The following is a 249,867-nucleotide window of genomic DNA, read 5'->3' on the forward strand; positions in this document are numbered from 1 at the left end:
CTTCCAGAGAACAGCTGTTCTGCTTTTCAAGCCTGTTATTCCCCAGAGTCCAACACATAGCTAATAAATGGCAAGACCAGGATTCAGAGTCACATCTTCTAATTTCCAACCCAGGGCCTTATTCCACTTGTTATTCAATCGTGTCCAACTCTTGCTGACCCCATTGCTTGGCAAAGATACTGCAGTGTCTTATCATTTCTTTGTCCAAATCATTTTACACATGAGAAAACTGAAATAAACAGAAGGAAGTAACTGCCCAGGGTCACATAACTAGTAAGTGTCTGAGGTTGGATTTGAATTCAGAAAGATGACTCTTCTTGACTTTAGGCCCAGCAAGTCTCTGTACCACCCAGCTGCCTTTTCCTCAGATAGCCTTTCAAATCTTGAAGACAGCTGTCATCCTCCCCCATCCCTTAAATTTTCTCTTCTCTAGGCTCATCCTCATATGACAAGAATTTAGCACACTTCATCATCTTAATTGTCTTCCTATAGGGATTCCATAACTTATCAAGATTCCTGCTACAATATGATGTCCAGACCTGAACGCAGTACTCTGGATATGCTGTTATTAGGGAGAGGGCATACAAAGGAACTGGTATTTCTTTCCTTTTGGCTAAAATTATCAAACAACATAAGATCATACTGGTTTTTTCACTACCATAGTACATCACTGAAGCAAATTAAATTTGCAATCTATTAAAATCCCATTTTTTTGTTGATGCTATTTAATTGATTAGAGAGCTCCCAAAGAGGAATTTCCGCTACCAATACTGATTGATTAGTTTTCTGGGTACCAGACTGAGAGAGATCAGGTAACTGACACTGGAAGATTAAATGACTTGTTACAGTCATACTGCCAATAGGTATTAGAGCCGGGTTCTTCTATCTCCACGTCCAGTTCTCTATCCACTACAATGCCTTTCTCTCTATTTTTTAGACAAACCACTATGTAGCCATGCTTACCCATCTTATAATTGTGAAGATGATTGTTGAACTACAATATTTTGTACTTATACTCCTAAAATATACTCTTAGTGGGGTATGAAACCTACAAAAATCTTTCTTTTAATCCTCTCTATCTCATCTATTGTATTAACTGTCCTTCCCAGCTTTGTGCCATCCACAGATTTGATAAACATATTGCTTATGCCTTTATCCAAATGTAGAAAAGAGTCTGATCTCATATCCCCAAAGTGAGACCAACTGTTTCTCTCCCCAGCATTCTAGGAGTATTCCTGAGAGGTTAGGGTACCTTTTCCCTAAAGCTATCAGCTTGATCCCACTTCCTGGTGTCTTCCTATAACTGTTAAATAACTGCCAGAAATTAACTTCTCAGGTCTATTTAACCACTTAACATCAATAAGCTTTTATAAGGAGAGGTCGTTTTCAAAAATCTCATGAGAACAGAAGACTAGGCATTCCTCATTCCTTAAAAACTAATAGAGTTATGGTGGATACTTTTCTCTCATCTTCTGGGAAGACTAAACTCAGATTTAATCCAATTTCTTCTTGTTATTATTCCAACTACTTTTATGCCTTATTATTCCCACTACTTTTATACCCAAATGTGTCCTTGCTCCCCTGTCTCATTTATTGGTGAGGTGAGTTCTGAGACTTCTCCTCAAGGTATCAATATTAGAATCATCAAAAAGCCTGACCTAGGCTCCCCTTCCATTCCTTCACTTCTAATTTCTTTTACCTAAAAGGAAAAAAAAGGCCAGGGTAAAGAACTGAGTTTTTCAATTCCAGTAGACTTGGGATGGAAAATGCCATTCGTATCCAGAAAGAGAGAGAAATTTAAAGTGGATCAAAGCATAATATTTTTAATTTATTACTTTATTTTGTTATTTATTTATTTGTTTGTTGGTTTATTTGCTTTTGCTTTTTTGTGTTTTTTCCCTTTTGTTCTGATTTTTTTGGTACAACATTACAAATATGTAAATATGTTTGAAAGGACTAAACATTTTTAGCCTATATCAGATTACTTGCTGTCTTGGAGAGGGGAAAGATAAGGAAAGGAAACTTACAATATCTACACAAAAATGAATGTTGAAAACTATCTTTACATGTATTTGGAAAAAATAAGATACTATTGAGAAAAAAGAAATATGTTTAAAAGGATTACACCTATTTAACCTATAACAGATTGCTTGCTATCTTAGGGAGGGGAGAGGTAAAAGAGGGAAGCAGAAAAATTTGGAATACAAAGACTTTTAGAAATGAATGTTGAAAACTATCTTTGCATGTATTGGGGAAAATCATACAAGTATCATTCTGAGAAAATACATGGTCATTTTTTAAAATGCTAAGTAAACTACAAAGCGCCAAGCACATTTCCATAGGGAACTCCCAATGAGACTTGCTTTCAAGTTTAGAATCTATATAATTATAACCTACATTTATCCATATTTTTACAATAGCAATGAGATTTTGTCAAATGCACTAAAAATCTATGTATTTCTGTGTATGTAATCTATGTAAATCTATGTATACAATCTATATTTATAGCATTATCCTTGTCTACCAGCCCTTCAATCTGTGCTATCATAGAGATGGCCTTTGTTTTCATAGAGGCTCCCAGTAAATTGATTTCAATATGTTTTGGTGCTTTAAGATTTGCAATGTGTTGATTTTTTCAAACCATTTTATTAGATATGATTGAGATCTCTTGTCTAACACAAGCATTTTAAAACCTCTTGGGTTCTGACTAAACCAGAAAGAATTATAGTTTATGCCAGCTGAACTCTCCTGTATTTGCAAAATTCTATCTAGGGGGGAAATAGTCTTTCATTGCATATCTAACTTAACATCAAATAACTTTTTTCTGAATGAAAACCAAGCTCATTTCAGGCTAAAGTCTTGTCAGATCAGAAATGTCTGATTAAATGACTAAATTTGAGATTAGTAAAAGAAATAAGGCAGCAAAGGTGGTCAAGATAAAGCTTTGTGCAGTAGAAACAATGGTGCATTTGGCATTAACAGGCTTGATCTGAGGGTCTTTCCCTGCCAACAGGACTCACTGGGTGCCCTGGGACAAATTCTTTCCCCACCATCCCTTTAGGTATTTCAACCACAAAATCAGGAGGTAGGAAGGGATAACTCCTAAAATCTCTTTCAGCTATAGTGGTAACCACTATATATACTGGTATATATATACTGGTATATATATACTGGTATTTACAGAGCTTCAAGGTTTGCAAAGCACTCTATAAATGTTATATTATTTTGTCTTAACAACCCAAAGAGATAACTATTATAATTTTCCCCTTTATACTCAGATTTTCCTGGCTCTGTATCCAATACTCTATCCACTGTACACTTAGGATTCTGGTTCATACTTGAGAATCAAACTTAATGAAATCTACTTCTTAGCCTTATAAGGCACAGAACTGTGCTAATGCCAACTCAGTCTCTCATTGATTATTAAATTTTCAGTGTGAAAAATGAACTAGCAAGTGCTATGAATCAGGATTTAATTTATGAATTTCATTTTTCTGAAAGAGCAGGTTAGTAAACATTTTCCAGCACATCCCTGCTTATCGGTGTGGCAGGTTAATAGAGTAGTGAGCTTAGAATTAGTAAGATTCATCTTCCTGAATTCAAATCCAGCCTCAGACACAATTGTAAGACCAATCACATAATCCTATTTACCTCATCTGTTAAATAAGTTGGAGAAGGAAATGGCAAACCACTTCAGTATGTTTGTCAAGGACACGACTGAACATCGACCCTGCTTTATAGTCCTAATTTTTAGCACAAATCACAACATCTACTGCTTTTTGGGGTGAGAAGGGAAATATGCATTCTTATAATTTCCCCCAAAATTTACTTTTATGAAGAGAGTAAGGGTCATAAATAAGAGATGCTATGAAAGCAGACACAACAGGACTTGGCAAATGATCCTATATGGTGGTGAACTAGAGTGAAGATGTGAGACTAACATCTAGCTTGGGAGAATGGTAGTTCCCTCAATAGTATTAGGAAAGTTAGGAAGAGGGGATGTTTTGTGGGAAAAGATAACAAGTTTAATTTGGACATGTTAAGTGTAAAATGTTTGTGGGATTTACATTTTAAGATATTGAATAAACAGAGATGTGATTGGAGGTCAGAAGAGGTTAGAGTCAAACAAATAGATCTAAGTGTGCTAGAAATGACCATGGAGATCTGTCTTATTGCCTGCCTTCTTTTGCAAAATCTCAGCCCTGGATGACCCACAATCTACCTCCTCTTCTATTTCAACAAGCTGCTGAACAAAGTTGGTCCCACAGCCATGCTGACTAGTACATTGCATATTTGTTTTATTCAACCTCAACTAAACTCTCACTTCAGCAAAGAGATTCTTTTTTATTCTATTCTACTGGTCCTGGGAATATACTAATGGGCCTGGTCTAAAGTTTTCAAGTTTAAAATCCATATAATTCTAACCTACATTTATCCATATTTTTACAATAGCAATAATCTGGCCTCAGATACTTAGCTGTGTGACCCTGGGAAAAACACTTAATTTAGACTCAGTTTCTTAGTAACTACCTTCCAAGGTCATTGGAAGAATCAAATAAGAATATTTGTGTATAGTATGATGCCTGGCACATAGTAGGCACTTAATAAATACTTATTTCCTCCTTTCCTTCATATTTATTCTCATTCAGTTATCAATTCATATATAATTCAGTAATCTCTCATATATAACTTTTCTAAAATTTTCTTCTGATCTTTAACTTTTCTTTTTGTGTTATTTTAAAAGTTTAGATATGAAGGGACATATTAGGTTCTTAATAAAGGCTTTTGGATTGAAAGGACTCTCGAGAAAGAGAAATAATGGTGTTTATTGGGAAACATATTTGGAGTCAGGAAACAGGTTTAAGTGTGACTCAAAGATTATTTAGTCATGTGTCTATGGGAAGGGCAGTTAAACATTTAGAACTTCCATATTTCTTGATCCATAATGAGGATAATTATCTTGCTCTAAGGAGTTATTGTGAGGAAAGTAATTTTTTTAAAAAATTAGGTTGTTCTCTAAGTGTGAGCTATCTTGTATAAATCTGAAGATGAGAAAAGGGGCTTGTATCATATGTTCTCTAAGGTCCCTCCCCTCTTTAAATCTGTGATTCTATGATTCTGATCTTAAGAAAGGAAAAGCAGATTATAACATAAACAAAAAAAAAAAATCAGTATCAGTGTGGAGTAACACTGATTAAAAAATGGAACCACATGTCTCTTCTAAAAGAAATCCAGAAGAGAGACAAACAAGACAGGAGATTTGGATTTTTAAGAATGAATTTAATTTACTAATCTGAGGAGCTTGTTTTTAATAACTATAGAGGACTTCTTTGAGATTTCCTTTTTTCAAGAATAAAAATCTGTTCTGCTTTAAAATTAGAATTATTCAGAGGGTCCAAGAAATAGTTACTCAGTGTTTCAGCCAAGGCAGACTTAAAACACTATCTAAATATCACTTAGAGTCTTCAGGACAGCTCTGTAGGGCAGGTAAAACAAAAGAGGCTTGTGAGAGATTATATTTCCCTACTCCCACTGCTCCCTTCTTTACTCTTACTCCTGCCTGTTGAAATTTCTTAATAATAGGGAGGGGGAGGTAGTGAGAACCAATCTACTCTACTCCTCTATGATATGGAGGACTGTGGCAACAAGTCCTACAGGATGAAATTCCAAACCCTAGGGAGTATTTGAAGAATTGTAAATAGTCCAACCAGGGAGTTTGACTAATTTTTTTCTTTGTTTTAATTTATTTTTTCTCTTTTAAAAAATTGTAATGGTATTTTTCCAAATACATACAAAGATAGTTTTCAATATTTACCCCTGCAAAACCTTATGTTCTAAATTTTGCTCCCTTTCCTCCCCCCCTCCTCCATCCCTAAAACAGCAAGCAACCTGGTGTAGGTTAAACTTGTGTAATTCTTCTAAACACATTTTCATATTCATCATCCTGTGCAAGAAAAAATCATATTGAAAAGGACAAAAGTAGGAGAAAGAAAAAAAAAAGCAAACAGCAAAAGGTGAAAATACTATCCTCTGATCCACATTCATTCTCCATAATTTTCTTTCTGGAGACAGATGACACTTTCCATCACAAGTCTATCAGAACTGCCTTAAATTGTTGAAAATAGCCAAGTAAATCTCAACTGATCATCATAAAATCTTCTTGTTGCTGTGTACAGTGTTCTCTTGGTTCTGCTCATTTCATTTAGCATCAGTTCATGTAAGTCTTCCAGGCTTTTCAGAAATCAGCCTATTTATCATTTCTTCTTGAACAATAACATTCCATTACATTCATATACCATAACTTATTTAGCCATTCCCCAACTCATGGGCATCCATTCAATTTGTAGGTCCTTGCCACTACAAAAAGAGCTGCTATAAACATTTTTTCAGTATAGGTCCTCTTCCCTCTTTTATGATCTCTTGGAATACAGACCCAGTAAAGACACTGCTGGATCAAAGGATATGCATAGTTTGATAGCTCTTTGGTCATAGTTCCAAATACTCTCCAGAATGGATTTAAATTTTAATCCTTCACCGAAGTATAAGAGTGAAGTCACATCTTCACATGGTACTTAACTTGGCTAGCTTCATGGAAAGACTCAGTCTCCTTTTTATTCTTCATTCTTTCTAATAGAATGCCTTCTAAATTCTGCAAAGAAAGATAATCAGTTCCAATCTGATAAACCCACACATTAGGACTAATAATAAAAAAATAACTAATATTTATAAAACAATTAAAAATTTACAAATTACTGTATATATGTTATGTCATTTGAGCCTGATAACAACTTTGAGAAATTGGTGCTATGCAGATGTTATGGATGAGGAAGTTGAGTCTGACAGAGTTGAAGGGACTTAGCTATTAAATATCTGAGTCAAAATTTGAATTCAGTTCTTGACACCTAGTTGCATATGAAATAAAAATTTGGTTGAATCTCACTGTGGGAGATGTGTGTATATATACCCTTATAACTTATTCAGTATGAATGATAGAATTTCATTGATGGAGATAAAATTATCTAGATTTCTTGGACTGATTGGATTGGTTAGTTCATCTTTCAGATCAGGGATACCTCTTTGTGTGATCATTTATAAAAGAAGGAGAAAGAGGAGGAGGAAATGAAGAAGAAAAAGAAAAAGAAGAGGAGGAGGAAGAAGAGAAGGAGGAGGGGCAAGAGGAAAAGGAGGAGGAGGAATTGAGGAGGAAGAAAAGGAGAAGGAGAAGAAAGAGGAGAAGGAGGAGAAGAAAGAGAGGAGGAGGAGAAGAATAAGGAGGAGGAGGAAGATTTTTTTGTTTATTTATTTGGGCAGTTGGGGAGGTACTTGGGATTCAGTGACTTGTCCAGGGTCATACAGCAAAATGTCTGAGGCTGAATTTGATCTCAGATCCTCCTCACTCCAGGGTCCATCCTCTATCCACTGTGTCATTTAGCTGTCCCTACATTTTAAAGTTTAATCTGCACTGTTAACATTTCTTCCATTACTGACTAAAGTCTAGAAACCATCAAAACAATAAATCAAGTCCTAATTTATAGTATTTGCCTGTTTCTGAGGTATAAGTGCTCAGATGGAAAATGGAATAATTGTCTCATGAAATATTATGAGTCGAGTTTCAGCATACCCTCCTTACATAAGTCTCTAAAATGAAAAGAGGACTCATTCTAGTAGAAGAGGAATGGTATTAGTCATTTCTAATCAATTATACTGTCCTGTGGGATGAAATAAAGGCAATAGTCACCATGTGTCATGCCCATCTAGGAGCTGAGGTCCCTTTTGTCTGAGTCTGTGCACAACTATGCATGAGTTACATCCAGAAATTTCCCAAAGTGAGCCCTAAGTGGGGGCAACATGAACTGAAGAGAGAATATGATCAGAAACATATAACTGGAAGAGACTTGGACACCTCTTCCAATACCCTCATTTTACAAATTAGGAATTCAAGATCCAGAGTGTGACTTGGTTATGGTCACAAAGACAATAAATGGTAGAGCTGAGAGTTGAACCCAGGTCCTCTGACCCCAAATTTAATGATCTTTCTACTGGAACATGCATTTTACAGCTCTTACAAGTGATTGACTTCAAATTCTGGGCCAAAAGTTAGAGTTGTTACATACAAATCATAAACCTCTTGGCTCTTGGAAAGAGCTGATTTAGTCAAGTCTCAAACCCATCTTTGTCACTTACTAGCTGTTATCCTTAACTTCTCTGAACCTTTTCCTTTATCTGTAAAATGGATATGATAATACTTATGCTACAGCTAGGTCTCAATCTATTTGAAAAATGAATCCTATGAAGTGGTTACATATATCTCCATGTGTATCATTCAAAGTATAATCAATAATATATTACATTTTATAATGTATAATTATGTAAAATATGATCATTGGTTCCAGCCCAATGGAAATATGCAGTACAAATTCAAATGGCATAACCACTTAGGGTATTGTTATTCACACTGATCAGGGCCAAATTATGATGGATTTACAGGCTTATTGCAAAAACCAAATGAAATCATATATGTGAATGTGCTTTCTAAGCAGAAAGGACTACATCTTAGAAAATGAGAAAAAGTAAGCAGAGGAAAATGATGACACATAAATCAAAGTCAAGTTTGGCAGTCATCTCACTAATATAGGGCAATGCCTTTTAGAAATCAAAATATTAATCAAAACATTTTCCCCAGAGCAGCTAAGTGGCAAAGTGGAAAGAAATCAGCTTTGGAGTCAGGAAAACTCATCTTCTTGAGTTCAAATTCAGTCTTAGATTCTTACCAGCTATGTGATCCTGGACAAGTCATTTAACCTGTTTTTCTCTATTTCCTCATCTATAAAATAAGCAGAGAGGGAAATGGCAAATTATCCTAGTGTCTTTGTTTTAAAAAACAAACCTCAAATGGGGTCACAAAGAGTTGGACATGACTGAACAGCAACAAAAGACAGAAGGACATCAGATTTGTCTGTTCCTACATCTTCTTTGTCATTTTAAGATTTATCTACTTTATCCAAAAAAACCAAAACAAAACACAGAATTGGGGGAAGGAAGAAAGAATGAAAAAAAAAAAAAGAAATCCTTGATATTTGTGCCTCTTTTCAATCTTCTTTTTATGATTCTTGTCAACCCGTGTGATAGATGAGAAACAAAATATTGCATGGGACTCACTTTTCACTGATAGCATCTTGGTGACTGGTATGTAGCAGGAACCCGATAAAACAAGAATTATAATACTGACAAACAAATGCATAGCAGAGTACAAACACATGTCCTGTTTAGCCCTGGTCTGCATATTCACCTTCAAGAAGTCTTTCACCTTGAAGCATGGGAATACTAGGAACAGATGTTTTCATTTATTTAAGATAATTCACTTCATTAATTTATAACATATGGCTTATCAAATATGCCAAAGAGCAGGTGACAATGTGGAATTGATGTGATTACCGATTTGACACTTCAATGAAATTAATCTGACCTCTCTGGGTACAGAGATCCTTATAGACAGGGATAAGGTAAGATTCTACATAGGAACATGTGCAGCATCTGGCATCCTACTTTGTCACTTCCATGATTGAAAACAACCTTTTCCCTTTCAGACTACTCTCTCTGTCTCCACCATTCCCCTGCCTTCTTCTCCCCAAAGCTGATAGAGGGATAATGAGTAGCAATCATTATAGTACCTGAGTAGCCAGTTTTAATGTTTCAGGTCACTATCACCCTTTCCAAATCCTTATTATGGTAATCTACTGGTTTCCAAGTTTGGTTGCCCCCTTTTGAAAGATTAGTATCTGGATCACAGTCTCTCTCTTTACTCCAACCTCTTTTTTACTTGTGAACTTAATTATTTATGTTAATGTCTCTTTAAACAATCTGGCTATGAATCCATCAACCTGCTCAGCCACTAAAACCTAACAAAACCTGTCACTTTGATAGTGAGTTCTACTATTTGAGATCTTACTGTCCCTCTCAAGAACTATCACCACCATCTTGAATTCTAAATCACACTCTCATATTCTTCCATCTCTACTTTTCCCTCTGCTTCACTCCTTCCAAGTCTATTCTCTATGCTTACTATAACCACCAGTCCCTTAATCTATCCCTATTTTCCTAAATTGTTATAGACATATTTTTCTCCTTAAATGATCTTGACCCTTGGTTCCATATTCAACAATGCACAATCCATCCTTGAATTACTTGAACATTTGTCATTCTGTTATTTATGTCCTTCCAGTTCTCTACTCTGGGCACTCCACTACTCCAAACATAAACACACCATTTGCCTTCTCCGTCAGGCTGATTGAGCCTACACAACTGGATCTGAACACTATCCCCTCCCATTTTTTTTCTTTCACTAAAAATCTTTAAAAAATTGTATACATAGATGATGCTTCCACTTTACCACATCTTTTCTTTTTCACTTAATTTAGCTTCTATATTATATACACAGTTCTAATAAAACTTCTCTCTAGAACTCTAGCAGTAAGTTTATAATAATAAAATCTGCTGGTCTTTTTTCAATCCTTCTTGAACTCAAGACGTATTTATTTATTTATTTATTCACTACTTCTTTCTGAATATTCTCCTCTCTCTGCCTTTTGAGGCATTGTACTCTACTGATTCACCTCTTTCTCCACAGATCACTTCTCTGCTTCAATTACTGTACCCATCTTCTTTTTGATCCTTTAACTTTAAGCTAACCTAAGATCCTGCTGCTGTCATAGCCATGAATTTGAATGTATACGTGTGTGTGTATGTAAGAGAGAGAAAATGATGAGAATAAGAGGATATAGATAGTATTTTTCTATATTTTGTGAACCATAATGAAACTCCCATTCTTATCTCCTACTTCATACTGTTTATAATTCATTAAATCTATTTTCCATTCATATTTCTCTTGAAAATGTTGTTATTTTCATGTTCTCAAAAAGAAGCTGATATTTATAAGAAATAGTTCTCTATTTGTAGGTATGTCTTTGGGAATTTTAAAAATGGCAGAGTTCAAGTCTGAAAAACATACAGAGAAGGATATTTGCATTTCAAATTTCTTGGATGTGCCCAGCTAGAGATTTGACACAAACCAAAGATATATTACTGAAAAGCATTCTCAAAACTTCTCTGAAAAGAAGAGGAAAAGAAAAAAAATCCAGGTGAATCTAAAATCTCTTAGATTTCCACAGGTAGGATTGAACTAAATGAATAAAAGTGAGTGGCATTAAGGAGATTATGCTTGATAAATAAGAAGTAAGAAACACTTCCCTTAGAGGCAAGTATCTTAGATTCCCTAGTTCTTTTCTTTTTTCCCCTACCCACACCTTGGAGAATTTCATCTTTCTCCTCACTCCCACTCCAAAGAACAGAAGGTGACCATGAGAACAGTCATATCTATTGGATATTTGACGGGAGGAGCTGTGAAAGACAGACTCAAAGGAAAATAGCATTTGATCTGAGCATGGAAGAAAGCCAAAGATTCTAAGAAGCATGGGAGTAGAGAAAATTCTTTCCAGTCATAAGGTATAAAGCCTGTGCAATTCAACACCCACCATATCTTTTGCTTTTTCCTCTTCTCTATTCCCACCACCTTCTACTGGAAACTCTTTGAGGACAGTGATGATCTTTTGTCTCTTTTTTTATATCCTCAGTGCTTAACACAGTATCTAACCCTTAGTTGAAGGCATTTAATAAATGTTAATGGGCAGCTTAGTGGCAGAGTGGATAGAGTATTAGACTTGGAATTAGGAAGAGTCTTCACAAAGTCAAATCTGGCCTCAGATATTTTCTAGTTGTGTGATTCTGGGCAAGCCACTTGACTCTGTTTTAGTTTCCTCATTTGTAAAATGAGCTGGAGAAGGAAATGGCAAATCACTCCAGTATCTTTACCAAGAAAATCCCAAATGAGATATCAATTAGACACAACTGAAATTGATGAACAACAAAATAAATGTTTATTGATTTACTTCCCTGGAATATTTTTTCATTTCCATCTAGATGACCCATTATCTTAACCTACTAAAATATCTTCTTGCTTTAATTTCCCCTGGCATTAAAAAGCCTTCATAATCTGGTTCCTGATTACCTCTGCAGGATTGTTACAGTTCTCCTCTTCACACAGTCTGCCATTCAGTCAAATAATACTACTTGTTATTCTTCCTATACAGCTTTCCATCTCCCACTTCTATGACTGCATATACTGTTTCCTGTATGTGAAAGGCATTGTCCTATCACTTTCCCCTCTTGGGATCCCTTAACTTCTTTCAAAACTCAATTCAAGTAAAGACCACCTCCTCCTCAGCTTCTAGAATCCTGAAATTACTTTGTACTGATTGCTTGTATTTGCTCTGCCATGATAGAATATATACTCTAGAACAAGGACTGTTCTTTTATTATCTTTGGATCTTCAGTATCAAGCATAGTCCCTAATACCTAGTGGGCACTTAATAAATGCTTGTTGATTTTCTGATTGAAGAAGGATTTCTTCTGCAACATCCTTAACAAATACTTACTTAGTCTTTGCAAGAAAAACTCTAGTAAAGGGTAATCCATCACCTTTTAAATTATCCCATTCTACTTTTTGACAGCTCTGATTGTTAGGAAATTTTCCCTCACATTGATCCTCACTATATTTCTGTCCTGGAGCCAAATGGGAATAAGTCTAATAAATCCAATCCCTTTTTCATACTGTACTGAGTGCCCCAAGTTATTACATGTTGGAGGTAGGACAAGGGTGGGTGGATACTTGTGAAAGGCTTTGTAATCTGAGCTCTTACTAGGTAGGAAAAAATAAATATGTTCATCCTACCCAGAAAAACAACTCAAAAAGAATGCTTTGTGGTAACAGTTTCATACTATTATTCTCCCATATGGGCATTATACTATCTTGCAATTATTTTTTTATCAAAAACCATAAAATCCAATAACTATAATTATTTCAGGAAGCACAACAAAATGAGTTTTCGCTCACACACATGTCTTATATACCTGGTTATTTACATGGTATCTTGTCCATTAGAATATGTGCTATGGTAGAGTTTTATTTTAGTTTGATTTTTTTTTTGTTCCTTTTTTTTTTTTTTTTTTTTTTTGTATCCTTAGCACTTAGCACAGTCTAAGATGTAATAAGTACTTAATAAATGTTGACTTTTTGACTCTTCTGATATAGACTGGCTGTGTTTAGACAAGTCATGTATCCTTTCAATGCCCTTGACAACTCTCTAAAATTACTAGTTTCAGAGTAGGTACTGATGATCTTCATTGTTAAGATGGTTTATGCCTATGAAATCTTAGTTTTTGTTCTTTCATGGATATTAGAGATATAATCAAAAGGATGAAAAAATAGACCTTATTCCTCAAGGAGTTTACTGGAATATATGACATATAAAAAGATCTTGGGCTCATTTTCCTAATTTATGAAATGAATGGTTGAACTAAATAATCAAGGTTCCTTCCTGTTCTAAACCTATGACCCTAGGGCATAATTTCATCTACTCTCTCCATTTTATAGTTGAAGAAACTGAGTAATAGAAATAAGTAAATACATCATAATTTGAATGAGAAGAGAGAGTCTTGGCCACTCCTTGGAGGTGGCCCTAAGTTAAGCTTAGAAGAAAGCAAATTATCCCAAAGAAGGGGTTCATTTGAAGCATAGAAAGTAATCTAGGCAAAGGCATGGAGGTGGAAGCTTGAATATCAAATTAGGAGACAAGAGACCAGTTTGACTGGAACAGAGAATACATGAAAGAGACTAATATGAAATAAGTATAAGAAGGATTTTAATTATAAAACAGAGACATTTTGCATTTTATTTTAGAAACAGTAAGAAGCCAGTGAAGATTTTTGAACAGAGGTATGACATGGTTAGTGCAATAGAAGATTCTTTTGACAGCTGTATAGAGGAGGGGTTGGAGAAAGAGAAAAACTACAATCAAATAGACAAATCAGGAGGGTATCATAATTGTCTAGGTGAAAGAGCATAAATAAGGATGAGTGAAGACAAGGGATCATTTAGTCAAGAAGCATTTGTCAAATGTTTACTGTTTTCAAGTGTGCTAAATGCTAGAAATACAAATGTAACATCCCCTTTGGGTCTCCTTCACCCAACTTCCACTGTCCATGGGAAGGTTGGGTTCCAGAAGAATGGATACTATTTCCATAGATCTAGGGGGTAACTGTGTAAATGATTGTCCTTCTAACACTAAATCATGAGCCCCTAATGGTGGACTTCCCATTAATAATCAACCAGTAGATGAGCTCTTACCAAAAACATTTATTTTTTAAAAATAGCTAGAACATAATAGTTAAAAAACATTTCTTTCCAATATCTGATGTATTTGTTCCCAATAGAATAGATTTAAAATATATGGTAAGCATGTATACTAAGTTCTAAGGTTGTTTTTCACTTTTAGGTGTGTGAGAGCCAGCCTAAAGTTAAAAACTGTTAAGTTTCCATTCCTCCAAAACCTTGAGCAGATAAGTTTCCACAGAATGCCCCGAGATAATGTAAGATAATAAATATCTCTGACCAATGAGCTTTCAGAAGAAGAGACTCACTTGGCTCCAAACTTTTGATAAACATATCTAAGCTAAAAGCTAGTTTAGCTGACTAGGTTCAAGGACCAGGAAAAGGCTTTTTCTTATTGGGTTTGCTTAATAAGCTTCATACACATAAGCTGACATACCTTGCATAGAATGAGAATGTCATTAATAGAATATGGGATGTATGACAAGGGAAGAGGAACATGTTTAGGAGTAGCATAAAAGAATTTAAACCTAAGGGGAACTAACCAATACATTTTTGGTAGGGAGAGAACTGCAACAAACTAACAGCATAAAGCTTGTCTGCTACTGTACCTAGTAGCTCTCTCTTTCCACCAAAGGGGTAGAACCTGCTTGTGACCAAGAACATCCAATTCTTCTGTACTTCCTCTCTCAATAAAATTTCTTTGTTACCTGACTTTTGGAGTCAGCTTGTTTCTATCAGATAGGAGATAGGAAAAGTATAGCCTCTTCTTTTCTGCTCTCTGCTGGTTTTCTTGACTATATTTTGTCTACCTTCCCTCTATATCAATCACCAATTAAAATCTCATCAATTTACCAGTTTTAACTAATTAAGGTCAATTAGCTTTTACAAAAGGATATTTACAGAGAAAGCATAGCAAAAATGGAAATTCAAATTGGAGGTACATTCTCAATTCTTGTGGACAATAGTCTCAAAATAGTTTCTACAAAATATCTTATTTTTAACACTTACTTAAATTTTTTTTGTTTCCAAATTCTCTCCCTCTCTCCTGCCCTTTTCCCACTCATTGAGAAGGGAAGTGATTTGATATCAATTATATATGTGAATTCTGTTCCATTATTTTGGATCAGTCTTCATGAATTCTAAGTTAAATTAGAAATACCTTATGGAGGGTGGTGGGTAATACCTTAAACCTGCTAAAAATTACATATATCCTAGATACCCAGAATCTAGCTTGATCAGTCTCAACATTCTTGATGGTCTATTCCACTTTATGGTAAAAAACAGCTCACCAATGGACAGACTACTTGAGGTTACTGAAAACCCCCAATTAACCATTTTAGTGGTAGAGTTTTCCAATTAGAGAACAAGGTTCTTCTGAATGGAAAGAGTTATAAGTATCTTTTCAGAAGCAGAGAGTAACAAAGGTACATTTTGCACCTTTCACAATTTTTGTCGTGACTGGCCTATTTAAAACCTGTCAAGCCCCCCCCCCCAAAAAAAAAAAAAAGCTAGAAATACTGTTCCATTTGGATCCAGTCTATATTTTAGGAAATAATATCACTTTCGTTTTCTTTCTCTAACCCAATAGGAAGATTGATGCCACATGCAAAATCATACACCAAGGCCTAGTAACATATTTGACTTAAATAAAGGCTCAGTGTAGTGTTACACTATTCAAGCTTAATTTAAGTTTTTCTATCTTAAAACTGCACTAATCCTTTTGGGACATCCCATACACACCCCTAGTCACAGCTCCTAAGAATTCTTCTGGATCTGGATTGTACTTTTCCACTTGATCCGGATGGTGGTATGACGTTAAATGGCATTTCATTATGATCTACTGGCTTGATGTTTGTTAGTCATGGTACATTCTAGGGTAAGTCTGAAGAAAGTCGAGATAACAATGTCAGTCCAAAGACAAGGAAACCATGACAGAAGCATAAATAATCCTGGGTCTCTTCAGGAGTTATTTATCTACTCAAGCTGCTGCATTTCATTTCTTGACGTCTGTTTCAGAGACTTTTACATAGGATATAATTTTATCCATTAATTTCCAGAGAAGTTGTTTTTGAAAAGGATAAAATAGATTGATTATCTGACTATGAGTTAGAAGACCTCTTTCGTCCTGACTTTGCTACTGACTCACAATGTTAATCCAAGCAAGTCACTTAACCTTTCATTACTTTTCTTTCATCATAACCCTTTGGGAATCCTCTTTGCCAAATCATAGCTTGCTCATCCACAAAATCTCCATCTTTCAGCAAAATAATTCTCACTATAGCTTCTTATCTTTTAGGGTCCTTTTTTGCCCTCATTATCTTCTCTTGCTCAGATATTTATCAAATTATCTTGTCCTCTTTCTGATGTTTCTGCTTTATGATTTCAATTTCTCCTTTCATTGTTTTTTCCATTTTCTATATATAGTTTCTCTGCTCTTCACAATTTCAGGGTGCTTTACCCCTCTCATTTCAGCAAGCCCATTAGTCAGTATAGCATCTTATATCTTTAAATGTGACCCATTCTGTCTAGATTTTAGATATATAGTACTGTAATTATATCTCAACTAATTTCTACATTTTCCTATCTGTAATTTGAAGGGGGCAATTTATGTTCCAACTTTGACCTTGTTCTCTAAGCCTAAGTAGATAATAATACAGGAAAGCTTGCCATATCTCTTTACCTCCAGAAACCATTAAGGCTGAAACTTCAGTGACAGGAATAGACAGCAAATATTTTAGTGAAACTGATTATAAAGCTTGAAATTACAAATGTAAAAGAGGTTAAGAATTCATATAAATGAATTCATGTTGTTCCCATCTGACTTAGTCTTGTCCACAAGAAAAATTCTATTTTGTTCTCTGCCTTTTTTTTAATCCTTCTGTAAACTACATTTAAACCTTAAGTTTCATTTCACAAATTGATTTAAAGGGGGGAAGCTAATTTTAATTAAATAACTTTGATAGCTGAAAACTGGTTGTCTGACCGACATTATGCCAGATTTACAATTGAGAGAGAGCTTAGTAATCATTCAGTCTAAGACTCTAATTTTACATCTTAGGAAACTGAAGAAATTATGTGGCTTGACATGAAAGCAATAAAGTGAAATGTGAATCCAGATCCTCTGACTTCAGACTGACTAATTCCAATTTAGCATTGTTTCTACTGTACCATTGTGTAGCCAGTTATATTACTTGGCAATGTGGTACTATGGAAAGACTATTTGCTGTGGAGTAAAAGGATTTGGATTCAAATCTTGCCCAGATGCCCACTACCTTTTATGATCTTAGGCAAATCACTTGCCCTCAGTTTCATCATTAATAAAATAAAGGAGTCTGAACTAAATGGGTTCAGTTCTAGGTCCATAATGGTCAAAACCCATTCTTTATGGCGTTCAAAACTTTTTTTTTTTTTTTTTTTTTTTTTTTTTTTGTGCTGAGGCATTTGGGGTTAAGTGACTTGCCCAGGGTCACACAGCTAGGAAGTGTTAAGTGTCTGAGGTCACATTTGAACCTAGGCTCTCCTAACTTCAGGGCTGGTGCTCCATCCACTGTACCACCTAGTTGCCCCTCAATACCATTTTAAATGTACAATTTAGCATTGATTTTGTGAAAAATCCAGGAAAACATTGTACATGCACAGAAACAACGACATTGTACAGTGATCAATTCTGAATGACTTAGCACCTCTCAGCAATATGATATTGAAAACAATTCCAAAGTTCTCAAGAAGAAAAAATGCCACCTCTAGAGAAAGAACTGGATGCAGATTAAAAATACTATTTTCACCTTCTTTATTTTTTCATGTTTTTTTCTTTTTATCTATTCTTTCTTTTACAACATAATTAATATGGAAATATGTTTTATATGATTGTACACATATAACATATGAAATTTATATAACTATTATATTTTCAAAGTAATAGTAATATTCCTTTACATAATACATAATAGATTTGCAATTTTATGTGTGCTCATCTTTTTTATTATACTATGTTATGGAAATGCTTGTTTTGGTCCATAAATTGAAAATAAAATAAATAATAATGTAAAAATACATAAAATTGATTACATCTTAGTGGAGTGGGTAGGATAGAGGGAAAAAATTTGGAATTCAAAATTTTTAAATAAATGTTAAAATTAGTCTTTACATGAAAATGGAAAAAAGACAAAATTATATAAAAAATAAATGCTCTTATGTAAATTTTCAAATTCCTAAACAAAAACAAGGAAATTGCTAAAAAAAAAAAAAAAAAAAAAGGAGGTCTTCTCAATTTAATAAATTCAACAAACATTTTATCAAATTCCTACAACATACAATATGGATTTTCTGGTTCATTATCTCTATTGAGACCATTAGATGGGATGGAGGTAAATTCTCCAAAAGATAAATATGCAACCTAAGAATTAGGAAAAGGTTGTGAGAGAATGACTACTGAAGGTCTTTAGGGAAAAAGCTGGATCACTACTTGAAGTGGATTCAGGCTCAAGATTTATCTCTAAGTAGGAGCAGGACCATGTATCCTATAAAGCACCTTCCATTTTTTGGTTCTAATCTAGTTTAGTGCCTTGCCTCTTGGCTGAAGCACACATAAACTATTCCAGAAGGATAGCTCTCTGCCTTATTAACCATCCGTCCCATGACTCCCTATTTGTTTTGCCAGTCACCCATAAGCCAAGTCTACATAAGCCTCAAATCACCAATCAGTTCAGTCAAACAGAAAGTCACTGGGAGAGGAGAGGGAGGGAATGAAATTGAATGGGCCAATTCTACTGCAAAATGGTCAGTTTTTAATCCTTCAGCACAGTGTTACTTTTTAAAAGTAAGAAGTTCAATCTAAATCAATCTTGCTATTCTTATATCAACATAAGACCATTCTGGCAGAGAAGAGAGACATTTTCATATGCTTGAACCTGTCCACTGTCAATCTTACTTCCTCTTCATTGCACCAAATGAATATTTCTTTCTATCCTTTTGCCCTAGTCTTATTTATACATAAATAGTAAATCCCCAAACTCCTGGTGGATTTGTTGGCTTGGTAAGAACAATGAAGATTTCCCTGAGTAGTGTTCTATAAGGTTAGTATTTATCCTATAATAATATTAGCCAATAAACATTTATTAAGTGCCTACTATGTATCAGGTTCCATATGTTGTTGTGGTTCAGTCCTTCTGACTCATTGTGGCTCCATTTGAGATTTTCTTGGAGTGGTTTGCCATTGCCTTCTTCAGTTCATTTTATAGATGAAGAAACTGATGTGAACAAGATTAAGTGATTTGCCCAGGTTCACAGAGCTAATAAGTATTTGAAAGTAAATTTGAACTCTGGAATGGGTCTACCATTCTATCTACCTTGCCAACTTGACAGGACTTCATCCTCTAATGGGAAAGACAAACAAGGTATATATAGGATAAATGGGAGGAAAAACATAAGAGAGGTTAGCAAAGGCTTCTTATGGGAAAATAGGATTTTAATTGAGACTTAAAGGAATCCAGAAAAGCCAGTAACCACAGATGAGGAGGAAGAATGGCCAGAGAAAATGCTCAGAGCTAAGAGACAAAGTGTCTTGTTTTAGGGACAGCCAGGAGGCCAGCATCACTGAAGCAAAGAGTATATGTTGAAGAATGAGATGTAAGAAATTAGGAAAAGAGAGAGGAGGGTGAATTATGAAGGATTTTGAACTTCCAGCAGAGATTTTGTATTTGATCCTGGAAGCCATGGGAGTCACTAGGAATTATTAAGGGATAGAGTGACTTGGTTAGACTTGCATTTTAGGAAAATCACTATCGCTTTGGTACCTGAATGCAGGATGGATTAGAATTAGGAGAAACTAGAAGTAGGCAGACCACCAGCAGGCTATTATAATAGCACCAGCAGGAGGTGATGAGGAGCTGTATTAGAGTGGTGGCAATGTCAGAGAGGAAAGCAAACATTCTAGAAAGGTAAAATTGACAGATCTTCACAAGAGATTGGATTTGGGGGTGAAGTTGAGGATGACACCAAGTTAAGAGATTGTGGTCTGAGAGAATGGTGTTGCTCTGTATAGAAATGGGGGTGGCACAAAAAGGAAAGATAATGAACTTGGCTTTGCTTCAAGCTGCATTTAAGATGTCTATTGGACATCCAGTTCAAGATGTCTGAAAGACTGCCCAAGATGCAGACTGGATGGAGGTCAGCAAAGGGGGCAGAAGGAATCAGAATCATTCTCATAGAAATGGTAACCATGGGAACTAATGAGATCACCAAGGGAAGTGGTATATATAAAGAAGGGAAGAGAGCAGGAAAGAACCTTGTTGCACCAAATTAAAGGGCATGAGCTGGATGAAGAGCAAAAGAGATTCAGAGGAGAGGTCAGAGAAGTAGAAGGAGAAACAAAAGAGAATGATGGTCAGAAACCTAGAGGGAAGAGAATATCAAAGAGGAGAGAGTAATGAACACAGATTGAGGAAAATGAAGACTGAGAAGAATTTGGTAATTAAAAGATCATTAAGCAGTGTCAGGATAACAATGAGGTCAGAAACAGGATTGTAAATACTTATGAAGAGAATGAGAGAAGAAGTGGAGGCATCTGTGGTAGACTGCTTTTTCAAGGAGTTTAGCCAAGAGACATAGGACTATAGTTAGTGGGGGATAGAAGGATCAAGCGAGGTTTTTTCATATATGGTTTGTTGTATTAAAAGGGGCTATTACTGCACAGAGACAACATAGTATAATAGGTAGAGAGTTACTGTCCAAGTCAGGAAGACTTTAATAGATTCTTGTTCACTTGACTTGACCACCACATCATTCCTGACTCTAATTTCCTAATACCCTCAAGCAAATTTGTAAGATTATAAATTGCAAAGGTACTGACTTTCATTGATGGAGGAAGTTTCTCTCCTGGGATTCCTTATATATATGAAATCACAGATCCTGTTTTAAATCCCTGCTCTTAACACATACAAAATCAAGACCATATCAGCAATGTATATCCTCATTCATCTTAGCAGATTGCCAAGGATGGGACATTATAAGTGTACAAAAACATCCTTTTTCTTATAAGGCTTTAGAACTCAAAGGGGCCACAGAGCACAGAACCATCTAGATGCTTCCATTTAGAGTTAAGGAACCTGAAAAGGCCAAGGGAGCTTAAATGATTTACCCAAGCTCACACAAATAATAGCCATAAAAAGTGGACTTAGATTCTATGGCTTTTTTTTCAGTCATATCTGACTCTTAATGACCTTATTGGAGTTTTATTGGCAGAGATACTACAGTGGTTTGCCATTTCCCTCTCTAGCTCACTTTACAGATGAGGAAACTGAGGTAAACAGGGTTAAGTGAATTGTTTAGAGTCACATAGCTAGTAAGTATCTGAAGCTGGATTTGAATTCATGAGGATGAATCTTTCTGATTCTAAGCCTACTGTTCTATCCACTAAGCAACCTTGCTGCCCATTCTCTGAATATTTACTTAAGGAGGGAAAAGACTGTAGTTTGGGGAGCAAGATAATAGGTGAGAAGTCTTCATGGTGACAACTTTGAGCAATGGCATATTGTCCAGATATAAATCTCTAAAGTGGGGAAGACTTAGTGTAACCAGTAAAGGCAGGAAGAAAATAGGCCTCTGGTGTGATTCTCCAAACAACTCACCTCTGCTCTGGTACAGACAGTGAAAGGGAAATTTCTGCTTTCATCTAAGTTACACTGTCTATGGTGAGGATGAGCCTGGGGCAAAATGGATGACCTTGGTAGAAGTTGGTGGTGTTTTGATGTAGAAGAGTGAGTTGAAATAAAATCTTACTTTCTTTATTTTCTTCAATTGCCTTACTCTTACTTCCTTTCCCAACTAAGTCTCCTATCTCCCACTGTACAATTTTCTTTTCTTTGGCAGTCAGGTGAAGAAGATGGGGAAGGTCTAATTAATTGTAAGTTGATGGAGTAAGCCCCAAGGTAAGAGATGCTTGTTATGGAGTGGAATTGTCTTGGCAATGAAGATAGCTAAATCTATACCATTACTATTAAAGGTATTAAATTGCAGATTAAATACTCATCAATTGATTTGTTTAAATATTTTGGAAATAAAGCTGGTATATTAGGTTGCATAGATGAACTTGGAACAAGGAAGAATAAGTTCAACTCTCCCTATGACACTTACTAGCTGTGACACCATAGACAAGTCCTCTAAACTCTCTGAGCTGTAGTTGTATCATCTATAAATTGGGGATGATACTTGCCTCAGAAAGTTGTTGTGAGGTCAAGTGAAAAAATTATGTAAAGAACTTTGAAAACTTTAAAATATTATATAAATTCCATTATTATTAAATTAATATATGCCAGGGAAGGTGGGGAGGACAAGCAGTGGAAACCATGCTTTCTGAGATAAAAATGAAAGGAGTAGAAATTTTTTAAAAAGATATGATAGAATGAGACAACAAATTTAGATAATAATTTACTCTGTAACCTTTAAGTTTTGAGTCTGGTCCTATATAGTTACTTGTTAGCATAGATAGAAAAGTGTTTCAATGAGTTAAACCAACCTAGAATATTGAAATTTGCATTGTATTTGCATTGTAACTAAATTGAGTTAATGTTACTTTTGTAATATCCAACAACCCCAGGTAGGCTTCATGTTATTAATATACTCAAGACATACTACATAATTAAAATCATTCAGCAGTTCATTCTAGAGATAGGTTGCAGGTTCAGGAGTTTTTATAAGAAAAATAGGCCAGGATAAAGGGAAAATTAATGAACAGAATGCCAGAGATAATATATTATTGAAAAAAATCTGAGCAATTACACTTAGCCTTCTAGATCATTTGTCTTTGGGTCTTAAAATTTTCTTCCAGGGGAAGAAAGAATAATTGGGGGAAATGTTTTTATTCTATTATTCCAGAATTCCTTTTAAGGATTCTCTGTGCCTGCTTTTGTCTTGCAAAATATACTTTTAAAAATTTCCCCCAAAATTAACCTTCAGAGAAAAAAAAAAGTCAAACAAGTGGAAGAAGTGGACTTTCCCCTCATTCCTTGACATTTTTGGATGTCGGTTGAATAAGTTCTGATAAACAGAACTCCTGAAAAACAGAGCTGGGCTGGGTTGAAAATTTGTGGCACAGAGCTGGACCCTCGTCATACCCACGCACTTTGTCACTGAGATAGGGTAACCCATGGTAACTGAGCTCAGCTCAGTTAAGGGACAGAGTGCCTCCCCTCCTCATTCCTCTATAAAAGAGACCTGTCAAAGAAACCCTACCAGATCCAAGCAACCAGCTCAGACAGAAGTGAAGGGAAAACTAAGTCCGGACCACTTGAGAAGAGTAGAAGTCTCCAAGGTCCAGAATGTCGCCTACTTTCAAACTTCAGTGTCACTTCATCCTGATCTTTCTGGGAGCTCTTAGGGGAGAGACTAGATACCTGGAGGTGAGTAAATGTAACAGACAAATCTTAACTCTTTCCTCCAACTTTTAGCCTCAGATAACTTGCCTCTCTATTGATTGCATTTCCTTCTTTTTTGTCTCCGTAAAAGTCAGTGTGTTTTTTCTTCCTCTGAGTCTATAGTCAGTACATGGGAACATCCCCAGTGGCTATTCCTGTCCACTGGGTTTCCTTAGACTGATTTCTTCCTTTCTAGCCCCATGAGAATGCTCCGAACTTAGGCATTTCAGGATGTTCTAACTGGGTCTTGGAGGGTCGGAAGGCTTTGGAGATTGGTTAGGACATCAGAAAATGCCAGCTTCTGTTCTCCCCCCTCCCTCGTTTCCCTCCCTCCATCCTGCCTCTAACGTTCTGCGAAGAGGACCTTCCAGATACTCGTTTGTCTTCTCTCACCCCCCGAACTTTTCCCGGTGACCCAGATGTGTAGTCTTCAGATTTCTCCATTCTTTTCCAGTTGCGGGAGGTTCTAGAAGCCGACCCTTTCTTGTTCTTCAACACCGACCTGAAGCGGGAGCTGTCCGAGGAACAGCTCTATCACCGCTCGCTGAGTGAGTATCTTCAGTTTCACAGCCCGGACGGAAACTATCCCGGGCATATGGAAAGTTGAGGCTTTCTGTGTTAGGGGCAGATAGAACGATCTCGGGAGCTCAGACAAGCCTAAGGAGGGAAAGCTCTCTGGAGCTTGGTCAGAGAAGAGCAGGACTAGCGGGTTGAAATAAAAGAAACTAGGGATGCGCTCCAGTTGAGAGCTGGGAGCTCTGCGCAGGAAGGAGAGTGGGAACTCGAGGGAGGTCGTGAGGAAGAGAGCTGGCTGTGTGGTTCGGAGCTGGAGAAAGGAGTCTCCGGACTCCTTGCCACTCCGACTAGCGTCAAACGTCCACCTCCATTCCATCTTCTCCAGGATGCATAGACATGCTGAGCATCGAGGGTCAGTTCACCTTCACCGCGGAGCAGCCCCAGCTGCACTGCGCCGCCTTCTTTATTGGGGAGCCGGAGGAAATCATCTCTATTCAGTACGACCTGGTCAACATTGACTGTCAAGGCGGAGACTTTCTGAAGGTGAGGATGAGGACCCTATACCCAGCTTCTTCTGTTGCCTACCCTGAGCTACTACAAATGGGAGAAAGGGGAGGGGAAATGGTCATTATAGAGAATGGGGTTGGATTGGGGGTGGGGTGGAATAAGGCATTTGGGAACTGCCAGGGACCCCCATTTCCTGTCTTGGTTCCTCTCCCCTTTATCACCACGCAGAGAGCTTTCCATCCTTCTATCTTGTCCTTTTCTACAATACGTAACCCCTAGTCTCTGACCTTTGGGACTATCCAAAAAGACAGTGTGTGCAAGGTCTCGGGCAACAAAGCCTGGCGCTCTCTAGCAAGTCAATGGCTGTACGTGTCCGGTACTCCTATGAGTTAAGTGGGGCCTGATAACAGTGCTCAAAAAGATCCAAGGGCGTTCCCAGTGAAGAATGGAGCTCATAGGGATCACATCTTCATAGTTTTAAAGCTACAAGGGATTTAGTACAACCCTGTCCTTTTATAGGCTAGGAAACTGAGATCCTAAGAGTTTATGATGAGTAAAGAGATTCTTGCTGCATATGCAGTAAGAATCAGAATCTGAATCCCGGTTCTCTAACGCTAAATCCATGAACAACACACTTTTTTTCCTTTGGTCTGGTAGTGCTAGGACCAAGTCTCTCCTCCCTGAAACTGATGGGGGAAGGTAAGATTAGCATCTTGGAAAGAATCTGAGGAAAGGGATACCTGACAAGAGAAAATCCCCTTTATTGGTGGAAATATTCTTAACAGGTTAGCTGAAAGTACATGTCTAATTAAAATAATTATGATTAAAACGTTGAAAGTGGAAATGTTTGGGTATCTGTCAAAAATAATAGAATTGTAACATTCAGTTGAGGGTATTTGCTCAGAGTTGAGCTGAAAGCCTGTGGTGACTTGGACCTTTTCCCTACCAACCACCTAGAAAACTAATAAGGGAAAGAAATGCTTCTTAAAATATTAAAGGATTATTGTATTTGTTGATATTTTTAAAATTCCTATTGATATTTCCTGTCTCTGACATCCTCTGATATTCTCCTCTAGTGCCTCCTCATGGCCTAGTGGTAAACCTGACCTCTCAAAAGTTGAGTCCTGTCTGAAAGACCATCCTGATGAAGAGACTTCTAATATAGGAATGAAAAAGTGTAACTTTCAGGCTGACTAAATGCAGAGGGTTTGGGTTTGTTTGATTGTTTTAAGATAGCTCAAGCAACTCATTGCTAAGGCATTGGAGGAGGTTATCATCTATCTATCTCCTCTACAATTAAATTTTAGACCTTGGAAGTATAAGGGATTTCTAAATGCATGAAGGAAAAAAAAAAAAAAAAACAAACCCTGATACATATGACCATTTAGGGACAGTGTTTCTTTAAGTATTCAAATTTTGTCAGAGGATAACTTGTGAAAAGGAATAAATGTAAGGATTTAATTATGAATTTCAGCAGCAAAAGTGAAACATTGTAGTTTCACTTTTTGTTATGGTTACAATTATAAAGTGTGTGTGTGTGTGTGTGTGTGTGTGTGTGTGTAAATTAAGGGTATTGATTATAAAGAAAGAAAACAAGCCTCACATGGACAAAGTACATTTAGAAATTGCAAGCAAGCAATCAAAAGTTTATCTGAAAGTTACATTTAAGATTTAAGATCTGTTCTGGAAAAAGAAAGATTATTTCTTTTTCTCTTCCTTCCTACCTTCCTCTCTTGTTCATTCCTTCCTTCTTTAATTTCCCCTATTTAAAAAAAAATCAATGTTTTGAGGTACCAATGGAGAGTAGGGAATCAACCAATAAATTTTCCATTTTTATGTTACTGAAGGTGTTTGATGGTTGGATTCTTAAAGGAGAGAAATTTCCCAGTTCCCAGGATCATCCTCTTCCTATGTCTGACCGGTACATAGATTTCTGTGAAAATGGCAATATCAGAAGTTTTAGCTCATCACAGAATGTGGCTATGATTTTCTTCCGGATTCATGAGATAGGCAATGGATTTACAATAACCATAAAGAAAAACCCTAACCTCTTCCGTAAGTATTTTCTTTCTTTCTAGTAAATAATCAGTCCTTTTGGTGAAAAATTATGCTTTAAAGAGTTGTCTGACTGTGATTGCTCAGGAAATATGAACAGAGGAATAATTTGGTATTTTTTCTTGGAAATCCTTTTTATAAACAAATAAATCTGAAAATTTACTAATAGGGTTGTTTGTTTTGATAACAAGGAAAACCAAGTCATACTTTGTAATTTATGTGCTTAATCTAGGGAAAGTACACATAATTTTACATTCCTTTTGGTAAAATTAAATTTCTTAAAAGGAAATTTAAATCTTTCTTGCTAATACAATAGATCTAATGACAAAGGTGTTAAATCCTAAAGCACTTTACTAGGATAGGCTTGACAGAAATTTCTTGCCCAGTTAGTTCTCTGGGAGGATTCCCCCCCCCAAAAAAAAATTGATGGATAGCATCTTGTATAAAAGTATTTCACTTGTTTATTTATGGTTTTCTTAAGATTAACAATGCGAGATATTATGCTGTTTGTAGCTTATAAATATTTGAGGTCTTCTGTTACCCAAAATGGTTGGAATTGCAATACTTTCCTTAACTACATTTTCTGATTAAGTGAGGAGCATTCAAATCAGTCAAACAGCAGGTCAGTTCAATGAGAATCAACTCATTTCTTCCATGATGCTTCCCTGGAATATGGAGACTTTCCTCATGTTTTGTAAATGATTTGTTATTAGTTGTTTTAAAAAAAAAAAGAGGCAATATTGAGTAAAAATATCTCTAATGATTAAAGGCAATATAAATTTAAGGGGGAATGAACTATGTCTAGAAAATTAACATAAGTAGAAAGCAGGGTGCTTCAGTAATTACTGAAAAGATGATGGGTGTTATAAAAAAGTTTCATTAGAAGTATAGAAAGCTGTGGGTGGTTCTAGAAAACAGTGAGGTGATTAGGAAGTATTCTGTAAAGTTTTTAGCAGTGAGAACTGGGTTGTGTCTGGATCTTTCAGCTAACTGAGCAAAGCCTGCAGCGAGGCTGAAAGGATTAAAAAAAAGTACAGGAATTCCTGAGAAATAAGAAGCAAATGGATTAATGGAAGCAATGGAGGAGCCTTCTGTGCTAATCCCAAGCCTAGCCATTAATGTATATCCTTGGACAAATTACTACAAATCTCCATAGACCTCAATTTTCTTAAGTGAAAAGCAGATGTTTGGCACGGATGATTTTTAAGGTTCTTTCCAGATGTAGCCAAATGAAACAGAAAATTTACTTTACCTTCAATCCCATTCTCTCCTGTAAGATAGATATTATTATACAAGTCTTTAGTTAGTAGAATTTCCACTTATGTCTAGCCCAGCCTGTGATTCCTGACTAGCACATATAAATATTTAGTGGGACTTGGAAATGGAAACATTTTCATTTTAGTTTGAAGATTCTGCATAGGCAGCTTTTTGTTGTTATCATTGTTATTAGGTTGCTACTATTATTCAACTCTTCAGCTTTCCTTCTTGAAATAATATGTTCAAAACAGTGCTGGTGTTTTGAAAATACTACTTCTATATAAGATTAGATTTTCAAAAGAGCCAAATTCTCTGCTTCCCATGATCATCTTCTTCCTATGTCTGTGGGAACTGCAACATTCATATAACAATTTGTAGGCATGGGTACCTGTGATTTACTGGCATAAGAAACTCTCCATTTTGGCATAAGAAATTCAACCAATGTAGCTTTCCACTTTCTCTGCAACTTAATAGTTTCAGAGAGTTATCTAGATCATTGAAAGGTCAGGTATCTTGGCTCACATAACATCAGCTTTTTGAAGTGGAACCTGAAGCCAGATCTTTCTGACTTGGAGACCTGCTTTCAATCCATTAAGCCATGCTATTTCTCCTAATTCTTTATAAAATTAGCATTTATATAATTTATTTCTATACTTTATATTTTAATGCATAATCTATATAAATTTATATTTTCTGCTTTTTTACAAAAGTAGAACACTAAAACTATGCTTTGGAGACCTTGTTTAGAATTTGGAACACAAAATTTTTTTATGAATTTCAAAATAAATTATTTTTAAAATAAGAAAATGACTCATCTATCACTCAACCAACCAATAAATGTTTAATTGCCTGCTTTGTGCCATATATTCAGCTAAGCACTGAAAATGAAAAAAAAAAAAAAAAAAAAGTCAAAAGACAGTGTTTTCACTTAAGGAACTTACAATGGGGCATGAAATTTTCCATTCTTGAGGAAGAGTTTTCAATTCTAAAGGACCTTCCTAGTATACTTACATTTTTAAATGACATTCAGATCTCAGTCATTTTTGTTCAGTCATTTCAGTCATGTCTGACTCTTCCCTGACTTCATCTGGGATTTTCTTGACGAAGATATTGGAATGGTTTGCCATTTCCCTCTCTAGTTCATTTTATAAATGAGGAAACTGAGGCAAACAGGCTTAAGTGACTTTGCCAAGGTCACATAGCAAGGAAGTGTCTGAGGTCAGATTTGAATTCAGGTCTTCTTCATTTCAGGCCCAATGCTCTATCCCCTTTGTCACCTGGCTGCCCACAGGGCCACAAATAGGAGCTTTTATACACTGAGAATAGATAGTGTGTGGGACCTTCCCACCTAAAATAATGTCCATAACTCTTCCTTACGCTTATAATTAGACTTTTTTGTCTCTTATCTGTTCTAAACAGCCTGCAATGTCATCTCTCAGACCCCCTCTGGAAGGTTTACCATGGTGATTCCTCATCAGCACAGAAACTGTAGTTTCTCTATCATTTATCCAGTGGTTATAAAAATATCAGATCTCATACTGGGCCACTTAAATAGCCTTCAGTTAAAGGTGAGTTGTACTGCTTACTAAATCATTTCCTAAGGGGGTACCTGCAACATGCCAGCAGGCTGATTGAGCCTATCTGTATAATTTGTACATTTTATCATTGCGTTTATACCCATGTCTGCATGTGTTCTCCTACACTATTATTAAAATCACATTCATTTATCCTTGCTTCTTTTAACCACGCCTCTTTCCCACCTCTCAGCTTAAGCTTTAGTCACCTACCCAGGTGTCCTTCTGATTATCTGAATAATTTTCATTGTAGAAAAAAATTTCAAATGAGTGATGCTGGACTGTATTATTACCATCCAACTCACTTGTGCTTGCTTCTTTCATGAATGCTTCCCAGCTGAATCATGGCAATGCTATGAGTCATCTGTCCAGGTGTTTCTCTGATTATCTGAAAATTTTTTGATATGCGAGAATGCCTCAGAACAGTAAAATTGTGTTGTAGAAGAATGCAGCTGGCATAGTACAAAATCTTGTTTTGACATTGGAAAACATAGTAATGTGTTACTGAAATCATATAAGTAAGTTGCTAAAGCCAACTAGCCTTCCCTTTCCATGGCCTTCTTCCCCTTAAAATCAGCCTTGAACTTGACCTTGCTATTTCTCTCTTGGCCACATAAATGCTTCTGGTCCCCCTAAACTAATAAAATGTGAAGCATTTGATTGCATTAAAAATACCCAGCAATCCTGTCCATCCGGAGTGATAAACAAATCCCTTGAAAAGAAAACACCACCAAAATAAGAGACAGAGAAGGAAGAAAAATCTATTGAATATATTTTAGGTTATTTAATTGAATATATTGAGGTTATCAATTGAATTGAATATATTTAGATTATCAGTTTTAGTTACTGGATGCAAGAATCTGTGCTAACTTTTTACTTAATTCAGTTGAAGATACATTTATTAAAATTATCTACTATGTTTAAGGTCACTTACTAGGTACTGAGGATACAAATTTAAACAGTCCCTGCTTTCAAGGAGTTTTCATTCTATTGGGGGGGGGGAGGTCAGGTGTAAAGGTAAAGATGTAATAGTACAAATAGATTAGGGGGATTAGGAAAAAATTGCCACAGCAAATGATGCCTGAACTTGAACCTTGAAAGAAACTAAAAGGCAGAGATAAAGAGGGAATATCTAGATGTTGGGTACCCTTTCTCTCTTCCCCAACTTAATGCTTCCATTTAGTCCTCAATTTCAGAATACAATAAACTGAAGATGATATAAATACATATGTGGTATACATGATATTTGTACTGATGCTATACATGGCATATATGATTAGTTAATCACCAAACATGGCTTATTTACTTATTATTTAAATAATTAAACATTGGTTTCTGTAGCATATTTCCTTAAACATTATATTGACTTGAAAGACAGAAAAATTTTCTCAAAAAATGCTTGTTGAAATGCAACATGGAATAGTGATAGACCAGTAGGTCTAGAAGATCCAGAGGGCATACTTTGACTCCAGGATCTGTTGAGTAATACCTGTGGGATTTTGTGTAAATAACATCTTTTTTAATCTATATAATTAGTAAGAGGACTGAACTGAATGATCACTAAAATCACTTCTGGTTTTTTATCCTGTGATACCCTTTTCCAGCCCCCATTCCAGTTCCTATGGATTATGGAATAAGAATGAAGGAATAAATATTATATGTTTGTCTTTTCATGGAACATCCTCCACTTATATGTTTATAATGCCATCTGTTTTAAATTGTAGTTCCTAGAGGATAGGATTATATCTGGTTTACTTCTCATCACTTGTTATTTCTAGGGGCAGCACTTTTAAAGACAACTTAATGATGATTAAAATAATGATTGATATGTAACAAAAGCTAGCCCTTTAGAATTAAGAATTTCTTTGCAAGAAAATCTCAGTAGGTAGGGCTTAAAGTACTGCAGAAAGGATTAAGACAGAGATTCTTATATTGGGGTCTATGAACCTGGTTTTTGTTTTTTGTTTCAATATTTTGATAATAATTATTATTATTGATAACTGTTTTTCTCTGAAACCTCATGTTTTATTTTATGCATTTAAAAACATGATTCTAAAGAGAGGTCGTATTGTCAAATTATCAACTATTCATGACAGAAAAAAAGCTTAAGGTTTTTTGGATTAAGAAATAGAAAGGGAAAAGGTGCTTTATATAAAACCTTAATTAAGAAATGTGGGAACATTTGAGTGATTGCATTTGAATTGGAGAATTTGTTTTAACTGGCTTGAAAAAAAAAAAAAAAAGAAAAGAAAAAAAAGGCAGGGCAGCTTTAGTCATTAAGGCTCAATCAGGAATCAGCTCTATGGACAGTAAATTTTAGAGTGCTGGTCTCTTTGAGAGACAGAAAAATACAGTGGATAAACAGCCAGGAAGATTCTGACTCAAGTACAGCTTCTGATATGTAATGATTGTGTGAGCCTGAGTATTTGCATACTGCAGACCAGGGTTTCTTAAATTTTTTTCACTTGACCCCTTTTTGCCTGAGAAATTTTGATGTGGCCCCAGATAAGTATATAAAATAAGTATACAAATAAAATATTTACTAATAATAAATAATAATTTTGTTTCTTCAATCATGTGACCCCCCTATGGGGCCAAAATTTAAATTAAAGAAGCTTTGCTCTAGGCAACTCTATAAGATCAAAAAATTTCAAAGAAAGTGTTGACCTACAAAGGTAGCTGGGCTTTTCTTTTCTAGGAATTCCCTACAGCACTGAAATCACAGGTCCAGGACCTATCCCTAGTCCTTTAAATTCTCATGAATAATCCAAGATATTAACAGTAAGCCTATTATAGTAAAAAACATACCATATAGACTTTCATTAAGAGGTTTTTAATAAAAAACAGAAGAAAGAGAAAACAATTTCTTGATTATATTAGACATATATCAGAATTTTTGTAACCCTGGTTCTATTCATGAAGGAATTTTTAGAATTCAGTATGTGTGTGCAAAGGATTTGATGATTCAATTTCTCAGACAGCTCCTATGTGCTTTACAGTTTTCAATTCTATAGTTCAGATCCTTGAATGAAAAACAGTTTAAAGAAATGATTACTCAACATATTCAGAAAGTAATTCTGATAAACTTTCCTTTTTAAACATCAATTTTAATTTCCGGAAAGCCAGATGCTGCATTTAAAATTAGATGTGCTGTAAAAGCTTCTAGGGCCATGATTGAGTGAATCCATGCAATCTTTCATTGGTTAAGCACTCTGATTCTATCATTCATTAAAGACAACCCCTTCTGCTGCTCTATTTTTTTTTAATAGAAATCATCAGTAGGTTGTGGGGGAATAGGAGATTTTGTGGAACTACTGGGAGGAACTGGATTGGACCCTTCCAAGATGATGCCTTTTGCTGATCTATGTTATCCTTTTCATGGCCCTGGTAAGATATTTGTTTAATGTCTTCCTTGCTACTGCATTTTTTCAAATTATTTTTAAGTTAAAACCTGTTTTTGAAAGATAAGAGGATAGATACGGTTTACAATATTTCACTGAATACACATGTTGCTCTAATATATACAAAGAAAAACACTGAATTTGGAGTCAGAAGTTCTGGGTTGAAATCCCAGTACTCCCAACTTAAAATCCAAATGACCTTGGGTAAAATATTAAATAATAAATGAAACATGTATTAAGCACCTACTATTCACCAAATATTGTACTTGGTACTGGGGATCTTACTACAAAATAATTTCTATTTCCAAAGAACTTACAGTCTAAAAAAAGCGCATATAGGTGAGTAGTGGCCAGGGAAAGTAGTTTTGGCCTGGAGGGTCACAAGGAATGGTAAGTGAAACCATAAGGCATCATTACAACCTTATGGAATCATTGCTTTGATTACGGATTCATCAGAAAAGGTAAAAATGGAGAAAGATGGATTTGTAGGGCAGATGGCTACATATCCAGATAAACCCTGGCTTCCTGGTGGTGGATGACTAAATGGAGTATGAAGCATGATCTGAGATGTTCTAGATACATTGAGTTAAATGAGTTTCCCCACACACACACACAAACACCAATCAAAATAGCTTATCTAAGGGAGCTGAATTCTTAAATTGAGGAAATTAACTCCTTCTAGGATAGTGGGACTATTCTCTGGAGATTAGGCGGGAGAATGATTCTTTTTTTTCTTCATTTACAAAGTAACAGGTTGGAAATGCAAGATTTCTAAAGTTCTTTCCAGCTTTAAACCCTGTGAAAGCTATGTTGGAAGTATTGCATATTACAATCTGAAAACTAAAATGAAGAAATACAAAACCCGTTTTTTTCAGTACTTTATGGGAGACTTATCTGGTGAGAACAAGGGAACAAACAAATATATTCCAAAATTTTAGGGTGAGCAAAGTTTGCCTACTGTTTTCCTCTCAAGGGACTAACAATTCTTACTCTCTTCTCCTTTTCCCCTTATGAAAATGTTACTCAAGGGAAAAGTTTTGAAGTCTATTCACCTTGAGAAGGAGATGACAGAAAAATGTTTAAAGTATTTACATTTTAACAGGTTTAAAAACTTTGAAGTTGTAATCAACAATTAGAAAATATATTTGAGAGCCAAAACTCCTTCCAGGCTTCCTTAAACTCATACTATGTGAGAAATTATCTGTACTCCCTACCAGTAGGAGTAATTGACTGATCCTTGACTAAAAGGCGAAGGTAAACAAATGACTTAAGAATGAAAATGATGGATTTCTGGTTGGAAACACTTTGGGAAACTGGCTCCCAAGCCATAGACTGGGCTGTCTTTTTTCAGGGACTAAAGAGTTCATCTCCTAACAAAGCAGATAAATTTGTAAGAAAAATTTACTTACTTCAAGTGTATAAAATGTACAAAATATATTTTGTCTAGATCTGAAGATTCAGAAGTTAAATTAGAGAAAAAAGGAAGATAAGGAAACCAAATTTTACACAGTATAAAGTGCCTACAAGGCATTGCTGAAATTTAATGATTAAAAAAAAAAAAATCAAAGAAGCAGAATTAAGAGAGGCTGGTGAGGATTCAGATCTAAATAGAAATTGTATTCTTCCCCTCCCCCTTCCAGAAATTGGGAGGAGCAAGGAAATGGGATGTTTCTAAACTTAAAATTTCATTATTGTGAGGAGTTCTTTGTACTTAAACTCCCTCTACCAACACATAAAGGCATCTGTCCTATAACTCAGAGCAAGACTTCTTAAACTTTTTCCACTTGTAACTTTTTTGCCAAGAAAATTTTTACTCAACTCTGAGCACATAGGTATATAAAATAAGCATACGAATCAAATCCCAAACATATACTGATAATAAATAACAGTTTTGTGATTCCCACATTCAGTTATGTGACTTCGTATAGGATCATGACCTCTAATTTAACTTAGAGTCAGAGAAATACCTGGAGTCCTTAAGAAGCTAAGGGCTTTCTCACTAGCAGAAAGCCACTTCTTGCTAATTAGGACACTCAACCTTTCATATGGACCTGCCTAAAAAATGTGGGAAGACTAAGCTAACAAAGATGTTTTAAGCCAGAATTTGGTTAAGGCACACCTTCCATTACGAAAAGATAAAACAATTGTTTTCCAAAAACTTCATACCAGACAACAGGGAAGTTTGTTTTATACATTCATGCTTAACCTGTTCCTCCTATCTTTTAAACTATAGGTTCCCAAGGATTTCTCTCCATGTTGTATTTGATATTTCAAATGCATGGGATGTGATGTGGCAGGTCAGGCCCTTATCTGTTAATTTTTTTAAAAAGTGCATTTTAGGAGACAAGGTTCAGTGTCACAGACAATACTTACCAGAATTTTTTAGATAATTGAAGGTAGGGCCATTATTAAGGCTTGAATTAAATGGATAATTGCCTCTATTTTCCACTTCATTTTTCATGTGCAGACATACCTTTCATTTTTCTAAAAGGAAAATAATAGTTGGATAATGAGGATTTATGAAGAGTTCTACTCTTTCAGTTTGACTTTTCTGAGTCATACTAAAAATCTAGCTTGAAATCACTGAAATGTATATGAACAGGAAAGAGGAGCATTTTACAGCATAAAGTTTCTAATGAAAGCAAAAAAACAAAAAACAAAAAAAACAAAAAAAAAACCTCTTCAAAACAAATGTAAGGAATAAATTTAGTCCTACTAGTAGAGACTGGATCACAGTGAATACTTTGATTAGAGTAAAAACAGAAACTGACTTTCTCTTTTTGAGCTTCACACAGCCCAATGTCAATTTATTTCAATCAAAATTTAATTGATATTCCTGCACCTAAGATGACTCTACTTTTCTGGATACAGGTCTGAGGTATCCAAAGAAAACATAAAAGGCTAACAAACATGAAAGTCTGAGAGTGGTATTTTTGTGCCCAGATCCACTCTGCCTTCTCTATTAACAAGAAGGTACATAAGATCCCATCTTCAAAAAGACAGAGAGAATTATTCTCCTCCTGCTTTTCCTCATCTCCTTCCTTCCTTTCTTTTCCACATGTCCAGTCACTGGAACTGTGTGCTTGGCCACCATATCTATGTTTTATTCTATCAAAAACAAAATATTAGAGTGTCAGATCATCTCCCAATCTAGGTCTATTTGGCAAATAATTATGTTATCCTATTGAAATTAATTAATCACTATATTTTGTTTCTTACAACAGTAGTTAGCATTTATATACTGCTTTAAAGTTTGCTAATTGCTTTACAAAAATTTTTTTCACAACAATTCTGGGTAGAAGTTTCTATCATTATCACCACCTGACCCACACCAAGTACTCCAGTGTACTTTTGTTTCCCACTCCAGTTTCCTGCCTCCTTCTTTGTGTTGTACCTTCCTTTTAAATTATCAGTTCCTAGTGGGCAGGGATTGTCTCTCTTTTTAATTACATCCTCACCACCTGCCCATATTTTCTATTCAGTAGAAAAGGAAATAAATTGTAGAATATAGAATGTATATCAGCTAGGTGGCACAGTGGAGAGAGAGCATTGAATTTGGAGTTGGGAAGACTTGAGTTCATATATGACCTCAGATACTGACCCTGGCATATAGTAGGTGCTTAATAAATGTTTTTTTGTATTATATTTGACAGGGAGGAAAACACTAAGTCCAGTGAAATGAAATGGTTCTTTTCTTTCTGAAGAGAAAGAAAAAGAATTATGGAATAATTCAGCTGAAAACCCAGGCTTCCTGACTTCCAGCATAATGCCCTTGGGTAGAGAATGATTGCTTGTCCTGCTAATTTATTTAGAGGAATATTTTTGTGAGTGTGGGTCACTGCATAAAATCCTGAACTTATTGTCGGATCACTTGGATTTTGAATTCCACTAAGACAATTATTGTTTCAGTTTCCCTATTTATAAAATGAAGCTAGTAGCTAGTGCATTGCCTTCCTCTTTGTTGTGAGCATAGTGATTTGAAATGCTCTAGAAATGTGGATCACTCCTTCAAGCCACATGTTTTTACTGCTCCCCTAACCTTACCATGAGCCCAGATACATGCATTAACTGGAGTGGGTGGGAGACCACATAAGCAAGACTAGAGCAGGACCTTTCTCTCCTTTGTATGAGGTACTGCTATGACCTTAATGCAAAATGAAGCTTGACCTAACAATGTGCTACGTTAAAACTAGACTAGAAACTAAAGGAACATATTAACACACAATAGCATCCATCTCAAGATGACTAGAGAATTTAGAAAGCATTTTTCCCCATTAGCTTCAAAGTGAGTGGTTTAGCAGAATGCTATGTGAATTCTGACTTACTGTGAAATTTGATTTCTCCATCCCTAACAGCCCAGATGACAATCGGCTGTGACAATACTGTAGTGCGTATGGTCTCGAGTGGGAAACACGTCAATCGTGTGACATTTGAGTATCATCAGCTCGAGCCTTATGACCTGGAAAGTACCAATGGAAACACCATTAAGGAATACTGCCTCCCAAGCCTCTGAATTTCCAGGCTAAGATTTCCATGTTGCTGACGAAGTGAGGTTTTACTGGATATACCATGTATTTCTAAGAATCATTGAATCTTTCTACTGTCTAGTACTTAGCTCTTTCATACCAGTCAGTATTACCAGCCTTGTGCTGGAAATAAAATCACTGCAATCATTTTGTATTTTCCTTTGGGGTTTATAATGTGGAAGTGGGCACAAGGCAGAAAATGATCTTTTTCTTTGCCAAGATAAGCAGAGGTCCAGATGGAAATGTTCACTACTCCTTAAGAAACTAACAAGACTGAGCAGATCGTGTGGGTACCATAACTGAAGGATATTATCATGTGACATTATGATCTTTTCATACTGGATGAAGATTCCAAAGTTAGACCCAGTGGTGTTATGTGCTTCCTCCAGTTTAAGAAGTCCAGTGTTTCTATGTATGGAAAAGCAGTTGATTCTGTTTTATTTATTATACCACATTCTCATTTATTTATTTATTTGTAATGCCTTGTTTTTAATAAAACTTTGTAGCATGGAAATATTTTCCTTTCACAAGTTCAAACGTGAATAAAATACATTCAAAGTGTTGGCACAATCTTGTTTTTGGTGTATTTTTTCCTACCTTGTTACTTTCAGAAAGTTTTTGCCATATTATTAAGACTGAAAAGATGTTATTAGGAATTATATTAGACTTCTCAACCAGCATAGTAAAGAAGTGTGCTCCTGAAATAAATGTTTTTGTAGGCATGAGATAAGTTTAGAGATCACTGAACTTCAGAGAAGAAAGATATTCTTCACAAGAAGAGAGGGAAACTCATAAAGATCCAATTGGGGAAGATAGTATTAGATTGCCTATATGGTTATAGGTCTTTTTATCAGTCCATAAAAGGAGGACACCCTCCTTCTTCCATTTTCCTCCAATCAGAAAGGAGGATACCCTCTTTCTTCAATTTTCCTCCAATCAGCATTAAATTTGGATGTTAAAAGACCAAGAGATTAAACTCTAAATAGTGACAAATTTAGTCATTTGTTCATGTCACTTCTCCAGAACTCTCCATTAGATTCAACAAAAATTGATCTGTGGAACTATTATTTATAAAGTCGTCCACCTTATAAAAGCATGCCATTGGTCACCAGTACACCACATAAGAGAGTATGTGGAAGGAAAATTATTCAAATGCATTTTTAAAATCCCTTATTTCCTGACCCTGACCAGACACATTCAGAGAGCCTTTAACTGAAACTCAGCAGCAAAAGCAGCAAGGGTTTTAGAATTGCTCAAATAAAAGCTAATAACTCCATGAGACACAAAGAGAAAGAGAGAAAAATGCAAACACTAGGAATTCAGCAGGAACTGCAAGTTGAATTTAAGCAATCTAGCCACTGTTGGAGTGTTCCGGAGATCAGCAGAGGAGGAAAAGGAGAAATGTGGGCTGTCTGTCAGGTGCAGATATGCAGATATTGTTTTTTTTAATTAATTTTATAATTATAACAATTTTTTGACAGTACATATGCATGGGTAATTTTGTTTTACAACATTATCCCTTGTACTCCCTTCTGTTCTGAATTTTCCCTTCCTTCTCTCCACCTCCTCCCCTAGATGGCAGGCATTCCTATACATATTAAATATCTTATAGTATATCCTAGGTACAATAAATATGTGCAGAACCGAATTTTGTTGTTGTTACAAAGGAAGAATTGGATTCAGAAGGTAAAAATAATCTGGGGAGAAAAACAAAAAAATGCAAATAGTTTACACACATTTCCCAGTGTTCCTTTTCTGGGTGTAGCTGATTCTGTCCATCATTGATCAATTGGAATTGGATTAGCTCTTCTCTATGTTGAAGATACCCACTTCCATCAGAATACATCGTCATACAGTATCATTGTTGAAGTGTATAATGATCTCCTAGTTCTGCTCGTTTCACTCAGCATCAGTTGATGTAAGTCTCTCCAAGCCTCTCTGTATTTCTCCTGTTGGTCATTTCTTACAGAACAATAATATTCCATAACATTTATATACCATAATTTACCCAACCATTCTCCAATTGATGGGCATCCGGCAGATATTGTTTTCAATGAAGTTTGATGTCCTTCTGACTGCAGAGTAACTTAGCTAAGCTTCCCATTGATGTTAGATGTTTTTAGAGAGATTAGGAAACCATATTAAACTAGGAGGGGAGTATGAAACTGTACTCCTAGGAAAATAAGGGCTGTTGTTGCTTTTTATTGCTTTAATGTTCATTTTAAAAGGTTTTTTAAATTTTATCTTATTTTTTGGTGTTTGTTTTATAAAAGTTTCTAAATGCATTGTTGACCTAAGCTTGTTAGCAATCAAAGGAACAGAATCTCCTAAACAGGGGCAAACTTCAGAAGTTCCTGATTGTCGTGTGAGAATAAAATAGTCCTTAGAAGTTATTCATCTGTGAGAATCCCTATGGCACGAATTTGACTGTCACAGGAGAGAAGACATTTTGGCAAATCCATTTACAGAAGTGTAGGTGGGGATGGGGTAGAGTGAGCAGGAAACTCCCCTTGTAATTAGATGGCAACGAAGAATTCCTTGGGTTCATTTCCTTCTCAGTAGGAGGTTGCAGATATATTTTATTAGAGGAACAGTGTTTCAAATGGTAGTTAGGCCTCCAGGCTAGTTTACAAAAATTCATTTTTATGCTCATAATGAAGTTAAAATACTTGATGTCTTTCTGTACATACAGTAGGAAAGGGGAGATTCAAAGGTAAAGAGGATGCTTGTATAAATATAGAGTCAAACTTGAAAGTCTGGTCAGCTCCTGCTCCTATTCTGTCTCAACTCTCATTTCATTTCTCCATATCTAAATTTCTTGCTGAGCATTTATAACCTGAGGCTAATGCTATGTGCCCCTATATCTACCATTTAGCACAAATGGACAAAATTGATAGACTTTTACTTTTTCCTGAAACATTGTAAAAGTGTCCTTTGGTAGTACACTGTAATAGAAATTTGGGCATTTAGATCATTTTCAGTTAGTTTTTCATACAGATGGTTAACTTAATTGGTGTACAGCATATAGCTAAAGAGGTCAAGGCTATAGACTTCACCTTAATAAGGACCATTTAGCTGTGCACTATTTCCTGACAATGGATTTCACTCCTAACTTTTTCCATCTGCTTTATAAATTAATGACATTGTTTGCTGGCTCATCAGATGAAACAGATTGTATGAGAAAAAAAGAGCCCTAGATGGTATACTTCATTCATTCTTTTAACAATCTTTAACAATTCAATCTTTTAACAATTTTAACAATCTTTACAACAATCTTTTGGCTCTAGGCATCTAAGATAGAAAGACAAAAATAAAATTGTCCCTGCTTGAGAAATTTACATGATATCAACTTTACATAAGTGATTACAATTTTTGAAAGATCCACAGACCCTTAATTGGGAACTTCTGGAGGTTAATTCAATAAGTATTTATTAAACATTATGTGTAAAAAAAAAAGTGAGAGAGGCACTGGACATTCACAATTTCATTGCTATAGATCCTGAACCAATAATGTAGCACTTAGCAATGCAAGTTTCCTGCAGACTTCTGTCTATCCTCAGCCCTTTTATTTTTCTACACTTTCTTTATTGATCTCATCCAGGTTCAGGAGTTCAATGATCTCTATGCAGATGACTAAAATTTAATTGTCTCTCTCCTGAATTCTGATTGCCAACTGCCTGCTCTACATCTCTCCCTGGGTGTCCTATCAGCATCTAACCTCAATGGGCTAGCAATTGTTAGCAAAACTGATTGTTTCCTGCTAAACCACTTCTCTCTTCATAACTTCCCTTTTTCTGTAAAAGACATCATCATCCTGCCAGTAACCTAGCTCCAAAGCTTGGAGTCATCTTCAACAATTCCTTCTCTTTCTCTTCCACATCTAATCAATCACTAAGTCTCATTGTCTACCTCTACAACATATGTACCATTCAAACCTTTTCTCCACTCACACAACTGGAAGACTAGCTCAGACACTTCTCACTTTTCACCTAAAATTGTTGCAATAAGCTCCTAAGAGTTCTCTTTGATTTTAGCATGTGTCTTCTCCAGTACAATCTCCATATGATTGCCAAATTAATACTCCCAAAGCATGGGTTTGGGTATACTATCCCTCTGCTCCAATATTTTCAACAGATCCTAATTGACCCTACAAACAAAAATAACAAAATCCTGGATCTTAAAGGCTTCCACAATTTGATTACAACATATGTTTCTAGAATATATGTAATTCCCTTTCATAAAATGGTATCGTTCTCAAATAAATTTACTGAATATATATATATATATATATATATATGTATATATGTATTGGAGACATGGTTACACAGCTAGTAAGTGTCTGAGGCTGGATTTGTATTCAGGTCCTCCTGATTACAGGAGGCTTTCTCTTGGCTATTCTTTAAACATATTATTCCATCTCTGTTTTCTGTGTCTTGCACAAGCTATCTACTATCTTTAGAATGTTCTAACTCTTTAAATTCTTAACTTCCTTTAAGGCTATTCTTTCAAGTGCCACTTCTTCTGTGAACCCTTTTATGATTCCTTCATCTGTGAATATTTTTCTACCAGGCAGGTGGTGACCCAGTGGATAGAGTTTAGGACATGAAGTCAGGAAGATCTGAGTTTGAATTCTAACTCATACTCTTGCTGTCACTTAAACTATATGTTTCAGTTTCCTCATTGTGAAATAAAGATGATAATTGGAGGTGGAGTAGAAATTAAAATAAATACATAGCTAAATATGACAAAACTTGAGAATCTCTTAATAAAAGTTGTTTTTGAAACTGCATATAGTTGAAATCTCCAAGAAAGACTAAATTGTGCCTCCTTCCATGCCCATTTATTAATTCCCAATAGGAATTCATGACCCATTACCCAAAATTCTTGTCAATTGTCCCCTGTATAGGTGGTTTATATACTTCCATTACACTTGCTTCTACTTCTCTCTATAGTAATCTTCACCTAAATATCTTCTATCATGCTCTGCCCTTCCAATTTCTGAATTCTAATAGCTTTTGAGCATAGTTCCAAATGGTCTCCAGAATAATAGACTAGTTCACAACTTCATCAACAATGTATTAGTGTCCCAGTTTTCCTACATCCCTTCCAACATTTATAATTATCTTTTTTTTCTGTCATTTTAGTCAATCTGAGAGATACTTCAGAATTGTCTTGATTTGCATTTCTCTAATCAATAGTGATTTAGAGCATTTTTAAGATTTAGATTTAGAGCATTGATTAGAAATAACTTTAATTTCCTCATCTGAAAATTGTCCATTCAAATAATTTGATTGCATATTAATCAGGGAATAACTTGTATTATTATAAATTTAAGTCAATTCTCTATATGTTTTAGAAATGAGGCCTTTATGAGAAACACTGGATGTAAAAAAAATGTTTCTTAGTTTTCTATTTCCCTTTTAATCTTGGTTGCATTACTTTTGTTTGTACAAAAATGTTTTATGTTTTAATTTAATATAATCAAAGTTATTCATTTTTCATTTCATAATGTTCTCTAGTTCTTCTTTGGCTATAAATTCCTTCCTTCTCCACAAATCTTAGAGGTAAATTATCTCTTGTTCTAATTTGCTTATAATATTACCTTTATGTCTAAATCATTTCAACCTTATCTTGGAATAGGGTGTTAGGTATTGGTCAGTGCCTAGTTTCTGCTATACTATTTCCAGTTTTCACCAGTAATTTGTCAAATAGTGAGTTCTTATCCCAGAAGGGATCTTTGGGTTTATCAAACACTAGATTACTCTCCTTTTCCTGGTGTAAATTCTACTTAGTCATAGTGTATTATCCTAGTGATAAATCACTTCCAGTTCTTTGACACTATAGAAAAAGATGTCATAAATAATGTTTATATGTGTGTGTGTACACAGATGCATGTGTGCATACATATATATATATAGACATAGACATAGAAATACATATATTTCCTTTTCCTCTTATTTTGATTTCTTTGGATTATAATAATATTGTTCAATTGGTATCAAGTTTAATGATTTAAGGAATATAGTTACAAATTGCTATCTCAAATAGGCATATCAATTCATAGCCCCTACTAGCAATCCATTGATGTGTCTATATTCTCACATCCCCCCCTAAATTGGTTGTTTTCCTTTTTTTTAACCATATCACTCTGAATTGAGTGAGACAGAACTTTAGAGTTACTTTAATTTGCATTCTCTAATAATTAGATATTTGGATTATTTTCTTATCAGGTAATACATCTTTCTTTAAAAATAGTTTGCTTGACTATCATTGGGCCAAAACTCTTATTGTTATAAATTTGAATCAATTCAACAAAGATATTTTTATCAGCCTTCATCAGAAATATTCCATTCCTAGCCTTTCTTCTTGTCAGATACCACCTTTTTAACCATCAAAGAATCATGGAACCATGGATTTAGAAATGGAAAGTTAGCTGGACCAGAGATATAAAGCATATGACCTACAGTACTCCAAAGAACAATCTGAACTGACAATTAAAATATAATGCCTTTCTCATTTTAATGTATACATATATTAGTAAAGAAGAAATGTATAAATGTGTGATTTTCTAAGTCAATATATGACCACATGGATTCCTGTATATGGTTTAGTGCCCCCCATTTCTATTTTAGTTTAACACCACTGATCCAGATCAATTTCCTTATTTTGCTGATTATTTCCTAAATTAGAAAGTGTCACCTTTAACCACCAAAAGTAATAAAAACATCAGTGCTCCCAAAGCCCTTTAGTTTCTGGGACTGAAATCCTGAGGGAATTCCTGGTGTGAAGGGAGAAGGCAAAAGGGAAGGAAGAAAGAAAGGGATAAGAGAGACAAAGACAAGACAGAGAAAGGAAGGGAAAGGGGAAGAAAGAGAAAGATGGAGGAGTTAAAAAAAAGGAAGAATGAAAGGGATGGAGAGAAGGAAGGGGAGAGAGACAGAGACAGAGACAGAAAACACAGTTTCTGAAAACTCACTATGTTCTAGGTACTGTGCTAAGCTCTAGAATTAGGAATACAATCCAAAAATTAAAAAAAAAAGCTTTGCCTTCAGAAAATTCATATTCTAATGAAAGAATATAACACATAAAAGGAAGTTGAAAAGGGAAAGTGGGGGAATTCTTGTTGAGAGGTAGTCAGTTGCAGGGGACATGATCCAGGAATAAAATTTGGAGTAAGCATGACTGATGTACAGAAATGTGCTGGTAAATTTTTAACAGCTGGCTCTCTGGGAAAAACCAAAACAAACGATAACAACAAAACCAAATATATCTATTTGACACTTTTCAGTTGAATCTGTAGTGATTTAAGCACATTCTCTAATGGAGGTTCTGGACATATTCAGCAGTCAAAGGAGGAGACTAGAATTGAAGGTTTTGCCAGTGAGTATGAAGAAAGCCATTGGGAAGAAAGTCCAGAAGGCTGATTACACACATCAATAAATCTGATTCAGTTTTCTGGTTTCTATTCAATTTTTAAATTCCTTCCATTCATCAAACCAATTTTCCTTTTCTAACTATGTGAATTTTTCTTGAGTTAAAAGTGAGGAGTGAAAAGAAAAATTCATTTCATTTCCTAAAGTATGGAAAGTGAATCATTTGAATCGACTACAGTTGTTGTTATTTTCATTTCCTTTTATGTGTTGCTCAATTTCAAACTTTGTTTTTGTGCCACTTCAAGAAGGAGGCAGCATCTCCAGCTGGTCTATAGAAAAGAATATTACTGAAGGAGAAAAAAAATCCACAACTTTGAAGGCTCTGTTTTCCATGCAGGCGGCTTGTTTCTCCATTCTGTAATGCACAATGAGAGTGTTTTGCAAAGTAGCTCATATTAGAAAGTAATCACATTAAATTGCATCTGGTAGACCCCAATCTATGAGACTCAGTACTTTCAGAATAAAAAATTCTCTTTATATCTTCAAATAAACAGATTATAAATGCTTTAAATCCAACAGGATCATTTGTAATGATTATCATCCATTTTCTCCTTACATTTGAAAATGTCTCCTTACTATTGAAATAAACAAACAGAAAAATGTCCATGAGTACAAAGGACAAAAGGGAGAGGAAAAAATCTGGCTTGCATTCAATGGTGTGCTGATAAATGTTTAATAACCAGCTCTCCAAAAAAGTGTTTCCATTTATGCTGCATTATTGTTTTCTCCATCACTTTCTTAAGTCTAGACTATGAACCAAATAAGAAATCAAGCACTGATTTGTAGCATTTGCAGATTTCTGAGTTGTAAATACTCATACTGAAATCTTAATTATTGACAAGAACTAATTAGAGTTGGCATACCAGAGGGACATCCTGAGAAGGAAGGGGGAAAGGAATTGAAAATACACTGAGACTAAGGGGAAAGGTCATCCATTACATTCCTGAGCCATCTCCAGTCATCTTGACTTTTGTCTTGCCATTACATTTCCATGACTCTTGAGGAAAGATTGAGACTGACAACTTTGCACAACTCTGCCTCAACTAAATCTAAAATCACTGGTCCTATTTGAGAAAGGAGGATATACAACAGCAACAGGCTATGCCAGGTGACTTTTGGTGAATCCCTTTCCTGCAGCCATGATGATTTTTTATATTGATAAACAGACAGGATTGAAAATTGGACAGTTAGATAGAAGCAATATGGCCCCTGATTTTGTTGCTGCTGTTAATAATAATAGTAAATAGGGATGTTAGACACAAAAAAGAGTTATTGCTCTTGTTTTAAAGACTCACATTTTCTTCCTTTGCTATCTTATGTTCATAATTGACCACAGAGAGATGACAAAGCCCAGCCTGACTGCTTCTGGTTAGTCATGAATGACTCAGTATTAAAAGACTCAGGTATTTTGGATATCCCAAAGAAATTCGCTGTTGGCTACTAAATAAGAAAACCCACTCAGTAGATATTTAAAGGGAAATGAACTGACTTCAGTTGGGTTTATTTCACCCCATTTGCAGATCATATGAAGATGATTCAAGTGTGCTTCTGAATGGCTGAAGGAGGTCTCCTTACCCTTATCCCAGACCTCAACTAGGAGACTCTGAATCTGGGCCCCTACCTGTCTTTTCTACTTTACATTTCCTTTGTTGATTATAGAGGACTCAATACAGATCCTTAAACAGTCCTGAAATAGCCTAGGAGACTATTTCATCATCAGCTCAAGAGTTTGGAGATTCTTGTGTTCCTTGGTCAGAGATGCCTAAGGAAGAGTTCTTCCAAAAAAAAAAAAAAAAAGACTACTGGCCAAGCAATGGGCTTAATCTTGGGCCTGCTTTACCAGAAGGCATTTGCCCTGAGGTGCTAAAAATGAAAAACACCTATTCAAACATCTTGAAAACTGTTTCATGTTGTTATTTGTCTCAAACCCTCAAGAGTATAACACTAATTATTGCTGGGTAGGGAAGAAAGGAGGGAATAAGCATTTATAAAGTATCTACTATGTGCCAGGCACTCTTCTAAGAATTTCACAAAGATTATTTGATCTGATCTTCATGACAACTCTGCAAAATGGGGTTATTATGCTATTCTCCCATTATACAGTTGAGGAAACTGAGGCAAACAGAGTCTGACTATTTCTGTTCAGTGGCCACTAGGGAATTGCTTTGTGATACCCAAAATAATTTGCTCAGGGGCACACAGCAATTAAGTGTCTGAGACCAAACTTGAATTTAGGTTTTGCCATTTCTGGGACTAATATTCTATGCAAGATTCTACCTCACTGACTTAGCTGCTATTTGTTTAAGTATTTCGGTCAATGAGTTTTTAACTTTACATTTCCTCCTTTCAGAAAACCCTGTTTTTGATGTGAACTAAGAGCCAAATCATGTTTTTTAAGGTGAGCTAGTATGAAGTTGTAACAAGCCAAAGAGCTTAAGGGAAAGAGATAACTTATTTTACGTAATCAGAATCCCCTAAGACTGAACCCAATTTAAAGCAGAGAAAGGGAAAGAATATAATGATCTAGCTCTTGAGCCCAGTAGTGGTTCTGCTTGGTAGACATGACATAGATGGCCACCCACACGGTGAGACAACAAAAAATCCACCTGCTTCTGAATGTCTGCTCTACAAACCTTTGGGTTTGAAATTCTCACCAGTAAATGAGCTGATGTGTAAAATGGAGAGTGGGATTAGACTAAAATGAATTAGTGAATCATAAAGTGTTCTGTGCTAAGTACTGGTGATTCAAAAAGAAAAGTCCCAGATGATGATGATGATGATGATGATGATGATGATGATGATGAATAGATAAAAAACATATGAAAAATTTCAGTCACACATCAGGTGGAAAGATCCCATGGTCCTTTGGTTGCAGAAGTAAGGCAGATGATAATATATCTTGTTTGTATCATTTCCACTGATAAAATCATATCAGTTTCTGATGCTGAACCAGTTGCCAGTGCCAAGAACTTTTATGACAAGAATTTTCTTTTGTTGTGTCTTCAGTAGCTGTGATTATGTACCTGAAGGAGCAGTTGCCAGGCTGCATCTCCCCATGTGCTGCTTCCTATGATGGCCTTTGAGATTTCTTCTAATTCTAAATATACAGTCTTATGATTGTATATTTAAGGGTTGTCTAAAGATAGGCATTTTAACTAGGTTAAAGTATTATGTTTTCTAGAATGGATATAGACAAGATAGATGATGATGGTTCAGCAGAGATCAGTTTATCTGATTACATAAGCTATTACTACTCACTGTTACTTAGCAGAAAGCAGGGCCTGGAGGAAAGGGGGTGAGGGATAAGTCCCTTTGATTCATGTATGTGTTAAAGATGATTGGAAAGGGTTCAGAGCATGGGGTGCTGAGAAAGACACAGATGAGACATCCTAATGAGAAGATCTGAGAATCAAAGAGGTGTGTGTAAGCAATCAGGTATGTTTTGAGGCAGAGTAGGAGAAGGGTAGATAAAGAAAAAGAAAAACATCCCAAAAGAAAGTCTTAGAATTTGTTGTGGGGGTGGCCAGCACAAAGTTGGGAACTTCTCCATTTAGCTCTGGATGACAGCCTGTGTGTAAAGAATGGATAAAAATTCAGGTGCACTATGCTTTAGTTATTTGGATCCAGTGAAATTATAAAAACATAAACATACCAAATCCCACCAAGTTTTCAGTCTCCGGGTTGGCTATTTGTGATTTTGTGGGATGTGATCTGCAATTTATGATGTATTTATTTTACATCTTTCTTGCTACATGATTTGTCTAGAGTTGCTTTGAATATTAAGCTGTTTCCAGAGCTTCCCTCTCTACCCCCACCCTGTTCCCTATATACTCCATTTGCCTTATCATCATGTAGGAAAATCCTGGTCCTGTTTCTTTCCAAAACATTCTGGACGACTGCCAGTTTTTGCTCTTTGCTGTGGAGCTTTAGGACATAGATGTAGTTCTAGAAAAGTTCATCAGTCAGATTTTGCAAAGAAAATTTACTTCTAAATTCAAGAAAGGGAAATCATTATTTAAGATATTCCTATGCTAAGTTCTTTGGGCAAATGCTTTTATTAAAAAATAAAAAAAAACATATATTTTCTCTTTTGTTTGAAAACTTAGACTTTTTATCAGGAGATTTGAATTCTAATCCAAGTGCTTTTACCATAATACCTAAATCACCATGGGCTAATCATTTAACTTCTCTGGGCCTCTTTCCTTATCCATAAAATAAGGATTTAGGAACCAAGAGATCTCTAAAGTTTCTTCCATCTTTATTCAAGTTCAAGGTGAGTGTGCAAGAATTGATTTTGTTAATGAAAATTTATATAAGATTATATCAGCTCTTTTAACTTGCAAAGCCAATGAATGCAACTGAAACATATGATGATTTTATTAACACTGTTATTTGAATAAGATATGAGGTCATTGAAAAAAAATGATCAAAGAACTGATAGAGAAAATTATATGTTATCATTACTCTATATTCAAGAGATATGAATTTAGTGTTAAAAATATTTGATTAATTACTTGCTTACTTGATTAAAAAATTATGATTTACCACCTTGAAACTATAAGAAAGAAGGTAAAATTGAGATAGAAAGATAAATTGTGATAGGACCACTGAAAAGAATGGACAAATTTGGTGAATGATGGTAGCAGAGGGGCCAGTTTTCATGCTGGAAAAGAAAGGCAGTTGGTTCAGAATACTGAATCAAATAAAGGGCTGGCACAGAGCTTTAAAATGCCTAAAGAAAATTTAAAAGTCATTGTAAGGGGGTCATTCCACAACAGAACTACTTGAAAGAACTGAGGCTGTTTAACCTGAAGAAGAGATTTAATGGTGATGGTAGGGAGGGAGTTATTCTACAAGGCCCCAGAAAGCATAACTAGGAACAGTCAATATAAGTTGAAGATACTGACTTCAAGTTGATGAAATGAAAAACTTCGTAAAAGCTAAAGCTATTTACTTGCTTGTTCTTAGAGTAGATAAGCCCAGGAAATGTTAGGCTTCTAGCCTGGTCAGAAGATGTGTGAAAGGCAAGATTTCACAAAGCCTGAGAACAGTCAGAAAGAGGTAACTGAAGATTCCTAGAGCTTTATAATTCAACAATTCTATGCTATATATCATATTGCTTCATATTGCCTTTCTTCTTAATTCTTTTTTCCACTTAATTCTTATTTAATGTATGGATAAGTTAATAGGAAAGTCCAGCCCTAGAATATGTGCGGGAGTTTCTTATTGGAGTGAGAGAGGGAGGGGTACAATTAGCAAGCCTGCTTCTGGACATAGGAGATGACATAAAATGCAGTGATCCTGTATATATTAAGCTTATATAAATTTTTTTTATCAGTTTCCTGTTCACTTACTTCAGGGGTGAAGAAAAGCCTCTTAATTAGTCACCAAGCAGGAACTGATAGGGAACACAAAAAAACTGCAATGGTGAAATTTACCCCCTTTTTATATAGCACTACTGTAGCAACAGGCTTAGGTCCCTGTTTCACTCAGTTAGGAAGAAGCTTGGAATAGATGATACCTCATATGAATATAATGGAATATTTTTCTATAAGAAATAATGAGCAGGATTATTTTAGAAAAGTCTGGAGAGATTTACATGAATTGATGATGAGCAAAGTGAGCAGAACCAAAAGAACGTTGTACGTAGTTACAAGATTATGTGATGATCAATTTCTCAATAATGTGGAGACTTAAAGCAATTCCAGTGAACTTGGGATGGAAAAGTCATCCATATCCAGAGAGAGAACTATAGAGATTGAATATGGATTAAAACAAGGTATTTTTACCCTTTTTTGTTTTCTTCACGTGTTTTCCCCCTTTTTGGTCTGATTTTTCTTGTACAACGTGACAAATAATGAAAAAATATTTAAAAGAATTGTACATGAAGTCAGGAATATCAAATCTGGCCTCAGACGCTTAACACTGTCTAGCTGTATCACCCTGGGGAAGTCACTTAACTCCAATTGCCTCAGCAAAAAAATATATTTTAACTAAAAAAATAAAAAGGAAATGTATATATTTAACCTATATTTGATTGCTTGATGTCTTGGGGAGGGGGAAGGCAAGAGAAAGAGGGAGAAAAATTTGGAATACTAAGTCTTACAAAAATGAATGTTGGAAAGTACCTTTACATGTATTTGGAAAAATAGAGTACTATTGATTTTTTTTAAAAAGAAGAAAATATATATATGACACCTCAGTTTCTTTGCCTCTGTGTTTATTCATTCTTGGTCTTAAGTAAATAAATATTAATGGCGCAGATTGTCACCTCGAGAGTTTTTTAAAACTGAAAGATCCAGTGGAGATTCAGTGTCAAATGTAAGACGAAATCAGACCTGAGGAGCAGAAGTGAATTTGGTGGGGTGAATGTTTGGTAGCAATCATTTTAAGTTTCAACTTATTCTCCCAAGGCATCAAAATGGGAGAATAATGATATCCCAGACTGGGGAGGGGCATTTTTAAATGTTTTGCTTCTTGTCATATCTTTTTAGTAAATATCTCTTTGCAAATATTGAATAATGTTCATTGCTTATTGATGATACCAAGAAAATGACACTGGGACAATAATAATTTGTGATAATATTAACAGAGAATATAAAAAAATGGAGGCTCAGATTATTGTTTCAAAATCCCACTGCCCTTCAGGAGTATCTTGAAGACCCTAAGGGAGAAATGTGGTGAGTGTATTTGCCAAAGTGGGAATTAAGATAAAAACTCCTAGAGTTTCACTATGACATAATAAAACCTTTTAAATTCAATCTCTGGGTGATGGTTGCAAAGAGAGAACTATTGGATATAAGTGATATTATTTGTTCTTCACCTTTTGAAGAGGACCAAGCATCCTCATCTCACATGAAGAAATGACTCCTCTTTTTTCCAAGGCAAACTCTTACAAGCACAAGTAATTGCATTCCATCTTGTCTTCTTCAACAGATTGTCCCCTCCATAAGGCCCACTCTTTCACTCATCCTTGACCTTTCCTAGTCTAGTGGCTACTTCCCTATTGCCTACAAACATACCCATGTCTTCTCCATCCTCCAAAAATTCTCACTTGATTCATTGATCTCTTCTAGCTATTGTTCTATATCCCCTTTCTCCTTTGTTGTTAAACTTGAGAAACTTCTAAATATCCTGTACCATACAATAAGTACTCCTACTTTCTTTCCTCTCACTCTATAACTTTTTACAATCTGACTTCCGACCTTACCTTTCAATGGAAGCTATCTCTTTAAAGTTACCAGTGATCTAACGATCAAGTCTACTGACCTTTTTCAATCTTCATTCTTCTTGATGACTTTGAAATCCCCCCAGGACTCTAGCCTGGATCTTCTTTTCTTCTCCCTTTATACTATGTTCACTTGGTAAGCTCTTCAGCTCCCATGAACTTGATCATCTATCATCTTTATGACATTGATTCTCAAATCTACTTATTTAGTCCTAATTTCCAAACTTATATCTCCAACTGCCTTGTAGACATCTCATACTGGATGTCCCATAGACATCTTAAACTCATTATATCCCAAACTGACCTTACTATCTTTCTTCCAGTCTCCCCCATTCTGAACTTCCCTATTACTGGTAAAGCACCCAGGTACCAGGCTCACTATTTACATGTCATCCTCAACTCCTCACTCTCTCTCATACTCCTCCCTGTGTTCTATCTGTTGTCAACTCCTGTGATTTTATTTTTGCAATGCTTCTTGAATGCCTCTTTCTCTTTTCTGACACAGCCACCACTCTGTTGCAGGCCTTCAACACATCATACAGAGACTATTTCAACAGCCTTTGTTTGAACTCTCTGTCGCAAGAATACTCACTCCAAACCATCCTCCACTCAGCTGTTAAATTAACCTTCCTAAAGCTCAGATCTGACCATATCTTTCCCCTATTCAATAAAATGTAGGAATTCCCTAGCACCTTTAGGATCAAACATAAAATCCTCCATTTGACATTTAAAACCCTTTACAATCTGTCTTTTTATCCTACTTTTCTAATCTTCTTATACCTTACTCTACCCAAACTCCATACACACACATACACGCACAAAATATTTTTCAGTCTAGTGATGATGACTTCCTGGCTGTTCCTTCCACAAGACACTTCATCTCCTGACTCACATCTTCACTGTATTGACTCTCCTGCATGGAATGGTTTCTTTCCTCTTCTCTGCCTCTTGGCTTTCCTGAATTCCTTCAAGTCTCAGCTAAAATCTCATCTTCTATAAGAAAACCTTTCCTGATGCCCCTTAATTCTAATACTTTCCTTTTCTTGATTATTTCCAATTTATTAATATATTCAAACATACATATGTTATTATTTAATCATTTCAACCATGTTTGACTCTTTATGACTCCATTTGGGGTTTTCTTGGCAAAGATATTGGGATGATTTTTCATTTCCTAAACACATATATACACAGAGAGAGAGAGACACAATTGATAGAGTATTCAGATACTTACTAATTGGGTGACCCTGACCAAGTTAAATAGATAGGAGGATAGATAGGTATAGATACACACACACATACACACACATATGTATACATACTTGTATATATTTATATATATACACACATATAAAATATACATACAAATATATATGTATATATATATGTGTGTATATATATGTAGTTTATACATTGTTGTTTCCATATTTTCTCCCTATTAGACTTTGGTTTTTGTTTTTTTGTTTTTTGCTTTTTTTTGTATCAACCCTCCCTCCACTTACTAGGTACCTGATATATAATAAAAGCTTATTGGCTATCAGAATTGCTATAAGAAAGTTTTAAATTGCTTTGGGAATGGGAGTTCTTGGCCTAGACTTCTACAGCAAGAGCAGCTAGCATTTATAAAGTGTTTTACTATATCTATTTTATCCTTAAAATAACAATTTCTTCCCTGATGTCTACCTCATTCCATTCCTACCTTCTCTGCTTTGAGAACATGGTACTTACTATCTAGTCAACAATTTTATTCCTCCGGATGCTGCCTGAGGACTCCCATGGTCCCTTGGGCCCTGGGCCCATGGCACCTTTGGAACAACAACTTACAGGAGATTATGATAATCCTTGTTTCTCCTTTGTGAATATTTCAATAAGCTTATCCTTTTTAAAGTAAAGCTCTCTTAATTAAATAGTGACATTGCTGTCCTTTGAAAAATTAATCCCTAGAATATCAACTTTGATTTCTTTTTTTTTTTAATGCTATGAATATGTCTTTTCTTTTCAAGCCACAGATAAGAGTCATAACTCTCAGTATCTAGGGGAGAAAGAGGTTTGATCCTTGAGAAATTTAGAATTATTCAACAGGATTCCTGTTTTCAAGACTCCCTGGAAAACATAATCTAGGGGTTGTGTTGCCCTCACAAAAACAGGGAAAGACTCCTAACCTCCTCTGCAAGCATTCAGGCTAATAAAGCCGTGAACACAGTATATGTTTCAGTTTAATAACCCTGGGAGATAGGTACTATTATTATCTCTATTTTACTGATGAGGAAACTGAGGCAGAGATGAAGTGACTTGCATAAAATCATACAGTTCATAAGGGCCTGACATTGAATTTGAACTGCCTTCATGAGTATAAATCCAGCAACCTATTCACTACCTAACTAACTACAAGAGAGAAGGAAACTTCCCAATATCCTAAAGGGATTTTTTTTCAGGGCAAATAACAATAAATATTCCAGGAGCATTGAGATGATAAAGGTAAATTAATCCTTTGTCTTTTTATTAAAATAAATGACTTTAAGAGATAAGTATTTAAATACAAATGTCCTACATGTCCGTGGAAAATCAGTTGTCCTAATTTTTTTAAATCACAAGTGGCTAATGATACTGCTATTAATCATGGCTGAAAAAATTTTCCCCTTGTATGTGACCAGAATATTGTGTGTGTGTGTGTGTGTGTGTGTGTGTGTGTGTGTGTGTGTCTGGCCAATAGGCCAGTGAGGAGATAGAAAAGAGCTTTTATTTATTTATTTTTTTTTTTTTGGTCTCCCTTCCCCCAAGATCTATTAAGATTATATTGTGAGGCAAAGTTCTGCAAAGGCACAACTTAAGATTAAAAACCAGCTCTCACTGAATGAAGAAAAAAAAAAAAAAGTCAGGGAGGGAAGCCTCTGTATGACATATTAAAATAGCTTCTCCTACTGCTGTTTTGAGCCTTATAACCTTTTGCCTCAGTCCAAGCAGCAAATCTGGCCAAGGACTGAAAAATAAGCTGATTTAAGAAAATTACTCATCTGGAAAATGTGTGGTCTAATCCAGGGGAGAGTGGAGTGCCAAAGAAGAGTATTCCTTTGAAAAAGTAAGATGAAAATAAAAATACTTATAGTGGTGCCATTCTAAATGAAAGTAGAGTTACTGCCTATTTCTAGAGGAAAAGAGTGAAGAGAGAGTTTACAGTCAAAGAGAAGCACGAGCTGATGCCTACCTACGCACATCTCCAGCAAAGTTCTATTCTTATCCAGTGCTAATTAAATGCTATCATTTAACCTTCACTGTTAACAAAGCTTTTCATCTGCTAGCGTCAAGTCCTCAAATAAAAGGCTTAGAGCTTCCTTCATTTCTTCTCAATGAAATCAATGTGAAAGTCCCTTTCCACAATAGAAATTTAATTTAATTGGAAAGTACTCCCCAGTGGCTGAATGAACAATATGCTTCTTCAGGTTATTGAGGCCTGAAGAAGCTTTTGAATGACTATCAGACTTCATACTGTTGGACTTTGCAGAAGTCTGACAAAGGGAAACAGATTTGTAAGACACATGGGGAAGGTTGGGAAATGTACTTTGGAATACAAATTCCCAAATCCCAGGATCCCAGTCTACCATTCATTTTCTTTCTTACTATGTCAGGGGCAGAGAAGCAGAGTTGGAGATATACCCACACCCTTTCTACTTTTATGCTTGCTGCTGTAATCTGAGATGATACAAACCAAGGGAAAACTACAGTAGCTACTGGAGACAGGCCTTGGCAGAAAGAAAACTCTGGGGGGCAGAAATGGAAACAAACCATAGTAGGGTCCAGAAAGACTAGTGAATAGAGATGAAGGCCGGAGTTGAAAAAAAAAAAAAATCAATAATCTGTGAGATAAGGCTAGAAGATCAATTCCAACTCTTAGCATTCCACCATTCTTCCACAATCATCCCCTTTTTATCTTATTTGTTGTGTGCAAAGTCAATCCCTGGGGTCTCCAAACAAGTACAATTCCTTCCCTTAATTGTTCCTATAATCTACAATCTGGGAATGAGGTGAGTTTGGGGGATTTTTTTTAGCTTTTTAGTATTTTTTAAAATTTTGTGTGTATAGAAATGTGTAGTTGAAATTATTTCTTTATAGTTTATTAGATCTATACTTAATAAATTGTTTGACTATAACATGAATTACCTTTATAATATAAAGAATCAGTCAAATTGAAGGAAATTTTCTAGACTCAAGCTATAGGTAGAGCCATAAACATTTTTGTAATTTTAATATTTCTGAGCTATATTTCATTTTCATAGCCTTAGATAGTGAATTAGGGCCAGAGTATAGGCCACAAACCTGAAGGTAAGTAGGTGAAGAAGTCTTGTTTATAGTCTAAAGATCTCTGGTGAGCAATGGGGTTACTAAAGCCTTGGGAGATTACTTACTGAATATGGTCTTTAAAAAAAATTGATTGATAGCTTGAGTGTAGTACCACCTATTGGCCAAATTATATACTACCCTTACCTTGGTGGTTAGTTCATTTAGGCAATCAGTTAATAGAGTTTTCTGTAGATTTGGAAAAAGTAGGACAATAGGAATTTTTGTTGCCCCAACATATGAGAGATTTAACAAGTGCACACATTACTACTGCCACATTAGTGGTGAACAATTTACTGAAATTTGGAATTCATGTAAGGTAGTTTTTCTTTCCATTTTCCTTTTTCTCCTCTTTTTTAAATTTAAAACTTTTATTTAGATAATATTTTCATGTCTCCTTGATTTCTCATTATGTCCTTGGCCTTTTTTCTATCGCAAGAGGAAAAAAAAAAGAAGAAGAAGAGGAAGAAAACAATTCAGCAAAGTTAACCAGCATATGCAGTGTTCCACACCCGTAATCCTTCAACTCTGGGGGAAAAAAAAAGAAAATGTGTGTTCTCATATATTCTTTGGACACCAAATCTGGTCATTACAATTATGTATTATTTAGTTTAGGAATTACCATTCTTTAGATTTATATTGCTGTGACTATTATATCTGTTATTTTCCTATTTATTCTTACTTTATTCTGCATTACTTCAAATAAACTTATCCAGACTTCTCCATATTCTTCATATTCATTTCTCACAGCAAATTATAAATATTTGAATATAAAGGGTTTTCTACTACTGGTGTTCTTGGAGTGAGCATATATCTCAAAGTTCCTCTCATTTTTTTAGACAAAGCTTAAGACTAATTTTTGTTAATATATTTTAGATAGTGTTCCTTTAGTGTTCTGTTCTGCTCAAGTCTTCCCTTGATGCTTCATTAGGACATAGAGGTGATCCTAGTTCACAAAAATTTTATCTAAACACAAGTCCTGTTAGTTTTTGCCATGCTAAAAAGTATAATTCCATTGGGGGACTGTCTACTGCTCAGATGAACATAAAACAGTTCTAGTTTCACTATTCATTTTGCTATTTCCAAATCTAACACAATGATTCATATACAATAGGTATTTAATAAGTTCTTGTTGAATTTAATTATCTTCATACAGCCTAATTAAGTGCTGGAAGCATAGGCTTTTTCATAAATACCATCTATGAGGGTAGTGAAGGGCTATAAGTCAAATCCAAACTTCCCCTTTCATATTAAATCATAGATGCTTGAAGGTCACTGGAAAGTATTGGAACAGAGACCATTTATTTTAAAATTTAAATACAGAATTGCCTATTTTTAAAAGTACCAAGTTTTGATCAATGAGCATTACATAGTTGCAGTGAATCTTCACAACTCTACTTTTTCAGATAAGACATTTCCCCCTGCCCCCATATAAAAAATTTAGATATAGGACTGACTCATGAATAGAAGATAAAACATGGGATCATGGAAAAAGCACTGGACTTTAGATTAAAAGAACTGAACTCTGGCCCTAATTCTGCCACTTAATATTTGACCCTATGCAAATCATTCAACCCCTTTGATCTTTAGGTTCCCCTTCTGTAAAAAGAGAGTGAAAATAGCAGCAGTTGAGCTTCTAACTCAGAGGAACAAAAACCTGACTTCATATTCCAGCTTTGCCACTTACTGTGTAACTTTGAGCAACTCAGATTAATTTCTCTGGGTCTCAGTTTCCTCTTCAGTAAAATGAGAAAGATCAGATTAGATGACTTCTAATACCCATTCTAGTTCTGTATCTAATGATACATCCATCCTTTCTGAAAAGGTTATTTCAAGTATCATATTATATGCTATAAAAGTGCTTTATTAATTATTTGGTTATACAAGCAATAGATATCCTAAGTAGAATTTTTCTTTAATTTCAGCATTAGCTTTTCCAGCTTCAAAACACCTTAGACCATTTAGGCATTGAGTTTTCTAGTGTCAGATAAGTATATTGCATTTACCTTCTTCACATGATACAAAGAGGTATTTGTCCTCATCTATATTTTGTATATTTTTAAGATTTTTTCAAAAAGTTTTCTTCCTAGATCGAAATTTTTTTTTATGTAGGTGCAATGGAGAAGAGACAATTTGGTAAGTCTGTCACTTAACACAATTCCATCAGGGGCTTTCTTGAATAATCTGGAAAAATACTTCCTATAGACTTCTTTTTTGTCACACAAAGACTTTTTCTCATTTTTGCCTTCCAAATATTTTAGCACTATCTTCACCTTTTAGTTTTGCACTGTCTCTACTTAGTTAATTCATTGATACTCCAATGGGGATATTTAAATTTCCTCAAGTTTCTCAACATTGGCATCTAGTTGGCACAGTAGGTAGGAAGACTTGAGTTATGGTCCTGCCTCAGACATTTATTTAATCTGTGATTGAACAAATCTCTTAAATGTTCTGTGACTTAGTTTACTGATCTGTAAAATGAGGGAATTGGAGTCTAATGTCCCTTCTGACTCTAGACTTATAATCCTTTCATCCTCTGTTTGGCTTCAAAGGCCCTTCATAATCTGTTCTCCTTCTATTCTTCTAATCTTCTGATTACTTACTTACCTTTCCATCTACTCTGAAATATATGGCCTTTTTGCTATTTCTCCTTACAGCCTCATCTTTTTTATTCCCCTTTCTCTGCAATTCCCTCTTCTCTCTTATTCAGAGTAAAATCAATGGCCAGGAAATTATTGGGATAATTCAATACACTTGTTTTGGTTTTTAAATGGAATTATCCAGATAACTATTTTCTTCTTCCTTTGGAGTATTAAGGCCTGATTTATGAGATCTTATTAGAAGGAAAGAGAAGAAAGTCTTAAAATTCTAAGAATGTGTTTAAATAGCTACAAAGCAAATCATAAAATCAAGCTTTGGTCAGAAAATAAGTGAATGTGCATGAATAGGGCACTTATGTCTTCCCATTTGATCCTGTTTGTCACTCTTCTTTTTTTGGTTTGTTTTTATCTTTAATTGGAAAGTTTTGCTTCTGCCATCTTAATAATTTTGTTGGGTGTCAGTAAGTCAAGCCTGGTAAAGTTAAAAATTTTACTATAATGTACTACATTTTCTCCTGTCTATGCAAGTGCATTCAACTAGATATAATTTTACTTTGAAACAAAAATTTTCATACTACTAATTTTTTTGTTTTATGAGTAAAAAAAAAAAATACATTGTATAAGTTAAAATAGCTTGGTCTTTTGAGGTATGCTGACATTCTTTCCTTTTTTTAATCTCATCCTAATAAGTCAAATGGGCATCTAGGTATCCCAGTGGATATGTTTCAACTCTGGCATCAAGAGGACCTGAGTTCAAATCCAGCTTCAGACACTTACTAGCTGTGTGACTCTAGGCAAGTCACTTAATCCAGTTTACCTAAGTTTCCTCATCTTTAAAATAACTAGAGAAGTATCTTTGCCCAGAAAACCCATATGGATTACACAATTGGTCATGTCTGAAATGACTAAACAATATCAGGTCAAAAAATCTTATTCTGTAGCTAACTTCCTATAGGGAACCTTACTTACATAGAGGATGCTATTTCAACCATATTCCCAATTAAAACATTTGTCAGTGTCTCCATCCTGGATTCCCAAAGAGCAAAGGACTCTTTCCTACCCTCACCCCCTACGCGTACACTGCAGTTTTGTTTTGTTTTGTTTTTTCTTTCTGGTTTTAGTCATGTTTGAAGATTAAAAACCAGAAAAGGGCTCAGGAACTTATGTGACTTCCCGTCTACCTTTCCACCAGGCATTCCAATCAGAAGCAACTCCAGAGAGGGAATGAATTGTAACTTATAAACCAGATACACATGAATCAAAACAATTCCCATGGGAAAGCCAGGGGGAAGCTTGTTGCCATGACACTAGGTTAATGGCACTGGAGCTTAGAGGAACAATTCTCTGGTGAGGAGGTTATCAAATGACACAATCTTAATTACTCTGTGAAAAGAGTGCTCTGTTCTGGCAAACAATTATTTCCCAATCAATACCACTGTCTGGCAAGGTATTTTATCTGGTCCTTCATAACCAAGAGTCTGAATAAGGTTCTTTTCCTTATAAATAAAACCATCTTTTCATAACTCAACTATCAGAAAGTGGCTCTTAATCTTATATTAATTCCACATAGATTTGGTATATCAGATACTTATCACATATTTTAATGAAAAGATTTTCCTTTTAATTCTATCTTTTCTTCTTATTTCAAATATATTTCTGTGCAAAAGCTTTTTATTATTATAGAACCTAAATAAACTGTCTTTTTTTTCCCCTACTCACATGAGGTAGTAGTGGTATATTGAGCCATATGAAATGGTAACTATCAAAGATATAAATATGGGAAATCAAAAAGAGATTCAGTTATGTCCAAATAAATAGCAGTAAACCTTCTTCTTCTTTTTTTTTAATTGAAGCTGCTTGAACATTCATCTCATTTCCATCACCAGCTCCAAAAATAAGCATATCTCCTACTATTTTCAGCATATCTCCACCTCCTTCCCATTGGAAATTTGGGTTATATTCTAGGAATTACCTTGGACTATACTATGGGAACCAGTTCTCCATCCCATTCCCCATCCACAATTTCCAAAACATTTCCAAACCCCTGAGTATTTTTCTTTTTCCTCCCTACCCTTACCAGCTCCTCTTCAAGTGTGAATTTCCCTCATTACAATGGAAACTCATTGATGAAAGAAACAGTTTTGTTTGCTTGCATTTGTATCTACAGTAGCTCACACTGTACAGACTTAATAAAATGTTCTATCATTTTTCTATTATTCTTGCTTGGTATCTCTCTTTTCCCCTTTCTTTCTTTTATCTTTTTTTTTTTTTTTTTTTTTTTTTTTTTTTTTTTTGGCTGAGGCAATTGGGGTTAAGTGATTTGCCCAGGGTCACACAGCCAGAAGTATTAAGTGTGTGAGGCCAATTTGAATTCAGGTCCTCCTGATTTCTTTCTCCCCTTTTCATCTTCCCTCCCTCTTCTATCTTTTTCCCTTTCTCTTTCTCTCCCTCGATCACTCTCTTTCTTCCCCCTCCCTCTCTTTCTTCTCTCTGCCTCTCTCTCTCTCTTTGTCTCTCTCTCCCCCTCTCCATCTCTCTGTCTCTCTGCCTGTTTGTCTCTGCCTCTCTGTCTGTCTCTGTCTCTGTCTCTCTCCTTCCTCTCTCTTTTATCTATTCATATCTTATATTTTGAACTTAGTGGACAATATTACAACTATTGATATATGCAGTTATTGATGAGGAAATAAAAGGCGGTCTATGCCCATTACAACAAATCCTTTAAAATATTTTTGTCTAATTTTTTTTCTGAAATTTGGGATTTTTATTTTTTAAACTAGGGATTAAATAATTTTCCCAGGGTCACACAACTAATGAGTGTCAAGTGTTCAAGGTCAAATGTACACTCAGGTCCTGACTCCAGTGTCAGGGCTCTATACCACCTAGCTGCCCTTTCCTTTTGTATTGTTTTGATTTGATTATTCTATGATTACTATTTGAGAAAATAAATTTAAAATAAGTAAAATACTTCAAATATTTTTTAAAAATCACTTTTTAAATTTCTACCATTTATAGCCTATGAAACATGAAAGCCTCTATTTTAGCCATATCAAAATGTTAGAAATGCATTTCTATGCTTTAGTGAACTTTGATTATAGATAAATCTTTAATGACTATAGTACTTCACTTTCTGCTTCTTATTTTATACTTGGTGACTAATTCCTCCACTTTGGTAAGTTTACATAAAAAGTGAAGACTTATATACTTATAGCAAAAAAGGGCATCAAGTGGATTCCTATAAATTTCTCATCGGCAGTGAGATGACACAGTGGATAGACCACTGGACCTCAAGTCAGAGAGATCTCAATTCAAATATGGTCATAGATATTTACTAGGTAATTGACTCTTGGCAAATCACTTAATTAACCTGTTTGTCTCAATTTCCTCATCTGTAAAATTATGATAAAAGCATCTACTTCCCAAGACTTTTCAAGGATCAAGTGAGATATTTGCAAAGTGCTTTTTTTGTAGACCTCAAAGTTCTGTATAAATTCTATCCTTATTCACATAGAGTAGGCCAGCCATGAAAGGACTAGCCTTTGGCACAGTGAAAGAGAAAAAAAAATAGCTCAAAGGTATAGTATGGCACAGCAGCCCACAGCTCAGTGATATCATCCGTTCTGTGGGAGAAACATTGAATAGTAATGAACTAGATATTCTAGTGCACTGACCATATATTTTTCATATTTGTGTGCCTGCTTTCTCCCATGAGTGTTTTGAAAACTAAGGAAGAGCAAATCCTCATGTGTACAGTGCAGTTTTCCTTGTCTCTTACATTCATATTTTGTTCAATGTGTTCTAATTTAAATATATGTGTGCCTTCTGGTAAGTGAAACATGCTCATGAGCAGTGGTTTGGAATAGATATTCATCAATCCAGAATAGCTTTTCAGAGAGAGACCTATCAATGAGAGATTCCAGAGCTTACAAGTAATGGGCTAAGCTTAGCAAGAATACATAGTGAATGTCTAACTGTTGTCTTGTCAACCTGCCAGATACAAATAGATGCTAGACATTGCCAACCAACATACTACTTTCTTTGCTTTGCTCTAACTGAATGCTTTAAGAATAATAATTGCCACATTTCCCCAAATTCATTTTTGAAAGTTTTCTGGCTTCATTGAGCATTGAACCCAGTGTGCTAGAAAGAAATTATAATGTTTCATAATCCACTTGGCTAATTGTGCAAGACAGTAACATAGGAAAGGAATTTCCTTTTGGCCCCATGTGATTCTCTACTTGAGCCCTGAAGCATAACTGCTTCCAGGATTATGGGACATTGATATACTATAGCTATTATTATTTTCAAGTGGAACATTTATACCATTTGGTCTTTAAACAGGAACTTCATACATTTGCATTATTATGGCTTAAACACTTCTAACATATTAGAGTGATTCTAATTAAGTGAATTCTATTAAAATTAAATACTTTCTACAACATACATATATCAGTCTATGAATTAAGGGAGGTCCCTATATTTTAAAAATTATTCTTCAATATGATATTTGCTTAAAGTGGATTTTATTTGATTCCATAATATTTTTTGAAGGGCAACTATACACCAGGAATCATACTAGATATTAGGAACAACATAAAAATGCAAAATCTTGATCCTGTCTTAATCCTTAGAGACTGTTCACAAAAGGATTATTTTCAAAAGGAAAAAACAATTTTTCATATGCATAAGAATCCATCTTTACATATACAGCAAACACAGAGAAGAGAACTTCTCTATTGAATTGAGCACTTATTTCTTAAATTTTGTGAATAATGCTGGTTGAAATATAATTAAAGCAAGTACCATGCTTTGCAATTCTCATCACCTTCTCTATAAGAAATCACATGTCACAATTGTTATCATAAACTAGACTACTATCTTCTTGGGTAATATTTCTAAGGTCTAACTTCTCCAAGATAAAATTTTAAATTATGCTGATCTGTAACACTTTAGCTAGAAGAGCCATAGTTATTATACGGTTGGTCATAGTGATGCAGACCCTGCTACAGGGAGGCTAAAATACAGCAGATTTGTTTTTAACTTGGGGGGGGAGTAGGCGGTGAGCTTCAGTGGGCTTTGATGATTGGGTGTCTGCACTAAGGTTAGACCCAAGAATGGGGACCACAAGTTAACTAAGGACAGGTGAAACAGCCCAGATTGAAAAGAGAACAAGTCAAAATTCTCCTGACAAGTGGGAGTAAGCTCAGGTTTTCAGTAGCTTTTGCACTTCCAGCTGAAAAAAAATAGAAAGACCTAGTCTTAAACATTTTAAAACAGATGTTACATGAAAAAAAAAAGTTAAGGATGTTTGCCCCTTTAAGAATAAAATAATTTTTCTATAATTTATGCTATGTCACACAGAAATTTGTCCAATTGTTTGTCATAGTTACTATGTTCTTGGTCCTCTATTTTTGGAAAGGGGAAGTATCTGAGTCATTAGTTAGATCTCCACAAGAGATGGGGATTTGCTATGGCTCCCTGCTAAGCTTCTCTTTCACTGGATTATACTCCACTATGATAACTTACCATGTTTCTCTCTGTCTCTCTGTGTGTTTCTGTCTCTCTATTTCTGCCTCTTAGTTTCTCTCTGTCTCTGTATAGCTGCTTCTGTCTCCTTTTCTCATACCTCTCTATTTCTCTCTAGCTCTGTCTCTGTCTCCCTCTCCTTTTCCTGTATTTTCTTCTCCCCCTAGCCGTTCTTGCCTCCTCTTCCCTTTCCACTTAACTTCCTCCTCCCTTCCTCTTTTTCTTTCTCCCTCTCTTCCTCCTCCTCTTCTTCCCTTTCTCTCTCTTCCTCCCCTTCTCACTTCTCTTCTTCCCCCTCCTCTTCCTCTTTCTCTCCTTCCCCCTTTCCCTTTTCCTCTCCCTCCTTCCCACTCTCTCCTCTTCCTCCTCCTTTTCCTTCTCTTCCTTCTACTCTTCTCTCTCTCTCCCTCCTCCTCACCCCTCTCTCTCTCTCTCTCTCTCTCTCTCTCTCTCTCTCTCTCTCTCTCTCTCTCTCTCTCTCTCACACACACACACACACACACACACGCACACACACACACATACACACACTCATTGATCTTATTTTTTATCACAACCTCCCAGCTGGTGTTGCTAGGGTCTAGATCTTCAGAAGATGGGACATAAAATGATTACACTAGAACCTCAGTTTCTACCGTTAAAATTCCTTCACACTTTTAGGAATAAAATGGTTCTAAGTTATTTATGCCTTCTATTGTTTAACACTCCAACCTCATAGCAACACTCTTCACATAAAGGATCTCCTAAGAGGTCTCTGAGAATGCTTCTTTTTTTGGGAGCCCATCAATCAAAAAAGAAAAATGGACACTCAGCATTTTTCAGGCATATCCAACTTTTGTTACTCCATTTGGGCTTTTCTTGGCAAAGATACTAGTGTGGTTTGCTATTTCTTTCTCCAGCTCATTTTACAGGATGAGAAAACTGAGGAAAACATGGCTAAGTGGCTTGTCTAGGGTCACACAGGTGGTAAGCATCTGAGAGCAGATTTGAATTCATGTCTTCAGGCCCACACTCTGTCTACTGCACCACCTGGCCACCCTGGCACTAGCAGCTTGGCATTAGTAATTTAAGCAGTAGACTTCCCTGAGAAGGTTTAAGACTATATCCATTGGTCATTGTCCTGTATGTATTCATTATTTCTTGCTTTCCTTGTTTTCACTTCCAAAGTTTCCCTAACCCCCAACAATTACTTCAGAGATAAGTATCCACCTCGGTCCAAATGGTCCTTGCAATCATAAATAAGATTCCACATCCCCTCTTGTAAGCTCACCTTGAGAAAATAAGTAAATATTTCATTTTTACAATCTATAAATTAAATAATCCAGTTAGATTTGCTTGATTCCTATGATATGGTTGATGGTCAAATGCCTTCAGAACCAGGAAGAACAAGGTTCAAGTCACATCTCTTCCAGAAACTATCTGTGAGACACTAGTCAAGTCATTTAACATCTCAATGATCTAGAAAACTTTCTAATACTAAAGGTACCTATTTTTACTGGTAGAAGCAGCTTCCTCACTTGGGAATTCCCTATTTCAGTGAAAACAAAGGTCCACTCCTTATCCCTATACCTTATTAACTTTATCCCATTCCCCTCAGCAGTGGTTTTAAAACTTTTCTTTCCTGGAATCAATTCCACCATTGCCCCTTACTCTTAGCAGACAAATGCTCCTGATTTGCAGAGGATCTTCATTCCTTTTCATGTCTTAATGTCTTAACTCTTTTAATCCTCCTGTCTCAGAAAATAAGATTGACATCTGTGTTGCTGTAACCCCTTTATCTCTATCTTTGATCTCATTACTCTTCCTCTTCTTTAGGCGACATCATAGTATTATGTTATCATTTTTGTCATTCCTGTTAGGTCATTTCAGTCATGTCCACCCAACTCTTTGTGCCCCTACTTGTGATTTTCTTGGCAAAGAGGCTGGAGTGGTTTACCATTTCCTTCTCCAGCCCATTTTATGGATGAGGAAACTGAGGCAAATAGATTTAATGTGTTAGTGTTATTGTAGAATAAGGTCTTCAGAATAATTAGACCTCTGTTCAAATAGGTTATTTATAGCTTATGTGACCTTGAGCAATCCACTTAAGTTTGTAGTTCTAGTTTCCTCATCCATAAAATGTCCTTTATTGTCCTTTTTAGCTCTAAATCATATGACTCAAACTCTCTTATTACATCAATCATCTTCCATATGTAATCAACCTCTTTTTCCCTTCATCTACAAGCATTTTCAGGTCTTACTTATCCTTAAAAATAATCTTTTCTTTCACCCCATTATTTTAATAGGAGATTGAAAATGAAAGTACCCTTTTCACTTTCTATGTGGACATGTCCTTGGAAATAGATTGGTATGAATCTGTCATGCTTCTTTTGCATTTGAAAGCAAACCGTCATTCCTTTTTGATGTAGCCTAAAATAATCTCTGATCATGTTATTTAATCCCCAGTTCACTGGAGGACGTTTATAGCAGCATTTACTTCAGAGATAGATGTTTATGGTAGCAGAGTGACGCTAATAGTGAGGCAGATAGACAACTGGAAAGATCCAACAAAATACGATAAAGCCTTTTACAAATTACTCCTGAGCATATTTTTATGAAAGAATGTCTCTAAGACACATCCGGTTATCTTACTCAACAGATTTAACAGCATTTAAAGCTGAAGTCACACATCAGTATGTGAGGCTCCACATATACATTGTCTAACTAAAATTGGGATTCTTCATTTTTATTGTTGTGATCCTCTCTGGTAATCTACTGAAATCAAAGGACCCCCTCACAAAACAATGCTCTTCAATACATTAAAAAAATGTGTAAGATTTTAAAAAGTCAAACAAATTCATGGATTCCAGGTTAAGAACCTCTAAACTACAGGGAAAATGACTGAAAGAAAAATGAAAATGAAAACAGGTATTTTTAAAATCTATAACTATTAGGAATACTACTAACATATAAATTTTATTTCTCCAAAATGTCTCAATGACATAGTATAGCTTCTAGAGAAGTATAGTGATGGTTTTGAGGTCCCCTGACCTTGAGGGACTTCTGTTCTAACAATAAATCAATAGTCCTAAATCTTCTGGCTTTGGAAACTCCCACACCCAAAATGTCTGTTTCTGACCACTCATTAGTCAAATAGTTTCTAGCCTCAAAAAAAATTGTCCTAGTATGGGGAATATAGATCCCAAGTTATAATAGGTATGGTCCAGGTGGTAGCGGTCCATTCATTGTCTGACTTCTTATGAACTCATTTGGGATTACCTTGACGAAGATGCTGAAGTGGTTTATCATTTTATTCTCTAACTCATTTGACAGATGAGAAAACTGAGGCAAATAGGTTTCAGTGACTTAGCTAGAGTCACACAGCAAATAAAAGTCTGAGGCTAAACTTGAACTTGGTTACCCTGACTACAGGTTCACAGTGTTACCTAGCTGCCTCATAGATCTAGATATAGTCCATTTAAGAAAAGAATTAAGTGGTCATTGTAAGAAAACATTTCCCTGAAGGATGCCAGAAGAAATTGATTGTCATGGATTTCAATTCTAGGCAGATCTGCCTCCTTTCCTTTTTTTTTCTTTAAAATATATTTTTTCTATAAGTTTTGCATGATTTCACTTACATAATTGATGACATATTGCCTTTCCAGTTGTTTAGGGAGGAATAGGGAAAGAATTTGAAATTCAAAAATTTAAAAGAATGTTTAAATAAATAAATAAAAATTTTAAATGAAAAAAGTATTTTTTCCTAAATTTCCAGAGAAACTGTGGAAAGGGATTGGGGATTGCTAGGATTTCTCTTACTGACTTTTCCATCCAGCTCTTGGAAGCTTTTTATGGAGATAACCTCACAACCCAATCAAATCTTGTTGGTTTTGGGACTTCACCTATCCCAACCTCTCTAATTGGAGGGTAGGGTCATGAACTCTAACAGAAAGATCAGTTTTGACCTCTCCTCATTTCTCACCTGACTTCACTTCGAATTTCGATGACCACCTCTAATATCTTCTCCCCAACTACCCTTCTTAAGCTTCCTTTTTTGTATGTTTTTTTTTTTTTAATTTTCCCCTGAGGCTGGGGTTAAGTGACTTGCCCAGGGTCACACAGCTAGGAAGTGTTAAGTATCTGAGATCTGATTTGAACTCGGGTCCTCCTGAATTGAAGGCTAGTGCTCTATCCACTGCGCCACCTAGCTGCCCCTTTTTATATGTTTATATTGTAAACTCCTTGAGTATAGGGACTGTCTTTCCTTTTTCTTTTGTGTCCCCAGAGCTTAGTGCTGCCCTTGAAATTTAGTAACTATTAAACAAATATTTATTAAATAATCACTATTGAATGTGTAACTCTGGAGAAACTAGGGCAGGATAGAGATTAGAGAGTTGTTAATATTTTATTTGAATGGGACCGAATGGGACCAAATGGATCCATGGTTTGGTCTCAGGGCTGAATGAGACTATAATCTCCAAGATCTTTATCCTATCAAACATTAAGAGGGAATAATTATAGCCCAAGACAGAATAACTGAGGTAGGACAATTAGGGAAACTGGGTCAGGACATTAAAACTGTGGCACAACAAATGGAATGCAAAAAACAAAAAGAGAAAAGAAAATTTTAAAGTATGAATGAAACATTTTTAAAAAACCACACCACAAAGTCAAAGAAAATTCAGAGGATAACACAAACAGGACAACATTAATACTCCTGAGTTCAAATTTTAAAATAAAATAAGATTGTAACATAAAGAAAATTAATTAAATGTTTTATTGGTATTTCTCAGTAACCTACTACCATATCTAGCACATACACACTCATACCCCTTGTGTAATAAAGAATAATATGACAGAACAATTTTAAAACTGTTCATGTTTAACATATGATTCATTCTTCATCTATTATCTAACTCCAACCACCACTCCCTTCTGCTGAACAGAAGCTTTTCTCCTAATTTTATTCACTCCCCAGAAAAATTTGCTACCATTTCCTGGAAAAGCTTGCCTATGTTAGTGAAGGAGTAATTGAATGGAGTCTCCTTCAAACCATCTGACTCTATGTCTTCTGTCTCATGCTATATACCTTTCTCCAGCCTAGTCTCTAGATTCCTCTGGGACAAGATGTGGTGGTACCTTTCACTCAATGATGAACAGTCTCACACCTTGTCATATCCTACATATCCCAGTGATTCTGGATCCCTATGGGTCATCATGCAAACCCCATTTGTCATCTTCCACCACCCAATTCTATATTCTCATCCTCCTCAACCCTCCCATTTCAAAGTTCTAACTGGAATGGCTATTGCATATCAACAAACTCCCCTTCATCTTAATTTTTTTTCTCTGTTTTTCCTTCCGTGTTTCAGTTCTTGCTGGTAACTAGCTCTCTCTTCATAATATATTCTCCCTGGACACCCTTTCCAGTACAAGTTTTACCTTCATTTATTCCCCTTGATTCAGTGGTCAAATATAGCAATTGGAATATTCCTTGCTTCCCAATGCAACTTCCAGATTCTCCTCCTCCCTCCATCACTAAATAATCTCTCCTCCTTTGAGGGTTAGGCTATTTATCTTTATCACTCAATCAAAATCCTGGTAGCTGTTGTCTACACCCCCCCCCCCCCAGATCACTCTCCTCCTTTCTTCAATGAGTTTAGTATGCAGTTCACAATTTTTGTCTCCACCTCCTGCCCTCATATTATATCAATATATCTATTGACTTTTCCTCAAACATCCTAACTAATCAGTTTCTCAATTTAGTTACTCCCCATCACCTACTCTTCCACCTCAGTTCAGTCATACACAAAGATGGTCATATCCTTGATCTTGCCATCATCCATAAATGCACTTCCTCTGTGTTAAAACAATTTTGAAATCCTGTAATCCAATCACAAGCAATTGGCTTTCCACCTTTCCCTTTGCCATCCCTTACTAAACTCTACTATTTTTATACACCATGAGCTCTGATCCTTCAAAATCCCTCCATTCTTTCCTAAGCCTTTCCAACTAACCACTTTCTCTTCTTTTCCCCATTGTGACCCTTTGGTGAACCAATTTAACCCTACATTTTCTTTTTCTCTTGGGTCCTTAGCTTCCCTATCACTTTGCCAATTGCCTCAGATTGGCTCACTCCCATCATCTCCTGCCTTTGTTTCTAAACAGGTGCTGCTGAACAAAAGTGGAGAAAATCACATAACAATTCTAACTCAGGGCACTATAGATTTATGTTCACAAACTCAATTGGACCCTCATTGCTGCTAGACAAACATATTATATCTTCTTGGTCAACTCATTATCCCACTCTTCATAGTATCTCTTCTTAATCTTTTCATGCCTTCTCAAATCTTCCATGGCTCCTCCTTCCCTATCCTCTCAGCTGAAAACCCTACTTCATTTAAAAAAAAAAATTGAAACCATTTACCATAAGTTCCCTTATCTTCCCTCTTCTTCATTTCATATCACTCATATACCTACTACTACTCTCTCCTACTTCAACCTTGTCTCACATAATGAAGTAGACCTATTCCTTTTCAAGACTAACTCCTTTACTTGTTTAAGTGATCCCATTCCATCTGTCTCCAACTGATTGCCTCTCTCTGTCATCCCCATTCAATTTCTCCCTGTTTACTGGCTCCTTTCCTACTACCTGCAAACATATGTATGTCACAGCCCCCTTTTTAGGGGAAAATAACCTTAATTGACCTTTCCATTCTGTCCCTTCTACTCTTTTTGACTAAACTCTTCAAAAAGGTCATTTACAATAGATGCCCCCCTTCTGTATTGTCACCTTTTAATCCCTTACAATCTGATTTTTGACTTTATCATTCCACCAAAATTGGCCTCTCCAAAGTTATCAAAAATCTCCTAGTTGATCAATCCATTGACTTTTCTCAGTCTTCATTTTCCCAATCTCTCCACAGCCTTTGATAGCTGCTGATCACCATCTCCTCCCTGATACTCTCTTTACTCTAGGTTTTCAAGACACCACTCTCTCCTTGCTCTCTTCCTATCTATCTGACCATTCCTTCTCATCTCCTCTGCTACATCCTCATTCAGATCACACCCACTAACTTTAGGTATTACAGAGAGATCTGTCCCAGGCTCTATTTTTAATTTCTTTTAAATTATAAGCTTAGTAATTATCAACACATATAAACATTTCCTCATACTAAAAAAAGAGTTCTATATATGACACCATGATTTCTTTTATATACATTTTGTTTGTTTGTTTTTTAATAAAATTAACCCAATAGTACCAATACTGTTCTGCTTGTCTATTAACCCTTCTGTGTTCTGCTGGGTATATATATATATTTTTAATACTTCATTAATTTTTCTTTTTCTACCCATTTCTTTCCATTCTCCTATTTCCAAACATTAAAAGTATCTTTTCATGACTTTAATCTAAGAACCTAGACTTATAGATTTTAGTACTAGAGGAAGCTTAGAAGTTATATTATGGGTTCTTAGGATTTAGAACTAGAAAAGACTTTTAAGACTACCCTCTTAACGAGTGAGGAAACTGAGACAGTATGTTGGAGTAGAAAAAGTGCTGAATTTGGAGTCAGATAAAAGATTTATATCTTTATTCTACCAAGTGCAACCTGTGCAAATCATTCAAACTTCCTGGGACCCTGTTTTTTTACTTACAAAGGGAAGTTAGACTAGACAACTTCTAAGGTCCCTCTTAGCTCTAAACCTAAATGAAATTATTTGCCTAGGGTCACATTGAAGTAAATGGTACAGTGAGTATTAATCAAGGTTACCCAGTAGATAGTGAGATATTCCAAATTTCTTGATCCTTAATTATTTTACTATTATACTCAGTAGAATGCAAGATTCTTAAGGGCAAGGAGTATTTTGTTTTTGCATTTGTAACTTCCCCTCTTATGAAAGTGCATTATACATAATAGGCATTTAATAAATATTTTCAATGTAAGAAAAATGGGAGTGGAATGGTGAGCCCTAAGTAAAGTAGAGAATGTAGAGAGATTTCAAACGTAGTGAGGATACTGTCCTTGTGTATTGTTCAAAGAGAGGCAGAATAGACATTTCTGACTACTCCCCAACCTTCTCCAAGGAAGAGGAGAACAGAAAGTTGGGACTGAAAGACCACTAGTCTAGAAGTATATCTATTCCCTTAACTATAGTCAGCCTCTTAAACTGTGTGCATAAGATTATGTAAGTAAACTTGGGGGTCACAAAAAATTTGGCAACGGTAAAAGGTTTCTGAATGCTTTATATCCTTGGTAACAAGTATTCTGCCAAGATTTTTTTTTATGTAAAAATAAAGAATCACATCCATCTTATTAGTATACAAATTTGCTTTCATCTTTAATAAATGGTAAAATTATATGTATATCAAAATTGTTTTAAAATAAATTTCTTTACCAGTTGCTATCAGTAAATGTTTGATTTTATATACCTTTATACCCAGGGTTCCATAAAAATTTCTCTAGTAAAAAGATCTCAAGTGAAAAAAGTTTAAGAAGCCCTGGCCTAGGGTATATGATCAGGTTCCATCTAATTTCTTATTGCTTTGTCATTTGGTAGAAAAGGGGACTTGTTATTTAATAACAAACACTTTCCAAATACCAAATACCAATTCCACAATGAACACATTTAGCAAATAGCAAAGAAACCTACTTAACCAAATCATAAAAAACAGAAATCAGATAAGACTCTCCACTGTATAGGAGAATATATAACAGAAATAAATATATAACAAAAAATATAGGATGAAGGAGGAACATTGGAAGCAAGGTAACAACCCAAGTCAACCAAGAAAGAGGGTCCTTCATTTTAACCAAGGAGAAATTCCTTGAAGTCTTTAAAGAAACTGGGAAGAAAGACATTATGTAAAGTGTCCATTTCTCTCAAATCTTTCCTATTATTTTTTTTTCAACTGCCTGAAATAAGATTGGCTTCTTCTTCTTCTTCTTCTTCTTCTTCTTCTTCTTCTTCTTCTTCTTCTTCTTCTTCTTCTTCTTCTTCTTCTTCTTCTTCTTCTTCTTCTTCTTCTTCTTCTTCTTCTTCTTCTTCTTCTTCTTCTTCTTCTTCTTCTTCTTCTTCTTCTTCTTCTTCTTCTTCTTCCTTCTTCTTCTTCTTCTTCTTCTTCTTCTTCTTCTTCTTCTTCTTCTTCTTCTTCTTCTTCTTCTTCTTCTTCTTCTTCTTCTTCTTCTTCTTCTTCTTCTTCTTCTTCTTCTTCTTCTTCTTCTTCTTCTTCTTCTTCTTCTTCTTCTTCTTCTTCTTCTTCTTCTTCTTCTTCTTCTTCTTCTTCTTCTTCTTCTTCTTCTTCTTCTTCTTCTTCTTTTTTTTTCTCAAAACTGGAGCCAGGAGTAACTAAAGTGATTAGATATTTGGACAAACCTGGAAACTTGATGTGTCCGCTAAGGGTGTACAACTTCTCATGTAGGAGCATAATAAAGAAAAATAAAGAAGTATAGCTAGGTGGGGAAAATAGATAAAATAAGAATCTAAGAAGTCCATAACATATTTTCAAATATTTGTTAAATCCAATAGTTCATAATTCACGTATATAATTAGTCTTTGTATTCAAAGTAAGTCTGATTGTTATAATGTACAGTGGAGGACTGTTTTTATATATATATATATATTAAAAAGTCCTTATTCTAAGTGATTTCTTTCAGATTCAATAGATTATAATTTTATATACATGAATCTATATTTTTTGGAAAATATAATAGTTATATTATACAAAAGACAAGTGAATTTGTGAAATCTAATCCTGCTGCTTAAACTTGATTCCAAATTGATAGAGAAAATGGTTACTCACTATATACCTACATGAAGGAAGGAACTAGAGAGAAGAGAGAACTTTATCTTCTCTCCTATTTCCAGAGGGTATATATGTGTTTCGAGATCCTTTTTAAGAAGAGACACAGATGAAGACATGCACACACACACACACACACACACACACACACACACACACACACAGATAGACTCTGGGAAGAGGCAATCTCTACATGTCCCTGATTTCTAGCTTATCTTCCTTGAGACTTTGTTGTATTTTCTCTTGGGTGAAAGTGGAGGCTCAGGGGGCAGCTAGGTGGCGCAGTGGATAGAGCACCAGCCTTGAATTCAGGAGGACCCGAGTTCAAATCGGATCTCAGACACTTAACACTTCTTAGCTGTGTGACCCTGGGCAAGTCACTTAACCCCAGCCTCAGGAAAAAGGAAAAAAAAAAAAAAAAAAAGAAAGTGGAGGCTCTGAGGAAGACACTCTTTCTATTATCTGGTATATTCTAATCTATATAAATTCCTTGATTTCTGTTTGCTATCTCTTTGGATAAATGGGTTTGTTCTCTGTTCACTATTTGTGACGGGTTTTATGTAACTAGAATTTGGTGGAAAACATCTAAGCCTTCAGACATAAGTTATATATATCCCTTGTTTTTTGTTTTTGTTTTGTTTTGTTTTTAGATAGGGCTGAATGTTAGTCTCAGGTTAGTTTCCTAGAATTGACAGATAATGACATGGTGAAATATGACTGGGCTAAAAGTGGAAACCAAAGTGTACCTTAAGAAACAATTATGGTGGGAGAAATGACTTTTAGATAGGAGAATTAGAGTCAGGTAAAGCTTTATCAAAGAGATAGTTCATGGAGAAGTTAAGAGGTAGCTTTTAATAGGTAGAGATATAGTACTACTATGTTCTTGGCATGGAAAATGATCTGCAGAAATTTTAGGAGATAGGGGAGTGAATGATGAGACTGGAAAATAGCTTCATGACTAACAAATTGATAGACTAGACATTTTCTTCAGTTCCCATTGACTTTTTTTTTTTTTTTTTTTTTTTTTTTGAGGCTGGGGTTATGTGACTTGCCCAGGGTCACACAGCTAGGACGTGTTAAGTGTCTGAGACCAGATTTGAACTCGGGTCCTCCCGAATTCAGGGCTGGTGCTCTATCCACTGCACCACCTAGCTGCCCCTCCCATTGACTTTTTAAAAGTCTCAAAAAATAAGAATTATATGACAGAGGTAGAATAATTACATTCGAATCTATAGGATTTTAAAGTAAAAATAGTATAAAAATAATAATTTTATGAATTACCATTGGAGAACAATAATCTTAAAGGCACTGAGTTAGCACATGGGATTTGGTGAGTCGTGTCGGGCAGGGCTCTCTAGGAGGCAGAGCTGGGGCGGGCCAAGCTATGCCAATCAGAGCTCACAACCCTTGTTTTTTAAGAAATAGTTCTAATCTCTTCAGACTTAAAAACAAAAACAAAAAAAAAAAACCTAATGAAATTATATTGGAGTATATTATTAAAAATTCTTAAGTTGTGAATGTTTTATGTTTTTTGACAACTGTATGTGCCATTGTTTTTAGAGATCCCTGAATGTTTTCTCTTATAAAAATTAATAATGTGATATTTTAACTCATAAGAAAATGTACCTTTAATTATAATACTTTGACAGAGTAGATTTGTTCATGAATATTTCTTTTGGCATTAATAATTATTCATATTAACTTGCAAAAAAAGTTAAATTTCCCTTGCAGACAACTTTCATGGGATTATCTAACATAAAAATTTTATTCCAGGTATCATACGATTCCATTGCAATCAGAACAGTGATATCTTGAGTTCTACTCTTTACCAAATTTCATGGTTCACAAGGCAGGATGAATACTTACTTAATCAACTAAACCCTTATCAGTGACAAACAGATAATCTTAGGTCATGTCCCCAAAGTTCCAATATAAAAAAACCAAGAACCTCAGAAACTCTGAAAAAAATCTTAGAATGTAAGAGCTAGAAGAACTTACAAATCATGTAACCAAACTTTCTTCATTTTATAAATAAAGAAACCAAGGCCCAAAAAGGTCATATTAGTAAGTGGCAGGGAGGAACTAGCATGTGATCCATTCTGTTATGCCACATCATGTTGTGAATAATATAGAATAATAAATGACCTCCAAAGAATATCTTCTAATTATTATCTTTTGGTTACATAAGTCTCATGTGTGGATTTATTCCTTTTTCCTTTACCTGATTTAGATCTAGAGTTACTACCTGCATAAAGGCCATCTCCTTATCTTGCTATTGGCCCTAAGGGGTTTTGGAGGAAAAAGTGAGAAAGGTGACCTTGCCCAGCCTCCCTCATTTAAATCCAATTCCCTTGCATGTCATTGCATCCCTTCCCTGATGTCATGGTTCTCTTCGAGAATGAAGGACAAACAACTTACTCACTCATTTGTCACTCTGGATGAAGGAATCACATTGCAGTGAGAAAATTCCCTGCAATCAGTGCATATCAGCAACTTCTTGTCTTAAAAAGTTACACCAAGATCTTAAAGACTATGCCTGGGGTCATAGTGGGTAGTATCAAAGGTTGGACCTGAACCTGGTCTATTTGCCACTAGAGCAGGCTCTTGATCCACAATCTCACCCTGCTTTTCATTATTATCATAGAACAACAGAACTTTAAAGTCTTTATCTAATTCAATTCACTCAAATTCAGTAATTTTCAGTTATGTCTGACTCTGGTTTTTTTTTGGCAGATCCTAAATTGGCTTGTCATTTCCTTCAGCAGCTCATTTTGTAAATGAGGAAACTGAGGCAATACAAGCTTAAGTGATTTCCCCAGGTTCAGACATACTAAGTATCTGAGGTTATATTTGAATGCAGGAAGATGAGTCTTCTTAACTTCAGGCCTGGTACTCTATCCACTATATCATCTATCTGCCTCTACTCAAATTGCAAATAAGGAAACTGAGGTCCAGGCATAGGAAGTGATTGGTCTCATTTCACAATGGTAAATTAGTTACAGAGCCAGGAGTGTGTTAACATCTTAGCCCAGGGTTTAGCTTAGCCCAGGATATGCCTCCCATATTTGCTCTATTGATCATCTTAATTGTCAGTGAAAACCAAGAATCAATTCATTTCTGAAAAGACCAATTCACATGAATAATAAAGAATCCCTCTTTGTTTACCTATAGATTTCCAGTTAGTTTATTGCAACAATAAAGCAAGTAATGAGAATGCAAAGAGTTTTTTAAAAATGGTAGAAGTTAAAAGGTATTGGGGAAACTCCTCAAATGACATGGCCATGCCATTTAATACTGCAGATGTGAACTGATTCACACTTTATAAACTAAATTCTATAGGCCCATGACATATTAAAAAGAAATAAGTTCTCTAATGACTTTATGCTTCTGGCATTTATGGCTCCTGAGACCAGATATGAATGTATGGTAGAACTAATGCATTACAAGGCAAGTATAATTAAAATTAACTAATCTAATAAATGTGTTACCAAAAAATGTGTGATTCATCAACTTACAATGGAATTAGTTTTTTGAAAAATATCAACAATTTCTTTGCCATCATGAGTACTAAATAGTACCAAATAGGTGCATTTTATGTTATTTATATCTTCACACTAAGAATTTATCTGTAAATATATGAAGTGATTCAATAACTGTTGGTCTATTACCTGATGTATTGAAACAGGTTTGTTTTTGTTTTTTAAATCATGGCACTTTGACATTTCTAAATTTCTCAGTTAAAGACTTCCTCTGTAATGGAATCCCATTATCTCATTATTTCCTGGTATAGGTCCAACATAATTCCTGCATTAGGTTTTAAGTGTGTTGCAGTTTGACTAGTCAAGTGCTATAGTTCAATTTATGGACATATTTTCTGAATTCAATTGGAAACCACAAGCAATCTAAGGATAGTAGAAGCTACTCTCTCATATGATGGATTTTCCACATTGAGGTTTACATTATCCTAAGCAAATCTCACTTTCACATCCTAGTTGACATTGTTACCAACTGGACTTTTAAGGCCTATTTGTCTTCCTTTCTAAGACAAGGTATAAGTCTGAAAGCAGGGAGAAGTCAGTCTGCTTTACCTCAGTCAAAAAAAAATAATGTGGTTCTATTCCCAGCATTCAGTAAAGAACAAGAAAGGAGCTGAGCAGGGCATCAAGAGTGCTACAAATCAGGAATCTGGACTGCTTTTCAGCTTCCCCAAACAAGAGATCCATAGCCAAAAACAAATACAAATATATGTTTCTTGACTGTGCTCAGAAATGAGACTAGTCACAGCCAGAAGAGGAAGTTGTACCACATATGCATAATACAACATGAAAGGAGTGCTAGAGAACAAAAGACATTGTTAATAAAGGTTATAAGGGTTTTTTTTTTTCAAAATAAATTTTGTGATATCCATTTTTTCAATCATTTCTTCAGCATATCCAACTCTTCATGACCCCATTTGGGGTTTTCTTGAAAAGGTACTGGAATCATTTTCTCTCTTCCTTTTTTTTTTTCTTTTTTTCCTGGGGCTGGGGTTAAGTGACTTGCCCAGGGTCACACAGCTAAGAAGTGTTAAGTGTCTGAGACCAGATTTGAACTCATGTCCTCCTGAATTCAGGGCTGGTGCTCTATCCACTGCCCCACCTAGCTGTCCCCTGGAATCATTTTCTATCTCCTTCTCCATATCTTTTATTGTTAACATCAATTATATTTCCCCTGGTAGCTCTCTTCTTTTCTTTTCATGTAAAACTACCATTTTTCCTCATATACATATATATGCATATACATATATACACATACATTAAAATATTTTAAATATGTGTATTTTCCAATATACATAAAATATTTTTAAAAGAAAAAAGTAAGAAGTAAAACAATCAGCAGAAACAACCAATTTAGGGAGGGGGGAAATCTGACAATATATGCAGTATTCTATTCCTTTTAAGACTTAACCCCTTCCGAAAGAATCTGGGGGAGGGGGTGGGATGAGTTTTCTCAAATCTTCATAATTTTGCAACATTCATATTCAATTATTTTTGGTTGTTTCAGTTTACATTGTTGCAGAATTGGATATGCTATCTTCTTGACTTTGCTTATTGCTCTTTACCTCATTTCATGTAAGTATTTTCATGTTCCTCTGTATTCATTCCATTCCAAAGTATACAATTTAATATTCCATTACATTCATATAACACAATTGTTTTAACCTTTCTCCAATAAATGGACAACTACTTTTTTTCTGGTTCTTTGCTAGCTGCCACATATCCACACAAAAACACTGCTATAAATATTTTAGTATATAAATAATCAAATTGATAAATATTTATTAGATGCCTATTAGGTTCCAGTCACTATGTTAAACAATGGGGATACAAAAACAGGCAAAAAACAGTCCTCACCAGAAAAAAGTTTACAATCTAATGAAGAAGACAATAAACAAACAAATAAATACAACAAGTTGCATATAGGATAAATAAAAAGCAATTAATGCAAGGAATAAACAATAGAGGGAGGGAAAGGATTATATGAAGTACTGAAGGAGAACTAGCACCTCTAGTGTGAGCCTTTCAGGGCTGCTCATCCACTTTTGGAGTCCACCTCTTTGTCACTCAATTTTCACCTGTGGCTCCAAGAAACAGTAATATATGCAGCAACCATACCATTTCAACAGATAGGCTAATCTACATTGAGGATAATCAATGGGACTCAAATCTGTCAGTGAGTTAAAGATGTGTGTCTACCCTATGCATGTGAAGACTTCCTCCAATGGAATAAACAGATGAGAACAATTTGTTCCAATAGCAATGGAAGCAGGAGATATGGAGCACTTAGATCTTGTTCAAACATCAAAGAAGCCAAGGTCACTCATAGCCATTGTCACTCATCCTGACCTTTGTATTGTCATTGGACTTTAATGACTCTGGAAGAGAGAATGAGGCTGAAAATTTTGTGCAACTTTGTCTCACCTGAATGTGATCCACTTTTGAGTCAAAACATCACTCTGTGATGTCACTGGTCCTCTCCAAAACTAAAATAGAGAGAAGATAGTTAGGGAGATTGGGAAAGGATTTTCGTAGAAAATGAGATTTTAGTTATAAATTAAAGGAAATTAAAGAAGGCAATAAGTGGAGATGAAGAGGTAAAATAGAAAAGTTCCCCCCAGGGGGGACAACCAGAGAAAATGCCCAGAGCTAAGAAATGGGGTATCTTGTTGGTAGAAAAGCCAAGAGGCCATGTGTCACTAGATCAAAGAGTACATGGCAGAAAGTAAGGTTTAAGACTGAGAGGAGGATGCAAGGATATACACCTCATAAAAGAATCTCTGCATCAAATTATACAGATATTTTAGCTACTTTATTTAAAGTAAGTACAGTATGTTCTCGAAGTACTTAGAGTGGCCAATAGCTTTAAATGAATTAAAATTCTTGGGACACCCTGTATTTTGAATAAGTATTCTTTTTAAAGGCTAATCTTTGCCTCAATTTCTACCTTGCCTAAATTACTGAATGGGTGTGGCCTTAATCAAACTGAGATGTGTTAAAAAGGCCAATGTCTCCCATTGCATCCAAGGTCATTTCCAGTCCTCTTGATCTATATCTGGCCACTGGACTCAGATGGGTCTGGAGGGGAAAGTGAGGCAAGTGACCTTGCCCAGCCCGCCCTCATTTAAATCCAGGTCTCTTCATAAAAGGGAAGAGTCCTAGTAGGCAGCTGTGCCAAGGAGAGAGGTCCCTTGGCATGGCATAATTCCTACTTCGGGCTTCTGCAAGAAAATGAGTTTTAAATTGCCTTTTTAATAAGAGATCAATTGAATGAGATTCCTTCAATGTTGTCACTGGCCCCAGGCCTAGATTTCCAGTTGAATAAGACTACTTAAGTTGGAGCTAAGTAGGAGTGGTCCTGGACTAATTTTCAACTCAATAGAAGGTACAGCTAGTCAGAATGAACTTTATCTTGATTCCCTGAGTTCACCCCATGGCTCCCCCCCCCCCGCCCCCCCCCCCCCGCCAAGTCAGAGAGGAGAGTTTCAGGGTTCTCCCCATCAAGAGTAGCCAAAAACTATGTCAAAGATTAGCTCGAGTATAAAGACATGCATCCCAAACTTGAATAGAACACAATGGGCTTCCCCATTTGGAGTCTGAACTAAATTGAAGAGAAAATTAATCTAATCTTATTATCAGCAAAGTCCTTCATATGCTGGATTGAACTACTATAGAAAGAAGAAATAGGAAGGGAAGAAAATAGGAAGGGAAGAAAAACACTGGGTATTATTATTAAATAATTGCTTATTTAATAATCTTACTCTCAGTATTTATATCTCCAGCATACAGCAAAGTACCTGACACTTAGTATTTATTAAATGCTCTATTCATCTACTTACCTATATTAGATTGTGTGGTAGGGAAATGGTGAGAGGTCACCATTTAATTAAAAAAAAAAAAAAAAAAAAAAAGCTGGAGAGATCTCTAGAGAAAAGCAAAGTTTATTGTACATTCTCTCAAGAAGGGTATCCCACCCTTCGAGCAGACAATCAAGAGAGGAAGAGCCTCCTGTGGGTAGGACAGCCCCTTTAATCCCTAACACAAATACCCCCTCCCACCTGAGAGTCTTACATTCTAAACTGGAGATCTACCCACGAAATTGAACTTGACCAATAAGTACATAGTTGCCCATATTTGACTGAAATAGGGAGGAAATTGTGTCATGGGAGGATATCAGGAAGGGGACTCAATTATGCCCTTGAATCAATGTTCAAAGTCCTTCAGGCCTACTCAAACTCTGAAGTAGATGAAGCCTTACTCGATTTTCACAACTGTCTTGAAAGATCTCACCTCATCTCATCTCATTCAAGATTATGAGGAGACAAGTGAATAGCAACTTGAAAGGTAGACACTACCTTAATAATGATTGTTAAGAATTTCAGGACATTCTCTTGTCACTGATTTTCAGTGGAACTACCAAATCTACCTCATTTGCCCATAACTGCTAAGGTGAGGGACCCTTTTTTGGGTACATCCTTAAGAATCACCTGAGGCTTTAGTTTGGATTTGGAGATTACATTGGGATATACAGGAGGTTTGAACTAGGAGGAAGTTAGGCACAGAGAGGAAGGATTAGTAGCAACAACCACCACAAGATAAGGGAAGCACCTGATACAAAATGACTTTATAGTTCCCTGACTTTGGGGGGCTTCTGTTCTAATAAGTCAGTAGTCTTAAATCTTCTAGTTTTGGAATTTGCCTCAGGAAACTCCCACAGATCAAACTCCTGAGACAATAGTAAATAAGACCACTCTTCAATTCATTGCTGACTGGTAATCTTGTCAGTAATAATTTGAACCACTTCTTCCAAAGACCACTCCTTCCTACTATGAGCCATAGAATTAGCAGAGATACGATTGAAATCTATATAAATGTATCTCCTTCCTTCAGTTTCTATACTGAATTCCAGTCTGTTTTGTAATGGTGTATCACTACTTTCAATAAAGCTTTGTCCCTTGATTAGGAGATGGGTTCAAGCCTGAAAATCATTTTGAGACACCTGGTTAACACTGGTCTGGAATCCCCTTCCCAACCTCAACACACTGACCCATATAGTATGTTTGCTAACTGCTGAGAATAAAATGAGAAAGCTTAGAGCCAGAGGAACTGGGGAAAGGTCTTTTACTGAACAGAATAGGCAGAAGAAGGACCTTATGAATAGGTTTGCAATATTGTATCTGAAGCCAGGAGTGCAAATGAAACTGTTATCTTGGACTCAATGCTAGAAATAACTTCACAAGATTTCCACCCTGCCTACTGAGATCAAATTGAAAGAAGACAGGAAATAATGTATTCTTTTTTTACCCTGCCTGCCCATTCACAATAATGATAATTTTCCTACTCCAGTGAGTTTTCATGGGAACTGTTACTTTCCCCTCTGGCACATTGGGAAGTAGATTACAGCTATTCTTTCTGCTGCCTGTTTATTTTCCAGTGAGCTTCCAGTGAGCTATTTCATCTAAATTAAATTCTCTGGTATTTGATTTGTAATTGGTTCCTAGATGGTCTATGCAAAATGCATTGGGTAGAAGTTCTTATATATCTGTACAGAATGTATTAGATGCTCAAGCTTTGTTTTGCATAATTGAACTGGAAGCAGCTAGGAGCCCCCAAATAAGGAAGAACTCTGATTCCAGGTGCTTGTGTTGAAGGATATTGTGAGCAAAATCTGAATGTGTAGAAGCAGAGAGCGATTAGTTAATATAAGCGTGAGCAGGCAGCAGAGCTGTGAGTCATTGCTTTGTCAATGAGATGTGAGTCAGTGCATGTTGTGAGTGAATGGGGTTGTTATTTGGGCACAGATCCCTGTGTAATTTGAAAGTCTGTTTCGGGTCTTTGGATGCGGATCCCCAGAGAGCTCAAGGTGCCCCTTTAAGCAAACCTCCTTTTAAGGAGTGCAGTCGTGACTGAGAAGAGCACGGAGGCAGGCAGTCCCAGACTGCCTCCACCTAATGAAATGTAGGTGTCCTAATGCTAACCCTCACGGAGTAATTCAAGCGTTTTTGGAACTGTGATAATAAATCCCAGGCAGATGTAAATATCAAGCATAGTTCTTAGTAATTCAGGTACTGTGGGTGGGCACAGAATCAGCAACAGAAAGTTTGAGAAGGAGGGATGGTCTGTGTCAGTCTAAGTCATACAAGTCAGAGAAAGGGCTAAAGAGGAAAAGGAAAAAAAGGGTCCAGGGAGAAGGGGGGAGAGGAAGAAAGAGAGGAAGCAGAATAGTATTTTGCCTAGTCAGAATTGCTAAACTACATGAAGTGAGCAGATTTTTTAGGGATATCTTCAGCAGTTCAGGCTGAATATAGGTAGAGGTTGTTGAATCCTTAGTCCTGGAATGATTGGGCTGCTTGGTTTTTTTTGTTTTGTTTTGTTTTGTTTTGTTTTTTTAACAGCTTTTTATTTACAAGATATATGCATAGGTAATTTTTTGGGCTATCTGGGTTTTAAAGAGACAATAGGGTCCTGAGGTCTATTAGGTCGAGGTCTTCACTTTTCAAACCCTATGTATTATATATTGGCAGAGGGCCCCAATAGAAAGAATGGGGAAAATCTTAAAGCTCTGTATTTCAGGATGTACGTAGAATATTTTTAGAATAAAAAGCACCAGATTGCAGTAAACAAACAAACAAAAATGAAATAGTGCAAGACATAGAGTTAGGTTCTTAGCTTTAAATGAAGGCACTAATACTTACTAACCAAATGATGGTGGTCAAATCATTTAACCTCCAAAAGTGTCCATTTTCTTATCTGTAAAATGGGAATAATAATAGTTGTACTAACATCCCCCACCATGTTTTTTTTTTCCTAAAAATAAATGTTTACTGATTTCTTTTGCTTTTTCCATCCTCTCCCCAGCCATCGCATATAACAAAGTATATTTTTATTTTATTTTTTTTCTTAATAATTTTTTATTATATATATATTTTTTATAATATTATCCCTTGTATTCATTTTTCCAAATTATCCCCCCCTCCCTCGATTCCCTCCCCTCGATGACAGGCAATCCCATACATTTTACATGTGTTACAATATAGTCTGGATACAATACATGTGTGTGAATATCATTTTCTTGTTGCACAATAAACATTAGATTCCAAAGGTACATGCAACCTGGGCAGACAGATATTAGTGCTAACAATTTACATTCACTTCCCAGTGTTTCTTCTCTGGGTGTAGCTACCTCTGTCCATCATTGATCAACTGGAAGTGAGTTGGTTTTTCTTTATGTTGAAGATTTCCACTTCCATCAGAATACATCCTCATACAATATTGTTGTTGAAGTGTACAGTGATCTTCTGGTTCTGCTCATTTCACTCAGCATCAGTTGATTTAAGTCTCTCCAGGCCTCTCTGTATTCCTCCTGCTGGTCATTTCTTACAGAGCAATAATATTCCATAACCTTCATATACCATAATTTACCCAACCATTCTCCAACTGATGGACATCCATTCATCTTCCAGTTTCTAGCTACTACAAAAAGAGCTGCCACAAACATTTTGGCACATCAAAGTATATTTTTAAAGAAAAAAGGAAGAAAAGAAAAACAATTGGGGAAACAAATTAATAAATTAAAAATATGAAAATAGAATGTCCTATAACCATAGACCCCTCAACTCTGCAAAAATATTCTGCAAATCTCACATTTCTTTTTTAAAATAAGTTTTTATAGCAATAAAAAAATCTGTTTCCTATATTAAAATAGTTATCCCCAAAATCCTCTTCTCCTCACCTCCCCAGACTAATTCCATATAACAAATATTTTTTTTTTTAAGAGAGGGGGAAAAAACCCACAACTGATCAAACTGATCAATACATTGAAAAAGTCTGTACCAACATAACATCTGTGGACCACCTACTTCAACAAAAGAGTGGATAAGGAATATTCTCTCATATTTCTTCATTTGAATCTCATATGATCTTTATTATATTATATTTGCTTTTGGAAAATAGTTGTTTACTTTCCATCCACTGATGTATTTACTGTGTGTGTAGTTTTCTTGCCTCTGCTTACTCCATTTTTCATCAATTGATATATATCTTTCCAGGCTTCTCTGTATTCATTATATACATCATTTCTTACAGCCTAGTAGTATTCTCTTATATTCATGTGCCAGAATTTGTTTGACCATTCTTTAATAGATAGGCATTTATTTGTTTCCAATTCTTTGCTATCACAAAAAGTGCCTCTATAACTATTTTGGAGTACATGAGGACTTTCTTTTTACCAATGGTTTCCTTGGATAAGTTCAGATATGGAGTATCTTGTTTAAAGGGGATGGACATTTCAATCAATTTATTTGCATAATACCAAATTGCTTTCAAAATGGTTTACCATTTCACAGCTCCACCAACAATGTAGGAGTGCAACTATTGGGATACATGGGTATCAGGAAAAATTAACTTCTGAAATGAGAGCTGCTGAACTCTTTTCAGGGCCACTTTTCACCTTTGGTGACCACCTACCACCTAGCTTTTTTACTTATGGTTTCAAGTAGCTGAAGTATGTACAGCAGGTCAAACCAGGTCAAAAATAACCAATAGGTCTCAAACCTGATAGTGAGTTGGGGTTTGGAGGGATGCCTACCCCAAGCATGTGAAGACTTACTCTGATAGAATGAGCAGATGAGAACAATTTGTTTCAGTGGCCATAAAGGGACTGAAGCAGGGACTTGTGGAGCACTTAGAGCTTGGTCAGAAAGAAATTTCCATGTCATATGGCAAGAGTATGTTATTCCCCAAGAATTCGAGAATTCATTTATTGTTCATTTATATAATAGGAAAGGGAAACAAATTGTTCTGTGCCAATCACAGGAGAATCTTTCTCTTATTCCTTCCTGGCAAGATTTTTGCTAGTCATCTTTCACCTGAACAATGATCATCTACTCAAGAGCCAGTTTGGCTTCAAAAAGGGTTGGGGAATGGTTGATATAATGTCTGCAGCCCAACAACTCCAGCAGAAATTCCAGGAGCAGAACAGAGTTCCATATACAATGTTCCTCCATATGACCAAGTACTTTGATACTGTCAGTTATGAGGGCTTGTAGAAGATCATGGCAAAATTTGGTTGTATGGAGAAGTTCAGCAGTATTTTTATCAGTTGCATAATGGTACTCTTAAACAGATTCTGATTAATGTATGATACTTACATATTCTCATTCACTAATGGAGTATAGTAGGACTGTATGCTTTCTCCCATTTTTTTTTTCCCCCTGAGGCTGGGGCTAAGTGACTTGCCCAGGGTCACACAGCTAGGAAGTGTCTGAGACCAAATTTGAACTCGGGTCCTCCTGAATTCAAGGCTGGTGCTCTATCCACTGCGCCACCTAGCTGCCCTTCTCCCATGCTTTTTAACATTATGTTTTCAGTGGTGTTGTCAAATGTTTTCATGAGGACAAAAACATGATTGAAGTCAGCTACTGCACTGATGGTAAATTATTTAAATTGAAAAGGCTTCAAGCTAAGACAAAAATGAAGTGAGAATTGGTACTCAGTTATTTTTTGAAAATGATTGTGCACTAGATGCAGCCTTTGAGTCTTAGATGAAATAAAGTATAGATCAATTCTCTGCTAATTTTATTAATTTTAGCCTGGCTATCAACATCAAAAAGAGAGAGAAAAAGAGAAAGAGAGAGAGTGAATCTCAACAGCCATACCACATGTGGAACTATCAGCTACAGAAAATGGAGACATTTTGAATTTTGTGGATAACTTCATTTACTTTAACAATATACTTTCCAGGGATGTACACATAAATGATGATGTTGATATGCACATTACTAGCTCAGTATTTGGGAAGTTTCAGAGAAAACTATAGGAGTGAAGAGACTTTATATACTGCCTACTAAACTGAAGGTTATCAGAGCCACTGTGCTGACCTCATTGTTCTATGCCTGTGAAACTTGGACAGTTTAATAATGCCAGGTCAGGAAACTGAATCACTTCTACTTGAGCTATCTTAGGAATACTGAAGATCACCTGGCAAAATAAGGTAATGGACACTGAGATCCTTTCTCAAGATGAACTGCCAAGCATTCAAACTATCACAGAGAGCAGAAGGCTGGCTATTTTAGTTGAATAGCAAACATACTGAAAGATGATTTTATGAAGCACTGACAAAAGGAAAGTGTATGGAATTCAGAAGAAGTGATACAAAGATACTCTCAAGGTTTCTCTGAAGAAGTTTGGAATCAATTGTGAAAAATAGGAGACACTGGCAAAGGAACACCCAGCATAGTGTGCCCATGTCAAAGAAGGCACTCTGCAAAACAGCACTTCAATAGCTCAAAAGAAATGTGAGATGCACAAATGTAGTGCCATCTCCACTCCAAATGTTTATATGGATTATTTGTGCCTGATTTGTGATAGAGACTTCCAAGTTCATATTGGTCTAACCAGCCATAGTTAGACACATTGTACCTTGACCCTAATGGAATGATATCATTTTGGTTCTCTTTGAGAATGAAAAACAACCAGTGCATCTATCATTCCACAGCACACTCATCCTCCACAATGAGCACTTCTATTTTTGTCATTTTTCCAATATGCAGGGTGTAAAGTGAAATTTCAAAATGATTTTGATAAATATTTCTCTTATTATTAGTGATCTGGAGAATTCTTTCATGTCTCAAACTCTTATCTGCAGGATGTAAAGTGAAAGTTGTTTGTTTGGTTTTTTTTGATTTACATTGCTCTTAGTGACTTGGAGCATTCTTTCATATAGTTCCTTTTTGAGAACTGTTCCAACCCTTTAACCACTTATCTGTTGAAAAATTGAAATAGATGATAGATAGATAGATAGATATGTGTGTGCCTTCATATATAAATATAGATATCTTGATATCAAACTCTTATCAGAGAAATCTGATACAAAGATTTTTTTTCTCCCCCATTTAGCCACTTTCCTTCATAAGTGCATTAATTTTGTCTCTGCAGAAGCTTTTCAGGTTCAAGTGATTTAAAATTATACATTTTGACTTTTAAAATTGCCTCTACCTCTTGTTTGGTTAAAAATATATTTTCTACAGATTTTAAAGGGTTGCAATGCAGCTGTTATACGGTTCTTCTGCATTAGCATTAGCAGTTCACAGCTTTGCAAAGTTGATGCTTCAGGGTTTTGCCATCCAAAGCAGGCTTTTGCTTCCAAAGGACTATGGCAGCACTGGTTATCTGTCCTCAGCCTGGACAAATTTACCTAGCACTGGAAAGACTGAAGAGGCGGGAAGGAGGGTGGAGTGGCTTAGGGAGGGCAGGGAAATCAGATGTAGAAATAGGTTTTGTTGTAAAGTCATGTCTTTGGGTCTGCTAATGTAGCATTGCTTCTGATAGTATGGGAGACAGGGGAGGTGAATTGAGTGAGCTCAGGGTCAGTGTCAGTTCATAGAGTTGTTTTTGGTTTGGGTTTTTTTTTTTAGCTTTCTTTTGGATTTTTGGTATCCCTGACCATGGAGATAGCTAAAGGTACTTTATCTTTCATGTATAATTTCTTTTTTAGAGGTTTGAGAAGTTGTGACAATCAGAGAAAATCTCTAGTACTTCCTTTTGTTGTCTGTGTGACCCAAGTCCTCACATTTCTGTAAAAAATATGAATTATTATTTTTATGTACTGCGTATTTGGCAATGGGATTTTCACTGCCGAGATGATAAAAATGCCTCTTTTTCTCTAAGTGGGAATGATATAAACTAGATAGCTAACAACTTTCGAGTGGTTTCATCACTCTTGTCTTCATACCCACTATATTCTAGGGCTTAAACTGCCAGTTTCTAAGAATTATGAGATATACTTCAGGCCTAAAATAGAGCCCCAGGGAAGTGGTAGACTAGATTCTGGATCTGAAATTTGGGGGAGAAATAGTGATGGTAATGCTTCTGCATGATCTTATTGTAGGCAATGTCTCTACAATAAAACAAAGGGTGTTGCAAAGCTGTTTTGAAAAGTAATAAATTGTAAGTGTTAGGAACTGTGAATATTGTTTCTCTGGCTGTGAGCCAGAGCTTTAACTTCCTGAGAAAGGAGATAAGCCTTTCTGTCTTATCAGGAATCCCTGGGACAATACTGGTATAGCTGTTTCCAATTTTTAATGTTTTTGACACCTACGCTTTGATCCAGGCCTCCTGAATTAACCAGATCTCTTTAATGGGGACACTCACTTCACTAATTATAGAAGTTTGGCAACCCCAAGAGCCATGTTTCTAACATTTCTTTTTACATACCACATTTAATCATCAGAAAAAGAATATGATAGGTTTGCATAGCTCACTTTGGTGCTCCAATCTGCTTAGCATTTTATCCTTTAATAAATAAAATCACATACTTATATAAATGGAAGGAAAACAGGGTAAGTAGAATTAAGAAACTAATACACATGACTACTATACTATAAAAATAAATAACTTTAAAATAAAGCAAAATATCATATAGATATGATGGCCAATCTTGGACTTCTAAATGAGATAACAATATGCACTTTCCTCCATTCCTTTGAAAGGTGAGAGATTATGACCACAGAATGTTACATATACTGCTATACTTAATCAAATTGTCAGCTAGTTTGGCTTAACTATTATTCTGTGATAAGTCAAGATCACTTGGACTTAAAAGTGGTTGATGTATCCAGTTGTGATGTAAAAACAAACGGCCTCCATAATTTTTAAAAAATGTTTAAATGTTTAAAAAATATCACAGGGGCAGCTAGGTGGCCCAGATGCATAGAACATTAGGCCAAAATCAGGAGGACCTGAGTTCAAATGTGATCTCAGACACTAAATACTCTCTAGCTGTGTGACCCTGGGCAAGTAACCCAAATTGCCTCAGCAAAAAATAAATAAATAATGTCATCACATCTATTCTCTTATTTAATCTTTATAACCACTATCATATATTCTTAGCCCTATTTTAAAGGAAAAAAAAACTTGGGCACAGAGATCTCAATATCACAGAGGCAGTATATTACCCTTTTTCTCTATTCTCTTCTTCCCTCAATTCTAAAGAAAAAGTTCATCTTGATTCTAGCACACATACCTGTTAAATACAAAGGAAAAAACCCTGTAAGTATTTCAAATAATCCCCATGCCCATTCCTTTGTATCGGCTTTTAGGGTACTATTTTGAAAAGTAATTAAAAGGTTTTTAATACTTATTTTATCTTGAGTTTTAGAGGATCAGATATGCTCTAAATGATATTTTTTTGCTTGCTTAATTAAGAACATTTTGAATTTGCATATTTTTTATATGGAATGTTTTGAACCTATACCTAATTGTAAGTATGTATGGGGAAAATGTAATATATTTAAGATGTTCTGAAGACAAAATCTGTTTTTCTCTGATTTGGAGCTCCGCAGAATTAACCTTGGGTGGACATTCAAGAAAGCAAAAGATCTAGTTCCAACTAATATTCTTGGATTATATTTTCTGATGAAACTGATTACCTGATGACTCAAATTTCCTAGTTGAGTTGGTCTCAATGAATCTTTAACTAATTTTCAATGTTCAAACTGGCAGGTATTTTCCACATTTTAAGCAAATGCCTTTTGAGAATGTCAGCTTTACAGTGTCAAAAGAACTAGATTTAGAATCAGAACCAATAAATTGACAAGCACTTATTATATACTTACTATATGCCTGATAGTGTGATAGTCACCTTGCATACAAATTCAATCTTGAAATAATCTCCCTTTAATAATCTTATATTCTAAATTCATTCTATTCAGTATACCTTAGTTTGAATCTTGTTTCTGCCGCTTACCTTGTGAAAAATTTCTACTATTTCAGTAAGCGGTATCAATTCAAGGCAAGGAGTTCCTAATCTTGAAAAGAAGAAAGGAAAGGAAAGAAACAAATATTTATTAAGAACCTGTTATATATCAGGCATTGCTATAAATACTTTACAAGTAAAACCTATGGGTACTTTACAAATAGTAAATAGTTTTCCTAGTAAATTTCTAAATTAAATTTATTAAAATTTATTTTACTTATTAAATTTATGAAATATTTTTATTTACTATTTGTAAAGTGCTTAGTGCAATTCTTAGTAGATCCTAAATAAATGCTTATTTTCCTCCATTTAATCTCACAATAACTTTGAAAGGTAGATGCTATTATTACTTCCATTTTATAGTTAAAGAGATTGAGGTCACACTACTCTCAGGCTGGATTTGAACTTAGGTCTTTCTCACTCCAAGCTCAGTATTCTATCCACTACAACTCTTAGCTACTTGGTGAGTACCCCAGAAGTATAGAAAATATTTGGCAAAGGCCTGCTAGGAGTATTTGATAATAGTTATTTTATTGAAGTTATTTCTTTATTTTATTTTTTTGTGCATATGCACAGAGTTTATTTCATTATTCAGCATAGAATGAAAGCATGGGAAAATTTTTAAATTTTCTTATATGCATGATAAACTCTTGAATTTATCTCCTCTAGTATTTAATAGAGAATATGGGAAGGTTTGATGAAAACCAAGTATTTTAGGGGACTGAAAAGATGAGAACCACTGACTTATTATTATTATTTTCTAGTGATCATCAGATATTTTACATAAAATGAAGCTATATACCAATATGGCTGTCAGTTTTAGCTGGCACCTCAATTTCATCATCTGCAAGGAAAAAAGAGGAAAAGATAAACTTGGTGATTTCTAAGGTCACTTTCAGCTGGAAATGCAATGATCCTGTGCATTAATTGTGAGAGGCCATTTTAAAGATGACAGAGGAAGTACACCTTGAAGAAGGGTTACACATCTGTGTCATAAGAAACCATCACCCTACTGAAACGGTACAGCAGTTTTAATCACGTCATGCATGACTGCAAGTTCTCCAGGCTCCTGCTTCTCATCACTTTTTGTACATCTGTGCAATGGTAGTTGAGGACCACAACATATATTCTGCACATTAGGACACACATTCTGTTTTAAATGTCTGTTTTAAAGAATAGTTTATTTGTAAAAGAATGGAAGTACTAGAATTAATATACTTGTACTTATTGGTGCCATAAGTATGGAAAGTCTCTCAATCTTTAGTTGAGTGAATAACTGTCAAAGATATATTTGCCAGCAACATATGAATTTCATACTGCTGACCACAAGGATTAGAAATGCAAAATCAGGTCAGATGAGACATGGCTTCAAAACCCAGCTCTGACACATAGTCACTAATACTGTGCAACCAGCCATGGGCAAGTTGTATAACTTCCCTAAGTCTCAAATGGGGTTATAATAGCTTTAGTATCTTTCTTTTGGATTGTTGTGAGAATCAAATGAGACATCATATGCAAAAACAGCCTTATAAGCTTTTGAATACTACATAGATATCAGTTATGATTATTCTTTGAATAGAGTGAGCATATCATTCTCATATGTGACATACAATAAGTAATAACTACAATTTTCTTTTTTCTTTTTCTTTTTTCCTTTTTTTTTTTTTTTGCTGAGGCAATTGGAGTTAAGTGACTTGCCCAGAGTCACACAGCCAGGAAGGTGAGGTCAAATTTGAATTCAGTTCCTCCTACAATTTTCAATTGGGACACCAGTTCTTGTGAGCTTTTGGTGATCCTGAGTAGCTTCTCTGATTCTAATTCCAGTGTGTTTTCTTGGTTTGTTACACCATCTCCTCTGAATAAAGCGGTTTTTGATAGCAATAAATCATGAGACAAAAGGGCCTAAACATTTTCTTCCATCTATGTAAATTTTTATTTGTTTTGTCATAAACAATATAGGATCATAAAAGTTTAGGGCTGGGAAGGATTTTAAGCCATCACTTAGTTTAATACTAACTCACATTTATATAGCACTTTGAGATTTGCAGAATACTTTCTCTAGAACAACTCTTGTTTTTGCAAGGTTTTTGTTTGTTTGTTTGTTTTACTGAATCTGTGATTTCACTGATGTAGAGAACTTCCCAAGAAGAAACTCCCTCTAATGCAGATTGTAAAATTAGAAGTTGCTGAGTAGGAGCCAACTCTCTAGGATAATAAAATAAAAAATGACTTTCCAAGCAAGGATCACAAAGTATCTCTTAGGTAGATCTGCCTCTTCCTGATCCAAAGTCAGCTTTCTATCCAATGTTTTGCCTTATGTTTATTCTTCTATTTCAGCCTTCAGAGGAAATGGAAACTCTGAAACATTGAATGTTACTAAATGATTGAGGCAGAATTCAAACTCAGATCTCTTGATTTTAAATCCTACGTACTACTTACTCTCATGCTATCTCTGATTTATTTTATCAAGACTTAGGTTTGGAAGTGATTTTCATTTTGTACTTCTCCTGTGTTATTATTTATGTTTATTTATTTTAAAAACTGAGAGTATAATACATCATGTTCTAATAGATTTTTCTCTTGAAAATAAATTTTTTGTTGTTTCAAAAGTACCAATAGAATTCATGTCCTTCAACAATGCCATTAAGAAGCTATTCAAAGACATAGGATCAACATACCATTTGGTTACTGAGATGTGAGATGTTATTTAGCCAGTAAGTTCAGAAAGTCTCTTTCTCCATTAAGTACCAAGGAAACATGACATTAGTGTCAAATAATTTTGCTTCCTTTACTGCATTGTAGATTCTCAGAAAATGTCAGTGTTTGCCAAGACATGTTAGTATGATAGTTGACATTTGGAAACAAAAACGCTCATTCTAGTTTGACCAGGGACACATCTTAATGTCAAATTTTACATGGTGAATCACTAGAATATGACACTGTATAAAGTATATGTGATTAATTTGCATAACACACAGAATGTTTCCTTTCTAGTCCCAGACTCCAATTTCTACTTTTTAAAATATTTGACATTTTTCTCATTTATCACATTCAGTATCTTCTTTGTTGTAACACCTACTAGCTAAAAAATTCTCGTGATTCAAAAACTTTGATCACTTATAGGCTTCATCCTGATTTAATTCAACTTTTTTCTCACTTCTTTTTTGACTGATATCTATATTGTTAATTATCTTTTATAGCCCTTGTTTTTTCAATTGTGTTGTTGAATCCCTGCCCCTTTTAATTCTCCTTTTTATCCTGTATGTGGCTTGCTATGTATATATTTGTTTGCATGCTGTCTCCTTCATTAGATTGAAATTTTCTTGAGGACAGAAATTGTCCCTTGCTTTTTGAAAGACCTAAACATGTAAGACCTCCAGAAGCTGAACCTGAAAGGTCTAAACCACTTGATCTGGCTAAGTCACATGATTTTTTGAGTCCTCAATTCCTTTATCAATAAAATGAAGAAAATAATATTTATATTATCTCTCACATTGTTGTAGGTTTGAGACATTGTGGCAATCAATCAGAGAAAATCTCTAGTCCTCCTCCTTGTTGTTCATGTGACCCAAAGTCCACACAATGTGAATTATTATTTTTATGTACTGAATATTTGGCAATGGGATTTTCACTACCCAAGTGATAAAAATGCCTCTCTGTCTCTAAGTGAGAAGGATATAAACTAGTTAGCTAACAACTTTCGAGTGGTTTCATCACTCTAGTTTTTATACTCACTATATTCTAGGGCTTGAACTATCAGCTTCTAAGAATTATGTGATGTAGTTTCAGACTTAAAATAGAGCCCCAAGGAAATGGTAGGCTATATTCTGGAAATCTCCTGAGCTCCACCAAAAGAAGTTGATATGGAATAGAGGAAAAGGAACTTTCTGCTAATGGACAGTCTTCTCATAAGCATTCCTTAAGATATAAAGGAGTTTCAGATTGGATGGGGTCCAACTATTCAGAATGTCACTGTCAACAAGAAATCACAACTCCACAAAAGGTATGTGAAAACTAGGTTTATTCTAAGAGAAAAGAACATCATGTAGAATCCAAAGAATGAACAATCCATACAGAAATTTGCGCATTTTTAGCAACACAACTAGGGGAGGAGGAAATACCAGAAATCTCCACCTAGAGGGTGTGGCATGAGAGGGAGAAAGTTGCAGTAAAGGTGGGCAAAGAACAAAAACCCTCCTGGGTGGGGAGAAGCAAGGCAATGGCAAAAGACACGTTCTTATCCCTTGGGAACTGCTAGACTATAAAGACAAAATGGTCTGCTTACCTACAAACGTCCCACCTGTACAAGCAGTTTCTCAGCCTAGAACAGATTGACTGGCACCTTTCTTGACTCCTAAGGCCACAAAAGGAGTCCAGTTTGGAATGCAAACAACAAATTATTTCATCTGCAGGGGGGAAGGGAAGGCTTTGTCCTTGACACATTTGGGTTCTCCTGCACACTCTGTGTCCTGTATTTTAAGAAAATATGACAACTCAAAAATTTAAGGGATCCCTTAACATTCCTTAACATTGCCAACCTTGACCTTGGGGAAGAGATTTGGGGACAGGAGAAGTTGGTCAAGTAAGCAGAGAGAAGGGGAAGGAAGAAGAAAGCAGATGTTAGTGTAAGTAGGAGATAGGAGTGTGGAATGGTTGAGAGCAAGAGTCAGCAAACAGATTCTCCCTTCCCTCCAAAAGCAACACTTTGCTAACTGAAGTAGGCCAATGACTTAGAATTCATACTCAAGTCACAAGGGCAAAGTGTATGTGTATCTGGGGGATGGGGGAAACAGTATTAAACTATGTTACTTAGCCAAGAATTTGAGAGAGCAGTTGATGCTAGAAGTAAAATTAAATACTTACTCTAGGCTTAAGCTTAGTCAATTCTAACTTTCCCTTTCTTTTTCCCTGTGCTTGTTTTTTGTTTTTTACTTTTGTTTTTGTTTTTGCTTTTTGGTTTTTTATGCTCCAGAGTTTGAAAAGAAACTCATACCCACCTGTGGAAAGGAATAAAAAGTGAGTGCTTAGAAAGGGAAAGCCATGCCCTCCGGAGCTCCCAAGAAAGTTCTGTCCACTATAGAGAGGGGAAAGAAGCTATGTGAGCATGGTCAAATGTGTGCTCCAGTTTGAGGAATGATTGACAACTCAACCTGCCTAGCTCCCTGGTGTCAAATGGGGCTTACGTCAGCCCACAAGCTGATCTGATTTGGTCTGTACACAGCTGCCCAAACACTAAACTCATTGTTACAATTTAGCTCCATACATTTATAACTGGAAAGGACCTTAGAAAACACTGAGAAGAAAGAATTCTTACAAAATGAGGAAATTCAACTTAAGTGATTTGCCTCAGGTCATATAGGAAGTGAAAGATTTGAATTCAAATCCAGCTGCTAGAACCCTCGAGGGAAGTTTTTTCCGACTGCAGGACACGGCTTCCAAATCCCACAACTCTCCTATTGCTTTACCTTAGGTACAGCATAGCCACTGATGAGTAAGGCTACTCATACCCTTCAATGCTCTCACTCCTTCACCCACTGGGGGTTACAACTTCTCCCACTTCCACATTTTATCAGCTTCTAATGACTAAGAAGTCGATCTCTTGCCTCTTTCTGTTTGAAAACTTGTGGTTGTCTGCTGGTTCCAGTTACATGCACATATTTGGCCTCTTGTCAAAGAGCAGCAAGGTTTAGTGGAAAGAACACTTAATTCTGCCATTGAGCAAATTACTTTTTCTTTGGGTCTCAATTTGCTCATCTGTAAAATGAATATGCTGAATTAATGATTTTCTATTTCACTTCAATAAGCATATTATTATTATTATTATTATTATTAATTTTGTTGTTGAGTCAATTGGGGTTAAGCGACTTGCCCAGAGTCACACAGCTAGGAAGTCTTAAGTATCTGTGATCAGATTTTTTTTTTAAATTTTAATAGTTTTTGTTTACCAGATATATGCATGGGTAATTTTAAAACATTGACAATTGCCAAACCTTTTGTTTTAATTTTTCCCCTTCTTATATTATATGGAAAATTCCATAAATTAAGGCTAAGGGATAAAGTAAAAGGGAAAATAATTAGATCTATGATTTTAGTGATATTCCAAACTTTTACTTGAAGAAACTCCTACCAACATAGTTCTACACCTTGGCTGCTGTTTGGGGGGAGGAGGGAAGGAAGGAAGAGCCTCAGGGTTAGGTGATTTGCTCAGGGTCATACAGTTGGAAAGAAGTATCTGGGGTTGGATTTGATTTCAGGTCCTCACTGTTCACTTCTCCTCAAAGCTGTCCCTTGGCTGCTACTTCTTAAAGAGTGGTCTGGAATTCTGAGAGGTCAAGAGTTTTGCCAAGAGTCACAAAGTCAATGTTTTAGAGGAGGGAATAGAACTAAAGCCCTTCTTGGCTCTAACACTAACTCCAACACTATCCATTCCCATAAAATATTAGCATTAGCCAATCAAGAAAATCAAGCTATTCCATTTTAGGGTCGAAAATAAGAGATTATGTAATCTAATTTATAACTTGTTGAGGCAGGATGTGGTTCCTTTTAGGAATGGGTATTGGGGAATGAGAAAAAAAAACACAATTTTTCTTCTAGGAGCTTTTCTGCTCCAATAGTCAAATGCCATTCAGTGAGAAGAAAAAAATGGGAGCTGGATTTGTGATTTCATTGGTATAGGGAAATATTGGGTGAAATAACAATACAGGGTAACACCTTTCAGGAGGGTGAGGGGAGGGAATTTGTAGACTTAAATCATTGCCTAAATCATTGAAACTGATTGACTTTTTAAAAATTACCTTGCCAGTATGTGTTAGAAGCAGAATTCGAATGCACGCCTTCCTGGTGGGGCACAATGAGATGCACTGTGCAAATACAAAAAAGCAAAGTAATCAAACAAACATACAAAAGAATTACCAATATAAAATCCTAAAAATTTTACTTACATAAGATCCTTAGGATTTTATAAGGTAGAAACATATAAATTAACAAATAATAAAAGAAGGGAAAAATATTTAGTTCATTGTCCTCCCATAAACATACACAACACATATATATATACATATGTGTGTATATTAGGTATATCTAAGTATATATTTGTATGTCTATATACATACATATGTGTATGTACACACATGCATGAAAGAGGATTACTATATTATATATTTATACAATATTAAAAATATAAAAAGGTTTTTCTGTCTCCATACATTTGTATATAATACATACATGTATACACATACCATATACACACAGACATAAAGACATATATATATATACTGCATAGTGTGCACATATAATATGTACACATATAAAATCATGTATGTTATTTATACGTTAGGTATACATACATACATGAAGTACAGAAAATGAAATCTATTTTACATGTAATGAATGTTATGTATAATATTTATATTTTTCTGGTTGTTGACTTTATAGTGCATCACTCCATAAAAATATCTTTTTTTAAAAATTTCCTTCACATCACAATATCCTAGTATGTTAATAATATACCGTCATTTAGCCAAGTCATTCTCCAGTTGTTGGACATATAGATTGTTAATATATTTTTTGCTATTTTGCTATTACAAACAAGGGAAATACAAATATTTTGTACCAGTGGATCTTTTATATGAGGATGGGGGAGAGAAAGTAGGAATGAAGTCCTATCTATGGATTCATAGGGTTGGAAGGTTTGATCAATGTTTTATTTTTAATATAAGTTGCTCTCTTTCAAATATTTGTCCTGGTATACCTATCTATTGGACAGCTAAACGTCACAATGGATAGAATGGCAGGTCTGGAATCAGAAAGACATGAGTTCAAATCCAGCCTCAGACATTATTTGTGTGACTCTGATTAAGCCACCTAGCCCTGTCTGCCTCAGTTTCCCCATCTGTCAAATGAGCTGGAGAAGGAAATGGAAAACCACTATAGCATCTTTGCCAAGAAAATCCTAAATAGAGTCACATGTCTGTTTCTAGACATGATTGAATAAGCAAAACCCTACTCACTCTCCATCCTCAAGATTTATTAGTTACTTTTCTTTTGGATTTTTTTTTTAATGATGCTTTATTGCCACCTGCTGGCAAGAAATCATCTAAATTTGTTATAGTATCCTCTGGCTTTCAGCAAATTAAGTAAAAAGGCATAAGAGAAGTTAGGCTAAAAGCTTAATAGATCTATAAGACAGGAAGGAACCTTAGTGATTCATCCAATTTATCCCTTATCTTTGTACAGTACTTCCCTTAAAAACAATTAACCAATTTTATCCCTTTCTTTTTATTACCTCTTAATGATAATTTTGTAACTATTTTCAATCAGAAATCCATTATTTAAAACCTAAATTTTATGACAGTCTTAAGTTTTTCTAACTTCAATGCAGTAATTCTATATGGTCATTTGTCTTTGCATAATATCTTCTATATATGTGAAATAGTAATTTTCATCCATTTGACTATCTTTTCTCTATTGTGTTTCTTTAACATTTTCTTAGAGTTCCTAAGCTATTAGAACTCTTTGTGGCTCTCTTATGAATTACAGTTAATTTTCTCTCAGTCTCTTTAATTTGTAATGACCAGAACTGACCAAGTCTGAAAATAATGGGAAATTTCTAATTCAGGATCTATTATTTATTCTGTGGCTTTGGCAAGTCATTGACTTGACTTCTTATGATTTTAGTCCAAAAAAAAGGAGACTGAACCACATGATTTTAACAGCCTTTTAAGTTGTAAGTCTTTTAGTGACCCTTTGAAAATCCCTGTGAACATCTCACAGCTTCTAACTGCTATCTGCATCAAGGATCACATCAACTCTACTTAGGTATGTCATAGCCCATCTATAACTCAAAACATTCCTTGAGATTCAGAGAGTTAAAGTGACTTGGTTTCACAGCTAGCAAATACAGAGGAAAAACTTGAACCTAATTCCTCCTGATTATAATTCTCATATTGTACCCACAATTCCATTCTGTTTGACTATATATGTGTGAGTGTGTGTGTGTGTCTCTATGTGTATATGTACCTATATACATATATAGTGAACTGTATATATAGTTCTAGTAGAGGAAACTAGTAAAGGAAAATCAGAGCATACAAAAATACATTAAGGACAAAAATACATTAATACACTAAGGTCTTAATAATTTTATGAAAAGACCCTTTGCTTTATTATAAGATTCCTGATGGATTAATTTAATTAACATGTCTCATGAAAACATTTAAAATCATTAGATTTATAAAGATTTATATGAATTATTTAGTTATAAAAATAAGTATATAAGAGACATAGTTTTAGGGGAAAATCAATTATGTAAAAGCAAAAATAAATGTTTATTAAGCACCTACTGTGTGCTAAGTACTCTACTAAGTGTTTTACAAATATTAGTTTCTTTTATCCTCTTAACAATTCTGTGAAGTATGTGCTATTATTATTTCTATTTAACAATTGAGAAAACCAAGGCAAATAGAAATAAGGAGGCTTGCCCAGGGTGTCACTCAACTAGTAAATGTCTGAGGCTGAGTGATCTTCCATATTTCAAGTTCGGTACTCCATCCATTTTGCCACCTGACAAAATACACCTGTACTACTTGGCACTGCCTCATGTTCAATAGATTAATGACCCTTCCCTTTCCTTGATTTTTTTCTGTTTTAACAGGTAAAGGATAAGCCCCTAGTCCATCTGGTGTACACCTGAGACAGGGGACTGGACCTGAGATTTTATTGGTAGTGAGTGTCCCAGATGAGGAAAGTCATCCTATAATTTAAAGCATGAAAGAGTTGCCTAAAGCATCCAAATATTAAGTGATTTACCCAGACTTATACAGCTGTGCCACAGGTAAGAGTTGAGCCCAGAATTTGAGGGCAACTTTCTATGCACTACCCCATTCTGCCAAAATATAATCCTACAGGTTGTTTTTTTTTTTTGTATTTGCCAACACTTTGTCAATGTTGAATATTATGCTTTTATGTAAAGTCAAATCAATTTTTCATTTTGATTTTGAAATTTTCATCTCATTATCTTTCAAGGTCCTAGGCTGCCTGCTTAGTTTGGGATCATCTGGGAACCTAATGAACTGATCAGCAAAGCCACTGTGTTCTCTAGTTTAAGATTATTGGCCTATTTGCTGGTAAATTTTATTTCAATTCACATGTACTTTTTAATAAGATACATATAGTCCCCAGCACAACATCTTGAGTACACTTAATATGTACTTGATGATAATGATAAGGACATTAGGCTTAGAAATGCTAGATCCTCTTCCAGAGAATGTTTCAGTGGGTTAAAGCAATTACTTAGCACTTTTATCCTAATTGAAATCACAGTCAAGTATTTGTCAGTAAAAGAGAAAAAAGAAATCTGTTTTTCAATAGATTATATTAAAATGTCCAGTCCTTTTATAAACACACGAATAAAGAACATTAATGTACTTTTAAGACACTAACTCTTAATCTTTAAATGTGACTTCATTATTATTTTTAAAATTCAGATATATTTGAAACTGCCTGATGACAAAAAATCATTGACTCTATTTTCAACAGGGATAGGGAAGAAGGAAAAGTTCTAAGGATATTTCAGGACTTAAATCAATGCTAAACTAGATTTAATCATTGTCTCCTCAATTCCACTTAGTACCTTGTTTCAAGTTCTGGCCCATAACATCTCCTGCTTTATTTTGTTTTTAGAACATAGGGGGTCATGTTCTCTTTGACTTCTCAAGGAGGTGGGAACCCCCAAAAGGGAGGTGATCACATTTTCCCTGACTCCTCAAAAAAGGGGTGAAAATACCATATAAGGAGGTGATCACTCCCTCCCTGACGTCTCAGGAAGGGAGATGAAAAGACCAACAGAAATGGGAAATCAAATCAGATTAGCAGGTTTCTGAAGGATCTCACTCTTAAAACAGGTATATATAAATCCATTAGTATGGGAGATATTACACATAATTACATAAATTACATAAGCATATAGTAACATAGGTTAGTAGTGCTGTAACAAATAACATGAATCAACATGAGGAATTATACATGTCCATAAGTCCTAGAAATAGTCTAAAAGGAATCTATTCTCCATTACTTCATGAGTCAGGAATTCAATGATTCCTCCAAGTTTTGAAGTTCTGCAATAGTCTTATGAACAATTTTTCATCTCAGGGAATCCAATGATTTCTGCCACTTTTAAAATTCTGTAACAGTCTTGTTATCAGTTAAGCTCCTTCAGTGTCAGATGTTTTTTAGGTCTTCTCCTTTGTTTTGAGATTTTTCTCTTTTTTTCTGTCTCTCTCTCCAGGTGCTCGTTGGCACTCATCTGATTCCTTCTCCATCTGTAGAAATACAAGCAAACCCTTTCTCCCAAGCATTTAACCTATATAGTCCCTTCTATTTAACACTTTCTAAATCTCTTCTCATCACCTGGCAATTACATTGAAGCTGCTCATTACATTGGAGTTGATCGAACTGGACACTGCCTTTCTGTTGGGTTAAAAAAAGCCTATATTCTCCTCAATTGTAATCTCTTTCTGCCATCTGATTGCTTCTCTGGTAATTGATCATTTTTATAGACCTGGGCTGCCATCAGCCTTTTGTTTGATATTTTGGAGCTGGGTCCTGCCTCTCATTTCCCTGGGTCAATCTACATTCTGAGGCCCTGAGGAAATCTCAGTTGCATTTTGGACATGGGGTTTTAGATCTTATTCTCTCAGCCTGTCTTTTTGCTCTATCTTTATGCTACACTGAGCTCTAAGATATCCTATTTTTCCACACTGAAAACATCAATGACTCTCTCTATAAGTCCCTTGCCAAGAGGGACCCTGTCTTCCCATGTTTATCATAGTCTGGGTATAATAAGCATTTGTGTCTACTGTGGCACAGCATCTTATGATCTCCTCTAAAGGAGCATCTTTGTGTAGTCCCCATATAATTCTTCTGCAAACCTCATTGGCATTTTCCTTAGCCAGTTGTCTGATCATTATTTCTGTAGCTGCATTTTCTCCAATGGTTCTTGTGACAGCTGTTTGCAAACTTCCCACAAAATCTGCAAAGGGTTCATTGGGACCTTCCTCTATTTTTGTTAAGGCTTCCCCTTCATCTTTTCCTGGGAGGGAGCACCAAGTTTTGATTGCAGCAGAAGCAATTTGCTCATACAATGCCATGGGATAATTAATTTGTGCTGAATTATCTGCATACTGACCTTCACCTGCTACTTGATCAAAAGTGATTTGTACATTAACTCCAGTGTGCTTATTGCATTGGGCTTGTATCCTGCATAATTCACCATATTCTAAAAGCCACAACAAGTTTTGTCCAGGTTCAAAACATGTCCTTGCTATGGATTTCCAGTCACTGGGGGTTAAATTTTCATAAGCCAAATTCTCTAGTAACATCTTAACATAAGATGATATAGCCCCATAAAGAGTGCAACTCTTTTTCAAATCCTTAATTTTTTCCAGATCAAAAGGAATGTGTCTTCTCCTTTGTTGACCTGAAGAGTCAAGTTCTTCAATCACAGGGTATGCATTTATTAAGTCCTGTGCATTTATTAATATCCTGTCTTTCTTTCTTAGCTTTCACCAGTGCCTTTTGTAATCTTATAGGCTGCGTCATATAGGTGGTTCTCCCCCTCCTCCTTCTCCCTCCACTCCCTCCACCCATGAAGGGAGGTAGGTCAGGGGATGAGGAATGCCCTAATTTATCCTACTGTGAAACACCACACTCAAAATAGTATTTAGCTTCATTCTTATCTGATTCTTCATCCTTTTCACCTAGTTTGTCTGGATCCTTCCTCTCCTCTTTCTTCTTTTTCCTTATTCTATAATTTGTATAATTTCTTAAAGCCAGTTGTATTAAATTATATGTATAAAATGTTTCTTTGGAAATTGAGTCAGGTCCATTATAATTGTAGTATTCACATAGTTGCTTTCCTACTAATTTACACTCGTCTGGATTTAATTCTTTTTCCTTAGAGAACCAAGGAGATGTGTATTGTACTGTTTCTAAAAGTTCAATGATCTGTTCCCAAGTTACAATTAACCTTTTTTTTTTTATCAGTCTGACCAAGCTTTCGACACATTTTCCTTTCAATGGAGAAATCTTTTTTCTAAACATTTGTCCCATTTTAGCTGGAATACTACTTTAACTCTTTACAAAGTTTCTGGGTCAGGGAGACTTTTTCACTGAAATCAGGATTGGAGGCTTTTCCACTGAACTCAGGAATGTCAGCCCCACATTCGGATGCCAAAATGTAATGTTCTCTCTAAAACATAATATTCTCTGTCGAGCTTTTCTTGGGGTCTCTGGGAGCAGCCTTCCTTTCAGTTCAGTAATCATAAGAACAGCCAGGTGTTAAAGTCCAAATCTGTTATTATCTCTTTCAAAGTCTTGTCTCCTTTCTTGGGGCCTGGTTAGCTTTCTTATAGTCCAGATCCTTTATTATTGCCTTCCTGGGGCTGGGCAGCTTTCTGGAGAGCCTTTCAGTCTGGCCTTGATCTTAGTGGGGGAAGTGCAGGAGTCCAGGCCAGTCACCAGGAAGATCAAAGGTCTAATTGAATTTCTCCCCTTGATTCTGAGAGCTTAAGTTCCTGCTGCCAGGCCTTTGCCTTCTCTCTGAATGCCTCTGAATCTCCTTGGTGAGGCTTCTAGCTTATATGCTTCACACTGAGTATACACTAATTGTTATATCACTAGGAAACCATTATTTATTGTAGGATTAAATCAATGCTAAACTAGATTTAACCATAGTCTCCTCAATTCCACTTAGTACCTTGTTTCAAGTTCTGGTCCATAACATATCATCTCCAAGTGAAAAATCTCTATATTACTTACTATTTCCACTTATAGATTAAATCTGATTCATCTCGCCTCACCAAATCCTTACTCCAAAGGAAATCTCATATGCAGTACACAAATTTCAAAGCTGGTTCAGAAAACAGGACAGAGGTTGGCTGACTATCAAGAAAACCCCTAAAAACTTTTACCACCTCCATTCAGGCTACAGAAAGACTTCACAGACAGTTCTTCACAGATTTCATAGCAAAAGCTTCTGTTCTTATTTGCAGATTAAATGTGGTTGTGGATGTTTGTTGAATTCACAATTAAAATAAGAACCCGTAGGCCATTCCCCTAGAGGGATACCTTTATAGGAAAACTCAATTGTATTGCTAAAGGAGTACCTCTAAAACCTAGATTATCAGAAATGGACCTTTTGTTAATACAAAAAAAGGGCTGGATTCATAGGAAAGGAACTTTTTACCCAGTGATAGGAGATCTAGGAGCAACTCCCTGAAAGAAAATGCCTGCAGGGGGAACAAGACTGGAACCCCATTAATGAAAAGCAGGGAAGATGTCTAAAGAGGAATAAAGATAGAATCCAGCCCAGTCTATAAATAAAAATCACAAACAAAGCCATTAGGAGTTAACTTCTGATAGATGAAGGTAGTATGAAGTGGGCAATGTGATATACCTGAAGGACCATAAAGACCTTCAGATATAATAGAACTCAACTGATTGTGTGCTATAAGTGGTGTTTGGAGAAATTTTATTCACTTGTAAATATATTTGTCTTTACTTTATTAAGTCATGTAACATGACACACAGAAAACAGATGTACTAATTTTCACAAATCTTTAGATATCCAGTTCTATTTTGAGCCTAACTTCACAACCATGTTTGATCAGAACAAAAGTTGCAGAGAAGGGGCCTGCCACTATTAAGCTGGACCAGTTGAAGCAGCTAGGTGTCCTAACAGGAAGGTTAAATCATCTCCCTTCAGATTCCACTGGAAATAGGTCTGTGCATCCCTTTGCCTAAGAGCCTTAAAAACATTAGCATGCTTTCTTTCTTCTCCCTCCCTTAGACTAGTTGCCCTACTTCCAGCCTAGCCCTAGATGTCCAAGGTAGCAGACCTTAGGAAGAAAGGACTCAGCAATCACAACTACTCAGAAAAGAAAGTTCTCGTTACCAATGTCCTTGGAACTGACAAATGGCTTAACAGCAGAAACAACTACAAAGTATTAACATAAATGACAGTAGAGGAATATGCTTATGTCTGCTTTACTGCTATACCCTGTGGATCATGACTATAACTGATTTACAGCTGAAACCTCCTCCCTTTGTCATCTCCTCCTTTTAGAAGGTGAGTTCTTTGAAAGCAAGGATTACCATACTTTTCTATTAATATTCCCAGAAATTATCAAAGTGTTTTGCATGATGTAAGTGCTTAACTAATACTTTTCATTTATTTTCACTCATTTTTCATTCATCCAGGAGCTATTTAGGATAGCAAAACTGACATGCAATAACCTCTCCAACGCTATCTTCTCTCTCTGTTGTTAAGTTTCTTCTCTACAGTCACCAATATTCCTTTTAATCACAATCTCTGAAATTCTACTGTTAACAAGGATGATGATACACATATACAGACAAGTGCTACTGTTTAACTCCTCATCCCTTCTTCCTTATCTTTTTTTTTTTTCTTCTTCTGTCACTTCTGCTCTAGTGACAGAAGCTAGCTCCTTTCGTTCTGTATCTTCATCTAATCAATCTTGGTGTTTTATAGGTAATCATTAGGTCTTTAACTTTCCTTAATTACATTCATTTGTTGTTAAATGTTCAGAAGCCATTTTGCTATTTTTTGTTGTTTTGGTTACTTATAGGCTTGGAACAAGCTCAAAGTTTTTACAGAGCTATGGTTTTACTAAATTACCAAATAAGTTGATGTTTCCAATTAATACAGAAAAATCAAATACTCGAATCATATTTTTGAATTTAATCAGTTCTGCTTACGAAAAATATCTTTAATATTTAGAAGAATTGAACATCTTTAACCTTTATTGTATTACTTGCTATCTAGAGGAAGAGGGAAGGGAAGAAGGGAGGGAGAAAAATATGGAACATAAGGTTTTGCAAGAGTGAATGTTGAAAACTATCTTTGCATTTCATTAATGAATATGGATGCAAAAATTCAAAATAAAATAGTAGCTGGGAGACTGCAACAATATATTATAAAGAGTATATAATATAATCAAGTAGGATGTATACCAAGGACTGCAGGAATGGTTTAACATAAGGAAAACAACATAATTGATTATATCAATAATAAAAACCATATGATTATATAAAAAGATGCAGAAAAAGCTTTTGATGAAGTACAACAATTATTCCTACTAAAAACTTTGAAAGCATAGGTATAAGTGGATTTTTCCTTAAAATAATAAGAAGCATCTACCTAAAATCATCAGAGAGCATTATTTGTAAGGAGGATATGCTAGAAGTCTTTCCAATAAGATCAGGAGTAAAAAAAGGATGCCCATTATCACCAATATTCTTCAATATTGTATTAGAAATGATAGCAACAACAAAAAGAGGAGAAAAAGAAATTGCAAGAATCAAAATGGGCAATGAGATAACAAAAATATCTCTTTTTGCTGATATGATAATATAGTTGGAAAATCCTAGAGATTCATCTAAAAAGCTAATTGAAACAATAATTTTAGCAAAGTAGCAGCATACAAAATAAACTCATATAAACCATCAGCATTTCTATATATCATCAACAAAATCCTTTAAGAAAAGATATTAAGACACCCCATTGAAAATAATTATAGACAACATAAAATACCTTGTAGTTTACCTGCCAAGACAAATCCAGGAACTTTATCAACATAATAATAAAACACTTTTTAATACAAAGTCATATTTAAATATGGTCAAATGGTATCCTATAGAGTAGGGTGGGAAAGGGGGGAGGGAGAGAGATAGTTTGGAATTTTCAAATGTAACCAAAAAAATTAATTAAAAAAAAAAGAGATGATATCAATGAAATTATATGATTCTTGGTGTCTTATAGGTAACCATTAGGTCTTTAACTTTCCTTAATTACATTCATTTGTTGTTAAATGTTCAGAAGCCATTTTGCTGTTTTTTGTTGTTTTGGTTACTTATGGGCTTGGAACAAGCTCAAAGTTTCTACAGAGTTATGGTTTTACTAAATTACCAAATAAGTTGATGTTTCCAATTAATACAGAAAAATCAAATACTCGAATCATATTTTTGAATTTAATCAGTTCTGCTTAAGAAAAATATCTTTAATATTTAGAAGAATTGAACATCTTTAACCTTTATTGTATTACTTGCTCTCTAGAGGAAGAGGGAAGGGAAGAAGGGAGGGAGAAAAATATGGAACAATCACAGACTCATACAATAATTCATTAATTTAGCAAAACTTATGTTGTTTTTTACCTTAGGTAGTCCTCAATTTTCATAAGTTCCTTAATGACTAGAATTGTAAATTTTATAGAATTGAACAATAACTTCCTCCTAATAAGTTGGCAAGTCTTAAATTATCTTGAGATTGAATTTAATTCAAAATGTACTAAAATATTATTAAAGAAAAACATGTAATTTTACAAAAATAAATTAACCTCTAATATGCCAAGAAATACATATTTAAACATGAAATCCAAATATTTGCATAATTAAAATTTTATTCATCTTATAGTTAAAGGTCCTGCAACAAACTGAAACCTACATTGTCACCAAGAAAAAGAGCATCCACTCAAAATTGTAGCTCTCACAGATATATTTACTTTCTAAAAGTTTTACTGATCAGTTGTTTTATGGTACAAACATGTCTAGATCATCCTTACTTTATGAAAAATTTCTTATAGTAAAGGGAAACAATTAAGTAAAATTAGTCATTGACTTCATCTGAAAATGTAACATTTCACATCTATAATCTCAATTTTTTTTGAGGCAATTGGGGTTAAGTGACTTGCCTAAGGTCACACAGGTAGGAAGTGTTAAGTATCAGAGATCATATTTGTACTCAGGTCCTTCTGATTTCAGGGCTGGTACTCTATCTACTGCACCACCTAATTGCCCCCTATCATCTCAATTTTTAAAATGAATATAAATCTATTGTCTCTCTTTGAAGCCCTACATCATTGAAAAATGAAAAACTAAATTCCTTTTATTTTATTTTATATTTATTTTTAACACACATTGCTTTATGAATCATGTTGGGAGAGAAAAATCAGATCAAAAGACAAAAACCATGGGAGAGATTAAACAAAACAAAACAAAACAAAAAAATCAGAAAAAAGAAATGAACATAACATGTGTTGATTTACATTCAGTCTCCTTAGCTCTTTTTCTGGATGCAGATGGTATTTTCTAAATCACTGAGAAGAACCAAGTCTTTTATAGTTGATCATTGCACATTCTTGCTGTTATTGTATATAATGTATTACCAGTTCTGCTTGTTTCGCTCAGCATCAATTCATGTAAATCTTTCCAGGCCTTTCTAAAATTTGTATTGACCATTTTTTATAGAACAATTCATCATTTTTTAATAGAACCATAATATTCCATTACATTCATATATCACAACTTATTCAGCCATTCTCCAGTTACTGGGCATCTACTCATTTTCCAATTCTTTGCTTCTACAAAAAGAGTTGCTACAAATATAAAAACTGAATTCCTTGTGACAAATATGCAAATATTCATATGTTTATTTAGCCTCCTGCATATACAACTATTGAGGGGATTTGTTTTGATTAACTGGAAAACTGACCATATGGTTAAAGTAGAGATAAAAAAGGGAGGGAAAATGCTGATTTTTTCCCTAATGTATTCCCAAAACTGGGGTATCCAATAACTAGAGTCCTAGTGAAGAATCTCTCAGTTAATTCTTCACATATTTGAAGGCCCAATATTTAAAGCTTGACAAACTCCCATGTGAAGTAACTCCTTTGGGCTTCCTTTCCCAACCCCTTATTGCGCAGGCAGGCTTGCTTGCAAAATTCAGAGACAATTTTTAGGGTAGAGGTGGGGGTTGCAAGACACTAAAAGAAACATATTTTAAGTTCTTTATTCTACTATTTAGCATAAAGGAGAAAATTTGATTGTATAGACTACTGAAAAGAGGTATAGAAGACCCTAAGAAAGTAAATCTTCTCAGACTGACTGAATGAAAAAATCATTTAAGTACTTAATCTGTGCTGAAAATGCAAATAAAAGTAAGAAAAGCTCTGCTCATAAGAAAATCACATTTTAATAAGGGGAAATTATATATATATATATATATATATGAAGTTGCAAGCCAGATAGGAAGGACCCAACATTTTTAGGACACAGCAGAGGGTAATTGCATGTTCTTTAATAGTCTGCATGTTAACTTTTTTGCATATAATTGTTTGCATATTGTCTTCCCCACTTGACTTTGAAGTTCTTGAGAGAAAGAACTCTTTTTGTCTTTGTATTACTCCAGTTCTTAGTATAGTATCTGATACATAATAGAGTCTTAAGAAATGCTAGTTTTATTTCCATTAATAGACCTCATTCATTTCTGACATTTTATCACTTGGCAGTGGCAAGAACATTCTTTTCTGGGTCTTCCCTATCTGTGATTACTAAAGAGGCAGTGGCCAGGTGATATCTCCAACTGGCTTGCTCTCCTTTCTAAACTCCCCTTGCAAGGGCAGAATTGTTTGAAACATCTAGGAACCATTTGAGGATGGCAAGACACTACTGGAATAATGTTCTAAATCTATTTAATATACTATTCAGAAAAAAAGGAAAAAAGCTCAGAAAGGATAACAAAATGGGGATGCTGACAGAAAGACTGGGTACTGTTATTCATGAGGCCTTGGGACTTACTTGTTCAGCTGGTCAGTATTTAGTGTTAATGGCAGTTGGCCAGCAGTTGATAAGCAGAAGTATGACTTGAAACCTTGACCTGGCCAGGAATATGACTACTCTATTCACACTGACATCTAGGACTAAGAGGGAAAGGGAGGTGGTTGTGATGAGGGCAGTAGCCCCTTTGAGATTGATTTCCAACTTCCTTTGGGACTGACCTTTGATTTACAAGATCTGTATCTGAGCCAGTTTGGGCTTGTACCCAGCCCCCCCACCGGATCTGAGCTGGCTTGGTTTTCAGTCCCTATTCTAATGATCTGCTCAGATAACCCAACCCCCAACTATCTGCTCAGGTTTCCCCAAAACAGTTTCTTATCTGAAAAGCCAGCCAAGAATTTGGCCACTGCCCTAGGCTTCTTGAAGCAGATAAAAACAGCAAAGGTAGAATCATCCTTTGTCAGAGAGTTGAAAGATACTTTGCTCTCTGTCTGGCTGCTTTCGGCGTATATCTTCCTCTATCTAATGCCTTTTACTAACCAGACTTTAACCTTGCTTCCAAACCTAGCACCTCATCATGTTACCTCTTCAGTTGCTTTGTGTGCTTTCCTGATAAACTCTTCCAACTCTATTTGTTTACTACATATCATACATGGAGAGTTGTTCCCCTAAATCCATCACCCTTCTCCCACATCTAGGTTATCCTAACTCAGTATTTGTGCTTCATGGAGAAAACCTTCCTAATAACTGGAACAATCCAAAAAGGAAAGAAGATAGTGGATATTCACTGGAGAGGTTTAAGCAAAGACTGAATTTTGTAGGGAGATTCTTGCTCAAGTGTCACTTGAGATCTTTTCAAATTTAGAATCTGTGGTATTACCTTTCTGGGTTTCAGTTTCTTCATCTACAACAATCTAGACTAGATGAGTGCTAGTGTGCCTTCTTTAACTTTAAACTATAAAGTTTGAAAGAAGTAAGCTTACAAAATAAATAAAGGAAGTACTACTTAAAGCAAAAAATTTTAGTCAATTTTCATAAAAAAAAAAAAAAAGTGAATAGAGTTGACCTTGGAGTTGGATATATCTGCATTCAACTGCTTTCTCACACTGATATGTATTGTGTAAAACTGAGAAAATCTCAGTGCTCCTTGCTTAAGACTACAAGCTGCAAAGCACCTTGTTTACCAGTAAACTAGTGAAAAAAGAATTTCTTCCCTGGGAATTCCCTACACATGTGAAATCATAGGTCTGGGCCAAAACAAACAAACAAAAAAGTTTATTTAAATTAATGGGTGATAGAACCAAAATTCATTATTATCAGTCTTTGTAGTTCTTACCAAAGACAAGTTATGTTTTCTTATTAAACTATTCCTTGAAATTAACTATAAGACATATTGAGCTAGATGGCCTACGAAGATGGCCCAGTCTAGTAATTCTTATTATAGATTCTTAGTATAATAATTATAGTATAATTAGTATAATATTTTACTTAAGCTTTCCTGGCACTTAACACTTCCTAGCTGTGTGACCCTGGGCAAGTCACTTAACCCCAGCCTCAAAAAAAAGCTTTCCTGAAAGGCTTTAAAATGGCATGGTGATGAGAGAAGATATGCTGAGACCAGACTCTATTTTGAATATACATACATACATATATACATATGTATGTATGTATGTATATATATCCCCTTTCTAACCCTCAAATCTGAGAGAAAGATCATCTCCTTATGGGGACAGATTAGGAGAATTTTGATGTTTAGGGCTGTTTACAAAGGCTAGGGAAAGCAGTCTTCCTCCAGGGCTCTGAACAGCAACAAAAATGGCAGCTAGAATTTATTACACTTTAGAGTTTCAAGTATTTTACATATTAAGTCATTAAATCTATAATCTACTCTGTGAAGTACATACTGCTAGTGTTCTTAATACTTCCATTTTATAGATGAGAAAAGTGAGATACAGAAAGGCTAAATGAGTTGCCCAGTCCTATAGCTAGTATTTGAACACAGATCTTTCTGAACCTATGCGCTGTGCTTCTATGCATTGTGAACAAGCCAAACAAACACGTAACAAGCATTCTAAAACATGACATCGTATTCATAGAACCATAGTTCTAGAGCTGACAAGGGCACTTTGTGCCCATCTGGGCCAATCTTCTCATTTTTCAAAGAAGGAAATTGTTATGGGAATTTTTATTTACTTAATGTCTATTTTTATTATTTGGGGCTCAGGTCATTCCTTCTGTTACTTTTGGCGAACTAAAAGCCTGTCTTCTGTTACTATTAATCTCACTCAACCAAAACTTGGAATAATAATGCTAGGGAGGACTGTTTGACATTTGTCTGATAGACTTGGTTCTTCTCAGCGGTTCAGTGAATCAAGGCAATTTCAATAAACTATGGATGAAAAACACCATCTACATCCAGAAATAGAACTATGGAGACTGAATATAAATCAACACATGCTATGTTCACTTTTTTTTTTCCCCTAGTGTTTGTTTTTTTTCTTTCTTGTGATTTTTCCCTTTTATTCTTATTTTTCTCTCCCAACATGATTCATAAGGAAATGTTAAAAAAAAAAAAAAAAAGGAATATTCTTTTTACATGTAACCGGGGGAAATTAATAATAACAGGCATTTGTCAGATAAAAGTTTAAGGGGAGTTGGAGCTTCTCAAAATGATTTACTTACTTGTTAGCTCCCTTGTAACCTGACCCAGAGTCTGTGTGACTGTTTGTTTTCTTAGGGGATGTATGAAACTATGACTTTGCTTAACGACATTTGTTCAACTTTTATGACTTTGAAGAAGCGTGATGCAGAATGCAGCCAAGGATGAATTTACAATCATTCAACCTGTAAAAGAATAATTTCTCTCCTCACTCCAACATAATTGTTAAAAAGCTTTGTTAGAATCCGGATTATCAGATTAATTCCCCTGAGTTCTGCCCCTCTATGAAGCATAGTAAAATCTAGGTTTTTATTTCTATATTTTATTTCTATAATTTCTGCAAGTAGTAGATCAATTTTGGCAGCAGTCATCTATTACATGAACTCAAAAAAAATAAAAAAAAGATAAATACTAAATTCCAGACAAATCACCTGACTTCTCATTACTATAGAGAGCGAAAACTTTCTCAAAGCTGACAAATGCAAAATACATATAAGAGCTAGAATTGGCTGACCTGTTATATATTACATATTATATATACATACATACTTGTTATATGTATATAATATATCGTTTTACAAATATCTCATTTTATCCTTATAACAATTCTAGATGTTGTTATTTTACAGAAGGGGAAACTGAGGCAAACAGCTTAGGTGACTAGACCAGGGTCACTCAGCTGGTAAGTTTCTGCAGCGGGATTAGAACTCGGGACTTCCTGACTTACTACACTACCCAGCCCAGCAGGGTCTTTCCATTCTCCTAGAAATGCTAAAATCAGGCGACTCTACAACTCAAAGAATTCCCGTCTCTCTAAGCTCAGCGAGTCTCTCCAGCACAAAAAGCGCACGCGCATCGATTTCACAGTTCTGCTCTCCGGCTGCAAGAGGAGACCAAGGGGCCGCGTCACTTCCGGCTCCGTGGGGGAACACGTCCGGGTGACGCGCGGCCCTTGTGCGTCCGCTCCTCGCCTCCCGCCCTTCTCGCGCCCAGTCGGTAACCGGAGAAATTAAAGTTGTTGCCAATAAAGTTTTCGCTGTTGTGGTTCAGAAGTTAGCCCGCGCCTCCGGCACCGACGGTAGCCGCCGGCACCGCTCCTGCTCTCCCGGGCCGGGGCCGAGGCCTGGACCGTGCCGTTGGGCCTCGATTCCTCAGTCTGTGGTTCCCGCAGGCGCGGCGAGGGGCTCGGTTCGGGGAGGCATGGCCGGCGGCAGCCGCCGTCATGTCAGTGTCAGGCGGCTCCGCGCGTCCCGCACCCTCCGGCTGCCGCTGAGCCCCCGGGCCGCCTCCTGAGCGCGGCTTGTCGGCCCTCTTCTCCCGGGGCGCCGCCGCCGGGACTCGAGGCTCCATGGCCTCCGCGGCCCCTTCCCCTCCACCCCGCTCCCCATCTCCGCCGGCCGCCGAGCCCGAGCTGGTGCAGCTGCGGCGCAAAGTGGAGAGGCTGGAGCAGGAGTTGCGCAGTTGCCGGCGCCAAGTGCGCGACATCGAGAAGGTGCTGCAGCACACGGAGCGCCTGTACCAGGGCGCCGAGAGGTGCAACCAAGAGCTGCGCTCCCAGGTAACCGCGGCGGGCCTCTCCCGGGACCCGCTCCTCCCGACCTCTAGCAGTGACTGAGTGTCTCACCCTCGCGTCCCGGCATCGCCACCCCCAGGCTCTTCTGGAAAGAGAGATCTCGTCTTTGTGGCTCTATGTTTGGTTTTTAACTCGCGCCCTTGAGTGAAGAATGAAGAGCCGGTTACGCTCGCAGGGATTTTCTCTTTGTACCCAAGGAGAAATCTAATTGTGCTTTTCCGAGCAGGCAGTTTATGTTCTAGACATTCTGTCGTATCCTGCCACTCCTCCCCCACTTATTTAATATACTTTTAGTTATGTCGTTAACCATTAGGTACTTTGTGCAGACAGCACTACTTACATCTAAATAACACCACCGTGTGTGGAATGGAATCTTAATTTCCAAACAATTAGGTTTGATTCCTTCAGCTCCAATCAGAAGTGACGGTCCTGGCAAAATAATTTGATGGGAAGGTTCGGGGCTACCTTTTCCTTATCCATAAAATGACAGGGTCGGGCAAGCTGGTATCCATGGTAACTTCAAGTCCTAAATTCTATCATACTTTATGTATAGAATATATATTGTATGTGCACACAGCATGTACAATACATATCACCCTCAAGTTTTTTTTTAAACCAAAGTCGAATATGTTTGTCTACTTAATACAGCAAATTATAAGGTAACATTGTTGAGTTGAGGTCATTTAAATATTCTGTAAACTTTTGCATCAGCTGAAATTGTTGCGTTTTTTGTGAGTCTGTATCTAACCATGACCTATTTTCCTGTTTCCCTCTGTTTTAAGCCTTCCAAACGTATTTTTGGTTCACATCAGTACCTCCACTCGTCAGCATTTTCTCAGGCCGCTCCCCCTCCCCCCTCTGACGTTACTTTTCCTCCTTTTTAAATCCCAGTGGTCCTCAGACTTTTTAAATCGGGGCGAGTTCACCGTCCCTCAGACTGGGGAGGGCCGGACTACAGTAAAAACAAAAGCTCACACTCTGGCTCCGCCCCTCAGCCCATTTGCCATAACCTGCAGGCGCATTAGCGACCTCAGCGGCTGCCCCTGGGATGTAGTTTGAGAACTCTGCTCTGGGTCTATTCTCAAATCACTACTCATACCTTGCCAAACCTTGACCCTGGACTATTGCTACCATCTATCTCCTACTTACTAGTGAAAAAGCTGGAAAAACTAACTGCAGAAGGGCTCATTATAAATCCTTTTATTCCTCTCTGATTGCTTTTCTATTAGATTGTCAGATTGTGGGGGCAGGGGATTCATTTGCTTTTCCAGCACGACTTTAGCACCTAGTAGGTGCTTAATAAATGTTAATTGACTCCCTACTGAAGCTATTCCAAACTTCCATATGCCTCCCACACCATCCCTTTTAGGACTTCAATTCTTTACTTAACTAAGAAAAAGAGGCCTTTAAATATTAACTCCTTTTTTTTCCCCACTTACTAATAAAAACTACTTGACATTTTCTCCTAGTTTCTGATAAAATAAGGTGCTCCTTCTTGCTAAAGTGTCTACTTTTTTCAACTTCTTTTCTTTTGGTTCCTTCTATAGGGAATGCAAAAATGCTCTTCTTCCACCACCCTTGGGGAGGAGGGGGAGAGACCAAACAAACCCTTGATTAGATACTGCCATCAACTTAAGCTGTCCTACAGCATTCCTCTCTTTCTCAAACTCCGGACAAAAACCTATTCCTAATTACTTTTTTTTACATTCCTAATCCTTTACTAATTTTTCTGTCATTCATTCCTCCACCCTTTTCAATCTTGCCTTCCAGATTAATAACTCTACTGAACCTGCTCTCACCAAAGTTACTAAAGCACTTAATTGTCAAGTTATTTCTCAGTTCTCTTTTTTAACTGTCTATTTCATTTGACATTGTTGAACACTTTCTTCTTTCTAGATCTTCACGACTACATTCTCCTGGTTCTCTTTCTACCTAATTGTTACTTCTCAGTCTTCTTTGCTGGTTGTATTAGTATTACATCTGGGTCCTGACCTATGTATGTCTCTGTCTTTCACTTTCTCTCTCTTTTTCTCTTCCCCTTCCTCTCTTTTTTTCTACCCTTCCTATTTTCCCATTCTCAATCAACTCATTGACTCTTTTGAGTTTAGTTGACTTCAAAATCTGTTTAAGTTTTCGTCAGTTTCCTGAGTTTAGCCCTGTGTCACCAGCTGTCCATTAGTCTTTTAAAACTAGATAGCCTATAGGTCTCACATCTATTCAGTTCTAAAATAGAACTCATTATCATTTCCCCATAACCTACCCTTCTTTCAAGTTTCCCTTTTTCCATCAAAGGCAACACCATGTTTTCTATCTTCCAGGTTCATATTTTTGTCATTATCCTAGATTCCTCATTTTCTCTGACCTTACATGTTCAATCAATTCCTTTCACTTGTATGCAGCTTCTATTGTCTCTCTGCATCTTCATACCCCAATTCATCCTCCATTCCTGCTGCCAAAATGTTTTTTTAAAAGCACAGAGCTGACAATTTTACTTCTTGTTTAATAAATTCCAGTGGCTCCCTATTGGCTCTAGGATAACATTTACTCCTCAGTTCAGCTATTAAAGCACCTTACTACCTTACTCCAACTTAGAATTCTAGCCTGGCTGGGTATTGCCCCCTCCCCCTTTCCCCTACAATCCAGCCAAACTAGCCTTCCTCAGACATGATCATATAATCCCTGTGCCTAATTTGTTAGTGTACTTCCAAACTGTTTTTTGTTTTTTCCACTTGTGCCTTTATCCAACTCTTCGTGATCCCATTTAGTTTTTTTTTTTTTTTTTTTTTTTAACTGAGTCAATTGGGGTTAAGTGACTTACCCAGGGGTCACACAACTAGGAGTGTTAAGTGGCTGAGGCTGGATTTGACTTCAGAGTGGTACTCTATCCACTGTGCCACCTTGTTGCTCCTATTTAGGGTATTTTTTGGCAGAGATACTGGAGTGGTTGTCCATTTCTTTTTCTAGCTCATTTTATAGATAAGGAACTTAAATAGGATTAAATGACTTTCCCCGGAGTCATACAGCTAGTAAATGTCTAAGGTCAGATTTGAACTCAGTATCATTCTTTCTGATTCCAAGCCCAGTGCTCTATCAACCTTGTGCCACCTTAAAAATGTTTATATTGTTGACTTTTTCAGCTCATTAAACCAAAAAATTGTATGAATAAAAAGGGTGGCAAAGCTTCAGAAAGAAGTTATAGTTTTTAAAGGATGTGGTTCTAGGTTGATTTTACATATACTTGGGAGGTGTTTTTACCAAGCTTTTAAGACATATTTGATCATGAGTTTAATATGAAAGAGATGGCATGGATAATTGAAAGTTACTTTAATTTTTCATGTCAATCCTCTTCCCCCTGCCCTTGTTTTTCAACTTGTAAGTGGCTAAAAATGTGAAGTAGCCAAAAGTAAGCTGATGGAGGAAATAAGACTGATTATACATAACGGCACATAATCAAGAATTCTCAATTTTTCATCAATTTTCAATTATTACAGAGATTATCCAGGGAATATATTATAGTCTGCCTACTGATAGAGCAAAGAATATAACTTATAGTGAACTAACATTATTTTATGTTAAAGCTATGTCAAGCCATGGCATGTTGAAAAAGAAACTTTTGCTTTTCTTCTAGTCATATGCCCTTGTTATCAGAGTGCTACAGTTAGGGTCCCTTCAAGGACTCAGAAGGCATAAGCAGATATAAGAGAATTAACATCTTAGTGGCTAACATAGTTTCCTTCTTTCAGAGCAGTAGTTTTTAATCATGAAACTGCTATTTTAAGAAATATGAGCAAAACAGCATTTAAACTGCATTAATGTATTTAATTAAGTATATATTATCAAGGTTGAAGGGCATTGAGTAATATTACAGATTTAATTATAATATAGATAGAAATTTGTATTTTCCTAGTTTTATAATTCTCTATGGAGAACTACTAACCTTTTTATTATTAACATCATATTTATAAACCATTTGACATATTGGATACAAAGAGTCTAATTAGGGATTTTTTTTTTTTTAAATCTTCAATTAGTTACTGATTTCTGTAAGAATTAATGCAGGAAATATTAAGAATCATTATATCCCATTCCTCAAATTAAATAGCAAAGATAAAAGAAATACAGTGATAATGTTGTATTTTAGAAAAGAGACCAATTGCTGTCTGTATAGTTAAAAAAAAAAGCCAAAAATTTGACAACTTTAATCATTAATAATAATTACTATTAGTCATTGTAAAACGTTGTACGTAATTGAATAAAAGTACCATGTTTTTTGTTTTTTTTTCTAAATAATCCTTTCTTCTCTTTCAGGTAGAAGAGCTCAGTAATGAAATCCATTATAGGAAAAAAAAAGAAAATAACAAGTCTGATGTAGAAGTCCAAACAGATGACTATACTCCTTGGTCAGCTTCAGGTATTTAGTATACAATGAAGAAATGCCACTCATGACTTGAATCAGCCCAATTTAGGATTGTCTTTCTCTAAATTTAAAACAAGTAGCTAAATATCTAGAAGAATGTTTTGTCCTTTTCAGTTCAGTACAGTGTGTTGACTACCAAAAAATCAGATAATCCTTTGAATGGAGGTGATTGGCATATGCTTTACAAAAGAATGTTTTGCTGACACAATGTGATCTGGAGGATTATTTTGAATAATGTTTTTAATAGTGGTAATAAATGCTAGCACTGAACTATCTACCTTCTCATCTAGGCCTTCCCATAACAAAAAAGGCACATATCTTTGGGGTGACTGATTGAGATTAGTGTTTGCTGACTGATTGAGGTTAATACTATAATTTGTGTGAGTAGAGGAGTGTGTACTCCATGCAAAGTTCAATGTCTCTCATGGAATTCTGCCCCTGATCTTGGCCTTATTAGTACCTGTATAATAGAGTCAGTGATCCTAACTGATTTGAGTCACAGTGATCTTTTTCTCAAACTCTTGATCTTGTCTATCCAACTGTGGATACCATTTGGCAAGCTCCTAGGTTCACATCTATAGGTGTACAAGCTTTAGTTTAAAAAGCTCGCACTTATCTAGAGCCTTAAAATTTAGTTTACCAAGAGTTAACAATTGCTAAGGATTATTTATTCAGTTTAACTTAATACTTCTTTTTCATCTTTTTCTGGCAGTTTGCTTCTTTAAATATTTTAAAATTAAGGTACCTCTAGTATCTGAACATTCTAGAACCTCTAGAAATCTGAACATTCTGTGGAATTAATGAATTTTTGTTGTTTTTTGGCAAGGCAATTGGGTTTAGTGACCTGCTTAGGGTCACACAGCTAGGAAGTGTTAAGTGTTTGAGATCAGATTTGAACTCAGGTACTTCTGACTCCAGGGCTGGCCCTTTAGCCACTGTACCATCTAGTTGCCACAGGATCTTTTGAAGTACATTAAATGGGTGATAGGAATCAATGTGGTTATAATTTGACACATTTTTTGTTGTTGTTGTTGTGTCCTTCATTTATTACATAATAGAGTGAAAATATAAAATCCTACCCTCTTGATAAAATTTACTTTACTTTTGCTGTAGATTATTATTATCAGACATACTATCGGAATGTCAGTCCTTCAGATAAAGGAGTTGAACTTGAACAAAATCAAGAGCATGAAGAGCCCAATCACAATGCTGTAGACCCATTACATAGAGAGAATGAGGGTCACAGTGGCACTGATACGATAGAGAATGCCAAATATGAACAAGAGGACAATTTTCTTCCCAATTCACAGGTAATAGACTTGCTAAATTCAAATTATTATTACTTGTCGTCTTGTTTTTTTCCTGACTTTTCACTGTGTATTCTAACTGGTATTTTTCTTATCATAAAATAGATGAAACTAGAATTTAAATAATTATACATAAAAGATGTGTAGTCAACAAATACATATTTAATCATCTATTTTAAGTATTTACTTATGTATATTTCTTTAGTAGTTTTTTGTAATAGAAGAGAAATAGATTTCAAAAGTTAAAAACTAAAAAAATTTTAAGCATGAAAAAATATGTTTTTGAAGATAGCCATGTAGTCCCAGTTATTTTTCCCATTAGAGTCTATTATTTACTATTCTGCTTTTGTGGATTACATGTTAATCTGAAAAAATGAGAAAAGATGCATAATTACATGGTGGTGTCTTAATACTGGTTATTCGGTAGCTATCACATACTAATTTTTTCTTTTTTTTTTTTAATTAAAGCTTTTTATTTTTCAAAACATTACATGGATAACTTTTCAGCATTAATTCTTGCAAAACCTTGTGTTCCAATTTTTACCCCTCATTCTTCCATTCCCCCACTCCTTCCTTTAGGTGGCCAGTAATCCGATATATGTTAAACATAGTAGAAATTATGTTAAATGCAATATATGCATAAGTATTTATACAATTATCTTAAAATACTTATTTTGATCTCCTTCCAAACTGGGTCATTTTTGAATGGAATACGTTAAGGAAAAAGGCAGCCTTATATTACTGAACATTGAAGTCTGCAGTCATCTTCAGTAGGGCTTTTCTCATCTATTTTTTGGGTCATATTGTTTTTAATCAGTTTCTCAGGTCAAAGCCTTTTTATCTTGGCCTTTTCCAAGAAGTCTTGCATCTCATTTCACTCATTTTTCACCTATCCAGGAAGCAGAAGGTGTCTTAACAGCAGAAAATGCCGAATTAGACAGTTCATCATTAGCTGAAAGTTTGAGAGCTGCTGCAGAAGCTGCTGTGTCACAAACTGGATTTAGTTATGATGAAAGTACTGGGTTATATTATGATCACAGCACTGGATTCTACTATGATTCAGTAAGTCTCTCAAAATCTTTTCTTTGCTGTTATATAATGTTACTGGTCTTAATAATCATGTTTAAATCTAAGCACAAAAGAAAAAAGGAAATTTATGCTTTTAAAACTTTTTAGAATTATTGAAGAGTATTGAAAGGTCACAGAATGTTCTGGTACTTCTAGGATTTTGATTAATTAGAATAAATAGAATTGTGATGAAGATTTTGTTTGTTCTATGTCTGTCACAGCTTCATTTTTGCCACTTATACACTAATTTCTATATTAAGTAATATGTAATTGTTTAAAAAAAACTTTTGAGAAGTTTTTAGTAATTATGTCATTGCAAAAAGAGTGTATGTTTTTAGATATGTACATTTATATTCATAATATTTTCAAAGGAATTAAAGTTTTGGGTTTTTTTTTTTAAATACCATAACCATAGGCTTGAAAGGAAAGATGGGAAAAAATATGATGCTAGTAGAAAATAACCAAATGAAGGGTCTTTTATTTAAGTTTCATTAAATTATTTTGTTTGAATGAATCCATATGAAAGTACTAGATATCTTTCTCTTAAAATCTCATACTTGTTTTTATTATTAGCAAACACATTCATTAGCATTTAAGCATTTCACACATTTTATTAATCCATTTCTGTTCATTTTCAGTAAATGAGGAAACAAAAACAAAGAACAGATCATTAATTGTAGGAGAATTATAATTTGAGTTCCTGATTTTCAAATTTGTGTTTATCTCACTGAATCATACTGCTTTCTAGTATTTTACACATGATTTCATAACATTTAGTGATGTAGCTTTTACTTTTGCATTTCCTCAATGAATGTTTCCTGCTAAGCAAGGAAAGTGTGATGAGGATAGTTCCCAGAAAAGGAAGTTATTTTTTTAAGACTTTTTTTTTTTTAATTTATTTAGAGTTCCAAATTCTCTTCTCCCTCCTATTCTCCCCTACCTATTAAGAAGCAAGTAATATGAAACCTCCATGTGAAGTCATGCAAATTAGCTATGTGTTCCTCTTCCTCCTACCCCCCCCAAGGAAAATAAAGAAAGTGGGAAAAAAAAAATCTGTATTCAAAATCTATCAGTTCTATCTGGAGATGGAAGCTTTCCCCCCCCCCCCCCCATGGAATTATCATGTATCATTGTATTGATTAGAGTAGCTAAGTTTTTCTCAGTTGATCATCATTACAGTATTATTGTTTGTATAATTGTATAAGTTCATGTAAGTTTTTTAGATTTTTTCTGAAATCATCCTGTTCATCATTTCTTATAGCACAATAATATTCCATTACATTTGCCTACTACAGCTTATTCAGTCATTCCCCAATTTTTGATGGGCATCCCCATAACTTTCAATTCATTGCTACCACAAAAATAACTGCTAAATATTTGTGTATAGGTCCTTTCTCCCAAAAAGAGATACAGATCTAGTGCTGGCATTAGCTGGGTCAAAAGGGTACATTTATAGCTCTTTGAGCATAATCTGACATTTTTTCCAGAAAGGTTGGACCACTTCACAATTCTTCCTAATAATACATGTGTCTTCATTTTTCCATATCCTTTTCAGCATTTGTCTTTTTCTTGTTCTATTTGTTAGCCAATCTAATAGGTGTCAGGTGATACCTCAGATTTGTTTTAATTTGTATATTTTTAGTCAGAGATTTAGAGCATTTTTATATAACTTATGAAATAAGTTTATATGTAAAAATAATTTTACCTTTTTATATTAGGACATTTTAGTTTTATGTAATATTTTATTTTGGTGATAATAAGCATTTTACTATTGATAACTTTGATTTCTTCTGAAAACTACTTGTTAATATCCTTTAACACCCTATCAATTATAAAATAGGTTTTTTTCTTTTTTTTTTTTTTTTAACAATACAGTTAAAATAGAACATAAATATGCATCTGGGAGTGCAAGACAGTCACGTAAGAGCTAGGGGAAAAGTATTATATTGTTCAAGAAGAAGAGGGCAAAAGTTATTAAACCTAGATCCTCTATTTACTAGCCATGTAACCTTGGACAAGTTAGTTGCTTTTGGGGGGGGGCTCTTTTCTAATTTATAAAATGAGAGTGTTGGATTCAAAACTTCTAAGATTTTTTTGAGCTGTAAACATATAATCATAGATTCTAGCTGTAGGGAACATGGATGAATCTCTGTATCTGAAAAATTCCAGAAATAGATTTCCTACAAATATAATCAAGCTCCTTCCTTTGATCAAATTTTCTAGTAGAATAGGGAAGCTAACTGGGAAAGAGTTCTTGGATAGTTCCTTCTAGACACTCTTCTCCTTGTGCCCCTTAAATCAAGTACACTCTACTTAGTTATTAACTAATTTTTTAACTGTAGATTATACCTTTGTGCCTCACTTTCCTTAACAGTAAAATGAAGAGATTAGATTAAATTTTAAAGTTTCTTCTTTCAGGATATTATATCTTATAATAATTCAGGATAATATTATATTTTATAATATAATAATATATCTTGTCAATGTTGAGCAATTTCAGGGGAAATCTTCACCTTAAAACAACTCTTATCTGCTTGATGAAATCTTTATATATTATAATATGTATTTGAAATATATATATGAAATGTAAGTGTCTGAGGTAGTTGACTAAAATTCAAAATATTAGCAATCATCAGGTGTAAATGATAAGACACATCTTTTTCTTCTCTCCATGGGGGATCATGAGGCACTCAGCAAGGACAGTTTTACTCAAAGGGGAGAAAAGACACAGAATACAGAAACCAAGAGACTGGAAGGCCTGCTTACTCAAATGTCAGTCAAATGGAAGTTGTGCTTGAAATTATTTTTGCTTATGAATATCTGCACATTGATGCAATTTAGCTGGAACATTATTATCATTGAAGTACATAATTTAGGCCAACACTACATGATTTATAAAGAGTTTTGTTTTTTAACATGGCTGAGTTCATTGTAAAGGAACTTCATATCCAGAGGATTCGCATATTGAATTATTACCGTATACTCACTTAAATTTATTACCTTTAAAACATTTACATTTAAGGAAGAGTGTTATTATTGCAATTCCATATTAGCCTTAATTATTTGTATTTACTGTAATATCCTAAAAGCAATTACATTGTATTTAAAAAAATCACTGGCCTCATTTCATATACTGTACCATTTTAATTACATTATTCTCTAATTCAGATGTTGCGAACAGAATTTGACTTTAAGCATGAATTAACAGTAACTATTATTATGAAAAATGTTGGAAACCAAAATATTTTTAATTCTAGAATTCTAAGTATAATATTTTTGCTTTGGTCTTTCACAATCGTTTATATTTCAAAATAAATTTTAGCAAAATGTATTATGGAATGGACTTTAATGTCTTCACATTTTATAATTCAAGGTAAATAAAGTTGAATATGGTTTAAAATTCTCTTTTAACACTTATAACAAAATTTTCAGGTAAAATTACCAAATTTGATGTCTGGCACTTGGACTTTATCAGTCACATTTTGTGTGCAATACAAATTATCTTAATGTAGGAAGTATAAGGAAAAAATGTTGGCTTTGTTTCTCTTAGATATTTGGGGACTGATATTAATGTAACTTTTCTGGACTAGATAAGTGTTGAAGGATAAGAAGGCTGATCTGAGTTTTAAGCCAGAAAGAAGGCCTGAGTGAACTTTGAAAGTTCAACCTTTCCTAGGTTGATATGTAAGGTATTCATGCTGGCTGAAAAGAGAGAGGGTACTGGTTCAGTGGCTACAACTAACCTGGTTCAAGTACCAAAGACATTGGCTTGAGTGACCAGGAATATCTGAGCACTGTGATCCAGTTAGCCTTCCCATCTTGAGAAGAGCTTTTGAGAGCTTTAGTGTGGCTGACATGTTCACAAATTGATGCTTATGAAAGTGCTGCTTTCTTTCATATTTTCTTCTCCTTCCTGCCACTTGTCTCTCTCTCCCCCCCACCCCCCACCATAATGAGTAAAGGTTTTAGTAACATTTTAGTTCCATTACAATAGTTTCAGTTTAGGTATGTTTTAAAATGAAATAAAGTACCTCAGTATTGACTTCAGGTCTTTCTCAGTTTCCATAGCCTTCAACCAAGAGTTTAGAGTAACATAGAGTTTTTCATTTAACATAGAGTAGTGGATATAGCACTAGCATTAATCTGAAAACTGAGGTTTGAATCTCAGTATTGATGTTTACTAGCATGGCTCTCAGACAAGTCATACTGTTTCTTAGGGTCTAAGTTTTTTTAATTCGTAAAACAGAGGGGATATTTATAACATCTACACTGTCACTATTCTGAGTCTGATTCTATTAGCAATTATTCCTGACTTTTTTGGAAGTATAAAAGAAAATACTTGTATTTATAAATGTCACATTGACAAGGTTGTGTGAATATGACAGCAAAACTCGAATGGCTTGAATCATAGATTATTTTTATTCACTTTAATCACCCATAGCAAAGCTACTAAGGGAATCCCAAAATCTTTTTAAAAAGAAAGCTAAAAATGTATAAAGAGTATCTGTAACTTTTAATAACATCAATTATGGGAAAACTGAAGGTTACTTTAAAGAAATTCAGTTATTCATTAATTCATAATTGAGCATTCAAACAGTCAGTAAGTAGCCAATGCACAACTGGGGACTCAGCACTATTTTGTATTCTACTATTTGTACTTAGTTGATTTTGTAATCTAAGTTATAACTTTGCTGAGTAGAGAATATTACCAATTCTCAAGCTCTACAGGTAAAAGAAATACATTATTGGTAATAAGGTAGAATTTTTGCTTTTCACCCCTAAAGCAGAAACTGCAGACATCCTATTTTAACTTTCCTATTTGCCTGTAGAAATACAAAGGAAATATTGTGAAGACATTCAATATTTTGTGAATGTATTACATAAATGCTAAGTATAATAAAAATGTCATTAGCATGTTGTTATATTGAGCTATCAGTAGAAAAAATGAAAATATTTCCTGTCTTCAGTCTCATTTTTAAGTGTTTATTTTTTGAATATCATTAATTAATTTTTTGCTCCTGGAATATAAAAGTGACTCAGTAAGAAAATATATATTAGATTGAATGACAAGTTTTTGTCTTCTGCTAATACGAACTTTTAGCAGAGAACAAAGAAAAATTACTAATTTTTTCCTTCAAATGATTGTGTGATTAAGACTAAATCAGATTTGGACTGAATTTTTGTTGGTCATATTGCTAAGAATCAATTTTAATCTTGAATGTGCAGCAAATTAATGCTTTCAAAGACTCATTTGTATGGTTTCATCCTACAATTAGCCATCGGATTTTCAATCTGGTCTTATTTTTCTTTAGCTGTATAGCCCTAGAGGAGTGTGTGTGTGTGTGTGTGTGTGTATATACATATATATATATATATATAATTGATGTAAAAGATTTTGAAGTTATATTTTTTTACTTTTAAACCCTAATTTGTCAAAATAAGATGCTACTTTATAAATGTGTATATATACATTTCACTGTAAATTTTATCAAGACTATTGTTCATTAATTTCTTGGGTTATAATTATTGGAGGCTTGACAGGTTTTTTGTCATTATCTGCTAAGTATCATAACTTGTTTACAATTAAGGATAGATACATATTTTGTGAAGCTGGGGCTTTTAGAGGTTGTACCTGGCAATTTTAAAGTGATTATATAGAGTAACCTAATTATAGAATTGGAAATCATATGTTTAGTTTTGGAGCAGGGCTACTTGTGTTTGAATTGTACAATTATTGCACTTTTTAATTTATTGATCATCTTTTATATAGTTTTAATTTCCCATGGTTTGCTAATGAAAGGAGACATGTATAAACTTTGAAATTTAAATCATGTTTAATAATATAGAGTATTTCAGAAAACTATGAAGATATATAATATTGGATACATTTATTGTATTTATGTTAACTTTAGTGGTACTTGAATTATACTAATTTTTTTTTTCATTAATGGACCTCTTTTTTTTTTTTTTTTTTTTGTCTCCTTTGAAAGGAAAATCAACTCTATTATGATCCTTCTACTGGAATTTATTACTACTGTGATGTGGAAAGTGGTAGATATCAGTTTCATTCCCGAGTAGATTTACAGCCCTACCAGACTGCCACCACACAACAAAATAAAGATAAAAAAGGGAAAAAGAAAAGGAAGGATCCAGATTGCTTTACAACCAATGAAGAAAAGGTATTTTTCCATATACTATTCTATAAAAAAAAACATGACGTGTAATTGTGAAATATAATTGTAATATTTAAGCCTAAGGTTATAAAGAAATTTTTTAAAAAATCACTTCCTGTGTATATCCTAATCCTAACCTTGAGAATCTTATTAAAGTACATAAATTTTGATAGGGCAAATGTGGACTTGTTCACTAGATTGTGACTACTGAACTTCAAGGCTCAAATTAGATGCCACCTTCTCCATGAAGTCTTCTCTGACACCCTGAGGTAAAAGTGATCTCTCTCCTCATAGAACTCTCTGCCATAGAACACTGCCTTAACTTCTCCTTTGTATTATCTTCCCTTTATATTATTGTTTTTTATATATTTGTCCCTCCCATTAAATTGTCTTTCTAGAAAGCATAGCCTGTGTCTCTTTGTTTTACATAGTAGTTGTTTAATATGTTATAATGAATTGAAATCTGAGAGACATTTCTTAAAGCAGTTATTTTTAGGACAAATAAGCCTTGACTTAAGTAACTTAGCAAATATGTCCTCTGTAATGACAAGATGTTTGTACAGGCTAAAAATATTATTAGGTTCAAGGGAAAAAATATATAGATCTGGTTGTGAGGACGATCTGGTTGTGACATCTGTCACCCCATTGATCACCAGGATTGATTTGGCTGATCTGGCTGGCTAGGTGGGTGTTCCCTTCCTCCCTCACCACTCCATGTGCGTCCCTCCCGAAGCTGTGCATTCAGTTGAACTCCGTCCTCGATAGGCATACTGTGTTTCAGTCAAGGATATACAAGTAGCTGCACTCTCCTGCTAGAACAAGCTCCCAAGGTCCAAAAAATATATAGATCTATGGTAAATTGATCTTTTATGACTAAAGAGGCATTCAGGATGGATTCTCTTAACATTTGAAGATGACATAAGTTACACACAAAGTTATTCCAACCTAAATAATTTGGCAGGCATACATTCTGTTCTAAAATTCTTCCCCAATAATCAGCCCAGCTCAATCCAGGTTCCCTGTTTGAATCTTTATTTTTCACTTATTTATTCACTTGTCCTCTGTTCTCTTTCTTGCCTCATCTTGAATTTCTAGCTTTCTTCAAGTCCCACCCCTCTATAAGAAGCCTTTCCTAGTCCTTCTTAATCTTTATGCTTTTGGGATCCCTTACCAGTTTACCTTGTATCTGTCTTGTATGTACATATTTGCTTGCTTATAGTCTCTCATATTAGTCTGTAAGGTTCTTTTTCAGGCAAGACTAATACCTCATGTGTGAGGGCTGCTCCTCTTTGAATTTCCAAAGCTCAGCCTGTTTCTGGCACAAAGTGCTTAGTAAGTACACTGATAATCCTCAAGTTCAAACTTAGATTCTCTGACCTAAGCCAAGGGCTTCTTCCTAAGCTATTCTTCTAGGCTCCAAGGTTCCAGTGGGAACATTCTCTGAGGCAGCCACTTCCTTCTGGGCATACGTCTAATGAAGAACTTCTTCTTTACATTGAACTCCAGAATACTTCTGTGAAATATGCTGGTCAGCCCAGCTTTTTTCCTTTCACATAAGCATGTGGCTAGTTTGCATGTATTAGACTCTTCATTAGGCCCCTAGCCATACTAACTTTCTTCAGCTTTTCTGTAATGAAATGGTCTAAACATTATCAGACCAAGACAGAACCCCCTGGATATTAGACTTTGAGAATCTTTGTAGCACACCCTCTCAATTGTCAACCTAATTCAAACCTCATGGCCTTTCCCCATGAGCTGCTGCTGAGCAGTTCAACACATTTAGTCCTTCAGTCCTAAATTCAGCCCTTCATATTTGTCTCTTATTTTATTTATTTTTTTTTTTTTTTTTTTTTTTTTGGTTAATAGCAGGCTGAATCTGGATCTTTGGGGATTCTGGCCATCTGACATCCAACACGGTAGCTATATCTCAGGTTCATATCAGAAGCTTTGTATCTATTAATTTTGAATGAATTGTAAAATCGATTAAAAGAAAAATGATTTTTAAAAAGAAAAAAAGTGCAATGATAAGGGGTGAATCTTTATCAGTAATAGACAATAAGTTATTGATGAAAATTTTCCACTGCCCTTCTGGAAAATAAAGAAAAAAAGAGGAGAAGAAATGAGGTTTTAAACGTTTAAGCCCAACTTAATACTTATTTAAAGTCATTATCCCATTGATTTCCTAGTTTTTCCTGTTTTTATGAAAGGTTTCTGGGATTGGGAACCAGCAGGTCAGTTCTTGAACTCCAGTTCTCATCATTTTTCTTTTTCTACATGTTAACAATAGGTTATTGTTTCCTGCAGGGAGTTTGGTTGTACCTTTCCCAAGTTCCTCCCTTCCCTCTCCCTCCCCCTAAAAAAAGATTATAAGTTAGAGTCTTTATCTCTAGGTGGATAATAGAGGATTTTAATTCCCCCCCCCAACCCCGGCTGGGGTTAAGTGACTTGCCCAGGGTCACACAGCTAGGAAGTGTCTGAGATGAGATTTGAATTCGGGTCCTTCTGAATTCAAGGCTGGTGCTATGTCTGCTGCGCTACCTAGCTGCCCCCTTAATATTTCTTTAGAGTTCTTTAGTTCCCCAGCTTATTTTTTGCAAATGCCTATCAGAAAACCCCATTCATGTCAATATTTTTTTCCCCAGTTTCTATCCTTCACTTCTCCATACATTACCATCCAAATAAAATCCTGACTTTTTAAAAGGTATCTACCACTGTGTACTGATGGCACTTTTATGGTATGAATTCATAATTTGAACAAAACTCGGGGATCTTTCCAACTCAGAGCTTTAAGTCTCTGTTTAAGCTGTTGGCTTACTCAGGCAGCTTTATTTGGCTTGCTCTCCATAGTGGCTGTCTTATGGTTTCACTTCTCTGAAAGGGAATTAAGCTAATCAGGTTTTAATTTTTTTCTAATGTATTGAAGTTCCCATTTATTCTTTTGTCATTATAGAAATAATTGTACTATTTGTAATATAATTTCATCTGAAATATTATTTTCAAAAAACCAATTAGTGATAATTAGGAAGGGCATACTTCACATAAAGCTTCATTTAATGTCATTGCCAAAGATAAAAAAATTTTGGGAACAATGATCAGTTTGACTTTGTATGCATAATACTGTCAGAATTGTAGAAGGCCATGCTAGACAGAGGCCTCACCCACCGTCTTGTGTAGCTTTACTATTTAACAGATGATAAAGTTAAGGCCAGAGTGGTAATATGACTTGCCCCTGGTCTCATAGCTTGTCAACCTAGATAGGGCCTAGATTCAGCTCTATCTCTTTAGATATTATTTATTTTTTCTACCCTATTATGCTTTCCCTTGTACTTGTGTAGAGTTTGCATTTAAGGCAGTTGATAGGCTCATTGGTTAGAATGCTAGACCTACATTCAGGAAGAATTGATTTCAAATCCTATCTCAAAGACTTTTAATAGCTTAGTGTGTAATAATATTTATAAAGTGCATTGCAAACCTTAAAGAACTATATAAATACTAGCTATTGTCATCAAGACAAGTCACGTTCTTGAATGTCTTGCCTTAAAACTTAGGGAATTCAGAAAAAGCATCAAAACTAGTCAAGTGAGGCAAGTCATAGACTAGGATTTTTGTTTTTCTTTAAACCCTTAAATTGTTTACAGGCAAAACTGTGTTTCTGCAGTTTCTTATCTGAAACTGAATATATTCAATTCTGATATACTGAAACATAAGAAATGGAATTGCAGGAGAGGAAGAATGGGGAGTTGGTAAATATGGATGACTTTAGGACATATTTTAGATCTTAACTATTATTATTTGTAAATCATATAAAGTTTCAAAAGTTTATAAGGCAGATAAATCAGATTATATTCTAAGGAAATTAGAACTAGGTCTTGTATCCTGCAAAATTATGTACTAAAAAAGAAACATACACATACATACATACACACAAACATACACACACATACACAAATTAATTTCCTACTTATGCTGAGGTTAGATGTCTAGCTGTCTCAACCATCTGGATCACAGCCATGAGCCTGAAAACAAGAAAAATCTCTGAAGGGCCAAAATAACTCTCCCAAAGTCATGGTGCTATATATACAGTCCATTATCATCTTTGGAAGAGGCCCACATGCCCTTGTTCAGAATTAACTCTTACTTAACATACAGTTCTTACAAACCTAATTATCTGGTTCCCAGCTCACATCATATTAGAAATGGTAACTGCTAGCACAGACAGAGAGAAGTAATAACAATAGTTTGAAGGGAGGGTATAAGACAATAACTTATTAGCAAAATATCACAATCTCTGTGGGAGCAAAACAAGTTAACTTATCTTATTAACTCCTGAACCTATGGCTTTCATAGCACAATAAAATACTTCATGTTTATAATGATGAGCCTAAAGTCTCAAGAAAAGATGTATTTCTTCTGTTTAAAGATGACAAAAAACAAAATTCCTTTTTTGAAAAAATTCCTTTAAAAATGATTTAGGTTTTAAAAGCATTTAAAAGAGGTATGTTTCAGTTATGTAGAATATTTACTTTTCTGAAATGTTGTGTTTCTTGAAAATCCAGATTAAGTGAGGATATACTGTAGAAAAAAAGGATATGTTGTATGTCCTCTAGATATAAGTCCTTGTTTGAATTTCAGATTATCAGAAATGTTTTGGTCTACAAACTGGCATGGCTTGTTAGATGTGTAACTCTTCTTTTTAAAAAATTTACATGTGGTGTACATATATGCCCACTTTCTGTCTCACTTTCTTTTCCTCTCCTCCTCCCTCCCCTTATTTCTATCTCTGTCTCTGTTTCTCTTTCTCCTCTCTCTCTTATATCAGAAGGTCTGGAGGAAGTCCTGGTATTGTAATGCTTACTTAAGATGAAGAATAGTAGATACATGGAGAAATTTTGTTTGTGAGATTTTTTTTGCTTGGCTGTAGTTTGTCCAGATGTAAATATAGACTGCTTTATATTTGTATCTAGTAAACTTTAACATTATGGCAGAAACACACAGTTAATGGACAAATATATTATTTTTTAAACTAGTAAAATCAAAGTCCATTTCCAGTTTTATTATAGGTGGGGAATCAAAGTATTAGTATTGAAACAAAGTGTGCATATAATTGTAAACATTTATAAATTGCTTTAAGTTTTGAATAGTTCTTTATAATAAATCGCCACACTGCTTATGTCTAAAAGTATATGCCTCACTTTGCCTTGCATATATCACTATATATGCATATTAGGAGATGGGTCATCATGAGTTCAGGTTATTATTTAGCCTGATAGTTGATTTGATGATTCTTACAATAACCTTGATAGATAGCTATTAAAATTATCCCTGCTTTACAGTTAAGGAAAGTGAGGCTCAGAGAAGTTAAAAGTGACTTTTCAGGGTCACATCTAGTAAAATGTCTAACTAAAGTAAGATTTGAACTGGATTTTTCTGACTCCAAGTTTGGCATGTCTTTGTCTACCTAGGATTTGCCCAAAGATACTTATAGAAAATATTTCTGATTTTGTTTTTTAATAGAAGGATATCATTTTGGCACACATTGATATTTGTCTTTACAAGTTAATGACTTTTTATTTCTAGCACAATTCAGTTGCTATTAAAATTTCCTATTTCTTTCATAGAAAGTTTAGTGGTATAATAAACCAGTTAATTAAAATGATAAAAGAATGGAGTTTGTTAAGTGGTTCAGTTCCAAACTTGACTGTTAATCAGAATATGCTTTTATTGAAAATCTTTTAGGAAGTATTAGTGATATTTTGGTAAGTAAATATACTGCTCCTATGATTATATATCATTGATGTAATAATCTTGACTGAATCTTATCTGATGATTTGAGCCAAATGAGATTGATCCCTGAAACTATCTTGCTTTTTTCTTGTAATTTTACTAATTTTTAAATTCCTTTTTTTTTTTTTTTTTAAATGAAAAAAGCCAGTTTCTTTTAAAGGTAGAGTATTGAGCTGGCAGGAATAATAACAATAGTCAAAAAAAAAAAAAAAAAAAGAATTCAGGGTAGCATCTATGGAGTAAATTGAGATTTTAATTTATCATTATTTATAGGGCCTATTGAATTGTTTCACTTTACTAATAGTAACTGGCTAAAAATACTTTGACATGCTTTAAACTTATTGGAGAAGATGTGGATGCCTTCATGTAGCATTTGTTATGAAGTTAAATGCATGTAGCTTTTTTTTTTTTTTTTAATAGCCTTTTCTTGACAAAATTTCAACACTGATCTTTGCGAAAACTTCTGTTCCAACTTTTCCCCTCCTTCCCTCAACCTCCTCCCCTAGATGGCAGGTAGTCCCATACATGTTAAACATGTTAAAGTATATGTTATGTATTGGTCAACCTGCCATCTTGGGGGAGGAAGGAGGGGAAAAATTGGAACAAAAGGTTTGGCAATTGTCAATGCTACAAAATTACCATGCATATATTTGGTAAATAAAAACTATAATAAAAATAAATAAATAAAGTATATGTTAAATACAACATAGATACACATTTATACAGTTATCTTGCTACACACACAAAAAAAATAGGATTTAGAAAGAAGGTAAAAATAACCTGGGAAGAAAAATGCAAGCAAACAATAACAAAGTAGAAATGCTATGTTGTGGAACATACTCATTTCCCATTGTTCTTTTGCTGGGTGTAGCTAGTTCTGTTCATTACTGATCAGTTGGAACTGATTTGGATCCTCTCATTGTTAAGGATAGCCACTTCCATTAGAATTGATCCTCATCACAGTATTGTTGTTGAAGTGTATAATGATCTCCTGGTTCTGCTCATTTCACTTAGTATCAGTTCATGTAAGTCTAATTCATGTAGCTTTTAAACAAATCTTATTTTTTTTTAGATGTGTAACTCTTCTTTTTTAAAATTTTTTTTTTTCAAGCATTAACTTTTTTGTTTCTCCCCTCCTATTTCCGTGCCTTCCATTAAAAAAATTTTGTAATATAAACATAGTTAATAAAAAAAATCCTCACATTGATCATGTCCTACAATAAATGCCTCATCTTGAGTCCATAACCTCCCTTTTAGGAAGTGGGTAATAGGCATCATCTTTTTTTTTTTTTTAAATGCTGATAGTTATGGTAAAAAAAAAAATGAAAGTTCCACCAGATGGGGCTATCACAACATAAAAGAGAACTTTGCTGTCAAACCTCATTTTCCAGAAGAAATTCAGGCCTTTCCTTCTTTACAAGTAGTGTATAACGAGGATAGAATCCAAAGTATCATTTAAATAGAAGATTTTAAAAGTTTGTATTTCCTCCCTTTCTAATTTGGTGGCTAAAGTTTTTCGAGGAGCAGTATTAAATTTTTGTTTCTAAGGGCTTGGGTTTTTTGTTTGTTTGTTTGTTTGTTTGTTTAATGAAAAATAACAATTTTCCATAGGAGAAAAAAAGAGTTGTCAGTGGATAAATAAAAATAGTTCAGTGAGGTGGCTTGGTGTTTATAATCTCTGGTACAAAACTGGTCATGTGATCCTGGACAATTTATATAACTTCTTAGTATTTCAGGCAAGTCTCTGGATCTATATAATTTGTAGAGCAATTGCTAATTTCCATTGGAAGAGAGTTCCCTATATTAATGAAATGCAAGTTCTCTTTTCTTGCCACTTTCCTATCCTAAAACAAAACAAAACAAAACCCTTCAACTGAAGTTAATCCTTTAGAGTGAGCTGGACTGAATAGTTGAGTCTTTGGAAGTAAAGGTTCATCTCTTTAAGATTCCAGATATTATAAATCAATTGATTTAGATATCCTAAAAATTTATCTGTTTCCTTACATTTTTAAACTATTAATGAATTTAACTTTTTCTTCATAACAAAGAATTCTCATTGTGATTTAAGAATTAGAGTGTTATATAGAGAACTGGATTTGGATTTGGAGGAGTTGAATTTGAAGTCCCAGTTCTTTTACTTCCTATTCATTATAATAATGGGCAAGTAGTTTTATGCTTTTTGAGCCTCAATTTCCCCACTTTATGAAAGAAAATAGAAATTGTACAACCTACCTTATAAAGTTGTGGGGAAAGCATTTTATAAGTATTAAATCACTATATAAGCATGAGTTGTAGCAGTGGTGTTTGCTATACTGTGACACTATAAAATCTGGTGAAATCTCTAAAATTGTTTTAATATTGAATGTCCACATCTATCCCTAAAACGTCTTTGAGGGGGAGAGGGGTTAGTGAACAGGATGCTAGGTGTCATAGTAATTTTAGATACTTATTAGCAAAGTAACTCCTGGCTAAGTCATTTTAGTTGTCTGGGCCTCCGTTCCTTTACATATAAAATAATACAGTTGTACTCAGTAGCCTCTAAGGTTCCTTCTAACTCTAAGCTTACAACCCTATGATTCTCCTTTGAATTTTTTCTATAAATATTTCATTCATCTGTGGTCATGAAGAGTCAGATTGAAACTACTTATTTTTTTTAGTAAATACCTACTATGTGAAAGGCATAGATTAGGTAATCCTTGTGAAGACTACAGTTATACTAAGAATAGAACCTACCCTTAAAGTGCTCAAAAACTAATGGGAACTATGAAAATAGTTAAATTTATCTAAAGAAGATTTTTAATACTTCTTCCCACCAAACAGATCTATACCCATCCTACTACAGCAAGATTTAAAACAAATCACTTGAGGACTACCTGTGACTTTAAATAACAAAACAAACTGCCAAGATAGTAGTGATTTTTTTTTTTTAAATTAGGTGTCTTTTTAGAAGTGGTGTGGTCAAATAGAGCAAAGAAGCCATAGAAAACAGAATAGCAAACTTTACTGGGATAAAGAAAGTACTAAGTGCCCTATTGGGTTAATAAAAGAAATTATGTCAGGATACTAAGTGACATAATATTTTCCAAACTGTCTCACAAGTATATTTTTATAGTCCCCTAAATATGTTATTGCCATCAGTTAGAAAGTTGATTTGGCTTAATTTTAGCTTGTAAAACTTTCAGAAATGCAAGATAAATCAGTGAGAGATTTCAGAAGTCAAAAAAAATAATCTGTAGACCATTGAAATGTGATTCCTTTTTGTCTTTATATCATAGTCATTTCCTTTTCTTCAATTTTATATTGAGCCCTTCTTTATGACAAAAATATGTAATCAAAAACAGCTAATATAATAACCTTTTCTGATAGTATATACAGTATTTTCCCTTAGTGGTCCCTTGCTTTTCTATCTTTTGTTATGTCTTCTATAGGGCCTTCACTAATTTTTTCATTACTCTGAATTCAGTTTCCTTTTATGTTTTCATTTACATGGTTGTAGTTTGTATATTCTTCTTCAACCTACATGAGTTCATAGTAATCTTTTATTACAGAATATAGTATTTTATAATTCATAAACTAATTTTTTCAAATAAGTTCTAAGTTACCGATATTTATTTGCTTTCATAAAAAGTTGTTATGAATTTTTTGTTGTATTCTGGACCTTTATTTCTGTCTTTGACTTCCTTAGGATATAAGTAGTCCAGGAATGAAATTGCTAGATCAAAGAATATGTACAGTTTGGTAACTTTTTTCTTGTATAACACCAAATTGAAATCTAGAACAGTTGTATTACTTCAGTTTCCCACAAGAGATCAATATTCCTATCTTCCTGCAGAGCCTCCAATATAAATTGTTCCTATCTTTTTTTCATCTTGCCAACCTCTGACTTGTTTTCATTGGTATTTTCAATAAGTTAACTACTTAGTACCTTCTAGAACAATCATAAGGTGCTAGATGCTATAATTAAAAAATATTTAATTTAATCAGTATTTTGTAAGTAAAGACAGCCTCAGGGAAGGTCTTCAGGAAAAATGTGGTATCTGAGTTAAGTTTGAATGATGAAGAGGGGAATGAAATATGGGTTAATGGGTAAGAAAGTTCATTCTAAATATGAATCATTAAGTATCTAATATTTGCTAGACTCTGATAAGCCCTTAAGATATAAAATAACAATGAAATAATTTTTGCTCTCAGGGTGCTTATGTCAGTCAATAAAAATTGAATGCTTACAATGTGTCAGCCACTGTACTAAGTGCTGGAGATGAAGAAAGTACAAAAGACAACCCACCTTGAGGAGTTGAATCTAATAGAGGAGACAACACTAGAATTAAAAGAGTTTCAGAAAGACTTTCTGTGGAAAGGGATTTTATCCAGGAAAATGATAATCAAGGAAAACAGTCTTTGCTTGAGGTAGTATGTCCTATAGAAATACCTGGAACTGAAAGACGCAGTCTTTTGTTGAGGAACAGCAAGGAAGCCACACTACCAGATCAAAGAATATATGGAGAGGGCAAGGGGAGAAGCATAGGACAACTGAAAAAACACGAAGGGGAGGAAAACTGATTATGAAGAGCTCTTAATGCCAAACAAAGGACTTTATCTTCGATTATGAACATGATAGAGAATCACTGGGATTTATTGAGTACAGGTGTTCACATGGTTGGATCTATACTTTAGGAAAATTACTTTGATAGCTAAATGGAGGTTGGACTGAATGGGGAGAGACTTGTGGTAGGGAGAGCATCTACCAAGGTATTGCACTATTTCAGACATGAGGTGATGAGGGCCTATACCAGCATGAGCAATTAAGGATGACCTCTAGGTTGTAAGCCTGGAGGACTGAAATAAAGTTTGGAAGAAAGGAGACTTTGAGGAGTATAATGAATTGTTTTAGATATGTTGGTTGTAATATGTCTACAGGACATTCTGTTAGAATATGAGACTGGACTAAGGATAGAGCCCTAGGGACACTCCCTAGATTGTTAGGCATGACCTGAGTGATGATCCATCAAAAGCACTCTTTGATAGGAGATCAAAATAGGAGGAGAACTGAATGAGAGAGAACAGTGTTGTGAAAATGTAGAGAGAAGATAATATCAGGAGAGAGAAGAGAGTGATTGACAAGTAACAGAAGCTGTAGAGAGTTCCAGAATGATTAAAAAAATATATCTTTGGATAGGAGAAAAAGGATATTGATAACTTTGAAGAGAACAATTTCAAGCTAAATAAAGAGATCAGAAATTAGATGAAGAGTTAAAGTGAAGAGAGGAATTGTAGGCTGCTATTTCTATTGAGTTTGAAAAAGAATGTACTTCAAGGGGAATGGTAGAGTTTGGGGAAATTTTTTTTAAGGATTGTGGATACTTGGATTTTCATGAAGAAACTAGCAGAAAAGGAGATACAAGATTAGAGAAAGAATGGGAACAATTGCAGGGGTAATCTGCTGGAAGACACAGGAGGGAATAGGATTGAGTGACAAATAAGGAGTGTTATTCTTGGTAAAGAGAAAAGGGGTACTTCTTCATCAGAGACTAGAGTAAAACATGAGAGAATCTTGACATGTGTCAAGGAATATTGAAGAGTTCACGGTTCTCAGTATGATCTGAAGTTATGGCCTTAACTAACTAGATGGTTAGGAAAAGAAGAGGCATGAGATAACAATGTAAGAATAAGGTGGAAACTAGTATGAAGGGGCTAGGAAAAAGAGATTGTATGGGGTTTGATGAGTTTATTCTCTCTCTCTCTCTCTTTTTTTTTGGGGGGGGGACAAATAAGGAGTCAATATCTTTTTTAAATGATTTGATAAGGCAGTGTCTTAGAAATGTTTAATAGAAAGCAGTGTGAAGAATTTATTTAAGAGAATCTAGCCCATTCAAAGGCTAGTCTAAAAAAGAAAGGAATGAGGATATGTGTTTGTAATTGTATTAGAAAGGAAGGGACAGAATGGGAAAACTGTGCTGGGTGAAATGCACAGGACTTGATAATTGATTGGAAATGGGGGACTAGATTGAAGAGTCAAGGAAGAATCAGAATATAAGCGTGGGCAAATGGGAGGATAGCAGGATCATCTATATAGCAGGGTCATTTACAATAATAAAGAAGTTTGGACAAAAGGGAATCTTAGCTTTGTCAACTTGTTACAGTGGATAAATCTCTGAACATCACTTTCCTCCTAATGTGAAAATGGAAAATGGAAGAGGTTAGATTCATTTTCTATAAAATGAATCTGATGCTATTTAGGGAGGAGTTAGGGTTATCTGCACAAAAGTAAAAACTGAAGCCACAGGAATGAAAAAGATCTTTTCTAAGCTCTGTGTGCTCTTTCCTTTAGTGAAGAGGGCCAAGGACATAACATTGGGGGACACCTAAGTTTAAAGAATAGGAAGAGGAAGACGAGATAACAAAGGACACAAAAGGAGTGGAGGTAGGAGAATTAAGATTGCAGTCTCTTGGAATATAAGTAGCGTCTCAGTGCTGTGAAAAATTAAGAAAAACAACTACAGAAAAAAGGCTATTAGATTGGATAATGAGGAGGATGCAGGTATTCTGATGACTTTGTAGAGAGCAATTTAAGGAGAGTTGGGGAATGAAAGGCATTTTACATGGAATAAACCACAAATATATTTAAACACTTTATAATGTGGATTAATATGAAAGGAAAACATCAAAGTAAATTGTTTAGTATCTTAAAATCTAGGTTTTGGGCTGCAAATAAATATGTGAATCTGAGGATTGTTCATAAAGTAAGTTTGTAATTTTGATTACTGAATAATAGTAATAATCTTGTTGCTAATACAGTATTTTGTTAAGCATGTATGAGAACACTATAAAGTGAATCAGCTCCATCTGTGTCTAAAGGTGACCGAATAGTTCAGTGGAAAGAGCAGCAGCCCCAAAATTAATAGATCTGGGTCACAATCCTTAATTCTGTTCTTACCTTACCTATGTGTAGAGTGTGTTCAAGGAAGACTAGGGTTCTTGAGCCCTTTTCAGGGCTGCTTTCCACCTTTGGTGACTTTTTGATTCACCCAGCTTTCACCTATAATTCCAGGAAGCTATAGCATATGCAGTAGCTACATCTTGGTAAAGCATTTTGGCAAATAGAGTAAAGGTCATTGAGAGGTCTCAACCCCTTTGGTAAGTTAAGGAGATGTCTATCCCAAACATGTGAAGACTTCCCATCGTAGAATGGGCAGATGAGAACAGTTTGTTCCAATGTCCATGAAGATAGCTGAAGCAGGCTGTGTGGAATGACTAAGCAAGAGCTTAGTCAGACATCAAAGATAGTAAGATCATCCACTGCATTCTGAACCCATCAGCAGTTGTTTTAACTTTTATCTTGCCACTAGGCTTAGATGACTCTGGAAGAGAGGGAAGGACAGTTTTATCCAATTTATGCACAAACCAAACGAAATTATCCATATCCTGTTACCAGTTCTACCTGTCTTATAGTCCTATGGCAACATGCAAATGACAAAGCAGAGGTGCAGATACACTGGGTCTCTATAGCCACAATCCTGCACACAAATGGCTCAAGGCAGAGAGTTATCTTCTCACTGGAAGGAGCAATGGGATTCAGCAGGTTCCTGGATGTCTGACCAACCTTTTTTAAGAACTGCACTTTTCACCTCCTGGCAAGAGGAAGATGCTAGAAAAGGGACCCTAAAAATTCTGTGCTTTGCCCATTTCTGGTCTGCTTACTGCAGCATGTGAGGATCCTACTCCATGGTTGAAACACACACACAAAAGGTACAAAGACTTCTGCAAGGATGGTTCAGTATGTGGAATGTGCACATGCTTATGGACTACAAGAAATCTATTAGACTTGAAAGACAAACAGTTCTTGTTGCTAGAGAACTCAGTAAGTGTCACATCCAAATAGCAGCCCCAAGGGAAATAATGCTGGCAAATAAAGACCAGCTTACCAAAGTAGTTGGAATTGAATACACATTTTTCTAGAGTGGCCTCAATGAAGGGGCACTCTATGAGAGTGGCGTGTTTTGCGATCGGAGCTAATCTAACCAACAAGCTTATGTGCCAAGCCTAGGAGTGAACAACAGACTCATGACAACACGATTGCCACTTGCAACAAGTGCTGTGCCATCATTGTCATTTTGTATGCACCCACCATGACAAACCCTGATGAGCCAAAGAAAAATTTTATGAAGATCTGGAGACCATGTCCTCAGTTGCCAAAAGAGAACAAACCTATAATTCTGGGTGAATTTAATGCAAGAGTAGGCACAGACTATCAGACATAGCAGGGAACTTGTGAGAGGAACAGAAGCAACAGTTACTTATTACTGAAGACTTTCATGATTTTCTCATCACCAATACTTTTTCATTTATCTAAATGCAATAAAATTTCATTGATATACCATTACGGCAAAAATTAGCATTTAATAAACTATATCATTGTAAGGAGAAGAGATTAAGGGTCTGAAAGTAGGACTAAGTGTGTGAGAGTGACATAGGCAGTGTAGCACAGAGTCCTGGATTGATCTGGATCATAGACTTATCTTCTTCAAGATAAATATTCATATTCAACAAAAATGCTGGCTCCTAGACAAAATAATTACCAGAAAATTTAATCTTTGCAAATTAGAAAGCTTTGCTCAGCAGCTTATTGCTAACTTGGAGGAAAAGTTGAGTTACCACATGGTTGGCAACAATGGAGCACAAAAGGATTGGACAGCTTTTACAAATTTGGCGTATAGCACAGTATTTGCTCATATGGGTCAGAACACTCATAAATATCAAGATTAGTTTGATGAAAATAATGGGGAAATTCAGAAACTGCCAAACAAAAAACAAGAACTCCAAAGATTTATCAGCAAGATAGTTCATTATCTAAGAAGGCAGCATTTAACTATATCAAAAGTAAAGTGCAAACAAAGTGTAGAAAGATGCAGGATTCTTGGCTCAGTAAGAAGGCAAATGGAATTCAGTTTTAAATTGATAATAATAATTCAAAGCATTTTTATAATGCCATGAAGGCTGTTTATGGGTTAAAGACCTATGGGGCATCTCAACTACTCAGTGCTGATGATGCCTCATTGACTAGAAATAAGAACATGATCCTAGAGGGATGGGCTGAACATTTCCATATTGATTTCAACTGAACATCATCAATCGATGCTGAATCCATGGAAGTAAATCTCTAGCCTAATTTCCAACTGAAGAAGAGGTTTTTAATACCATCAGGTTCATTTCATGTGGCAAATTATTTGGTGCTGATTCTGTTCCAGCTGAGATTTACAAAATTAGTGGGGTCCATTGCTCTTACAAAAGATAACAGAAAATTTCCAGCAGCTCAAGGATGGCCTCCATTGGCTATCTCTATAAAGTAAAGGAAATAGATTGTCTTATGACAATAACAGAAGGTTGGGAATTGGGGTGGAGGGAGAGAAGGGAGACCTCTCTTAGTTATTGATGGCAAGATTCTGGTTGGAATTCTCCTTAAAAATAGGTTGATTTTCACCTGAAAGATGGTCATCTATTTAAGAGCCTGCATAGCTTCAGAAAGGACCAAAGAATGGTTGATATGATGTTTTCTGACAAACAACTCCAGGAGAAATTCCAGGAGCAGAACAGAGGTCTGTATACAGCATTTCAATTTCATCAAGGTTTTTGATACTGTCAGTCATGAGGAAAATTATACCAAAATTTGGTTGCCCAGAGAAGTTCATCAGTATTGTACATCAGTTTCATGATGGCATGCTTGCCTAGGTTCTGGACAATGGATGATGCTCTCAAGATTTCCAAGTTACCAGTGGAGTAAAACAAGAATGTATGCTTGCTTCCACATTTTTAGTTTAGTTTAGTTTTTCATTTGACCAATTTTATTTTTTAGGAAGTTCTCTTTTTCCATTTTACCAAATCTATTTTTTAAGAAGTAGTTTGTTTTTTTTTTTTTTTCTTCTGTATATCTTTCTTCCATTTTGTCAATTGTATTTTTTAAGGAATTGTTTTCTTCAGACAGTGTCTGTGTTTCCTTTTCCAAAGCTTCATTTCCTTTCCCCATTTTTCTTTTCTCTTTTAAGATTTTTTTTGAATTCTTCCAAGAGAATCTTTTGAGTTGGAGACCAACTGGACACTGAGATGCTTGCTCAAGTTAAACTGCCAAGCATTCAAACTACTGCAGAGAGTGCAGCTCTTATCAGTTGGTTCCATTGTTCCAATGTCAGACATACATTTGGCTAAAAGGCTATTTTATGGAGAATTCATACAAGGCAAGTGCTCACATGAAATTCATAGGAAACAGAATAAGCATATTCTCATGGTTTTTCTGAAGAACTTCAGAATCAATTATGTGATATGTGAGTCACTGGAAAAGGACCATCCAGCATGGTTTACCCATGGTAAAGAAGGTGCCATGCTGTATGAATGAAACAAAATTGCAATAATTCAAAAAGAAATGAGATACACCAATATCCATATCCAGTCTAAATGTTCATGTGAATTATTTGTGCTCAACATGTGATAGAGCTTTTGAGTTTGTATTGGTCTGATCAGTCACAGTCAGACACATTGTACCTTGACTACAACATTTTGGTGTCATTTTGGTCCTCTTTCAGAATGACAAATAATTACCAAATCAGCTGATTTACTAGGAAATGTAATTTCATAAAATGTTTTGACTATTAGCATCATCATATATATATGTGTATATATATGTATATGTGTGTATATATATATATTATATGCCATTTATTATTTTTTAGACCATTAGTATTTAATAAAAAATACTACTATAACTATGTTAAATATATGTACTCTATTTTGGGTATTTCTGGAGGTACATCAGAGTCTTACAGGATCTTAAGGTCATCACCATTATAAATGTTTGTATTAAACTATGGCTATGTTGAATTGCTAGTAAATAGAAATATTTTATTAATAGAAAGCTATTATAACAGTTTTTATTGCATTAATGAGCATTTTGATCTATGAATTCACCAGTGTGGAGGGTTCTTCTAATAGTGGAAGTCAACCTCCTTTGACTTCTCATGTAAGTCATGCTCATATTTTTCCATGTCTTTCATAGAGGATGTACTTCTCTTTTGTTGTTTTAGCATTCCAGGAACACTATTGTACCACTTGTTATTGATCATCTCATTTTTACCATATAATTAATTTACCTTTCTTTCTGGTCATCTACTTGATAATGCAGTTTATAAAGTTTACTGTTGCCATCAGTCATTGATAGTTATACTTCTTCCCAATACTCAGTGTTTTCCTGCCTAACAAAGAAAAACATAAATAAACCCAAGTGATGTAGAAACCACATCTAGAAAGCATATGCAACATTCCACATTCATGGTAGTCCCATATTTTCATAGAAAAATGGGAGTCATTTCTCTTTCTTTCTTTCTTTCTTTCTTTCTTTCTTTCTTTCTTTCTTTCTTTCTTTCTTTCTTTCTTTCTTTCTTTCTTTCTCTCTCTCTCTCTCTCTCTCTCTCTCTCTCTCTCTCTCTCTCTCTCTCTCTCTCTCTCTCTCTCTCTCTCTCTCCAAAATTAACACAGACATCCAGCAAAATAGCTGGATATTTTTCTCTTCATTACATTGTTGGAGTTGTGTATGTTATCTTCGTAGTTTTGCTTCATTCTTTTTCAGCTCATATAAATTTGAATTCACATCCTTTTTCCTGAATTCATTTCTTAAGCCATAATAAATATTCCATGACATTTACATACCAACAATTTAACTGTCCCCCAGTGGACATCTAACTTTGTTTCTACCTATTTGGTATTAAAAAAATGTTTTGATGTATTTATGAAGCATTTCTTTCTGCCTTTGTCCTCTCTTGGGTAAGGGCCCAGCAGTGAGGTGGCCAGTTAAAAGGATGAGAACAAGTAGTTTTCATTTTTTCTTATAAGTTGCCTTAGGTTCTTGTTCCTATCATTTTTGTAACTTATATGTTTCCATTGTCATTTTTGTTGTTTCTCATTTTAATTTTTATAGTATTTTTATGATTTATAGACATGGGATATCACTGGGAGGCTATTATTTGGAGTAAAGAGATAATTTTTTTTTTTTTTTTTACAGAGGTGAGGCATTTGGGATCGCTAAGCACTGATTGATTCTCAGATATAATCCACTCCATTGTCTTCCTCCTGATCAATATCTCTTCACAAAAATTCTCATCCTTATTGTTATGTTGAAGCAAAAATACATACCCCCCCCCCAAAAAAAAAAAGTCCCAAGCAGTCTCCTTCTATGGGGAAGACAATAAAACAGAATAAGAAAGAAGGGTACTAAAGATCACACAATTTTCATCATTTATAGAAAGATTACCTAATTGTTGTTACTTTAATTATGAGATCTATCCCGTGAACATTGACTGGAAATGATACTTGGAGAAAGTAAATAATTTTATAAATATAGAAATGTGTTCAGAAGAATTGCACATTTTTAACCTATGTTGGATTACTTGCTGTCTAGGAGAGGGAGAGAAGTATGGAGGGAGGGAGAGAAAAATTTGGAAAACAAGGTTTTGCAAGGGTGAATGTTGAAAACCATCTTTGCCTGTATTTTGAAAAATAAAAAGCTATTGTTTTTTTAAAAAGGTGAAAAAAGAAAATAAATCATTTTATTATTATCATTTTTTTGTATAAATGAAACCAGAAAACAAAAGGAAGTTACAGCTATAAGGATGATTCACAAATTCTCTTTGGAGAGGGAAATAAAGGATTTGCCATAGTTGGTTTAATTGTTTTTAATTGTATCCCAAGCAACAAGAAACATTATTTCTTGGGATTCTTGGTTGTTGCAAATAGTAGTACTCATGACAAACTTACCTAAAGTTTGTATGCTATCTTGTGTGGAAAGGAAAGGAAGGTGGAAGAAGTCTACAAAGAAGTCAATGTGATCCTGAAATTAAAGTCAGTACATACTTTGATACTTGTGACTTTGATGCAAAGAAGAGACTAGCAAAAATATGTTAGAAAAGAACATAGGAATAAAAACTTAAAGAAGCCACAGAACATAATGTTCTCTTGTACACTAATAGCAGCTTCATGTCTCTGTGTCATGAATATATTCTTTTTTTACTTAAAATTTTTCCTTTTTATTATGTTCTTAACAAATATAAACATTTCAATACACAAACAGAAACATTGTATATGGAATTGTGAACTCAGGTTATATACAGTTTGGGGTTTTTTAAATGTGTATTAAATTTAACATGATAGTAACAAAATTGCCCTTTTTATCTGTGACTTCTTCCAAATTCATGTTTTTTCTTTTTTTAATGTCTCATTTGTACTTCTTGCATACATTCAAGAAGAATGCAGATGTGCAAGTCATGGGAAGCACACTGAATTATTATTATTTTATATATATATATATATTTTTTTTTTTTTTTAGTTTTCAACATTTACTTGTAGAAGATGTTGATTTCCATTCTTTTTTCCCTCCATCCTTCTTTTCTCTCTCCCTCCTCAAGGTGGCAAGCAATCTAATTTAGGTTATACATGTTCAATCATATTAAATATATTTCCACATTGGTTATGCTGTGAAAGAAGAATCAGAATAAGGGGAAAAAACGTGAAAAAGAAAAAAACAAAACAAAAAAGTAAAAGTCATATTCTTTAATCTGCATTCAGACTTTATATTTCTTTCTCTGGATGTGGATAGCATTTTTCCATTATGAATACTTTGCAACTGTCTTAGATCATTGAATTGCTGAGAAGAACTAAGTCTGTCAAAAATTGATCATTGCACTGTGTTGTTGTTACTGAGTACAATGTTCTCTTGGTTTTATTCACTTCATTCCACATCAATTCATGCAAGTCTTTCCAGATTTTTCTGAAATCTGCTTGCTCATCATTTCTTTTTAGTTTTTTGCAAAACATTTGGGGTTAAGTAACTTGCCTAGGGTCACACACAGCTGGTAAGTGTTAAGTGTCTAAGGCTTTATTTGAACTTATATCTTTCTGATTCTAGGGCTGATGCAGTTATTGTGCTACCCAGCTGCCCATGCAGCTAATCATTTCTTAAGGAACAGTGGTAATACATTATATTTACATGCCAGAATTTATTCAGTCATTTCCCATTTGATGAGCATCTCCTTGATTTCCAATTCTTTGCCATCAAAAAGAGAACTACTGTCATCATTTTGGTATATGTGGATCCTTTTCCATTTTTTATGATCTCTTTGAGATACAAATTTAGTAGTGGTATTGTTGGATCAAAAGTATGCACAGTTTTATAGCCCTTTTGCCATAGTTCCAAATTGCCCTCCAGAATAGTCAGATCAGTCCACAGCTCCACCAACAATACATTGATGTTCAAGTTTTTCCACATTTTCTCCAATATTTATTATTTTCCTTTATTGCCATATTAACTAGTCTGAGAGGTGTGAGTTGATATTTCAGAGATGTTTTAATTTGTATTTCTTTAATCAATGATGATTTAGAACTTTTTTTTTATATGTCTATAGATAGATTTAATTTCTTCATCTAAATATTACCTGTTCATATGTTTTTATCAATTGGAGAATGACTTGTATTTTTATAAATTTGACTCTGTTCTTTATATATTTTAGAAATGAGAATTTTAGAAAATATAAAAGTTGTTTCCCAGCTTTCTGCTTCCTTTCCAGTCTTGGTTGCATTAGCTTTGTTTTTGCAAAATTTTTTTTTATTAAAGCTTTTTATTTTCATGGATAATTAATTGCATGGATAATTTTTCAACATTGACCCTTGCAAAACTTTGTATTCTAAATTTCCCTTCCTTTCCACTACCCCTTCTCCTAAATGGCAAGTAATGCAATATATGTTGAATATGTGCAATTCTTCTATACATATTTCTATAATTATTATGCTGCAGATCAAAAAGAAAAAAAATAAGAAAGAAAACAAAATACAAGCAAAAAGCAACAAAAAGTGAAAATGCTGTTGTGATCCACAATCAGTTCCCATAGTCCTCTCTCTGGGTGTAGATGGCTGTCTTCCATCACAAAACCATTGAAACTGGCTTGAATCATCTTATTGTTGAAAGCCACATCCATCAGAATTGATCTTGTTGCCATGTACAATGTTCTCCTGGCACAATGTTCTCCTGATTCTGCTCATTTCACTCAGTATCAGTTCATGTAAGTCTCTCAAGACTTGTCTGAAATCATCCTGCTGATCATTTCTTATAGAATAACAATATTCCATAACATTTATATGCCATAACTTATTCAGCAATTTTCCAACTGATGGGCATCCACTCAGTTTCCAGTTTCTTGCCACAAACATTTTTGCACATATGGGTGCCTTTTCCTCCTTTAAGATTTCCCTGGGATATTAGTCCAGTAAAAACACTGGCATAATTCCAAATTGCTCTCCAGAATGGTTGGATCAGTTCACAACTCCACCAACAATGTATTAGTGTCCCAAATTTCCCAAAACCCCATCAACATTTATCATTTTTTTCCTGTCTTCTTAACCAATCTAAGAGGTATGAAGTGGTATCTCAAGAGTTGTTTTAATTTACATTTCTTTGATCAATAGGGATTTAGAGCACCTTTTCGTGTGATTAGAAATGGTTTCAATTTCTTCATCTGAAAATTGTTCATACCCTTTGACCATTTATCAATTGGAGAATGGCTTGAATTCTTACAAATTTGAGTCAATTCTCTATATTTTAGATATGAGGCCTTTATCAGAACCTTTGATTGTAAACATATTTTCCCAATTTACTGCTTCCCTTTTAATCTTGACTGCATTAGGTTTTTTTGTACAAAACCTTTTTAACTTATATAATCAAAAATTATCTCTTTTGTATTCAATAATGTACTCGAATTTTGTTTTTTTGGTTTTGGGGGGTTTTTTTGGAACAAATTCCTTCCTTCTCAACAGATCCGAGAAGTAAATTATCTTTTATTCTTTTAAATTGTTTATAAGATCACTCTTTATATCTAAATCATGAATCCATTTCAACTTTATCTTGGTATACAGTGTTATATGTGGATCAATGCCTAGTTTCTGCCATACTAGTTTCCAATTTTCCCAGCAGTTTTTGTCAAATAGTGAGTTTTTATTCCACAAGCTGGGGTCTTTGGGTTTGTCAAACACTAGATTACATAATCATTGACTATTTTGTCTGTGAATTTAACCTATTCTACTGATCAACTACTCTATTTCTTAGCCAATACCAAATGGTTTTGATGACCATTGCTTTTTAATATAGTTTAGGTCTCATACAGCTAGGCTATCTTTATTGCATTTTAAAAATTAATGGCCTTGAAATTCTTGACCTTTTGTTCTTCCAGGTGAACTGCAAACCTTTTTAATATAACAAAACTTTTGCATTTCATAATGTTCTCTATATTTTTGGTTTGTCATAAATTCTTCCCTTCTCTATAGAGCTGACAGGAAAATTGTTCCTTGCTCTCTTGATTTGCTTGTGGTTTCACCCTGTATGCCAAAATCATGGATCCATTTTGACCTTATTTTGATAAACAGTGTGAGATGTTAGCCTCTGCCTAGTTTCTGTTATACTGTTTTCCAGTTTTCCCAGCACATTTTGCCAAATAGTGGGTTCTTATCCCAGTAGCTGGAATCTTTGGGTCTATCAAACAATAGATTACTATAGTCATTGACTGTTGTGGTTTTTGTACCTAACCTATTCCATTGACCCACCATTCTTTTTCTTAGCCAATGCCAGTTAGTTTTGATGACTGCCATTTTATAATATAGTTTAAGATCTGATATGGCTCAGTCCCCTTCCTTTGCATATTTTTTCAACACTTCCCTTGATATTCTTGGCTTTTTGTTCTTTCAGATGAATTTGTTATTTTTTCTAACTATAAAATAAGTTTTGGTAATTTGGTATGGCTTTGAATAAATAAATTAATATAGATGAAATTATAATTTATTATATTTTCTTAGCCTACTTATGAGCAATTGTTGTTTTTCCAGTTATTTAGATCTGACTCTATTTGTGTGAAAAGTTTTTTGTAATTGTGATTGGGTTCTTGGGTTTGCCTCCACAAGTAAATTGAAAATATTTAAAATTGTCTACAGTTTTTTAAATGGAATTTCTCTTTTTTATCTCTTGCTGCTGGGCTTTATTAGTAATACAAAGAAATGCCAATGATTTATGTAGATTTTATTTTATATCCTGAATTCATATTTTTTAATGTCTAATATTCTTCTTGCATATATTCAAGAAGAGAAAAATACTAGTCATGAAGAACACCAAACTATTATTTTAACTAGCAAGAAGTGCTGTTCTTGAATTCTTGATGTGAAAAAGACATTTCTTTAAGCCTAGAAGGTGATTCTAAAATATCTACAGAGTCTCAAAAAGAATACAGTGGAACCACAAGATTACCTAATCTTCTTCAAAGAAATGAAGAAAGAATTTTAAAATTATATTTTCAATAAGAACTCTGGAGACAAGATTTGAAAATCAAGAAAGTTCAGCAAAAGTGCCTTATTATGCTAGTTAGTATAACATGTTAAGTGCTGGGAATACACACACACACACAGTCACTGTTTTCAAGGAGTTCAGAGTCTAATGGGGGCAGCAATCTGCAAATAATTATGTAAAAACAACATATTTATAGGGTAAATTGGAGATAAACTCAGAGGGAAGGCCTTAAGATTAATGAAAAAAGGCAAGTTTTTCACAGAAGTGGAAGAAATAAACATAGACAAAGATGAAACAGAATATGACTGTTTTCAATCATGTCTATTTCTTTGTAACTGCATGTGGGGTCTTGGCAAAAGACAGATACTTAAGTAATTTGCCATTTCCTTCTCCAGCCCATTGTACAGATGAGGAAACTAAGGCAAACAGGTTTAAGTGCTTTGCCCAAGGTACAAGCTAGTAAGTGTCTGAGGCTGCATTTAAACTCATGAAGCTGAGTCTTCCTGATTCTAGGTGCAGTATCAAAAGCATTAGCTGCTTAAACAGATTTATTATTATTATTACTATTTTCAAATTCTTTACTTAGAAAACAGTATCAACAAAAAAATTAATTGAACTGAACATGATTACACATGCTTTTCATCTTTGTTACTAAGGAAATTGAGGCAGTGGATCACTTGAATTCAGGACAATTTTCAACAAAATGGGTCGATTATATAACAAGAAAAAAAGGTTTACACAAACAATACCATTGTAACTAAAATGAGAAAGAAAATAACTGAAGAAAATTTGCAGCAAGTTACTCAGAAAAAGATCTCATTTCCAAGATAAATAAGAAAGAGCTAAAAAAGAAACTTTAAAATCATAGAAGAAAAATTGAGAAAAGAAATGAGTATGATTCAAGAGAATTAAAATGGGAAAAAAAGTCACCAGTTTGGAAGAAGAAAGCAACCACTTAAAAAGAATTGGCCAGATGGAAACGGAGATTCAAAAATTTATTGAAGAAACAGGTCCTTAAAGAATATAATTGACAAATGGAAAAGAAATTGACAAAAAGCTAATTGAGGAAAACAACCCCTTAAAAGTTATAGAACAAGTGGAGGTTAATGATTCTATGAAACAATAGGAATGATAAAGATGAAAGAAAATGTAAACAACCTCTTTGAAAAAGTAACTGATCTAGAAAATGTATCTAGGAGAAACGGTATCAGAATTATTGAATTACCTGAAAGTCATAATCAACAGGAGGACATGGACAGCACCTTTCAAGAAATTATCAAGGAAAATTGCTAAGATTTCTAAGAACCCAGAGGGCAAAACAGGCATTGAAAGAATCATCTCTGGAAAGAAATCCCAAAATAAAAACCCTTTATGAAACCTTATAACTAAATTTCAGAATTGCCAGATCAAGGAAAAAAATACAAATGGTCAAAAAGAAACAATTCAAATATCAAGGAGCCACAAGACTTGGAACCTGCAACATTAAATGATCTGAGGTCATGGAACATTAATATTCTGAAAGGCAAAGGAGCTGGGACTAAAATTAAGAATCACTTACCTGGCCAAATTAAGCATAATACATCAAGGGGGGAAAAAATGATCATTCAAAGACATAAAAGGACTTCATGCTTCCATAAGGAAAAGATCAAAATTAAACCAAAAATTTGACTTCCTATATCAAGACCCAATAGAAACATAAATAATGTAAAAAGGGAAAATAAATATAAGGGATTTGATAAAGTTAATCTGTTTATACTCCTAGATTGTAATTCTTTAAAATTCTATTTTTAATTGTAAGTACAGCTAGAAGAAGATACAGAGAGAATGGATATAAGGCGAATTTGAGGGAATAACAAAAAAAAAAATTTAAGGGATGAAAAAGAGGAGTTCATTGGGTACAGAAGGAAGGGAGAGGTAAATTGGGGTAAGTTATTTATATAACAAGGTATGAAAGACCTATTACAGGGGAGGGAAATATGAGAGGGTTGGTGATAGGCATCATTTGAACTTTGCTCTCCTCAGTGTTGGCTCAAAGGGGGAATAATATACACAATCAATTTAATATAGAAATCTATCAAAGATGACATGGAGTGAAAACCTGTATGACCAGAGAAATGGTGGTAACCTTGGCAGTAATCAAAAAATTTGGAAGAGGGAAGCATCCTGATGCATTTCCCAGTCTACCTATGCCTACTCATCCTAAGTGATTCACTTTGTTCCAGTAAAATGAAAAGGGAGATTGGGAGGGGTCCTTCTCACTCTTCACTGCTTCCCCTCCCCCCCAGTTTGCCTTCTGGTTTTAGCATGATGGGAATGTGTAGCTACTGCTGGAAGTACCTAGGAGCCCTTCAAATTAGACTCCCTACTCAGAAGGAAACTTGCCTAGAAGTAGATGTGGTTGTGTTAGAGACAAGCCCCATCACTGTCTTGGTCTGGAAGGTAGGCTGTAACCTCTCACTTACCTGCTGTTTTATCTCACACCCTCCTAGAGTCAGCCCATTCTCCCCCACTGCCATCTCCATCCTCCTACATCCCAATTCCAGCTTCCAGATAAGGCCATCAGCCTCACTTTAGAGACTATTGCCTCAGACATGCCAAACTCAGCATGCCTAAATGGAACATGTCTTCTCCCCAGCCCACCCCTCCTGATAGGGGCGAGTAGTGGAAGAAGACAAAATTAAAACAACACTATTGTTGCCCTCTAATTATTCTGTCTTGCTGAAACCTCAGAAAGATCAAAGAAGGGGAAAAGATACATGTAGGTATATAAAAATAGATTTATGACTGCTCTTTTTGTGGTATCAGAACTAGGAACGAAACAAATTGTGATATGTACATATAATGAAGTGTTCTTATGCTGTAAGAAGTGATAAAGAGAATGGTTTCAGTATAAGTCTCGAAAAACTCACAAATTAAGGCAGAGTAATCAAAATAACTATTTTCCAAAGTAAATACAAATGAATCCATTACTGATATTTTTGTGTCCTCTTAATATTAAGAATAAATCATCTATTTTTGAGATTAAGTTGAAGGGTTCATTACCAATAAATGTATAACTTCCCTTTAGCTTTTTGTTCCATTTTTAAAAGTTTGGGTTATAAAAGTATATGTTGCTGTTATCTAGAATATATTTTAAATAGATTATTCATCAGTAAATTATTATCATTTATATATTTGTTATGTAAATTATTATTTCAAAATAAAATATCCTTTAAAAATTACTTCCAATGAAAAACTTTTACATTGATTTAATATTCCATATACACTTTACAACATTATAATTTTCAGGGTAGTTGGTAAAGAAGCAGGGAAGATGGGAGCAGTGTTTATGGTGTGTTTAGTTGAAATATCTAAGAAAATAGTTAATTCACTTAATGAAAGTTAATGTAACTAAAATTTTTGCTTGGTCTTTTCTTATAAAAATTTTACTATTTTATTTCCAGGAAAATTTAAGTTTCTTCTTTGATAAGCAAGGGTAAAATTATTCACATCTTATTTCTCATAGGTCTTCTAACTTCAGCAGTTTAATCATACTACTTGTTTTTTAAAGTCTTAGTATTGATGAGGAGTAAACTGAGGTCTAAACCGAGATGGGTCAGTTCCTTTTCTCTCTCTCCTTTCTTCCCCAAAGTAGCCAAGGGCGTATTCGGCAGCAAAGGAATTTGCTACTTAATGCTGTATGGAAACATAGTCTTTATTGATTAGAATGGAAACACCGGAGAGTCAGTGGGCAAAATGGCTGCATGGTACAAGGCCAATTTTGCAAAGAGTAGATTTTTGAGTTCTCTTTTATACAAGAGCACAATCATTCAGATGCAGTGATGTAAGGAGGTTCCTGAGAGTGATGTAAATAAGATAAGGATTCTCTTGTTATCTTTTGGGGACAGACAGAAGTCTCTTCCCAAAAAAGGAATTTCCTGATGGCATTTGGTCTATCTGAGCAGATTAGAATGGGGGCTATAAAACCCTGGCTAGCTCACATAGCCCAAACTAGTTTGACCAGATCTTGTATCAAAGGTCCAAGTCCCAAAGGAAGTTGGAGATCAAACAAGGAATATCAAGGGGCTACCGCCCTCAACAGAGCCATATAAGAAAGGATAGAAGATTCATTATTCTCCAAGTTGAGTTTATTAGTGGATGTTGTGGTCATTATGCTCTTTCCCATTTTGATCTTAAATGTTATAGAAGTAGGATAAGTACTAGTAGGTTCTTTGTTCAAAAGTAATCTGCTGATATAAAAATACAGTTCTTTGTTCAAAAGTGATCTGCTGATACAAAAATATTAGAAGTATAAATTAGTTATTAGTTATGAGTTCACAGTATTTCCTAAGACAGTTGAGTTTTCTCTATCATGATTCTTGTTAATAAAGTATTCCTTTTTTTTTTTTTTTTTTTAACTACAGGATTTGGATCTAGAAGACCATAAAGCATCAAATAATTTTAATTGTCTTACCACTGTTGAACATATAAGCTGTGTTGAGAAAGAAGACTCCGCAAATGTGAAAAAGAAAGCCAAAGTGGATAATCATAATAAAAATAGTCCATTGAAGTTTGCTGATGCAGATAGCAAAGAGAATGTAGACTCACATCTTAATGTGAATGTCTATGATTTGGCTTTATTTAAAGAAGACAAAACAGTAGTGACTGATAGTGAGCCAGAAGAAGGTGAGATTACAGACTCTCAGTCTGAGGACAGCAGCAACGTGACTAGTGAAGACAATATCACTTCAGACACTGAAGACGAAGGTGAATTAATAGCCTTTATGGGCAACCCATTGAAACAATTTTCCTAAAAACTGATCATTGTAAAAGCACAAACTAGAAAAAGAATTTATAGCTTAAATAGTACACCTGCAGGCTTTTAAAATAGGTCAGCATAGTATTTCAGTGTCTATTCTAATCTCAACATAGTTAAGGATTCATTCATTTCATTCATTTATTAAGAGGTAATTTAAATATTCCTAAAAATATGAATTTTTTTTTTTCATTTTAGAGATTGATGCATTGTACAATACCTCTAGACTTTAAGTTAGTAACTTCTTTAGTTGGTCAATAAGCATTTAATAAACACCTATTGTGTGGCAGGCCCATTGGTATCACTGAGAATACAATAATACAGTCCCTGCCTTCAAAAAGCTCACAAACCAATAAGAGAAACAACATGCAAATAAGTAAGCTAAATACAAGATAAAGAGAAAATAATCCATAGAGGGAAGTCACTTGAATTAAGAGAGATTAGGAAGAGGCTTCTTGTTAAAGGGTGAAGTTTTAGGTGGGACTTCCTGGAAGCCAGGAGACAACTATGAATTATTATGACTAAACCTACTCTTCACCTGGTGGAAAATCCTCTGGTAGGAAAGAAGAAAAGAAACTAGCATTTATTAAGTACCTACTTTGTGCCAGGTGCTGTTCTAAAAGTTTAACAAATATTATCTCATTTAATCTTCTCAATAGCCTCATTTAGATGGGTGCTGCTATTATCCCCATTTTATAATTGAGAAAACTAACAAACAGATTAAGTGACTTGCCCAGGCTCATACTGCTATTAAATGGCCTTCGACCAGAATCAGACTCTGATTTTCTTGAGTGCTGTCCATGATAACACTCATTTACCTCACAATAACCATGCAAATGTCTTTATCCCTGTTTTATAGATATAAAACTAAGGCTCATGGAAATGGAATCATTCCTTCCATCCTGTCTTAGAGGCATTTGTAACCTTGGATAGGCTCAATTTCAGCCGCACACCTTGTAAAATAAATTGGTTTTGAAAATATAGTACCAAAAAATTAGTTTACCTCTATTATGTGCTAAAAGTCGACTTATAGCACATAATAAAGGTAAACTAATTTCTTATTTTCTTTTGATTTTACAACAGAGGTCAAATCGCTGAAAGTACAAAAAATGATTTACATGTAACTAATATTTTTGTTCTTAATTCATTTTTCTGTTTTATTCATAAAGGATGAATTATTTTAAAAGTTTAAATATTTAACATGATAAAATGTATACTTAGAATTCTTTCAAGCCTCAAGGTCTTAAGAAAATTAAGAAATAATTTCATGATTTAGAAAATTTATTAATTAACCTCACTCCCTTTAAACTAATAATTGCTGTCTTTTTTTTTTCTTTCTTTCTTTCTTTTTGTTCTGTGTTACAGAAGAAGAAAAAATTTGGCCTCCATGTATTAGAGTCATTGTTATTAGATCACCAGTACTGCAGACGGGTTCACTTTTTATTATCACAGCTGTAAATCCAGCTACAATTGGAAGGTAAAATGTCTTACTAGCTCTCATCATGTTGTGTTAGAGAATATTAAAATTATGTTTATGCTTAACTGTCTGTTTATGGATTATGTAGTGTAAACTTATTATCAAAGCTGTTTTATCTTAGCATTTTCATGAACTTCTTACTGCTCTTTTTCCAGTTTATGCTGATATATGTATACAAATCTGAGTAATATTTTTCTACTTAAAACTTAGGTGGGTAAATTAGCAGTCTGTGTGTATAAACACACACACACACACACACACTAGACACAAACATTCCATGTAAATTATTTTTATAAATTTTTAAAAACTTAACTCTGGTACTCTTAATATGGATAATTTAGCAATTTCTATGTGAATGAATGAAAGAATTAAATTCGGTACTATAGGGTTGTCATTGTGCAATATTGTAGTTGCCAAACACATCACAAAGTATCTGCAGTTCACTTACTAAACTCTGAAAGTGCCTCAGACAACTATTTTTAAATACTTAGGATGGAGGGATTGAAATAGGTCAGAACACAGTGGGCATGGTCCTGTATCAGATGGAAAATTTACTTAATTGCGCTGGTAAAGTAAAATAATTTACTAAATTAAAAGTAAATGTTTAAGTTTATTATAAGTCTTCGAGAGATCTCATTGGAGCGGAACTGTCTGATGGAATTAAGAGTTCTGTCTGTTCTTCCCACCCTCATATATATGATTTGAGACAATACAGAGTTTTTGGTTTGAATAGGCTTCTGTAAGGCTATAGAAAGCTTGATTAGTGATAGTTCAAATTATATAGAGCTTAAGTGGTGGTACTTAACATTAATTCAGTTCTATTGAAAGTTAAGTATGGGTACTTAGCTTTAGTTCAGCTCTATAGAAAACTTGGGTAGTGTCAGCTGAACTCTATAGAAAAGTAAATTAGTGGTACTTAACAGAGGTGGGGGTTAGCCTGAGTTCTAGGTCTGGATTACGTGGAAAGTGACTTTTTAGGGTCTCCAGCCTCAGTTTCCCTCCTCAGCATTACTTTTTTTTTATACATGACTGTGGTCCAGCCAAACTTTACCACTTGTTGTTTGCCATTCATAGAATCATTTCCTGGCTTTTCACAGACTGTCTTTTGTGTTGGAATGTGTTCTTCTTTTCACTTCTTAGATTCATGACTACCATCTCCCTCGGTCAACCTAGCAAATGATTTTATGGCCCTTATACAGGCTTGCTCTACAGCAAGCCTGTCCTCAATCCTCCTTGTTCTAGGTAACCTTCCTCCCTTTCTCCTTCCTCCATTCTTCTACACACACACACACACACACACACACACACAGGCTTGCTCTACAGCAAGCCTGTCCTCAATCCACACACACACACACACACACACACACACACACACACACACACACACACACGCGCAGACCCTGTCCTGAAGGAGCATAATCAAACATGCAAACAAATGTATACAAAGCAACCTACATCTAAGGCATTGGAGACAAAGAGAAAGCACTGGAATATGAGAGGTTAGGGGAAGACTTCTTGTATTTGGGATTTTTAAAAAGCCTGAAAAGTTAGTAGGTAGAGCAAAGGAAGTAAGAGGAGATAAGAAAGAAAGGAGATGTCTTGTCCTTGGAACAGCCATCTGGCCAATGTTACGGATTGAAGAATACTTGTTGGGAGAATAAGATGTAAGAATACTGAAAAGGGTTAGAGGGGCTAGGTGAGGAAAAGCTTTGAACTATTTTATGTTGTTCAGTACATCCACACACAGACATAAAAACCCCAAGAATAAAAGCTCTTTGAGGACAGGGAATGTTTTGTTTTGACTTTGTAATATAGTACTTAGTAAGATGTCTAGTTTTTGCTAGGCAAATAAATGCTTATTCATTGGCTAACTGAATTAGAAAAGTATAAAAATCATTCTAGTAGCCTAAAAATTTAAAGCACTATCAAAAGGGCTCTAGTCATTTCTTAGTAAAATCAGATTCAAGACATATTATTTATTTAGTTTTTAGGTTTAAAAAATGACCTCTTTTTCATTATGTTTAATTTATGTGCATAAATTTGTATGGAAATACTAGACCTGTAGCAATAAATAAGTATTCAGGCTTTGTGATAGATACTTTATCCTAGTGACTATATGGCCAGAAGGGATTTCCCAGTTAATCAAGCCTGGTCCTAACCCCCTGGCATGGGTTAGTCATGTTCTTATGTAGTGCAGAGCTGAGAAGACATAAAAACCAGTGTCCAAGGGAATATATAAATCTGTCACTTAAAAGTTATTCAGAAAGTAATTTGAGGAAAAAATAGTATTTGGTAAACTCTTGTTTGCATAATTGCTTCTGTAATTAATAATATTTACTTGAAAAAGAATGGCACTAAATTTAAGGTTAATACCCTCCTTTATTTTTCATAGCTTAGGGAAAAATGTACACTGTGTGTATGATCTAGGTAAATCACAGACTTGGAAAGATTTTTAAAATTGAGAAAGTGAAATAATAATCACAGCTTTTTCATTCCTCAGATTCTGGGTCAATAAGAAGACCAAAGAAATATAGTTCCTGGGGCATAGCTGTTGAATAATTATCTTTTCTTGATGTAAACTGTAAGGAACCGAAAAGAGAGCATGCAGAATTGAAGATTAACACTTTATCTTTTTTTTTGGTCTTCCGTGACAATATATGCAAAGGGTCACTATCTCAGGAGAGAAGCAAAGAGTTTACTGTCAGAGAATTCTTTCAACCTCTTGGAAAAGGCATACTGGCATGCTGACTGACTGGATACTCTCAGAAGGCTTGAAAGGTTATAAAAAACAATCTGTGCCCCAGGTATCTGAATTAGTTAACCAATGAGATCAAATTTCTTAGCATGTTAATAAATCTCTTTTCTTTGAATCTGACCTCCTCTCTTTAACTTACAATCATTGAATACCTGCTAGATGGATATGCCTTTCTTAGAAGATTTGAGAGAATTCCCTAACAAGCCATACCTTAGAGATGCATTACACCAAAAATGAAACATATTTGACAATATCTTTCATTGTTTATGGCCGTTTTTAATATCCCAAACAAGACACACAAACATTCTTGACCTTCTATCTTGACCTTATCTGTTTTTGTAATCTCCTAGTTTGTACTTTCAGCCTCAAAATTGAAACCTCATGTGGAAAGAACATAAGATTTTTTTTTTTTCTGACAGTTTCCAAAGGTTTGGGGACTTTATTCTCTTAATTTCTATACTTTTAATTTCTGACTTCAATGCAATTTCCTTTTCTTTCCAGTTGCAGTTCATAGCTAATTTAGCAACAAGATGTAATGTGCTAAGCAAGGAGAATAAACTTTGATAATACTTAGAATAGCTTCACATTTTTCCATTGGGAAGTATAATCTAGTTTATTCTAATTTCAGATTTTATACAATATCTTAATCTTAATTGCTGTCAAACAATAGAATTCACCATTGTTCATGTAATAAAAATAAGGATTTATTCAGTAGATCTGGAAACGTTAATGCAAAGTTGGTATAAAGATTAGGTTTCACAGATTTAGTTTTATTATATTCTCATTGATTACTAATATATAGGGTTAGATGAGCCAAAGAATAAAGTCACTTTAATTTTTTTCTGTGAGGCAGATTTACTTAGGAAGTTTGAGAATAGGGTTAAAGATATGGTATAATCTTTATAGGATTATTCTTAGGCTTGAGAAGAGTACATTTAAAATATTAGCATTTCCTCAAAATTTCAGTGAAAATCTATAATGATATAGTTACTAAAAAATGTTATATTTAACTTTGCAGAGAAAAAGACATGGAACATACACTCCGAATTCCTGAAGTTGGTGTCAGTAAGGTAAATTTTAACTGAAAAAATATTCTCCTTTCCCTGTGTCTTAAACTAGAGTTAAGTTGTTGGATTTTCCTTATTTGAGCTCCAAGTTTTTTTGTTTTGTTTTGTTTTTTTAACTACTTGCTAATAGAAGTAATATTAATAATATAGAATACCTTTGGTGAAAAATTATTTTACTAGAATGAAAGTGCCACTATTTTTCTATTTATATATATGACAAAATAAAATTCTTTTAATTAAAAGGTGAACTCCACATGTTTATCTTTTTCTTTAATTTAAAGCAGAGTGAAGAACTCCAAGTCCTTACCTTTATTTCATCCATCCCCCTAAGTCACAGATTTTGAAGCACAAGTAAAATTTTTCTGGCTAATGGGATATTAGCACTTTCTCATTCAGAGTAAAGGAAGATTTTAGGATAGAGTGAAAAGAAAAACTAGAATAAGTAGCCAAGGAGCTAGAATTTCACATGGACATAGTAAGAGACAAGAACATTCTTAAGTTCAAGATAGTTACACTTTAGAAGTTTCTGAGGCTACTTCTCATTTCTTTATTTACATCATCTATACTCTTTCTGCCTTTATCTTCCCTTCCTCTCATTTATTTTTCTCTCTCTTCCTCTAAGCCTCTTTAGTACTCTTTTTCTCCTTTTGCCTTTCTTCATATTGCCTCCTTGACTGTAAAAAAAAAAGAAAGAAAGAAAAGAAATTGAAGTATCTGGAGGGTGTGTGTGTGTATACATATATATACATACATGTACACACATATATGGAAAATTTTGCTAATTTTAAAACCAAATGAGCTTGCTCTGTTATGCCTTCTGTCTTTCCCCTCATTCCCCAAATAAAACCCTAGATACTCCAGAATGAACTAAATGACCATAATGCTTGTGTTTCCAGCCATACTTAACTGTGATCTCTTTGAAAGGTAAAAAAAATTCAGGAGTATTTGAAAAAAATAACATATTATAGTTCAGATGCAAAATTCATACTAATCTAAAGTAGATAAGTCTAATAGTAACTTATCTTAAAAATTAACATGTTCAAAGATATATAGCTGAGTATTAGTGGTCTGAGACAACATCATTTTATAGAATTCATATTGATTTTTAAAAATTGTTTTATTTCTTTTACTTCTTAAGTTTCATGCAGAAATTTACTTTGACCATGAGTTACAAAGTTATGTTCTTGTGGATCAAGGCAGTCAAAATGGTACAATTGTTAATGGGAAGCAGATTCTTCAGGTGAGTGTTTTTATGTTAATTAAAACATACATACATACATACATACATACATACATACATATATATGTATATATATATTTTTTTAATTTTATTTTTTTTTTACACTTTTGTAGACTATTTTGCTTTTTAGCCCAAAATTCTTCATAGGCTCCATTTTGTCTGCAACTAAAATCCATAGTCCACTTTCACTGGTACCCCTTTTTTCCTTCCAGATTTAACTCATATGCTATTCTATAATGAAGCTAGACTGTTCTGACTCCTGAACATGTTGCTACCATTCTGTTCCTGGATGTCCTTTTTACCTATCTTCTAAAAGACCAACTCAAGAGTCATTTTGTCCAGGCAGCTTTTTCTGATCCTTTCCTGTCAGTAACTTTTCCTATCCCACTAACCTCCTTATACTCCCTGCATCACCACCACCACCTCCCCCCCCCCAAAAAAAAAATAGAAAAGGTTTTTTTAGTTTTTTTGTTTTGTTTTTGCCTTATATTCTTCTGTAATCTCTATGAGGGCAGATATATTTCATACTATGAATGGAAAGAGGGTTGGATTTGTGGGTGAGAGGAACTGGGTTCCAGGCTTGACTCTGCCACTTATTATCTATATGGCTTTGGATCATTGCACTTCAATGAATCTCAGTTTTTTTTCATCTACAAAATAAGAGGGTTGGACTAGACAACATCCATGGTTCCTTTCAACTGTGAGATCTGTGATTAAGACCAAGTTTCAAATCTTGTCTCTGGCACAAGCTGGTCATGTGACCTTTGGAAAGTCACTTAACTGCCCAGTGACCCAGACACCTTGCTAAGACTCTCAATGTCAGAATAGTTGCCAATAATGTTGGTTGAGATAATTTCTTATGCTAGTGAAATCATAGATCTGAATCAATAAATAGATACATGTATATTAGGTCAGTGGAGTGTGTATATATGTGTGTGTGTGTGTGTGTGTGTGTGTGTGTTATTCAGTGGGGAAGCTACTGAAACTTTATGTATATTTTTTCTACATAGCCAAAATATAATGTAACTGGTCTGTTGTTCATTATAATGGGTAGTTTGGGAAAGGGAATAGGCATTTATCTAGCACCAACTCGTTGACAGGAACTAAGTTATATTCTCTCATCTGATCCTTTCTATAACCTTGCTAAGTAGATGCTGCAACCTTAATTTACAGATGAGGAAACTGGGACAAATAGATTAATTGACTTGCCCAGGGTCACACACTTAGTAAGTGTCTGAGGCCACTCCTGAACCCAAATCTTCCTTTCTTCAGGCCCAGTGCTTTATCCACTGTGCCAGCAGCTCCTTCAGTTTGAAGATTTAATTGGGTAATACTGATAGGGGGATAAAGAGAATGTTTGAAATAGGAAGAAATGAGCGTTATGAATGGAAATTGGATCAATTCAGCTGTTTTGTTTTTTTTCTTTCACTTATATTTTGAGTAATACATTGTGATTGTTCATAATAAGTTATGTAGATAGGGGACCAGAGAAAACATTTGTTGCACTAAATTTTTATATCAAATCCATTGTATCCATATCCAAAAAAACTGGGTTATTCTTGTATATGTTGTTAATAGTATTTGTTGTCCTTTCAGAAGCTTTATTCATAGAAGTAAAAATCGACCATGCATGTGATCATCTTGGATTTTATTTTGCATATTTCTTCTATAGCCCAAAACAAAATGTGAACCTTATGTACTAGAACATGGAGATGAAGTGAAAATTGGAGAAACTGTGCTGTCTTTTCACATTCATCCAGGTAGTGATACTTGTGATGGTTGTGAACCAGGGCAAGTTCGAGCCCATCTTCGCCTCGATAAAAAAGATGAATCTTCTGGTAAGTAAAAATTGTCATTCTATATTATGTTAATAATTTAACTTTTAAATTTGAATCTTTTAAGTACAAAGTTTCCATCTTCCTGGAGCTAGATACTAGCTTTCAAATGAAATTGTTTCTATTTTAACAAATCCTAATGATGGCTTCACTATCCTGATATATGTATATGAGGATTTCTTAATAAGCATTTAGTGAATAAAGTGTATTTTTTAGGAATAAGTTTATTGAGCAGAGTATATTTTAATGACATCCAATAAAAACTGCTTCATATTTGAAAACTGGACTAATATAACTACATTAAGACATTTTTCATATTCTCATCCTTAGCATTTGAGAAGTGGAGCAGGATGTGAAATATACTGACCAGATGAAAAACATATTAATATTAGATACAAATATGGGCTCTGTGAATACTAATTCAGTTTGCTAATAGGCTTTTGTAACAAGATGGAAACCATTTTCAAATGTCCAAGACAATAATTATGATATAATCAGTTCATCTAACTAGGTCTATTTCTTTTAACTTCTGTTGTTGGTGTTGAGAAAGATTATTGACAGGCTCTCTCATGATCTGTTGGCATTCACATGAAGTGGAGTTTATGTTGCTCTGTTGCAGGTGTTAACAATTTTTTCTGGTCCCTGTACTTAGTTTTCAGTAAATCTTTTATATTTATTCTTCAGTTGAAAGAAAATAAATTCTGAAGTTTATAATGTACACAAACATTAGGGATAAGGTCTGGACCTGTGATTCATTGATCTAGGGTGTTCCTGGTTAGAAATTTCCTCTGCCAGCACAGGCCTTCACTTTCTAATAAATTAGATGTCATTGGGAACACCGAGCTGTTAAATGACTTGCCTCAAATCACATAGCTGCTGTGTGTTTGCAGTAAAGTTTGAATCCACATCTTCCTGGCTCCAAGGTTAGCTCCATGCCCACTATGTCACTTTGCCTTACAAACAAATGAAGAGATTAATTTCAATAGGATAATTTAGTTATTTATCAAATAGTCTCCATTTGACAAGCCTCTAGAGTTTGTCAAGTTGGGAAATCATACTGTATTATCATAGCACCACTTTTCTGAAGCAAAATTAGTGTTATAGGAAGTTTCCAAGGAGCTTTTAATACCACTATTTTTCCAGAATTTTAAATAAATACTTGGAACTTCCTAGAAATTGCTTTTAGTACAATTATTCCCAAAAAAACAGTCCCTTTCAAATCGTTCACATCTACTTGTTTAATTGTTTTTGGGGGAGACTGGAGGAATATGTTTTCTGGTCAGAATATTAAACAAGAAGCTGAGAATTCCTCAACTCTCTACTAATTCTTTAACAGCTTATGTTGACTTATTGAGAAAATTACTTAAATTTTTTTTTTTGCACTTTTGTGGCCACATATTTAGCCAATAAAGCCCCTCAAAATTGAGATATATTAAGTGATTTGATGTCTTAACAATAATCAGGTAATTTTTTGTTATTTTTGTAACATTGACCAAAATCTAGCTGTGATATGATATAAGAATTATCATTCTCTACAAGGCAGTTTAGTTTTAACACAAATAATGAAAGGACCTCATTAAAACCTAAAGCCATTTTATAGCAATCTTTTATTGTACCTCTTTGCTATTGATTTACAAATGGAGTATTACTGTTGATTATAAGCAATGCAAAAGTTTCCATTTCCTCCAAAAAAAAAAAAAAAAAAAAAAAGAATTTCATATATCTAATGATTAAATGGCCGTTCTTTTTTTTAGTTGGTCCAGCATTAAGTAAAGAAGAAAAAGAGTTGGTAAGAAGAAAAGCATTAAAAAAAATAAGAGTCAAATATGGCTTAATGGTAAGTGTTTATAAGGTAATAAATATTATGCTATTTTAAGTGTTAAATCAGAGCTTTAAGGAATAATTTTAAGAAATAAATAATGTAAGGCCAGCAATATACCTGTAATTGCATAGAATGATCTGCATAGCATATGAAGGTTTGTTTTTTTTTCTTTTTAGCCTGTTTAGCCTAGCTGGGATTATAAATGTTATGTTGGGACAAAAAAAGAAACGGTAGAACCTCTTTATATTTATGTGGTGTAATTTACCATTCATTATCATAATGCTGTCACATGTATTTTGTCATTTTTCCTCTATAACATTTCTGAAACTACACTAGACAGTCTTCAGTTTTCACTTAAAACTAAGATTGTAAAAAAGTTTCATCCCTTTTTTTTTCTTTGACAATCATTTAGTTCAGATTCTTCTAAACTGAATTGTTTCAGTAATTTTCCATGTTCTCTACTCATCTACCAATGTTGATATTGCTACAGCATAGACCTCACTGTATCACTCCATTTTCTATTTAAATGTCTTATCATAGACTTTTCCAAAACTTTTCACTAGATCATTTATTCTTTTTAGAATTTCTAATTTAAGTTCAACTCAAATACCCCTTTTCACATCAAATCTTTTCTTCCTTGAAACTTTTTCCCAGCAATGAGTGCACTGCTCTCAATCTACCTTGTATTTATTTACTGCATATATTTTGCATGGATACATGTTTCTCCCAAAAGAATATAACTTCTTAAAGATACTTTTGTCTTAGCATCCTTAGTACTAGCACAATGTCTTGTTCCTAGGAGGCACTTAATAAGTGCTTCTTAATTGATCAGAAGGGCTTACTAAATGTCACATAGCTAAGTAAAAGAGCCAAGAGTAGAATCCGTGTCCTCAGAATCATAATTTAGTATACTTTTAATTACACTAGAGACTTACAGGAAGAGAAGATACTGTTCAGGAAGTGAAGATAATGTTCACCTAGTTTTTTCATCCAAATAAAGATGTTTTTCTATATGCAATATTTCCCTGATAATTGCTTTGTTTTTTAGTCATTGCTTTTAGGTTGGTTTTTTTTGTTATAGGGAATTCCTGGTGAGAAAATTTCCTCTGCTAATGCAGACCAGTTACTACTGTTCTGCAACAGTATTAGTAATTGCCTAGGGCCCTAAGGAATGAAGAGATTTGCCCATTGTTGATTTTGAGAGAATAGAATTTTTTTTTCTTTTATCTCTGGTGCCTAGAACAGTGCTTGAATGCAAAATGCATTTAATAAATATTAATTTAATAAAGGAAAAAATTCTAATAAAATATCTGGGCCAAAATTTGAGGGGGGAGGGGATTATGATGTAAATGGTTTTTTTCCAAACTCTTAGATTTGAATTATTTTATATTCTCATTTCAAATTAAAGAAAACTGACATGGTAGAATGTTGAAACTTTTTATATTTATATTTACTAAATAATAAATGTCCAAATTAATTGAATATTTTCACAATTACATCATGTATATTGGTATTTTTTAACTGGATAGTGTCTTATGTAGGTATTCCATTCTTGTTGAATTAATCAGCTGTTCTTGTAATACAGACTTTTTTCTAATATTTGTTAACTTGTATTTGTTAACTTAGGATGAATGTGATATATGATAATATTGAGAATGACCATTATTGTAAACATTGATAAATAATATTATAAGGTAAAACTCTGTCCAAGAATCAAATGACAGCAACACCAATAATGAATTCTAACATTTTTGCTATTGGTTCAGCAGTCAGGTGAAGAAGTTTATTTATATAACTAAACCACTAAATCTTCTTTTACAGTAAGCATTATAAAATCACTTTTGGCATTCTAACACTCTTTTGGCCCCTTAAAATGTAGAATATACAATGACTTTTCAGATGTCTTAAGCACCTTTGTTTACTAGCATTTGATAAAGAGTAGTGACTGAATGACATTGGATCAAACATTATTAAATCATATCATGACAATAATATCAAAATTGTGTATTATACCATTAGCTAATAATCTATTTTGCTATGAAAATATAGCTGCATAGGAGGGGAGGGAAGAGTTGAAAGTGAAGTAATTAGGATTTTTTTGGTTATGAGGGAATTTGGGGGTGGGGATTAATTTCCACTATATGTGGAAACATTTGCCTTATTGTAAAAGTAAATATGAAAACACTATTAAGCTCCTCACCTTACATTACGACAGTGTAAATTATTTATTTTAAAATTTCCTTCTTCCCTAATGATTTTTGTGTATTTATGAAGAATACAGAATATGAAGATGAAAAGGCACTAAAGAATCCAAAATATAAAGACAGAGCTGGAAAACGTAGGGAGCAGATTGGAAGTGAAGGAACATTTCAAAGAGATGATGCCCCTGCTTCTGTCCATTCGTGAGTATTACCACCAATTCATTGTGCAAGAAGCATTTATTATACAGTGTGCATATTTGTATTGCCTAATTTAAATTGGCTTCTGTTATGATAGCTTAAAGGGACGATAACACAACATCCAGTGGTGAAGTATGAAATTGTTCAATTCTAGGCCTCTTTTACACAAAGTCTCTTATTAATTAAAGGCCTTCTTTCATGTTAGCATAATTTCCCCCTTGTTCCTGAGAAGCTACATGTGTTTTTTATTTTTGTACAATGTATAGATGTGTACTCATGCAAATGCATGATGTGATGTAATTAGTATTTATTGAACAAGTATTTGTTAAAGGCTCACTATGTTCCTCTGCTAGGCACTGGGAACAAAAAAGAAATTAACAGTTTTACTCTCAAAGAAATAACATTTTATTGAGGGAGGGAGATCAACTTGAACGCAAAATAAATACAGTATAGAGGTCATTTTACAGGGAGGCACTTAGGAAAGTATCTGTTGGCCCTTCAGTTCAGTTTTGAAGGAAATAGGGAATTCACAGAGGTGAAAGTGGTGAACACTGAAGAGTGCTGTTTTGTTTTGTCATTTTTTGTCACAAGCACTGAAAGTGTTCCAGGCAGAAGAGTCAGCCAAAACAAAGGCAGAGGAGTAAGAGATTGTATCTCATGTATGCGGAACAAGAAGGCCAGTTTGGCTGGATCAGAAAATGTTTAAAAGGGTAATAATATGGTGCCAGGTTATGAAAGAGTAAATTTCAAACTGAGGAGTTTTTATTTGATTTTAATTAGGCTATTGGAATAATCAAAGTGAGAATTGATGAAAATCTAAATTAGGGTGTAGTGGCAATATAAAGAGGAGGGGAAATGGGAGAGATGTGGAATCTGAATCAACAAGCCTTGGCAAGTAATTAAATAAGTGCAGAGGCAATGCATGAAATAGACTGAAGAAGTCTATCCAAGGTTGTGCATATAGACCCTTATTGAGATGGAAAGATAAAAAGTCTCTTTGAGACAAGTTGAATTTGAGGTGCCGTGGGGATGTTGAGTTGGACATATCTAATAAGCAGCTGGGACCAAAGATATAAACTGTGGAGTGACTTTCCTAGAGATGATGTTTAAATCCCTGGGAGCTGATGAAGTTATTAAGAGGTTAGAGAGAAAAGATGACCTAGGACAAAGCCTTGATGTATACTTACAATTAGGGAGCATGATATCAATGATGATCCAGCAAATAAAACAGAGAAGAAAGAGAGGCAGGAGAAATGAAACAACAGTATCTTGAGAATGTAGTAGATAAGAGTGGTTAAAAGTATTAATGCTACAAAAAAATTGAAGTTTGATGAGGATGAAAAAAGGTCATTTGATTTGACCTTTTAAAAGATTATTAAAAGATCTTTAGTAACTTTAAAGAGAATAGTGAATTAAGTGTAACAGTTATCTGTATACTGTGATAGTGATACAGATTGCAGAGGATTGAAATCAATCAGTTAACATTGATTAAGTACCTACTATGTTCCCAACCCTGTGCTAAATGCTGGAGATAGAAAAACAGGTAAAAATAGTCCCTGCCTTTGAGGAACTTGAACTAGACTATATCAGGGATATAACATGCAAATAAATGCAAAGTGAGCTATGTAAATATGAATAAGAATAAAATAAATTTGAAAAATTAATATGAACTAACAGGTATGACACTAGAATTAAGAGGTGTTGGGCAAGTCTTGCCTTTACAAGGCAAGATTTTAGATGGATTTTTAAGAAATGAATGAGAAACAGTTGAAAGCAGTAAGTTTTCTAGTAATTTAGCGAGAAAGAAAGAATAATAGTCAAGTGTAGTGTTTTTGTTTTTTCTTTTTCTTTCTTTCTATTTTTTTAAACAATGGGGAGACTTGACTGTATTTATGAGCAGTAAGAAAGAAGCCATGGAGTTAGAAAGAGATAAAAGATTAGAGAGAAATGTGTTGTTATATGATATGAAGAAACAAGAAGGAATTGTGCATAAAGAACATATAATCCTACTAAGAAGGATCATGTCTTCAAAAGAGACTGGACTAAACAAAGTATGAATAGGGCTGATGCCAGAAAGTTTTGACTTTAAGAGAAAGGAAAAAAAGATGGAACTTATAGTGAATGTCTTCTTTTGTCAATAAATTTTGAGACAAGATCCTTGAAGGTGGTACAGGAAAAGTTTTATGTGGAAAGCTTGGGGAAAAGGAATTTTTTATTTGACACATATGCTGGAGGAGTGCAATAGAAAGTGAGCAGGGGAAGAGTAAATGTTGATTTGTTGCAATTAGGGCCCAATTGAGATTAGATAATGTACATAGTGGTGGATCCATCCACTCATCACAATTGAATGACTTCCTCCAGAGCTGCTCAGCTATGTGTGAGTAGAAGTAGAAGAAGCAGATGGTAGGAATAAGCCAAGTTTCTGAGTGCCAGAAAGCAGAAGGAACACAAGAGTAAGCTCCATTATACATGAAAAATATTGTACTAAATGCAAAAGAAGATTAGAGAAATAAGACAATCTCCATTATTAAGGAGTTTATGATTTAAAAAGAACACAAGATATGTACAGAGACTGTTCTTGTACTAAGTGGCTGGTAAATGTAAGATAGGATGACTTCCAAAGAACCATGGATAGAGCATTAGGGAATACTTGTAAGGGTGTGTGTGTGTGTGTGTGTGTGTGTATGTGTAAGAAGAAGGAAGATCAGGAGAGCACAATGTCATGGAAATCAAGGGGAATAGGGAAGTGATCACTGTTATTTGCTGCATAGAGATGAAAGAAGATGAAAACTATAAAGCCATTGGTCAGTGACTTTGGGAGTAAGTATAACATAGAGGGGGTGGAAATCACATTGTATGGATTTAAGGAGTGTTATGGAAGTGGAAGTATTGGTTACAAACTTTTATTTTGAGAAGTTGGGAAGAAAGGCAGAAATCAGTCATCTGGTGGTACATTAATAATACTGTGTGCCAGGTACATGGGATGGAATGTTCTGTTAAATGTCTGTGGGGAATAGAAATAAGATCAGTTTGTCCAGTTCTTAGTGTGTAAGAGAGATTGATATCTAGTAAAGTTAAAGTTGGAAACCAGGTTATACAGGGCTTTAAAAGCTCAACAGAGGGGTTTATATTTTATAGTAGAGTCAATAGGAAGCCTGTAGAATTACTTGAGGAGTCATATGGTCAATGCTGGGTTTCAAGAAAAGAAGTTCAGCTGCTGTGTGTAAGATGTTATGGAGTAGTGAGAGACTTGGAACAGGGAGACTTATTAGAAGACCGTTGAAATAATCTGAGTAAGAGATGAGAAGACACTGAACTAAGATGGTAGCCATATGAGTGGAGAGAAGATATTGGACCCAAGAGGTGCTATATAGGTAGAAATGCCAAGATTTGGCACCTAATTGGCAATGTGGATAAAGTCAACATTACAAACCTGGGAGACTGAAAGGACAGACATATCTTCATGAGAAATAGTGAAGTTTAGGAGAAATACAAGTTCAGTTTTAGATGTTTGTAGGTATATACATATGCAAGTCATTTGCAGAATGTTGCAGATAGGAAGCACCCATGAGAGCTGATGTGAAGCTACAGAGAGAGTATGGAGAGAAAGTATAAAGGAGCCTAAGACAGAGTCTTAAGTAGCTTTAGTTAAGGGGCATGGTGTAGATGATATGCCAGCAAAGGAGACTTTAAAGAAGTCAAGCAGAACCAGGAGACAGGAGTATTAGAAAATGAAATGGGACAGTAATTTTTTAAGCAAGATAGAAAGGTTAGGTAGAATATTTTCTGGAGGCAGAAGAGGGAGTCATCAGAAAGAAAGAGATTGAAGTTGTCTTGATAGGGAAGAGTCCTAGATAGGTCAGAGGGGCTGAGATTTAAGGCAGTTACTGGTTACTTTTAGCAAGAAGAAGCACTTATTATTTATGAAGAAAAAGTAACAGGCTAGTGCAAAACTGAATATTGAATATTTTTTTATTGCAGGACAAAACACAATTGTATATGTTAGTATTAATTTTTTTCCTTTAACTTCTTTTGAAGGAGATTCTGTATTTGTAACAAAAATGTGGGCAATTTATAAGGAATGAAATATAGTATATGTAAATTTTTTCAGTTTAAATGTTACTACTTCAGTCTTTTTTCTCTCTCAGAAGATAATTTCAGGATTCAATTAAAATTGAAATCTAGCATGAAGATAATTATAATTCACAATAAATAAATAATAATTTATTACCTATTAGATTGTTCTCAAAAGAAAAGTTTTTTTTTTTTTTTCTTTTAACTATAACTAAAACTGTTCATAAAACTGTTCATAGTTTAATCTCTATGAGGCTGTATTTGTTTGGGAAACTGAAAACTTTTAAATATGGAATGAGAGGTCAAGAAAAAAATGTAAAAGAAAAACAAAGGTCTGACATTCTCAGCTTGTTATTCAAAGATGGCCTTAATTCATTTGAAACTAAAAGGAAAAATGATAATTATTGTCAGAACCTTGATATTAATTAAAATAACTTTTCTGGTCTAGAGATATTAGACAGACTGCAAGTAACTAATTACTTGGAATTGCATTTATTGCATTTTTTTCAATCTGCATAATACTTTAATAAATACATAAGGGCATAGGTGAGCAACCTACAACAAGTTTGTGGATCACATTACCCAAATTAAATTATCATTTTAATGCTTCTAGTATTTTAATTTCATTATTTTTCAAAAATATTTTGAATTCTTTATATGAGGTCTTATTTTTATTTCTCTTTAAGTGAAATTAATGACAACAACAAAGGTCGGAAGATGTTGGAGAAGATGGGTTGGAAAAAAGGAGAAGGCCTAGGAAAGGATGGTGGAGGAATGAAAACTCCAGTAAGTCTATCTTTAAGATTTCCTTGTCAGTAAAAACTTTATTTTAATAAGAAGTTTAAAGGAATTCCTGATATAAAGTTGGGATAGCATATGTTATTTCATTGAGTCATAGCAGGCCTCGATTTTGAGTCTTTAATTGCTTACTTATGGTATGTCAAATCCTGAACAATTTAGAAGCTGAATCCCATACTGCTGTTTCAGCCAGGGACTTTTAATCCGTATTTTGATCATCATTACTTCAATGTAACTGTTTTCTTTTTTTATCCTGTATATTTGATTCATTTAGAAAATTATTCTGAATAACCTATAGGTTTTCACCAGACTGCCAGCTAGGTCCATGACCCAAAGTAGATTACAACCCTCGGGCTTAAAAATCCATTCTAAGTTGTGAAGGAATCACTTACAAAGTCTTAAACAAATGTGAATTATAATTGGGAGGCCCATACTCAGCAATTGACATTTCATATATCTACTCCCCTACCTCAACCCACCTGTAGCCACCCAAATCCCAACAGGTAGACAAAAAGACCACCAGGATTAGGAAACTGACAAATCAGCCTTCTTCCATCCCACTTTTCCTCGTTTTCTCCTCCCACCTCTCAGTAATGTAACCCTAAACCCTTTTTCATTCTTAACTCTTGCCCACTAATTAATTCTACAGTTTATGGGGAATATATTTGCTAATATCAAGAATACCATGGAGTAGCCAACTACAATCTTTTCACTGAAATGGTGGGTCACTGGGCTCTACTTTCTGCTCTGCTAATATACCTGCTAGTCCTTCAGCTACTGCCCCCTGACCTACCTTTGCACCCTAAAATGCTCTGAACCTTTCATAGGTGAAACTTATTTTATGTATGAATAAAGACATCACATAAATAAAATGTGAGCTTCTGGAGAGTAAGAAAGCACAGTGATTAACATGTAGCACTTAACAAATGCTTTTCCAGTGTACATACCAACTGTCCTAGTCAAGAAAGAAGGCCTTAAATAAACTATTCAGTTCACTTTTTTAAAAAGGTGAATCCCTGTTTTGTTTTATAGATAAGTAGGTTCTGTTAAACCTGGGATCCTATGTAAAATGTATTAAATAGAGAGGATAATGGAAAATGTCAAAGATAATGAGGAATAGAATATATTGCAGATACTAGATACTTAATCTGAATCCTAATTTTGTTATTTATTAATTTGCTAATAATTAGTTATTGATGCCCAAATTACTTAACCTTTCTAAATCTCACTTTCCTCATCAGAAGTTCCATAATAATTACTTTATACCTTAAATAATAAATGAGTGATTTTTCACTTGCATTTGTAACTTTAGTGTTCTCACTTTTCCTCAATCAGACTGTAGTCTACCTATAGTTCTTAAGAAAACAAAACAGACCTCTTCTATTTATTCTATTCTTATTGTAGAGTTTCCCCTGTTTTCAGTTCTTTTCTAGAAAATAACAAATAGCCCAACAGCTGAATATTTTAGTTGAAAGTCAAGCAAGGATGTGACTAGTGCTTCTACTTTTAGTTAGACTGGGAATAGCTGAAAAACATCTCAAGGTGAAATTAGTTGCTTTGGAAACCATAATGTATCCTGATTTCATGACAAGGCATAGTAATGTAGGAAAAAAATGATAGGAAATTACATGAACAGTGGTATAACGTATTATTATAAGTATTTGTTGCATTTGACAATTTGTTGTATTAGTTTTAAATAAGTCAGAAAACTCCAATTCAAGAACTCAGTTGAAAAGCAAATTTCAATTTATTTAGAATTATATGGTAACTCTTAAATATGATTATTCAATTTTTAAAACAGATCCAGCTTCAACTGAGACGGGCACATGCAGGCTTGGGAACAGGCAAATCATCTTCAATTGAAGATGTTCAACTCTTCCAAAGTAAAAACAAAAAGAATTGGGACAAAGCAAGAGAAAGGTTTGCTGGAAACTTCCCGGAAGCTAAACTACAAAAAGATGTACCAGGAGTCATGCCTTGGGTAAAAGGGACTGCAGAGTGAAGGTCAATTATAGAACAAAGAAATTCAGAGTTTTTAAATGTTTGGATTTTGGGTTTTTTGTGGGATTTTTAGTAAGTGTGTATGTGAGGGAATTGAATAACAGTTTATCCTCTCAGGATTCAGAGACATGTAATAAAATTTGGTTAGCTATGGACTATTTAGTTATGTTGGTCAACTTGGCATCTTTTTTTTTTTTTTAAGTACCTTATTTTAAACTAATCAGTGAGTTAAGTTGCCATAAGTTTCACTGAGTGAACTGAAGTTCACTGAGCACAGATGTGAATAATTGAATGCAAACATAAATTAATGAATTCTTCTTTTCTTTAAAAGGCCACCTAACTAGGAAAATTACGTTGTCTCTTACATTGCACTTCCTCATTTACAACATCTAATTTTCTTTATAGTTTATAGTTTAAAAGGGAAGCAAAAACCATAAAATATAGATGGCTTTTTAAAATGTACCCTTGTCTTCATCTCTGTGTAGTCATAGTTATGAAATACAAAATAAAGAAGGGGCATCTCTGACTTCATGCAAAATCATTCTGGCTACATGCTTCTCTCACTTGTCCGATGAGAAACTAGGTAGGATGTTGAAAAAATATGGCTAGTTGTGTCTGAATATTATTATCCATGAGATAACCTAAGTAACATTATTGAAAAATAATGGACAGGTTGTAGTAAATTAGCATTTTCCTGTTTTCTTCTATGAAGAATGTGTTGATTTGTACAGCATATTAACCATTTACATTTGGTATGTTTGGAAACTGTAAGGTGTCCAGATGTAAACAGCTGAATACAGTATTGAAATATTTAATGTCCTGGCATTTGTCTTTTTGATAAATCCATTGCTGGCAATGGTGTTTGTGCCAGGTAAATCTGATTTCCAATGAAAAATGAACTACAAAATAAAGGCCTCAAAATCAAAGTATTTATTGAATATGTTCTTACACTCAATAAAAACTATTGTAACATTAAACGGTGTGATTCATTGAACCATATGTTTAAATAAATTGTGCCACTTGTGGCAGTAAGACTGAAAGAAAAACATTATTAAAATAAGGATTGTTGGCAGCAAATGCCTCTTAAATGTTTGGAGAGCTGCAGTCCTGCTTTCTGAGTGTAGGTGTCACTGTTCTGCAGGTTATCTGTGTTTCTTTGCTTTCCACTTTACTTTTACATCAGCTTCTGTACTGTGAAAATGAAGGAGCTGGCTGCTTTCTGCTTTTTCGTGCAACCAGCGGCTTCTGCGTCTATTAGGAGCAGAGGTCTTCCTAACTTAGATAGGAAATGAGAAAAAGTTCTGGTAGGAGGAGCCTTTAGTCTTGTGTATAGAGAGGAGGAAATTGTGTGTGTGTACAAAGTGAAGGCAAAAGAGATGTTTCAGGCTTTCTAGGTGTATGATAGATGGAGATGGGGGGAGGGAGAAGAAGAAATAGGTAAAACCTTAAAAGAAAGTGACCAAACTAACTTCCCTTGAAAAGTCTCTTCTAAGCCTACTAAGTTAACCAAATTCTGAACTGCTGGGTCCAAGCAGTTTTGGAAATAGATTTGGACTCAGTTTGTAATCTCCTTTTGTTTCCAGCAGATTCAGATGGATCCTGATTAAGATCTACCCTACCACTTTTAGTCCTAGCTGCAATAAAGGAGTCCAGGCAGGGTCTACTTGCAATGAGTGGTGTTCTTTAGATAGTGTTTTTGCTTGCCTTTCAACTTAAAATGACTCAAGTCATCTCAGTAATAAGGATCAGGTGCACAAGGTACAGAACAAATCTCACAAGGGTTCTCACCCCTTGTAGTCTATTCATATGATTTCTTTTTATACTTCTGTTTTTATATTTAGCCCTCAAGTCTTTGCCATACATTATCATTAGACTAAAAATTTTGAAGTCGTAAAAATGCCATTTCCTTCCTTCCTACTTTCATTTTTGTTTGTTTTTATAAAATTCAGAATTGGAGAAAAAGTTGAAATGCACACCAGTTTTACTCCCTTTGTACACATTGAAAATTGTCTACTTAAGTATATAAGGTGTTTTTTCATATAGTTTTCATGACAGTAGTTTAAAATATAACTTATTTGAGTTCAGTTTAATTGAAATTTATGTTTTGCTTTTTTTGTTGTTGTGGCAATGGTTCCTACACATTACTGAACATTGCAGAATCTGGTATCTTAGTATCTGGCCAGTTTGAGAAACAGCAGTAAATATCTCATCTCCATATTTTTCATGTCCTCAGAGTGTCAAGCAGATACAAAAAACAGTTGCCAGAAAAAGATGGTGGACTTTAGCCATGTGTACTTTTATCATCAGATCAATCTCTCATTTTCAATTTTTTTTCTGATGTATCATTTTTATTACATTGGTCATGATGATAAAATGAAGATTAAGACAGTGTTCTTCATCTTTTCTTGGATTAGTTTATTTTCTGAATTAATATATTTTAAAGTAAGTCATCCTTCAAAATTATCTGGGGTAGGAGTGTAGTTAACTCCCTCAATATTTAAAACTGAATAAGTAGTCCCCACCTCAAACCTTTATTTTTAATAATTCTAAGCATATTTACTTCCCCCAAAACAAGTAAGACAACACACTGTATCCACTAAAAACTTGCTATTTTTAAGCCAGAGAAATAACGTATTTAACACACTATGCAGACTCATCACAGTTGCTGGTATGCTTCATGAATTTCCTTTTCCAAAAAGGGCACAATACAACCATTAGTGGGAGAAAAATCACATGACTAAGTCTGGATGGTAAAAAGACAAAGCAGAGACATTCCCAAAGAATGCGTAGCCCATGATTTGTTTCTTTTTAAGCACCCTGAAACTTAACAAAATTTAGCTTTATAATAGATTTGTATGTGTGTGTGTGTGTGTATATGATTTCTTTTTATATTGGTTATAGTGATTTTATAAACTGTAGGATTTTGATATTTTTAAAAAGTTCAAAGGCTGTATTTTCCAAAGGCCTTTGAGAAGAATATGCTTCACAGTATCCCAAAAGTAGTTTCTGACAATAAGTACCTGAGGTTTTCTGTACTTTGCAACATTTGAAAGTACCTCTCAACCCATATTTCATAAGTCCAAAAACAAATTGTGTAGGAAAGATTTCCTATCTGACAAGTAGTACTGGGCAGATGAAAAAGCATTCTGGCAGAAATTAGGTATAGACCAGCATCTTTCATATTCCACATATGACCTGAACATTAAAAATAATAAAAGAAAAGCAACTTATTTAACCTTTTCACAGCTCAGTTTAGGGGGTGGTTGAATTTTTAACTAATGTAATAGTGAAGCGATTATAAGCAAGTAGATGGTTTTTATGGAATTGAAAAAACTTTTGTGATATTCTACCTCTCAGAGCTGTGGAGAAGGAAAGAATTTATGGCCAGAGAAAAACTAAACTAGAGTACATTATGTAATGCAAAGTGGATAATTTTGGTTATATTAAGTTAAAAAGTTTTTGTACAAACAAAACCAATGCAGACAAGATTAGAAGGGAAGCAGTAAACTGGGAAACAATTTTTGCATTTAAGGGTTCTGATAAAGGCCTCATTTCCAAAATTATAAGAGAATTGACTCAAATTTATTAAAATTATAAGAGAATTGACTCAAATTTATAAGAATTCAAACCATTCTCCAGTTGACAAATGGTCAAAGGAGATGAACAGACAATTTTCAGATGGAAAAACTGAAACCATTTCTAGTCATATGAAAAATGCTCTAAATCACTATTGATCAGAGAAATGCAAATTAAGACAATTCAGATGCCACTACACATGTCTCAGATTAGCTAAGATGACAGGAAAAGATAATGACGAATGTTGGAGGCGATGTGGGAAAACTGGGACACTGATGCATTGTTGGTGGAATTGGGAATACACCCAGCCATTCTGGAGAGCATTTTGAAACTATGCTCAAAAAGTTATCAAACTATGCATGCCCTTTGACCCAGAAGTGTTACTACTGGATTTATATCCCAAATGATACTAAAGGAGGGAAAGGGACCCACTAGTGCAAGAATGTTTGTGGCAGTCCTTTTTGTAGTGGCAGGAACCTGAAAACTGGGTGTATGCTTATCAGTTGAAGAATGGCTGAATAAATTATAAGAATGCTATGGAATACTATTGTTCTATAAGAAAAGATCAGATGATTTTAGAGAGACCTGGAGAGACTTACATGATGCAAAGTGAAGAATCAGGAGAAAATCGTACATAGCAACAAGGTTAGATGATGATCAATTTTGATGGATGTGGCTCTCTTCAGCATTGAATTGATTCAGGTCATTTCCAATGGTTTTGTGATGGAGTAAACCATCTACACCCAGAGAGAAAACTATGGGGACTGAGTGTAGATCACAACAAAGTATTTTCACTTTTTTGTTATTTACTTATATTTTGTTTTTTTCTCATTTTTTTCCTTTTTGATTTGATTTTTCTTATACAACATGATAATTGTGAAAATATGTATATTTTTGCACATGTTTATTGTACATGTTTAACACATAGTGGATTATTTGCTGTCTAAGAGAAGATGTGAGGGAAAGGGAAGGAGAAAAAAAATTTGGAATGCAAGGTTTTGTAAGGGTGAATGTTGAAAACTGCATATATTTTGAAAATAAAAGCTTTAAAATATTAAAAAAAATTTTTTGTATGAACAAAATGCACCTAGGATTAGAAGAGAGGCAGTCAATTAGAGTGGGAAAAAAAAAAATGTAACATCTATAAGATGGTCCTAGAAAGCCTGAGCAGCAGGAGAAGGAGCTTTGAAGTCCAGAAGTCCTGCTTGAAAAGAAGCATCCTCAACCACAACCCTCCTCTCCAACAACCCACAAAGGTGCTGGCCAATCTGGAGAGAAGGAGCCTAATCCACATTCACAGCCAACATCCCCAAGAGAAAAGTCAATTCTGCAGAAGGGGAAGCAAGGGAGAAGCCCAAGAGGAGAAGATCAGTAAGATTACTTACTAAACCATTTCTTTAATAAAGGTTGAACCAAGCCCCAAAAAACAGTAGGAAAGGGTAAACCTTAATGACTACCAAGTTCACACAAAAGGAGGAGGAAAAGAAACAAAATGGAAAGAATTATTGACCAACTAGGAGGAGAAGATGACCTGTCTGCAAAAAAAAAAAAAAGAAAATAAAATGAAGAGGTCCAGTTCAACAAGAGAGGAAAAAAAACCCAACCAAATCTGAGTAACATTTTCTACCAAGTCTTTTTAATAGTTGTCCCTGTTACTCCTTTCTTATATAATTCAAAGGAAAATTTTTATCAATTGTTTTGTAAATACAAGGTTTTTTTTAGTAGTTCAAGAAACATTTTAAAGGAGGCTGTTCCTCCCCCAGATTAATTTTTTAGGGTATTTAGATAAGTGTAGGCCAATCTAAAGTGACTATTTAGAGTTCTGTTTAAAGAGCTGAAATCATGGTTATAGTTTTTTGCTTGTTATTTCTACATAGCCAGAAATTATAATGGTTGTAATTAAAAAGGTGTGTTGAGTGTCCTGCATAGGTTTAACATTCCATAGACAGTTTTTATATCATGTTAAATGAAGTTTAGATAGCAATGAGTTATGACTCTGAATTTTAAATAAGTAATCTGTATCCTCCTTGTCTTTCAATACAATTGTTCTCCACATAAAACTATTCCCTCATGTGCTAAATCTCCCTTTCAAATTTGTATGTTATGACATTGTCATCTTTGGTAGTGGCAGTACAAAGTTTTTTCAGTAATTTTATTAATGAAGTATAAAAGAGTGGAAAACTTACAGTTTTGTTAAATATAGAATTAGAGGAACTCTATAAAGACCTATTAACCATTTTCAGTACACTGATATTTAGTAACCTCTTTTGGGGAAAGAGTTGCCTCTACACTGAAAAAAGTCACTAGAATAATAGTTTAGAAAAGGATTACACCTAACTTTTGGTCTTTTTAACACTTTTAAAATGTACAAATTGTTTATAATGTCTACATGCTGATAACCAAGAACTAATTAAATCTGATTATAGAAAATAAAATATGTATAAGATTCTGATAGTCAAGCATTATATAGATGACCAATAAATACATAAGACCAAAGGCCATGCATGCACTAACAATGCATTTTGGTGGGCCCCTATGAGCTCATACATCAGCATCTAGATTTGGGATCAGCATTACTGAGACTAAGAGCCTAGAGTTGGACAAGGGAGGAGCAGGGTTTGGATCACTTGGGGGAATTGCAGAGCTCTTTTCCTGACCTCAAGGTTTTTAGGAAAGCAAAAATCCATCTTGAAATTGTTAAAACATTTTGTTAACATTTTGTCAGCATTGTTATGTGCCAGCAAGACATGGAATACAGCTTCCTCCAAAGAACTCAAATGCCTTCCCAAGTGAGAGGGCTTGAGGGGACTTATAGATCAACAAGATGGCAGGCTGCACATTCTCCTCAGTCCTCACAGCTTCTCAGAATGCTCCAAAACCAAAATCATGTGCTAAATATAAAACAATTTCAGTTTGTTTCCTTGTAGCCCAGCGTGGGCCCCCCAAATTTCAACAAGATAGCCCAAATTGGATTGAAATGTTTAACAGAGTAAAAATATAACAATGTCAATTGGTGATTTTCAGTCTAATATGTGGGTATTCTTGATTTCGTTCCATAAAAAGGTAAAGAATTCCACTCATGCTCTCTCAGCCCTGCTTTCATTTTTAGGTCATACTTTTGAGTCTTCATAGAGAGGGAAACCCCAGGAGCTGCTTATGGGACTCAGTTCTAGCCATGGCCCTTGACATAGAGAGGTTCGGATCCCAACTGTATTCTGAACAAGTGCAATAGTGGAACTGTTGAGGAGGCTTCAATTTATTTGAATATTCTCAAATAACTCATTAGTAATAGTCAATGAATTTTAGCTATACAATGCTTAAATTCAGACAACACAATATTGCTATATCCAAAATAATGAATCTCAGATATGATCAAAATGCAAACTAGTTTAGATGCATAAATCAAGAAGCCCCTCTAGAGGTAGGAGAGAATTTAAACATAGGTATTATGCCTGTGGAGTGAGGGCTATTGAGTTTGCAAAAATTCCTGCAGGCCTTAAGTGTTTAAAAAAAAAAAATTCTCGTCTACATTAAAATTTCATTGGCAGGGAAGCAGATGATGATTCGGGGAAGTAGTTGGAGTATTATCAAATGTATTTTAACATGTGGCAAAGTTTTACTTAGTATCCTATTATATAAAAAGATTTCCGAGGCCAGGAAGGTTGCCAAGTCATTCACCTGATCATTACTTATCTTGATCAAAGTCACAGGAGACTATATACTGAAATAATAAAGCTTTCATTAGCATTTTATGTTATGGTTTAAAGACTATTTTAATAATATGAAATCAGCTTTCAGAGAATATCATAATCAGGGCTTTCATAAAAAGAAATATTTAATAGTATTTAAATATGCAATTACCCCCAATTCTGTCTGCATACATTCACACCATTAACTCACTAAAAATGGGCTTTTAATCTCTAAAATGACCATGGTACCTTTATTTAAACTTTACATACAGCATTATCAGGGTGAGTTTATGAGTGACCAAAAAAGAAAAAAATTCAATATCTCTGCCTCATAGTTTTAAAAGGGGGAGGGGGAATCTTAAATGGAATTCTACCTCATTTATCAGACTCGCTTTCAAATGTCATTTGGCTCTTTCCAAATAATTAAATGCTCCCATTGAGAACAGGCAAAAAGACTGCAAGTCTTGTTGCTTGTGGAATGTTCTTGATGTGTTTGGAGCAATGGCAGCATCACTGGAATGACTACAGAATCTCTAACATGATGACTTTGAAGGGGTAATGCTGCCGTGGATGGAGTTCTGCTCCGTTTATTAAGGGAATGGGTCTCATTCCGTCAGTGATGCTCCATGATACCTAACTTTGGCAGGCTTACTTCTTAGCAGGAGAGCTGTCAGTGTCCTACTTGGTTAGGTGTCGGTCAACATTAAATGCTTACTGCACGCCAGGTACTGTGCTAATTCAGCACTATAGAGATACCACCAAAAAAAAAAAAAAATCCTCTTTCTCATGAAGTTCACATTCTATTGAGGCAATCCATTTAAATTTCTAGGCACAAACGAGATACAAACTAAACTGGAATTTATTTTGAGTATAGCACTAACATTCAACATTATTATTGTGAAATATGAGACCTTGTTTTCACAGAAATATACAAGAGGAACATCCTATGAAGACAGAATATTTTAGATATAGAATTTATAGTTAAAACAAGACTAAATTAGCTGAGGGATAGCACAGAAAGATAGGATAAAGATTGTTGCTTAGCTGTAGGATGAATGCTTAATTGTTTTATTAATATTAACTTATCCCCAGGAGGAGGTTAGACTCATTTTAATGACCATGCGATGTATGTAGTAGGAGGGGCAATATACTTAGGGGTAAGTATGTAGGAGTTGTAAAGCAGGAAACTGTACCTCCTGGAGTACCAAGCAAATGGGGAAACAGGAAGAACCCTGTGGCCAGGAACAGGGATATAGTGATTGATCCTTCTCTCTTGGGATGTGCCTATTTTAATAGCTCATATTCACTTCTGCAGATATGTAATAAAACAGACTTTTAACTTTACCCTTTTCTGAGTTCAATTCTCATAAAGTCTCCATGAGTAGGAAGCCATTAACTTGTTTGTGAAGGGAAGCTGGTTAAACCTATATCTATATGAAATGGGGTTTACAGTCCATAAGAAGACCCTGAACGTCCCATCTCAGACAAAAGGAGACCCCAACTCAAAAATGAATGCTCCCCATCCCCACAAACTCAATTATTCCAGACTAATACATGTTCCTTTTGGGGTAAAATTATGAGACTGATAGATCTAGGGATTCTTTAGTTTGCCTATACTTTTAACAAAGCATTTGACAGCCTTCTATACTATTCTTTTAGAAAATAACAGATTTGAAACTATGCCCTACTTACTACTGCTTCTATATCAAAAGGGAATCATAAAAGAGGAAAAAGGACCTACACCTGCAAAAATGTTTGCAAGCAGCTCTTTTTGTGGTAGCAAAGAATTGGAAAATGAGTAGGTGCCTATTAATTGGAGAAAGGTTGAATAAATGAAAATAATGGAATATTGTTTTATAGAAAATGAACAAGCTGATTTTAGAAAGGCTTAAGAAAGATTTACATGAACTAATGTTGAATGAAACAAACAGAAGAACCAGGAACACACTGGACAAAGTAATAGCAAGATTGTGTGATGATCAACTATAAAAGACTTGGTGGTTCTTAGTGGTTCAATGATCCAAGGCGATCCCAAAAAACTTTGGATGGAAAATACCATCTGCTTCCAAAAAGAGAACTATGGAGACTTGAATCAAATCAACACAAGCTATGTTCATTTTTTTTTTCTTGGTTTTTCCTTTTTCTGATTTTTCTCTCTCAATATAATTCATAAGGAAATGTGTTTTTTAAAATGTACAGGTATAAACAGAAAAAAATAAATGTAAAAGAAAAAATAACAGAAGAGACATTGGATAGATTGTCAAAGTTGCTCAGATTCAGAATTAGACTTGCCCATTTTAGCTCAAGTTGCAAATCTAAGAACAATGGGTGAAAGTTGCAGAGACCAATTTGGAAGTAATACAAGATTGGTTGGTTGACATCACTATTGTTATTGTTTAGCACATATCAACACCAGGCCTCAGGTTCAGGTTCCTTATTTCCCTCAATGCCAAGTTTATATAGACCTAGATAATAAACCTATAAAAACCCAAAGACTTTAGGGGCTTGGAAAGTTGCCCCATTCCCTCTAGGGAGATCCAGTGGAGTTAGCCCAATTCCAACTGGGTGGTAGAGGACTTGAAATTTTCTACCTTCTTCATTGACAGTACATATTTTAAGCATAATCCCCCTCTATAAACCTGGCTTGTTCTGCTATTTCATTGTATATTCCATGTTTCCCTGTATTGAACAATGGATATTCTTCTGAACTTTCCCATGTTTGCACCGATTGATACCACAAAGACATTACAGTGAAGCAAATGAGATACAGCAGACACAATGGGCAATAGCAGAGGGCCCAGAGTCCTCTCTTCACTTAATATATATTGATTCCTAGGGAAAATAACATGTGATAAAGTGGTCACTAACAGACGTGAGTTTGCCTTCCATGAATGAAGGCAAAGAAATAAATCTCTGCAGAAGGTGGAGAACTGATGCTTCCTAGTGACATGTCTAAAGAGGCAGCTCAATGTAAGTTCAACCAGTATTTATTAAACACCTAACATGTCCTTATGTCTTAAATAGAGTAGCCCTTGGAGATCCTGGGTTCAATCTATAGGATTGAAAGGAAAACAAGTGGTAACAAAAATTCTTTAAATTAAAAACTGAGTGTATGGGATGGAGTGGAATTCAAACTTCAGCAGCAGAGGACAAAGTATACCTATGGTATAGGAGAATTTTCTGTTAGCATAACTCCAAGTGGAATTAAAAACTTTAAGGAGCCCAATTAGGATAATTTCTTTATATGCAATTTAGCAATTCTCTCTGTCTCTGAGCAGTTAAAGAGAAGGAAGTTCACCTGGCCAAATTCAGGCAAGGACCTTCACTTGGCCCGGCTTTCTGTACAATTTGCTTTTTAAAATTTTTCATTCATTTCTTTTTATTCAGACTTTTTTTTTTTCATTGTTTCACAGCAAACACCAAACAATACATTTTTTTTCAAAATTTATTTTTATTTTGAAATGAACAAAATATTTCTACATATATACAATGGTGGGATTAGAGGGAAAGGATTGTCCATGAAATGACAAGTTTCTATTGTGTACAGCTGGCTTTTCTTTTTTTAAATGTAATCTCAACCTGTAGCTTTTAAAGCTGTCCTTTGTGTCTATGCTACTTTTTAGCTTTTACTTTATTTTCTGCTCTGTACTTTCACAAAAAGTTGCTTGGATGCCCTTTTGTTTTTTCTTTTTTAATAAAACAGCATTTCTATATACATTGTAGAACAGGACAGTGCATGATAAGCCTCATCTATGTAGGCCTTCATATAAAGTCTTTTGCAAATTTCCTGCCTTCTACATAAAACCAAAAATAAAACATCTTTGCTCTCAATGAGCTGATATTCCATAGATGAAAACAACATGTATACATATAAGTATATCCAAAAATATATGCATCTAATCTTGAGAGGGTACATGGGCTGGACTAATGTGCCCACTCCACATCCTATACCCTTACACCCAGACATACATCATAGACAGGATTCAATCCTAAGGAGCCTGCCCTCTAACTAGATGTCTCGTTAAGACCACACCCCCAGTGACCTAAAATGATTTACTCTAGTAAATTAAATTATGGCTCACATTTAGGTGTCTCTGTCCTCCCCTTGCCACCCAAAATAGAAAGGTATGTAATGTGTAATATCAAACAGGGATGTTAGTTTACTTATATATACAAATGTGCGTTATGTGTGTATGTGTATATATATATATATATATTCACACACAAATATGGGTGAAATAACAGTCTATTGTTCTAATGAAGTACTTTACATTTCACCTCAGTTCTGCACTGTATACCTAATTTTCAGCATCCCTGCTAATAAAATAACCTCTTAGGCAAACCCTCTTTTGCAAGTTTGTCCTCTCTGAGGAAGAAGCTTCCTTTTCCACCAGTCAATTAATCTAACCTAGTTGAGCCTAAAGCCTCTGGACCTTAGTTTCTCAACGCTGCCTCTAAACCTGGACATACTCAGCTTGGAATACTTATTTGTCCAAGATCAAAAAGAAATAAACACTAAGAAAGCCCCTAAACAGCTGCAGGCTTGCCTAGCTTGACATGCTTTTTAGCTGACATATTGACAATTGATGATCTAAATGAAATCTCAGTAGAAAGAAAGAGATGGGAGAGATGAAGGGATAGGCTGCTCCCTTTCATGCATTTACAGGGTCATGGGATCCTCCAGATAAATAGCCAAAAATGAATGGCCTTGAAGTTATAAGGATCAGGTCTCTCAACAATGAATCACACAGGGCTAGCAACAAGTCTTCCCTCAACTTTTCTCTCCCTCCTAAGCTTCCACATGGCCATCTAAAACCCAGGAATGATGAAAGTGGTTATGTTCTATCCCCTCTCCCAATATACTCCAATACAAAACAATACAATTTCGGGGGTAAGGACAGGGAAGCAGAATAAGAGATGGCTTTATTTAGGTGGTGGTTTTTAAAATGGGCCTGGAAAAAACAAACAAACAAACTAGGGACTCTGTAATAAATGAGAGAATGCATTCCAAGCCTGAGGGACAGCTTGTGTGAAAACAAGAAAACATAAGAAATGTGCATATGTGTAACAGCCAAAAGATCAGGTAGACTGGGCTACAGAATGCAGGCAAGTCACTAATGTGTAATAAGACTGGAAAGGTAGATTGTAAAGGGCTTTATATATACCTCAGCATTCCTTCATCAGTGGGAAAGGGCAAAATTTCCAGAACATTAGAGTGAACAGGCAGAAATGTTTATAATTTGTTAATTTTCTTGGATTTACTTAAATAGCTTTTATTACTGATTTATTTAAAATTCATTATTGACATATGGAAGTGTGTGGAAAGGTGAAGAATTTACAGATTAAGCACATCTTGATCAGAGACTGTTAACTGAAGTAGATCAGCCCGATGGGCCCCAGTCATGTGATTTTAGATAAGGCCTGAACTACATTCCATTGTCCAAAGAAGGGATTAAAAATATATACACGTGGCTGAAGAGGCCATATATCAGCTTTTTACTTCGTTCCACTGACCAAATCAGGTAATAAAGGTTTATGTGAGCAATCACAACATAAAGAGGGTGGGATTTTGGAGGTTCTTTGTCTGAAATGTATAAAAGTCATGAGCATCTTCAAGGGAGTGGCTCTCTCCGGCTGTGAATTTGGCTCACAGACAAGGATGGGGTCCGCTTCTTGAGATTCTATCTGAAGATGGATGGTCCTTAGTTTAGTCATAGGATCATAAGATCTGAAGGTGAAAGGAAGCAGAGGTCCTTGATCTGTGGTCCATAAATATTTTCCCCAAAATTTTGATAACTGTTTTTCATATAATTGGTTTTCCTTATTACCCTAACTATTTAAAAACAATGTCTTAATAAGGGATCTATAGATGTCATTACACTGCCAAAGGGATCTCTGATACCAAAAGGATTAAGAACCTCCTGATTTTTTTTTTTTTGCAATTGGGACTGAGTAACTTGCCCAGGGTCACACAGCCAGGAAGTGTTAAGTGTTTGAGTCACATTTGAACTCAGATCCTCCTGACTTCAGGGCTGGTGCTCTATCCACTGCGCCACCTGGCTGCCCCTCAGCCAACTAATTTTTTAGAGTAAGAAAGTGAGATCCAGAGAGGAATGGGATTTACTTAAAACCATAGCTGGTAAGCCCATTGCCAATGAGACAGGTGGTGTCTAGCAGCAGTCTTCTCATGAAAGCAAGGGTCCTTTTGTGAATAGTAAATAGTCCAATTTCACTAAAGCACAAGGCATGTATAGGAGAGTAGTATTCATTCATTCAGTACTTACTTAGTATCTCCTATGTACCAGGCATCATGCTAGGCCCTTGGGATATTAAAAAAAAAAAAAAAATCCCTTCCTTCAAGTTTACATTGTTGGAGGTTATAGGCAATAAGGCTGGAACATTTGGGGATCAGATTTCCAAGGGTCGTCAAGGCCAGGAACACTGATTTTGGACTTTATCTAGGAGGTAATGGAGAGATATTTGAGATATTTGAGCTGTGAAATGACATGACCCACATTAATAAAATTTATCTGACAGCTTAAAGTGAAGTAGAAATGACAGGGGCGATAGCCCCCTTTGATATTCCTTTGGGACTAATCTTGGATTACAAGATCTGGTCAAACCAGTTTAGGCTATCTGAGTTGCCTTGGGTCTTCAGCCTCCATTCTAATGATCTGTTCAGACAGGCCAAATACCAGCAGGAAATTCCCTTTTGGGAGAGGCGGAAGGAGATAACAACAGAGAATTCCTGTCTTACTGACAGGAACCTCTGGATAACATCTCTGTGCAAACCTTGTTTTGATGACTCTAGTTATGTATAAAAGGAAGGTTGAAAAATGGAATCCTTGCATTTGGTGTACACCAGCCTTGTGCCCACCAACTGGCGTCCCCTTGCAGGCAGTCTGGCCTTCCTGGAGGCCAAAGGCCTGTCTATCCCTTTACTATCAATAAAGACTGTTTCCATACAGCATCGAGTGCTTGGTGGTCACTTTGGGGAAGGAGAGAGAGAATCAGACCCAGGAGAAAAGGAACCGACTCATCTCGGTTTAGAACCTCAGTTTATTCCTCATCAGAAAGACTGAAGGCTGAGAGGTCTGGGCAGCAGTGGGGGGAAAAGGGGAGACCTAGAGTAGCAACAGCCATAATGGAAAAGAGACATTGCAGAAAGGATGGATACTGGATTTCAAGGGATTTTAGAATGGAAAAAAGTAGAGGCATCCAAACAAGACAGAATATTTTTTTTTCCAAGAAGTTTGGCAGTAAAAGGAAGGAAGGAAGAAAGAGGTCTATATCATTACCTGGAACAATGATCAAAGTTGAGAATTTTCTTTGGCATAAAGATAAATCAAATGCATTTGTACATGGAAAAGACTGAAATGTCAAGAGATATTTATTGGACATGTTCATGTAAATGAAGGAGGGCACGGAGCGTGACTAACTACGGAGTAAGAGAACTCGCCCCTTCCTGATGGAGCAAGTTCTCGGACGAGGGAGGTTTTATTTCTGTCTCTGTGACCGCGCGTTTCCCAGGAAGTGGCCATTACTGCGGTTCTCTGTGAGCCCTCGGGCCGTACGGCCACTGCGCTGGCTGTGCGCTGAGAGAAGCCACCATTCCCTTCTGCGGGGGATTAAACAAGCACAAGTGAAGGGGCTTCGGGCTCAGCACCAGAAAGGGCCCATTCAGGACCTGCGTCCCGGCCCCGTCTCGAAGGACTGCTCTCGGCGCGGGCGTGTGACTCGCACAGATAAAACATTGGCTGAGCATTTACCGCGTGAGCCGGGACTGTGGGTGTGAACACTTACGGAAGTACAGCATCACAACACTTAGAGGGAAAAGGAGGAGGCCCCAACAGGGCAAAAACCTCACTCAGAGGCCGGGCCGAGAAGTGGCCGGTGCAGGGCAGCGGGTCTCGAGGAGCTCGGAAGCGCTGAAGCCGCGAGCCTGGGAGCGGCAGGAAGGGCGGGAGAAGCTGTGAGGGCTCTCCCGAGAAGGCCTCGGTCTAGAACAGGACTCTGGTGACGAGGCCGCCCTGGCCCCGGTCCTCCTGCTCCTCCTTGATGAGGGTGGCCAGCGGGGTGGCGGCCAGGGCTAACGCGCTCTCCCTCTGGCACAGCAGCAGGAGGCGGGCCTGCAGCTCCTCCTTCTCGGCCTGCAGCTCCTGCCGCTTCTCCGACAAATCCTTCTCCTCCTCCTCCAGGGCCCTTTTCCTCAGGTCCAGGAGCCGCTCCCTCCTCTCCGCGGCCCGCTCCCGCTTCTCCAGCTCCCTCTCCCGCTGGCTCGCCCGCAAGGCCAGCGCCCCCATCTGCTCCATCAACCGTGCCCAGTCTCCCTCCAGGCCGGGCGGGGCGGGCGGAAGGGGGGACGGCGGGGCTTCGGGGCGGAGGCCACTCTGCCGGTGCCCGCTCTTTTCCAGCTCCTGCTTATGCATGCTCTTCAGGTGCTTCCACAGAGCCGTGGTTCCCACGTTGAAGCCCGGGCCCCGGCTGACTTGCTTTCCGCACAGCCTGCAGGTGGCGTACTGGCTGGCGGGGAGGCCCGAGCGGGCCAGGGGCAGGTGGAAGTACTCCCAGGCTTCCGAGTACCTCGCTCCTCGGCCATGCGCTGCAGGGGCGGCGCTTCTGAGGGGGTCCGAGTAGGGGCCACCTTCTTCCATTCTTTTCGTCTGACTGGTCACACCTCAATCATTACTCCAGGCCCTTTATATCAAGGGAGGGGAAAGAGACACTTAAAATGTGATACTGCCCCAAATCTTAAAATCACCATAGCCACAATCATTGTCTTCCAGCACCCATTTCCCCCCTTTCGTACAGACGGAGCCTTTTCGAAGGTAGCCATTCGAGACAATAGCGTTTCTAAGTCAGTCTTTACGCATCAAAGTTTTTTGGTAATACATCTTTTTCAGAAAATTTAGGTCTATTTTTATACTAAATTTTAGATTAATCTGTATTTTTGACATTAAGTTATCAACTTAGTCCATGTTTTTATACTAAATTTTTTTTTAGCAAAATGTTTATATTTCATGTATTATTTTATATAGAACTATGTAGACTATATATAGCATATATCTTATACATTACATAGACTGTAAACAGTGCATATTTTACATATTATTATATAGACTATATACATGGACTATATATAGTCTACATTTTATGCCAAATGTTCATATTAAGTTGTTTATGAAAGACAGTCTGCATTTTTTAAAATAATAAAAGCCTTTTATTTTTCAAAACACCATGCAAAAATAATTTTCAGCATTCACCTCTGCAAAAACTAGTGTTCCCAATTCTTCTCCCCCTCGTTACTTCCCCCTCTCCCCCAGATAGTGAACATTCTAATATAGGTTAAATCTGTGCAATTCCTCCAAACACATTTCCACATCTGTCATGATGCACAAAATCAGACCAAAAGGGGAAAAAATGAGAAAGAAAAAACAAGTAAGCAAACAACTGCAAAAAATGAAAATACAATATGATTAACAGTCAGTCCCCATGATCCCCTCTACCTTCATCACAAGTTCATCAGAATTCAGCCTGCATTTTTATTCTAAATTTTATAAGACAATTTAAGTATAGTTTTATGCCAAATTTTTTACAAAAAATTAGGCTATATTTTACAAAAAAAAAATAATCTCTGGTTTATACAAAGTTGTATACAAAAATTTAGCCTACACTTTCATTCTAATTTTTTAACCAATAAAATTTAAGTCTACATTCTTATAAATTGAATTTTTTTTGTAGAAAATGTAAATATATTTTTATGCCAATTTTTTTTTTACTTTTTGGAAATATGCCTTTTTAAAAAGTAAAGCTGCTTTTTATTTTCATATGCATGGATAATTTTCAACATTCACCCTTGCAAAATGTGTTCCAAATTTTTCTCTCCCTTCTCCACTCCTTCCCTAGACAGCAAGTAATCCAATATATGTTAAACATATGCAATTCTTCCATACATATCTCCACAATTGTCATGCTGCACAAGAAAAATCAGATCAAAAAGGAAAAAAATGAGAAAGAAAACAACAAAAGCAAATAATAAAAACAGTGGAAATACTATGTTCAGTTTCCACAGTCCTCTTCTCCAGGTGCAGATGGCTCTCTCTATCACAAGACCATTGGGACCCTTCCCCCCCCCCCTCCCCCTGTCTCTCTGTCTCATCAAGACAAAGACAAATGACTTGCCCAAGGTCCCAGCTAATAAGTGTTAAGTGTCTGAAGATGGATTTGAATTTAGATCCTCTTGACTTAAGGGTTGGCCTCTATCAATGGGTAGAGCCATTTAGCTACCTTATTCTCTCAAATTTCTTACAGAAAATTTACTCTATATTTTATAACAAGCTTTTATACTAATGTTTAAGAATAGTTAGTCTATATGATTGTACCAAATACTTTCTAGTAAATTTTTAATCAGAATTTTTATCCTAAAATTTTCATAATCTAATCTATTTTTTGTACCAAGCCTTTTTTTTTTTTTAATACTAAATCTTTTATAGAAAATTTAGTCTACTATATTTAATTACTTGCTGTCTAGGAGAGCAAAATGCGGGGGGGAAAGGAGGGAGAAAAATTTGGAACACAAGTTTTTGCAAGGGTGAATGTTAAAAACTATCTTTGTATGTATTCTGAAAATAAAAATATTAAAAATTAAAAAATAAAAGATGCCAAGAAAAAATTAGTCTAATACTCTATTCCCAATAACCAGAAATTCCCTTACAAATCAAATACCTCCTCATCTAACAAATATGTTTCAGCAATACATATGTTCTAATTAATGAGCTTTAACCAGAAAACTGGATTAAGCTCCTTGAAAGGTGAATGCTCAGTAAATGGATGTTTTAATTGCAATATGTATAGATCTTAATTGGTCTCTTTCTGCTCATTGAAAAAAAAAAATCAAACTACCTTTTTGCCTTACTCACCAATGTTAAGGGGGCGTTAAAGGAATTTGTCTTTTTTGAATTGCCATAGTTCCCAGAAACACTGTACCCAGAGCACACAGAAGGTCTTTGAAAACAATAAGTATTTCTCTTATATTTAATAATTAATTACTCTATGAAGGGACAAAGTTTTTTTTTCCCCCTTTTTCTAATGATGTAGGAAATCTCTCTTAAAGATTTACCCAGCATTGACCCACACCTAATACCACATCAGGTCAAAATGCGTTTATGATTTAGACATAAAGAGTAGTATTATAAGCAAATTAGAAGAACATTAAATTTGTGTCCAAAGAAGAACTGGAACTCATAATTGAACACCAAATAGATAATTTTCATTATATTAAGTTAAAGTTTTTGTATAAATAAAACTAATGCAGACAAAATTATAAGGGAAGCAATAAATGGGGAAAAACATTTTTACATTTAAGGTTTCTGATAAAGACTTCATTTCTAAAATGTATAGAGAATTGACTAAAATTTATAAGAATTCAAACCATTCTCCAACTGATAAATGGTCAAAGGACAGGAACAGACAATTTTCAGATGAAAATTAAAATAATTTCTAGTTATGTGAAAATGTGCTCCAAATCACTACTGATCAGAGAAATGCAAATTAAGACAACTCTGAGATACCACTACATACCTGTCAGATTGGCTAAGATGGCAGGAACAAATAATGATGAATGTTGGAGAGGATGTGGGAAAACTGGGACACTAATACATTGTTGGTGGAGTTGTGAAAGAATCCAGCCATTCTGGAGAGCAATCTGGAATTATGCTCAAAGGGCTATCAAACTGTGTATACCCTTTGATCCAGCAGTGTTTGTACTGGGCTTATATCCCAAAGAGATCTTAAAGAAAGGAAAGGGACCTGCATGTGCAAGAATGTTTCTGGCAGCTCTTTTTGTAGTGGCTAGAAACTGGAAACTGAGTGGATACTCATCAATTGGAGAATGGCTGAATAAATTGTGGTATATGAATGTTATGGGATATTATTGTTCTGTAAGAAATGAACAGCAATTTCTGAAAGGCCTGGAGAGACTTCCATGAACTAAAGCTGAGTGAAATGAGCGGGACCAGGAGATCATTATACACTTCAACAATACTATACGACGATCAATTCTGATAGACGTGGCCATCTTCAATAATGAGAAGATTCAGGCTAGTTCCAATGATCTTGTGACGGAGAGAGCCAACTACACCCAGAGGGAGGCCTGCAGGGACTGAGTGTGGACCACAACACAACATTTTCACTCTTTTTGTTTTGTTCGCTAAATTTTGTTTTCTTATTCATTTTCCTTCCTCTTTGATCTGATTTTTCTTGTGCAGCAAGAGAACTGTATAAACATGTTTACATATATTGGATTTAACATATACTTTAGCATGTTTAACACATATTGAACTGCTTGCCATCTAGGGTAAGGAGTGGGGGGAAGGAGGGGAAAATCTGAAACACAAGGCTATGCAAGGGTCAGTGTTGAAAAATTATCCATGCATATATTTTGAAAATAAAAAGCTTTAAAAATAAAAATAAAAAAAGATTTACCCAGGCCAAGATTGAATCATACAGTAAAAGAAATTCTAAGTTTGGGCTAATGGGTGCATTTTTGCTCACTGTGTTTGGTCAGGCAAATTGAGAAACATTGATTCTTCCTTTTGTCAGATGATATGGAAATTGATGTTTCTTTGACCAAGATTTGGATTACTAACAAGTTTGTGGTGATCACATACTACAACATCCTAATAGTTCAGTCTCTCAATGTAATATTCATTTTATTTATTGACTAGAGTTGATTGCCACTCTTGGAAACACCCATTCTTAAAAACACTTATAAACTCTGAACCCACAACTTTCATCTAAGAGAATTGGCCAAATGACCATGGTTTTATTAATAAACTGACCTTATTAATAAAATGATCAAATTATCTCAAAATTGTCTCTGGAACTTTTTAACTGTCACACCCTAAATGTGTTAAAGACAAATTAGACCCATCCAAAATTGACATAATTTGTGGTTTGTATCCCAAATTGGATTCACGGTGTGTTCTTGGGTATTGAGACAGGTGCCAGTCAGGTTGTGCCAGGCTGGGAAATTTGCTTGTTCAAATATGCACAAATATAATCTGCAGATATGGGAATCATCCTATATTCACAGCCTGACTAGCAGTTCCCAAAGGAAAAGAATGCCACTGCCTTGCTCCTCCACTTTAGGAAGGATTTTATCTTATTCCTCCTCCTATGCCTTCCCTTTTAAAAAGTACTCCTTTGTTCTGTTTCATAAATATACAAGTTTCTCTATGGATTTTGAATTCTTTGGGTTCCACATGCATGTTCCCTTCTCTTGTAGCAAATCTGGTTTTCACATAGGTTTCATGACATAATTGCCTGTGGAAACTGGAAATAAGACATTGTTCTACATTTTATTCTTACTTTTTTTAGCACCAGAAAATTGTTGTATTGTATTGTGTTGTTTTCCTCCCTCTAGTCTTTCTAGGAACCCAATCAATTCAATAAAAACAAACCAAAAAAATCCCCATTTATTTCTGCTGACCCAAGTTAAACCCCATCCCTTCCCTCAAATATGTGGCTGTTTAGCTAGAGACTTTAGTAAGGAAATAAAAGAAAATAAAAGTAGGCTCTTACCTAGTCAGAATGTTTTTTTTCAAGATATCTATGTAAAAGACCACAAATTCAGTGAAACCAATTCAAAGAGTCTTTTCTACCAGGTAAGTGATTCACCATCATGCCTACAGAGAAAAGGAATGGAAAAAAGGGATTTATATAACACTTTCAAGGTTAACAGTTCATTTTCTTTACAACAGGCCCAGGAGATCACTAATACAAGTATTATTCTAATTTTACAGATGAAGTTTCTAAGGCTCAGACAAACTGAGTGATTTACTTACAGTAAAAGGCCAAGAAAGTGTCAAGAACTAGGACTTGAACTCAGATCTTCTGAAAGTCTAAATCATGTTTGTTCCATTAGCACAATGCTGTCTCTCAAAAGAAAAGATGTTACATTGAATCTCAGCTTTTACAATTTTTCAATAGGAAAAATATAATATAGTACATTTAAAATTTTCAGGTCTAGAACTCCCCAAAGATCTCATTTCAGGAGAAAAATAATTAAGGTTTTAGCTAGGTCAGATGTGAAAGTCAACTGCATAGGTACTGGTCATTTTCTGCACTAACAGCAGCAGACCCTAATACAGATTTTCCTTGGAACTACTCTTATGATCAGAATAACCAGCAACAAGGACTAAGTACAAAGTTTTCTTAAGTCTGCTTATTTTGCTTTGCATCAGTTCCAGTTTTTCTGAGATCTTCCTGTTCATTATTTCCTATTACACAATAATATTTCATTACAATTATACCACAGCTTCTTCATCCAGTCCCCAATTGATAGGCATCTTTCTCACTTTTCAATATTCTGCCTCCACAAAAAGGGGCGCTATAAATATTTTTGCATATGTAAGTCCTTTTCCCCTTTTAATGATTTATTTGGGAGTGGTATTGCTAGGTCAAAAGATATCCAGTTTGGTTGCCCTTTGGACAGAGTTCTAGAATAGTTGAATCAGTTCATAATGCTTATGAACAGTGCATTAGCAATTTTCCCACATCCTTTGCAACATTTATCACTTCTTTTTTGTCAGATTAGCCAATCTGATATGTATGGCGCGGTATCTTAGAGTTATTTTAATTTACATTGCTATAATTAAAAGTGATTTAGAATACTTCCTCATCTATCTATCTATCTATCTATCTATCTATCTATCTATCTATCTATCTAATCTATCTATCTATCTCTTTGATTTCTTTACCTGAAAACTAGCTGTTCGTATCCTTTGATCATTAATCAGTTGGAGAATAGCTTACATTCTTATAAACTTAACTCAGTTATTGACTCACTTATTCTTCAGCATTAGACTAGCTTCCAATTAGTTTTTATTCTATCTTTCCATTGCCCTTTATTGGATGTAATCTTTATTGCATTATGATCTGAGAAGAATATATTTAATATTTCTGCCTTTTCTTTGATTTTAAAAGTTTTATGCCTTATGACATGGATTATTTTGTGCAGATGCCAGTATAATTTTCCCATGTAGGGATGTAAAAATTCAGCTCTATTGAATTCCTTATGTTTTCTTTCTCCATTTTTCCTATTTATGCTTCTTTTGGGTTTGATAGAGGGGGTGGAGGAGGAGGGAGAGAGAGAGAGAGAGAGAGAGAGAGAGAGAGAGAGAGAGAGAGAGAGAGAGAGAGAGAGAGAGAGAGAGAGAGGAAGAGAGGAAGAGAGAGAGAGACAGAGAGAGAGACAGAGAGAGAGAGAGACAGAGAGAGAGAAGGGAGGGAGGGAAGAAGGGAGAAAGGGAAAGAGAAAGAAAGGAGGAGAGAAAGAGCAAAAGAAAGAGTAAAAAAGAGAAGGAAGGAAAGGAAGAGAAAGATAGAGGAAGAAAAAAAGAGAAAGAGAGAGAAAGAAATTCTTCTAGTTCACTGAATGACCATTTTTCTCCTTAAAGGATTATACTCAATTTTGCCAAAGAAGTGATTCTTGACTATAGCCCTAGCTCCTTTGACTTTCATGATAGCATCTTCCATGATCTCCAGTTCTTTAATGTTGCATTTGTTAAATCTTGTGTAATCCTGATTATTACTCCCTGATATTTGGATTGTTTCATTTTGACCACTTTTAGTATTTTTTTTCCTTGACCTGAAATTTGGTTATGTTGCTTGTACTTTTTATTTGGAGATGTCTTTCCTGAGGTGATTGATAGATTCTTTCAGTGCCGATTTTGATCTCTGGTTCCAAGACATCAGGGCAGTTTCCCTCGATAATTTCCTGGAAGATGCTGTTCAGGTCTTCCTTTTGATTATAGCTTTCAGGTAATCCAGTAATTCTGATATTGTCTCACCTGGATCTATTTTCCAGGTCAGTTATTTTTCTCATGAGGTACTGGCATTTTCTTCCATTTTTTTTTCATTCTTTTGAATTTGTTTGATTTTTTGATGGCTCAGTGATTAGTATACACTTCTCCTAAATGTTAACCTGCTTTGTTCAATTAGCTTTTAGGCTTTCTTTTCCATTTGGCCAGTTATTCTCTTTAAGGTGTTTATTTTCTTTAGTGGATTTTTGTATATCCTTTTCCATTTCTACTTTTAAGTGGTTTTCCAAGCTGTTGATTTTTTTTCACAATTCTTTTGCATCACACATTTCTTTTCCCAGTCTTTCTTCTATTTCTCCTCCATAATTTTTAAGCATCCTGACTTCTTTGTGGGTATCTACTGCTCCACCACCCTGGGGCTCAGGATCTCCTGCTGATTTGCTGAGGTGGAGCTTGCTGTGGTTCACTAGGGCACTTCCTATTTTGGACTATGGCATTCCCAGCCTTACAGGGAGAGGATCCCCTTCTGCCAATCCTCAAAGTCTCCTGGACTAAAAGATTGCTTCACACCATCTCCTTGCTGGTTCCTGGATTTGTCCTGGAACATTATCTTACAGTTACTTGAAGGTGAACATGGGAAGGTTACAAAGATCCACTATTAATCTGCTATCTTCAATAAACATAAATAAAGTGAGCACTTCTGTATACTCAAAATACAATGTGAATCTCTATTATTTTTAATATATAAAATTTCCTTTTAAATATATAAATTCAATATGTAAACTTCAAACCTATTTTGATTTTCTGTGATTCTTTTTGTTCTCTTTTTCTGGGGTCAAAGGGAGAAGGCTCTGTTTCCTTTCTCCCTCTTAACTCTTCCCCCTAAACTGAAACAAAAGAAAAAAACCTCATAAAAACTGTAGTATCCAGCAAAACAACCTTAGGGCAAAATAATGAATCTCTCTGGGATTGAGTTTCCTCCTAGGTAAAATGTGAAATTGAGCTAAATGATCTCTAAAATTCCCTTCAGCTCCTAAATCTCTGATCCTAAGTGCATCCAGGTGTCCTAGAGAAAAGTTAGTAACCTCTTCCATTCTCCTAAGTGAAAGGGGCTTTTAAATTCCGTGACTTCCTTAACTAAATGCCAAAGGAATTTCTAAGAAGCTGTCACCTCTCCTCCCATTTCTTAAAATTCCAATCCATTACTTTAATTCCTAGAATTCCCAGGCCAAACTTCCATGCAATGACACATATAGATGTGGGGGAGGGGGGTTGGGAAGAAATAATATAGAATATTTAGAAAGTAATCAAAACATTTATACTAGAGTTTAAAGGCAGCAAAAACTGCTGCTTTGAACAAGTGTTTTCTTATTTTGCATAAGAAATTCCATTTTTATGAGAGCTATTTTTCATTTCTCCCAGTCTTAGTGGCAAATACTTGGATGGTCAGAGGAGAGATGCTAATTGTAAAATGGCTAAGCTAGAGATGCCAATGCTAGTTTTCTTTACTTCTGAGCTACCAATATTGATAAACCAGAGAGCAGCAACCTAAGTTTGTTCCAACAAACTGTCTACTGAACATCCATGCATTTAAATGCAACACACAGCATGAAATATTGGTAGAGATACAAAGACTAATAAAAGGGGTCCTTGCCTTTGATAAGCTTACATTATATTAGGAGATATAAGACCTTCACCTTCACAGAAACTATAAAAATAAAAATAATTAATTAAAAGAATGAGAGTAGAGACTGGTCCTGACATTTCATTGATAAAAAATTCTCCCAAAAAGGAAACTCATTACCAATGCAAGATGGTATCTTCTCTGTAATGTTAGAGATCTGCCTAATGCCTAATGGCAAAATTAATTACTTGCTTAGAGTCACAAAGCTAGCATTCCTCTTGTTTTCTAAGACATCAAAGATCATAAAAAGGGAAAAGGACCTGAGTGAACAAAAATATTTATAGCAGCTCCTTTTGCAGTGCCAAAGAATTGGAAATTGAAAGGATGCCCATCTGTTGGGAAATGGCTGAATAACTTATAAATGTGATGTAATATATTTGTTCTATAAGAAATGATGAACAGGCAAACCTGGAAAGACTTATATAAACTAATGCTGAGTGAAGTGAGCAGAACCAGGAGAATGTACACAGTAACAGAAACAATGCAATGATCGACTATAACAGATTTAGCTCTTCTCAGAAATAGTCATCCAAAACAATTCCAAAAGACTCATGATGAAAATGTTATCCACTCCAGAAAAAATGATGGAATTCTTTGGGTTTTTTGGGATAGTTTTTTTTCCTTTTGTTCTTTTTTTTTCATAATATGACTAATGTGGAAATACATTTTATGATTGCACATGTATATCAGATTGTTTGCTGTCTTAGTGGGGGGAGAAAAATTTTGAATTCAAAACTTTATGAAAATAAATATTGAAAAATTTTACATATAATTGGAAAAATTAAAATACTATTTACATTTTTAAGTCTTTGAAGAGGATTTTAAGTGCATAAAAACAATTGTGAAAAAAAAGACATTAATGGAAGAAGATAAACTCAGGTTTATCTCCAAGTTTAGTACCAAAAGGTAATTTCTACAGAGAAGGAAGGGGAGGGGAGAGTAACTTTTTAATGTCACTCTCTAGAAGATCTTTGATTTCCTTGGAAATAGCTCCTATTTTACAGACCACAGATTTCCACTAACAAGTACCTGAAAAGCTTTCATGAAAGCCCCAAACCACTCATACCACTTGAAGCTTTGGGGCTCACTTACCAACAAAACTCTTTGGACATGTAGACATTACTGTCTGCAAGGGAAGCATCGCTCTTTCCTTTCCACATATGAAAGGAAGGCAAATGTTCCTGGCATTCTTTTGCTGTCGGAGGCAATAACCAGTAGAAGGCAGCATGGTACACAACTGCCTTACCTTCTCTGTCCTCCATGAATAATTGTTATCGTGTCTCTGGACCTCCACTGCAGGGAGAATGCAATTCTCCAAAGCAAGGGCGCTCTTAACTAGGATCCACGGATGGATTTTTAAGGGGCTTGTGTGTGGGGGGGAATCTTGTCTTTATTTTCACTAATCTATAACTGAAATTTAGCATTTCCTTTAATTATTAATACAAAAACCAACCAAACAAACAAACAAAAACAAAGAAAGGTTAAGTTTCACCAGTGTCTAAGGGATTCAGGACACAAAATGATAATGACAAAAGTCTGGCTCCAAAGAAATGATGAAAAGGAATCTTCTCCCTATCTGTGAAAGTGGCGGGGGGAAGGAATATGAGTCTGAAACATAATCTAAATAACACTAAATATTATCTGAGCTAGTTAGTTTTGCTGACTTTTTTCTTTTAATCTTTTTTATTCTTTATTATGAGGGATGGCACTCTGTCAGGGAACATGTATATAGGGAAATGTAAATGATATAAAAAAGACTTCTGTACATTCAAGAAAATTTTTTACTTTTTATTTCAGCATCAGGGACAATTTCTATTCTAATCTATGTAAGGTAACACACACAAACACACACTTCTTTCAAAATGATCTTCTTGACTTAAAGACAGGCTGAATCCTCAAAAGGGGAGGAATACAGAAAGCTTGAGAATAAACTGCTATTGCAGAACCTCAACAACGTATGGAGAAAGATGGTATATTGTATATACCTTAAGTGTGATGATAAGGAAAGTACTTTGTACTTTAAAGTTCTATGTATATGTGATATTGTTTGTATTAGACAAAAACCAACCATCCAGCTATTATCTTTATTAAGAGGCATTCATAAACTATAATTTTGTTTAAACTTACAATATTAAGACTAATTATCTGTTACTTTAAAAATCTTGTACCTTGGTTATAGAATTAGCATTTCTAAGTCTCAGCTGAGCTTGGGTTCCAGATGTGAACCATGAAACACTGTGAAAATCAGACTGACTTGCAAAAAGATTAAAAATGATTTCATTTAACGGCGGACACTAATGGCCTTAATCAAGACTGACCAACTTGCTTAAAACAAATAATTATCCTTGACAAAAGAAGTGTAAATGAAATCCCAGTTCATTAATTTGTTAGCTTCTCTTCTCTAAAGGGACAGTGGCCTAATTAAATATGTTGATATAGATACACAAGTAAGAATAAAAATGGCAATCCTAAATTAATTTATGAATTAATGCAATACCAGTGGGCTATTTTATAGAATTAGATAAAATAATTATATGTGGAAAAATTCCATCCACTATACCTTCTCAGTGATAAATGAATATATAAGAAAATCTGATAAAAATGTAGATTAAAAACTGTGAAACTGATTGATGAATTAGGGATATTCTTAAACTATCCTATGATACCTCTTTCCTTTCTCTTTATCCCAAGTACTTAGTTTTGCACAATACCTGGCACTCAGGTGGTACTTAATAAAATGCTTATTAACTAAAGTCTCACTATTAATATCACTTGAAGTGATACTTCATTCGGAAGAAGGATCAGATTTACTTTGGTGCCAAGGGTATAAATTAGGAGTAATAGGTAAAAACTGCCAGGAGGCACATTAAGGAAAATAACTTAGAGTTTACCCAGAATGTATGAGTAATCTCAGATGGTAGACTGATGCTTTCCAAACAAATATTGCAGAATCATTGTTATGGAAGATGTTTTAGGGCCAGATCTTGCTCAGGTTGGACTGGACCCAAGAGGTACTTTCCAAATCAGAGTCGATGAAAATTAGTAAATAGTTTCAACAAACACATTGCACATGAGAGTTTAATAAATGTTCTGAATGTATACAGCCTTTCAAATTATAGTTAGGATTATGCCTTTATGCAATAGAGTTATTTTTGAAAATCTGAGTGGAAAACATCTGTTGGTAAACTGAATCTTTTTATTCTTCCCCCCCCCCCCCAAGGCTGGGGTTAAGTGACTTGCCCAGGGTCACATAGCTAGTGTTATGTGTCTGAGATCACATTTGAACTCGGGTCCTCCTGAATTCAAGGCTGGTGCTCTATGCACTGCGCCACCTAGCTGCCCCTGACTCTTTTTAAATAAGTACTAGGGAGATTTATTTTTACAGCAATCCTTTGAATCCCTTTAAAGAACATGATTTCAGCTGTAACTCCAGACACTAGTGGTATGATCCTCGGCAAGTCACTTAACTTCTGCCTTAGTTTTCTTATCTGCAAAAAGGAGCCAGGGTAGTTGTAAGAATCAAATGAGAGAATATTTACAAGGCATTTAGTAACTATACAAATACTATTATTATTATTATATACCAATGTACCAATTTGAAATAGATTACATCTAAATCTAGTTTCTTTAGGGCATATTTCTGTTCATCAGTGTGTTGTTTTGATTCTTCAAACATCTAAATCTAGTTTCTTTAGGGCATATTTCTGTTCATCAGTGTGTTGTTTTGATTCTTCAAACATATCCAATATTTTTTTTAATCTGGAGATATTGGTGTAGTTTGCTATTTCCTTCTCCAGCCCATTTTATAGATATGGAAACTGAGGCAAACAGCAGAAAGTGGCTTTCCAGGATCACAAAAAATGAGTATGAATTTGAATTCATGTTTTTCTGTCTCCAGACTCAGCATTCCATCCACTGAACCATTAACTGCCTCCTTTCATAGTTATTTATTTATTTGAAGAAACACTTTTAAGAAGGCGGTGGGGATGGAGAGGATAGGCTTTCCTACCAAGCTTTAGGCAAGGAACTAATGGCTTGAATACCTAAACAAAGACTCTCTCTAACTCCCTCCTGTGTCTCACAAAGTATGGCAACCATATGTATGATTTCAAAGATTCTATTCCATTGTCCCATGAACCATCTAAATGTTCTGAAAATTCCATTATTTCAGTGAATAGCATCTAAGTGTGTCGAGTCAGCAAGCACTGCAATGAAAATATATGGTTACAGAAGATTGAGCCTCACAAGCCGAAAAAAACTCCATGCTCTCTCACTAGACTGTGTTATTTTATGCCTTTCCAAACACGTACAGAGATGTTTATGGAGAGATGTGGAGCCGGTCACAACATTTCTAGAGGCAAACCCCCTACAAATATGGGTTGTGTTCATCAACAAAAGCACAGCTACTGATACCAGCAGAGTCCAACTGACTGCACGGATGGGAAAACTAATGATTATTTCCATTTGCTATTTTTCTATAAAGTGGAAATCAAAAGGAAACAACTCCAAGACAAAGTCACTCAAGTTGACAGATTTTTAACTTGCAAACAAGGAGATGCACCCAGAGTGTGTATGTATGAGCTCAATTAGATTTTACCAATATTGTTATTTTAATGTGATAAATCGAAGGAAATGTTCTCACTGGCTATACTAGCCAGATACAGCAATAACGGAAATACAAAAAAAAAAATAAATAAAACCCCACTTTTCATTCTGAGAAATATTTGCTTTAGAAAGAGAAAAATGATATATAGTCCAGAAAATTAACCGCAACAAAGAAAAAACTGTTAGAACAGGATAAACAACATTATGTGCTTCTTCAGATACACCTTGTTATATATTGAGCTTACTCAGCAAACTATAAGAGAGAATCAAGATGACATTTTGTTGTTTAGTTATTTAAGTCACATCCAAATTTGTGGCAAAGATATCAGAATGATATGCAATTTTCTTTTATATTGCATTTTACAGCTAAGGAAATCAATGCAAACAGTGGTAAGTGACTTGTCCAGGATGACAGAGGTACCAAGAGACTGAGGCTGGACTTCCTGGCTCCAGCTCCATCTCACTAAGGTTCACTGTTAAATGAACTCCACTTCATTACTCTATTTTTGTAGTTCATAGTATAAAGTATTCAACATTACCTCACCACAATTTTTTAATATCAAAAGGGGTGCAAATGGAAAGGAGATAAAAGTGTGCTTTTTATTCAATTTTATAAAATGTTTATTTCCTGGCCTCTTAGCAAACTACAAGCTATACAATCTTTTTTCTGTTGTGAGCTATCTGGAACCACCTAAGGGATGAGGAAACATTCTAGTCAATTAGTCAGCAAGCATTTATTAAACTCTTACCCTATACCAGACACTGAGCTTAGGCACAAAGGGACAAAGGCAAAAATCATTCCTTGCCCTCAAGGAGCTTACATTCTGATAAGAGCAGAACCTTGGGGTGAAAAACTTTATTTATTGAAAAACTCAAATTCTCAGCCTATGGATCCTCTAATCCCTGTTATTTATAAGCAAAAAAAAAAAAAAAAATAATCAAACAATACCGCCACCCATCTAAGCAAAAGTCCATCTTCCTTACAATCTCATCTCATTTAGGCCCTTTACCCTTTGTACAACTTTTCTTCTCTGAATTCTGGATTTTTTGTCTTCCTGAATAGTTAAAATTCCTTGTCATCCTCAATCTCTTCATGTTACATTCTTCCCACCTACCTGTTCTGCCAACCCTCTCCAAAGATAACCATGGTTGAAGAATTTTTACATTAGAGAAAGTTCTGGGAGAATCTCATTTACCAAAGAAAGAGGTCAAAAAAAGCTGAGATAAAATAAAGAAAAATGATTGCATATTAAGAAGGCTACTTGAAAGGAGTTTCAGCTTCCTCAGAAAATGGTACCTGATTATATAGCTATCAATAAAATAGGGTTTGGATTAGTCAATAAGCGAAATTCTGGGAAAATTAAATGGACCATCGAGGAAAGTTAATTATTGGATTTGACTTTGGGCTCCCATAATGGGAGGTCAACAGTCTGGTGCATCACTAACCAAGCTATTAGTTCTTGAAGCCTGGCTTGTGGATCTTATGGATGACTAGCTGGAAGTTCTTGCAGCCTGACTTGTGGATCTTACAGATGACTGGCTGGAAAGCTTGTCCAAAAGGAAAGAATGAGGTTGCCATTTTAGTCAAAAAGATGTTCCCAAATGGTATATCTTTTCTTCCACAGTTCCCCACCTCACCCCAATCAGATTTAGCTGGAGTAGATTAGTCAGTGATGCAATGTTATACAGTGGGGGACTGTAAAGAGAGCTGTTAATATTGGGTCTTGAGTCTATAGGGAGCTTGATTGAAACCTTTGTGACTCATTTGGAGAAGGGGAAAGAATGGAAAACCATAAGAACTTCATGAGGAGAGCTTGGCATCTAGTGATAAAGCATTAAATTATTACATAAGACCTAATTTTTCTTTAAAAATGCCCTGGGATGAAGATCACCTAATCTAAGTCCTAGCCATGAGAATAAATTCCATAGGTTGTATTATTCAACCTTGGAGAACAAGGCTGCTTGTTTTTGGATCCTGGGAGATAACTATTTCACTTTTGCTATTTCACAAATGTAAAGGAGTGATTGCTAATATACATATATATGTATATAATGTACATATATATGGTATCCTTGAATAAAATGGTGAAACCCTATAAGTATACTGCTAAAGATATCTATAGGCTACCTGTGTCTGAGATAAGATACCTAGTAATAAGATTGAGAAAGGGGTGACTGAGGAAAGGATGTGCAATCACAAAAAGATGAGTTGGAGGCTAGGGATGGGAGAGTGACATATAGAATTCCTCTAGTTGTATAATTGAAGGAGACTAACTTTTTGGATGTGCCCTCCCCAAGGTGGGCATAGGGTGAATGGAAGTACATGTGATATCACATGTAGAGAAAGAACAGTTGATCTCCGATATATTTTGGTACTTCTGGCAAAGACTATGAATGGCTTCCTTGGGATCAGACTAATATATCTCAAAATTCAAGTCACCTTCTTGAGGTTTGACAACTAACCTTTGAGACTGATCAAATGACAGGTTAAGGAGTCTAATCAGGATTCTGTCACTCCAATCTATGATGTTTAGCATCTCAACTGTTGCAGAGATATTCTTTCACCAGGATGCACTAAGAGGAACTAGTTCAGGCAATGTTTTGGACAAGGTGAAAAGGAAGTTGTTGGGGTTCCTGGTCTGATCTAGGTCCTTGAAGGTATCGTTTGGAAGCTGAATTTCTTACTGCTTTGGGGGCTTCTAGTGTCTATCTGCACATTACATGTCCAATAGTTTGGTAAAATAGCCCATCTATTCTCCTGATAGCCTAGAGAGCCAGTGTATGGAGCGGAAGAGAAAAGATTTCATTGGAGTCTTCAAATCCTTTTCTCTCCATCGGTTTCGTAAATGAGTGGGGAAAAAGACTAATTCATAGGCTCTGTTTTTTGTTACTTGGGCCCAAAGTAGACTTCTAGCTGTCTGTTGAACTTCATTCAAAACAAGGTATTTAGAGCAGAGAGAGTGCTGATGGGTGATCAGGAACTGTGTTATACTATTCAAGTATCGAGTCCAACGATTCTGGTCAGAAATGCAATTTGACATGGGCTTAGGTTCAGATGAAGCAAAGGGACAACTTTTGAAACTTTGTAGGTACGTGTTATTTAGAGAGAGAGTGGACATGATTAGGAACAAGGTTCGGGGCCCTTCAAGGAAAATTGAGGATCGTGAACACTTAAATGAAAAGAGTTTGTTCAATGGGGTATTAAAAGTTTGGGATTGTTTAAGGCATGCAGGGAGATCTTTAACTGAATTTTTTAAATTGTTGATTGGGTAATTTACCAGAAACAGTAGAAATGGCAGAGAGTCACATTTGGAAAAGTGCTGGATTTTAGCCTCTAACTGACCAGAAAATAGAATACCCAGGACAAACAGAAGACCAAATACCAAAGCCATAGTTGTCTCAGAACACTGAGTAAACTGTTGCTTCAGGACCAAAAGGGTTAGGAGGCCCAAAGGTGTTAACAGTAAGATAGCAGATAAAATATCTGGGGTTTAGACAACTCAGGACAAGGTATCCCTTGTCAGAACAAAGCCGTATTCATGGAATCCCTCTTAAATTCAAGAAGTAGCAGGCTGATTTTCATGCAAGATGAGTTTCTGATGCTTGGAATCCTTGGACTTAGAGTTCAGGGAGTATGTACTGCCTGCTGGGTTGTGAGTACCAGATGTGGCTTGGTAGGAATTGGTCTATGCCCCTCAACTTTTGGGGCAGTTTGTGCTATGAACACGCCCGGGGATGGACCTTCCCCCTCGGACACAAGTCAGCCTTCCTCTGGGAGACTCTGATGTATATTTTGTCCTGAGATGGATTCTGTGTCAGAGAAGGTCGTCTGGATCAGCCTTTGATGCTTTGGTTCTCCTGTAAAGGGTAATTAGTACTTGAGTTAATGCAATAATTATATGTAAACAGTATCCTCAAAGTCTTAATACAGTTTTAACTTACTAAAGTATAAAACTGCAATGAGTTTTTTGGAACATCCTATTATGACAGTGTTAAGCTATTCACTGAGTTCTCCTGTTCCTGGTACCTCTCTATCATACATGCAAACAATTAAGCAAGATTTAAATCCTAGAGAGGGTGACAGTTCAATGGAATCTATGTGGAGTCCTTAGAATGAAAATCCTTAGAAAGGAAGATCAGGCCTCCAAAGCGTGCTCCTGCAGATCTTTGGCCTTTTTCCTTCATTGTTTTTCTTAAAATATACAACTTTAGGTAATGAAAACTCTGAGCAATGCCATTTTCTTCTCATTAATCTCATTGCTATGCCTTATGACTTTTGCACATATGGCCCATCTGATGGGTCATGAATAGCCAAAATAGCAGGACTGGCAGACATGAGGTTTCCATTTGGCTTCATCATGAACCTTGAAGAGTTGATAGAGCAGGCCTGGGGCGTCTACCTTCATTTCTCAAGGTGGGGTATGGCCTATCAAAAATAAATGATGTATATTTTTACCACATTTAACATATATTGGATTACTTCCATCTAGGAGAGAGGATGGGAGAAAGGGGGGGAAATTGGAAAAAGGTTTTTTGCAAGGGTCAGTGGTGAAGAATTATCCTTGCATATGTTTTGAAAACAAAAATCTTCAATAAAAAAAGAATAAATGATGTTATTAAGTGACAAGGAGACAGGAGAAGAGCAAAAAGGAGGGGAAGGTGAGGTGAGATCACTCAATTACGTAAGATTTCAAGCAGCAGTGCTTGGTGTACACAGGATTCACTGTATGGGGAGCAATGGATTATCACAATTTGGGAAGGGAGTAGATGACTTTAAGGAGAGCAGTTATGAGGGGCCCTTGAGAAACAGAGGTTCCCAAGGTGAGGAATTCCTCCTACATCTGATTCACAGCATGATGGATGCCAAAAGCACATTTGCAATCAGGTAGATATTGATTAAACTGTTTTTTGACAATTGGCAAGCACAAGTAAGGGCAGTTAGCCCTTACAAGTTGCAGTCTGTACTGAGTATGAAAGCCTCAAAGACTTCATAAATGGTGACCACTGAACAGGAAGCAATAAAGTTCTAAGAACTTTGAATGCCTAAAGGACTTATCAAAGAAAAGGATGAAAACAGGGGTTTGGAAGAGATGTGTATATGGGGGAAGGTCAGCAAGCAACTGGGGAGAAGAGAATTTGGATCTCTGAGGGTGGGAGGATTTAGGGTGTGACCCCATATAAAGTGAATAGCAGGGTTAGGAACAATGGAGTGTCAGGAAATAGAAAGGTCTCAAAGGTTCAAGGATCCTGGGCAAAGGGGTAAATTTTCTTTCCCTCTGGATCAAGTTTTCCCTCCTAATCTGCAGAAAGGGGGTTCCAAGAGTATTTGCAGGGTAAAATTGTACTTTGGATAACACTGATTCAATAACAGCTGTGATTCTCTGATCTGAATTCCTTAAGATGGTATACTGGAGAACAGAGTTGGAAAAGGTTTGTTGGTCTTATAGTAAATTTTGACCAGTGCTATCCCAAGAAGCATATAATTTGAAAGAGCTACTCACAAGGCAGAGCCAACCTTTTCTGAAGCCTGGGATGGTGTTCCCCCTTCATTACTAGAGTATCAGAATATATACCAATGAAGGAACCACCTGCTGGGATCAAGGACCCAATGAATTAAAATTGGGGGTAAGGGGCAATAATAAGAGTAGAAAATAGGACTTTTCCCCTATCCCTACAGCATACACTACACCTTGTATTAAAAACAAGTTTATGTCTTCCAGATTATTTGTCAAGAAGGTAGGAAAACACTCAGTTCTCAATCCCAATTATGTGCCAGATGTGGAATTTCAGGGTCCTATTGAGGGCCAACCTGGTCCAATCACAGACAGTCAGGAAATTTGCCAGCTTCTCTGGGACCAGAGAGATTTAAGAAAGGATGGTGCTGGGGAAGCCTCCTCCTTCTTTTCTGTTTTTGGCTATTATGGATTTGTTTTGCCAATGTCTAATCTTGGATGCTTCTCTCTGTCTGTGGGGCCCTGAACAGGAACAGGAGTTTCAAATCTAACTACATGCTTATTCTGGAGTAATTCTAATTGAAGAACTAAAACAACCCTCTTCAGTTTCTTCTTTTTCTTAGCCTCTTGTTGGACATTAAAAATAAACAAACAAAAAAATCCAACAACTAAGTGATGGTGGAATTAATGACACTAATTGGAAGCCCATACCATTACAGAGAACTGAATGTCAGGGAGGCATTTCCACTAAGGTAGAAATGAGAAGGGGCTGATATTAAGGAGAGTTTGTTTCTAACACAATATATTTTTTAAAGGTTTCCATAAAATGTCACATCATTTGCAATAAATCCACTTTCATTCAGTCTCAAACCTCTTTAATATATTTAATATTATACAATATCAATATCAGCATTTTGTAATATATCAAAATTTTATCTTCTGATACCATAATAAGTCAGACCTTCTCTGGTTCAAAGAGAAGGCCAAAAAGTTTATATAAATTTTCCAGATCACAGGAGTGCTGCGCCTCTAGCCTCCATGATGTAGAAAAGATAACTACAAATAGTTCTTAAAATCCATTTACAAGGAAGGTAAAAACTATTTTAAGGTGTCCCAACCTCATTCCTATGATTTTTGCTCCATGTTTGGAAGATTCTAAATTTCAAGAACTTAGCAGGACAAGAGTGGGGTAGAGTGCTGGGGATGACATGGAAGAAGGAGGTGTCAGGGAATTAAGGGGAAGGGTCAAGAGAGAGTTGAATTTGAAGAGAAGAGGGAAGGCAGAATTGGTAAAGGAGGAGGAAACTGAGCAAAGATTAAGGAGATCCTCTCAACCATGGGAGCATGACATGCTAGAAAATAACCTATTACTCCACAGTTAATGTTAACAGAAAAAGCTCTAAGTGCCCCCCCCACACACACACACACTATACCTTCTTAGTTCTGTTTCCATATAATACCTGGCCTGGCCTGAGGGCTGTCTGACAAAGACAGAGGGACAAAGAGACAGAGTGTCCTGGAAAACTTTTATTGCTTATTGCAACACTATAAGAATAATTATTACTGTATCCACCCCTAAACAGGATTAATAAAACCAATAGGTATAATTTATCATGGTAAAATCTGTAATCTGATATTCTTCTAAATTTTGAATTCAGGTGCAATTATCTGAAGTGAGCAATCTACTATTTGAGAAAAATGCTACAAGTGGCTCATGGATGTCTGTATCTAAAAAAAAGACAAGGGAACGACCTTGGCTTGGTCAAAGTAAGACCCTCTTGACTCAGTTTTCCAGCAGTGATCATGTGGATTATTTATGCCTGATCTGTGGTAGGGCCTTCAGAGTTCATACTAGTCTGAGAAGCCACATGTGGACACACTGTATGCTTACCCTGATGCAGTAATGTCATTTTGGTCCTCTTCAAATATGAAGGACATACATGTTCCAAACAAGTAAATAAATTAGAACTTGGGTTGATCATCTGCCTGCTAACAGTTATATACAAATAAAGATTCAAGTCCCTGAAATATCTCCTTATTTCAGATTACTATGGGAATAAATAGACAAAGATAAAAAGCTTGTGAAACAAAAATGTGAATCTATTCATTTGTGAGATTGAAGTCAGAAATCTCTTCTGTTTTAAGGATGAGAATTTCATTGCAATCAGTCATTTTAGGGGAGAGCAATATTTGTGTAATTTCTATCCCATTTGAATATGGTTAGCAATGAAACCTGTTTTACTAAATGCAAGTCATTTGATATAAATTCTCTATATGTAATTGGGAATTAATGACTTAGTGTATCTACACATCCCAAGCCAGGTCATTTGTTACACTTAAACTCTGCCTCTTGTAATTTAATTCATTTGTGTAACTGAGCCTGGGTTAGAAAGCCTTTACCTATCAAGAATATTGTTACCTATATAGGATTAGATCTTCAATAGTATCTGATCCTCCTAAAGGAACTGGAACTAAGTGGAATGAAAAATAAGGTTGGGTCTATCTTGTTCATTCAGAACTGAACTTCTTCTATTTGACAATGAGATTGATCTTTTCCTGGCTTAATTTTGAGCTCTTTGCTTTAGTCTTAAAATTTTCAAGGGAATCCTTAAAGCTAACACTAGTGTTTTCCTGCCTTTTCCCCTCAACTTGATCTGCCCAAAGGAACCAATTTACTCATCAGTTTAAGATGGGAATCTCCTAGGATCTTTCTATGTTAAGTTGATTTGTCATATTTAAAGGAACATTCAACTGGTCCCCACCACTTGGATCCGTACAGGCTTACCTAATTCAAAGGCTAAGGAGACAAACCAGTAGTAGGGAATAAGGGAAGATCTTGATCACTTGAGCAAGAAAGAACTATGACTAAAACTATTTTATTGGATACCTGTGATTCATACTAGCTTTCAGGCTGAACTGGAGTCTCAATTCTCACAGATTGTACTAAAAAAGATCTAGCAATGAGAAATTCTATCTCCAAGTCCAATCTTAATCATGGCAGATTACACAGACAGGAATAAAGGAAAAGAAAAGGAGTGGTCACAATAATGTGTCAGAGAAGGAGAAAAAGCAAAGGAATCCAAGGCTCAGTGACAGGTCCACAGTCCTAGTGCCTGCCAGGAGAGAAATTCCATTCCACTCAACTACCAGGTTCATACATTTAAACCTTGATTTTTCTACTTTTCCTGATTATTTCTTGGGTAGTAGGTACAACTGCTAAGTGGTCAGACAATACTGGTCAATTAATCCTGATTAAAGAAAATTTCCTCTATAGGGAGTAAATAAAATAGGAGAGAGTGGGAAAAGAAAATAGATATGTAAAGAGTTTGTTAAGCTTTATGACAACAAAACCAATTTCTACTCCCACAGTCCTACTCAGTTAAATCCACTCAATTCATTGGTTTCTTACATGATTAATATGAGAAAAATGATTGTTCTTTCCTCTTTGGAGAGAGCATGGTATATACTAGGAGGCTAATTAGGTCATACTCTTACCTTGTGATGAAGCTCAGTGGTCCTGAATGATGGCTGGTTCTACGGCTGTGAGAGAAGTTCCAGTCATCCCCCGTCTGACACCTCTTGACAAATGAGGTCCCTGGGAGAATCTTATCTACTAGCAGGTCCACAAATTAAATATCTAAAGAGCTGGAGAGCCAGACTAAGGAAAAAATGGCTTAGAACTTGCAAAGAAGATACTAGCAGTTTCAACTTTGGGGGGGAAATATTATGTCCTTATATAGCTATATAGGAAGGCAGGATTCAGGTTACACAGTCAATGATGAACAGCATCCTGCATCATTTAACCACATCAAAGGGGTATTGTATTGTTGTATCATACAAGGAAAGGTAATTACTGAATTTGACGTAGGCTCTTGTAATGGGAGGCTCTACCATCCACTGCATCACTTAGTTGTTAAGTATTCCAGATTTTCTCATGATTTTTTTTTCAAATTTCAATATCATTTTATTTTTCCAATTATATGTAAAGATGATTTTCAACATTCACCTTTGTAAGATCTTAAGTTTCAATTTTTTCTTCCTCTCCAAGACAGAAAGCAATCTGATAAAGATTTTACATGTACAATCATTTCAGACATATTTCTGTATTAGTCACATTGTAAAATAAATATCAAAACAAAAGGGAAAAATCATGAGAAAAAATACAAACAACAACAACAAAAAAAACCCCAAAAACAAAAAAAGGTGAAAATAGTGTTTCAATCCATAGTCTGGATGCGAACAGCACTTTCCTTCCCAAATCTATCAGCATTGTTCTTAATCATTGTATTGCTAAAAAGAGCTAAGTTCATCCCAGTTGATCACCACATAACCTTGTTTTTACTCTGTACAATGTTCTCCTAACTCTTCTTACTTCACTCAGCATCAGTTCATATAAGTCTTCCCAGGCCTTTCTGAAATCAGCCTGCTCATTATTTTGTATAGAACAATAATATCCATTACATTCACTTACTATAACTTCTTCACCATTCCCCAATTGAGGGATTTCCCCTGAATTTCCAATTCCCTGCCACCACAAAAAGAGCAGCTACTTTTTGCACATGTGGTTCTTTTCCCCTCTTGTTGTCTTTTTGGGATACAGACCCAAAAGAGTAGCATTGACACTGCTGGTTCAAAGTGTGTGCACACTTTTATAACCCTTTAGGCAAAGTTCCAAATTACTCTCCAGAATAACTGGATCAGTTCACAACTCTACCAACAACGTATCATGTCCCAGCTTTCCCATATTCCCTCCAACATTTATCATTATCTTTTCCTGTCATCTTAGAGAATCTGATAGATGTGTTGTTCTCTTGTGCATATTCTGCTGGAAATAAAGAGAAACCTCATTTCTAAGATGACAGCCAAAGGAAAGAAGTGGCTGCCACTTTAAAAGTAAGGTTTCTATTTTATACACAAAATATATTACTAAAATGGTGCATCTTTTCCAAATGGCAAGGATCTGCTTTACCTTCTAAGCAAAGTCAGTAATTCATTGCTGCATCTTACACAGGTATGGCAACCATATGTTTACTCAAAATATTCTATTCCACTGACTCATAAACCATCTAAATGTTCTGGAAATTCTAATATTTCAGTGAATAGCATTTAAGTATGTCAAGTCAGCAAGCATTACAATAAAATAAATGGTCACAGAAGATCAAGAGTTACAGGCAGAAGAAACACCATACTTGCTCACTAGCCTGTGTTATTTTATGCCTGTCTGAACGTGTAGAGAGATGTGAAGCCAGTCACATTTCTGGCAGCAAAACCCAACAAATAAAGACTACATGCACCAACAGAAAAGCATGGGTGTCTTTAGTAATGAAACCAAATTCACTGACTGCACTGATGGGAAAACAATAGTGCTTATTTCCACTTTCTATAATACTGTGGAATACTATGGAAATTAAAAGAAACAATTCTAAGACAAAGTCACTCAAGTCAACAGATTTATAACTCACAAGCAAGGGGGATGAACACAGAGCAAATAAATGGTTATGAGTGCAGTTAGATTTTATACAACAGCTTATTTATGCAACAAAATCAAAGAAAATACTCTGGCTACTAGCAAGGTACAAGAATATGGGAATATGAAAAAACAAAAAACAAAAAAGCCCTAAGCCCTCATTCTAAGAAATATCTGCTTTAAAGAGATAAATCATATATAGTTCAGAAAATTAACTGTATCAAAGAAATATTTGTTGGAGCAGGATAAACAGTATTAGGTGCTTCTTCATATATATCTTGTTAAACAGAGAGCTTACTAAGCAAATTATAAGAGACCTAGACTGCCTGAGAACCAAAATAATGTTAATTAGGTTCGGTCTATTTTCTTACTTAGTCTATTTCTATGGTTCAAAGTCTGAGGTATTTATGATGAAATGAGTGAAAATGGCAAAATTTATCTTTTTTTGTATTTCTGTTTTAAATTCATCTTTATAAAATATTTTCTGACTTTCTTCCATATTTTAAATTATCGTTGTTCTTAGCTGCAATTACGCCAAGTAGAACCACGAATATAGAAGCCTGTCCTATACCAACACTATAGTCAATCAATCAGCAAACATTAAATCAGCAAACATTTCTGTGCCAAACATTGTGGTAGACACAAGAAAAGCCAAACCCATTCCTCACCTTTAAAGAGAAAAATCCTTGGGACTGATTTATTTTTTAGTAAACTCTCTTTCTGCATCTAGCAATTCAGAGGGCTGGCTTCTAAGAGAATCATGATGATTCTAAATGCTGCAAAGATTGTGGATCATTCACAGACATTCTGTAAATGCTCCTGATTGGCTAAACCGCATGGTTGAGAAGAATTGGCTGCATATTCAAAAGCGCACATCAAATAGGTCTGGTTCAGCACTGGATGCTTCTTTTTCATTCATTTAAAGACTCCTTGCCTCCCTGTGTTATCTAAGAGACCATGCTATAAAGCCACGATGGCCCTAGGAAACAGACCTTGGCCCCTGGCTTTTATGTTTTGTTCTTTCTATTATGTGTGAAGTGATTGGAGTCTCTGATATTAGGAGTTTGCAAAAATTGAGAGCACCCACTCCACAGGACTCTGAGAATGAGAATACAAGCCAGGTTTTGCCTCAGTGCCTCAAGAGGCAAGAAGTAACCTTTGGGAGAGGGACATTTAGGGTTTGGGCCTATGGTAGCTAAGACAACAAGGGAGCTCATGCTACGTAAGGATTAAATTTTGAGCCTATTTTCCAGACATCAGGGTGATGCAGGGAAGAACACTGAGTAGTTGAAGGGAACAATGTGCATTTGTTCTTGTTATCCTAAAAGTAAATACCCCCCTGTAAAAACTGATATTAAATAGAATTGTGGTGCTAGTCATAGGATCCTAATGATGAGAGTAATACAGAAAGCAGGAACAGGTAGGAGTGAAGAAAAGACACCTCCCTCATCCCTCAGAAGAGTAAAAGTCTAGCATGGCAGAGTCATTTAGTCTCATATAAAAGACCAAACCGAGGCTCCTTGTTCTATAAGAAATTTTCATAAAGGCCTCACAACAAATGGAAAATTCTTTGATGTCTTGATTTTTTTTTTTGAGGAGCCGAACCCCACTTACTAAAAAGATTTCTGCCACATCAGATACTAACTCAAGTAGTGCAAAGTAGTTACACTTCAGATATGAAAGGGAGGAAACATTCTAATACCATATGCCCTGAATTGGGTTCCAGTCACAGTACAGGCCAAAATGATTTAGTATCAAAGAACATGGGGGGGATTTCAAGGTGGTGTCAATAAGCACTTAAGATTTCTCAGTCACTTACACTTAAAGAGCAAAAGGCTAACCCATCATTTGAATTGGAGAGCAAAATGGATATTTTTAATAGTAAGATTAAGGGCAATGGTAGCAAATTTGGAAATTCACAAGTCAAGCTAGAGAGAGGTGAGAAACTCATTTCTATCATTTTTTAAAGGAAAAAAATAAACACTAGCAAAAGCTAAGGAAACGCTTCTACTGAAGGCAATGCCTTGCGGTTCAAGAATCTGGTTTCAAATCTCACCTCTGATCTTTTTACTCAGTATGAATATGAACTCACTTCCTCCTTGGGCCTTAGTTTCACATTTACAAAAGGAAGGAACTGGACTAGAGGGTCTCCGTATGGCTCTGGATCTAGGAATCCGGGCCCATTCCCCTCCAGCCCCGAAAAGTAAAATGTGCTATTAATTCATGGCTGACACGAGGGCACCCCGAGATTTACTAAGTCCCGCCGCGTCCGTCCCGCGGTAAACTGACAGGAGTCCCGGGCAAGCTCTTCCATTCTGACCATCTTCCCGGACCAGAGAACTGCTCTTACCAGTTACTGCCAGTCCCGGGACAGTGGGCATTAACTTTCACTTTCCGTGGTCTGGCCCCAGGCCAAGGCCATTCGTGGCTCCCGTGGCGGCTGCGGGCCTAGCCAGGCCGTCTGGACCACGTCACCTTCCCCCTCTTCAGAGCTCCCCAGGAATCCCGCGAGTGGGGAAGTGGTCGGGCCACCCAAGTTCTAAAACAGGCCGCGAGGAAGCGCCAACTTCGTCCCAAGCCGTCCGGGAGTGTCCGGGAGACCGCTTTCTACTGCCGAGAGCTGACTAACTCAGGGCAAAATCCAGGAACTAACTTTGAAAATTTCCCGCCAACCCCCAGTAAAGAGTAACAAAAGTCACAAGAAGCACAGCGATAATCCAATTTAATAAACCTGTGGTGAGTGCTTACTACGGACTAAGCGCAGCATCCCGGGCCAGGGAAACGCCTTCCGGGAGCGTGTATTTGAAGTTAACCTAAAGCTATCGGAACAAAAGGGAAGAACCCATGCAAGAGCCGAGCTTGCAACGTCCCCGAGCTCCCTCCGCACCTCCTTCCCCCAACAAACAGCCGCCACAAGAACCGCAGCAACAATCCAACAAATGTTTATTACACGCCGGCTCGTGGGAAGCTGTAACTCACTTGGAGCAAAAGGAAGAGCGAGTCCAGGGGCAGGGCAAGTAAACGCCGCGGAGTTTCCGCTGCCTACCCTTTCCTCCAAGCAAACTACCCCAGGAGCAACGGCAACGACAGAATACAACTTAAAGTTCATTAAAAGCCTACTTACCGCCGAGCCCGAAAAGCCACAGCTCCGGGACAAATCCAGAGGCAGGACGTGCAAACTTTTCTCTTAACCGCACGCAGCGAGAAAGGTAGCAGGGGTACAAATGGGGGCGGAGGAGGGAGGGGGAACAGTTCCTGCCTTCGAGAAACAACAACAATAAAAGCCCCAAACGAACGCGAACCCCGTCCCGCTTTGCAACCCATTTCTGGGCTTCCGGACGGACCCACCTGGCCACCGCGGGCGGCTCGCTCTCTCTGGCGCGCTGGAACGCTAGCGACCCGGGATTCTCCAGGGGATCCGGCCTTGCAGACATCTTGTTCTGGCAAGCCCTGGGCATCGTGTGCAGGGCTGCGCGGGTCCCCCCTCCCCTTAAAGACGCAGCGCTGCATTCCCTAATCCGGCCGGGCGCGTGCATAATCCGCACCGAGCCCTATAGTCAAATCTTACACAAAATACCGAGGTTCAGGAGCAGTGTGAAAATAACGCGCCTCAGGTGTTCATTAGCTTAAAAGAGTAAAAGCGGGTTTATTTTTTTTTTTCCAGTGATGTAAACTTTTTAAAATAAATGTGATCTGCCAAGACCTGCTTTCTTAGGCCTGTGTTTCTACTGGACTGTGTGCTTCTCCCCCGGGAGGGGGGGGGGGGGGGCCGCATCGATGTTCTTGAGGGGAACTGCCGTCAGTCACAACTGCTGGCATCCGAGTTTCTAACCTGTTGCAAGTGCCCGATCCGCTGGTGTGTGCTGCTCTTGGTTTGGATTTCCGCGTTTGGGAAGAAGTTGCCATTATACTATTCTAAGCATCATATATTACCAACCATAACAGTAATAGGGGCTCCCACTTACACAACTTTTTGTGGTCGACGGAATATTTTATGTTCTTAAACGATCTTGTGGAAGTATCTTGTACATACAGCTCCCCGTTTGATTGTAAATTACCCGAGATAATTGTTTTTGTGTTTCCTGTATCAGCCTAAGTAAACGGTGGTTGGTGGCTGATATTCATGATAACTTATTATAAGGAACTGGTTACAAATCCACGAAATTATTACTTACGTGCAACTGACTGATGATAGTCAAAGTAAGGTGGTGTTAGGAATGAATGAAACCGGAGAGGAATGATGAACCCGGAAGGACAAGCAGAGGTCAAAGGGCTAAAGGTCGCAGAACAACTTGTCAATGACCACCATTTTTAAGCTCTTATTATTATTAAAAATAGTGGTCATTGACAAGTTGCTCTGCGACCTTTAGCCAGATAGGCAACCGGGTGATGAAGTCATTAGAAACCTGGGCTTGGAACCCATTGGAATTGGATTTATCAATTTTGACCATAGGCATTAATCAGCTGTGTAATTCTGGTCAAATAACTTAACTCTGCCTCAGTTTCCTCAGATGTAAAAAGAACCGAAGAAGGAGTTGTAAATTATTTCAGTATTGCCACAAGGAAATGGGGACATGAAGAATTGGATACAACAGAACAGCAACAAGAGCACGTGCTGGATATACAAATAAAGGAATATCACCTTTTCTCATCACTGAAGTCTTTTAGTCCTGAAAACATTAGAATTTAAATCTGCTTTTAAAGTTTCCAAGGTCAAGGAATGAATCATACCATTACCCTGATAATTGTCACAGGAATAAGGAAAGGATTAGTTCTAACTGTTTTAGAAATCAAATATAATCTAGATTGAGTTCAGTATTTTTCCAAATTGGCACTTACAGCTTTAAAAGGTAAAAGTCATAAGCATTAAAAATGATTAATTAATACTGCCATCCCTTCTTGATTTCATCAGTTGAGTATAACAAGAATCATTTGGTTCAACCTAATGAATTTTTAATCAGATCTGGGTTTCTAAGAACTACTAGCAGTTATAAAACAATGCAAGAATTGAAAAGCTTTACAAATACTGTCATTTAATCTTTACAGTAATACTTTGAGGCAGGTCTGTTTTTATCCCCATTTTACAGATGAGAAAACTGAGAACTGATTTAGTTTGAGTAGGAAGATGATAGAGATATCTAGTTTTCATTGCTCTCTCAGAGAGCGGTACTTGCCTAGAATGAAGTCCGTTTGACCCACACTGGATGTTTGTACCTGATTCTCTTTTGATGTTCAGTCTAGGAACTACTTTGTGGACCCTTGGGAGGGATAGAGAAATAATTCCTGGGGACAGACATAAAGGGTACCATGCAACTTAATCTTAGCCACATTATCCCCTTCCCACCAAATGTTTATTACACAGATACCAAGGCAACATAATTATCAAGGCAAGCAGTTAAAGAACAATTGGGAGCTCTCCCAGGTGTCAGGGAGGCTCAGCAACACAGGAGCAAGCATCTCTGCTCAATCCCAGGAGATTACAGACATGAAAGCGCCAACAGTATACAGACATGCTTAATTCTGGCTTCTCCTAAGAAGAGTACAGCTTCAGGAAGTCTCCTGTCCAACATTCATAGTTAGCCCTCCCCCCCCCTTTTTTTTGCTCCATCTCTATTCTTTCCTCTCCCAAAATTCTCTCAGCCAATCAAGAATCGTGTACATCTTCCTGCAATCCCAGGGCTGTCTTTCAGGGATGCACCATGCTTTCTTGGAGGCAGGACTATTATTTAACAATAAATTTTATTATCTTATTTTGTGCTAGTTTTGTTTCTGACTTCCCATAATTCCTCTGTAAAATATCCATAATGGACTCTTATTCTGAGATACAGATCTATACTTTAAGGGAAGGAGAATCTTGTCAAAGAAGTTGGGGAGATATTTAGTAAATCATGATAATAACTATCATTTCTACGATGCGAAAATTTGCAAAGCGCTTTTCATGTCAACTTATTTGGTTTTTTCCAATAGCCCTATGAAGGGGGTGTTATTTTTTATCTCCACTTTACAAATGAGAATTATAAGACTAGGAGTCTTATCCAGGGTCACATGGCTAGTTAAGTGTCCAAGGCAGGATTTGACCTCAGACTTTCCTGGCTTTAGTTTCACATCAATACTCTGCTTTGTGCTTACCCCATCACTGAATGTGGAGACACCCAAGGGGGAGGTATCAGAGCCCAGCTTCCAGGGCTCACAAGGAGCACAGGCTGTGGCTTTAAATCTACTAGACTGGGATATTCTTTCTTTTCAGGAGTGCCCAAGAAGGGTTGAAAGGTTTATAAGCCATAGAGAGCTCCTTTTAGGCCCTGGGTGCTAGAGAAATTGGCTTGGGATTTGGTCTGTTTGCTACTCTTTTCAGTTCTAGGGATGGGCAACAAAGTCACTGACCATGATTGAGCCATGACAACCTTGGATGAAAGACTCCAAGCTGGACGTTGCTACCGCCCATCAAGAAGGTCTTGAGATGTCAGAAGTAGATCTGTGCTACATAGGAACTGAGTTAAGCTGTGAACCTTCTCTTCTCTAGAGACTGAAGTATTGAAGGGGAGATTATAGCCCTGCTTGTTTGGGGTGGGGGAAGGATGATTGTCTATTTGTTGACTTTTGAAAGGAATATTCCTTTGTAAAAATTAATCTAATTGTTAAGTGGTGAAATGGAAATGGAGGACAGGGGGAACCCCTAAAATTGAGAGAAATATCATTGATAGTAACTTCATCCAATGGCAGAAACACTAGATGCCCTCAAATCCCCATAAGGTTACTGGGGTATCTAGTCTTTAAGCAACAGAACCAGGTTAATCACTATTATACTTATAAAGAGGGTGCAGACACTTCATTGATTCACTCAGTCCCACCTGCTTTCACATTGGCAGATCTGGAATTCCACAGAAATACCACCACTACAAAATTTTCTCAGGACTCTAGGAATAACCCTGCTTAAAGGAAATTTACTTCCTTATTCACCATTTTACATCAACGCCCTATTTAGCATTTTTATTTAGACAATCATTTACATCTATAATATGTGTAGAATTAAAAATTAAATTCTTAGTAATATGGTGAAAGAAATAATATTATAAGTACTCACATTTTTAAATTTTCTTTTTATTTTCAGTTCTACATTCTATTTCTCCATATGCCCCCTCCCATCCATTGAAAAATCAAGAATTACAATATTCATTATACATTTATAATCATACAAAACATTTCTGAATTAGCCATGTTCTGAATTTAAAAAGAAAAAAAAAGAGAGATAAAGGAAAAATATAAGATGAACTCTTGAATCCTATTTATTCATCTGGAGGTGGATAGAATTTTATATCATGAGTCCTTTGGAATTGTGATAGATCATTTTATTGATTAGAGTTACTAAGTCTTTCACAATTGATTATCCTTACAATATTGCTAATACTGTGAAGATTGTACTCTTGGTTCTACTCACTTATATCTTGTATCTGTTCATATAGGTCTTCCCAGGTTTCTGAATTCATTCCCTTCATCATTTTTTTATTAAAGCTTTTTATTTACAAAACTATGCATGGGTAATTTTTCAACATTGATCCTTGCAAAACCTTTTGTTCCAAATTTTCTCCTCCTTCTTTCCACCTCCTCCCCTAGCTGGCAGGCAGTTCAATACATATTAAATATGTTAAAATATATGTTAAATCCAATATATGTATACATATTTACAGTTATCTTGTTGCATGAGAAAAATCATATCAAAAAGGAAGAAAAAAAAACAGGAAGAAAAAATGCAAACAAATAACAGAGAGAGTGAGAATGCTATGTTGTGGTCCACACTCTGTTCCCACAGGCCTCTCTCTAGGTGTAGATGGCTTTCTTCAACACAATACCATTGGAACTAGTCTGAATCCTCTCATTGTTGAAGAGAGCCACGTCCATTAGAATTGATTGTAATATAGACTTGTTGTTGCCGTGTACAATGATCTCCTGGTTCTGCTCACTTCACTCAGCATCAGTTCATGTAAGTCTCTCCAGGCCTTTCTAAAATCATCCTGCTGGTCATTTCTTACAGAACAATAATATTTCATAGCATTCATGTACTACAATTTACCCACCATTCTCCAATTGAAGGGCATCCACTCAGTTTCCAGATTCTTGCCATTACATAAAGGACTGCCACAAACATTTTTGCACATGTGAATCCCTTTCCCTCCTTTAATATATCTTTGGGATACAAACCCAGTAGCACTGATGGATCAAAGGGTATGCACAGTTTGATAACTTTTTGAGCTTAGTCCCAAATTGCTCTCCAGAGTGGCTAGATCCATTCACAGTTCCACAAACAATGTATCAGTGTCCCAGTTTTCCCACATCCCCTGCAACATTAGATTAGACAATCTCTGAGAGAGATACTAATCTGAGTGGTATTTCAGAGTTGTCTTAATTTGCATTTCTTTGATCAATAGTGATTTAGAGAACCTTTTATATGATTAGAAATAGTTTCAATTTCTTTATCTGAAAATTGTCTGTTCATATTCTTTGACCACTTCTCAATTGGAGAGTGGCTTGAATTATAAATTTGAATCAATTTCTATATATTTTGGAAATAAGGCCTTTATCAGAACCTTTGAATGTAAAAATGTTTTCCCTTCTAATCTTGTCTGCATTAGTCTTGTTTGTACAAAAGCTTTTTAACTTGATATAATCAAAATTATCTATTTTGTGATCAATAATGATCTCTAGTTTTTCTTTGGTCACAAATTCTTTCCTTTTCCACAGATCTGAGAGATAAACAATTCTATGTTCTTCTAATTTGTTTATAATATCATTCTTTATGTCTAGATCATATCTTGGCATAAGGTGTTAGGTATGGGTCAATGCCTAGTTTCTGCCATACTAGTTCCCAATTTTCCAAGCAGTTTTTGTCAAATGGTGAATTCTTATCCCAAAAGCTGCGGTCTTTGCATTTGTCAAACACTAGATTACTATAATCATTGACTATTTTATCTTGTGAACCTAATGTGTTCCACTGATCAACTGCTCTATTTCTTAGCCAGTACCAAATGGTTTTGATAACCTCTACTTTATAATATAGTTTTAGATCAAGCTTAAAAAGCTAGACCACCTTTATTTGCTTTTTTTTCCCCCATTAATTCCCTTGAAATTCTTGATCTTTTGTTATTCTAGATGAATTTTGTTGTTACTTTTTCTAGGCAAAATAGTTTCTTGGGAGTTTGTTTGGTATAGCACTCAGTAAATAGATTAGTTTAGGTAGTATTCACTCAACCTATCTATCCAAGAGCACTTGATATTTATTCAATTGCTTAGATTTGACTTTATTTGTGTGGAAAGTATTTTGTAGTTTTGCTCATATAGTTCCTGACCCTCTTTCAGGAGATAGATTCCCAAATATTTTAATCTTATCAACAGTCATTTTAAATGGAATTTCTCTTTGTATCTCTTACTGTTGGATTTTGTTAGTGATGTATAAAAATGCTGATGATTTTTGTGGATTTATTTTGTATCCTGCAACTTTGCTAAAGTTGTGGATTACTTCTAATAATTTTTTAGTTGATTTTCTAGGGTTCTCTAAGTAAACCAACATATCATGTGCAAAGAGTGATAATTTGGTTTCCTCATTGACTACTCTAATTCCTTTCGTTTCTTTTTCTTCTCTTATTTCCAAAGGATATAAAGTGGGACAAATTCAGCCAGAGTGAGACTTGGAGAAGACAGAGGACTGGAGGCGGAAGCTCAAGCTCTCAGAGCCCAGGAGAAACATTCACTCCACTCCATCTCACATCACCATGGTGGCTGGCCTTCTGCATTTCTCCACTGAGACCAAGGCCCATTGGAAGGACCTCCAGAAACCTAGCCGAAGCCCCAGAGAAGGAGACAAGATTTTGAAGAATAAAATAAAGAATTTGAACTTTAACACCTGGCTATTCTTGTGGTGATTACTGTCCTGAAAAGAAGTGTGTGGGAAGCAAAAGATCCTTACCCAAAATGACTACTCAGAGTTCACTCAAAGTAGAAAGCAGAAAAGGTTGTTTATTACAGCAATTCATGAAAGGGGGAGGGGGGGCACAGTCCGGCCATGAGAGACAAAGGGACTCACAGCAGGAGGGCCCAAGACTTTGTGTATACACATCATTTATATAGGTTTTTGTTACAAGAGATTGCACCACAAATTAGAAAGCATTAAGAAGTATGGGGTCTCCTCATTGAATATTGCTGCCAAAAAGATGGGAATAGAATGTTTCAGTTTTCCTGAAATTACCTGCTTTTTAGGAAACTACAAACCAGCAGATAACTAAGCTGACAGTGTTTAAACTAATAGGCTAAATAATGTCAAACATTGATAAATGCCACCAGTTTAGGTTAAGTAAATATGTCTGTAACTAGTCTGAGTTTAAGTAAATAGAGGCCTACACATAGGTTATAGGGAGATACAGAAATAATGAAAATAAAATAAAGAAAAAGTATTCACACAATCCTGTAAGTACTTCATCTCATCTTTCCATTCCATACAGAATGTTGCCCCAGAGACTTCCAGAAAACCAACAGGAACACTACATTTCTATGTAATATTAAATAATAATGGTGACAATAGGCAACCTTGTTTCACTCCTGATCTTATTGGGAATGGTTCCATTTTATCCCTATTATTCCTAATATTGAACCAGCCCTGTGTTCCTGGTATAAATCCTACTTGATCATGGTGTATTATCCTGGGGATGATTTTCTGTAATCTCTTTGCTAATAGTTTATTTAAGATTTTTGCATCAATATTCATTAGGGAGATTGGTCTATAATTTTCTTTCTCTATTTTCCTTCTACTTGGTTTATGTATCAGTACCATGTCTGTGTCATAAAAGGAGTTTGGTTGGAGTCCTTCATTCCCTATTTTTTCAAATAGTTTATTATAGTATTGGAGTTACTTGTTCTTTATATGTTTGGTAGAATCTGCATATAAATCCATCTGGCTCTAGGGATTTTTTTCTTAGGGAGTTGATTCTTTTTCTAAAATGGAACTATTTAAGTAATTTAGTTCCTTTTCTGTTAATGTGGACAATCTATATTTTTGTGATTATTCCTCTATTTCACTGAGGTTGTCAAATTTGTTGGTGTAAAGTTGGGCTAAGTAACTCCTAATTATTGCTCTATTTTCCTCTTCATTTTTGAGGCTGTTTGATTTTCCTCTTTCCTTTTTCTAATCAAATTAACTAAAGGTTTATCTATTTTGTTGGTTTTTTCATAAAACCAACTTTTACTTTTATTTATTAATTCAATAGTTTTTTATTTTCAATTTTATTGATCTTTTATTTTTAGAATTTCAAGTTTGGTATTTGATTGGGGACTTTCTAGCTTTTTTAGTTGCAAGCCCAATTCATTGATCTTCTCTTTCTCTATGCAAGTAAGCATCTATAGATATAAAAATTCCCTTTATTACCACTTTGGCTGCATCCCAGAAATTTTGGCATATTGTCTCATTGTTGTCATTTTTTTGGATGAAATTATTGATTGATCTATGGTTTGCTGTTTCACCCATTTATTCTTTAGGATGAGATTATTTAGTTTCCAATTACTTTTTGGTCTATTTTCTCCTAACCTTTTATTGAATGTAATTTTTATTGCATTGTGATCTAAAAAAAATGCATTTACTATTTCTGCCTCTCTGCATTCTTTTATCGTTTTTTACATCATAATAGAAGTACTCATATTAAAGCAGGTACATAAATAATTATATATTACAATCCACATGTAAATCTGAGTAACATTTTTCCACCACTGTATTCAATATTTATGGAAATATTGGGCACATACTTAAAAAAACTTAAAGGAACCCATAAAGGAAGCATGAGCTTGTTCTACAATTTGAGCTGTGATGTTCCTGGACAGTTGAGTGACATCTGAACTGTTGGGGTTCAAGCAGATAATTTGTGGTGCTATCTTTGAAAAAACTCAGGACTCAGGTCATCGTCAAATAAAGTAAAAACATTAACATTAATTGAGAACCATACACTCAAAAAGACTGTGCTTTTGTTAAGAATTTACCAAGAATTAGGAGAAGTCAACAGCCCAATAAAGCAAGAATCTGATTACATTACAATATATGTAGATTTTGAGGTTACAGGAGGAGTTTGCTAACATGGGAAGGTCCTAAAACTTTTATGGAATTGTGCATGTGATGCATCCAGAAAAGCCCACTTGAGAGAGCATTAGTGTATGATAATGATATTATAATTATCTTGATTTCATAAGTTCACCCAAAGAATAACAAAGAAGGGTAGTGCACAGGTGACACATCAGAGAAAAGATTAATTAAAGTTTATGGTTTAATGTCCTAGTCTACATTCTGTTGGTGATACTTTCTTATTGGTTGATTTCTATGATATGTCTAGCTTTGATGGATGATGGAATTATAGACCATGTAGACTATACCTATATCTATCAGGTAGTGATTGAGGATTTCTGTGGAGTTTGGGCTAGGGAAGGGGAGGTTTGGGCTGGGGGCAACAATTAGAATCCCCATCATGAACCACAGAAAACCACTTCTCTACCAAACAACACTTGCAAGTTCCTTCAACTTAAAATCAAAAAGGTTGCTTCTTAATAATTCATTCACTTTAAGAAAACATCAAAGTTCATCAATCCTCTGAGTTATATAAACAGGCCAACTAACACATACTCATCTGGAAGCTTCTTTGTCCAAACACAATTGAGCTTACAGTAAACATTCTCAGGTTCATTCTATGGGCACTGCAACCTGCAAGTAGTCTTCCTTTCTTAAGCAGAAAGTAATAGCAGTAGCTTTCTTTCCCTTATTTTACTTCTCCCTTTCAAACCAAGTCAGACAATGGCAAAATAAATATTTCAGAAAGTTCTCCTCAGCCTTAAGTAAACTTTATGACAATAACTGAAATTGCTATTGTCATTCAGCTCATCCAGAATCAGGAACCAGCAGCCAAAAACTTTCTGGTCAGCTAATAGCTTTTTGTTGGTCTCTTCAAACAACTCCAATAAACTGACTGTTTTTAGTCACCTTTAATTTAAATGGTAATAACATTAACATGAAAATGTATTAAATGTATAAACTATATCAGATTGCTTACCATCTCAGAGAAGGAGAAAGGAATAGAAGTTGGAAATCAAAACTTCGCTAAAATGTTTTAAACATTGTTTTGACATATAATTGGGGAAAATGAAAATATTATAAAAATAAAAAGTCAACTTTCTATAAAATTATTATTTAAACAGTCCACATTTCTATGAAAAAAAGGTAATAACCAACTCCCCAATTTTTCCTTTATTTTTTCTTGGCTCTGATCCCATCTAGATTTTTTTATTTCTGTCTTTGATGAAGTGCAGGGGCTGAGTCCCAAAAATATATTGGGGTTTCAGGCCAGTGTTATAAGACGTCTCAAAATAATTTATAGGCTTAGATATCTCCAAATCAAGAGGCAAAAATTTTATTATGCTGCTGGCAGCTAGCTAAGTTTCAAAAGGGATTAACAAAGAAAAATGTGGGCTAAGTTACCCATTGGAATGTGCAATCAGTAAGGGGAAAGACACCATAACAAGACAGAAGTGTTTAATGAACTAGCCATTGTGACTTATAATAAGAGGGCAAAAAGAACTTGTCATCAACAAAGAGAAAAATGGGAATAGTGATCTGATGTCATAAGGCAATCTAAATTCCTAAAGAACTAGCAATTAACAAGGAGGAGGGGAGGGCCTTATATAGTAAAAGGTTGACATCTATAATATGGTTTCCAGACAATCTTGTCAATGCATTAGAATTCAACAATGACCCATAGCAAAAAAGCCCCTTAAGGCCCACTTAAATTCAATAAAGTCTGTCTTTCTCTATGGCTTACTTAGTTACCAAGGATTTGATCTTTTGCTGAGGTCTTATTCACCCCATCACTCCCAAATGGAGACTTTCTGCTGTTTATTCCTATTCTCTCCCTCTTTCTACTCTCATCCCCACCAACTCCTTTTATGTGTTAGCTTCCTGAATTAGAATGTAAACTTCATTGTTATATTTCTAGTCTTTAGCATGATTCCTAAAAATCCATAGGAAATAATCCATTTAGTCAGTAAGCCTTAGTGTCATCGTGGGGATAAAGGTGGGAACTTAAGTATCTCTGCCAAGAAAATCCCAAATGGGATGATGGAGGATTGGACATGATTCAAAAATGACTACGGAACACAACGTTCAGTTTGAGATGTACTAGACTTTGAAGATGCAAATCTGGAGGCCAGCAGAGAGATTAGGGCTGGATAATTAGACTTGAATGTCTTCAGCATAGAGATAATAATTTAACCCCCCACCCCCACCCGGAGCTGCTGAGATCAAGTGAAGAAGAAGAGGAAGAAGAGAAAAAGGCCCAGGATGGAGTTAGTGGATGTGAAATGGGTAAAAATCCAGCAAGGGAGACTGAGAAGGAGTATTCAGATAGAAAGGAAGATATTTTCCAGCCCCAGGCAACCCCAGCTTCCCTGATGACCTCAGCCTTCCTTCACATGGCTTCCCCCTCCCATGCATCCTGATTGACCCCAGTTTACTAGGGGGATAAAAAATCTGGACCTCTCAAATTTGGTGGGAGCCCGATACCATTTGAGTCAACATATCTTGACTTACTGAACGAATAACCCAAAGTTGGGTCCTAGAATAAATAACCCTTTGGCCAGAATTGCCTATTATGGCTTGGGTGATGCAAGGTAGTCCCTCTAAATAAGTAAAGTACAGGCGGATTCTGTTGCTAAGTAGAGTGGCACTTTTAGAAATTACAATTCGAAATTGTCCTTTTTACAAATAGGTACTGAATGTGCCAGAGGTAGCATGGTTCCGGGCACTGGACTGGAGGCTTCATGAGCCAGGTGGTTTCCCATCTGTAAGGACATGACTCTTAAGAAATGGCATTTTGGCTGGTTAACACATGCTTCTACTCACTACAAGAATAGGCGTGCTTAGTGCACTTTAGCAGTCACTGATGGGGTAAGAGAAACCCCAGCGGGTAGCTAAGTTCTTCCAGGTGGCTGAGCACCAGCCTAGCTCATGGGAGAAAGTCTTGAGCAATGGGGCAGAGAAGCTCATGAATGATACTAGTTCCTTCCTGGACAGTGGCCATGTATACAGACAAGTGGTCTGGGGCCTGGAGAGCTCTAGACAAAGATTCTCTTTTTGGGGTCAGGATTAATAGAGGAATTTTGTCAATTCCTCTTCATGAATATTGTTGTTTGTGGGTCTTGTCAGCCTCCATCAGAAACATTTACTAAATTATCATTAGATAAGATAATATCTTATATGAGAATAGCAGAGGATGAGAAATGAGTCCCATGTGAATTTGGACATATGAGTACTGATACCAGGCTATGCTGAGCACAGATTCTGTGATTCTTCCCATCAGGGACAGGGTAGCTTATTTCTAACCCAACTAGCCCTCAATCTGTCCCACCCAGAAAAGGCCATCTCAAGGTAAGAGTTTTGCCTGTACTGATGATTATACATTTAACTGGTCCACATCAGAGAGTCATCCCCCCAGAACTCATGTCTCTCACATTTCAGTGCTGTCCTGGAAAGGAAGGGCTCTCTTTTAAAGTGGTTTCTTAGATGCAGTCTCCAGGAAGACTTACGTGGTAAGAGGGCACCATTTTTTAATATAATTCTAGTTGAACATCTTTGATTCATCCTTATTCCTTTGGTCTCAATGTCTTTGCTCCTCAGAGAGTTAAATATACCCTAGAGGATTATATCATGTCCTCCTCAATTGACGGGCTTCTGTTCTTCTGGAATAGCTTAAGAAACTCCTTAGAGAGAGCTTGGGGGACCAAAGGGTAGTATTCTTGTGAGGCATCTTGCTGTCAAGTAGGATGAGAGACCTGAAAATGTTAGTGCTTGGAAGAAAGGAGATCTGTTAGTTGACACTGTGCTAATTCTGAGTCACTAATTCTTTAGCCACTGTAGGTAAAGGAGGCTTCTGAGTGGGCAAAAGTAATATTAAGTTATGGAGCAGAATTTAATTAAAGAGGCAGCAGGGACAGGAAAGATGTATGTGTGGTATGTGTGCATGTGTATGTAAATGTGTATTTATATAATCTACGTATTTTTAAACTATAGCCTCCTTGGAGGTGGGGGGGAATGAAAAGGAAAATAAAAGAATAAAGTAAATAAGGTGTGCAGCAGAGAACCAAAGAACAATTTACAAGGAAGTAAAGAAAAGATGGACACTCAAGATTATAATTTCTTCTACTAAATATACATACTTTCTTGAACTGATAATTTGTTATTATATATTTTGAATCCTCCCTTCTATTCTTCTGAGCCATAACAATGTTCTCTTTTGTTTTATATTCTTTTTTCTTATTCTGTTTTTTAAGATAAAATTACATTAAATTTTTTTATGACCTTTTCTTTTCTTTTCTTTTCTTTTCTTTTTTTTTTTTTTTTTTTTTTTGAGGCTGGGGTTAAATGACTTGCCCAGGGTCACACAGCTAGGAAGTGTTAAATGTCTGAGACCATATTTGAACTCGTGTCCTCCTGAATTCAAGGCTGGTGCTCTATCCACTGTGCCACCTAGCTGCCCCACTCTAGAAATTTTGCAAGAAAACCCAAATGAGGTCACAAAGAGTCAGATATGATTGGAAAATGATTGAACAACAAGAAATTAAACTGAGTTTATGAGCATGATTCTAAAAAAAAAAAAAGAATGGAAGGATGAGGAAGAGGAATGCAGTGGGAGAAAGGGAAGGAAGAGGAAGAATAGAGAAAATTACCTCACATAAATGATCTATATAAGAAAGAATTTATATGGTAGACGGGGCAACACCTAACCCTTACTCAACACTAGAACTAGTTCAAATAGAAAAGAAAGCAAATACATACATAATTGGATAGAGAAATTCTTCCCACTCAATCTGATAATAATAAGAAAAAGGAGGAGGGAACGAATAAGAGTAAGAATGGATTAAGAGAAACATATATATATATATCATATATATGTAAAACATATATTAATATTTTATTTTATCTGTAAACTGTTCTCCTAAATAAAGCTTCCTTTTGTCAAAGAGAATGGCCATTGTGAATTTGTCGCATGTTTATTACGAACTGTGTATTGCTACTTCAACTTTATCAAAATATCAGTATCAAAAATGAAAAGATGAATTCAAAAGCACTAAAGATGAAATAAAAGCAGTTATTAGTAACTATTTTTCCCAAGTATATGCCAATAATATTGACAATCTATGTGAAAATGGATAAATATTTACAACAAACTATGCAGATGAACAGAAGAAATAAAATATAGAAAAAGAAATTGAACAAATGATAAATGAACTTCCTAAGGGGGAGGGGGGAAATACATTACTCTGACCTCATTGTTATATGTCGATGAATCATGGACGGTATGCCTTTGCCATGACAAGAAATTGAATTGTTTTCATTGATTTGTCTTAGTAAGATCCCAAAGATCATGGGGCAAGATAAGATATTGGATATTGAGGTCTTTTCTCAAGCTATATTGCTAAGCATTCAAACTCTACTGTAGAGAGTGCAGCTCTGAGGGGCTGGCCATATTGTTCCAATGCCAAAAATATTTTGCCTAAAAGACTTATTTTATAGGGAACTCCCATAAGTCAAGCAAGTACTCACATGGAGTCCAGGAGAAGCAATACAAGAACATTCTCAATGTCTCTTTGTGATCAATTGTGAGACCTGGGAGACACTGACACAAAATTTTCTAGCATCAAAAAAGGTACTGAAATTTATGAGCAAAGCAGAATTGCAATAGCTCAAATGAAACACGAGATACGCAAATTTAAAGCCATCAACCACTCCACTTGTTCATATGGATTATTTGTGTAAATCCTTCCATCCTCCTAGCCTGATCAACCATAGTTGGACACACTAAATCTTGACTCCAACATAAAGATATCATTTTGGTCCTCTTCAAGAGAAAAGGACAACAACCACATATTACTAATATTACTCCTAATATATAATACTACTAGTAGCAGAACGATATAGAAAGAGAAATTAAAATAGCTACAGAAAATATAAATTACTTGGGAGTCTAAATGCCAAGATACACCAGAATTATATGAACATAATCACAAAACTCTTCACATAAATATATATCTAAATAATTGGAGAAATATCCATTGTTCATGGGTAGACTGAGCCAATATAATAAAAATGACAATACCATCTAAATTAACTAAATTAACTTGCAAAGTGGTATGGCAAAAATTTAGCATCTCACACTATATATCAAGATAAGCTCACAATGGTTGTATGATTAAGATGTAAAGGATAATATCATAAGTAAATTAGTGGAGTAGGGAAGAAATTATCTATTAGATTTATGTATAGGAGAAGCAACAAACAAAAGACTGAGATGTTCATAGCAGGTAAAATGAATAATTTTGATTACATAAAATTTAAAATGTTTTGTATAAACAAAGCCAATGCAGCTAAAATGAGAAGAAAAGCAGAAACTGAAAAAAATCTTTGCAATGAGTTTCTCTGATAAAGATCTCATTTTTAAAAACACATAGAGAACCAAGTCAAATCTGCAAAAATAGGAAACATTTCCCAAATGATAAATGATCAAAACATATAAATGGGAAGTTTTCAGAAAAAGAAATCAGTTATCAATAGAAATATGAAAAAGATGTTCTATTTCACAAATAATTAGAGAAATACTAATTAAAATAACTGAGGTACTACCTCACACCCATCAGATTGGCTAATAAAATTTTTAAAAAGAAAAAATGACAAATATTGGCAAAGATATGAGAAAACAGATACACTAATGTAATGTTTGTAGATCTGTGAATTAGTTCAGTCATTAGAGAATGCAGTTTGGAACTATGCTCAAAAACTTGTTTAGTGACACTTACCTTTGACTCTGCAATACCACCATTGGAGTTATATCTTAAAAAGATCAAAAAAAGAGGAAAAATGACTCATATATAAAATTTCATGGAATTTTTTTTTTTTTTTTTGTAGTAGCAAAGTTTTGGAAACTGAGGGAGGATGTCTATCAACTGGGGAGAAGTCGAACAAGTTATGGTATATGTTGTAGAATACTATTGTGCTATGAGAAATGATGAAAGGATTGGTTTCAGAAAAACCTGGGAAGACTGATTGATGAAATTGATACAAAGTGAAATGAGAAAAATCAGAACGATCTATATTGCAACAATAATACTGTAAAGCTAATTGACTTTGAAAGACTTGGCAATCCTTATCAAAACAATGACACAGCATAATTCCAAAGAAGTCATGATCAAACATATTATCCACCATAAGAGAAAACTGATGGACTCAAAATGAAGATTGAACCATATTTTCTTTCCTTGTTTTTTAAAACATGGTTTATGCAAAAGTTTGTTTATATGAATATATATGTTGTTAATTGTTTTCTTAACTTTTCAGTGGGTGAAGAAGGGCATAAGGAGAGGGTTAAAAGTTAGAATGGGAAAAAAGTCTTTGTGCTTAAAAAAAGTTTTTAAAAGGGATGATAAACTTAAAATGCAGAATAAGTCATGTATGCATACGTGTGTGTGTGTGTGTGTGTGTGTGTGTGTCTGTGTCTCTCTGTATTGGTCAATGTAAGCATCATTTTGCTGGACTTCTGAGGGTTTTGCTGTTCTTCAAATGAGGAGGAATAAAGGTAAAGAAAACAGCTTAAAATATACATAAAAACAAATTTACTTTTTAAAGACCACAAAGCTATAACCCTTTATATTTATAGCATTCTCTCTTTAGTACTTATATTATTCCCTGTCAAAAAGAAACAAGATTAGTCTGGCATGTGCACTTACTTTTTGACCACCAGTTACCCCTCTACACAGTCATTAATCATCTTTTCAGGAATACATTCTTGATATGTCTATCAAGTCTCAGTTAATGTGTTGGCTAGTTTTACTGACCTGCTTTTGTTTTCTTTCTTTTTTTTTTTCTTCTTTGTTATCAGACATAGCTTACTAGGTAAGGGAGCAGGAAGGGATATATTGGAAAATGAAGATATTGTTAAATATTAGAAGTTTCTAATTCAATTTGATTTTTTTAAAATTAACAAGCCCTTCTTTATTCTTTTTCCAAAATTTTCTCTCTCCCCTCCAAAAAAAAAAATTAAAGAAATATTAAACCCCTATAAAGTATAATTAAACCAAACAAATTCCTATATTGGATATTTCCCAAAATGTATGCATCATTTTACATATTTTGTTCAATCACCTCTTTGTCAAAGGATAAGTTCTTCATTATTCATCTTCTGGAATCCTCCTTGACATTATATAAATTGTTCTCCTGAGTAAAGAGTAATTTCTTCTACTTATATATATATTTGAACTGATAATTTGTTAAATATTTTGAATCCTCCTTGATGTTCTGCTGGGCATAAGACAATGTTCTCTTTTGTTTTGTTTTGTATTCCTTGTCTAATTTTTCTTATTATTATTCTTTTTTTTTAAAAAATAAAATAAATTAAAAAAAATTTTTAAAATTGTTCTCATGGTTCTGTTCACTTTATTATGCATCAATTCATACAAAATTTCCCAGATTTCTCTGAAATCATTCCCTTCTTTATTAATCACATAATAGCATTATATTACATTCATATACTAACCCATTAGTTTTCAGTTCTTTGCCACCATAAAAAAGAGCTGCTATAAATATTTTTGCACAAATGGGAACTTTTCCTCTTCCTTTGATTCCTTTGCAACCTAAACCTAAAAGGGTATCACTGAGTTGAAAGCTGTATGCAATTTGGTAACTTTGGGGACATAGTTCCAAATTGCTTTCCAGAACAGCTATACCCAGCTCATAGTATCACCAAAATTATATGCCTGTAATTTTTGCAGTCATTCCAATATTTGTCATGTTTTTTTTTTTTTTTTTTTTTTTTTTTTTGCCAAATTTGTCAATCTGACGAGTATGAGGTTTGTGCCTTCGAATTTCACCAAGAATTAAAATTACACTCACTGGTGTAGAGTTTGCAAATTCCATTCTCTTTCTTTTTTTTTTTTTTTTTTTTTAAATTAGAACCACTTTTCCCTTTTTTCAGTATTATGGTGCTCTTCCTATTCTCCATTATCTTTCAGCTATCACTGACAACTGCTGAACAATCATAGATATCTTTTTTTTTTCTGTCCAAGGTTATCCTTGTTGATCCCCAATAATCTAAGTTCTCTTGCTCATAACATAGTAACATTACCTACGGAGAAGCAGAGATGAGGAATAGAAGTCACTTTCTCTTTGATAATCACAGAGAGTATTGCACTTCCTTGGCATTTCCATCCATGGGGTTCAAACACAAAATATCAGCTCTAAAAACTTCCTATTAAAACAGATCCAGAATAATGTCTGGCAGTGCCCCCTGGTGGCTAAGCCTCCTTAGAAGGAAATTCTTAACCTATTTTATGAATTTAATATTTTTTTCCATACATCAAATTTAAGGGACAAATAATCTCTCTCTCTTCTTTCTTTTTCCTTTTGAATGGTCAGGCCCAATTTAAAAAAATTTTTTTTTGTTTAGTTTCTCATAGAAACTATTCTCTTTCCATCTCTTAGCCCCATTAGGGCTGATTTTCTCTCCAGTGCAAGTTTTATTTATTTTCTCTGTTATATAGGAGATGAGGAGGCACAGTTGGGGAAAAGCAGCTCTTGTCTCTATATACCTTTTTTGTTTTTTTCACAGTTATCTCAGGTTTTCAGAACTAAATTGAGTTCTAATTGTGCTATGCTCACACTCAAATACTTAAATCCCTTAAATACTTAGTACTTAAATCCCTCCTACATTCACTTACCTTGCTTTTCAGAATCACATTGAGAAATTTTGTTTTTTTTCATACTGCAATTCTTTCCCCCCTTTTTACATGAAAATGTTTATATTTTTTCCAATTACATATAATTTTTAAAAAAATATTTGTTTTTAACCACCAATCAGCATTTAGTATTGTCCTAAAAAAGAAAGATAAGTTTTGAGTTTTGTGAAGAGAGATAACTCATAGTAGTCAAGACAGAGTTATTTTGCTTTGGATCTCAGGTAGTATATTGGAAAAAATGTTTAGCTGATGGTAATTTATTGTTAAATTTGATTGAATTAATGTTTGTTTCCTAAAATGATGTTGCTTTAAAAAAAAAGTCTACTTCCTCAAAATCTGTGTCCCAAAATTATGCATTTTTACTGTTTAAAAGGAAGCAAATACAAGTTTTTCTTGCAAATTCTGGTAGCATGATCTTATTGAATAATCAATTGAAACCAACAGAAGTATGAAAAGTTGTTTTTAAAAACAAGCCACAGTTTTATTACAATTTTAAACTTTTTCTCTTCTTTCCTATCTTGCCTCTTTCATCCATAAGAAGACAAGCAACTTGATATAAATTATACATGCACAGTCATGCAAAACATTTCCATATTTGGCATTTTGCAAAAGAAAATGCAAACAAGAATAATAAACAAAAAAATTTAAAGCATGCTTCAATCTGCATTCAGAAGTTATCAATTTTCTCTGTAGAATAATAGCATTTTTATCATATGTCCTTCAGAATTGTCTTAGATCATTGTATTGCTGAGAATAGCTTAGTTATATATCATTGTAAAATCCTTCTGTTAACTGTGTATGATGTCTCTCCCAGTTCTGCTCATTTCATGTGCATCATTACATATGAGTCTTCTTAGGTTTTTCTGAGAGCATCATGCTTGTCATTTGTTATAGCATAATAGTACTCCATCAAAATTATATGCCACAATTTGTTCATCCATTCCTCAATTGATGAATATCCCCCCAATTTCCAATTATTTGCCATTGCAAAAAGAACTACTATAAATATTTTTTTGTACATATGATCCCTTTTTCTTTTTTCTTTGATCTTTTTGTAAATTTACACTTTTCACTATATAAAGAAACTATTTCACTGTACAAGGAAACAATCTCTGCTTGAAGACTTCAGAAAGGGGGAAATCCTACCACTAACCTTCAGCCTTCAGGAGGCCCATTCTCTGGACTGCACTAATTCTTAAACAGACTATTTCTTTCCTTGGACTTTCCAGTAGGTGAATGGCTAATTAGTTCAGTGGATAGTGCTCAGAAGATTATGGTTCATCTCTCTTTTCTTTAAAGAAAGGTATGTGCCCATTCCCCAGGATCAGTCAATGGCAAGAATACAAATGGATAAGTAAGTATTTATTGTCATTGTTGAGTTAAGACATAATGAGGGTAAAGTAGAATATAGGAAAGATTATATTCCCTCTTTTATAGCACTCACAATCTAACCAGGGGCTGGCAACCCATATAGAAGGGTTCAGCACCAGGGTGGAAGGAAAGATCCAGGGAGCCTGAAAATGCATCATAAGAGTAGGAAGCCTAGAAGGGACAGGCTCAATCTCCTTGGGAAGGGGAGAATGGATTGGATAGGTATCTGGGTTCCTTTTGGCTGTACTGGTCATTTGGGGTGGGGTCGAAGTCTGCCTTGGAGAATAAAAGTGGAACAAGGTAGAAGAAATAATAGCTTATAAAGACACTGACATTAGGTTAGTGGAGTGGTCTGGGGGGCTTGGTGCAGTGGAACATAAATGTTTATCTGCTCTGACTGGGACCCTCTGGGTGTAATATAAATGGAGAGTGGGGGGATACTGTTAAAAAGATAAGATTAAGTGGTAAAGGAAGTAAGGAAAACTTAATATTTTATATTGTACTAAAAGAGTTTGGAAAATATTTTAATTATTTGATCCTCAGAACAACTTTGTGAAATAGTTGCTATCACCATATCCATTTTATAGATAAGGAATCAGATCAGGAGACATTAAATGGCTTGTCCAAATGGCTAATCGAAACTTAGGTCTTCCCAACACAAATTGAGTGTGTTATCCATTATGTCAGGGATCAGGCTACAATGAGAAAGATCATGGGTTTGGAATCAATAGAGATTTGGGCTTGAGTTTTCCCTCTGACACTTATTAGCTATGTGTGGGAGCTCATCTCTCACGTAGAGTCTTAGATACTTGGTTAGAAAACTAAGAAGTTAAGTGACTTGACCACAGTCACAGAGCTTATATGGGTTGAAGGAAGGATTTAAACCAAGGAATGTAGAGTGTGTGGAGGAAAATAATGTACAATACCAGGAAGGACCAGAGTTCAAATCTGATCTCAGATACTTACTAGCTGGGCTTGAGTTCCTCATCTGTAAAATGAGCTTGAGAAGGAAATGGCAAACTGCTCCAGTATCTGTGCCAAGAAAACTTCAAATAAAGATCACAGATAGTTGGCCATAACTGGGAAAAAAAAAAAAAAACTAAACAAAAGTCTGGAAAGGGAGGCTAAAGCCAAATCGTAAAAAGTTTTAAAGTCCACACTAAGGATATTATATTTTATCATAGGGGCAATAGGGAGTCAATAAGGAATCTTGAACATAAAAATAACATGGTCAAGCTTTTTCTTTAGGAAGAGAACTTTGACAGCTGTATTGAAAATAGAGAGGGGATAGAATGGAAGTCTGGAATCCCACTAGGAAACTATTGTGAGTCTACTCAAGAGATGTTGAGAATAAAATGGGATGGTTGAGATTGAAAGAGAGGGATAGAAAATGTCAGATCTATGAGGTCACATAGGGTACCCCGATCTTGTCATACCTAGGGTGTCTTGACTATATGAATACTCTCTTTGATTTCTGATCCTTTCAGATTATTTGTCTAAGTCTGGCCTAAGTAGCTTTGTTAACACCTTGTGTTTGGACTAATGTCCTGTTAATTTAATTTTCCAATCAATTGTTTGGTGCTATGTATGGAATTTTGCAGCTGCACCCTCCTTCTGGAACTCCAGAGACTATGTTCTGGAGGAGCTTGGAAAGTCTCTCCCTGAGGTGGAACCTCACTTTTTTTTGGTTGTTGTTTAGTCATTTTCCAGTTGTGTTGGACTCTTTGTGTCCCCATTTGGGTTGTGTTTTTTTTTTTTTTGTTTTTTTTTTTTGTTTTTTTTCCAAAGATACAGGAGTGGTTTGTTATTTCCTTCTCCAGTTCATTTTAGAGAAATTGAGGCAAATAGGGTTAAATAATTTGCCCAGGGTCACACAGCTAATAACTGTCTGAGGTCAGATTTGAAATCAGGTTCTCAGGATTCCAGGACCATTGCTCTATTCACTGCTCCACCTAGCTATCCTAATTTCCTCTTCTCTAAAATTAAAGGATCTCACAGTGGAAAATAAAAAGGGATTTCTCACCCTTCTCACTCAGTAGAGATTTGAGAATTTAGGACTAGGGATATAGAATGTAGGGACTATATGTTTACCTTGTTTTTTATGACTATCAAAATAATTTTTATAGGTTTGGGGCAGAAGGAAGGGAGGTAGGGAAGATCCAAATGGAATGAAATTAAAAAAAATAAAATAAATGGTGGAACTTTAAAAAGTTAAATTAAAGATTTAATTAGATAAACTGTTTGATTTCTTTCAACTCTAAATCCTAAATCTGGTCTAGCTCAAAGTGATATGCCCTTCTCTAACCTTGTAATGACCTTATTTATAATAATGAGCATTATTTTCTATATGTTGATTTTTGTCTTCCCAATTACACTGTAGATAGAGTCTTTGAGACCAGTGTGGTGTCAAGTGCAGAAGTTTTCAATAAATACTTATTGATTGACAATTTCCTCTTGGATGTCAGTGCAATAATAATAATTCTTGCTGTCAGGGTTCTCATCCCTTTGCTGAGTGCCTGAGTACTATAGTTTAATTATATTAATGCAATTTTTGGTCTTCAACTGTCCTGCTGTTTTACTGGGAAAGTTGTGAAACTAGACATCATACTAAACTTCCCTATGATTTTTTTTTCTCAATGTGCTTTTTTTCTTCAGTATTTTTTATTTTGAGCTTAGCTGCCAAAAAAGAGTATTTCCATACATTCAAAATGAGGATTTTATCTCAAAGTATCATCCCCTTTTCACAATGTTTGCTTTAAGAAAAAGTATGTAATAAATTATACGTATTAATTTCAAAAACTTTCCTTCTTGCCTATGTTTCCTTAGGGACTTCTGTTTGTTCTCCTCAATGTAGTGTGTGTGTGTGTGTGTGTGTGTGTGTGTGTGTGTGTGTGTGTATGTGTAAAAATTAAGTATCCCCATCTCTCTCAGGTTATAAGTTCAGAAACTACTCACTGGTCTGATCATTCTATTGATCAACTTGGGAACTTCAACTGCTCTGTTTCCAACCTGGACCCATTTGTCCCTCTTTGGGTACCCTATTTCCCATATTAATGCTGATTTTTATGCTAATATTTAATCAACATAGTTAACTACAGCCTAGAATTCCTGAACCCAAGAGACTCCCTGACTTCAAACTCCCTAGAAACTGGGTTTTCATGTGTGTACCATCATGCTTGGTTTATGTATTAAAAATATTTACAATAATCTTTTCTCTTTTTTCCCCTGCCATCACCGATTGCTGATCCCTTCTCATTCTTGCCCTCCCCTCCCTTATTAAGAGGAAAGAAAAGAGAAAAAAATTCCTTGGAACAAATAAATATAGCCAAGGAAAACCAAGTTGTCAATAAGCCCTTAATGTCAAACACTGATCCCTATGTTGGCTATGGACAAAAAGGAATGTCTTTGCATTTACACCTGCAGTTTCTTTTTTGGACCTCTGGAGAATGATTGATCATGGCTTTTTGTTAGGGCCAGATTTTGGTCCCTTCTGTACTTTTGGGCTTTATTTCATCTGGATCCCTGAGATTTTTATAATGATTTACACTTTCCACCTTAAATTTCCTCCCCTACTCCCTGAGCCATATTGTTGAGCTTCAGAGAACTGGAACTTTAGGCCTTTCGGACATCCCACAACAATGTTAGAGATCTCAAAGACTCTGCGAATGAACTATCTCAATCTGAGTTTTTTTGGTGGTTTTTGGGGGTGTTTTTTGTTGATACTCCCTGAGGCTTTCAAAGGTCTTTAATCTGAGGCTTTCTACTCTAGCCTGTTCTATGTTATTAACATTTTCTACTCCTTAGTCTAGCTAATCTAGTCTCTCTCCCTTTCTTTTGTGTGAGAGGGCAGTTTGAGTACTTGCTGCTTTTTCAAGGATCTAGAAGAAGTGAAGGAATTCAGGATGTGTCATTATTGTATAGAAGAATGGGCAGAGACTCGCAAAACAGGATCCTGAATCACAAACATGAGAGTTTGTGCAGAATTCACCTGACACATATTGAGTGCTGGGAAGAGAGAGGACAGAGAATGAGAATTCTAAATTGCCTGATGTGATTTCATGAAGTTTTTGCCTTGTATGTTATTTCTGCCTCTATATATTGTATTACTTTCACTTACTCTACTACATAATTTCTTTTTCTGAGAATTTTGGGCTTCTAGAAACTGTGATTTTATCATTTTGTCCGTGACATCCAGATGGTTTATTTCGATTTTGGAATTTTTGATTCTACATCCGAGGCATGAGTTTTGGCTATTACAATTCCATTTCATGTCCACACACTGAGCTCTTGAATTTTATGATTCTGTGACTCCAAGTCAGGTCTGATGAAAAGTAAGATGGACAGCAGGTCTCTTGGAAGCATCACTCTACTTTGTTTGCAATGTATGCTTACATTTGCTGATATCTACCTGGAGGTGATTATAATGATAATAATAATAATAAAACTTATCAAAGCCTCCATTATTATGTCAAGGGATTGAAAATCTGTATTCTTCTTTGTGCATTTATCTCCCGCCAAGCCATCTTTCTCCCTCGGCTTCACACTTAGGATTTGGAATCATCTGTGTCAACTATGAAAATATAGTAATATTACTAGAGAATGAGCTTCAACAGATAAAGCCAATTTTCCAGCTAGCTGGATCCCTCCAGTTAAACACTGAGGTTTTTTTTAGTTGTGTTGAAAAGATTTCTGAAAATGTTTTCTATACTGAATATCTCAAACAGAATATGATGGACATAATTTAGTTCTTTCTTCATGACCAAGGGGTAATTAATGTGAATATCTATTATAACCCAGTATAGAAGAATTCATCAAGTACTCTACATTTCTTGTTTAGTTCAGGTATTCTTCATTCCACTTGCTTCTTAGAAAGAACAAGACCAGAAACACACTAATAGGCACTATAGTTGAGTTAATAATGAGTGAAAACTTCTCATTTTATATTCTGAATTATTATCATTTTTCTGTGTTACTGACACCTTTGGTAGTTTTATAAAAACTATGGAACCCTTCTCAGACTAGTGTTTTTAAAATATAATATACTAGGTGGATAAGGAAAGCAATTATAATGGAATATAATTATTTAAAATATTTTTAAAAGCTAAGTTCACAGATTTCTTGAAACATATTCATGGATCACTTGGGAAGAGAGAGCTTGTGTCAGGCACTCTGCTAAGTCCTTTTTGCAAATATTTCATTTGATCCTTGAAGGTCTATAGAATCCAGGTTAAGAAAGCCCTTTTTATAATTTTTTAAACTAATAAAAGATAAAGAGATTTCTACTGACTTTGTCTGATCCTCGAGTTACCGATTCCTGAGGGTGAGCAAAACCAGTTAAAAGAAAACTGTTGAAACCAATTTTTAAAACATGGAATGCAGACTTGGTAGGGGCTACTTGACTTTGATCCTGACTGACCTCATGATTGAGCAGATCTAAAACTATTTTTGTATTGCTGTACCTGCAGCCCAAGTCTGCAGTTCTGAGTCTCTCTCTCCAGTTTTCTCTACAGACTTTGGGTTCTGCAAAACAATTTAAGTCAGAGCTTCTTGCTTCTCATGAAACTCCCTATTGATATGTATTTAGTCCAGTCCTTTCTCCTGCTCTTGGGCACTCCAGTATCCCAATGCTGTGCATTGATCCCAATTGCAATTTCTTTTCTTCTAGGATTTTTTTTCATTACTTTGGTAGTGTTCTTTATTTCAGATCAACAAAATGAATGAGTAGTACTGAATTAATATAATCATCAGGTAAGGAGAATGAGTTGTGGTTGCAACGTTGTTAGAAGCAAGTTAACAGGTACTTTCCATTTTTATGTCTAGAGAAAACAAAATTCCCTTTAGGAAAAACAATTTCCCTTATGCCTTCAAGGTAGCAGTGACTATATTTCCCATAATCTTTTGCAGCATTATTTAGACATACAATAAAATAAAAGGTCTAGAATCCTGTTTCAAAAACAATGAGGCCATCAGAGACTTTTGAAGTACTTATGTAACTATTTGTCCTAGTGCTAAGTGACCCCAGACTATTATGTTTTAAAATGAAGATCATTTTATGACTTTGTCTTTGTCTTTATATTCCTTTGTCTTTATATCACAGTCACTATTTGCTTGCCTATTCATTGTGACAAAGAAAATTATTTGCAAATATCTGATAGAGAGACTGATCTGATAGTCTGAAAGTTCTACAGTACTCTGCCCTAGTAGTCCTCCACTTCTCCACTGTGAGGACAGAACAATATTTTATTGTCTCATCTTTGGAATCTTCACTGGTTTGCCCATTACTAAGAGTTCAACTTCCTTGTAGGGGTTTTATCATTTACACCATTGTAGTTAATGTTATAATTTTCTCTTGATTCTACCTATTCTAATCTGTATCTGAATTTTGTGTCTCTATAATTTCTTATCGAATAAAAAAATTCCATTTTGTTCTTATGTTATAATTATTTCAGCAGTTCACCAAGGGATGGTGAATTCTGTTCCAGTCCTTTGTTACCAGATCATTGCCATGATTAATTTTTTTTTTTGGTTTTTGGTGGGACTTTCTGTCTTTGACTTCATCCAGTCCAGTAGTAGGGTTTCTAAGTCAAAGGATAGGACAATGTAGTGACTGTTTTCTTATAGCTGCATACTGAAATTCAAAATAGACAACTCTACAATTCTTTCCTTCAACAGTGGCCCTTTCTTCTCATAAATCCTCCAGCAACAATTGCTTCCATGTTTAACATTTGCATGGAGTGAAATTACACTAGTCATCTTAATCTGAATTTTCTCTTAGATTTAGTACTTTGAACTTTGTTTTCATTTGATGATTATAGGAGGCAAATCTTTTGGAAAACTATTTATTCTTTGGCCACTTGCCTATCAGAGATAGTAAGGTTTTAATACTTTTGAATGTTGTGTTTATAGTTCTTCTTTTTCCCTATTAGCCTATCATTTAATACATTTTGCTACTATAATATGTATATCTATATATCTATATCTATCTAGCCAAAGGTAAGTTTACTTACCTTTAATCAGTTTCCCCAAATTCTATTATTCTCATTTGTTTTGATCTGGAAAACTATTTAGCCAAGCTCATTAGAACAGTATCCAAAATAATCATAAATTAAGTAGTTCATATCTATATAATATTTTAATATTTGTAAAATGCTTGCTTTTTTTAGCCCATGAGATAGTTATGAGAAGTGTTATTATATCCATTTTACAGATAAGGATATGGAGGTTCAGAGAACTTGCCCAAATCCATTCAACTAGAAACAGTGAGAGGCAGGGATTAAACCTGTCTACCCTGAGCACAATTTCAAGTCCAAGTTATTATACCACTCTGACTTATAGGTCACAAAAAAGGACCTGACCAACTTTCCTCTAAGTTCTGATGCTTTTCCCTCAGTTAAATGATATTGACCATATTTGTAATCCTTCAGGAATGGAGAAATAACATTGGTTTGCACTTAGCAAGAATAATTAGTTAAAATAGAAAGCAGCTACCAGTTCATCAGGGAAAGTCTTCAATACAGTGTGTTTGATAGGAAGAGAAGTAAGGCTGGTGTTTCAGTAACGATGAGAAGTCAAAGTGTCTGAAGAAAATGAAGAAGACCTACAACATTGTGGATGGACTTGCATGTTGAACACGCATGAGAACATTCATACGGACTTGTATTATAGGCTGCATTGTCAGAGGGAACTTTTTTTTATTATAGCTTTTTATTGACAAAACATATGCATGGGGTAATATTTTTCAACATTGACCCTTGCAAAACCTTCGGTTCCAATTTTTCTCCCCTCCTTCCCCTCACACCCCCTCGCCTAGATGGCAGGTATTCCAATACATGTTAAATATGTTAAAGTATATGTTAAATTAAAAATATATATATAGTATATATATACATATATATATATGTTTATATAGTTGTCTTGCTGAACAAGAAAAATTGGATTTAGAAAGAATGTAAACTTCTGAATCCAATTCTTCTTGTGCAACAAGAGAACTAACTGTTCAGTTTTGCACACATATATTGTATCTAGGATATACTATAACATATTTTAACGTGTATGAGACTGCCTGCCATCTAAGGAGGGGGGTGGAGGGAGGGAAGGGAAAAGTTGGAACAGAAGTTAATGCAAGGGATAATGTTGTAAAAAAATTACCCATATAGTCTATCAATAAAAGTTATAACAAAAAAATAAAGTGCTTTGCAAGGCTGGAAAGAAAGAAAGAAAGAAAGAAAGAAGAAAGAAAGAAGAAAGATAAGAAAGAAAGAAAGAGAAAGAAAGAAAGAAGAAGAAAGAAAGAAAGAAAGAAAGAGAAAGAAAGAAAGAAAGAAAGAAAGAAAGAAGAAAGAAAGAAAGAAAGAAGAAAGAAAGAAGAAGAAGAAGGAAGGAAGGAAGGAAGAAGGAAAGAAAGAAAGAAAGAAAGAAAGAAAAGAAGAGAAAAGAAAAGAAAGAAAGAAAAGAAAGAAAGAAAGAAAGAAAGAAGAAAGAAAGAAAGAAGAAAGGAAGGAAGGAAGGAAGGAAGGAAGGAAGGAAGGAAGGAAGGAAGGAAGGAAGGAAGGAAGGAAGGAGAGGAAGGAAGGAAGGGAAGGAAGAAGGAAGACAAGATAAAGATAAAGATAAAAAAACCCTGGAAGAAAAACAAAAATGCAAGCAAACAAATAACAAAAAGAGCCTTTTATTGACAAAACATATGCATGGGTAATTTTTCAACATTGACCCTTGGAAAACCTTCTATTCCAAATTTTTCCCCTTTTTCCCCCCACCTTCTCCTCTAGATGACAGGTAATCCAAAACATGTTAAATATGCTAAAATATATATTAAATCCAATATATGATATACATTATTATACAGTTATATGATTCAGTCTTTAACTGAAGTTCTGAACCATGCTGCTTTGCCCTGGACATTGTTTATGTTTCTTGTTCCAGGTACAAAAACTTCCTGAGTGCTTTTGCCTTGCCTTTTCTTCCCTTCCTTCCTTTTCTTCCTTTTTTCCTTCCTTTCCTCTTTACCTCCTTCCTCTTTTCCTTTCTCTTCCTTCTTCTTCCTTCCTTCCTTCCTTCCTTCCTTTCCTTCCTATCCTTCCTTCCTTCCACTTCCTCCTTCCTTCCTTCCTTCCTTCCTTCTGTCCTTCTCTTCTTCCTTCCTTCCTTCTCTTCTTTCCTTCTCTTCGTCCTCTCTCTCATCTCTCTCTCTCTCATCGTTCTCTATCTTCTCTCTCTCTCTCTCTCATCTCTCTTCTCTCTCTCTCTTTCTGCAATCATATTTGCAAATGTATTAAGTACATGAGACACTTAAATATGCTAAAGTTTTTGATGGTAATAATTATTTCTCAAATCTCAAGATGATCATAGATGCTTCTTCAAAAATCTAGCTCTTTTGCTATCAAGCTGTTTGAAGAATGAAGCTTTAATATTTACCAATCTCCTTTTTATAGAGAGTTACCTCTTTGAAGGTTTTTAAAGCTCCTAACTGAGGCGATTTGACCTTCTTTTAAAGTGGAAAGGTTGTTCAAATGGTTCCCAAAGTAGGCTCTAAGAACTAATGTGTGAGTGAAAGTAACTTGATGTAGATCCAAAGCCTCATTAACATTAACTTACATTTCCAAACAGAAGCTATTTTCTGCAGTCATATTTGCTAATGTAATAATATATGGGAGCTATTTTTTCCCATGACTCAGCACTATAGGATATTTGTTCCTTTCTTCAAATAGGTCTCAATTTGAATGTGACACAGAGGTCTCTATTTTTGCCATAAATACATATTTATAGTGTATAGCAGAAGCTGGAGTGCTGTCGTGACTCTTTTATGGCTCATCACATACTTGAATTATAAGGAAAACAACAGAAAATTATTTAATAACATTCTGAACTTTGAGCTAGTGGGAGTTGGGAGTATAAAACTAAAATGGAGTGTCCTTGTACAAATGGGAATGTTTTTGTCTTATGTGCTCTTCTCTGCTAATACACAATAATATGTGTGTGGAGAGGTGGGAGGAAATTGCTGGGGAAGGAGTTTTAATTTGAAAGAGGGAGAAAGATTAGCATGAAGGGTTTAGCCCACGATGAAATTGTAAAGCATCTTAACCCCTGTTACTCCTTCTTTATGTCTTTTCTCCCTCCCAGATGACTCTCCTCCATCTATCTCCCTCTCTGCCCAGTGCCTTCATGATGTTCCCATCCATACCTAGAGCCCCCCATAACCTCTCTACTTTTCTCCCTGTGACCCCACTAAGGTCTACTCATATCTCTAATTATCCCTCCCTCCCCCTTCAATTGATATATAAGAAAATAGAGATCATCTAGCTCAAATGCTCTCATTTTATTGATGGTTAGTATCCCAAGGGGCTAAGTAACTTTCTTAGGGGGAAGAGGTAGGACATAAGAGCTGAGAAATCCAAAATCTTCAATGGCTCCCTACTACACTACTAAATATACTCTCTAAAGCAGTTTGGCATGTGATCTTGTGTACTGGTATTAATTTGTGTTTTGTCTCATCCCCATATT

At 35.3% G+C, this 249,867-nt stretch overlaps 3 protein-coding genes, 2 long non-coding RNA genes and 1 other non-coding gene across 12 annotated transcripts; 3 read left to right on the plus strand and 3 right to left on the minus strand.

Moving 5' to 3' along the window:
- Positions 1-23,373: 23,373 nt before the first annotated feature.
- On the plus strand, positions 23,374-38,046 carry CRHBP (corticotropin releasing hormone binding protein). Its single transcript, XM_074282316.1, has 7 exons — positions 23,374-23,625; positions 24,095-24,188; positions 24,542-24,699; positions 26,511-26,718; positions 29,395-29,543; positions 32,819-32,936; positions 37,306-38,046. The coding sequence occupies exons 1-7, from the start codon at positions 23,545-23,547 to the stop codon at positions 37,461-37,463; spliced, it is 966 nt and encodes a 321-aa protein (XP_074138417.1). The 5' UTR covers positions 23,374-23,544; the 3' UTR covers positions 37,464-38,046.
- Positions 38,047-96,588: 58,542 nt separating this feature from the next.
- Positions 96,589-105,441, minus strand: LOC141555406 (uncharacterized). The gene is made up of 3 exons (XR_012486182.1): positions 105,419-105,441; positions 98,460-98,525; positions 96,589-97,419 (listed from the first exon to the last, which is right to left on the minus strand). It is a non-coding gene; the product is annotated as an uncharacterized LOC141555406 (long non-coding RNA).
- A 9,415-nt stretch (positions 105,442-114,856) lies between these two features.
- On the plus strand, positions 114,857-176,877 carry AGGF1 (angiogenic factor with G-patch and FHA domains 1). 2 transcript variants are annotated; one of them, XM_074282318.1, is made up of 14 exons: positions 114,857-115,511; positions 119,835-119,937; positions 121,057-121,253; positions 122,148-122,312; positions 128,309-128,497; positions 156,041-156,383; positions 157,801-157,909; positions 161,683-161,734; positions 162,870-162,971; positions 164,644-164,809; positions 166,561-166,643; positions 168,903-169,030; positions 173,788-173,887; positions 175,701-176,877. In XM_074282318.1, exons 1-14 carry the CDS (start codon positions 115,302-115,304, stop codon positions 175,899-175,901), a joined length of 2,148 nt encoding a protein of 715 aa, XP_074138419.1. In that variant the 5' UTR covers positions 114,857-115,301; the 3' UTR covers positions 175,902-176,877. The 2 variants fall into 2 exon arrangements, with proteins under 2 accessions (XP_074138419.1, XP_074138418.1); XM_074282317.1 differs by having other exon boundaries at positions 114,858-115,511; positions 157,798-157,909.
- Positions 176,878-186,840: 9,963 nt separating this feature from the next.
- Positions 186,841-220,467, minus strand: ZBED3 (zinc finger BED-type containing 3). Of its 6 annotated transcripts, XR_012484771.1 has the most exons (5): positions 214,224-214,720; positions 201,763-209,133; positions 196,747-196,850; positions 189,450-191,862; positions 186,841-188,893 (listed from the first exon to the last, which is right to left on the minus strand). XR_012484771.1 is itself a non-coding variant. In XM_074282319.1 (4 exons), exon 4 carries the CDS (start codon positions 191,817-191,819, stop codon positions 191,166-191,168), a length of 654 nt encoding a protein of 217 aa, XP_074138420.1. In that variant the 5' UTR covers positions 191,820-191,862; positions 196,747-196,850; positions 201,763-209,133; positions 214,224-214,720; the 3' UTR covers positions 186,841-191,165. The 6 variants fall into 6 exon arrangements, 5 of the variants coding, with proteins under 5 accessions (XP_074138420.1, XP_074138424.1, XP_074138421.1 ...); XM_074282319.1 differs by having other exon boundaries at positions 186,841-191,862; XM_074282323.1 differs by lacking the exons at positions 201,763-209,133; positions 214,224-214,720 and adding an exon at positions 220,371-220,467 and having other exon boundaries at positions 186,841-191,862.
- Positions 201,843-201,931, minus strand: LOC141552411 (small nucleolar RNA SNORA47). The gene has a single exon (XR_012485200.1). It is a non-coding gene; the product is annotated as a small nucleolar RNA SNORA47 (small nucleolar RNA).
- LOC141551063 (uncharacterized) lies at positions 219,267-226,090 on the plus strand. The gene is made up of 2 exons (XR_012484772.1): positions 219,267-219,404; positions 225,844-226,090. It is a non-coding gene; the product is annotated as an uncharacterized LOC141551063 (long non-coding RNA).
- Positions 226,091-249,867: the final 23,777 nt, after the last annotated feature.

The sequence above is a fragment of the Sminthopsis crassicaudata genome, chromosome 1 (genome assembly GCF_048593235.1).
Source record: "Sminthopsis crassicaudata isolate SCR6 chromosome 1, ASM4859323v1, whole genome shotgun sequence".
In the NCBI taxonomy this organism is placed as follows: domain Eukaryota; kingdom Metazoa; phylum Chordata; class Mammalia; order Dasyuromorphia; family Dasyuridae; genus Sminthopsis; species Sminthopsis crassicaudata.

Coding starts and splice junctions, on each gene's coding strand:
- AGGF1 (XM_074282317.1), top strand. CDS start 115,302: ATGGCCTCCGCGGCCCCTTCCCCTCCACCCCGCTCCCCATCTCCGCCG. Junction 119,938..121,056: donor TACTCCTTGGTCAGCTTCAG/GTATTTAGTATA, acceptor CTTTTGCTGTAG/ATTATTATTATCAGACATAC. Junction 128,498..156,040: donor TTACAACCAATGAAGAAAAG/GTATTTTTCCAT, acceptor TTTTAACTACAG/GATTTGGATCTAGAAGACCA.
- ZBED3 (XM_074282323.1), bottom strand. CDS start 191,819: ATGGAAGAAGGTGGCCCCTACTCGGACCCCCTCAGAAGCGCCGCCCCT.
- CRHBP (XM_074282316.1), top strand. CDS start 23,545: ATGTCGCCTACTTTCAAACTTCAGTGTCACTTCATCCTGATCTTTCTG. Junction 24,189..24,541: donor GCTCTATCACCGCTCGCTGA/GTGAGTATCTTC, acceptor CATCTTCTCCAG/GATGCATAGACATGCTGAGC. Junction 32,937..37,305: donor TTATCCTTTTCATGGCCCTG/GTAAGATATTTG, acceptor CATCCCTAACAG/CCCAGATGACAATCGGCTGT.